The sequence below is a fragment of the Ursus arctos genome, unplaced genomic scaffold, assembly GCF_023065955.2.
Source record: "Ursus arctos isolate Adak ecotype North America unplaced genomic scaffold, UrsArc2.0 scaffold_12, whole genome shotgun sequence".
Classification (NCBI taxonomy): Eukaryota; Metazoa; Chordata; class Mammalia; order Carnivora; family Ursidae; genus Ursus; species Ursus arctos.
Genome location: NW_026622786.1, coordinates 27,986,914 through 28,275,271, shown reverse-complemented (window position 1 = coordinate 28,275,271; position 288,358 = coordinate 27,986,914). Strand labels below are relative to the sequence as shown.

The following is a 288,358-nucleotide window of genomic DNA, read 5'->3' as shown; positions in this document are numbered from 1 at the left end:
CCCCATTTGATGTCTCAGCAATATTCTACACTAGGGGGGGCTACTCCTTCCTTCCTCCTACACTCTCTTCTCTTGCCTTCTATGAGAATACACTCTCTCCTGGGTTTCCTTCGGCCTCTCTGCTTATTTCTTTTCAGTCTCCCTTGGTGGATCCTCGTTGGTGGGCTGCCCGACTCCTAAATGTTAGCATCCTTTGAGGCTGGTCTCTCCTCCTTCCCCGCTCCCTCTTTAGACGATCCGAACCATTCTCATGAGGACAGTAGCCATCTGTGTTCTTCCCTACTCTATACCCACGCAGCACTTAACACCGGGCCTGGCATATAGCTGGTGCTTAGTAAGTAACTGCTGAGTGCATAATAAGTGACCAAGATGATCAGATCCATTCATTCTTGCTGCCGCGGAATCTCGTACATGTGTATTTAATCATCTTCAAATCACTTTGAAAAGTACTCCTGAATTTAGGAGTGCAATTTTATTCTTTATTTCTTAATTTTTTTAAAGATTTATTTTTTTATTTTTGGGGGGACACATTAGGTGGGGGGGGGCAAGGAGAAGAGGAGAGGGAGAAGCAGACTCCCCACTGAGCGGGGCCCGACTTAGGGCTCGATCCCAGGACCCTTGAGATCATGACCTGAGTGGAAATCAGGGTCGGCCGCTTAACTGAGTGAGCCACCCAGGCGCCCCTAGGAGTGTAATTGTAAAGACCTGCCCTAGGCAAGGACAATGCCAGCCTTTACCCCCTATTAAACAGATGCCAGATTTGGGAAATTGGAGAAAGGCACAATAAGCTAATTATTTCAAGGGTTTTGACGGCTAGACAGCGTGTACACAATTTCAACACCTATAAGACGTGTGTTTCTGAATGGCTCCCCTGGTAAGCATCAATGCTGCTACTTTTTCTCCCCAAATAGTAGTACTCAAGAGTGAACATAACTCTCAATGTCATTCCTCTTTATGTATCTTTGCACCCTTATTGGATTTACACAGGGCCTGGCACAAAGTAGATAGGTAGGTCTATTGCTTTGATTTGATTGAACTTGAATTGTTTTGATTGTGACAGAGTATCTTAGAAAAATACACTTTAGTCATCAAAATAGAATTTAGTCATTAATAATACCCAAATGATAATAATTTTAACTAGTTTACAAAATTTTTTTACATGAATTTCCCTTCCCCCTGCCACTTGCAAAAAACCTCTAGGATACAGGGAGGAAAGATAGTGTGTTGTAGCTGCAATTTGCCCCATAGCCCTGCCCCTGCTTCACCAGAGAAATTAAGCAGTCCACCCAAGGTCTTGGTCTGTGTCTCTTTCAGTTAGGTCCTGCTTTCTCTAACTATAGTTTGGCACAAAAAGCCGGGTGGGGCATTTGGGCATTGTATTTCTTATTTCTACCGAAACACATAGTGTCTGGAAAAAAACCCAGAATAGATAACTAATGTCTAAGATCTACCCTCTTTTTCTACAGAGGTGGTTTATGATACGTGCTATAAATATCACAGCCAAGGCATGTCACCATCTTCTTCGTTCCCATTTCTGTCAGATGGGGCCATAGCTTGTGCACCATTTCAAGTCCTCCTACCCTACCTCTTACTCCAGCCACTTTTCCAGGAACCCAATCTGAGTAAATTTCAAAGGTAGGTGACATGGCCTCCCACTTGGCGCTCATGTGTGTATACCCCAGTAAATGCCCAGCAGGCCACCCTTGATCAACAGAGATGGGAATCTAAAATTCTCCCCCTTTAAGTTCCCTGAGAGGGCAATTCTGAAATGCTTGTCCTAAGGCTCCTCAGAAGGTCACGTGGGATTGAGCCCCAGTCACCTGCTGCCCCTATAACCTTGACCAACTTAGTATTACCCCCTTGAACACCCTTCCCTCCCTCCTTCCTACTTTCCAGTCCTGCTCCCCAGAATCACATTGCCAGGTACACAACATGGGGGTCATGCATTCAAGGCTTTGGCTCAGACTGATTTCAGAGGAGCTCAGACTCGGCCTGGGGGTGAACCCCTTCCTTTTAAATGGAGTGAAAGAATATTTCTGCATGGTAATATTGACTAATATTTGTTTCACACTTACAGGAATTCTATCTCATTGCCACAAAAAACTTATGGGGGAGATCTCCCTACTTCCACTTGATAGATGAGGAACACTGAGGCTCAAAGAAGTGGAGTAACTCGACCAGCGTCACGTTAGCTAAAGAATGGTAGAATCAGGACTCAGCAAACGTTCTCAGAGGGGAAATCAGTGCTGGCTTTGCTATGACACAGCTGCCTTCTAACAGAATATTTGCAGAGGGCTTTGATCTCTGTGCCTACCCTTCTGGAAAGTGCTCTTCCTAGCCTATCAGCTCTCTGCCACAACACTCACAGCTGTTCCAAACACATCCATGCTTTTTCCAGCCTCAGATACACTGCACATGGAGGATTTTTTCTTTTCTCCAAGAAGTTTTGTTGTGAAGGAACACAAAGGAACAGGGCAGTAGCTGGAGAGGGGAGTGAGGATCAAAGGGAAGGGCAAGGTAAGCAGGTGCATGAGCTTAAGGGAGTCATCTAGGAAAGAAAGACGCAGTGCAGGAGAGAGAGAAAGTAGGTGAGAGGAGACAAGTACCAAAGGAGAAGTACTGAGACTGGCTTTCAGAGGGTAAGAGTCAAGCCTTCTGTTACAACTAGAGGAGTGAAGAAGAAACTCCAGTAAGTAAGTTCAGATTTCTAGTTAGTTCTTCCTTATGCAAAAATACAAACCAAAAAGTCCTTTCTCAGATTCTACACTGCATACTCTCTGAAAGCAGGGCCATGTCTGGTTTCTCTACCCCTGCCGTATTCTAATACCGACCTTATAGAAAGTTCTCCATAAATGTATATGATTGCTGAATAAATAGGTATAAATAAATTATACCCTTCCCCTCACCACCAGAAACTTCTGGGACTCATACTAAATGATCAAGAAATGGATAAAAATGTCATTAAGAATTTTAGTTTAACAGTTGACCCACAAAGAAATCATTCATCTAAACTTTGCTATTTAATATGGGCAAATATACTCACAAGGTCCAACAAACCCAACTGCTCGGGTACGGGGTAGCAGATCCCTTGTCTGGCAGCAGTACTTGAACAAAAAATACACAGGGGTCGTGGTAGCCAGAGAGCTCGAGGTGAATTAGCTGTGGGAGGGAACCTCTGAGAGAGTAATGAGATCATGGCTCCCAGGACCAGTTGAGGGAGGGCGTCTATGACAAGGGCGAAGAGATCCCTGCCTACCTCTGTGGGACAGTCTCTGCTGTCGTTTCCAGGTGCCACCCTTTCAAAGGAAAATATGGAACATGCTCAGTAGAAAGCGGCCAGGCTTTTTAATTTTTTTTAATTTTTAATTTTTTAAAAGATTTTATTTATTTATCTGATAGAGAGCGAACGCATGAATGGGGGCAGGGGCAGTGGGAGAGGAAGAAGTAGACTCCCTGCTGAGCAGCGAGCCTGGCACGGGGCTCCATCCGAGGACCCTGAGATCATGACCTGAGCCAAAGGCAGACGCTTAACTGACTGAGCCACTCAGTATATAAGTATATAAGTATATACTTATATAAAAATATACTTGCAACATTCTCATATGAGGTCCCATGAAGAAACTGGGTATGTTGAATTCCAGCAAAAAGACTCAAGAGGACCAAGTGGTGATTTTCAAATATGTGAAAGGCCGTGTCACCTTTCCAGCATATTCCCTCTGAAACTTCAGAGCCAACCATTCTTCTACCTCACTTAGGCCTCCAGTTGATTGGTCTACCTCCTTCTCACGACCTCACTTCCTTGTTGGCTAGCTCAGATTACGTAGGCCAACATGGTAAATCGGTTTCCTGTTTATACCCTCAAATTCCTCACTCCCTTTTACCTATCTTGTGTTTGCTTCAGAGCTGAAGCGGAGTTCAAGGGACTGGGGAGGCTCTCATGGTCTGAGACCCTCCTTTCAATTCATGACTATCAGGAGGAGAACTTCCTTCCCCATACCTATTGTTTCCTTCCATGGGGGGAACATAAGTGATTGCCATGCTCCCGGGCTCTCTCTCCCACTTGCCCTCTCCACCTCCTCCAGATAAAATGATATACCTGACTGGTGACTTTGGAAGGACAAACTGGACCTGCACCAGATGGGAACACCTTCCTTGCCTTTCTCTTCTTGGCCGGGAGATGCCTACAGCAGGTCCCTTGTTTTCTGCCCTTTCTCCTCCATGTGTAAGTTTCTGCTGCAGCTCTCTGGGGATGTCTGGGATGGTCCACTGAAGCTTGGGCCTGAGTGAGTAGGCCAAGTTGTTGTGTCTGATTCTGAGGTTCAGTGTATCAAAGTTCATTTAGTTCTCAAATCAAAGCCATGTTCTCCAGTTGCTTCTTCCCTCCACCCTGAAGGGAGCTTGCTGCCTGCAAAGAACATTGATTTCCCTCTGTTCATGGGGGATGGGTGCTGAAGGCCCCAGTGGCGTCAACCTTTCCTCCCCACTCTCTCTCCTCCCTACCCACCTCCAAGCCTGCTGGAGAGAACATGTCCTCACTGCACCTAAGCACCTTGGACTCAGATAATTGTGACACAAATGTTTGTAGATTAAATAAAATAATAGATGCTATATGTTTTAAAGCAGAGCATGCTTGAGGGGCGGGGACAATGGGAGGCCTGGGGTTTGAGGGTTTAATCTCTATGACCCAACAATGACATCAAATCTTAAGTGACCTCCAAACCCACAGTACTACCTGGAGATCCTAGCCAGTTTTCTCAGGCGACTTACTCTCCCCTTCACCCAAAGAGAGGATTTCACGGATTCTCCTCTGTCCTCAAAGCTACTCACCTGCTGAGAAAATAAAAGCATGATAAGAGAGCTTCTGCAGAGGTATCGCTAAGTCTGTCAAATGTCTGCTACCCTCCTGTTGCAAGACTCCTTGCAAGTGTCATGTGCCTCTCCAAGGCCAGCCCTTACCTGGGCCCTGGATCTCTTCCCCTTGCTCCCTGCAAAGCCCTTGCTCCCTGAACACCAGACCGAGCAGGAGTTGTGGTCAATTATCATCCTTACAGATGAAGTTTCCTTTTTCCTCCCCGGCTTAGGAGGCAGTCTTGAGCTGGTTGGGTCCTCCACCCCTTCTCTGTCCCCTTTGCTGTCTTCTCTTCTTCCTGCAGCTCCTTTAAATGTGGGCGGTAACCCCTGTTTCTGACCTTCTTTTCTTTTAACACTCTCTCTAAACTCCTGTTAATCATTATCTTTAGATGATATCAATAGTATGAGAAAGATTAGCAAAAATGCTGGAAGGAATATTTTAAGAAGCAAAATGCACTTTGATTTGTACTTTAATGAGAGTCCTGATTTTGATAAGGAAGACCTAGGACTGAGCCCAACTCTGCCACTTACCAGTTTTGTGTCTGCGGGCAAGACTCCTAACTTCTCTGAGCTTCCACTTCTGCATTTATAAAATGTGGATAATAATGCCTTACCTTATATACATTCCCTTAATGTATGAAGTTTGAATGAGATATACGTGGATAGGTTTTGTAAAATATAACTTGATCTATGGACATAGATTCTATCATGACAGATTCTATCAGACAGACATGACATAAAAAGAGATCACTAAACCATTGTCTATAGGGAAGAATAATTGATACAGGGAACTGTCTTTGCACTTCTTTTTCTTTTTCTTTTTTTTTTAAGATTTTGTTTTTTAAGTAATCTCTATACTCAACATGGGGCTCGTACTTACAACCCCAAGATCAAAAGTTGAGTGCTCTACCTGCTGAGGCAGTCATGCACCCCTCTTTTCACTTCTGTGTACTCACGGGGAGAAGGTTGTATGTGTAGGCCCAAGATTGCCTTTTAGGTTCTTTGTCAAGACCCGGTCAAATCAATAATGTACCGTAACCGCCCATGGATGCAAGATGGAATCCTCAAATAATCTAAAAATAGGCAACTAACAGATTGAGCTGAAATGCCTCTTTTGCCCAAATCAACCAGGACTCCATTTCACTCCTAGAAGTTAACAATCCTAGAATTTCCATTGGCTTCGCTCACACCAGCCCTGCCTGTTTGCTGATGATAGCTGGAATCTGGCTGAATCACCCTCCCCAGTAAAGGGGGCTCATTTGGGGTTTCAGGCAGGCACATCAGCACATTCCTACATAAGAGAGGGGAGGGGTAAACATATTCCAGACGGAGCTTTCCTTTTAGCTGCAGATCAGACAAGGAGCCGACCTTAGCTTATTTTTGTTTGTTGTTTCTGGTTTTTGTTTTGCTTTCCCCCCATAACCTAGAAGTGCGCACTTTAGGGAGGAAAATCCTACTGTTTTATGGTGGTTCCATGAGAAGCCAAGCTATTTATTAAAAGTAGGAAATAGTTTAGGCTGTTCAGCTGAGATTTTAACAGTTCTTGTCTAATCGTTAACATACCAACCTCCCTAACCAGAACATTTGTAAGGGATGACTTCTTAACAGGATCTGAAATCAACCTTTTCCCAAAAGGCCTGTTAAAAATTACACATTTGGAATTTTGTCCCAGCCTGAGTCAGCTGCTAAATTCCCTTTTGATATTTCCTGGGGAGTGGGGTAGAAGTAAACAGCCTTATTCCATTTAATCTAACATATTTTTTAAAAAAATCTGGTGTCAGATTTACGTACTTGCTGATGGCAGGGTGACCAGCTGTCCTGTCCCAGTTTGCCTCAGGGTGGGGGGATATCCTGAGACACAGGCGAGTGGATCACCCTAGAAAGGAAACCCTAGTCCAAATCTCTCAGGAGACAGGTGAGGACACTGAGGCCCAGCAAGATGAAAGGATTTGCCCAATATCACGTAAGTGGCTAACACTCACTGCACTGCTGACACTAGGACCCAGATCTCCACTGACACACTGTCCTTGTCCTTGGCAGTAAGATATGGGGTGAACCATGAAGAAGAATTTAAGTTTGACGACGGAAATCTGGTGTGTGGGTGCTGCATTTGGGTTGATGGCTACACCTCTCTGAGGGGTGGGAGTCAGTAGGCACACTTCCCAAGTGCCAGGCGCAGTGTTAGGCCCAGCATCTTAATGGAAGCCGGGAGTACCCATGAAGTTTCTAAGCCAGAGACTCTGAATCTGAACAGAGTGGTATCCTCAATAGGAGGATATTTTTAATCCTGTGATATTTCAGTTCTGTTTTCCCATTGGTCTCAAGAAATCTTAGAGAAATAAAAAATTGTATTATTTGCTCCAAGAATCAGAATAAAGACAGGAAGCAGTGGTTGCTGGTTACCCTTTCCGGGAGTGGCCCCGAGGATGTTTACAGGAAGGATTCCTTTCTGCCCTCTGACTTATGGAGATTTCAGACTAGAAATAGGGCCTCCAGAGTAGAAGTCAGAGGGACAGAGTAGATACAAATGCTAGATAAAACCGAAATGGAACATCCTAAGAGACAAAACACCCTTGCACATCCCCCACAAGAAAAGGGATAGACCTGGGGAGCCAGTGTGGAGAATTTTTGTTAATGCACGATTACATCTCTGTTCCTTTTCGTTCCCCTCTTCGGCCTCGCTCTTTTCATTCCCCCTCTTCCCTAAATTTCCCTCCATCTACTAAACAAGATTATTAAATGGAGGTGGGGGGCAAGAAAAGCCTGTGTAATAAATGTTCTCCCCAAATCACAGGTTATTTTAAAAGACTAGCCATCATCGTCTTCATTATAGTTACACCAAGTGAAATTATAGTATTTATCAAGTACACACCTAATTTAACATAGACTGGAGTCAGGTTTGGCCTCCCGGGGTGATCCGTGGAGTTGTAGCGTTAACTCCAAATGCCAAGGCACAAATCCTTGCGGATCACTGCCTTGTGGAGTAACTGCGGCCAAGTTCTCCAGCTTCCTCACCTGAGAAATGGAGAGAACACAGGCTGTCATGAGGGCTACCAGGTAACCATAGAAAGGAATTAGCACGTTGTTACAAAGGCAGTAAGTACAGCAGCCCATCCAGGTTTCGAGGGACCTGAAGATTATACGACTTTGGGGGCCCTCTTTAATAAAAGGAATACAAATCTTACTTTCACAAGTTTTTTTTTATGAATATATGATTATGTGAACGTGTTGCTGAGACCTCTCCCAGGGTCTGGGAAGGGCTTCTTAAAGTGAGATCTTAAAGCTGAAGCTTCCTCAGCTTCAAGGCAAACCTGCTTCTGGATAAATGTTAAAAATAGATGTTAGCCTTTGCTGTTATGTATGTATTTATTTATTTGAAAACTGTTTATGGAGTACTCACTGTGTGCCAGGCTGTGAGCTCCTGCTAGGTGTTGGGGCGGGTGTTGCACATCTGGAAATTCTAGGCCTTAGGTGAAGGGAAGGTCATTAAATATCAAAGCAAACCAAACTCCTTATCTAAAGAATGTAGTTGGATTTGACAAAACATCCCAAAGCTAATAAATGACTGCAAAGCACTTCGCAGACCCTTTAATGGAAACACTCTACCAATGGACCAGATGAGCTGTTTGCGGTCATTATTTTTATTTTTCCTATTTTAAAAATTTGTGATAAAATAATATAATATAAAATTTACTATCTTAAGCATTTTTTAAGGAGGGGCTGTGGAGGGGCAGAGGGAGAAAGAGGGAGAATCTCAAGCAGGCTCCCCACCCAGTGCGGAGCCTGATGCGGGTCTCAATCTCACTACCCGAGATCGAGAGCGGTACGCCTAACTGACTGAACCATCCAGGAGCCCCTATGTGAAGCAGTTTAAAGCATACTGTTCAGTGGCATGAAATACATCCGTATTGCTGTGCAACCATCACCACCATCCGTTCCCAGAACTATTTTTAACTTGTGAAACTGAAACTCCGTACCCATTAAACTCTAACTCTCTATCTCCGCCTCCCCAGAGCCCCTGGCAACTGCCATTCTGTGTTCTATCTTTATGATTTTGACTTCTGAGTGCTCAAATACTCTAAGACTGTATCTTAGATCTGTACGTATCCACTTACAGATTACCTCATATAAGTAGAATTATACAGTATTTCTCCATTTGTGTCTGGCTATTTTCACTTACCATATGTCCTCAAGGTTCATCCACGTTGTAGTTTAAGGCTGAATAATATTCCATTGTACATATATACCACACTTGGCTTATGCATTCATCCATCAGTGGACATTTGGCTTGCTTCCATGTTTTCGCTATCACGAATAATGCTGCTGTAAACATGATGGGGCGCCTGGGTGGCTCAGTCGGTTGGGTGTCTGCCTTTGGCTCAGGCCGTGATCCCACGTCCTGGGATCAAGCCCCGCATTGGGCTCCCTGCTCAGCGGGGAGTCTGCTTCTCCCTCTCCCGCTGCTCATGCTCTCTCTCTCTCAAATAAATTAAAACAAAACAAAGCAAAACACGAGTGTACAAGTGCCCATGATTTTTGTGGTGCTTTAGAACATTTGCATCTCCATGATCACTGCTATAATGTACTTGAATTATCACTTTCCTTTGTTCACATGTGAATTGAATAAAGCAATCAAAAAACCAGAAGTCGGTAATCAAACTTAAATTCTTCTTCCCCATATCTTACTGTCCTTTCCTCGTTGTCTATTCTTGGCTCCTCTGTCATAAATTAATTAACCATATACACATGGATTGATTTTCTGGGCCCTCTATTCTGTTCTATTGGTTTGTGTCTGTTTTTATGACAACACCATACTGTTTTAATTAGTACAGCTTTGCGATATAGTTTGACATCAGGGAGCGTGATGCCTCCAGCTTTGTTCTTTTTTTATTAAGATTGCTCTGCTATTTGGATGTTTTTAGGGTTCCATACAAATCTTACAATTACTTGTTCGATTTTTTTTGGAAAAATGTCATTGGAATTTCAATAGGGATTTGCATTGACTCTGTAGATTGCTTTGGGTAGTATGGAAATTTTAACAATGTTGATTCTTCCAGTCCATGATCACAGATTATCTTTCCACTTATTTGTGTCTTCTTAGATTTCTTTCATTTATGTTTTATAGTTTTTAATATATACATCTTTCACCTTCTCGGTTAAATTTATACCTAGGTATTTTATTCTTTTTGATGCAATCATAAATGGGATTGTTCTCTTTATCTTTCTCATAGTTAATTATTACTGTATAGAAATGTAACAGATTTTTGTGTATTGATTTTGTATACTGTAACTTTACTAAATTTATTAGTTCTAACAGGTTTTTTTTTTTAAGGTTTTATTTATTTATTTCAGAGATAGAGAACGGACCCCAACACAGGGCTCGATGCCGGTTCGATCCCAGGACCCTGAGATCACAACCTGAGCTGAAAGCAAGAGTCAGACATTTGACTGAGACACCCAGGGGCCACTATTATGTATTTTTTAATTCTATTTCCTAATACATTGTTGAGGATTTTTACATCTATGTTCATTAGGGATATTGGTCTGTAATTTTCTTTTCTTATGGCATCCTTGTCTGGTTTTGGTATCAGGATAATGCTGGCCTCATAAAATGAGTTTAGAAGATTTCCCTTCTCTTCTATTTTTTTGGAAACGTTTGAGAAGAATTAGAATTAATTCTTTTTTGAATGTTCAGTAGAATTTGCCATTGAAACTATCTGGTCCTGGACTTCTGTTTGTTGGGTGGTTTTTGATTACTGATTCAATCTCCTTACTAATAATCAGTTCGTTGAGATTTTCTAGTTCATCATGATTCAATCTTGGTAGGTGGTATGTTTCTAGGAATTTATCCATTTCTTCAAAGTTGTCCAATTTGTTGCCATGCAATCGTTCATAGTAGTTTCTTCTGATTCTTTGCATTTCTGTGGTATCAGCAGTAACATCTCCTCTTTCATTTCTGATTTTATGTATTTGAGTCCTCTTTTTTTTCTTGGTGAGTCTAGCTAAAGTTTTGTCAATTTTGTTTATCTTTTCAAAGAACAAACTCTTAATCTTATTGATTTTTTCTATTGTCTTTTCAGTCTTTCTTTCATTTATTTCTGCTCGAATCATTATTTCTTTCCTTCTACTAACTTTGGGTCTCATTTGTTCTTCTTTTGCTAATTCCCTGAGAGATAAAGTTAGGTTGTTTACTTAAGATTTTTTCTTATTTTATGACAGAGGCATTTATGGCTATAAGCTTCTCTCTTAGAAGCTTTTGCTGCATCCCATAAATTTTGGTATGTTACATTCCCATTTTCATTTGTCTCGAGGTAATTTCTTACTTCCCTTGTAATTTATTCTTTGACACATTGGTCGTTCAGTAACATGTTATTTATTCACATATTTTATAATAAAACATGTTATTCACATATTTGTGAATTTTCCAGTTTTCTTCATGTAATTAATTTCTAGTTTAATACCATTGTGGTCTTGGGGCACTTGGGTGGCTCAGTCAGTTAAACGTCTGACTCTTGATTTCACTCAGGTCATGATCTCATGATCATGGGATTGAGCCCCGCGTTGGGCTCCCCACTCAGTGGGGAGTCTGCTTGAGATTCTTTCTCTCTGTCCTTCCCCCTGCTGGTGCTCTCTCTCTCTCTCACTCTTATATAAATAAATAAATCTTTTAAAGAAATACTATTGTGGTCAGAAAAGATTATTGATATGATCTCAATGTTACTAAATTTAGTAAGACTGTTTTGTGACCTAATATATGATCTATTTTGGAAAAATATTCCACACTTGAAAAGAATGTGTGTTCTGTTGTTTTTGGATAGAATATTCTGTATATATCTGTTAAGTCCATCTGGTCTAATGTATTGTTTAAGGCTGATGTTGCCTTATTGATTTTCTATCTGGATGATCTATCCATTGATGTAAGTTGGGCATTAAAATCTTCTACTATTACTGTATTGCTATTTCTCTTCTTATGTCTGTTAATATTTGCTTTATATATTTTGGTGCTCCTTTATTGGCTGCATAAGTATTTACAAGTGTTACATCCTTTTACGGGATTGACCACTTTATCATTATATAATGCTTATCTTTGTCACTTACTACAGTATTTATTTTAAAATCTAATTTGCCTGATATGAATACAACTACCCCAGCTTTCTTTTGGTTTCTGTTTGTGTGGAATATCTTTTTCTATCCCTTCACTTTCAGTCTATGTCCTTACATCTAAAATGAGTCAGCATATAGATGGGACAGCATATAGATGCGTCTTCTTTTTTTTTTTTTAAATCCATTCAGCTATTCTATGTCTTTCAGTTGGAGAATTTAGTCCATTTACATTTAAAATAACTATTGAGAGGTTATGTACTTATTGCCATCTTGTTAATTACTTACTGGCTGTTTTTGTAGTTCCTCTCTGTTCCTTTTTTCTTCTCTTGTTCTCTTTCTTTGTGGTTTAATGACTTTCTTTAATCTTTTAAAAATAATACTCCTTCATGTTACTTTTCTGCTTTAAAACTACCCATTAGGGGTACCTGGGTGGCTCAGTCAGTTAAGTGTCTGCCTTTGGCTCAAGTCATGATCCCAGGATCCTGAGATTGAGTCCCATATTGGGCTCCTTGCCCAGAGGGGAGCCTGCTTCTCTCTCTGCCCCTCCCCCTGCGTGTGCTTGTGCTCTCTCTCTCTCTCTCTCTGGCATATAAATAAAAATAAAATCTTTCAAACAGATAAAAAATAAAACTACCCATTAAAATGCTGCCCATTTCTCTAAAGTCTATCTCCTTACTTGGACATTCAAGGTTCTCCATAATCTCCTCCAGTTTTACTCTAAAAACTTACTTCCCAATAATCACCTATACACACTCTTTATATGGGAAGACTCTAAGCTGGTCATCCACATTGTCATCTCGTGGCTTTGTTCACATAACCTCCACACAAAGTATGGCCAAATTCCACTCAAAAAAAATGTTTTCTGAGACTTTGTATACAACATCCAACTGTATCCACTCTGACCATGAAAATCTTACCCAGTTTATCCCACTTGGTCAATGAACACCTCCCGTCCATCCTGCTTGCTGGCATCCTGCTTGTGCTAATACCAGTTTCTAGTTTGGGGGCCAGTAAGACTTCAACATAATAATAAAGTCCAACATAGGATTGTCAATTTTTTATTCTGCCAAAATAAAGACTTTAAAAAAGACCACCGTCACAATCATCTTGTTAAAGAAAAGGCATTTACCACTCAAAAAGAACAAAAGGAACAATCTCAGAATAATGGTCAGTTCTTTCAATGTAGTACCCTCAGCTCTAGAAAAATTCACTATATTGTTTTTATTATATGACTGTCTAAGGTAGTAAAAACTACACAGGCTGGCATTTGGGAATGATTCTACAGCACCTGGTCTTACCACCTGTTTAATACTTACAAGCAGCCTTGGGGCACTTTTTGCATTGTTCACTCTTTATTTAACTTCTTGTGCATGTATGTCATTTCCTCAGCTAGAAGGTAAGCTTTATAAGGTACCTGTATAAGAACCATCTCTTAAACTCCCCACCAAGGCCATACACATATAAAATGTTCAATAAATATTTGTTGAATGAATGAATCAGCCTAGATTAGGCTTTCTAAGCCTGTGTAACCAATAAATCTCCTCTTAATGGAGTATGAGCACCCCATCCTGAGGCAATTTCTTTCAATATACTTCTTTAAAGAGAGTTAACCAGTACAAATTGCTTTGCTTTTGAGTGAAATCTGGAAAAAAATTTTAAAACTCTGATATGAAAAGTAAATAGTTTCTTCCTCAAGGCAATAGCAAGCCCCAGCAAAGAGAATCAAGACAAACATAACCCGTTGCTTAATTGATCCCAGTTATTTTGGGCTTTGTTGGTAGGCATGCACGCAGTGTGTGCTTCTGGCCTGACCTGACTTGATAGGATGGTTGGCTTTCGTTCTGTGGCACTTGCCCATGTGCGTAAAGCCTCCATAATACCCATGTTATTTCTTTGTCTACCTGGGTGATTTAAAAAAGAAAGAAGCTTAACATCCTCCTGGCCAAGTCTTGGTTTTAGATTCTAGAGTTGATGTAAAAAAGTGTCTTTTGGATTTTAAACATTTTTTTCACTCAGCATCCAGAGTTTATATTCCAAAAATATAAATAAGAGAGGGTCACATCCATGCTTTTAAGTATGTTCATTGCCTTTCAATTTAATTCCATTCGATGGCTATTGATGGAGTGTCTGCTGCATGCCAGGCTCTGTTCTAGATTTGGGGGATATATCAATCAACAAAACAGATAAAAATTCTTGCCTTCTGAAGCTAATGGAGGAGGGTAGCAGGGAGATAAATAAGAAATGGAATGTATAAATACTGTACTATACTGTTAGAAGGTGGTGTGTGCAAAGGAAACTAATTGGAGGGAGGGGCTGTGGTGAGGCGGTCAGGGTAGGCCTAATTGAGAGGGCGGCTGAGCAGAGACTTAAGGCAGCTGGAAGGTGTGGGCCACGAGGGCCGCTGGTAGAAGAAGTTAATGCTTTTCTCCAGCTTGACCTTACAGGTACCTTGTCACTTCCTATCTTGCACACTGGCCCTCCTTCACTGCTCTCCATGACCCCTCCTCCCCGCCGGGGCATCTCATTCCCACCTCAGGACTTTGCCCATGCTGTTCCATCAGCTCAGTATTTGCCCTTCCCATCCCTGGCCCCTGGACCAGCTCTTTGTTTTCAGGTCTCAATACAAATACCACCTCCTCAGGTAGCTCTCTTTATCCCCCAGCTCATTACAGCTTAGGTGCCCTCCCACCATTATAACCCTCCCTTCAGATACTCAAAAACTCAATGAGATTCTCGATAAAGAAATAAATACATGATACCCAATAAATAGGCATTTGAATAAATGAATAGACAAACAGAGCTAAAAAAGGGTGAGCTTGTCGAGAACAGGACTTCTGACTTGGTTTATCCTCAATTCCAGGCACATAGTTACATGTGTTTGATAGACTTTATCTTCATAAATAAACGTCATTATCAAGGATAGATGTAGGGATCAAGTTATGATTTGCTTAAATTGAAGCATAACTATAAACAAATAAACAAGATTTCAAAGGAAGTGTGAAGCATTAAATTATGTTTGAGGAATGACTTCCTGCCCTGCTTTACTCTTTCAGCAGAGTAACCCTTCCCTCCAGATGAAGTTGTCTTTGGTTTCAGCCTTTGGCCCAGACAGGCCCTTTCCGGACCATTTCCCTCCTACTGAAGGATCAGTTGGTACCTTCCTCCCTTCCTGTGAGTCCTGGTTTGCTCAGCAGGAGAGTTATACCCAACAGAGAGTTTTTGCTTCTTCCACTTCCAGTCTGAAATCTACATGTCCTTCAGTTTCCTCTGTGTCTCCGTGAAATTAATTATATATGTCTGTCGTACCTCAAATTCTCAATTATGTGGGTAATGAAAACATTTTTAAATTTTCCCCCATGATCATCCTACTTTGGGAGGTATCTCTGGGGAGGTATTTTCTTATTGATGTTTGCTCAGGAAATGCCATAAGAATGATAAATGTATCCATGTAATCCCTAACTCATTTCAAAATGCATCTAAGGTGACTTATAAAAATCATGCAATGAAACTGAAACAAATGAGATGAATCAGAAGAAAAAGAAAAAGAGAAAGAAAGTAAAGTGAAGCAAGAAATAATCCCACTACAGAGAAATTCCAGTGACAGGGATTCAAGTAGTTACTACAGAGGGACCACAGATTTGGCTCTGAGTAGCAAAGGAACCAGACCAGTCATAAACTTCACGATGTTTTGTAGCATACATACCAGGGGCTCAGGAGACTGGGCCCCCGAAGGAAGGTTCTCCTGTGCATCTTGGGAAGGGACACTGATGTCATGAATAATACATAAAGCAAGTGAGTTTCCAGTAGTTGTTTCCTCCAGTGTCACTCAAGGAGACTTAACTCAGGGCCTCACAGCAAAGCAAAGTCCTCAAGAACGCAGTTCTCTTCATATCATGGGAGCAAAATGATCTAGTTCAAACATGAAGTTCTTTAATTATCTGATTTGATCCAGGGATAAAGTTTAAAATATCTGAAAGAAACGATAGACTACATCCTTCCATAGATGTTATTTTCTGCAGTCAAGCTTTGATAAGAATCAAGCAGCAGAGAAGTCAAGGGTAAATTGTGTGGCAGGGACCTAACGTGTGGAAACTGTATCTCTGATTAGATGGAGGTGTACGCCAAAGAGCTTGGCATCCCTATGTGAATAACGAAGGTTCCTAACCGGGTCGGGCATCTGCATAGACTACCTCTGTAAAGAGGCAGACTAAGGTGTACCCAGGGGCCAGGGCCAGATTTCCTTCAGAAGACAGTTCACGTTTGCTCCAGCACAAACCCGGACAGCCAAAGCCCCCGAGCGTGACCACCGTGTGACATAAATAACAACCCTCCCACAAACATACATTCCACAGTCAGATATAAATTCAGTTTTCTGTTATCCTGTTTTGGTTTATTTATCCTATGCATCCCCACCCATTAGTGCAGATAGTTGAGAACAGACTGTTAAAAACAAAATCAACCTGCGGAGAAAAAGTCATTTTGGATTCATGACCGGGGCCCCAGGCTGTAGGCTTCGTGTTTGATTTGGCCCCTCTCGATCTGGTCCTGTATAGGAGATAGGTCACCCCCTCGAGCTTCCTCCACCAGCGGGATGATTTTGTTTTTCAGAAAATATGTACACTTGGTAAGCTGTCAAAGTGAGTTGTACTTGAGGTATGCGTTATTCAGAGGGAGAACATATTTTCAGCACTACTCGAAGTCTTTATTCCTGACAACACATTAAGAATTCAACACAGTAATGTTATTGTTTTAGCTGTTGCTTTTACCATTACTCATGCAACACGACTGGAAAAAAACTAATGATGATTTTTCCCTCCTGCCTGTGGTGTGTGTGTGTGTGTGTGAATTTTTTTAAACTTTTGGTTTGGGCTGAATGCGCCTAACAATCCACCATCTGGTGTCCAAATATTTTTAGAGACACGAATCCAAATACCACAAAATCATTGCCACGGCTCAGGTTATGTGAGTCTTTTTCTTAGGCAGACTTTTTATTAAATGTGATTATTCCCGAACTCTGAGAATCTCAGCCAGGAACGTTAAGATTTAGCCTCGATGACCAATATAAAAATAGATGGAAGGGAGAACTCCCCTGGAGCTAATCTCGAGACAAAAAAATGAACTTTTATTTTTGTTATCATACTCCGCAGTATCCAGACTGAATCAAAGGGACCACGGCGGCCGCATTCCTGCCGTAATCATCACGAGCGAGAAGATAAGGTGTGAGTAAGCCCTGTGGGAATCGAGTTTCAGCCCTGTCAGGTGTAATCAGAACCGTGGTCTTAAAACAAAGGCCTCCACTCCTCCTCCTCAGTCAGGGGACGGTTGGCTTCCCCATCCCCCCAGACACTAAAAGGAAAAAGAATGGAGTCTGTTAGAGCAAAATAAAACCAAACAAAACAACAGTTGCATGCTTGGGGGCTATCTCCCCCCTCTTTACACCCTGGGACCAATGTGTCTACGTTAAACATTGGATACCCCCCTTCTCTAATGGAATAATGGCAGCAATTTTTAAAAATGAGGATTTCCCTCTTAACTCTCTGTGAAGAAACTTGGTTACCATGTGTGTGCATTATGACGGAGTTCCTAGGACACCACCATGTCCTCTTTCAGAAAAAAGGGAGTATGTTTGCTCAAGATGTCACCCAAATTTTTAGAGCACAGAAAAAATTGCTCTTGTCAGTGAACGTGCCACACAGAGAAAACTAGAATTTGTATGGCCAGTCTCCCTCGCAAAGTTAAAAGTAGGGGCAAACAGAGCCCAAAGGGTGACATATCCTTGCAGCTTCCAGCTTTGCTAGAGAAACCAAACGGAATGTTCATTAAAATAATCCCAGAACTCAGCATGTCCATAGTTTGTTACTGGTAAGACTGTCCTAGAAAGACTGGGTTTTGATGCAGCTATTTTGGGAAGAAAGAGAGAGTTACCACTCCCATTTCAGTGATGGGCAAACTAAGGTACTGTGGAAATTAAGCAGTTGTGCCAGGGTCGGGCGGGTCAGCGGTGAGCTGGAGATAGGTCAGAAAGGGAGAGGAAGTGTAGACAGGGGTGATAAGGCTATAACTAGAGGAAATTAAAACCCTGTAGTGTGGGAAAAGAACAATTAGCCAAGACAGAGGAGCAGGAAGGAATACAGAATGAATTACAATCAGAGGAAACGAGCCAGCAACAAAGGAGAAGGGCTGGGAGGTGGGATGCGGCGGGGCGGGAGCTTGAGAGGAGTCAGGAGAAATGATTTAGGAAGGCTGCTCTCTTTGGTTCTGTCAGGGCCTTATTGTTTGGTTGCCGAGGCTCATAATTTAACCCCTTTATACCTCGGAATGTCACACTCCAAGGCAACTATCTTTATTCATGAAGCTCTTGGAGACTGTTACATGAATGTTATGAATTCCAGATGAGAATGACTTCATAATTAGTTTAGAAAAACCTGTCCTTCACCCCTAAAAAAAGGCAAAAGTCTAAGCTTGGCTCGGTAAGGAAAATCTTTCCATTGGAAACCTAAGAAACACATAGAGCGTGGCTTTTAGCGAAGGTAGATGGTTTAAGACCAAGAAGAAAATATTTGTGAAAATGAGATTCTTTTTTCTTAGAGAATACGCAGAAGTGTTTAAAAGTAATTTCTATGACTATCAAAATTACTGAAGGAGATGAAATGTTTTATAATCAGTGGGAGGTCATGGGAAAAAGTACGGTTGCTTTGTGACAAGAAGAATGTGCTTCTCTTTTAAAACAATGTGTTTAGCTTACATGATTATTGGCACAAGTGAAAAAGGTTTACTGTGAGCCCAAAATAAAATTATTTTTGACTCGCTCATAAAAATCAATTGGCAGAATGCTACATGGAAGCGTGATTATGATCAGCTGAGAGGTTACTATCATGGGCAAAAGGCAAGGAGAAGGATGGGCTGTAGCCACCAGTCATTGAAGAGAAGGGAGAGTTGATTAGAAAGTAGATGAGGACGCCCAACAGGATTAGAAGAACCAGATACTATTACAAAGGGTTGACTGAAGGGGCAAAGTGGATAATGAGGCAAAGTAAGGATTCTTTAAAATCCTCTGTGTCCAGGAAATGAATTAACTGCTCAGAAAAACTACTAGATGAGGATGCATCACATGAGAGTGACCAAAAGGGACCAGGGGAAAAACAGAAGGCTCTCGATTCATAAAACCAGCATACTTATAAAGAAGATTTTTTTTAAAGCGGGGTGGGAGGCCTGAAATAATACTTAGAGGGTATAAAAGTGAACTGAGAGAATCTGAAATACACAGTGATAGAAGAATGGCTTTAGAAAAAGCCACACAATGGAAGATTCTTTAAATACCTTAAAAGTGACCGTGGGTGAGGGAGAACGTTCAGGAACTTGAAGCATTGAACTAGTTTTTATTTTAATTTGTTTTAGTTTAGTGTGTTGCTCTTGTCTTCATGAAGCCAACAAAATGTATCGGAAATGGGACCAGGGGCAGAAGAGTGATGAATTAAGGGCAATTAGGAATTTCCCTCCAATAAACTAAGCTGACTCAAGAAGACGCCGCTCCTGAGCCAGGAGGAAACAGTGCAGAGGTGAACGCGGCCTCAGTGCGGGGTTTGGAGGGCTCCTGGGAAAGAGAGAGACACTCAGGGAAACCAGAGTCAAGTCAATCTCGCACAGTTCTAGAAACAGACTGGTAAAGAAGCAGGAAATCGCTAGCCTTTCCCTTTTAACTCAGGAGCAACTGAACAATTAAAGGTAGATAAGCGCTGGGGCTGAAATTACCAAACACCTAGCTAGGTTTAGGTTCAGAAAATAAAACAATCTAATTTCAGGAAAAGTTACCGCTTGATTAAAATCCTTGCAGAGGTTTTGGCCATTTACATTTATCGATGAGGCTGGTAAATAAGCATTTGTTGAGATCATGCTCGTGCTCTGCAAATCTTATGTGTTAACTAACATCGCAGAGTGCACACTGCTTAGGACGCATAAAGAGCAGATGAAACAGGTCCTCCCTGCTTTGAGGCTGGAACGCTCTCAAGGAGCCGACGTCCGTGTAGACACAAAGGTTCCCTTGAGCTTGGCCATCCAGCAATAGCAGAGCATATGTGCCTTGCTCGCTTGGCCGCCAGGGACCGAGAGATGGGGGGGGGTACTTTGGCTACAGGAGGAGCCCCTGAGAGGGCGCAGAGCCCCGGGTGGGAAATCGGACTGAGGACTCTCAGGCAGGGCTTGCTGAGAGCCTATGTTTGGTGAGGCAAGATGGGAAAGGTAAGGTATTCCAGAAAAAAGGCAGTTTAAGGCCTGGGCTTTAAGGGCATGGGCTCTGAGCCAAACATGTTTGGGAGTCCAGCTCCATCACTGTCAACATTTTTTTTAAACCTCTCCATGTTTTCGTTTATTCCTTTTACAAATGGGATTTTAACTGAACCTAGCTTAAGGATTATTCTAAGAGCTATGTGAGAGAACCTGTGAAAAATAAGAACTCTGACAATAGCCGTGGCTGTGAATGAATTGTAGTCAGCGTGAGGATGAGAATACACACCTTCCCTTCCTCAAGGTCATCTCTGGCTGACTTCTACAGCCTTTTCAAAACTTTTATGCTCTCCAAAAACCACAGCTCCACCTGGCACTCTCTAAGACATGGTGGAAAGGCCCACTTCCCCCTCAGTTTCCCTTCTTTCCAGTCAAAACGGGTCCATTGCTTCTCTGCTGATCGCTCCTCTTGCTGTGGCGGACAGAGTGCTCCCACTCCATTCCAAAGCTAGCCTCTCCCTTGAACCAGTGATTCAATGGTTGCCTCAGACTCTGGCAGGATGGCGTTTCCCGCTCTCCTAGCCACAGGAACTCCTCCACAGACTCCTTCCCCTCACGGACTCCTTCCCCTCACGTTCAGCTTTTCTCTGGCTTTGTGTCTCTTCCTCCAATGTTCAGTGTCCCAACACCTGACTTCTCTCCTTCCTGCAAGAGCTCAACTCCTCTCTGCATGTTGTCCCCTCACTGTTGAAACGGCTGATCTGAGGCTCACCAGAGGCGAATCTAACCCGTTTCTCTTCCTCTTCTATTCTAGCTTCTTGTGATTGTGAGTTTGCCTTCGTTGACAGGTTGTTCCTCTCTGTTCTAATTGTTCCTTCGCGGCCTTTTCTTTACTCATTCTGTTCCTGTAGGCATCTCTGAGGATTCTAGACTCCCTGGGTCCCGTCCTTTATGCTGTACTTCTCTGGGCAACCTCATCAAACCCACGACTTAACCATTTCTCTGCAGGTCATTCCTTCACCACCTTCTTATGGTTGGAATTTCCAGTTGCCTTTGAAAATCTCATGTCATTGCCTTTTCATTTCATTTATTCATCCACTCAAAAAATATATGAGTGCCCTTAAAACATCATCTATCTCTAAAATCATCTATTTCTCCATTCCATTCACATCTGCATTTTGTCCTGTCCTTTCTCTGGATAAATGACATCTTACTCACTCCACCTGAATGAGGATCCTAGGCATTTTCAGCCTCCTCACCTAGACATCTGTGCAGCCACTCAGTTGGTATGGGGATGTACATTGGATTCTTTTACATATGCTTACTTTTCTCTTAAGAAACTAGAAGCTAGCTTTGTTTCTTAGGGGCAGAAACTAATTTTATTTCTCTTTACAATTTTTTTTTAAAGATTTTATTTATTTATTGGAGAGAGAGAGAATGAGTGAGAGATCATCAGCCAGGGGAGGGGAGAGTGTAGAGGGAGAAGCAGCCCCCCACTGAGCTGGAAGACCAACGAGGGACTCAATCCCAGGACCCTGGGATCATGACCTGAGCCGAAGGCACCCCTCCTCTTTGCAATTTCCCAAAATGACTTAGTAGCGTTTCTAGGACTGAATGGAACTCCATAAATATTGTGGTTTTTTTTTTTTTTTTTAAGATTTTATTTGACGGAGAGAGAGACAGCTAGCGACAGAGGAACACAAGCAGGGGCAGTGGGAGAGGAAGAAACAGGCTCCCAGTGGAGGAGCCTGATGCGGGGCTCGATCCTAGAATGTGGGGATCACGCCCTGAGCCAAAGGCAGACGCTTAATGACTGAGCCACCCAGGCGCCCCACTCCATAAATATTGTTGAATTTTATGGAGTTGAAATCACTCATGAAGTGATTGACAGATATGTTAACGATCTTAGAAGACATATCTGTTAATTCTCTGCAAAAAAGCAAATGTACTCAGTTATCAATTAATACTTACAGTTAAGATTCTAAAACTCTGTAGAAATGGTACAGAAAAATTATGTACTGGGCCTAAAAACGTTAATTGTAAAGATGAAAGTAGAATTGTTCAGAGAGAGGACGATCCTTTATTTCACAAAAGACCTTACATGTGAAAAATGAAATCCCCAAGAAAAAATTGCCTTGTATGAAAAAAGTATCAAAAATTGAAGGCTGAAAGCCAGAGGGAAGAGAAAAGAGGAAGAAAAAGAGGATCCAAGGGAAGTGAGGTGAGGGGGTGATGTCAGGGACCACCACAAAGAGAGCCAAGAAGTGGTTAAGAATGGCCTAGTGAGTTTTAAACACAGTGGAATCCAATATTTGCTTCCCACTATTGGCTGGGCTGGGCGGTAATTTCACGTAACTCCCATCATTCGCCCCTATATTTTAGAACCTCAATAAAAGTCTGCTGTACGGTGCTCCAGGTCAGCTGTGGAGTGCCACTCAGATGTCTCTCTAGGAGAAGCTGCTGCTTCTCCTAGAGAATGAAGTTATGTTGACCTCCAGCTGATACACCTTTGGGACCCACCACAGTGTTCACACCGAGGTCACCATCTGCCTGAGCTGCTCCAGCCAGTGACTGAACTCAGGGGAGAGCTCTAGCTGGGCCATTTCTGCCCGATGCAGGACTCCTCCAGGGGGCGATCTTTGCTCTAGATTTCCCATTTGCTTGCTCAGGACTTTCCCAGAGCTGTGCTATATGCTCTGAGGCTCTTCCTATGAATTTTCTTCCTTCTGTTTCTCCCTTCACAGGCGTCGGACCTGCATCATGATCTAAAGTTCCCCCTACCCACTCCTGTGCACATGCGTACTCTCTCTTTCTCGCTCTCAATCTTTCTTCCCCTTTATCTTTCACAAGCATTTTCTGAAGAAATCTCTTGTGTTTCTAATTCTGTCCTGGTGACTGAATCTCAGAGGAAATGAACTGACACAGTGGGATGTTTTTCTGGAGAGTAGGGTGTGGGGGTGCAGGAATGGGATCAGTTTCCGTGGTGGGGTGACATGGTGTGGAAAAGGGGCTGTGTGTGCAGGAGGTGAGGGGTCGTAGGGGGGATTGAGAATTAACAGAAGCAGGGAGCTGAGCCCAGAAGTGACTAGGAAAAGAATAATCTAGAGATTTGAAGAGAGAAGCTGGGTTTTCCATTTCATTTTAATCTTAAAGGATAAGTTAAGCTTGCAGCTAGAGAACTTTCCAGGATATCCAGGCATCTTGCTGTGTGTAGGCAGGTAAAGAGCAAGAAGTTCATAATGTGCCCTGAAGGGAGACCTGCAACCCAAGGGAAGCGGAGGGGGGTAAGAGAGCTCTCCCAGAGCACTTACCTGTAGCACCTCCCACAGGCTCAGCAAAGAGGAAGTGGAGAGGCTAGCCAAAGAAATGAAATCTGCTGCTCTAAGTGAGGCAAATTTCCTGATCTGGATGAATTACGTGAGATACTCAATGAACTTGTGAGTGATGTCACCAGACTACAGTTAGTGACCATTAAGAAACTCGGAAGAAGGAAACAGCTATGAACTAGGTATCGAACAATGCCGTTGTGGTATTTCAAATGAAACCAGGATGACCTGCTTTGTTCACTCACAGTAGGAACACGGTATTGTCACTTTTACATGACTTTTAATATAATTGCTTGATTCTGCAAGATGGTCTGTATCTCCTCTGCCTTATGGCCACATCTGCCTCACTTAGCTCCCATTACCCAAAAACCCTGAGACTTACTCCGTCTAAGTGGGGAGGTGATGAGAGCTGACATTACTGGCTATGCTAAGTGTTTCCCATGCACTTTATCAAGCTATGTTTGCGTAATGAAGAGTGTCCAGTAAAGAGACTTTTCCTGGGGCGCCTTGGGTGGCTCAGTCGGTTGAGCATCTGACTTTGGCTCAGGTCATGATCTCAGGGTTCTGGGATCAAGCCCGGTATTGGGTTCCCTGCTCAGCGGGGGTCTGCTTCTCCCTCTCTGTGTGCTCTCTCTCTCTCTGTCTCGAGTAAATAAATAAAATCTTAGGAAAAAAAAAAAAGAGAGAGAGAGAGATTTTCCTGAGCAAAGAAAGCCTGCTCCATGCCCTGGTGTACATTTTCAACACCTCTCAGACACCTCATTACCCCAAACTGTCAGGTGGTTCTACCAATTAATGATCAGTTATTTGATGAGATGTTCAACAAGATTCTAGAATGTGTTGTAAAGGCAGTTTCGATAGCCTGTTGTATAATAAATAATTGAAGAATCACCAGGGTTTAACTGAGAGTATCTGGCCCTGCACGGCCACTGGACATATACGAATCGCTGCATAAAAAGAGAGCTCCTGTAAAAATTTGCTAGTAATGGTCTTTGTTCTGAACTGCCTTTCCGGACCAATTCTTCTCACTGCTTCTCTTCTCCTCCTGACCCTCTGAGCTGATGGATTTACCGCTTGGTGTCCTTCTCCTGTTCCCTGCTCCACTTTGGACCGGATGTTGCTCCCCCCGCAGACTCTGATCCTCCCTGCTGACGGCTGCATTTGGCCGTTTCAGGTAGACACCCTCCTAGGTAAACTGGAGGATCCTGCAACTGGGCCCCACTCCCGGGGGTGGAACACCTAGCAGGTTTGGTGGGAGAACTGGATACCGGGAAGGCATGAGCTGACACGGTTCAGCCTTCAAATATTTGGGAGAGGCATTTTTTCTGATTCTCTAAGGCCCCAAGAGATAGAATGAGGAATAGTAAGCTGTTAAAGGGACAGAGTATAGCTTGAAACAAAAGCAAAAGATATTTGACTGTCAGAGCAGCCACAGCTGTCCTTTCTCGTCACTGAAAGGTGCTCAAACAAAGGCTGGCTAGCCATCGAGTGGAAATGCTCGCTCGCAAAAGGAGTCAGCCTCGGATGGATCACTTTACTAGAGGTCTACAGCTTCCTTCAGCGCAGAGCTTCTCAGAGTCAAGACTGTCATGGTTCTTTACGTTGAAAAGAGGGATGTCAGATGCTTGCCTTGAAGGAACAATTTGGAGTCAGAATCATTGGAGGGTCCCTTGCATGCGGCTACTGTCAAGAAGGAGGTTATAGGTTGAGCTGAGAACAGGAGAGTTTGAATCTGGGTTGGGGGCAGGGACCTGGTAAACAGTGTTTTTCTGTTACCTGTTATTCTTAGAAGGGTAAATTCTGTTTTTCTGTGTCAAATGGAACAGCTTAGACCTGAAGAATGTCAGCAATTTTCATCTTCCCACATGGCCAATCTATAATAATTAGTTTTACTGCTTTTTTCACAAGCTATTACTTTAATTATTTTAATTAGATTGTTCATGCACTCAAGTTGTTTACAAGCACTTTCTTTTTTATAGCGCATCAATAAACAGTAGAAGGGAAACTACCAGCTTGGAGGAAGCCAAGTTTTTATCAGGTAGTCTGTGGCCAAGAGCATGGAGGCACTTCTACTCTAAACTGGGGACCGCCCAGCAAGCTGAGACCTCCTGAGAGAGAATGGGAGTCCCTTCCACTGGACAGAGTCCAAGTCATGTGGGTATCCTCTGTGGTCATTGCCCCTTCAGTCAAAGCAATGGGGAGCAAATAACCTGTTTTCTGTATGTTCCTTGGACAATCACCACCACAGAGTAAATACTAAAGGTTATGGGTGGTTAGTAGTAGGCTTTTATTAAAATTCCACATAGTTGGCATCTCTCAGTTATCCAGTTTGACTTCTGGTTCCACCCCTTCCTGGTGTGTGACCTTGAAAAAAGTAACTTCTCCAATTCTCAGTTTGCCTATCTGTCAAATGAAGGCAAAAGCACCAAACCAGTGGGATTCTTTGGATTACTAAATGAGTTTGCTTTGGGTGGGTGCTCACACTGTGCCGGCATAGAGCACTCGTTGGACCATCATCTTCTCTTCCCTCTTGCCTTCCTCTTCCCTCCTCCCTCTTCTACTCTTCCCACCTCAGCATGACAAAATTGGGACTCTGGCTCCAGACTTCAGGGCACTTTCTTACTTCATTATTGTTCTTAAGCCTGTGCTTTAGGTAAGTATGAAAGAGAGAAAGTGAGTTAATTTCTAAGGAATTATCACTATTGGAATAGTCCTATTGGGACATCTGAAAGACCTCAATTCCTTTTCTTTAGGGTTGTTACCTCATGCTCTCAAAAGTTATGCGCAGGCGCCGTTTGGCACGTGTGTCCTGCATTGGGTCCTTCCACCTCCTGGGGGCAACCAGCGCAGTGGGGGCGGAGAGGGGGTGTGCGAAGCAGGTGCAAGAGGCTCCTAGGGATTGGCCCTCCCAGGGAAGGAGACAGGGACTGGGCAGAAGACCCTGCGTGCCATTAATTTTTTTTTTTAAATCTAAAATCCTACTTCGAGCTTTTCTTTAACAAAGCCCAGTGCTCCAGAAAGCCCTGCTGCTGTGCTCCCAGCGCTGTCTCTCATTTGCTCAGGTGGAAACTCGGAAGAGAAACCAGGAGTCACCAAGCCAACTCCGCCTTCACAATAACCTGTCAAAGCAGGGAACTGTGGCTCCTACAGCAGCTCCCAGGAGACCCATTTTTTCCCTATACAATGGGGCTGCTAAATCACCACCATTGACGTGAAATTTTAAAAAAAATTTTGTCATTAAAACTTTAATAGATTAATAGAAACAAGATTGTTCTCCGAGTTCTTCTATGACAAGGCTCTAGAATGGAGAAAGAAAAGATTTGGTGTATGTTGAAATGAAACGTTGTGTTTGACCCCACGCGTTGTATTTTTTTGTTCCAATTAAACTGTGTACTATTTTTGGTCTAATTCCAACAACCAAAGGAGGAACGGACCACTCGGGTTTTCAAAAGGGATCTTTTGGCACCATCTTGTGACTATTCATGGTACAATGCAACCAAAACCCGAAGCAGCCGGCTTAAGCTTTTAAAAGCGGTCTTCTGGAACTCTCTAGCGGAGCATCATGGAACTGAGAAAAACAACAGCTACCGAATAATGCTTCTCGTCCCAGATACTGTGAAGACTCTCACCCTTCTGCTGTTACAACTATTAATGATTCGCTGAAGAGTCACAGGGCGGCCACACTCAATCTCTTTGTATAAATTTGAAACACAATATAAGAAATAGCAATAAAGTCTCACTTTAACCTCAAAGATGGAAAAAAGGGGAATCTCTCCAGCACTTCAACATTTGTTAGGAACCACAAAATCTTAAAGCCAATCAGTCAGTGGTGCCTGGGTGGCTCAGTCAGTCAAGCAGCTGCCTTCGGCTCAGGTCACGACGCCCAGGGAATCGAGTCCCCTCCTGGGGCTCTGCTCTCAGCGGCGAGTCTGCTTCTCCCTCTCCCTCTGCTCTTGCTCTCTCTCTCTCAAATAAATATCTAAAATCTCAAAACATAAAAGCTGATCAGTCAAAGAAAACATAAACTGTCTCTGTGCTATAGTCGCGCGGCGGCACCACAGAAGTGGAAATGCCCACCATCTTGGCAGGCTTGTTGTGCCTTCTAATCTCTTTATGTGTGTCGGTAGTCAATTCTCACAACAGCTCTAAGAGGTAGGACTCTCCTATAATCTTCATCCCCCACCGAGAAAACTGAAGCACAGAAAGGCAACTAACTGCCAAAGGCCAATGACTGGGAAGTGCCGGAGCTGGGACAGGGCCAGGCCATTCCCTCAGAGCCCACATTCCTCACCCGTCCCTCACTCACCCCTACCTCCTGCTGTCTCTAGCTCTACTAAGACTCTAGGCATGATTTCAGTGACTGTTTCTGCCCTGCGTTAACCCTCGCTGTGATGATAGCCCTTGAGCAATGTCACCGAAGTGCTGGTCAAATGGTGGTGTTAGTGTTAGTCCTGAAAAAAGTATCTGAAAATCCTCTGTTGACCTGGACTTAAGATGTACTAAAAGTTAAAGTGCAAGGTAAGATGTCGATAAAGTCTCATTTTATTTATTTATTCATTTATTTAAAGATTTTATTTATTTATTTGACAGAGATAGAGACAGCCAGCGAGAGAGGGAACACAAGCAGGGGGAGTGGGAGAGGAAGAAGCAGGCTCGTAGCGGAGGAGCCTGATGTGGGGCTCGATCCCACAACGCCGGGATCACGCCCTGAGCCGAAGGCAGACGCTTAACCGCTGTGCCACCCAGGCGCCCCGATAAAGTCTCATTTTAACCTCAGAAAAAGAAATAAAGGAAATCCCTCTGCACTTTCTACATTTGTTAGGAAGCAAAACATTTTAAAGCCGGCCAGCCAAGCAAGAGCCGTTATGTCTGTGCTGTTAATATAGGAGACGCTTCAGGGCTCCCAGACTTGGCACTGGGGACATTTGGGCCTGATAATTCTTTGTTGCTGGGACTCTCCTGTGCAGTTTAGGCTAGTCAGCAGCATCCCCAGTCTCTACCCAGTAGTGCTGGTTGTGAGGATAGTCCCCTGAAGGACAGCAAGAGTTCAGGGCGGTGATGGTCTCTCCTTGGCCAAGTTGTGGCATTTTCTTATCGGCTGAGCTTATTGACAGGCAAGCAGAAACTCTTCCTTCCTCCTGCTGGAGTAGTGAAGTAGGCTTTTTCTTGTTGGGGATGTAAGTAAATCACTTCCTCTTGGGGTCTGCAGTTGACCATGATTGATGGGGCGTGAGCACTCCTTGTGGCCTTTGGTCCATTTTAGGAGGTTTCCTTTATTCAGTTTCATTGATTTTATTTAAGACGATTTCTTCAATGTTTTTATATCCTCACCCAAGGCCCGACCCTAGAAACTGTGGCCTTGACCTTGACAAATCAATTGCAACTCACTTCTCCACTTTGGGGTGGAGTGAAGTGTCTAGATCCTAATCCACAGACATCTGGCACTGACTCAAAAAATTTCTGACTCTGCCTCCTTCACCTTCTGCTAGTCCGTGCACACGAGTAAGGCGGTTTGGCCACTGAATATAGCTGTCCTCAGAAAGGGATCATTTCCTCCTGGCTGCTTTCTAGGTAATGATAAGGACAAAAGGAATGGAAGGTGATATGGATTTATTTAGAAAATCTGAGATTCCTCCCTGACCATTCTTGGGCATGGTATGTCTTTCTTTTCCCTAATAGCAACTCCAGGCCAAACATGATTGGCATACCCTCTAGATGGCAGCCCAATCAAAAGGGGGCCTGGGAGATTCAGGCTTAATTCTGGTTCAGCCACCTGGATTCTCTGGTTGGATCAGCACAGTCCCAGATCATAAAGATAGTTGCCACTTGGTTGAGTAATCATCACCAAATTCCTGTATATTGACCCACAGAGGCCAATGTGGGGGCTATAAAGGGTCTGTAGGGCCTTTATTAAAGTGTCCAAGTTACTCTTGAAACTTTTTAAAAAAAAGATTTTACTTATTTATTTATTTGAGAAAGAGAGAGAGAGAGAGCAAGCACAAGCAAGGGGAGGGGCAAAGGGAGAAGCAGGTTCTCTGTGGAGCAGGGAGCCCAATGTGGGCCTCGATCCTGGGACCCTGGGATCATGACCTGAGCCGAAGGCAGAGGCTCAACCAACTTGGCCACCCAGGTGCCCCTTGAAACTTTTTTTAAATGTAGGCTTCATGCCCAGTGTGGAGCCCAACTCTGGGCTTGAACTCACGACCATGAGATCAAGACCTGAGCTGAAATTAAGAGTTGGATGCTTAACTGACTGAGCCACCCAGCCACCCCACTCTTGCATCTTTTTTTTTTCCTGAATAAAAGGTCTGGGTGTGATTAGGGGATGATTGAAGAAAAGGTGAAAATATCAACACTGAAAGTAGATAGAGTGATATTGAGGCAATGGAGGGCAGACAACAGTAGCACCTGGGATGGGAGCATCTCATCTCATCTCCAAGGGAGAGAGAGAGAGAGAGAGAGAGAGAGGGAGATCTGAATGATCTTTGCTTTTCAGAATCACCTCTGGAGACTTCCTCATGAAGGAAAACCCTGCTGAGATTCTCCCAAACCATTGCAAGGGCCTTTGATTTAACTGACTGCTTGATCTGTCACCATCTGCTTGATGGCTCTGACTGTGATTTCAGCACTAGGTAACCTACCCTCACTGAGGAGTCAATCAGAAAAGGCAGGAGATGGCCCCAGCTCCGGCACCTCCCATAAAGATAATATCTGTTAACACCTCCAGATGTCTTCTCCACCCCTACTCTGATAACTATCACCAAGTCATTTTTTCTGATAGAAAAATGCCCGCCAGCTGGTGGCGTGAACCAATAGGACTGACTGTCCTCAGGCAGTCCTTCTAAAAAGAAAGACTAACCTCAATTATTTAAACTTAGCTGGGAATTTCAAGGTTTACCAGTTGGCCAAGAGGTAAAGTTGGAGGCACTGTCAACATCTCGATCCTACTTGGGAACCCTCACAATTTTAAACAACACTTTCATTTCATGGGCATGATGTACATATGCTCTCAGGACTATACCTACTTTGTGGAACTTAGGCATTAAGTTCCCTGCCTTCTGAAAACACAGTGATTTGTAACTTAACCATGGTCATAAGAAATCTTCAAGTGAGGCGCCTGGGTGGCTCAGTTGGTTGAGCATCTGTCTTCAGCTCAAGTCATGATCTCAGGGTCCTGGAATAGAGCCCTGTGTTGGGCTCCCTGCTCAGCAGGGAGTCTGCTTCTCCCTCTCCCCCTCCCCCCTACTCATGTGCTCTCTCTCTCAAGTAAATAAATAAAGTCTTAAAAAAAATAAATCTTCAAGTGTTTAAGGAAGCAACACCAGTAAATCATGTAGCCCTCACAACGTCAGAGATCTCTCCCCAAAGGGGCCATCCTTGGTCCTCAGAAGAGATTCCCCAAGAGATAACAGACTCGTTATTTACGTGCACGCTGTGTATAGTTATCCCTATATCAGGACTCATCCAATTAGAAAAAGTGGTACAAAAAAATTAGTCCCTGACTGTAGTTGAAGTTATCAATGCGACTGCCTCATCCCTGGGAGGCATTCAAGTTGGCCTCAACTCAGTGGGCAGGGTTGCTACGGATGTGAGGATTGCCCTAGACTTCTCCTGGAGGGCCAAGCAGAACCTGTGTAATCACTGATACATCCTGCGGTACCTGGATTAATGTCTCGGGCCAAGTGGAAAGATCAATATGGAAATACAAGGAGAAAAATCCCCTGACTTTCTAAGGTAGAACCTGATGGTGTATGGGATTTATTCAGCTGCCTGGATCTGGAACCCTGGGAGGCAAGGTTGAGGTCAATTCTGCAGGTTGGCCTCAGCCTACTGATTGGAGTTCTACTGATAATAGCCTAATTAGATGTTGTATTACACAAATAGATCAGATTTGGTCTCAGCCTCTATTGGTCAGATTCATCAGAGTAGCCAATGGAGTGGTAGACCCATGGGAAATGTTTCTGGAATCCAAGACAGTGTTTTTATCTAGTATAATAAAGCTTACTTTCAGAACAAAGAGCAGACAGGGTTACTTTCCGTTATTAAATATTTGGTTTCCCTAAGCTCAAGTTTTCTCCCCTGTGATAGAATCCGTAATGTGTACAGATGTCAGCTGACCCTTTCAGCATCACCCTGTGGGAGTTGGGAAACAAATGCTCATACTTTGGCATTTACTTTGTGAGTAATAAAGTACTCTTTACTTTTGACCCAGAAATCTCGGCTCTTCTGTCAGGACCCATCAAATTGCAGGCTAACCTCTGAGCTTGCAAGTAGGGTAAAATGTCAGACTCTTCACAGTTTGTAACATCAATCCATCTTATTTATAAATGGGCTAAAGTTCTCCATCAGGTAAACAGGATAATCTTATTCCTCTCCACCCATAAAACAAGAACTAATGAAGGACTAGGGTGATGTTTGGTGTCCTTCATAGCTTCCTCCCCACTTGCAGGCTTGCTCATGCTCTTTAAACAGCCCTCCCCTAGGGGTCAAATGACCTCAATGGATCTCTCCAGGCTCTGCCTCCTGCTCTCTCTTGTGACATCCTATCTTACCCCTGCAGCCTGCTTTTTCTCTTCGTCCACCTTAGTTGTAGCGGTCACTGGTCACTGTTAGTTGGTATCTGGTATCCATTCTCTCTCATTCCCCCTACCCCCGGTATGAGTCCCTGTGGGAACCCAACACCATTCAGACATTCACTTATTTCAAAGCAGCCAGGGGACACTAACAGCATCCCCATCTTCAGAGGTGGAACTGATTGGTCTACAGGCAACCCTTTCCTTCTCTTTGCCGATAGATCAATTCTGGCCAATGACATGGTAGAGGAAATCTGAGGAGGAACTCAGAAAAGTTACTTTTCTCTCATAAAAGAAGGCCACAGAAATAAACACATCCTATTTCTAGTTGTGATGGTTGGAGCTTCTGTAGCCATTTGATCCCAGCCTGAAAATGAAGCCGCCATTCAGGATGGCAGAACAGAGAGATGATGACAATGTTACAGCACTCCGTCAACTGTGAAGTCCGCTCTCCCTCTGGGAGAGAATATATTTCCTAAATATTTAAGTCTGTTTGAGTATGAGATTCTAATACTTGTTACCATACACTGAGCTAAGTTCTGGGCACTCTTTTTTTTTTTTTTTAAGATTTTATTTATTTATTTGACAGAGAGAGAGAGAGAGAGAGCCAGCGAGGGAGGGAACACAAGCAGGGCGAGTGGGAGAGGAAGAAGCCAGCTCCCAGCGGAGCAGGGAGCCCAATGTGGGGCTCGATCCCAGAACCCTGGGATCATGCCCTGAGCAAAAGGCAGTTGCTTAACGACTGAGCCACCCAGGCACCCCATCTGGGCACTCTTCTAAGTACCTTAAATGAATTTATGTAGTTAAGACTTATAACAAACCTATGGGTTTGTTATTTCCTTCATTTGGAAGATAAGGAAACTAAGATACAGAGAGCTTACATGTCCTGCCCAGGTCACATGGCTACTTAAGTGAAAAAGCTAGGATTTCAGATCTGGCTCAGAATCCACAGACATAACCACTACTCTATCACTTCTCACTGTGTTGTTACTTGTAGCCTAAAGCCTTTCAACTGATACTAACTACACCTTGCTTTTAAGACAACCGATACTAACTACACGTTGCATTTTTAAGACTCAACTGACACTTAGGCTTTGAACCTCCAAGCCCTTTGGCCTCCAAGCCCATAGCTGCAAGCCGGCATCACCTTCCCATGTCCACCTGCAGGGCCCACTGCTTGCCCAGAAGAGGAGAGTCGACATTAACATCTAACTTCATTTCCTATTTGAACACTTAGGAAGGCAGCCAAAAGTTAACGTGTGAGCTCTTATTTAACACTCTGTTTATTTTAAGCACCTTGATTTGAACAACCTGTTTAAAGGGCATCTACTGTATGGGTCAAATCATGCCTTTTAGAAGAGACCCTTTGCTCTTCTGATCTGGCTAGCAGTAACTGGGAGGTCTTATATTTGCCCTATCCCCATTGAGGAAATAGACGAGTAGCTCCTCAAGCCTGTCTCAGTGACACACACACACACACACACACACACACACACAGCACAGTTACTCCCCATATATGACATGGGGCAAGAGGGGCTATAATTACCAGAGAGCAGCTACCTTTGTTTCCCTGCCCTTTGTCCTGGGAACTCCCTTCCCCTCCGCATTGACAGCTTTTGGCTGTGATCAAGGGGAAATATGGACTGCACTGGCCATTTCTGCAGCTAATTGTCCCTGCCAACCCCACCTCTTTCCACGACTACTATTGATAACCTATCAGAAAAATTACCAGAATTACTTTTTAAAATCATCAAAGAAACTAGGGCAGATATGAAAGACATTCTAAGTCTGGGGCAGAGGTTGTGGGTGGCTCTGTTTGGTGACAATAGTGCACTACTGCTTAACATTTTACCGTAGAAATGTTGAGTAACTCATTTTCAATTTTTTCTGAACCAAAAGGTGTGTGACCTTGAATAAAATGGAGATAGGAGGACTTTGCGTTTGAGGGGTTCTAAAATGTTATGGGGTCTCCTTAGATCCACACGTAGAGGACTTGGTCTTTTTCTCCTAAAAGCTTTTGTAGCCTCCTTTAAAAAAGATCTTAAATGAAGCCGATGGTTCAAACTGATCTAAATTTAGAGCTCAAAAAACCAGAAGGTCTCTTTTGTAACTCACACTGGGCTTTGAAGATAAAGGTCAGAGCCCTGAGAGGTCTTCTGTTAACATGGATCGTTAAAGAAGAGAATGCTCACAGAGGGTTGGGATTTTTCTTTGTGTGCACTATAGAAGAAATTATTGATTTCACATTTTAAAAAATGCAAATATTCTTGGGGTGCCTGGGTGGCTCAGTTGGTTAAGCATCCACCTCTTCATTTTCACTCAAGTCATGATCTCTGCGTCGGGAGATCAAGCCCCGCATGGGCCTCCTCACTCAGACGGGAATCTGCTGGAGATCCTCTCTCTCTCTGCCCCTCCCCCATTCACACATGCATGCACATGCTCTCTCTCTCAAATAAACAAGTAAATCTTTAAAAAGAATTTTTTTAAAAATCCAAGTATTCTTTTCTCTAGACCTGAGAGAGAGACAGAAAGAGAAAGAATAGGTATCAGAAAAAAAGGTGAAGGGACAACAGCCATGAAGGGCTCTGCATTTTATTAGAATGCTTTGCTATCTGGGAGGCTGTCTGGTTTAACAGCATAATTCAATACCAAGGAGAGGATCGGGGTGATGTGTTTATGTTTTGGAATAAAGTACTAATCCTTATTTTAGATAACGAGTACTTATTTAATTATTCTTTTAATAATATTATTTTTAGTATGGTATATACAACATGATATAATATTTTTTCTGATTTTAAAAGCAACATATGTTTAATGTAAAGAATAAAAAAACACTTCTCCAAATACTTTCAAACAATAAATATTTTTGAGGTCCTACTACATGTGTATACTAGGAATGCAATACCAAACAAAAACAGGCTTAGTCTCTGCTCTTGTGGACTTTAGAACTGAAAGGAGGGGCGCCTGGGTGGCGCAGTCGTTAAGCGTCTGCCTTCGGCTCAGGGCGTGATCCCGGCATTCTGGGATCGAGCCCCACATCAGGCTTTTGTGCTAGGAGCCTGCTTCTTCCTCTCCCACTCCCCCTGCTTGTGTTCCCTCCCTCTCTCGCTGGCTGTCTCTGTCAAATAAATAAAACAAAATCTTTAAAAAAAAAAAAAAGAACTGAAAGGAAAGCACACAGAAGAAAAGTCATTGATTTATTCATTCAAAAAATATGTATTGAGCATCTCTTTTCATAGCTAAGTGAAAATTGCCTGTTACAGTGGTATTTACACTCTGCTGTTACACTTTGATAAGCAGTGCGACAAAAGGTGGGAGGATAATAGATGATAGGTAGATAGATATAGAACTCCATATTAAACACTTCCTGAATGAGTGTGTTGCTGAGTTAGTGTAAATTGTGCCATAAACTCAAAGTGAAAATACACTCATATTAGTTTTATGTTTTCCAAGTAATTACTTAAGCATTGAATAAGCCAGAGCCTAGTAGCGTCCTCCGGGAGGATTCTTTTTCTGAGCAGTCCAACTAGTCAGGTGTTTCCAAGATCTTAAAGGGTGGGTCAGTCTGATTTCTAGCTAAGGCTCCAGACAGTTGTCTCACATTATCCTCCAACATGGCAGTGAGGTCTGCTTGATCTCACAGGCAATGCTTGTCTGCAGCTGACCTCATGTCTCACTGACCCAGATCACAATACCATATGCTCAGTTCCTTGAGAAAGTATGAGCCCAGGCCCTCAGAGCTGAGGGCTGTCTGTGTTGCTCTCTCTTGCACTCCAAGTGTTGCAGGGTACAGGGCACAACATTTTCAGCTTGAATGGAGAGCCTGGAGCATCAGCCAGTCCTAGAAGAACTGCGTCAGACTGAGCCCTGAACCCCTTGCCTTCCTCTTGGCCCACCTAAAATGATTGTCTCAACCCACAGTGAGAAATACATTTACTCAACCAAAGGCATGCACACATAGGCACACGCACACACTTATAGATGAATTTGAAAAAAAGCTTCACAGAACTTGCCCTTATTAAGCATGATTCATATGGATATATTCTCTCTCTAACCTGTTATTCTATTTAAAAAACACTGGTGGTGACCCATTAATGATTCAAGACCCACTGTTTGAAAAACACTGTTCTAAATTTTGGTCAGCCTTTCTACTTAAACCTCAAAATCACAGAGGGTCTGATTATGCCCTCATTTCCTTGGATGATAGAAATAAAGATACATCCTTTTTTTTCTCCCCCCAAATTTCTTTTTCTAAGTAGGCTCCATGCCAAGTGTGGAACCCAGTGAGGTGCTTGAACTCATGACCTGATCTGAGACTAAGCCCTGAGCTGAGATCAAGAGTCAGACGCTTGGGGCACCTGGGTTACTCAGTAGGTTAAAGATCTGCCTTAGGCTCAGGTCATAATCCCAGGGTCCTGGGATCAAGCCCCAGGTCAGGTTTCCTGCTCTGGGGCGGGCCTGCTTCTCCCTCTCTCTCTGCTTGCCATTCCCCCTGCTTGTGCTCTCTCTCTCTGTGTCAAATAAATAAAATCGTAAAAAAAGATTAATAGGTATTTAAAGAATTACATAATATCAAAATAGTTATTTTGGAGCATAGTGACAGGAAGGGATGTTTCTGGGTCTAAGTTTTTGTTACGTGGGTGTGTTCAGTTTGTGAAACTTCATCACGTATCATTCAATCCCTAAAGCAACTCTATGAATCTAAATGCCCAACAAGAGCTGAATGGTAAATACATTATGGAATATTCACACAATGCAATACTACATAATATGTGAGCGAGCACTTTACAATCGCATGCAATGGATGAATCTCGGAAAGTTGTATTTAGAAAAGATGCCAAATACAAAATACTACATTCTGTATGATTCGTTGACAGAAGTACAAAGCAGGTAAGGCTAATCTATGCCATTAGACATCAGGATGGTGAGTATTTGGGACATAATGATAGAGAGCACAAGGAAGATGTCTGAAGTCCGTGAAATGTTCTATTTTGCAATCAAGGTACTGGTTACATGGCTGTGTTGTGTTTGTGAAAATTCAGTGTAACTTAAAAATTGCAACAGCTTTATGAGAATATAGTTATTACTATTTCCATTTGCAGATGGGGAGTCTGAGGTTCTGAGCAGCTGATGACCTGATCAAGGTTACACATTTCTTAAGTGGTAGAGCCAGGATTTGATCCAGGCTGATAGCCTCCGGGATCCAGGCGCATAACCATTCGGACAAGTTCCTGTTGCTCCACACCTTGACAGCCTTTGACGTCAGTGTTTTTATTTGGGCCACTCTAATAGTTGTGTAGAGGTGTCTTGTTGTTTGAATTTGACATGTTGAGCATATTTTCCCTAATGACATGTTGAGCATATTTTCATATTATTTGCCAACCCTATATTTTCTTTGGTGAGATATGTCTGTGCAGGTCTTTTGCCCGTTTTTATTTTATTTTTTAAAATTTTTTATTTAAATTCATTTTAGTTAACACATAGTATATTATTAATTTCAGGGGTAGAATTTAGTGTTTCATCAGTTGCAAATAATACCCAGTGCTCATTCCATCACGTGCCCTCCTTAATGTCCATTCCCAGTTACCCCATCCCTACAACCCCTTCCCCTCCAGCAACCCTCAGTTTGTTCCCTATAGTTAAGTTTCTCTTATGATTTGCCTTCCTCTCTGTTTTTATCTTATTTTATTTTTCCTTCCCTTCCCCTATGTTCATAAATTCCACATATGAGTGAAATGATATGGTATTTGTCTTTCTCGGACTGACTTATTTTGTTTAGCATAATGCACTCTAATTCCATACACATCGCTGCAAATGGCAAAATTTCGTTCTTTTTGATGGTAAGTAATAATCCATTATATATACCACATCTTCTTTATCACCTGTCGATGGACATCTGGGCTCTTACCATCGTTTGGCTATAGTGGACATTGCTGCTATAGACATCGGGGTGCAGGTGCCCCTTCAAATCACTATGTTTGTATCCTTTAGATAAATACCTAGTAGTGCAATTGCTGCATCATAGGGTAGCTCTATTTTTAACTTTTGAGGAACCTCCATACTGTTTTCCAGTGTGGCCGCACCAGTTTGCTTCCCACCAACAGTGTAAGAGGGTTCCTCTTTCTCTGCATCCTCGCCAACATCTGTTGTTTCCTGAGTTGTTAATTTAGCCATTCTGATCAATGTGAGGTGGTATCTCATCGTGGGTTTGATTTGTATTTCCTTGATCTTTTGCCCATTTTTTAATTGGGCTTTTATTTTCTATTGTTGAATTTTAAGTGTTCTTTCTGTATTTTAGGTAACAGTCTTCTATCAAATATATCTTTTGCAAATATTTTCTCCCATTCTAAGCCTTGTCTTCTCATTCTCTTTGCAGTGTCCTTTGCAGAACAGAAGTTTTTAATCCTGGTGAAGTCTAGCTTATCAGTTATTTGTTTGATGGTTCAGGCCTTTGGTCTTAAAATAGTCATCACCAAATCCAAGGTCACCTAGATTTTCTCCTGTGTTATCTTCTAGGTGTTTTATATTTTTGCATTTTATATTCAAGTCTATGCTCCATTTTCAGTTAATTTTGATGGGTATAAAGTCTGTGTGTAGATACATTTTTTGGCATGTGGATGCCCAGTTGTTCCAGCACTATTTTTGAAAGACTGTCTTATCTCCATTGTATTGCCATTGATCATTTTCCAAGGATTGATTGACTACGTTTATGTGGGTCTATTTCTGGGCTCTCTCTTGTTTCGCTTACCTATTTGTCCCCTTTTTTTTTTCCAGTACCACACTGTCTTGGTACTTAATAGTAGTAAGTCTTGAAGTTGAGTAATTTTGTTCTTCTCCTTTAATATTGTATTGTTTTGCCCCTGAATATAAATTTCAGAATCAGTTTGTTGATATCCACAAAATAACTTCCTGGGAGTTTCATTGGAATTTTATTGAATCTATAGATGAAGTAGGGAAGAACTGACATCTTGACAATATTGAGTCCTCTTATCCATGAATATGGAATATCTCTCCATTTGTTTAGTTTTTCTTTAATTTCTTTCATCCAAGTTCTTTAGTTTACTTCATATAGATCATGTACATATTTTGTTATATTTATAGTTAAATATTAAAAATTTTGGCTCTAATGTAGATAATATTGTGCTTTTAATTTTAAATTCCATTTGTTTGTGGTTAGTATATAGGAAAGCAACTGACTTTGGTATATTAACTTTGCATCCTATAACCTTGCTATAATTCCTTTTAGTTTCAGAAAGTTTTGTTTTTGTTTTTGTTTTGTTTTGTTTTTTTATTCTTTCAGATTTTCTGCATGGACAATCATGTCATAAATGAACAAAGACGGTTTTATTTTTTTCTTTCCAATCTGTATACCTTTCATTTTATCTTCTTGTCTTATTGCATTAGCTAGGATTTTAAGTATGATATTGAAAACGAGTGGTAAGAGGGGACATCCTTACCTTGTTCTTTATCTTAGCAAGAAAGGTTTTAGTTTCTACTTCTAGGTTTTTTGTAGATTCAAAAAAATCAAGTTGAGGAAGTTCTCTATTCCTATAATGTGTGAGAGTTTTTATCATGAATAGGTGTTGGATTTTGTCAAATGCTTTCTCCACAATTCTATTGACATGATCATGTGATTTGTTTTTTGTTCTTTAGTCTGTGATGTGATGGATTACATTAACCGATTTTTGAGTATTGGCTCAGCCTTGCATCCCTGGAATAAACCCCACTTATAGCGATTGGTCATGCTGTATAATTCTTTGCTGAATTCAATTTGCTAATACTTTATTAAAATTTGTATCCGTATTTAAGAGGAATATTAGTCTTTAGTTCTCCTTTTTTGTACTCTCCTTATTTGGTCTTGGTATCAGGACAATACTGGCTTTCCAAAATGAATTGGGAAATATTTGATCTTTAATTTCTAGGTTCTTGAGGGGGAAGTTTAGATAGTTGATTTAAAACTTTTCCTTTTGGGGCACCTGGGTGGCTCAGTCAGTTAAGCGTCTGCCTTCGGCTCAGGTCATGATCCCAGGGTCCTGGGATTGAGCCCTGCATCGGGCTCTCTGCTCAGTGGGGAGCCTGCTTCTCCCTCTCCCTCTGCTTGTGCTCTCTCTCTTTCTGTCAAATAAGTAAATAAAATATTTTTTAAAAATTAAACTTTTCCTTTTTTTAATGTATGCATTTGGTGCTATATATTTCCCCCTCAGCACTGTTTGAGCCATGTACCACAGATTTTGATATGCTCTGTTTTCATTTTTATCAGTTCAATCAATGTATTTTTTCTTTGTTTCTCTTGAGATTTCCTCTTTGACCTATGTCTTACCTAACAGTGTTGTTTTGTTTTCAAGTCTTTGGAAATTTTCTTGTTGCCTTTACTGACTTCTAGTCTGATTCCATGGTTATTGGAGACACACTTTGTGTAATCTCAGTTCTTTTAAATTTGTTTAGGTTTGTTTTGTAGCCCAGAATATAGTCTATCTTGGTATATGTTTCACAGGTACTTTAAAAGAATATGTATGCTACTATTGTTGAGTGGAGTGTTCTATCAACATCTCTTAGATATTGTTGGTTGATGGTCTTATTAAGTCCTTCTGTAGATTTGCTAGTTTTCTGTCTAGTTGTTCTATCAATTGTTGAGAGAGGAGCCTTGAAGTCTCCAACTATAATTATAAACTTGTCTATTTCTCCTTGCAGTTCTATAAATTTTTCTCACATATTTCAGAGCTCTGACATTCGTGCATGTGTTTTTTTAATACATAGACTGAAGAGAGACTTAATTAAAATACGGACATGAACTTTGTCCCATGGAGTGACAAGCTGATATGAGTGTGCCAGGCACTTGGGAAGGACAAGCAGTGAAAGTACAAAGGGCAAGTTCTTACTTCACTGAACAAATCATCACTCACCAGACACCTCTCAAAATTGCTATTTTCTGACTGAAATTTCTGAAATGAATCTATCTCTTACAAGTGAAGTCTCCAAATTCTCCACTGCTGTTTATTATAATGATTATCTTGAAATGGAGTCAGCCCCAAGGTTCCTAATAAGGGCTCCTAAAAATGAGTTTTTAAATGTAAACTAATTTACTTAACTCAGGCATTGCAATTGCCATTTTCCAAATAAGGATACTGATGCCCAGAACATTTAAATAATTGGCTAGTGGTCACCCCACCTGGGTGGCTGAGTCCAAACCAAGAGCCTGTTTCCTCTACACTCCAAGCAATCCCTTCCTTTTGGTTCTGTGCCATTCCGGAGACTGCATTTACAAAGTTTGGGTGACTACTTTGTGCTAGGCTCCAAGGGGAATAGAGGACCAGAAGACAGGGGGTTTGCTTTCAAGCAGCTCATGATCTTAAACTAACTCAAGTGCTATCATTTAAACACTCAGGTGAATTCTTAACTGCTCACATTATCTTGTTGTCTTCACCTATTCACACCTCAGCAGAGGCGGTAACAGTGAAAAGACAGATTGTCTTTCGAAGGTTTTGAGGAATGGCTTGGTGTAATGTAATAGGAAGTGAAAAAACCGTCTGTCACCCACACTAGATTAACAAGAGATGACGGGTTGTTTTCAATAGCCAATCCTTCTAGGTCACTTAAAATATCATTTGATTTACCAAGTTAAATGTACCACAGGTTTGGGGGAAAAGCTACATTCAGTTTTCAAGACCCTTTTAACCCTCTGCGTCCAATGACCAAGTTTAAGGAAGCACAGTCCTGCCAAGGCTGGGAGAAACCCCTCGGGTCATTGCATACCTTACTTTTTCAACAGGTATTTTGCTTGGCATATCATTCCCTCTGTGGAAAACATCTAGTCCTACAGGTCCTTACGTAACCCTTCCCCTCAATGCAAATCCCATCCCTGCCATTTTATGCCTTGGCTCTTGCAGTCCACGGTTTATTTAAATCGTTCATTGCCTTTGAGGGTCAGACCCAGAGCTACAGCTGCCGTGAAAACCTCCTATCCCAATCCAGCCTGGGGGGACTTCCTCACCCTTACTACAGAATTTAGCTACTTGTACCTCTCACTCAAAAACACAGGAAGAGCAGAGCATAATGGTTAAGACTTCACACTCTTTACTTAGGTGGCTGGATTCAAATTCACCACTTACTGGGGAAGTTCTTTATCTGAGCCTCAGTTTCTTCCTCTGAAAATGGGGATAAAACCTCATAGGTTAAGTCAATTCTTATGAAAGTGCTTGAACAACCCAAATGTCCATCAAAAGATGAATGGACAAACAAAATGTCATAGATACATACAATGGAATATTATCCAGCCTTTAAAAAGAATGAATTTCTGTCACATGCTACAACATGAATGAACCTTGAGACATTATGCTAAGTGAAATAAACCAGACACAGAGGACAAAAGCTGTGTGCTTCCACTTATATGAGGTAGTTAGACTAGTTCAATATATAGAGACAGAATATAGAATACTAGTTACCAGGAGCTGGAGGAAGGAGAGAAAGGGGGATTATTGTTTATTGGGTACAGAGTTGCAGTTTGGGATGACTGAGAAAGTTCTAGAGATGGATAGTGGTGATGGCTACACAGCAAAGTAAATATACTTAATGCCACTGAACTCTAAGCTTAAAAATGATTAAAATGGCAAGTTTTAACCAAAAAAAAGTGGAAACGTGGGGCATGGGTGGCTCAGTTGGTTAAACACCTGACTTTGGCTCAGGTCATGACCCCAGGGTCCTGGGATAGAGCCCCACATTGGGCTCCCTGATCAGAGGGGAGTCTGTTTCTCCCTCTCCCTCTGCCCCTCTGTACCTCCTCCCCCTGCTCATGCTCTCTCACTCTCTCTCTCTCAAATAAATAAAATCTAAAAAAAAAAAAAGTCAAAAAGTATATTATACACAATTAAAAAAATTTTTTTTTTAGAAATAGGGTCTGTAAGAGCTGGCTGGCCAGCTTGCAAGTGCTCACTTTCACTTCACGCGCAACAAAAGAGTGATTTAAAAATGGGTGATATCAAGCAGAAAAAGACAATTATCATATGGTTTCACTCATATGTGGTATATAAGGAATAGTGCAGAGGATCATAAGGGAAGGGAGGGAAAACTGAATGGGAAGAAATCAGAGAGGGAGACAAACCATGAGAGACTCTGGACTCTGGGAAACAAACGGAGGGTTACAGAAAGGGAGGTGGGTGGGGGGATGGGGTAACTGGGTGATGGGCATAAAGGAGGGCACATGGTGTTTCGAGCACTAGGTGTTATATGCAACTAATTTGAACTAATCATTGAACACTACATCAAAAACTAATGATGTGCTATATGTTGGATAGTTGAATTTAAATTTTAAAAAATCTAAAAAAATAAAAATAAAAATAGAAATGGGTGATATTGAGAAGGGAAAGAAGAGTTTTGTTTAGAAGTGTGCCCAGTGCCATATCATGGAAAAGGAAGACAAGCACCAGACTGGGCCAAATCTTCATGTTTTATTTGGGTGAAAGACAGGTCAGGCCCCCCTAAGAATTATTTTTTTAATGAAAAACTTCTTCAGAAAAATTTAGAATATATCCATGGGGCACCTGGGTGGCTCATTTGGTTAAGTGTCCAACTCTTGGTTTTGGCTCAGGTCATGATCTCAGGGTCCTGGGATCAAGCCCCATGTTAGGCTCCATGCTCAGCGGGGAGTCTGCTTGAGGATTTTCTCTTTCTCTCCCTCTGCCCCCCCCCACCTCTCTCTCTCTCTTTCTCTCTCTCTTTCTCAAATAAATAAACCTTAAAAAATAAGAAGAAGAAGTGGAGGAGGAGGAAGAAGAAGAAGGGATCCTGAGGAGCAAGAGTGAGGGTCTGGAGAAGTAAAACAAGGAAAGGAAAGGAAAAAAAAAAAAAAAACAACCCAAATTCCATGATGCATTATTCATTTGACGACCAGTATGGGTAACTGGTGCTCTATCCTGCCAGTATGTACTACTACTTTGACATGTTAACTCGGCTGAAGGAAGAAACAGTTTCAAGTTTCTTGCCATAGTGGTTCTTACCTCAAAGGTTGGGGGACCAATGTGAATGTGCTGTCAGCTACTGCCTCTCTGTGTCCCAGCTACGTGCTCAGATACCAGAGCAATAACCACGGGGTAGATCCAACAGGCCTATTGAACCCATAGTGAGACACATTTGAACTAGAACTCCTCTTATCACTTGGCCTCCCTATGACCCCATTTTAACTGGAGAATAAGGAAAAGTACTTCAGGTCCTTTGATTCGGTATCAACACAGAACCATGGTCCCTATATTCAACTGTTCTTGGAAAGTCTGACAATTCCCTTTTTGCCAGTGCCTCTTTACCCTGATAAACAGTCTTAGATCCCTTTGGGGAAGGATCATGGGAATGTTTACCATAAATACTTGTAGTAGCATTGCATTGTCTTTCCTCCAAGGGATCTACTTCTTGTTCATTGAGTGGGGTTTGGGTCTGTGAAGTGACATATTTAGAAACTGGTGAAGGAATCTTTCTCTGAAAGAAGCACTGGTGAAGGTTTCTGTTCACCAAGTTTTCCATTTTATGATACAGGTCAAATAACATTCTGGTTGGCTTTCCATCTGTCTCTCCCCTAAGAACACCATAACTTATTAGCTGATTGCTGAGAGTCGAAGCATACTGAATACGACTATGGCCTTGCTGTCCAATATGGCATATGCCCCCTTTATTCTAACAGTTAAGTGCTGCCATTGGTCTCTGCCATTCCAGAATCCTACCTTTACCTTGATATTAGGAATCTCAATTCCATGGCAACATCTTCTGTCAATCCCAGCCCGTACAAGACAGTTATCACAGAGCTTGACAAACTCTGTCAAATTAACTGGCGCTCCTTGGCAATGCTTTCCTCCCTGCTTTAATGAAAGAAAGGTCCTTTGGGTCCTCCTGGGGAACATGGTCAAGTGCCAGTTTCTCTGATCACAAATAATAAGTTCATTCTAATATTTTTACCTCCCTGAATCTTTGGACCCTTTCCTCAATACCATGCCAAGGCAGTTCCAACATCTCCACCTAGTTATCCTAGGCTATCACGGTGTGCAAGCTTCCAAGAGCCCTCCCAGAAGCATGTTGGACAGGATCCTGGTGTCTTTGCCAGAATACTGAGCTCCAAGTCATGAAGGAGTGCTCCTAATAATAATAAGCTATAGTCCACCCAGTTTTCTATCCCCACGTCCCACCACCATCCCCAATCCAGTATTCTCAAGATCCCTACACATATGTGTCCCCTAGATTCTTGAAATATTCTTATTAACTAGGTCCTGCAATTTTTTGGCACATAAGACACTTCCTCCCAGAACAAGAATGGTATTTCTGCTCTGGGGCTGTGTTGTAGTCTTACTGTAGCTGTCAGCCTGAGGGAGAAAAGTATAATCTTGAGAAAAATCTGCCTCAGGTATGACCTTTCAAATGTCTCCAGACAAGGGGAAGTTGCTCTCTTCTAGAAAGGTCAAGAGCTAGTGAATAGAGAGCTGGTACCAGTTGCCACTATGGAAAAAGTCAGTCTACTTCATTTATTGTAGATCTGTGAGAAGCTGGTTCTGCTCTAATGGACTGACATGGGTGGGGACACCCTACACTCCTTCTGGTAAGGTTTGCACCATGTGGGAAGTTAGTAAAAGGACGTAAAATCCTGGGGTGCCTGGCCGGCTCATTCGGTGGAACGTGTGACTATTGATCTTGGGGTTGTGATTTGAGTCCCATGCTGGGTGTAGAGATTACTTAGAAAATAAAGTTGTAGGGAAAAAAAAAGAATATAAAATCCTAACGTAAGAACAAAGTAAATATATATAATCCATCTTATTAAATACTCCACAAAGAAGAGGATTTTTAAAACTGATCGGACTAAGTATATCTTGGAGCAGAGTTAACACAGGTCACATTTTATTCAGATTTGGTGTAGTCCAGCGTCAGGACACGATAGAGGGAGACAAGGAGAAGGCCTTGAGTAAGCGGAGGAGCTTGGGTGCATTTTTTAGATTTTCGTTAAAGAAAAAAAAAAAAAACCTTGGAAATGGATGTTCAGTGCCCTTCATTGAAATTATAGTCAAAGTTGCTTTGTGTTCACTGTAGCACTTCTAGAAGTGATTCCCCTGAATAAGCCCTCCAACCTGGGGTCATTCCCAACCATGTGCAGACGTTGTGATCGAAGATGTCTATGTATATAAACAGGTGAGCAGCTGTGAATAAAATTTAGCGACTTTAGAATTTTGTGTCTGTGGTGATTTTTTGAAATCTTATTTGAAATCTAGCTTAAGGAAGAAAAACACCATTGGTAGTTTAATTGAAAACATTCAGGACTGAGGAATTTGTGGAATTTGCCCTGAAACGTTCTTTTCAATAATTTAGTTGTACTGCAAGCAGTTTAAGCAAAGCTATTTGGACTTACTGTTTTAGGAACAGTTATGCCCTCTACAGAGAAGAATCCGGTCATTGTGATGCCATCTTAGCCATTTTCCTGATGAGAGGGAATCAATTACTTACTGCTTGACCCTGGGGGAGAACTTACCCAGGTACTTAAGTTCTTTGCTTGGAGCAGGAATGGGGTGAAATAATCTTTAAGTTAAGAAATTTGGAACAAAGAGGGGAGCTGATGCAGTATCTGGGCCAAAGATGGCCCTAAGATTCAAAGGAAAGACCTAAATGTTAATACATCTTCAGGAAGCAATCTTGCCTGTGGGAAAGGAGGGAGCTCCTAAGGGCACCAGTCTGATGCAACAGAGGTATTAAAAATGCTTGACCTGTTTTTTTTTTTTTTTTAAGATTTTATTTATTTATGTGACAGAGAGACAGACAGCGAGAGAGGGAACACAGCAGGGGAGAGGGAGAGGAAGAAGCAGGCTCCCAGCCGAGGAGCCCGATGTGGGGCTTGATCCCAGAACGCCGGGATCACGCCCTGAGCCGAAGGCAGACGCTTAACAACTGCGCTACACAGGCGCCCCTTGACCTGGTTTTTAATACAAAGTAAATATTGTCTTTTCCAGAAAAAAAGGCAGAGCTTGAGAACAGCATTTCCTTCACACTTTCTGCCCTATTCTTCACTGGAATAGCATTTTATTATTCCCCACAACTTATTTTACATTTTAAAATAAAAAAAAGGGCACCTGGCTGGCTCAGATGGAGGAGCATGGGACTCTTGATCTCAGGGTTGGGAGTTTGAGCCCTGTGTTGGGTGGAGGGATTACTTAAATAAATAAACTTAAAAATAAATAAATATTAAAAAGCTGTGGAGTTTTAAAATTCATCAAAATACAGCCAGTCTTACACTTTATTTCTTTTGCCCCTGACCACAGATGTATGTATCAACACAGATGCAATTTTAAGTGTTAATCTTTTTACTAAAAAGTCATAAGCATCTTCACTAAGTCTCATAAATATACTTTACACAATCAAGTTTATTGGCGGTTTCCACTGTAAAAGATGTTACTTCATCACTCTAGGAAATTTACAACTCAGAAAAGTCAAAAATTAGAAGGAAAAAAGCACCTAGAGTCTCACCACATACAAATTCCAAAATACACGTACCACTATGTGTATTTTGGAATCATTATTATAATATTTAATCATTGAGTAATTTCTCTTTTTCAGTGTCTACAATCAATTTTAATTTAATATAATCTAAACACATACCATTTAGAAAATACCAAGGAAAACGTATGTGTAAGAGTTGATGCTATTGCATTTGGGTAAAGCTGGCGAGTTCTTGGTACTAGCATAGTTCAGGAAACACCTCTGAAGAAACCAAATATATTGGAATAGATGTTGCCACATTTAGCCCCCAGTTTGAAAGCTCTGAGAAACAACTAGATGTAAAGCTTCATCTGTGACTTTGCAACCTTTAAGATTTCTTATGCATCTTATATCTAAATTCTTAAGCAGACTGTCGTCTCAAAAATTCAAGTCTTCTGGGATAGTCTGCAGTGCTAAACTTGCAAACAAAATATCAATCTCTATCTCATCAAAACAGTTGGATGCCTCTTCAACAGCCTTTTATATGTATCCCTAATCCCTATACGACCAAATGTAAAAATTTTTCCTCCAACATTTTCAATTACAGATTGTGGAGGATTTTTGCTTTCACTGATTTCTCGGATCCACTCTTTTACCAGGTTATTTAATTTTCCCCAAATTAAAATCCTGCGCTGCAGTTCCTCTTCCTCTTCAAAAACCCCAAAGGGCTTCAGAGTCTCAGTTGGCTTCTGTGTAAGTAGGCAGTCAGTTTCCTTGGGGGCTGCTAAGCTGGATAGGAGGGGTGAGGCCACAGTGCTTCTGAGGCCGCTGTGTTTGCTGTGATCTCTGCGCTGTAACTGGAAACAGCACGGTGTCCTCAGCGGGCACCCTCGCCAGCCGCCCCCACCCCCACCCCCACCCCCACTCCACGCTGTCCCGAGCCTGATCCATCCAGGCGCGGGGGGCGGGGGGGGGCGGGGTTCGACAGCCCTGGGTCCAACCCCTCCCCCGTCCTTGGCCGCTCCCGCCGCCTTCAGCCCTTCTCTGCCTTCCCCTTCGTCCTAGCTTGGCGCCCAGAGTAATTTGTTTTTGTCTTGACAGAACTGTATGTTTCGTTATAATAGGTGATTTTGTTGAGATTCCTGGAGGGAAGTAGGGGCCGAAGGGGGTGGTAAAATTGGTTTGTGATGGTGGTTAGTGTCGTTGGACAATCTTTCTCCTTCGAAGCATATGGTAGAATTCTCCTTCTCCACCTTCTTGAAGTCAACCACAGCTTTAACTAATGGGGTAGGAGTGGGAATGGCATGTGCCTGTCGCAAGTAGGAGGCTTTAAAAGTCAGTGCAGTTTGCTTGCTATGCTTCTTTCCTCCCGCCTGCCATGCAAAGTACCAGGTGGTGGAAGTTGCATCAACCTGAGTCTCTGTGTAAGAAAGATGCGGAACAGAAAGAGAGAGAACCTGGAAAAGATGATTGAAGAAAGTTTAATGAAATTACTACTTACAATGGTGTGACAAGATAGAGGGAAACTACAGAAGCTGGAGGAATACCAGAGGGCTAGCGACAGCAGGAAGCCTACTGTCTCTACACTGGAAAGGGCGAGAAGACCGAGGGATGGCTGGAACCAGTGAGAGTGCAGTAGGGGGAGAGAGCCAGCGGGAGCTGTGGCCTTTGGTGTAGGAATGCATGGCCAGTCACCGCACCAAGAGGCAGGGAGGCGATCAAGGGAATCAATCCAGCAGTCTTTCTCTGCCCCCTCATTTTCCAGTCTCCTGCCAGGCCTTCCCACATGGGCCAAACCCAGCTGGAAACCTGGTTAATGCTGTGGGTGAAAGTCAGGATCTTGGGGGGCACAGAGCAGAGTGTGACAAGATAGTGAACGGATCTGAAAGAGCAAATAAAGGCTCTGTCCTCCGTCAACCCTCCTCCTTTTCCCCGTCAGCATCCACTATGATTCTCTTTTTGTTCCAGGTGAAAAATTCTTTTCCCACCAAACAGGCGACACACCCAGAGTCCCATCACCTAGTATAGCCTCCCCCACTGACTTGTTATCAAGTCAGTCATAGTCTCAACTGAAACCTAAGACATTAGCCACCACCAGTGCTCTTCATATAAAACTGTAGATCTTTTAAAAAGAAGAAAGAGAGATAATTAGCACAAAACACTGTTGCTACTGTTTAACACGGACAATATCCAGCACAGTGTGGTCCTCTGGCCCCTTAACATCCATGTGACTCATAGCTGTGTGCTTTCATTATGAGGCAATTGGAGCTCCTTGGAAGAAAATGGTTCGCAGGTGAAAATGGGGCCAGGAAAGAATTGGATACCAGGGTAAGCAAGGGCAGAATGACAAACCAGGAGCTTCTGAGCTGAGTTGTCTTCACCATCAGTATCCAGTTATAGAGACCACAGTCTTGACCAACATGCTATAGCCCATCCTTAGAGGAACATAGGGTCCAGATCCAGAAAAAGGACTTAGTACAAAGTTGGTAAGGTGGTGATTAAGAGGCTAACAGGCTGGCCTTCAGGCTTGGGTACTAATTCTATTTGGTAACAGCACAGAAGGTCGAGGAGACAAGCCTCTTCCAGCAGAATTAGATAGACGGGAAGCAGCCCAGTGCTTATACAGCACACTGTCAATCCATAAATATTCAGCATTATTTTGGGTGGAGTATCGTCTTGAAAACCAGAGATATGGTGTTTAAAAAAAAGGAAAAAAAAATCCTTGTCTTTATGGAGCTTGGGTAGAAGTGAGGAAGACAGAAGTCAGAACCATTCAAGTGGTTCATTAATTAATAAGACAATGAAATGTGCCATGGAGAACTCTGTGGCAATATCCAAGCACACACCAGGGCCCTACCTAGTTGGGAGAATCTGGAAAGACCTCTCAGGGAGGTGAATGTATCGGAATGTATCTTGGGATCACTAGCAGGCAGGTGTGAGAGCAGCAGACCATTTCCAGACACCACCGCATCATGGTGAAAGGGCTCCCAATCACTAGCCCGCCAGCCTTGACTCTGTTGAGCTGCAGGCCTGCACAGGACAGACCCAGACGGAAGACTGGCCCTGGAAGAGTCCAGAAGAGACATAGCTGTGAATGGTTACACGCAGTGGCTCCAATTTCATTTCCTCTATGAGTCTAATATTTCTGTGTGTGTGTGTGTGTGTGTGTGTGTGTGTGTGTGTGTGAGAAAGAGAGAGAGAGAGAGAGGACACATGTGTGTCTCTTTCTCCACTGCTATTTCCTTGTTTGCTCTAATGTTGGATCTGGAAACCTGGAAACCAACACCAGCAACCATTAAAAGTGAATCTCAGTTACTTGAGGCAAATGTTAAACTTTCTCACATCATTCCTCCCTATCTTTTCTTTTTCTTCGTGGTTCCTGTGTCTGCTCAGATTTGATTCATCTTGTGTGGTGGCTAAAAACTCTGAAGTCCTATAAACCTAGGTCCCAGTTCTGGCTTCCCCAGTCGCCAGCTGTGAGACCTGGGGCAAGTTCCTTACTGTCCCTTACTTCAGTTTCCGTGGTTACAAACGGAGGCTAGTAACACCTCCCTCACAGGGCTAATATGGGAACAGAATGGGATATGCCACTGTAAATGGAAGCTCTAGGTGTTATTCAGTTTTTCCTTTTTCACCACTCGGACCTAACAACAAAATCTAGATCCCAAACTTTGACACTCATCCTCTGCTAGGAGACTGACTACAGTTACTCTCAGGTGCTTCTCATGCAGGGCTGCTTCCCATAAACACCTCATCCAGCCTCGCGCTGTAGGACGCCATGACAGGTTTGGCCATGAACTCAGCGCCCCTGGGGATATCAGGCAGCTCCTCCTCATCATCCTTTTCCTCTCCGTTCCTTCTCATTCCTTAAACGGTTCCTAATGTGGGTACGAGTTTTTTGTGTTTTTCCCCCCACATATATGGAACAATTTTATGTAAACTCTTCTTAATTTGAAAGTCACATAAATATAATGTTACACATTTCTGTATCTGAAAAAAAAACAAAACAAAAGACACCTAACAACTGAAATGGCATCAAATTGCTTTGTACTGATGCTAATGTTTTTTATGGGTCTATGGGCCCGGATGGGAATGAAACGGTTCCCCGGCCTGGGACTAGATGATCTCCTGAGGTTCTTTTAGAGATATGAAAAGCAAACTAATGACAAAATAATGAGTTCTAGGCTACATGATGCGCAAGGTATGTGTCCAGGCTTTGTTGGTAGGGTCGAGATGTTCTTGGCGGGTATTTCAAGATAAAAGTATAATGGTCTATAATTCTTTAATTTTTTTTAGGATTTATTTATTTATGCTAGTTTCTTTCTTGATCTCTGGATGCAACAATAGAGCTCCTGATTACACACACATAATTTTTTTTTTAAGATTTTATTTATTTATTTGACAGAGAGGGACAGCCAGCGAGAGAGGGAACACAAGCAGGGGGAGTGGGAGAGGAAGAAGCAGGCTCCTAGCGGAGGAGCCTGATGCGGGGCTCCATCCCACAGTGCCGGGATCACGCCTTGAGCTGAAGGCAGATGCTTAACGACTGAGCTACCCAGGCGCCCCAACACACACACACATAATTTTAATTGCATCACTGAATGCAATTTATCCTAACATTTTTCTAAACTTTTTGGGGGGAAGCAATTTAGATTTACAGATGTTTCAAAGATAATACAAAGATAAATTACAAAGATAGCACAGAGATAAGTTACAAAGATAGTACAGAGATAGTATCCTTGTACAGATATTTCTTGAAGATCCTGCTGGTTTGGTTCTGAACCTACCACAATAAAGCAAATACCACAGTATAGCAAGCAAATGAATGTTTTGCTTTCCCAATGCATATAAAAGTTATGTTTACACTATACTGCAGTCTATTAAGTATGCAATACCATTATGTCTACAAAAAGAATGTACATACCTTAATTAAAAAATACTTTATTGCTAAAAAATGCCAACCAGTCATCTGAGCTACCAGCGAGCTGTAATCTTTTTGCTGGTGGAGGGTCTTGCCTCAATGTGATGGCTGCTGACTGGCCAGGGTGGTGGCTGCTGAGGTTGGGGTGGCTGTGGTAGTTTTTCTTTCTTTCTTTCTTTCTTTCTTTCTTTCTTTCTTTCTTTCTTCTTTCTTTCTTTCTTTCTTTCTTTCTTTCTTCTTTCTTTCTTTCAAGATTTTATTTATTTATTTGACAGAGAGAGACAGCCAGCAAGAGAGGGAACACAAGCAGGGGGAGTGGGAGAGGAAGAAGCAGGCTCCTAGCGGAGGAGCCTGATGTGGGGCTCGATCCCAGAGCACCGGGATCCCACCCTGAGCCGAAGGCAGACGCTTAACGACTGCGCCACCCAGGCGCCCCCCGCTGTAGTAGTTTCTTAAAGAAGACAGCAATGAAGTTTGCTGTGTCGTTTGAATCTTCCTTTCACAAATGATTTCTCTGTAGCTTGTGATGCTGTTTGAAGCATTTTACCCACAGCAGAACTTCTTTCACCCTTGGAGTCGGTCCTTTCAAGCCCTGCTGCTGCTTTATCAACTGAGTGTATGTCATGGTCTAAATCCTCTGTTGTCATCTCAACAATCTTCACAGCATCTTCACCAGCAGTAAATTCCAGCTCAGGGAACCACTGTCTTTGCTCTTCCGTGAGAAGCAGGTCCTCAGCCGTGAAAGTTCAATCCTGAGGTCATAGCCGTTCAGTCACGTGTTCGGGCTCCATGGCTGCTTCTAGTCCTCTCGCTGTTCCCACCACACCTGCAGTTACTGCCTCCACTGGAGTCCGGAACCCTCCACGTCATCCATGAGGGCTGGGACCCACTTCTTCCAAACTCTTGTTCATGTTGACACTGGGACCTCTTCCCATGAATCACGAATGTTCTTAATGACATCTAGAATTGTGAGTCCTTCCCAGAAGATCTTCAATGGACTTTGCCCCCAGATCCATCAGAGGAACCACTATCTATGGCAACTATAACCTTATGAAATGTATTTCTTACATAGTAAGACTTCAAGTCGAAATTACTCCTTGATCCATAGGCTATAGAATGAATGTTGTATTAGCATACATTAATGACATTAATCTTGTCCGTTTCCATCAGATGTCTTGGGTGACAGGTACATTGTCAATGAGCAGCAATATTTTAAAAGGAATATTTTTTTTCTGAGTAGTAGTTCTCAACAGTGGGCTTAAAATATTTGGCAAACCATGTTGTAAACAGATGCGCTGTCATTCAAGTTTTGTTCCATTTATGAGCACAGGCAGAGTGCAGAGTGAATTTAGCATAATTCTTAAGGGTCCTAGGGTGTTCAGAACGGTAAGTGAGCAGTGGCTTCAACTTCGAGTCACCAGCTGCATCAGCCCCTAGCAAGAGAGTCAGCCTGTCCCTTGAAGGTTGGAAGCCAGGCTGTGGCATCTGTTCTCTAGTGATGACAGTCCCACATGGCATCGTCTTCCAACAGTTTCATGTACGTTGAAAATCTGTGGTTTCGTGTAGCCACCTTCATGAATTATCTGAGCTACACCTTCTGCATACCTTGCTGCCACTTGCACTTCTATTTTATGGAGATGGCTTCTTTCCTTAAACCTCATGAACCAATCTCTCTTAGCTTCAAACTTTTCTTCTGCAGCTTTCTCACCTCTTTGAGCTTTCACAGGATTGCAGAGAGTTAGGGCCTATTGCTGTGGCTTAGGCTTTAGTATAAAGGAATGTTGTGGCTGGTTTGATCTTCCATCCAGACCACTAACACCTTCTCCATATCAGCAAGAAGGCTGTTACACTTTCTTATCATTTCTGTGCACACTGAAGTAGCACTTTTAATTTCCTTCAAGAACTTTTCCTTGGCATTCACAGCATGGTGAAGTGTTTGGCACAAGAAGCCTAGCTTTCAGCCTATCTTAGCTTTTGACATGCCTTCCTCACTAAGCTTAGTCATTTCTGGCTTTTGATTTAAAGTGAGAGAGATGCGACTTTCCCCTTCACTTGAACACTTAGAGGCCATTGTGGGGTCTACGAACTGGCCTAATTTCAATATCATTGTTGTATCAGGGAAGAGGGAGGCCCGAGGGGAGCTCCGGAGAGAGATGGGGGACTGGCCTGTCAGTGGAGCAGTCAGAACACACACAACATTTATCAGTTAGGTTTGCTGTCTTACATGGGCACAGTGTGTGGTGCCCCAAAACGAGCAGCAGAGTAACTTCAAAGATGACTGATCACAGATCCCCATGACAAATACAATAATAACGAAAAGTTTGAAATATTGTGAGAATCACCGAAACGTGACACAGAGAGTGAACAAATGCTGTAGGAAAAATGGTGCCAGTGGATTTGCTCGACACAGGGTTGCCACAAGCCTTCTATTTGTAAAGAACGCAGTCTCTGTGACATGTAATTAAGCGAGATACACCTGGATAGCTTTCACGCAGCTTCCCTTAATGTTGTTACATTGCATGTAAGTAAGCCCCTTTGTCAAACCGAAGCAATGAACATTGGTACAGCACTATTAACTGAATTCATGGGAATTGCAACCGTTTTCCACTTAACGTTTTTTTCTGCTCTAGGCTTCAGTGGGGTGCCACATTGCATTTAGTCACCATATCTCTTCTGTCTCCTCCAGGCTGGGACAATTTCTCAGTCTTTCCTTGTTTTTCATGAACTTGACACTTTCAAAGAGCACTAGTCAGATATTTTGTATATAGTCCCTCAATTTAGTTTTGTCTGGTGTTTTCTAATGAGCAGACTGGGGTTGGGGGTGTTTTAGAATGTCACAGAGATGAGATGGCTTTCTCATTGTATCATATTAGGGACACATGATATCAACGTGTACTAATCATCTTACTCCTGATGCTGTAAACTTTGATCACTTGATTAACGTGGTATCTGTCTGCCAGGTTTCTCCACTGTAATATTACTAGGTTGGTTTTCCCTCCCTTTCTGTACTCTATCCATTAGAAGTCATTTACTAAATCCAGTTAACCCTCCATTGTGTAATTTAGTTCCTCTGAATGAACCCTTTTATTGCTTGAAGAAACTGAACTCCCTCAGGTACTGTTAAAGATAGAAGCCTGAACTGGGTGGAACCTACTGCCGTGGACTTACAGCCCTGGTTGTTGCCCAGAGGGCACACACCAGGACAAGGTGTCCAGTGCAGGACAGTGAGCAAACAGGCCCCAGTTCTATGGACAGATGCCACTCCTTACATGTGTGAAACAAAAACCCCAGGCAGCAAAATCCAGAGCTCCTTCGAAGTGTAGAAATATTTGCATTTTTATGGATTACAAACTGGCTAGTTATGTTTGAAATTAACTGTACATCCCACAGAACATTCTTAAATATTCTAAAGGTTATTTGAGGAAAGATTAAGATAAATTAGTTCCCTTGCACATTTTCAAATAGGTCTTCTAGGTCCTCTTAAAATAAATTATTTCCCTTTCATATTTTTAGATGCTCCAGGTCTTTCTCAGGACACAATAGTCTTAACACTGGAACAAATTCCAGTGATGTTTAAGTGAATGCAACTTCTCTTTCAACCTGAATTTACCTTTAGACATCTCCCTTAAAATAATTAGCTTGTTTGTTTGTTTATTTTTCATTCATTCATTTAATTGGAATTAGTTACAATTTCTGTAACATAAAAGGCACAGATCTTAAATGTTCAGTTTGATGAGTTTGGGCATTTGTAAAAATCCATGAAACCACCACTCCAAACAAAATATAGAAGATTTTCATTATCCAGAAAGTTCCTTCATGCTATCTTCCAGTCGATTTTACCCCATTCCCAAATGCAACCACCTTCTGACATCTATCATAAATTTATTTTGCCTGTTCTTGCACTTCACAGTCATTGAATCAAGTAGTATGTTTTGTGCGTGTGTGAATGTTCTTTCACTCAATCTTTCTGAGATTCATCCATGTTGCTGTACTTATCAGCGGGTCCTCCTTTTTACTGCTAAATACTGTCCCATCACGTGGCTATGCCACAATCTGTTTACTCATTCTCTTCTTGAAGGACATCTGAGTTTTCCGGTTAAAAGCTGTTATGAAAAAAGTTGCTGTGGATATTCTTGAGTTAGCCTTTAATTGTTCTTTTTAAAAATGTCTTATTTTGAAATAATTTCAAACTTACCAAAAGTTGCAAAAATTAAAATGACAGAAAAACACTCATATACCTTTTATCCAGATTTATCTACTGTAAAAATTTAACTTTTGCTGTATCATTTGTGTATGTGCTCTCTATTTTGTATGTGTGTGTGTGTGTGTGTGTGTGTGTTTTCTTGAACTATCTGAAGGCCTTTTACCCCAAAGTGATGGCTGTTTACTCCTTAAAAGTTCAGCATATGTTTCCTTAGAATATAGATATTCTTTAATATAATCACAGTATAGATCTTCCTTGGCTTATGACAGGGTTACATTCTGATAAACCTGTCAGAAGCTGAAGACATTATAAATTGAAAATGCATTTAATACCTCTAACCTAGTGAACACCACAGCTTAGCCTAACCTACATTGAATGTGCTCAGAGCACTTATATCAGCCTACAGTTGGGCAAAATCATCTAACACAAAGCCTACTTTATAATAAAGTGTTGAATATCTTACATGATTTATTGAGTACTATACTGAAAGTGAAAAACAGAATGGTTGTATGGGTACAGGATGGTTGTCAGTGTACCAGCTGGTTACCCTTGTGATCACATGACTGCCCGGGAGCTGTGGTGGCTACTGCCCAGTGTCATAAGACAGAATTGTTTCACGTATCGCTAGCCCAGGAGAAGATCACAATTCAAAACTCAAAGTACAGTGTCTACTGAACGTGTACCACTTTTACACCATGATAAAGTCGAAAAATTGTGAGTCAGAACATCATCAGTCAGGGACCGTTTATATAGTTATCAATTTCAGTGAATTTAACATCTGTTTATACTCTAATCTACCAATCATATTCCAACTTTATCAATTATTGGCCTAATTATTGACCCAACAATGTCCTTAAGAAAGTCCTATACTGCTCTGCACCCCCAAAACAACAAAATCCAGGTTAGGGTTAACTATTGCTTTTAATTGTTGCCTCTTCACAAATACAGTACTTCTTTCTGTTTAAAACAATGTTCCTCATTTTGGGTTGTTCTAATGTAGCTTCATAATTACACTCACATTATGCATTCTAAACCAAAATACTGCACAGGAGATATTGTATCCTCAGATAGCACATTTGGAGGCACGAGAGATTCATCTGTCCCACAGTAGTCACATTCATTAGGATTGCCCAATCAATATGTTCTCTAATTTATTCACTAAAATCACCGTTTTCTTCACTGTTGTAACTAATAGGTGGTCAATGCGGAGATCATTTAGGATTATGAAAATATCCTGTCCCTTATCAAAATTTCTTCCTAGCTTGACTGTCCTTTGGTGATTTTTGCCCGATTCAATCTTTACTATGATTATTGCAAAATGATAATCTTCCAACTTGTGTACTCCTCCACATTTATCACCTGTCCCCAGCATTCAACTATAATCAAGAGCCCTGTCCTCTGCTTGCTGATTGATTGATTGATTATAGATATCATCTCATTAATTTCTATTCCTTCAATGACCTATAGTTCATTACTGTACTTATGATAGTGCACAAATTATCCCAGATTTGGCCAAAAGGAGTCTCTTCAAGAGGGCTCTTGTGTTCCTCTGATATGGCTTATCATATTTTTTTTTTACCATTTTACACTTATTTTCTGGCATAACTAGCTATTCCAGACTCATACTTACCTTGCTCCATGCCTGGAATTAGCCATGTCTTTGAGGAGTCCTGGTTCGTCTTAGTGAAGAATGGTATTAAAGACCAAGATCTAGGTATGGTATGATAATTGCTACCAGAGCATCTTTGCTTCTTGGCCCTTTCAGTGGACAGAATTAAGAAACACACATGTATATATACATATATACAAATGTACGCCTGTAAGTACATTTACATACAGACTTATACACACACTTATATATATATACACACACACCATATACATATTTTAGAAATCATAAATTCATGCTTGAGATCTCCAATTCCTATCCATCCCCTCAAAGTGCTTTCTTGTCTTCTTCCATTCCCTATTTGTATGTCCCTTCTTCCTCCAAAAGATCTCTAGCTCTCTACAACATCGGTATATTTGCTCAATCTTGTAATATATTCTAAAATAACTTAGAATCACATTGCTGATACTACTACAATACACAAAACTTTAAAATGAGCTCGTTGGGCTTCTGCCTTCGGCTCGGGGCATGATCCTGGCGTTCTGGGATCGAGCCCCACGTCAGGCTCCTCCACTGTGAGCCTGCTTCTTCCTCTCCCACTCCCCCTGCTTGTGTTCCCTCTCTTGCTGGCTGTCTCTCTCTCTGTCAAATAAATAAATAAAACCTTAAAAAAATAAAAAATATAAAATGAGCTCAAGATTCACTTGTAAATCTTCTCTGTGCTCCACCCTGCCCAGGACGAAGGGTGTATAGTCAAACATGTATTTGTAAGTTACTTGGCTTCCTTCCTTCTTTCCTTCCGTGACTCTTTTCTTCTTTATTCTTTTTCCTTCCAGTGTGGTTATGGTACCTGGGTGGCTTAGTCGGTTAAGCGTCTGCCTTCAGCTTTCGTCATGATTCCAGGGTCCTGGGGTGGAGCCCCACATGGACCCCACATTGAGCCATGCATTCTCCCTCTCCCTCTGCTTGTGCTCTCTCTCTCTCTCTCTCTCTCTCTCTCTCTCTGTCACATAAATAAATAAATATTAAAAAAATAAAAGTAGCACCCTACTATACATTAATAGATTATATATGAGACAGAAGCAGCACAAGGGAGACGTGATTAATTTGGCAAGAGATGGGGGGTTGGGGAACATGATCAAAAAAGACAGTTTGGAGTAGGAGACCATCAAAGTTTCATTTTAAAGGATGAACTGAGTTGAGAGTGAGGGTGTTAGGACAGGAAAGGATTGATATTTCAGGCAGAAGGAATAGAATATTCTAGGGAAGACCACAGAGGGGGAATAGCAGTGTGCATTTATTCCTAGGGCAGAGGTGGAATACGTGTATTCGAGGGGAGGAGTGTCAGGATAAGAATTCAGAGAGGCAGGGCTGATATCATACCTAGCTTTGTGTAAGATGCTAAGGATCTTGGAGTTTACCATGGTGGTGAGGATCTAGTGAAGAATTAGTCCTTTGCCTCTCATTATCTTCCCTGACAAGAATGCTCCACTTCTTGGTGGAGGTGCTCCTGCTCTCCGGTAAATAATATCACCAGGAAATCTCAGAACGAATTTAAAATTTTCCTTCCCATTAAATAACAATCTCACCATCCCCATCCAATTTGAATCCACAAAGTGCTTTCCTTCCTGTTTGCTCTGTGCCATCTGACTCAGGTGTCTACAACCTTTCACCTAGATTATTTCAAGTGTGTCCAGACTGGTCTCTCTGCTTGATATTTCTTCCTTCAATCCATCCTACACATTGCCACTGGCACGGTCTCTTAAAATAAAAGCTGAGATCACTGCTCTTCCTCCAAACCTGGACTCCTCCCTCTTACATGCAGAATAAAATCTCACCTGGTTAACTGGGTGTTTTAGATCTTCCAAAAATTGACCTCCATTAAACATTTCAAGCTTTTGTCTCATTTCACACCCTTTCATGAACCTCCATCGAACACCATACTTGATCATCTTGCTTTGTACCTTCTTGTGTATCTTTGCTCCTGTTATAGCTTCTCCTAAAGCCCCTTTCTTACATCTATTTTTCGAGGCTTGACCCAAATCACATCAGGGGCATAACAAATTACCGTCAAATTTAGTGGCTTAAGACAACGGTAAACATTTATTGTCTCCCACAATGTTTCGATGAGTCAGGAATTTAGGAGCATCTTGGCAGAACATTCCGGCTCGGAATCTTCCTAAGTCTGCATTCATCTGTGGGGATGGAAGATCTGCTTCCAAGACTGGTAAGCAGGTGCTGGCTTTTGCTGGGAATCCTCACTTCTTCTTGAGGACTGCTTGAGTGCACTTTGTGACAGCTGGCTTCCTCAAAAGCAAGCAATTCAAGAGACCGAGGTGGAAGCTACAGTGCCTCTTATGATCTGGTCTCAGAGGTCACATACTTACCACACTCTTTTGGTCACACAGATCAATCCTGACATAAGGGAGATTACATAGGGGCATGAGTACCAGAAAGCAAGGATCATGGGGGACAATGCTGGGGGCTGGCTAGCACAGTAGCTCTTCAAGAAGCTTTCTAGATTCCCCAACTCCATGGGCCCCTCTTCTCTCTGCCCTCTGTCCTGTGCATACCAAATGGCCTAATTTTTGAATGAGATTTAAAAATCAGAGCTCTTGGATATCTTCCAATAAAATAACATTTTCTTAATTATTAACTATTATTGTGAACCTCAGAACTTATTTTGGGTAATTATCAAAGGGCATAGTGCTGAGGAACTTTGTTCTCTAAAACCTTAAGTTGTCAGAAACCCTGTTGTTTTGAACTCTTATTGGTGAGGCAGAACATACGTTTCTTACCTGGGAGATTTAAACCATCCAAGTAAATCACTTTGACTTTGGAGAAGCAGCTTCAATTTACAGTGCAGAGGTTCAGATAAGGGGTTTTGGACACAATATTCTATATGAATCTTAAATTTATGTTTCCAAGGGAATAAGAACCCAGAGGATGCTTCTCAACTCAGATCTGATATTAACCCCTTTATATACAGATCTGATTTGCTCTGAGCCTATTAAATACTGTTTCATTTATATTCTACCTAAACTCCTCCCTTCTTCTAATACTATAATAACCCCCATTTCACCTTTTTTTTTTTTTTTAGAGACATGCCCATAATGCCTCTGCTGTGTGGTATCCTCTCTGTAGCAAGTTAATAAACTTAACTTTGTTGTTTAACAGGTTTGTCTGTAGTGGTCTTTACCTGATGGACTTTATGAACAGCTAAAATTATTTGAACTCACATTAACTAAGTTCATTTTTTCAGAATCAGCCATGCTTCTTGAACATGGGTGTCTTTTCCTTTTTTTTATTTTTAAATTTATTTAAATTCAATTAATTAACACATAGTGTATTATTAATTTCAGAGGTAGAGTTCAGTGATTTATCAGTCTTTTATTTTATTTATTTATTTTTATTATCAGTCTTATATAATACCCAGTGCTCATTACATCATGTGCCCTCCTCCATGTCCACCACACAGTTACCCCATGTCCCCAACTCCCACTCCTCCAGCAACTCTTAGTTTATTTCCTGTGAGTCTCCTATGGTTTGTCTCCTTCTCTAATTTCGTCTTGTTTTATTTTTCCCTCTCTTCCCCTACTTCTCTGTTTTGTTTCTTTTTTTTTTTTTAAAGATTTTATTTATTCGACAGAGATAGAGACAGCCAGCGAGAGAGGGAACACAAGCAGGAGGAGTGGGAGAGGAAGAAGCAGGCTCATAGCGGAAGAGCCTGATGTGGGGCTCGATCCCACAACGCCGGGATCACGCCCTGAACCGAAGGCAGACTCTTAACCGCTGTGCCGCCCAGGCGCCCCCTCTGTTTTGTTTCTTAAATTCCACATACGAGTGAAATCATCTAATTGTCTTTCTCTGATTAACTTATTTAGCTTAGCATAATACCCTCTAGTTCTATCCACATCGCTAAGAATGGCAAAATTTCTTTTTTTTTGATGGCTGAGTAATATTCCATTGTACGTATATACCACATCTTTATACATTCATCTGTTGATGGACATCTGGGCTCTTTCCATAGTTTGGCTATTGTGGACATAGCTGCTATAAACATTGGGTTACAGGTGCCTTTTAGAATATCTTGCCCAATGGGTCATTCTTACTCTCCTCTGAAATGTAATCTATTTCCTAAATCTTTCCTTTAACCTTGCATGCTCTTCCTTCATTGCTACAAACTCCAAGATGATACACTTTCTCCCACAGTTCCTAACACTTTAACATTACCATACAATTTATTGGTGAATTAGTAATTTTCTCTCTTGTCCTCCTGCATGGCTCTTTCTCTGGTCCTTTAGGCTGTAACTGAAAAATAATCTTTTGTCGAGCCCTAATAGAAAGTTCTAAACAGGGGGCTCCTGGGTGACTCAGTCAGTTAAGCATCTGCTTTCAGCTCAGGTCATGGTCTCAGGGTCCTGGGATAGAGCCCTATGTCCTGCTCCCTGCTCAGTGGGGAGTCTGCTTCTCTCTCTCCCCCTTTCCCCTCCCCCCTTCTCATGGGCTCTCTCTCTCTCTCTCACGTTCTCTCTCTCTCTCAAATAATAAAATCTTTAAGAAAGTTCTAGACAAAATTAAGCATTTTCTTTTTTTCTGCTGTCATGGCACAAAAAAACCTCTAATGTGACACTTAACCTATTTATAATTTTTTTTTCATATTTTTCCTCCTCTACCAACCTTTGAAGATCAGGGATTGTGATCTGTTTTTATCTTTGTATCCTAGGTGCATACCAAATTGCCTAACTGTTGAAAGAGGTAATGAAAATGTCTACGTGGTAAATGGAGAATTTAGTAGAAGCTCCACTTTACAAAATTTAGACAGTTGAACACCTCTACACACACACAAACACCGCTCCTCATTCTTGTAATCTGTATTAGGCAACTCCCAGTTTACATTGAGTAAACACCTAGGAAACCACTGTTCTGTGGGCTACTTTAACATGAGTATTATGAAAGGTTTTATGTACTTATTTTCTGACTGATAACTCTTGCCTCCAGTTTCTTCAACTGAAGACAGGGATTCACTAAGTTACTGTACATATGCCAGTCTAAGAGCTAGGGATAACGATTTCTGCAGCATAGGGCCAGCCAGAAGAATGCTGTAATCTTAATGCTCTTCTCATTCTGGGAGTAAAGCCAGCATTCACACAATGCACGATTGTTATTTCTGAATATCCCTTTGCAAAGAACAGTGTTTCTCAAACTTTCTGTTTGATCAGAGCCACATTAAAAAAATACTCTCTATATCACTGCTCCGGACACATGGGATACAAGACTGGAATAAAAATTTCTCAGAACTTGTTTACACGTAACGCACTCTGAGTTTTCTATTGTCTTCTATTCTTACCGATTTCTCTCTCTTACACACACACACACACACACACAGAGCGGCGGTCTCAATCTATCAAACTCATTCCACAATCCCCTAGATAATCCATGGTTTAGAAAAACCCTGGCTTAGAAAAAGGTTTTCGATTTGTATAGTCATTCTTCCCACATTTCCCTACACCTCTTCGGAGTTCCCGACAGGTAGTTTCGTCTAAATATTTACTGTGCCTTCAGTTTTGTATAGTGTATGACGGGGCCATGCCCCTTCTTTCTGCGCTCCTTTAAGAGGGTGGTAACGGCCCTTCACGGTGCGGAGGAAGGGGGGTTAGGCGGAGTGGCAGGTCGCACTAGGCCCCCGGCGCAGGGTAGGCCTGCTCTTCCAGTTCTTGTGAAAGCTTGGATGGGTGTGGGTGAGGCAGGGTAAGCATCGAAGCCCTGGAGAACTAACGAGCGCCTGAGAGACGATCAGCAGCATCTCGGCGACGGCAGCCCTGGTGACCCTGCGGGGGTCCGCGCGTGCGCAGAGAGCGTCCCAGGACTGTTCCGGCCGCAGCGGCGCCCGTGCACGCTCCCGCCGAGCTGAAGTCCGTGGTGGGCTACTGCGCGCGGACGACGCGGCGGCGCGCGCCAGGGGGCGGTCCTGAGGTGCCGGTCCTGCGCTGCCGGCACCGCCCTCCCTCCGCTCGCTCTTCTCCTCCCAGTCTCCCCCGCGCTTCCTGCACTAGGGGTTGTCGACGCCGCCGCGGCTCCGTTCCCGGCTAGCTCGCACTGGCGGTTCCATGGCGGCCTTCAGCAAGTACTTGACGGCGCGAAACTCCACGCTGGCCGGGGCCGCGCTTCTGCTGCTCTGCCTGCTCCATAAGAGGCGCCGCGCCCTCGGCCTGCACGGGTAAGAAGACCTTTGGCCGCGCTGCCTTCCCGGGCCCGAGCGGGCGGGCCCGCGCGCTCTCCCTTTTCGCCTGGCGCCCGGCGGACGGGTCCCTTGGCCCGGCAGGGTCAAGCGTAGAGAGGGCGGGCCACGGCTGCTGGCGGGCTCTTCTGTCAAGGTGTCTGGTGTTCCCCGCGGCGCCGTCATCCCCAGTGTTCCCTGCTCTCAGCGCTTTGCCCCCGGGAATGTTTCTTTCCTCTACACCCGCTAGGAAACCTGTACCTCCTGCCCCCAGGCCTCGTCCCTAGTGCTCCCTACGCCCTACTCGGTCACCGGGAGCTTGAGTCTTTACCCAGCGCCCGCTAGCAAACCTGATCTTTCTCTGCCCCGAGGCTGTCGCCCCCAGCCCACCTTCTGTATCAACTTTCTGGGTATGTTCTAGTTTTGTCATTTCATCTCCTGAGAGACCGTGGGTTTGCTCTATGGACGCATATGTGTGATTCGAGGCTGAGGATTGGTACTTGCCAGGATAGAGGCTGTTGCCTCAGTCACTTGGATGGGGTTTGGCACGACTCCCTAGTAGTTGCTGTTGAAAGTCGTGAGGATGGTACATTTGAACTATCCTGGGTCCATTCGGTAAAATTGCTTTCTGAAGTGGTGTTCCCTGGAAGTGGGTCAGTGAACTCCCTGCCATTTCATCCGCAAAGTCTGGATTCAGAGCAAGGTTCCTTCCCCCGGCTTTTTAGGTGGAAGGTTAAAGTGTGATTTAGCTGAGGATCAAGATCCTTTTTGATTATACTCCATTCTTCCTCCTCGAGAGAATCTTAATGTTCAACTTTGGGCGATTATAAGATTAGAGGAAGGAAAAGAGAGAATTGAGTTACTGTTGCAGACATCATATTTTCTTCTCTGGGAGACACTTGGTTTCAGCCAACCAATTCCCTAGCATTCTTGCCAGTCATTGGGTATTACATATTAAATCTTGGCATACTGCTTTAGTGTATTTTATTTCATTCATCTCTCTGGGCAGGTGCTGTTGCCTCTTGTTTTTGTTTTGCTTGAAATATCTGATTAGTTGTACACTTTGGACTAAATCACTAACAATGCCCTTCCATCCATGAAATTCTTACTAACCTCCTGTCTTCCTTATCTTACTAAGGTCTGAGGTGGTGATCTTTCTTTTCCTTTCTCAGTTCGATTAACAGAGTTGAAAATGATTTGCATCTTTGTCCAGACAATACAGTAGCAATTCACTTTTCTTCTATTCAGTTAGCTTTTAAAATGATTTCTTCTGAAAAATATAAACAATTTTTTTTCTATTGTGTGTTTTCTGAGCTCCCAGTTGCAAATGGAAGTTTTTTGTTATCTGGGAATATGTCAGAAAATGTTAAATGCTATAAAATAACTTTGAGTTACCTTTTATTAGAGAAATGTTTCAGTGCATAAAACAGGTGTTTAGTATGAGGTAGGGGATTTGAGGACAGCTCTAACAGCTCTGGCTTACTTTGTTTTATCAGAGTATTACATGTGTAATATGGAATATAGAAAAGTACACATTAAGTGTACAGCCTGAAGAATTTTTACAGATAGAACTCACCCAAGTAATCAGCACTCAGATTTGCACCCGTAGAACATTATCAGCATCCCAGAAACTCTTCATGTCCCTTCCAGTCACAGTTTAGATAATCTAGCCAGTGATTTATAAGGCTGTAGATTATTGTGAGGAAAGTGTTAAATGTCATCTCCTGAGAAAAAGCAAAACAGTGTAATAGAAACTGTCTTACTAAATTTTAGGTGTTTTTTCATTTACATTTTATTGTAAAATCCTTTGGAAATCTTTTTGAGAAACTTATACTTTTTGAGGGATTAAGTTATGCAACAGCTAATTTACTGAACAAAAGATTGTTAACCTTGTGCATTGGCATGAATAAGGAAAATCTTTATCTTCCACATTAAATATTTTGTGGGAGGAGAATGCAAATTAAGAGCAGATAAGCATGAAGTTTAAATTACTGAGATAAAAATAATTGAATTTTAAAACCAAGAATGGTGTTGAGTCTATTTTTGTAGATGTTGTATTTTCAGAAACTTTTGGATATCTTTAAGATGCTATCTTTGGCTGCACAGTTTGAAGATTAGGAGATTAGAAAATTCTAACTTTATATTTTATTGGCTTTTTGGGTATCGTTTGTAACAAGGCTAAGTAGTTTTCCTTTCTCGTGCTTAATTAAGGAACCTATGGCTGCTTGGCCTTTTTTCATCTACGCTATTAACGATAGGTTTGTCTTAGAAGATATTCCTTAGAATCAAGTAGGTAATAGAGCTAGTAAAACCACTTTAAAAGTTGTAATGTTACATTATACCGAACATTAGGAGAATAAATAATTTAATTTTCTGAGTTATTTTTTTAGTTTTGTTAATGTATTTTTTTCAAAGTAAACAGAACGATATAATGAATCATCTGTACGCTTTACTGAAGAAGTGCCATCAACATTTTGCCGTTCATGTTTCATCCCTTGCTTCCACCCCTTATTTTTACAGGTTTTTAGGTAAATTTATATTTTAAACAGTATAAATCTCGGTTATACATTTTTTAAGTAAATGCGGTACAACAGTGTAACACACCCCATCATAAATTAGAACATTTTCATCTTCCTAGAAAGTTGCCTTGTGTTTCCTACTACCGTATACTAGCTTTTCCCCCCTTAATTTTAAGTCATACATTTTAAAATCATATGTTTTACTTTATTTATTATTTATGGGGAATAGTGGAATCTGTACTCATGGATAAAGGAGACCATATATTCAGTTTGAAGGAAGTATCTGTTTCAAAATCTGTTGTATTACTGCCCTAGGTGCTATGGGATGAAGGGTGTGTGTGTGTGTGTGTGTATTACACATACATTCAAAAAATATATGACATCTTTTCATAGGGAGCTTACATTCTTGTTAGGGAGGAGAAATTTAAATGCAAATTAGTTAAAATTGTAAGGTCATGACTGAATGCAGTATACAGACAGACATGCCTTAGAAGTTCTGAGAAAGGAAAGATTAATGTATTTGGGAAGAGTTAGGGAAGGCTTTATGAAGAATATGAGCTAAGCCTAGAAAAGGGGTAGGAGTGGATAACTGCAGATAAATTGAATGTTAATTCAGCCTTTATCAGATTTTTGTTGCATTTTGTGGTAGGAGGAAGCTTTGTGGTACCCTTTCAATCCATCTTCCACTGCCACCAGAGCTCTTTTTAAGAAACACAATTATGATCTCGTAATTCCTTCATTAAAGTCTTTTGGTTATTCTAAAACACAAAATTCTTAGCACAAGAAAATCGTGCTCATGATCTGGTCCTTTACTACTGCTTCTCCTACTCATCCAGCCATATGGAGTAACAGTCTCTGAGTATGACAGGCTTTGCTCAGCCTTTGCAGTCTAATTATAATCATTGTCATCCCCAACACTTCTCCCCACCTTTCGGTGTTTATTTTCTTTCAAAATTCAGTCCAGTTAACACTTTCTCTTAGGTGTTTTCTGTCTTTTCCTGATTTCCAAACTGGTGTTGTTGTCCTTTGCTCTAATATGCTAAACATTTCTCTACTCCACTAGTTAGCACACTGTATTGTACTAGTTGATTTTCTTGGCTTCTGTCTACATCAGAGTGAGTTTCTTGAGGGCATGTACTGCGTCATGTATAAATTCCTAGTTTACACACATCACGGGATAGACACTAAGTGTTGTATGGGGTGGACAAATTATGTAGGATAGTTGAAGAACTTTTTTTTTAGTTGAAGAACTTTTGTTTAGTTGGAGAACTATTTTTTAGTTGAAGAACTTTTAAGATTAAGGGTAACTGTCTGACAGTTGGGGATGTAAGACCAGTACAAACATGAGTAGAGGCATTAGGTAATCGAGGCAATAGTTGTATATCTAGAGTATGTAACATGGGCGAGGTAGTAGGAAATTATGGGCCAATTTTAGAGGGCAGGTAAAGAGACCAGTCTACACTGCCATGATATTTTATAATCTTAAACCAAACACGAAATACAAAAACAGAACAAAGCAGTTTCTTTCCCTTCCCATGAAGCTTGTCAAGTTCAGATTTCTCATCCTGGATTTCAGAGCCTTCCCTCACCTGGTCTCACCTTACCTGGCTAATCTTACATGCCTTTGCCTGCCAGTGAGTATGCTGTGTTCCATATAGACCAGTTTTGCACTGTTCTCTGAACAGGCCACATTCATTCCAGGCTTTGGAGCTTTATTTGTATTAACCAAACCTGGAATCTCTCTCCTTACATCTTCTGTTCTTCAGCTCTGATCCTCTAAGGGGTAGGTGAGAGTTATCCATTCCATGAAGTATCATTTAACAACTCTGGATGATCTAAATAATGATCCGTTTTAAGTTCCTGAAGCATGAATTTATGTACCTTATTTTTATTTTTTTATTTTTTAATTTTTGGATCAAGCCATTTTATTGAGGGGCTTGGACAAAAGGTCAACAGGCTGGGAAGACAGTGAGATTTGATGTCCTTAGCGCTGCTGGGCTGTCTCCAGCTTCACAGTTGTCAAAAGCTTAGGTATCTTTCTTGTTTTATCTATTAATTGCTTCCCTGGATGTGATCTAGTTGTCACCTCTCAGGGCATAGCCAAGTTCCCCAGCTTCTGGAGTGATTCTTTATCCTTTTCAAAGCCCACTCTGTAGGTGTTGGGAACACAGTTTCCTCCCCCAGATATTTCTGAAGAGTTTCAGGGAGCTTGTATTTTTCCTAGTTACGCCTTATTTAACATTTTTGCCTCTGCTCTGTTTTATTTTATTTATTTTATAATTTTAATATATATTTTGTTTTTTTAAATTTTTTCAATTTATTTTTTTAAAGATTTTATTTGTAAGTAATCTCTACACCCAGTGCGGGGCTTGGACTCACAACCCTGAAGATCAGGAGTCACATGCTCTTCCAACTGAGCCAGCCAGAGGTCCCATATAGAAATATATATTTTAAATTGAAGTATAGTTGACATACAGTGGTATAATAGTTGCAGGTGTACAGCATAGTGACTCTACAAGTTTATTAGTTATGCTGTACTCATTACAAGTGTAGGTACTATCTGTCACCATACAAATGTTATTACAGTACCATTGACTATATTCCCTATGCTGTACCTTTTATCCCTGTAACTTATTCATTCCATAACTGGAAGCCTATATTTTCCACTCCCGTTCACGCATTTTGCCCATCACCTACTCCCACCCCTCTGGTGACCATCAATTCTCTTTATGTGTGAGTCTGTTTCTGCTTTTTGTTTATTTGTGTGGGGTTTTTTTGGATTCCACATATAAGTGAAATCATATGGTGTTTGTCTTTCTCTGATTTGTTTCACTTAGCATATTATCATCTGGGTCCATCTATGTTATTTCAAATGGCAAGATCTCTCTTTTATGCCTGAGTAATACTCCATTGCATATATATACAAACACCACATCTTTATCCATTCATCTATCAGTGGATGCTTAGGTTGTGTTTATATCTTGGCTATTGTCAATAATGCTGTAATAAACGTAGGGGTGCATGTATCTTTTTGAATTAGTGTTCTTGTTTTCTTCGGGTAAACACTCAGTAGTGGAATTATTAGGTCATATGGCACTTCTATTTTTAATTTTTTGAGGAACCGCCATACTTGTTTTCCACAGTGGCTGCACCAATTTACATTCCTACCAACAGTGCATGAGGGTTCCCTTTTCTCCACATCCTTGCCAATGCTTGTTATTTCTTGTCTTTTTGATACTAGCCATTCTGACAGGTGTAAGATGATATCTCGTGGTTTTTATTTGCATTTCCGCAATGATGAGTGATGTTGATTGTCTTTTCATATGTCTGTTGGCCATCTGTATCACTTTTTGGAAAAATGTCTATTCAAGTCGTTTGCCCATTTTTAATTAGAGTATTTGTGGGTTTTTTTGGCATTGAGTCGTATAAGTTTTTTGTATATTTTGGATATTGGCCTCTTATTAGATATATCATTTGCGAATATCTTTTCCCATTCAGTAGGTTGCCTTTTTGTTTTGTTGGTAGTTTCCTTCCCTGTGCAAAAGCTTTTGCTCTATTTTAGATCCTACTTATACCTTGTGTCTTGAGCCTGTCTTTTTGGTATCTGCCTTGATTTCTATAAAGCATCAGCCACAAAGCAGGTAGTTGTAGTAGAGTTTTATCGAGAATTTGGGAGTGATGGCAGCGATTATATCTCAGCATAGTGAACAGCTTAAAATGGAGACATTCTTTTATTTATAAGTTCCTTTGACATTTCCACCGTTGGCAGTTTGTTGACTATTTTTCCCTGAGCCTCAGCCCCGTGGACTTTTGCTAGATCTTTTCTGTACCTCTTGAATGTTCTCATATCTTTAGCTTTTGCTCCCTGCCCTCTCTTCCCACTAACTTTACAGCTTTCCTGCATACTTCAAATTCAACTTTCCTTCCTGAGATCTGCTCCTTTCAAATCAAGCTCTAGGAGGGGCTAGCTTCCCTTTGCTCAGTTTCATAGGCCCACTGAATGTTTTTCAAAGTACAAGGATGAGTCAGGTGAGGGGCTGGAGATCCTTGGGGTGAACCATGAGTGTATGTTATAGGCCCCATTTGGATCCTCAGAATGAAAAAAGGATGCTTCAGCAAGAGGCCTGAGAGAATTTGCCAGGGAAAGCATCTGTGTACTGAAACCAACTGATGCAGGTCAGGTCCAGAAGCAGTGTTCTCAGAACTGTGTAGCTGTTTGTGGTCTGCTGGGCGGGGACTGGGTACAGACTGTTTAATTAATTACACTTCTCTGTTTTTGGCACAATAGCATCATTGGCCAGGGATTCCTTTTCAAGGCTTTTTGCACTTGCTCTTGCGTTGCCCTGTATGCTCTTTCCCTACATATCCACACTGCTAATTCCCTCCCCTTTTTCCATCTTTTTTCAGATTTCTTCTCAGGGAAACCTTCCACTGCCACTCAGTTTAAAAAAGTTTTCTCTACACACACATTGCACACTTTCTGGGCTTTTCCTTATCACTATCAAATGTGGTATTTATTTTACATATTTATCTTGCTTATTGTATGTCTCTGCTGTTAGGATTTAAGTTCCATGAGGGCAGCAATTTTTGTCTGTTTTGTTCATTGTTATAGCCCCAATGGCTATAACTGTGGCTGGCATGTAGTCGGCTCTCAAAAAAAGTTTTTTTGACTGACTCTGACTCTGAGATGCTCATTTCTTAGGGCTGTGGTTACTGTTATTTTAAATAACAAATTTTTCTTGCTACAAATGTAAATGTCTCCTTAAGTATATTATGAGCTGTTTAGGAGCTGGGCCCCTTTTATATGCATGGGTAAAACCAGTCTTAGAAATTTATTAAAATGGTATCATTATTGTTTTATAACCTTTTCACAGTTAACAATACAGTGGAAACATTATAGACAATTTTAAAAATTAAGTTATCCATCATGTCATCACTATAACATATATATTTTATTTTTGTTACCCCTTGTTTCTCATTTATATGCATGTATTTTTACATAATTATAATGTACGTGTTTTATAATTTTCATTTAATGTGTAGACATCTTCCCTATGTTTCTACATGAACTTTGTAACTATACTTTTTTAAAAAAAGATTTTATTTATTTGCAAGAGAGAGAAAGAGAGAGAGAGTGCTCCAGTGAGTGTGTGCACCTGAGCAGGGAGGAGGAGCAGAGGGAAAGGGAGAAGCAGACTCCCCGTTGAGCAGGGAGCCCCGGCATGCTGTACTCTGTACTCTATCAGATCCCGGACTCCTGAGCCAAAGGCAGATGCTTAATTGACTGAGCCACCCAGTGCCGCCATAACTATACTTTAAAAGAAATACATAAATACTCCTTTGTGTGACGATATCATAATTTATTTTGGGCATCTAGATTGCTTCTATAATTTTTCTAGATAATGTTAAATATTTTTGCAGGTGAACGTTTCTGTCTCTGCTGAATTACTTCCTTGGAATAAATTGCCAGAAATGGGATCATAGAATGAAAGCTTATGAACTTTCCTTAGTGTTTATGGAAAGGGTGTGAACATTCTGGAGCTACACAAATTACACATGTTATTTCTTAAGAATTATGCCATAGAATACTATGAAATGAGTGCAGATTTAATTCTCTAATCGTCAATAAGGGGTGTTTGAATTTTTTTTTTTTTTTTTTACTACTTCAAAGGTATAAAATAATGCCACGGCATTATTTTAACTTGCAAGAATGCACATTTTTACATGCAGCAACTTGATCTTTATTATGGAGGCAGTTTGGCATACTATAAAACATGGTATGGTCTTTGGAGTTAGATACTGGTTCAAGTTTTTATGGATCTGTTTGCTAGATCTGTGACCTTGTACAAAGTTTACTCAGCCTCTGAGCCTCAGTATTCTCACCTGCAGAACAGGGGTAATAGTATTTACTTAACTCAGTGGTCGTGAGGCTTACATCAGAAATTGTCTTAACTCAGTAGTCACTGGAACAAAGCTCAATAAATAGAAGATAACTTTAGTTCCCTATGCTTGCTGAAAGGAAAACTAAAAGGATAGCCAAACATGCCTCTGTTAGGTTCTCAAAAACCATTCAGCCTTCATAAAAATTTCCTCAAATGTGCCCATGAAAATCTCCCTAAAGAAGCCTTTTTGTATGGGTAGAATCATTTACTTTCAGAGTTGGAAAGTATTTACTTTTATGTGACATGGCTTCAGGCCTCTCTATTTTTTCAGTTGCTGCTTCTTGAATATGTTATTTCTCCACCTCTTAAAGAAGAAGTCCAAAATTAAATTTATTATTCTAAATGTGGTGTGACTGACACAGAATGGAATGGCCTGTTACTTGCTTCGTAGGTCCTAAGCTTTTGCTAAAATAGGTGAGGTTATATTTATTATTTTTGTGGCAATCAATACTCTTCACTCAGATTTAGCGTACACAATTGTTTTCCCTTCATTTGCCCTCCTCAACTTGTTCTGTTTGATTTTTTTTAAATTAAACCTGGGTTCACGTATTTATAATTATCTTTGGAGGTATCACTTCCTCTAAATTTTTTTTTTATCTTGTACATTTAATTAGTATTCCTTCTCTGTATTTTCCCAGTAAATTTAAGTTATTGGACAGGACCAAGTATAGAACAGTGTGTTTGTACCTCTGTAACCTTTCTATTATTTGATATCCTTTGGGTGTTGTATTAGTTCTCATCTTCAACTTACCTAACACTTTTTCGCACCTTTCCTTCTGGTTATGACCTGGCACTCTTAACTGTAGGACTAGTCATCAAATACATATTGGGCAGTGAAAGTCTTCCTTTGAGATGTTTCCGCTGGAGCTGGTGAGGAAGGGTCGGCCTGCCTGCCTGCCCTCCTTCCTTCCTTTCTTGATTTACTCATTTATTTGACAGAGAGAGAGAGAGCGCGTGCTCACAAGCAGAGGGAGAGGGAGAAGCCGGCCACCCGCTGAACAGGGACCCTGATTTGGGGCTCAATCCGAGGACCCGAGGACCCGAGGACCATGACCCGAGCCAAAGGCAGATGCTTAACCAGCTAAGCCATGTAGGCACCCCTTAGGAAGTGTCTTTTAAAACTTTTCTGGTTGTGGAGCAGTGAAGATGAGACCCAAGAGCTGTATGTGGCATTGGTTTCTTTTGCATGGAAAATGTGGAGAACTGATTTGGTCCATTGTCAAATGCTTTGTAGCATAATAAATTAAGTTTATAGAATTTTCACGATCCCTTCAGAGAAGAGAATGAATTTGGTCCAACATGACTTTTTGGTGAACTTGTTTTTGTTCCTAGAATTTACCACTTCTTCCAAGTACTGGTACTATATTGTCCATTTGGATAAATAAGTTGTAATTTTTTCCCAGGATCAATATCAGTCTCATCCATGACCTGATGAATATCATCACTTTCTAATCTGTAAACTGAAATTGTGAAGAAGAAAGATACTCTCTTTGCAGTTTTCTTTACAATTATATATGCCAGATTAAATTTTATAAAAATAGGTATTGTATTTCTTTATTGTTATTTCTTTCGGAATGATTTGTATGGAATGTAAGAGTTGTTTAAGAATGGCATTTGTAGTTTTTTTTTTTTTTTTTGCACTTGTGGTGGGAGGAGCAGAGAGAGGGAGAAGCAGACTCCCCGCTGAGCAGGGAGCCAGACCTGGGCCTGGATCCTGGGACTCTGGGATCATGACCTGAGCTGAAGGCAGATGCTTAACCAACTGAGCCACCCAGGCACACAAGCATTTGTAGTTATTTCTACAAAAAACTGCATCAGGCCCTTGTTTATGGACATGGTTCTCATCATGACATTCTTTTTATGAAAAAACCACTTGTTTTAGGCATCTCTGTCAATGATACAGCCTTCTATAATTATAAGGATAAAATAGTTTGTATAGCTGATGGTTTATGCTCTTCAGTGGGAGTTATGTACATATTAAGAAGGTTTGAAGCCTTGAGTGTGCTTAAAAAGTGTTTTTTTAAAAACATGCCTTTGTAATCCTTTTGCTAAATTAGCAGACCTGAATGAATGCAATTAAATTAATGAAGTACAAAATTGGAAATAAACTTATCAAAGCATATTCAGCTAATTTGATATCTGTTGTTATCTGGGGAGGCTTCACATTTGAACCTGACTTTAAGAGATTTGTAGTGTTTCGCTAAGGGGTAGAAGGCATTTTAGGTGGGGAAAACAGCATGAGCAAGGGCATGGAGTTAACGCAGTTACGATTTGAGAAGGGACTCCAAGGATATGTAGCTGGGAAGTATTACTAAGAACTATTTATTGAGCACTTACATATTTTAAGCATTGTTCTAAGTATTTTATATGTATTCCTCACAGTCTTTTGGGATAGTTGTTTTATTTTCATTTTACCAGTGAGGAATCAGAAGGGTAAAAATGGTACCTGCTTCTGAGAGTTTTTAAGTTTGAATTAGCCATGTGGAAGGTAAAAGACAGAATATGGCATTTTTATCAAATCCTTCAGGTGCGCTTAGATTCAAAAAACAGTCACCATTCAGGGGTTAAAAAAAATTTTATGTTAAATGCAAAGTTAATTGTTAAAATTTTGTGGTAATATGTTGATATTAAAATGTTAGAGTCATGGTGAAATACTCTAAGATTTTTAGTATATTTTTATTATATATCATACCACAAATGAAGGAAACTACATAAAAACATATGTAACCTAATGACTTTTTTAGTTTTTAAAATAAACACCTTTGTAACTACTACGCAGGTCAAGAAATAAATCTTTGCTGGCCACCCCACAAGTCTTCACATGCCCCTTTCCAGTCAGAGCCCATCCTTCTCCCTTACTATAACTACTGCACTGACTTCTATAGTAATTGCATCCGTGCATTTCTTTCTAATTTTATTGCCCAGATGTGCATTCCTAAGCACTATAATGTAGTTGTGTGTTTTCTTATTTGTTTCTCTTAATCTGCATGTCGTGCTGCCATTTGTCTTTCCCCTTTCTTTCTTACAGTTTGTTGAAGCAGTCAAGTATTTTGACCCATACAGATTCTGCCATCTAGGTTATGCTGATTGCATACTTTTTCTTCATTTTCTGTATTTCCTGTAAATTAGTAATTGGATCTAAAAGCTGGATCAAAGCTTAGGTTTTGTTTATTTTTTATTTTTTTGGACAAAAATACTTCCTAGGTGTTGATGTAGTATACTCTCCATGAAGACGTATGTAGTGTCTGGTTGTTTCTCTTTTTGTGATTTTTAGACTGTCGCTTGATGCGTAGATCAGTGAATTTTTATTTACTAGGGCTTGCAAAATGGTGATATTGAATTCTGTTATTCTTCATTTATAAGGTGGAATGCTTCCATGAGAAGAAACTTTTCTTCATCTATTTGATTACCCAGTGGTACAGTTCAATTAGGAAAGGTAGGATAGATATTCGTTCTTACTTTACCAACTTTTAAAATAATCCATTAGTTCCCTGTTATTCTCTGAAGGTGACCAATGAGTTTTTAAGTGTCATTATGAACTATTGATTTACTACAAGCAAATACCTATTAATGCTCTATTTTATAGATGCTTTGGAGGAACCCTATTTTATGAATGGAGTGGATTTTATAAGCAAAATATAAAATGTGCCTTGGTTATCAACTCTTTCAACTATTCTATATAAATTTTAGGATCAGCATGTTGGGATTTTGATGAGGATTGCTTTTAATCTGTAGATTAATGTATGATTGCCTTTTTTTAAAATCAATCTTGCCGTAAGTCTGTAAAAATGTGTGAATTTTTTAAAAAAATCCAGCTTTCATTTGCTTTACCTTTATTTACTGTTTCTAATTTCCTTTTTTTGCTTCCCTCTGTATTCTTTTATTCTTTACACTGTCCTCACTTAATTTTATTTTTCTAATGTTCTGAGAGTGATATGAATTTCCATGCATACTTTTCTAAAGTATGCATTTGAGGTTATAAAGTTCTCTCTAAGCGCTGCTTTAGTTGCAGCACACAGGTTTTTTGATATATAAACTAAGCCATTTTGTAAACATATCATTTGATGTGTATATAATACATTTCAAAATTTTTTTTGGTTGACTTATGACTTTTCACAAGTTTATCTCTTTATATATGTCAGTTATCTTTTGTTGCATAACAAACCACCCCAAAATTTAGTAGCCTAAAATAATTATTTCTCCCCTCAATTCTGTGGGTGGCTGGGCAGTTCCTCTGCTGGTTTTGTTCTGGGTTTGCTTGAGGCTTCATTCAACTAGAGGATTGGCTACATGGAGGAAGGTTTGAGACGGCTTCACTCAGATCTGGCTGATGGTGCTAGCTGGTGGCTGGGTGCTTTGGTTCTCATCTAAGTGACTTTTTATCACCTAGTAGACTATACCAGTTGCCTCATATTGTAGCCTCAGGTCAGTATTCCAAGAGGCAAAAAGTAAAAGCAAAAAGGCTTCTGCCACATTCTGTTGGTTAGAGCAAGTCACAAGGTTGGCCCAGATTCAAGGATGAGAAAATAGATTCCTTCTTTTTAGGAGAAGCAGGAAGAATTTGTCTCATATTTAATTTACCACAATTTCCAAGCATTTGGGAATTTTTCTTGCATTTTTTTCTTTTTGTTGTTGATTAACAGCAAAATTGCTTTCTTATTATTTCTTTTTTCATTATTTTATTTTTATTTCTTCTAGTAGTTTGGAAGTTATTCTTTATTTTACTTTACTTTTACTGGTTACCCTAGAAATTTAAAATGTGTTAAAATTTTTAAGTCTAAACATTAATCGGTAATACTTCATCCCTCTCCTGAGCGGTATAATGACTTTAGAGCAATGGCTCCACATAGTTTTCTCCTGATTTATATGCATTTGTTGTGGTGGGTGTTTTGTCTTTTTTTAAAGTACTAAAAGACATTATTATTGTTTTATGTAATATTCATTTAGAGTTAACTATATGTACCTGTACCTTCCAACTGGAATCACCTTCCCTGCCACCACCAATCTGACCGTTAGTACAAATATACTGATAATGAACTTTCTCCATTTTGTCAAGGTAATGTCTTTATTTGCCTTCATTCATGAAAGTATTTTTTCCTCCTTAACATTGAATTCTTTTTTTTTTTTTAAAGATTTTATTTATTTGACAGAGATAGAGACAGCCAGCGAGAGAGGGAACACAAGCAGGGGGAGTGGGAGAGGAAGAAGCAGGCTCATAGCAGAGAAGCCTGATGTGGGGCTTGATCCCATAACGCCGGGATCACGCCCTGAGCTGAAGGCAGACGTTTAACCGCTGTGCCACCCAGGCGCCCCTAACATTTAATTCTTGATTGGCAGTGATTTTCTTTCTGCCCACTGAATATTTGATTCTACCATCTTCTGGTTTCCATTACTGTTACTGAGAAGTCAGCTATCAGTTTGTGACTGTTGCCCCTTGGAAGGTAACGGGTCTTTTTTTCTCCAGCTGTATTTAAGGATTTACCTTTATCTTTAATTTTTTCTGGAGCTCACTATGATTTGATGAGGTGTGGATGTTTTTATCTATCCTGCTTAGGATTCACTAGGCCTTTTTGACTTTGTGGATTGGTGTCTCTTCCATTTTGGAATATTCTCAGTCATTATCTCTATCTTGTTATCTTTCTTTATTCTTCCTGGACACCAACTAAGATAGTCTCATTGTAACCACTGTCTCTTACTTTTTTTCTTTTAACACTTCATAGATTTGTGTTTCATCCTTCTGGGGGCAGCATGCTGATCTCTGTATCATTCCAATTTTAGTACATTGCTGATGAAGTGAGCATTCTCTTACTTTTATTTCTTTGTTTTCCATCTTTTTGTTTACTTTTTGCTACACTCTGGATAGCAAATTCTGATTTAGCTCCTAGATATTAGTTGTCTCTTTGGCTGTGTGAAGTCTATTAAAACTATTAAATATTTAATTTCACTTGTTGTATGTATTATTTTTTAAAATTCCATTTGGCTCTGCAGCACCTGAATAACTCAGTTAATTAAGCGTGGACTCTTAATTTCGGGTCAGGTCATGATCTCAGGGTTGTGAGATAGAGCCCTGCGCTGGGCGAGGAGCCTGCTTAAGATTGTCTCTCTCCCTTGCTCTCTGCCCCTACCCCTTCTGTCTTTAAAAAAAAATATATTCTATTTGGTTCTCTTAGGTCTGTCTCTTTCTCTCTCTTTTTAGTAATTTCCTTGTTTTGGTAGATAACTTTGTTTTATTTTGTGTATTTATTTCTTTAAATACAGTCTGTATTGTCTTACAGGATGTGTTTGGAAATTCCAGCATCTGAAATCTTCTTGGGTCTCCTGTTTTCTTTAATTTCTGCTGGTTCCTGTTTATGGAGTCTACTTTGCTGTGTGCTTGGTTATTTTTGATTATGGTCTGGGTGTTTTATTTAAAATTAGTTCTAGGAATAATCTTGAGGCTTATAGCAAACATACTTTCAAGAGGAATGTTTGCTTTTAACAGTGCCTGTGAGCAATATTCAGGGAACAGCTTAAACCAAGTTCCTTAAGAGCACATTCTAAAATTTTTAGTATAGCATTTTAATAAACAGATGGAAGACTCACATTTCAGATGCCATGTTTTGTTTCCCAAATATTATTATATGTTATATTATTATATGTCCACATCATTGTTGTGTTAATGCCTTTCAAATCAACATCTCTTGTACTTCAAATCTAAACTTTTAAAAAATTGTCTTCTGGACGATTCCATATAGTTATCTCACTGAGACTTGAAATTGAACAAGTTTACAATGAGTCCAATTATTATTTCCCTTAAATGCTTTTACTGCTGTTATTCTTTTTGTAGTTAATGGAATCACTGTCCTCTAGTCACTCGGTGTAAATTGTGAAACCCGCGGAAAATGATCTTTGCCTTTCATGGCATCAGTTTGGAGCTGATGGGTTCTTTTTTTTTTTTTTTTTTTTTTTAAGATTTTATTTATTTATTCGACAGAGATAGAGACAGCCAGCGAGAGAGGGAACACAAGCAGGGGGAGTGGGAGAGAAAGAAGCAGGCTCATAGCAGAGGAGCCCGATGTGGGGCTCGATCCCATAACGCCGGGATCATGCCCTGAGCCGAAGACAGGCGCTTAACCGCTGTGCCACCCAGGCGCCCCGGAGCTGATGGGTTCTAATACCTCCTCTATCATTACACAGTTCTTAAAGTCTGTGCTCTTCTGTACTCATTTCCATGTTCAGTTGAATCTTGAACGATGTAGGGTTTAGGGACACTGAACCCCTGCACAGCTGACAGTCTGTGTATAACTTCGGACTCTCCCCAAATTTAACAACTAATATCCTACTGTTAACTGACCAGAAGCCTTACTGATAATGTAAACATTAACACTTATTTAGTGTGTTATATATCTTACGTACTGTATTCTTATAATAAACTAGAGAAAAGAAACTATTACTCAGAAAATCATAAGAAAAATACATTTACAGTCCTGTACTGTAAAAAATCTGCAAATAAGTGGACCCGCACAGTTCAAACCTGTGTTGTTAAGGGTCAGCTTAGACTTAGATTTAGACTTTAGATTTTAGATTTTTAGACTGTCCCAGTGCTGATCTCCTCCCTCACCCTGTCATTTCTGGCAGTTTTCCTGTGTCTTTTTTTCCATTCCCAGGGCTGCTGCCTATGTTCAGGTCTTCACCTCTGGGCACTAATTGACCTCAGTTGAGTGGGTGCCGTGCATACACATACATATAATATTTGATATGGCTGTGGAAGTGAATTGAAAGAGGTTAGAAATGTTAAGGAAACTACTTAGAAAGCAGGTGGAATAATTATAGTAGTTTATGTGAGAAATTTGGATGGCCGAAGTTGAAGTCCCAGCAACAGAGATGAGAAGAAGAGCATAATGAGCAATTGGATATGAAGAGTATGAGAAAGGGAAAATACCTAAGAATAATTTCCAAGTTTGTGGTTCAGGTGGTAGATGAAGGTACATTCACTGAGTTATGGCCCCGGTTCAGTATGAGAAAATGGAAGAATAGATTTGGGATGGAAAAGTAAGTTCAGATGTATTCATTGAATAATTCATTATTTAATTTTTAGAATTTTGTTTTGGAATATACTAATAAATTGATTATCTCATCAACATTAATGAAGCAGTGATTTAAAACCAATTCATTGTTTACAAAAGAAAAATAATGATTATAAAAAAATCTTGGGCATCAACTGGAATAAATAATTCTTTCTATTCTTTTACCCCAGCATTGGTGATTAGTTCTAGCAATGTTATTTCACCTACCACTTTAAATGAACGTTGATTCCATTTTTATTGGCCTTAAAACTTTTTGCCTGTTTTTTAAATGATAAATGTGTAGAAGAGCTGTAAAAAAAAAAAAGTAGTTTATGCTTAATTTCATGCTTATTAAACATATTTAAGGAAGCACCAATTTAAGGCAATAGTAGTATCTGTAAGAATTTTTTTTTTTTCCTTCAGAAGAGGTTCATACATTACCCCAACTCTAGGAAATACTGGCCTAGTTTACCTAGAATGAACTAGGTGAGAAAAGTGTTAGGGTCAGAATTACTGGTCTGGTTAACTAAATTCTGATTAAAGTTTTCAGAATTGTGTTCTTCCTTTTTTACTTTGTCTAAAAGCTCTTATCTAAAAACTTCTCTATTTTAATTTTTGGAAAAGTTCTTTTTCCTAGTCTTATAGTTGTCTCCCCTCATCTTTAGGGGAAGTTTCTGCCTATTAATTTTACGTTTGGTGGCAGTACTAAGGAACAGTTAACTCCATCTCCCTCTCCCTCACCTCTTCCAAAAATAAAGAACTAACAAAACACTATTCTGTTATGTTCTTAGGATAAAGTGTTTCTTAGGTTTCAGTTAGTTAGTTTGTTTAAAGATTTTATTTATTTATTTGACAGAGAGAAAGCCATTGAGAGAGGGAAACACAAGCGGGGGAGTGGGAGAGGGAGAAGCAGGCTTCCTGCTGAGCAGGGAGCCAGATGTAGGGCTCGATCCCAGAACCCTGGGATCATGACCTGAGCCGAAGGCAGACGCCTAACTACTGAGCCGCCCAGGCGTCCCTAGGTTGTTTTTTGGTTTTTTTTTTTTTAGACTTTATTGAGACATTGATATATAATAAACTGCTGATACTTAAAGTACACAACTTGGTGAGTTTTGACATGTAACACCTGTGAAACAATTACTATAAGCAAGGGAATGAACATTTTATCACCCCAAAGTTCCCTTATGGCTCCTTTCTAGTCAGTCCTCTCCCTGCCTCTAGCTTGAAGCAACCACTGATCTGCTTTCTATAACTACAGATTGGTTTTGGTTGCTTTAGAATTTCATAAGTGGAATCATATATATGCTTTTGTCTAGCTACTTTCAGTCAGCATAATGCTTTTGAGATTCATCTGCGTTGTGTGTATCAATTGTTTTTTTAATTGTTGAGTACATTTTATGGATATGCCACAATTTTTTAGTTCATTTGCTTGTTGGTGGACATTTGGACTGTTTCCAGGTTTTAACTCTCTATCTAGTTAGCTATGATTTTTCTGCAGTGTATTATAGTTTTCAGTATGTAGGTCTTGTACATCTTCTTTTTCTTTCCAAATTTATTGTGAAATATTTAATATTTTGGGTGCTTTTGTAAATGATATGTTTAAAATTCCAATTTCCAGTTATTCTTTTCCTCTGTGTAGAAATACAATTGGTATATGTGTCTAGATGTTGTATCCTGGAATCTGTCTGAACTCACTTAGCTTTTTTATAGATTCCCTAGGATTTTCTACATAGATGTTTATAGAGTCTGCAATAAAGGTAGTTTTACTTCTTCCTTTCAATTCTGTGTGCCTTTTATTTATTTTTCTTACCTTTTTGCACCGTGTTTTCCAATAACAGTATTGAGTAGAAGTGGTGAGACTTGCTATCTTTGGCATATTCTGGATCACAGAGACTCAGTCTTTCATTAATAAGTATGATGATAGCTGTAGTTTTTTTTTTTTTAAGATTATTTATTTGAGAGTGAGAGTGCGAGCACAAGTTGGGGGAGTGGTACAGGAAGAGGGAGAAGCAGACTGCCCACTGAGCAGGGAGCCAGACAGGGGCTCAGTTCCAGGACCCTGAGATCATGACCTGAGCCAAAGGCAGATGCTTAACTGACTGAGCCACCCAGGTGCCCCATAGCTGTAGGGTTTTGTTGATGTCCTTTATCAGATTGAAGAAGTTCCTTTTCATTCCTAGTTTGGTAAGAGTTTTTATGATGATAGGTGTTAGATTTTGGCAAAGGCCTTTTCTGTATATCTATTGATATGATCATATGGTTATTTTTTTTTAGACTGTTAATATGGATGAATTATGGATTGATTTTCAAATGTGAACCTGATCTTCCATTTCTTGGATAAATTCCTCCCGTCCTATACTTTTTATAAATGTTGGTTATTGGTCTTGTCATTTTTATAATGTGTGTGCCAAAGAAAAAGGAGAAGTTGGCACAATGCACTTCATGCAGTATACCAAAAGGCAGAGGTTGTCTTGAGGGAATGCACTTGTCTTTATTTGAATTCTGAGCTAAACTAGCCACTTTTTTTTTCTTTTTGTGGAACATCATTTTTACTTGAAAGAATGACTAAATAACTGTAGTTATTCGGCCTTGAATATTGCAGACATTTTCTTGTAGTGCCTTCAAGGAAAAACAGCAGTGTTTGTTGCTAATGTTACAATTTAAGCTTTCAAGTGAAAATTAGAATTTGGAAAACTTGTCTCTGCCACCATGAGCTTGAAAGGTTCCCAATGGTTAAGACTTTTCTGATGAGATAGATGGCAGTATTAACAAATGTAAGTCTTAAAAATATTGCGTAGTTAAGTATATTACATTTGGAAAGTCTACTACACAACTCATCATTATTATTTTCCTTTTTTTTTTTTTCAAGATTTTCTTTATTATTTATTTGTCAGAGAGAGCATGCACAAGCAGCGGAGTGGCAGGCAGGAGAAGCAGGCTCCCTGCGGAGCAAGGAGCCCGATGCCATGTGGGATGCCATGCAGGATGCCATGCGGAACTCAGTCCCAGGACCCTGGGATCATGACCTGAGCCTGATGCAGACGCTTAATGACTGAGCCATCCAGGCATCTGGAATCATTATTTTCCAAGAGACTAATGCATATTATAAAATTTTACATGGATAAGAGATCCATTGGAAGTGTAATATAATATAGACCAATGGATTTTATTGTACAGGGTACAAAGTGCATTGATAGGGTTTCAGACTGCGCTGTAACATTATAGTACCAAGGAAGAATATCCACAATTATGAAAATACTCCTGTTTTACAACTACCTGTCTCCGTCATAATAGATAGAAAGAATGCAGACTCTAGTGTGAGAACCCATATTAAGTCAGACATTAATGAGATTTTCTAAAATATAGAACAGTGCTACTTTCCTTACATAAAACAGTGCTACTTTCCTTACAGAATTTTTTGTTTGGGGAAGTATAGCTATTTTTATAAAAATTTTATTTAACATGTAATATGTATATTATCTTTAAATGAATTTTGTTATACCCTGAAGTGTAACAAGACAACTGATGATTAATGATTGTTGTAGATATTACAGATAATCTTGCCATTAGTGTGCAAATCAGCAATATAGTTTGAACATATTGAATACCTTTATTTTGATCTACTTAGCTGATAAATTGATCTTTTCAATAGCCAAAAGGAATACGTAAGAGTAGAAGACATGTCTGTTTGTTGTTGAGCCTTTTTTAGTTTCATGGGATAAAAATCAAGAAAAGAAAAATACTGAATATTTGTTAGAATTGGATCTGCCTACTAGTAGATCATGTTTTTGGAAGTAAATTAACTTCTGTCCAGTCTTTAGCATGACATTTCCAGGGGAAAAATGTAACTCAATAATTAGGATTCTAGCATACTATTCTCATTTATCCTAAATGATCCACATATATTTATGTAGCTAGTGTCTTCAGTATTGAGAACATCCATGGAAAACATTAAAGAATTCTTTAAAAAGAGGAATTCAGAAAGCCTTGTAAAAGGGCTCGTAATTAACTGTATATGCCTGAACATACATAAAGGCATTTTTGAAACAGTTTTACAATCTCATAAAACTTTAAAACAGATAAATAATCCTGTAATACAATTAAAAATAGAAAAAAATAATAAACCCAAGCACTCTTAAAATAAGAGCATCTACTGAATTGTAATTAAGTTTGGCTTTCTAGCCTCATTCAGTGACCTGGTATCTTATTATTGAAAGTGTTCATTCGACAGATTGTTGGAGCTCAACTAAGTGTTGAACATGGAGGGTTGAATAATATATGCCCCTAAGAGTAGACATGAAGGTGTGCTACCCAGATTCCCCTTCAAAGAAGGGCCTACTGTCTGGCTGAGAGGAGTTGGATCACCAGGTAACCCCTTCTGGACACACCTTAGGGTCTGCCTTAGTTGCAGAGCCACCTTCCCTGAGCTCATGACTTCCCTGGAGTAGCATGGATTTGTAGACTGAGCAAGATAAAGGTAAAAAGACTTGGCTGTTTCAACCCCTCACAGAGCACTCTGATGGACTGTACTTGCTACAGGGCTTCCTGGCTGATTGATTGAAATTTTACTGGGCCTGCATCACAGTTTCAGCTTTCCTTGCCTTTCTTTCATAGGTGTTGATCCCCAATAAACATTTTAGTATCCCAAGTGCCACCTCATGTCTGCTTTGGAGAGACCAACCTGCAATAGCTCCTCATCTCATGAAACTGATTTACTGGGAGGAAATATCAATCAAACAGGAGATTTAAAATGTGATCAGTGTTGTATAGAAGCATAGGGTGCTATAGTAGTGTGTTATAAAAAGAACTTAAGCCTGGTTATTATATTGTTTAGGGAGGTAACCTGGATTAGTGGTCAGACCTGGGTATAATTGCCAAATTAATCACTTTGAGTGGCATGAACCATACCATTTACTTAACAAGCCAGTTTTTTTATTTGTAATGTGGAATGACACATGGTCTTTCCTCCTCTAGGCTTCTAAACTCGGATTGCTCACATGGCTAGGAGAAAATTCCCAGCAGCAAGAGAGAGGGCCCAGTGTACAAACATTTTTCAAGCCATCGCTTGCATCAGTTTGCTAATATCCCATTGACCGAAGCAGTTCACATGGCCAATCCTTGATTCAAAGATAGAGAAATAGACTTCACTTGTCCATGGGGAAATTTGTAAAATGAGTGTGTGTGTGTGTGTGTGTGTGTATTAAAAATTAATATAATGCTTGATATAGTAGTAGTTAATATTTATTGAGCACTTTCTATAAATACTGAGTAAGGGACAACTGGACTATTTAATATATTCTATCTGTATGATATGAAAAAGAAGGAACTCATTTGGAGAATTTGGTATATTCTTCTGATGTCTTGAAATAATTTTTATGATGGGAACAGTTTGCAAATAAAGCTCTCTTTTCTTTTCTCTACAGTAAGAAAAATGGAAAACCACCATTACAGAACAATGAGGTAAAATTTTGACTACTCAACTCTTTAGGATTTCATGTATTTATTTTATTTATTTTGTTACATAATTTGAAGATTTATTTATTTATTTTAGAGAGAGAGAGAGAGAAAGAGTGCCCATGCATGGTGAGTAGGGGGAGGGGCAGAGGGAGAGAATTTTCAAGCAGACTCCCCCACTGAGTGTGGAGCCCCACTAGGGGCTCGGTCCCAGACCCATGGGTTCATGACCTGAGCTGAAACCGAGAGTCAGAGGCTCAGTCACCTGAGCCACCCAGGCGCCCCTTGTTACATAATTTTGAATTAGAATAAAATCATGTAAGTTTAGAATTAGAAGGGAACTTAACTATTATCTTCACTCCACTGTATATTATAGCAATTCTTTTTGAAATAGGATTCCTTGATAGGTGACTTCTACTATTTACTTCAATCTGTTCATTTGATGAGAAGTACCACCTAGGAAGCAGCCATTACTGTATTAGTTCTAGCCCATGATGAGATTAATCTTCCCTTCTGCCCTCTTAGTGATTGATTCTATTTTGTCTTTTATAGCCACACAAGACAGGCCTGCTCTGTTTTCTCTAATTGACTCTCATATTGTTTGAAGATAGTTTTATCTAATGAATCTTTTTTTCCATGCTAAGCAACCCCTCATTCCTTCATTCATTTCTTAACCTGTTGTTTCCAATCCTTTTTCAATTCCGTATAGATTCTTCTGGACCTATACTGGTTAGTTCCTCTAGACATTATTCTTAGATTAGAACATAGTTGTCCAGATGTGGTCTGACTAGCATGGAATACATCAGCATTATTACATATCTTGTTATGAAAGCCAGATTGCTGAAATTCAGCCTACAATTGCTTTTATTTCTTTAGCCCTAATTGCTGTTTACATTGAGTTAAGTTATGGTAAATTATAACACTTAGGTATCTTTCTGATGAACAACTCTGCTTACAGATTGCCTACATCTGTATTCATCAGTTGATTTCTTTCTTTCTTTTTAAATAACTGCTTTATTGAGATATAATTCAAAGACCATAAAATTTATCCATTTAAGGATACAATTCACTGGTTTTAGTATATTCACAGAGTTGTGTGGCTAACTAATTTTAGAAAATTTGCATCTCCCCAAAAAGAAATTCCATACCTGTTAACAATCACTCCTCATTACCCTCTTCTCCTAGCCCCTAGTAACCAGTAATCTGCTTTCTGTTTCTAAGATTTGCCTATTTCAGACATATGATATAAAAAGAGGTAATATGTGGTCTTTTGTGACTGGCTTCTTTCACTTAGCATGATGTTTTTCAAGGTTCATTTGTGTTGTTCCATGTATCAGTACTTCATTCCTTTTTATTGCCAAATAATATTACTTTGTATAGATTTACTGCATTTATCCATTTATTAGTTGAGGGAAATTTAGGTTGTTTTCATTTTTAGGCTATTATGAATAAGGCTGCTATGAACATTAATGTATAAGTTTTTATGTAAATCTGTGTTTTCATTTCTTTTGGGTATATACCTAGGAGTGGAATTGCTGGGTCGTATGGTAACTCAGTTGGTTTCTTTTGAATAAACATTGATTTATTCCTATATATGGCAGCCTATTGGATCTATACTATTAGTCTATACTGTAGTATGTCTGTACCGTTAGTGTAATTTTGAATGTAATTCTAACATCTAGTATGTTAGGTAGAAGGCATTATCCATAATTTCAGTTGGCCTTCTCTATTTTCCTCACAATTGCTGATAGTATTGACTGTGTAAAGGACTGAGGAAATTACTCTGGCATCTCTTTTTTTTTTTTTTTTTTTTAAAGATTTTATTTATTTATTTGACAGAGATAGAAACAGCCAGTGAGAGAGGGAACACAAGCAGGGGGAGTGGGAGAGGAAGAAGCAGGCTCATAGCGGAAGAGCCTGATGTGGGGCTCGATCCCATAACGCCGGGATCACGCCCTGAGCCGAAGGCAGACGCTTAACCACTGTGCCACCCAGGCGCCCCTACTCTGACATCTCTTAATCTTCGTTTGTTTGCTTATTTTTGGTTATGGTTTATTTGGCTGTGGTTATATCCAACTATAGCAAAATCTGGTTCATATTTATTTATTGAGGGCCACAGTAATTTCATAAGAACCATCATTCCTAGCTCATTTATTTATTTTTTTTAAGATTTTATTTGTTTATTTGAGAGAGAGAGAGAGAGAGAGAGCATGAGCAAGGGGGGGAGGGGCAAAGGGAGAAGCAGGCTCCCCGACCAGCAGGGAGCCTGATATGGGACTCCATCCCAAGACCCCGGAATCACGACCTGAGCCAAAGGCAGACGCTTACCCAACTGAGCCGCCCAGGCACCCCTATTAATTCATTTATTCAGTCTTCTCAACAAATATTGATTGAGCCCTTCATATATGCCTAGTTATTGGTCTTGGCTCTGGGTGTATAGCAGATATAAATGTAAGTCCCTACCCCTGTGGAGCTTACAATATACATGTTAGTTAATATGCTAGTATAATATCCTTAAAAAGAATAAAATGGGAAGAGTTAGACATGACTTATTCCTTGGAAACTCATGTCAGCTTCTAGTGATTAGTGTTTCTTAAATCTTGCCAAATCCTCCATATAATGTCTGTTCTTTGAATATCCGGGAGATTGATATCAAAACTGCTGTTCTTTGGTTTCTGTGATCTTTTTCTCTGGCTTTGAAAAGTGGGACAAGGCATTCTTATCTTATTGTCTGGCATATCTCCATCTTCATAATCTCTCATATCTAAATTATATCTGAGTAATCAAACCTTTATTTTCTTAGTTATATCTACCATCTGCATATTATCATATCTTCAAGTTTTAGGACATCATTAAAACTTGTCAGTACAGCTAAATTCATTCATTGATTTTTAAAATTCTTTATTTTTTGTACAACTTTTTTTTAGCATATACTTATTTGCTCATTGTATAGTGTGAGCAAGATAACTTTAGGTTAGATTAAATTTTGGACAAAAAGATATAATACCATATGCACACTTATACAACATTTGCAAAATTTATAGGAAGTGAACACATATACACATATGCTAAAGTGAAATCTGGTAAGATATGTGCCAGATATTATAGTTGGTATCTCTAAATGGTAGGTATAGGCTCCTTATTTTTTGCTCATCAGAATTTTCTAATTTTTCTAAAGCGAATGTGTTATTTATGAGGGGAGGCAGTTAAAAAGGGATTTTTTTTCATTGAAATTTTTTATAATGTTTAGTGAGATGGTACAGTTTTCACAAGACTTGAGATTTAGGAAGGAGAGGAAGATTTAAGAGTTAGACAGTAGTATAAAGAGATAGTTGATTTAAAAATACTTAATTTTGATGGCAGTATACATAATATAAAATTCAAAATATATAAAGGTAAACACTGCTGGGTTTCTGGGGAACTATAAACTCAGATGGGGAATTTAGCATTTCCATGCATATTTTATACTGATGGGATGTGTGTATGTATGTATATCTTCATAAACAATATAGGTAGAATTATTTTGCATATTAAATTTTGTAAGTGGAATCATGGTATGTCATTCTTTTCTTTCAGCATATTTTTTAGATCCTATGTTAATGTCTGTGTTGATAGCTGTAGATCTAGTTAATTTAACAGTTCTATAGGATTTTGTTTTATGAATAGGAGCTGCTTCCTTTTTTATAATTGTGTAGAATTTTCATTGCATAAATTTTGTAGTTTATATAATCTCATTATTGATGCACATTTAGGTTTTTGATTTTTATGATAATATAAACAGCGTATAAATGTTTTTCATTTATGTGTTTAAACGTGTAAACATGTGTGCAGGAATGCCTAGGATAAGTTCCTAAAAGTAAATTTGCGGAGTTATTTTACAGTCTGTGTATGTTTTACATTTTGATAGGTGCTATTATAGATGCTACATAATAGTTGTGTTGATTTACACTTTCTCCAATAATACACAGGAATGCTTATCCTCTTGTCAGCACCATATGACCTTTGATTTTATTTGTTGTTTCAAACATCTATTTCAGTCCATTCTAGTTCATCTCACCTTTCTAAGTTGATTGAAACATGAATAGGAACTTCTCTTTACCCTTTGACGGTGTTGCCTCCTGAATGTTAGATACATTATTTTCTGGTTGCATTATTTCTTTAACTATTTAAATGGTCTTTATCTAATGGTTTGCTTTTTCTATAGTTTACATTTCAAATTTATATCCTCAAAGTGTTTTTGTATTTTTTTAAGAAATACTGGAAAGTTCACAGGTGGGGGAAGTCAGTTGTGAAATTAAAATGAATTCGTTGGAGAGGCTAGTAGTGCTTATGAAATGTACTGTCTCTGTAGGTACTCTCCTTTAGATTGGTTTCAGATACGAATTTTATTATGTGTTGGGAATGGTAGAGTGTCATGGTATTTCTTCAGCCTTTCTGAGCCAGCCCTCTAGTCCAGGTGTTTCTTGGCAGAATATGCTGTGATGACTTTAGGGAATATATATGCAATTCCTTCATGGCTTGAAATGTAATGGAAATCAAGTCAGGCTTTCAGACGGCTTATGATTTAGGAGTTATGACAATAGGAACAGAAATAAAAGAGGAGGAAGAATTATATACCAGGTAGCAGTTAATATTTTAAATTCCTTCAGTGTGACTGTCTTATAAATTTTTTTAAACCTTCCTCGTTGTTTTCCCTAGATCATTTCTTGAAAGCAGCTAGAAGCTAGAAATAGGTAATCCTCTGTTTAAGTCAGAAGATGGACATTTTATTTATTATTACTCTGTCTATTTAGGGGTGTTCATTACATGTGCAGTGGGGTGAGGTAGGGAGGCAGTGATAGGAAAAGCTTGAGAGTAGAAGTTTAACTTTCTTTTTTTAAAGGTAGATGGTATTTATTGCCTTGTCTTTATTTTCTTCCTGTATTTTCTCAGTTGGGGGATGTAAATGGGGGGATTTTGGTTGAAGCTGTTGGGTTTGGCTTGAGAATAGGCTAGCTGAAGTAAATAGACTCTGAGTAGCGCTTTTGGTCTGTTTTAGTTTCTGGTATGTTCCCATAATTCAGAACAGTGCCTGGGACTGAATGAATATTTATTGAATGAATGAGGGAGCACATGCATGTGTGAATGAAGTAAACTGGGCCTCTAATTCAGTAGGATGAGGTTTGCAACCTTCATGAGGTTTCAGAGGCCTGAACTCTGTTCTGACAGTTACAGGACAGGCTGATTCTTATCTGTCTTAGTCTTCCTGATCTAGCTCTACGAACACAGTGCTTTCAGACTTCCTTTCTTGATCTGTGATTCTGTAATGCACTCAGTGCCTGTTAGGGTTATATAAATATAAAGTACTTAGCACAGTGTCTGACATGTAGATGGTAGCTTATTATTATTCTAATTTAGTACACAAACCATTCATTTCAGGTTCCTCATCTTAGATAAATGTATTTACACTAAAGTTAATATAATGATAGAATTTACTATACCATGGGTATTTATCAAGAGCATAGTTGTTAACAAATAAGTGAATTGTGATTATGGGAGTTGGGGGAGGGTCTGGGTAGGGGGATAAGATCCTTCTTGTGTGTGTTGCCTGTTGCATGAAGTTTCTCCTGTATGTTCTTCTGAACAGTTCAGGTGTAATAAAATAAATAGCCTCTACCATACCCAATTCATCTCACTTTTTCTTGTTCCTTCAAAATGAAGAAATGTCTAAGGTTGATAAGATTAATTACTGCTCTTAAGTTCCTTCAGTGGTTTCCCGCTACACTGACTAAATAAACTCTAAATCCTTACTATGGTTTCAAGAGTCTGTCTTTTATAGGCCCTGTCAACCTCCTTGGCTTCTCTCATTTGTATTCCCTTTGTTTTAGCAATTCTGTCTTGCTCTTCAGTGTGTGCACTGGTTTTATTCGCAACACTTGGTTTTTGTGCTTGACTACCCTCCTTCCCCGAGGTTATCACATGGCTTCACTTTATGTCTCAGCTTAAATATCACCTCCCCAAAGAACTCTTGCTTGTCATCCTGTCTGAATCAGTCTTTTTCTCATAGCCCTGCCTACTGTATCTGTAACAATTGATTGGTTTATTTTTATCTGTATTTCTCCTGCTACAATGTGAACTGTAGGAGTAAAGAAACCTTGTCTGTCTTTGAGTTTATGAGGAAGAGAGTGTGAATTGGTAGATTTTATATTGGAAATGGTAAATGTAGGAATCTAAATATTTCCAGTAATTAATATCAGGAAAGTTCCTGTTCAGGATTTTAAAAACATTCTGCTTTTAATCAGGGAGTGGATAATAAACAGTTAGTAAGTACTTGACCATTTTTTAGTTGTCTCTCTGATCTCATCTTCTGCTACTATCCCTTGCTTATAGTTCCAGCCCTATTCGCCATTTTGTTGCTCCTCAAGCAATTCAATGAGCTTTCTCCTTGGCATTTTGCACTTGCTGTTTCTTCTGCTTGTGGTATTCTTCTCCCAGATATTCACGTGGCCCCAGAACTTCTCATTTCCTTATTTAGTTTTTGATAACATCTTATTTTCTTGAAAGCATGTTTGAAGAGCAGTGCAAATTTGCATTCCCTAAATGCAATATCCATTTTGATAGTTATTATTACTGACTTAGATGAAATGTGGTTCTTTAATATTACTTGTTATAAATATCTTAATTTTTTTGTTTTAATGTAGAAAGAGGGGAAAAAAGAGCGAGCTGTGGTGGACAAGGTGTTTTTTTTAAGACTCGCACGGATTCTGAAAATCATGGTTCCTAGAACATTTTGTAAGGAGGTAAGTCTTAAGAAATTATAATGTTAAGTGTTTAACTTTTAAGGTTACATGAGATCAGAACAATAAAATTATAAAGCTTTTGTTACACTACAGATCAAATGTTTTTTGTGTAGGTAATGAAGACTACTAAATTTTTTTTCTTTAAATTATCTATTATCATTGCAAGTACCCTTGTTGTTTGGTGCCAGATTTTAAATAGTTTCCTCTTGTTTATGAAATAGTATTTCATTATATTTTATGTGAAATACTAGAGTACTTCAGTGCAGCTACCCTAAATGGTATTGTTTTATTATAGCTAAATTCTGTTAATAAAAATAAGAGTAAATTTAGAAAGACAGACCTTTTTATTACATTGAGGTGTTCATAAGTCACATTGACAGGGAATACATTTGAAAGTTGTTCTTTTGTATTTGATTAAATGTGTTTTGAGATACCCAAAATGATATATGAATTCCTCCAGTATTTTCAGGAAGTGAGCTGGTTTTAGGAATAAAGTTTTATTATCCTTTCCTTTGCCTTTTTACCAAGATTACCTTTATCATTATCTAAGGAGTATTTTTAATGATTAAAAAATAAGATAATGCTGTGTTCTCCATCTTTAATCATCTTTTATAGAACTAGAAATATCATCACCTTTGTCTCTTTCTCTTCCATACTTCATCCTTTCAGCGACTGGTATTGGGTCATTTTTCATTCCAAACATTCTTAACATGGATATTGTAGTGTTCGTTAGTCTCACTTCAAAGAAGCTCCCCTTTTTTATCTTCTCTGCCAAATTTATTTTCTTGAAATATAATGTTTTCCATTGTTCAAATTTTAAAAACCATTAGACTTGTAATCTATTAATAGCAACAAAAAGATAAGATATTCCCAAAGCACTGTAATTCCTAAAGCACTGTAATCCCCAAAGAGAACACACATTTCCCCATCACACTGGACTTGCTCTCTTTCCTCCTCATTTCTGCATCATGGCTTATGGATTCCACCCTTATCAACCTCTAAAACATAATTTAATAACTTTTTTTCCCTACTAAGATAGAGATAATATGTGTCCCTTGAAGAAAAATTAGAAAATATGGATAGATTTTTTTTTTCTTCTTGGTGCCTCTTAGCCCCTCACTTAGAACTTCTGTCAGTAACGCGGTGTCTACACATTTTAATAAAAATGAGATCTCATTGCGACTTTTTAAATCTGCTCCTTTCCTTATATTTAAATGTTTTTTCCTTGATTTTCTCTTAAATTAGTCTCCCTTTCCATTCCTACTGTTCTCACTATAGTTTTCTTACCTGGATTATCATAATCCCTTAATTGGTCCTTTTGACTCTTCTCCTTCTTTCTTAATAGTCTTTTTTCTAAAACCCTAATAAAAGCATTTGTCTTCTTTTTTCTTGTAGGGCAAATCACAACCTGACTTTGACCTTTCTTTCACTATCATCTGCTTAGAAGAGTCCTTGCTATTTTGTAGTCAGGCTCTGTGTTCTTATGCTTTTGTGACCTCATGTCTGTGACATCCTGCCCCTTCCCCCCAACAAAAACAGACACTTACAAAAAATAGCTTGATGCTCGTTATTTTCTTGGTGAAGTTTTCTCTTTCTACAACCCACCTGATTGAAGAATTCTTATTTAAAATACAGGGTTCTCTGGAAGGATTTGTAAATTCCCCTGTTAATCAGTTAACAGTTCAGTGCTCATTTGACTTTTTAGCAGGGGTTTGCTGAGTATAAAATGAATGTGAGACATTGGGTAGATCCCTGGGAGTTAGTAAGGGAGATACTAGGGCCTAACTTGGCCAACCTCCCAGCTTTCTCTAGGCCTAGCCATGCTGCAGAGTCATTTTACACACGATCTTTGAGAATTATAAAAATCCAAGTTTAACTCCAGTTCACTGGGGGTTTCACTTAGAAATAAACTCTCATAGAAATCACAGATGATTGGAAGTAGGGATAGAGAGACAGGGATACAGAGACTAACTGATTTAGGAAATAGAGAAATGATAATACTGCATATGGATATATGGGAGTTCATATATATCATGAGGTGAGGGACTGCCAAAATCAGTGCAAATCTTTGGTTTCTGAGATTCCACAGACCTATTAATCATGGAAATAGTAGTGATTCTAAGGACATCCTTTGTAGAAAGGCATTTCAGGATTGTCAGTAATCAAAGTTTGCCAGATTTTGCTAAAGTGAGACAAGTAAAGTTGGTACTTATTTCAAGGATAAATTAAGCCGAGAACAGAAAATAAAGGAAAAAATAAACAATCTTTGTCTAGTGTTACCTTTATATGTAAAATGATTAATTTAAGATTGAGACTGTATTTAAGATCTGAATTAAAAGTTAACATTGCAGTTAAAGTGACATCTATAAATAGTATTTATTATAATTAAGAGGTTCTTCTGTTGCCAATTGAATACTTAACTTTCAGAGGGTGGCTAGGGTAGGAAGATGGGATCTTTGCTTTCTGGCAGACTTTGGGGTAGCAGCTATCACTGCTTAGTTACACAAGCTTTCTTTGACATTGTCCTTTCTTGTGGCTTCATTATTCTGTGTTTATGACTCCCTGGTTCGTCTATACCTAAAGCACTGTATTTCTATTACCTTCACCTTTCTTAAAAGCAGTATTTGTTTTGCAAAAATTACATAAGTAATAGTTGCGGTTGTCACTCAGCACCATAACTTTAAATGTATTATCCAACAAATGTCTCTGCTGCCACACGCCCTCTTCCCTGACTTTAGCTTCTATGTTACTGTCATTATTCTTCCAATTTAGAAGATTTATGTATAGTCAGCTTTGAATGTGCGTGTGTATTAGAGGTTGGAGGATAGGTTCTCATCTCAGAGAGAGAACAGACTCCTGACTCAGCCTCTCGTCTTTTCCCCTCAGTAATCCATCTTCCACAGCACTGCTTAAGTAATGTTCTCAAAATGACACTTTTTAACGTTTTGTTCTACCTAGAGGCTTGCAGTAGTTTAAACTACTAAACTCTGCTGGATATGCAATACTGGTATCCATATGGTCTCAATCTATTTCCTATTTCTCATTAAATCCTTTATCTTTTTTCACTCATAATCTTCATTCTCTCCTTTGTTTTACTTGGTCTGTTTAATGTATTTCTCACATCATAACCCTCCTTTGCCACCCAGGCCTTCCTGTTCTGTCAGTTGTCACATGACGTGATGCAAATATACTTATTTACTATGCTGTTTTCTTATTTTTTATATGTAAATCTTGCCTTAATCACTAAATTGAGGGCAGTGGAAGTATTAGAGATTTTTCCAACAAATTGAACCAAATTTATTCCATTAGGCACAATTTTAGCCTTCAGTATTTGCTCAGTTGTACATTAATAGTTACTGTCATTTTTCTTTATTAGACTTCTGTGTTAAAAATATAAGACAATCACAGTACACTGTGATTCAGGTAATCTAAGTTATACTGCTGTATGTAAGCAAGTCATTTGACCTGCCTGGGATTCACTTTTGAATTCTGGATGAGAAAGTTAGATTAGATGATGTATAAGGCTTTTTTCATTTATATTATATTTTTAAATTCTTTTAAAATTATATTTAAAAATTGCCTGTAAGTAAAATGTCAGCCACTGTATTAAAGCCAGAATAAAGATTTGAATTTAGAAATAAAAAATCTTTACCAAGGTAATGTTTCTTTTAACTTTTAAAAATGCATTTATTTAATTTACTATACCTGGTTTATTTTAGACAGGTTACTTGGTACTTATTGCTGTTATGCTGGTGTCTCGAACATACTGTGATGTTTGGATGATTCAAAATGGGACACTCATTGAAAGGTACTTTTCTATTCACCTTCCTCCTGTATGTACAAAATACTAATTTGTCTCATATTTAACATTATCTTAAGCAAGAAATAGATTCTCAGTTAGGTATAAATACTTAAGTCAAATTACGTATTTGTTCATTTACTTAACAGATGTTTATTGAGTGTCTCCCATGTGCCAGGCACCGTGCTACTCTGTGATAGGGATCTACTGGTGAATAGGAGAGACTCTGTACCAAGCCCTGCAGAGCTGACAGTTTATAGAGAGTTAGGGACAAGGAAACAAATTAAAATGCAGTATAATAAATGCTATAGCGGGGGTTAAAAAAGTCACCAAGTTGGATGTCTAAAATTAATGAGATAATTTGGAGGAAAATATCAAAGCATTTCAGAGAATTATACTGAGAATGTTTATTAGAAGGAAAAAACCAATTTGTGGACATTTCCTTCAATTTCTGAAGTTAGTACTTTATATGTTTTTTTCATTATAGTCTTTGTACATATTATATTATCACTATAATTGATAATTTTCCATTTAAAAACTTCTAGTAACAGTATATGAACATTTATCTGTTAAAGATTTTATTCCTCATGATACCAATTTGAATGTCAGAGTAAAACATTTTTCTTGGAATTCTGTTTCCTGGCATGCAGTGTTTTATCAGAAAATTTCTTAAAATACTTAATGTTAATAACTTTTTGAATGACAGTACTTAGAATTTTTTTTTTATTGCTCCCGTATTTTGAATTAGGGTGTTTTTTTTCCCCCCTCATATTCTTGATTTGCTTCTCAGGATTTGTAGGATGAGGAAGAACGCTTTATGCACATGTTTTCTGACTCATCTCTAGGAGAATAGAGAAAGTTATTTGCATAGGATTAAAACCCTAACTACATGCCTCAGAACATGTGTAATTGTGTAGGCTCATGTATTCAACACAGGTCTCCCTGAAACCTGTGGTCAGTGCCCGGCCTCTTTCTTCTAACCAAAGTAATACATGAACACAGCTTAATATCAAATAGTGTTACTGGACTTAATCACAAACACATCAGTTCTGTGCCCCATTCTTCCACTTGTAACTGCCATTCCCAGAGCCAGTTGTTTTCTTTTCTTTTTACTGTTCATCTCTACCTCTGCATTTCAGTGTAACTTGTGTTACTGTCGTAGATTTTTCAGCTTTAGAGAGTACACATTTATTTACTACTTTGAAAGATGAGAATTAGCTCTTTTACACTCCTACCCATGCCCACGCTCATCCTCTTGTGTTATTTTATTGCATTTTTTGTTAAGTCAGAATTTATTGCTGACATGATTTTGCCTGTTCACCACTGAGCCACATGTTGTACTTTGGTAGTTTCTTTGATATACAACTTTTTGTTTTTCCTGGCATTTAAATATTACAAGTTTTTGTCTGTGTATCTTAGTTCTTTTCCTACTTCTTACTAATTCAGCTCAAGCTTATTGACAACACTGTAAAATCTTCTCAGTATTGTAATATGGTCATACACACCAGGTAATCTTTTGATTTTTGTCTATTACCACTCCACCCTATACCTCTTGTTAGTTTCTTGTCTTCCTGCCCTAATCTGTATTGATTGCACTTTAAGTCCACTAAAGAGCAGTTCAGTTTGAATTTGCTTTAATTATGATCTTGGGAATTTCTTTTATCTTTCTCTTTTGTGTTAAATAACCTGTTTTCTGAATCCTTTGTCTTCCTTTTCCTTAGTTCACTTTCTCATTTTGGCATGTACAGTGTTTTTCTGAGAACGGGCACAATGGAAGTAAATTTTCGAGACCTGAACTCTTGATTGATAGTTTAGCTATGTTTATAGATTCCAACCTGGAAATAATTTTTTGTTAGAATTTTGAAAGCATCACCTGTTGTCCTCTGTAGAGCTCAGCAGTTCTCAGCCTTGGTTGCAGAATGATTAGAATCATCTGGGGAATTTTGAGAACGATTAATACCTGTGCCCACCCCTAGAGATTCTGATTCAATTAGTCATTAGTTTTTGAAACATCCCAAGTGATTCTAATGTGGAGCTATGGTTAAACACTGCTGGTCTAGCTGCCACATTGGGTGTGGAGGCCCATTCCTGTGCCGCTTGCTCTTCCTTAGCAATGGATCTGTATTTACCCTGTTGTGGAAGCTTTTATGATTTTTTTTTTATTGTGGATGTATTGCTGGTATTTAGGAATTTTCCTGAATGTCGCTGTGAATTTTCCCCACTATGCTGGGCACTAGGTGGGCTCTTTTCAACTGAGAAACTCATTCTGCATTCTGAGAAATTTTCTTGTGCTTTTAAAAAATTCTTCCACTCTATTTTTTTCTGTATTTTTTCTGGAATCCTTATTACTTGAGTGTTGGAACCCTAGGCTGATCATCTGATTATCTTATGATTTCTCTACTATTCCATCTCTGACATTTTATTTTCTAGGAAATTTCTTTTTACTTTATCATCCAGTGAATTTGTATTTGTCATCATTTTATTTCCAAGAGTTACCTTTTTGTGTGGATGCTCATTTTTAGAGCAATCATTCTTGCAAGTGTGTGACTTTTTTTTTTTTCTTTAGCTTCCTTCATTGTTTCTGTTTTTCCTTGGTCCTTTGTAGTTCTCATTTTTGTTGTTCATGTTAGAGGCTTTCCTCGTGTCTGTCACTCTTGCCTGTCTATTCATCTTTAAAAGTGAAGGGCTAAAAATCTCGCTAGAAGCCAAGTCAAGGGCTTATTGATTATCTGGTCTCCCTGAATGGTGCTCAGAAAGAGAGTCTGGTCATTTTTGTGTGTGTGCCCTAGTGAGGAATCCTCTAACAAAGTCTAAGAAGTTTGTCGTAAACATAATTGAGGGGTTTATTTGTTGCTGCTAGCGTATCAGCTTTGAAAGATCAGATTTATTGCTAAGTTCTGCTTATATGAGCTGTGTGCGTAATTTGAGTCCTTTGTATAATGTAGAGAAGACATGTATGCCCTGTTACATGATTATAGAGTTTTATATTTTTTCCTTTGATGACGTTACTATCCAAGTGCCATATCTGTTAATAAAAATACAAGCTCCCCAACTATAGCATTGTTAATAGCAAAATATGCAGGTTATATCCACAATAAACATCATATTAGGTATCTGTAGAAAGTCACATATTACATATAAAGAACCTTGCATAACCTTTTTATAGTATAGAAGAGTAGTTTATTTTTATTTTTTAAAGTTTTTTTCCTTTTATTTACATTTTGTGATTTCATGTTTTTGTAATCCAAAAGAATATTTGCTCTTCTAAACTAGGGATTTCCAACCTTAATTGAATAGATGCTGATTTTAATTTTCTCACCATCTTAATGCCCTGGAGAAAATGCATTGCAAGAGTAGGTGGTACATTAACTGGTGATGATGGACAAGAGGAGGGTTATTATCTAGCATGAGCCAGCTTGTAATTCTACTAGATAGCGTAATCAATTTGTTGGGTACTCAGTTTTAAAATTTAGATATGAGATAAAGAAAAAAATGAAAAAAAAAACTCAAAAAACTAAGAGTTTCTAAAAAACATTATTTTGATACTATTTAAACTCAACAGAAGTTGCAGAAACACTACAAAGAACTTCCATATACTCTAAAAAAAATTTTTTTTAAAGATTTTATTTATTTATTTGAGAGAGACAGCGCAAGCATGAGCGGTGGGGAGGGGAAGAGGGACAAGCAGACTCCCGCTGAGCAGGGAGCCCAGTGCAGGGCTCTACCCCAGGACCCTGGGATCATGACCTGAGCCAAAGGCAGACAGACACTTAACAAACTGGCCACCGAGGAACCCCACTTCCATATACTCTTAACCCGTATTCATCAATTGTGAAACAGTCATTTTAAGGTAAATTGTTAACTTTCTCCTTGATAAATATTTTTGAGCTTCTATATATGAGATCGTTGATATTTGCTTAAATTTAACATTTTTAAACATCGTGAATTCATAATAGCTCTAACCTGCTACTAAAGCTACATTATAAATTGATTTTTCTGGGGCGCCTGGGTGGCTTAGACGTAAAGCATCTGCCTTCAGCTCAGGGCGTGATCCCAGAGTCCTGGGATTGAGCCCCACATCAGGCTCCTCTGCTGGGAGCCTGCTTCTTCCTCTCCCACTACCCCTGCCTGTGTTCCCTCTCTCGCTGGCTGTCTCTCTCTCTGTCAAATAAATAAATAAAATCTTAAAAAATGATTTTTCTGTTTTTTCCTTTTTGCTTCTTCCAAAGAGGTTTAGATTCATCTGTTTCTGCTTAAAAAAAAAAAAAAAGTCTGAAAGCGACTCGTTCTGGTCCTTAATGTACATTTTAATATCCTTTACATCTTTTAGGCCTATTTGTTAGCAGTGGCTAAAGACTTTGGAGTATGGGCAAATTTTAATGGGACAGACTCCTTCTTTAAGGTAGAAACTGGAAATTCCATGATACAGAGGAGAATCCTTCATACCTTGTTGCTGCTATAATGTATTTATAAAGATATGTTTTATTTTCACCCATTTGACTAAGGCATTTTAAAATCATTTAAATATCACCAAATTATCTTTTATAAAGATCCTTACATGTTTTAGAAGTAATATGATATAAACTGTAAAATTACTCTTTACTATTATTTTTCTTTTGCAGCGGAATAATAAGCAGAAATAAGGCTTTATTCAAGAAACCATTTTTTAAGTTTATAGCTGCTACTCCAATGGTAACCATTGCTGAATGGTAGCATGTGCTTTACCAAGTTCTGTAATCCTGTGTGGTTCACAGCTTGGGCAGTACTAAAGCACTTTGGTTTTATGTGAAGTTTGGTTCAAACAATTTTAATCTAAACCTCTAAACTTTTTGTACTGTCTTCATTGCTCTTGTTTTCAATATTCTTATTTCTAGAAACAACATTTTTATGTGGTTCTATTTTAGCTTTTTTCGAGTTCAACTTAAATTAAAAAAATTGTTTAGCACTTCTAATCAAAATTGGACTATTAATTTTTTTGTCATTCTATAAAGTAGTGTTTCCCAAAGTATGTTCTGTGGAATGCCAGCTGTGACAGAGGAAATAATACATGCTGCAGAACCCTTTCAGAGAGTTTTAATGCGCAAGTTTCATGTTACATTAAGAGTTTTGAGAAGGTCTTTGATAAAGACATTTGTTAGCTTTGTTTAACCCAAGTTTCCTCAAAATTATTTGACCATGCACCTTTTTTGCTCTCAAAGAGCAGTTAACATTACGTGGCATTATTCACCTACTCCCTCATAAAAATCAGATTATTTCTGCGTCATATACTGTATCATTTTTTCGTATGTGGAGCTAGGTTTCAATCATTTAGTGCAGTGTTTTCCAAATATATTTTACTTACATTTGGGAATATTAATAAATATTGTTTGAAAAAAGATTATGTGAACAAATAAGTTATATCTTTTTAGTAGATCATAGATATATGGTACTCAGAGATCCTTTACTTATATGATATAATGGTTTTCAAAAAGCAGTAGAATTCTTACTTTAAGTTCTTTTTTTTTTTTTTTTTCAAAATTTTATTTATTTATTTATTTGTCAGAAGGGAAGAGAGGGAACAGAAGCAGGGGGAGCAGAAGGCAGAGGCAGAGGGAGAAGTAGTCTCCCCTCTGAGCAGGGAGCTCGGTGCAGGACTTGATCCCAGGACCCCGGGATCATGACCTGAGCTGAAGGCAGCCGCTTAACCGACTGAGCCACCCAGGCGTCCTTTAAAGAAGTTCTTAATGAATATTTTTAGAACAGAGAAATGTGTAAAATAAATTAAAAAATGTAAAAGAGGAGTTGGTCTAGTTGAAGTGTGTTAACAGGTCTGAAGCCTCTAGAGAACCGTTCTGAGGCTCTGAGGAACCCCGCGAGTGTGCTAGAGAGGACTTAGGATTTAGTCCTGGTGTCAGCAGATAAGGCTCCACGGGTCAAATCGCACTGCCATCCGTTTGGGAAAATTGTATTAAGATGCAGCCAGTCTCATTCTTGGCTGTTTTTCCTCTGCAATAGCAGAACTGAATAATGGGAGCTGAGACCTTCTGGCCCACAGAAGCTTAAAATATTTACCCTTGACCTTTTACAGTGAGAGTTGGCTGATCTCTCATTAGGCTATCTCTGCCCTTAGTTCACACAAATGAGAATCAGGATATTAAAATATTTCAAAACAAATACTAGTTTATTTCGTCCATAGTAACCCATTGCTGGCTCTATAAAGTTGTTGGTTGTTTTGCCATCTACACCCCTTTTGTGGCAGCATAAGCCTTTTTTTAAATTACCATTTTTACAAAGGGAAGATCCAAGGAAATCATTGTTACTTAATTTTGCCATTTATAGAGTGATTTTCAAGAAGCCTCTTTAAAATGATCAAATTTCAAAAGTTGGAAACATGTTTCTACATGAAAAATGTTTTTTCAGCCTCTTTTTTTCTTATTGACTCTTTTGAGTCAATAAAAACTTCCAAGAGCAATTTTAGAGCTTTACAGGTTTTCTTGGTGTTAAATATTGCTTCTTTTGCAACTAATACATTGCATGTGGTGGTTTGCAGTGGTATCATTGGTCGTAGCAGGAAAGATTTCAAGAGATACTTATTCAACTTCATCGCTGCCATGCCTCTCGTAAGTGTAATTCTTTAAAAATCTTTACATAGGGAGAAATTTGGATCTTACAAAATCTTCTGAGATTTTTACTTCTTAAGTTTACTTTAAAGATTTACGGTACTAATAAGTTCTTATTTCAAGTTTAGTTTTGTAACGTAGAGCAGAATTTTTCAATGTAAGCCTTTCTCCTAGATAGTAAAAAAGGAATTAGGTTGGGTTCTATTTCATTATCTACATATGTGGATGTGTCCCTATGTGTTGTTTTGGTCTAACCTTTAGGCCAGGGTTTCTCTGAAGTTTAGTAGCATCCTACTTGATGGCAGTAGTGCCCCTCTCCCAGTTTTAACAACCCCAAATGTCTCCAGGACATTGGCAAATGTCCCGAGGAGGCTGGGGTGTGGGTAGGTGTGGTGGCAAAATCACCCTGATTGAGAACCATTGCTTTAGGCCATAAACTTATTATCATAGTAACTTGAACCACTAATGTAGTTGAAGTGAAATTGGAATTTATTATCTGAATTTATGAAAGATAAAGGTCAGTGTTTGGTTTAAATCATAAGTGATATTCTTAGCTTGGTTCTTTATTTTATTGGCACTATAAGAATTTTAATATTGTAAATATGGGAGAAAAAAAACTTGATTGTGAAATCCAGTTAATTAGAAAATATGTCAGAGATTTAATAAAGCTTGAGGATACATGTACATGGCTTTTAGACCTTTAAAAAATTTGAGATAAGCAGTGTAGATGGTGAGTAAAAGATGGAGATTCAGTGGACAACCATTGTTTTCTTGAGGAAATGTTTATGTAAATGTGAGTTTGGAACTATGGAAGAATTAATTTTAATGAAATGATGGGAAAGAGAAGGTGACTCTAGAAATAATCTGGAAATGGTGCTAGTTGGTATGAAATTGATAGTATTTTTTTAACAAATGCAAATAGAATTCATTGTCTAGGGTTGTAGTGCTTGTAGTAGGAAACAGAAGATAGAAACATAAATGTCAGCGCTTCTTTACTTTGGATCCGAAGGGGACAGATTTGGCTTTTTGTTTGTTTGCAAAAGAAGTACCAAGATGCTTCTCATAATTAATGATGTTAACATATTCCAAATTGAGTTTCAAGTAGAGTTTTAATATATCAGGATAATATAGCCAATTGCATTTGGTTTAGCATGTTCTCTCTGTATCTTTGTACACTCTGAGTAAAACAGAACCAAATTTTATCAGTGTGGACTCTCAGTTATAAAAACCATGGGATTTGGGGACAGAGCCAATGCTAGAGAAATAAATGATAATTTTGTAAGTAGAAATGTAGTAAACCTAGTAATATGTGGTTTGTTTGTTTCAGATCTCTGTAGTTAATAACTTCTTGAAGTTTGGGTTAAATGAGCTCAAACTGTGCTTCCGAGTAAGACTAACTAAATACCTCTATGAGGAGTATCTCCAGTAAGTGATAACCTATTTTTATATTAAAAATACTTAAATTGAATAGAAATGCTTATGATATTGAGATAGAGAAGTTTTTCTTTTGTATTGGATATGTTTTTTAAGGAAGTTCTCTTAGACCCAGAAGGACATAGGCAAAAGCCTCAGCAGTTTAGACTTTAATCCTGGCGCTTCCATTAATTTGCAAGTCATCCTTCTCTGGACTTGCTTCCTTATCTCTAAAGTCCCTAAGCACAGCCTTTAAGGTCTCTTCCAGCTCCAGACTTTTCTGTTTCTGTGAATTTGCACTGTGCGCTAGAATGTGAATTGTTTGATGTTTAACATCATTAGTTTGAATGTTGTTTTCTTACACCTGTTTTTAGAGCTTTCACATATTATAAAATGGGAAATCTGGACAACAGAATAGCCAACCCAGACCAGCTGCTTACACAAGATGTAGAAAAGTTTTGTAACAGTGTCGTTGATCTGTATTCAAATCTTAGTAAGGTAAGTTTCTTTCTGTTCTTTTGAAAAATTATTTAATTTGTTGAGTTTCAACTCTTAGCAAATTTATGTAGAATTGATGTGATGGACTTAATAGCATAGTAGGTGCTCTTAAAAGAAAATGAGAGTTGGGGCGCCTGGGTGGCGCAGTCGTTAAGCGTCTGCCTTTGGCTCAGGGCGTGATCCCAGCGTTCTGGGATCGAGTCCCACATCAGGCTCCTCCACTCAGAGCCTGCTTCTTCCTCTCCCACTCCCCCTGCTTGTGTTCCCTCTCTCGCTCGCTGTCTCTCTGTCAAATAAATAAAATCTTTAAAAAAAAAAAAAAGAAAATGAGAGTTGTTACAATAGTTTTGCTACAGTTATTTAATTTTCTCTGTTATTTTTGTGAGGCGCTTTTGCCAAGAATGAAGAATTTAGTGTCTTATAAAGATTTTGTATAAAGTTTGCAGGCTGATTTCAATAAAACAACAGACATTTGAATTTTTGTCACTTGACCTGTGGACCTGTGGCAATTGTTAGGAATTGACTGTCAGTTTACGTTTCCAGTTCCAAATCCATAACACTAGGCTGGGACTTCTTTCTGCCCATTTCTGTGCTTCAGTATCTCTAATTCTAATAGATCATTTGAGTAATGGCCAAAAAACTTCCCAAGATACTGGCTGATTTCAGTTTTGTAATTCCTGTTTTCCCCCACCTCAGAATATTGCCAGCGCTCTTGAGACTGAGGATAGGCCTTAACCAGGTTATTTCCTGCCAGTTTCCTCAGTTCTTATTTATCTTACTACTTAACTCACCACCCTTTACAGCTTTGGCTGTAGTTTTCTTATTAGGTCGTCTTCTTTGCCATTACTATACAAGGGGTTGGGTCACATTGTAAGAATAGGAATGCTCAGGCTTCAACCATGTGGATGGAGGGAGGACAGGCAGTTCTTAGAAAAGTGCTGTGTATCCATAAGAGCTTCCCCCATTACGATAGGCCCAACACTAGGATGCCTTTTTTTTATTTTTTAAAGATTTTATTTATTTATTAGAGAGACAGCCAGCGAGAGAGGGAACACAAGCAGGGGGAGTGGGAGAGGAAGAAGCAGGCTTCCAGGGGAGGAGCCTGATGTGGGGCTCGATCCCATAAAGCCAGGATCACGCCTTGAGCCGAAGGCAGATGCTTAAGGAGTGCACTACCCAGGCGCCCCGGGATGCCTTTTTTTTCTTCATGCAAACTTTTTATTCAGCTTTCCAGAAGCCTTCGCTAACTGATTCCATACTCTGGGCACTTTGACAGTTATAAATTATTGATTAATTCAGCTTTCTTTTCTGCTCCCATTAGCACGTTTTGAAGTTTATTTTGTGTGTGTGTGTGGGGGGGATATATATACAAATTTTGTGTAATTCTGTAGACATTGTTATGTATTCTTTACATCTTGGAACTTGAGCAACTCTACAGCTCAGGTCTTGTCACATTGGTAATAGAGAAAAATATAAAAGAATTGTAGTGGGCTCTGCACTACAGTATATTTACTGTTTTAAACATCTCATTGTTTGAACAGTGACTTAAATTATGAGTCATTTTTGTCAACTTTTAAATGTACTTACATTTTTCTAGTGTGTCTAGCTTCTTGATAATTTATAAGGCAAAAAAGAACAGGTTAATCTTAGTAGAAGGCAACAGAAAGGGGTGGCTGTAGACTTAAAGTGAATATAATAGGGGTTTTTCGAAAAACAGTTTAAGATATGTAAAAGCTTTTGTTATGTCATTTGAGTTGTCTGTGTGTGTAAGGAGCAGTATATTAATATCTTGTTTTATTTCTAGAAGCTTGAGTTTTATATCTGAAAATTATAGGCTCATTCAATTATTTAAACATATGGATGTTGTGATAAAGTAATAGAATTAAGCAATATCACGCTCAGGAAGAGCCCTTTGTTTCATAGGTGTAGATATATAGAAACCAGAAAAACTGGTACTAGATTTGAGGTTATGTCTGAGATCATTTTATTTGGTGTCTTTACACTACATTGAGAAATTACTAAGTTACTAATGCTTAATTATCACAGTAGAACTACCTTACTTGATGGAAAATGATAAATGTTTTTCCCACTTGATGGTCAGTAGACATTGGTCATGCTGTCTCTATTTTAAGTTTCTTGAGAATAAGAACTGTTTCCTTTATGTATTTGTTGAGCTATATACTGTTTATAGTACGTTATATATAACGGGAACTCTGCATATTGACAATTATGTGTTAAATGTTGAATAGCATCTTATATTTATCTTGTTTTATTAGCTATCAATCTACACAATCTACTTTTTAATTCTTACCTTCTAATATTTACAGCCATTTTTAGACATAGTTTTGTATATCTTCAAGTTAACAAGTGCAATAGGAGCTCAGGTGAGTTTATTTTTTAAATTGCTGTAATATTATGTTGTAAATAGCTGGATTGTTCGTAGGAATTTTTATGTGTCTCAGAGAATGTGTTTTTATAAAGTCTAGTTATAAAATAATACTTAAAAGACTTAAAAAATACTTAAAGACTTAAAAAATACTCTAATTTGGTGTTTGAATTTTCCTTAAGTCAGATACTTGGAAAATTTTTGTGGCATTAATAACCAGAAGTGCTTAAACATTGACATCCATGTGTTTACTGTTGTAAAGTAATGTCTAAAAAGAGATTTGGAGGAAGCCATTTTAATATGAAACTTGAATGTTAAAATATAGGAAGTACCTTTAGATATAATGATTTTGTATATAATATGTAATTTTATAATTATATAAATGGTTGACTGTCTCATGAGCCTTATTACCCTGTCTTTCTAATATTTGTGTTGGTAAGAATGACCTTTAAATTTTCCCTGAGTATTCTCATTGAAATATAACTTTAGTCATGTAATATGTGGTGCTACTCTTATGTATGTATTACACAACCGTGTAATAGTGTGCCTGTACTATGTATATATGCACATGTGTATGCATACACATCTTGTAACTGATTAATATATAATTTATATGGTAGTTTTTGCCACTTTCCAGAACACTGGGGAAAGTAGTTTTTTATTTGAATTTTCTTGTCTGCTGTGCTAACCTTCTGCTACCCTATGATCTAGGTTTAATCATTCTTCTAGCTTGTTTTTCCTATAAACAAGTGAATAGGCCTAATCCCTCTTGTCTTTGTGCTGTGATATTTTTATGGTACTTATTACATTTTTATAATACCTAAATTATTATCTGATTCTGCATTTCTCAAAGGTAGAAACTATGTTTTAGTTCTCTCCTTTGCCCATTCTTACATTGACTGTTGAAATGCATTGAATCAATCACAATTAAAAAATATTGAATACAAATTATAGTCCAGACATGTTGTGCTAGGTAGTGAGATAAAAAGATGAGTAAGACACAGTTCCAGCTGAAGAAGGTTTACAATCTAGTGAAAAAATAGATATTCAGACAATTATAATGTAGAATGATAAGTCCAGTGTCAGAGGTTTGAATAAAATATTTAGTGTCCAGAAGAATTGGAGGTGATATTTAAGTTGCTCTGAGGAGGATGAGTAGGTGTCTGTTAGATATGTCAGGCTTGCCAGGCATAAGACCAACCTCATTGAATGGCATGTTCAGGAAATAGTTTTTGCAGTATGGCAGAACATACGATACAGATGGGAATGAGGGAAGTGCCTGTGATGAGCTTGGAGAGGTAAGCTTAAAGCTTCTCTCTTGGGTTGGCCAGTGGGTGATGAGGTTACTCACCAAGTTAGAAGGTCTGGCAGCTGCAAGCAAGATGTAGGAGAAGGGAAAGGCAGGTAGAGCTTGTTTGGGGGACTTTAGCTTGAGGCCCTACAGAGTAGTGAGGTAAGGGTATATGTTACTTACTTAAATACTGTCTTGGATTCTTAAGAGTGATGGGAGTAGAAATAAAAATTTGGGAGGAAAAAGCTAAGGAGGAAACCTCAGGGAATATTAACATTCCAAGAGAAGGCAAAAAAAAGAGGTCTGAGAGTGTCTGTAGAATCTTAAGGGAATTATCAGGTAGAGTTCCATCAAGAGTTTTAGATGCCATAGGAAGAGTGAGGACAGCAATTAGGAGTTTTTAGGTCAGCAAATTGATACAGTGTTGGAAGAACAGAATAGATGAGTAGTTAAAAGTGTGAAGGCCCAATTTGTATTTTCCCAAAAAAGAAATAATTAAAGGGGAAAAATTATCCAAGAGAGCAATGTCTCTCAAAGTCACTGGAGCTATTTATAGAAATTGTGCGTGTTGCATCCAGTGAATGTATTACGATATCCTTAAACTTTGTATATTCTTTTCCAATAATAATAGGGTCCAACAAGTATGATGGCCTACTTGATTGTTTCTGGGCTACTCCTAACTCGACTTAGAAGACCCATTGGTAAGATGACAATAACTGAGCAAAAGTATGAGGGAGAGTATAGGTTCGTTAATTCCCGGCTCATCACAAACAGGTAAGAAGAAATGTATTAAATTTAGCTATACTAAAAGTTTGTTTTTATGAATATTGATGTCATATAAGTTAATTCCAAAAAGTCTGGGAGACACTGTTACCAAAATTGTGTGTGTGTGTGTGTATTTACCTCTTTTGAATAACCAATTATGAAAAATACCAGTTTTATAAAGTAGCAATCTTCAACGTTTCTCTTTTTCTTAACTGCGTAGTATCCGTGGTTCACTTCTTCATCTCTTTTATTGACTAATTTTCTATTAATTTTACTTTAAACACACTCAAAATACAATTCAAATTCATTTACTTATAATACTTCCTCAAAGAAAATCCTGTCTCCGTTTATCCACAAATACTTTTATTTTGAGACTGTGTATGCTCAGTAATTCAGTCTCCCTGCATGAGTCTCTACCTATTTTCCAGATAGTTTCCAAAATAGGAAGAAAAAGTATTCGGCTTTGGAGCCAGCCTAACTAGTTTCAAAATCTGCTTCCTCCACTTATCAATTATATATTATATGATTTGTGGAAAGTTAGTTATAGCTTCACTTTTCTTGTTTATAATAGAGAATATAGGACTATTGTGAGGATTAAATATGAAATACATACAAAGCTTCCAGCATAGGTTTTTTTTTTTTTTTTTAAGATTTTATTTATTTATTTGACAGAGATAGAGACAGCCAGCAAGAGAGGGAACACAAGCAGGGGGAGTGGGAGAGGAAGAAGCAGGCTCCCAGCGGAGGAGCCTGATGTGGGGCTTGATCCCACAACGCTGGGATCACGCCCTGAGCCGAAGGCAGACGCTTTACCGCTGTGCCACCCAGGCGCCCCCCAGCATAAGTTTTGATATGTAGTAGGTACGTGGTACATTTTCTCATGTATTGATCTGTAAACCTTAAGTCATTTTGAGGGTCCTAATCTTTATTTAGTACTCTAAAGCATTTAGAAAATTACTTAGAAAATTACTCTTAACAGTTCCTCCTTCCTTTATTTCCTTATATTGCTAAAATGGTACCAATTTTAAATAGGGTTTTATGCTGTAGGGAGGTGAAGGAATAGACAGTTCGTTAAGTGGAGAGGTAATTTGCCAAGTGAATGAAAGATGGTATCAGCTAGAATGCTTTCTTTTGCAAGAAACAGAAAACCCTGACTCAGGTAGCTATAACAATAAGGACCTTTACTACTAGACATTAGAACTCTTAAGATAGCCCCATTCCAGGCACAGCATGATCAAGGCTCTGGCTCTTTGATGTTCTCGTGGCTCAGCTCTCCTTTGTATGTTGCCCCTTTCCTCAGCCTAATTTTTCTTATGATCACAAGATGGCAAAAGCAGTTTCAGATCTCACCAGCCCTCCTCCCCTATAAAAAGCCCAGAAATAAAAACAGGCCATCTCTTCAAGAGAGCAGGGAAACTTTCCCAGAAGCCCCACCCCTGACTTTGTTTCATCTCTCATTGGCCAGAGTGATCACTTGTTCATGCCTGAAGTAATCACAGCCAAGTGATTGGCTTAGACCAAATGGAACTCATTCCTTGTAGATGGGGTTGAGGCCATTCCTAAACCATTTGTGTGCATAAGAAGGGGTATGAGGTAACTAAGAAAATTGGAGTTCTCTTACATAGGAAGAAGGATGTGGAAGAGAATCAGTGATGGATAGGCAGCCATAGTATTCTGGGATGTTTTTGCCCTTTCAGGTTTTACTGGGGCTAAAATGAGTCAGAAGTAAAATGTTCATCTCATCTTCCTCCATAGGGTTAAATGTGCAGAGGAGGTAGAAGGAAGTGACAAAAGTAATTATAGGTATAGAATTGTTTCTTAGGGGCGCCTGGGTGGCACAGCGGTTAGGCGTCTGCCTTCGGCTCAGGGCGTGATCCTGGCGTTACGGGATCGAGCCCCACATCAGGCTCCTCCGCTATGAGCCTGCTTCTTCCTTTCCCGCTCCCCCTGCTTGTGTTCCCTCTCTCACTGGCTGTCTCTCTCTCTGTCAGGTGAATAAATAAAATCTTAAAAAAAAAAAAAAAGAATTGTTTCTTAAATTGGAATTGTGATACCCTGGGGCTCTGTATTGTTGTGTCAAGGAAATGGTGAAATACAGGTGAAACATGATTCATCTTTATACAAAGTTAATTTTGTTTGAAGGGTTTGAGGCAAGAGCTCAAACCCTTTTCCATTTTATAATGGAAAAAAATGCAGGTACATTTTGGAGTAGGATATGAAATTCACATACATTTTTAAGAAGAAAAAAGAGACTTTAAAGAAATATTGGGTGTTTATCGAAGGCTTTTAAACTGTGCCCTCTAGACTCCTCTGTAAATCTTTACTTTGCTCTAAGAGTTATTTTTCTGGGAATGTTTACATCATACTGAATAGGGAGTGGAAAGACTAGACTTTAGAGTCAGATATGAGTTACAGTCTCAGCTGCTTGACTTGCTCGCTATATGACTTTGACAGACTTTTCTTAACTACACTGAACCGTTCTTCATCTGTAAGAATGCCCCTTTTCTTCTAGTCAAGATTCTTGTGGCCCTTATGGAGCTATTCAGGCCAGCTTAAGAAAAGGGGAGTTGTTGTGAGGATATGGGGGGATTCCCAGCATAAGAATGACTGTGCAGCCGGGACTTCTAGAACATGGCACTGTGAAGTCATTTAGACTTGGTTTGTTTTTCAGTCTTTCAAAGGCTGTATGTCATGGCATTACTCCATAGCTTCTCTTAGCTGTTGTTTTCTCCTCGCCCTCCTGTAGGGTCTGTACCCCATTTGTCATCTATAATGGCTGTTCTAGGCCTGCCTACCTATATGTCATAGCAACTTCCTTCTTATTTCTTATTAAATTAAATTAATTAAATTTCTGAGAACTAGCCCAGCACATCTTTTCCAACCGGGCTATATATGGCATACGCAACATGTGGCTGCTGTTCAGTCTGTGATGCAGTTAGGTGTGTATTCTTGTGCCCTCTGATCGGCTGAGCTAGGAGCAGGGTCGCAGGTTCAGAACTGTGGCCTGACGCACCCATTAAGCTCATAGTCTTAAGTGTCCATTTAAATAAAATATTCAGTCATCAAATACTGTATCTCAATTATTTTTCAGGTACCAGTAATATTAAAATTAGTTACTAAATTATTTTCTTTAATAGTGAAGAAGTTGCCTTTTACAATGGAAATAAGAGAGAAAAGCAGACTATCCACTCAGTCTTCCGAAAACTGGTAAGATAGCATGTTTGAGGCTCATGTATTTATGGAAAGATTTTTTTTGCCTATGCTGATCTATATCTGTCTATATAGGTATATATCCTTAATCTTTAAGATATTTATTTTTAAGTAACTATGAATTATTTTTATACTGTATTTTCATAATAAAAGAATAAAAACTGTCATATCAATGTATTAAGCTGCCCAGTTACAAAAATAGGTTGATTTATTAAAATAATTATATTTTTAGAGTTTGCTTAGGAGTTTAATTTAGTGATAAATTCTTTTGTTTCTGTAGCATTCTTGAAGATACTATGATGGTCGTTATTTAGAGTAGGGGTCAGCAAACTATTTCTATAAAAGACAAGATAGTACATATGTAGTTCAGGCTTTTCAGACCTTATGGTCTGTATTGACACTCAAAAGTAGCCATATACTCTATGTAAATAAGTAGGTGTAGCTATGTTCCAATAATACTTTTTATAAAAATAAATGGCAGGGTGAATTTGGATTGTGGGCCATAGTTTGTTGACCCTTGATTTGGAGTTTAAAACATTGTTTCTTGTGAAAACTGTGTATGTATCAGTTTTTATTTTCTTGCCATTTGGAAAATTTGAAATCAAGTAATTGTATTACTTCATTTAAAAGATACTGAGTGCCATCTGATGCCTGTGCTTGTTTCAGGTGCTAGTAATAACAGTGGTGGACATGATGTACAAAATCCTGAGTCTAAGGAGCTTTCATTTTAACGGAAGCTTGTGACATTAAATATGATATTTGAGATGATTTAAAAAGCTTAAAGAAATAGTCATTTTAAATGATTTCAGGGGCACCTGGGTGGCTTAGTCGGTTGAGCATCCGACTGTGGCTCAGGTCATGATCTCATGGGTTGTGGGATTGAGTAGCACATTGGGGCTCCGTGTTTCAGAGGGGTTGGTTTGCGTGAAGATTCTTTCCCTCTGCCCCTCCCCCCACTCACATATGCTCACATTCTGTTTCTCCCTCTCCCTCTCTAAAATAAATCAGTAAATCTTAAAAAAAGTAAGTTATTTTAGAAATTGGATTTTTGTCTTATTTATATTTAACATGACTGAACTTTGATAGTGCTCACTAATAAAATGCATTTAAGGTAATTTTCCAGGAAACTGCTGTTCATCACTCTTTACATGGCTTGCTTATTCTTATCCTTTAGATTTTAGCCCCAAAGTTAACAACTTACTGTGGCCTTGCTTTCTCTGGCTAGTCTGTCTAAAATGGCCTCCACTAGTTACTTCCCAGTTCAATGATCCGTTTCCTTAAAAGATGTGTTGCAATTTATAATTATCTTATTTGTTTTCTAGTTTGTCTCTTTCATTAAAATGTAAATGTCATGAGCTCAGGGACCTTGTCTGTTTTATTCATTGTTGTATCTCCAGCATTGAGCACAGCATGTAACACATGGCATTCATTGAATAAATATTTCAGTCATTGTGCTTTTGCAAAAGATACTAAGAGGAAGCCACCCTGTACTCAGGAAACTCATATTTTAGTGGAGAAGACAATAAACAACAACTGAATATTTTATATGATTCTGAGTAGTAATGAATTCTATGACCAAAAATAAAATGGGATGACATGGTACAGTGTGATGGGGTGGTTGTCTAGCTATTTTAGGTAGGGTAGCAAGGTCTTTCTTGAGGAGGTGACATTTTATCAAAAACCCACATGGAATGAGGGAGTTAGTCACAAAATAGAACTGTCTAGGACAGCAGTGTTCCTGGCAGAGGGAACAGCAAGAGGAAAGCCTTAAGGCAGTTTGAGGAACCAATATTTCTGGAGCTCAATGAGAAGGAACAACAGAGAGGCAGATTAAGTTTAGAATAGAGCCTGGTGCCAGATCATGCAGGGCCTTGAATAATCTGATAGATGGAAAAGTTGAGAACACTGAAAAGGCAGAATATAAAACATTTTTAGACTGGTAATTTTGAGGTATTGCATGCTCGATTAAAGCTGCAGACTAAGGCTGTACTACATTGATGACATTAGCACTTGGTTCAGATGAAGTGTAATAAGATTCTTAGGGAAAGCATAGACCGGATGTCTCCAACTAAAGCAAAGCACTGAGAGCCAGTCTAGACAGCTAGTGTTCTACCTAAACAGCTCATCCTTCTGTTTTATTGTTATTGTTTTGATTATTGATCAGTTTTAGCATGTATGTATCTGATAATATTGTGAATACGGTATTATATACAAATGATACCATTAACATTTATATGTAATTTCCATTCTGTTTGCATAAAAATGGTTTCATAAAGTATTTGGCATCTGCTCTGTAATAAGTATTGTGCATGAAATGTGATGTATACTATAATCAGAAATCATAGGCAGTATTTGTGGAATAAATAAACAGTTTTTTTAATTTTCAGTAAGTATTTGTGGAACAAATAAATTATGCAGACTTCTATTTTCAGGGTAGATTCATATTTTTAAATACACATAAAATACATATTTTTTTCTTTTGCTTTCTGCCAGGTGGAGCATCTCCATAATTTTATTTTGTTTCGGTTTTCTATGGGCTTCATTGATAGCATAGTTGCCAAATGTAAGTATGCTTTAAAAGAGATAGTGGAATGAAATTTGTGGAGAAAGTGAAGTATTGTTAATGTTTAAGTCTTAACTGTCTTGTTTCAGATTTTGCCACTGTTGTTGGTTACATAGTTGTAAGTCGTCCTTTCCTAGATTTGTCTCATCCTCGACATCTCAAGAGTACACATTCAGAACTTCTAGAGGTAAAGTATTAGTAATCATAGTCATAATAAATTAAAATTTAAATATAAAAACAAATAAAAGCTAGTTTTTAGTCTTAGAAATATAAGTGAAAACTAGTATTTATTTCTGTTTAAGGATTACTACCAAAGTGGAAGAATGCTTTTGCGAATGTCTCAAGCTCTGGGTCGGATAGTTTTGGCTGGCCGTGAAATGACTAGATTGGCTGGGTAAGTAAGATTAGTAATACTGAGCAATTGCAGCAAATAAGTTTTAAAAATATGTTATACTTAATGATTGTGCTCAGTTGAGGTTAAGATACGGGTCAACTGAAGCCCCATTTCCCATTCCTGCAAGTTGATTTTGATAGGAAAATTGAGGAAGATTTTTCTCTGAGAGGGAACTTTTCATGTTTCCTTATGAGGTCTGTTTTTGAGTCTTCAACCAGGTTGGTGGTTCTCAAGCTGTCTGCTTCATGGATACTAGTATTCAGTAAGTTAGGAAATGTTAAGTCGTGGCAGTCTTTTCTTAATTCATGGGAAATTAAGTTAATAGAATATTTATATTTGAACTTTTTTGTCCTTCACTGTATTTTTTTCCCTTAGGTTTTTGAAACTGGCAACTAGCAAAAGATAAACAAAGACGAAGTTGATTTTAATGGGAAAAAAAGTGAAAAGTCACCTTGTGGTGTCTGTAGATGCAATTGCAAATATGGTCATTCTGTCTAGTAAAATTGTTCTTAGATTGTAATATGGAATTAAGTATTTCAGTATTTTAAGATCTAATATAAAGGGCTTGGTATGGCATAAAAAAACACCAGAATGTATAAAGTACATCTGAAGAAATTGGATTACTTCAGATCCTTCCCAGACCTGTGACTCATCTGCATATTTCTTCTTTATTCCTCCGCTTTTTTGGCAGTTTAGGTTTTCATGGCAAGATGGAGGAGATTGTCAACTACTCTGAGGAGTCTCTTGAGAATGTGGACATTCTTCCTACTTGTTAATAACTTTTCTTATGCCTTTACGGTTCATGGTAGATGGGGTACTTCTGTTCCTTCAGGAGGTTTCTGCTTGATTTTCACAAAAAAGTTCCCTTTTGCTTCTTTGTTGTAGATTGCTTTCTCTTTGACCATCACATTATTTTTATTTCCTTGATGTCTTGGCATTAGTTTTGATTTCTCTCTATAGCCACAGTGATTTCTATGTAATATTAAGAACACTTCATCTTTTCTCGCATTTTTGAGTAGGAAAGAGAGGAATCTTCCATATTCTTCCATGTTTGCAGGGAGATAGCAGGCATTTGGCATGTATGTAATAAATGCCTTACTCACACAGGAAGGCTAACTTTATACTTGGCTATAGCTCACTCCAGGAGGAACTCGGTCCATACTTCCTATGTCTGAGGAATGTACTAGCACTAGTCCTTGCGTAATATCTACTAGAAACCTTGAAATTCTAGTGGCAAACAACCTTCTTGACTCACCTGTTAATGAAGTAATTATCTGTTGAGGTGGAGATCCGATGAAACCTCTTCCCTTATCCTCATGTTCCTGCTCTCCTACTGAAACATGATAATAAAGCATGCATACCCTGTTACTCATACTTTTTGATGATGAGACTTCTTTTAGGTTATTTCATTTAAACTAAATTATAATTTTAGAAATTTCAGTTCAGTTTGAATAAGAATTTTGAACATAATGTTATATGTCAGTTACAGCTCAAATAAATAACAAAAATCATATCTTTTATCATAGTAAAAGATATGGCCTTTGGAGTTTTCATTATGACTTTTCTTTTTTTTAATTTCAGTTTTACTGCTCGGATTACAGAATTAATGCAAGTACTAAAGGATTTAAATCAAGGCAAATATGAGCGCACAATGGTCTCTCAACAAGAAAGCGGTAAATACAAATGCACTAGGTAACATAGTTTAAGTTTTGGCTAACATAATGTGATGCTTTAATACTTATTTTCCACTTGAGGTGTTGAAGAAGGAGCACAAGTCATTCCCTTGATACCTGGTGCTGGAGAAATCATCAATGCTGATAACATTATAAAGTATGTATAGGAAAAGTTCTTTAGCACCATAAACATTTGTTAAACTGTATAGTAGTGTTCTCTTTCAGCTATGTTTGCTTAATGTTTAATATAAAATTGTAATTTTTTATCAATTTTCTCTGTAGATTTGATCATGTTCCTTTAGCAACGCCAAATGGAGATATTTTGATCCGAGACCTTAATTTTGAAGTAAGTTATTAAATGATTGTATATGAGCTTAGATCAGATTTAAAATGTGAAATGAAAAAACTTGTCTGAATATGTAAATTAACTGTAAGGCTTGACTTAGTTTCTGAATCTATAAAATTCTTTCAAAAAATAAGTCTTTGAAACACTTAGAAATCTATCTTTCTTAATAGTTAGGACTTTAAAGTTTCAGATGTTACTATCAAAAAATCTTTTGCAAATAAAGTCAGTCTCAAAAAAGTCATAGAAGATATAGTTGATTGTAATCTCTGGTGGGAAATGAATATTTAAACATGCAATATAATTTTAGTCTAAGTTGAAAAAAATTAGGGTTAGGTATTGTTTTGACTGTGCAGGAGGATCTGTCTCTATACAAACCAAATACAGACTCTGTTCTCACTGAAAACGGGAGAGCCGCACAGCAGCCCTGCAGTAACATCTCATGCCAAGTGAAGAGTGATGCTGATTCAGTATTGTCTCTTAATCCAAGGGAATGTGGCAGACCCAGTTAAAAAGAAAAAGCAAAAGAGGAGTATTTTTGTATGATTTATAAGACACTCCCACACCTAAGGGTTACTATTAGGATATATGTCTATTATGACTTTGTGAATAGTTCCGATCAGAAAATCTTGATGATTAGTAACAGATTCCTACCATGTAGGCTGTCTCCCCACTAGTCTAAAGCCCACTAGGCACCACTTCATTAGAGCAACACTGTCCAGTAGAACTCTTCACAGTGATGGAAATGTTCTGTATTTTCTTTGTCCAATATAGTAGCCACACTTGAAATTTAATTTTAATAAGTTAGATCTTAAATGGCTACACGTGACTGACTAGTGGCTACCATATGAGATGGCACAACTCTAGAATTCCTCTCTCCGTGCCTACACCACATATGCGACCTTCTGTAATTTGTGTTGTATGTAAAGATTCTTTTCAACTTGCTTCACTTTAGGAATGTTGTCTGATAATTTATAAAATAGAAGTATAATTATTGGATTTGTTTTTAAATTGTTATAATCTTAGGCAAGTCTTCAGTTTTGTTATTCTTAGTAATATATATTTTTAAAGTACATGTCCACTTTCTTCTTAAGGAACTATAAAAGTGAAAAATGTTAGTTATGCAAAGTACTTTGAACTTATTTGACAATGAGTATTATGTATTATCATATTTATCTTCAAGCCAGAAAATATAAGAATACATAGAGAAAATGTAAATATAGTTGGTAAATATTGAATGACTCCAAGTATTCCATAAGTGTTGTCTCATTTAACTCTAGGTGCTCTAGTCAGCTTGTTGTGCTCCATTGGCACAGTAGGTAGCCACCCACCAGACTTGATTCAGAGATAAAGCAGAGCACAGTCTAATCTTTATTAGATTTTCAGTCGCTCCCTTATTGCCATTACCCCAGGGGAAAAAGGGCCATGGGATTTCTCCAGTGAACAGTCCTTCGCCCTTTCTTCCACTTTCCCTCACTCTGTCTTTATGCAGAAATAGGTTCCATTAACTAACAATACAGATGTATACATGGATTAAGCATAGTGAGAAGGGATTCTTTGGGATCTCTATGTACAGATACATGGAAGAGAGAAGATGATTATCATCTGTGATATTACTCATTTTGTCACATGTTACCACACACACTGAAGTTGTCACTTTCCTGTCCAGAAGCTCTTCCTTTGAAAGCCCTTATGTTTGGATTTAATATACTTTTAGCCATCAGTCCCTGTAATTTCAACTTTTGTAGTCTCAAACCCTTCACTTCCTTGCTCTTAGTTTGGTTTCAGTTGAAAAGTCCTATATGAGTCCCTAGTTATTCCCCTGCTTGTTCAGGTTTTTTTACTTTGTGACCATGTTCTGTACCACCTGTTGTCTATCCTCTTGATTCTTATTTTGTCTTCTCTTCCAATGGAAGCTGTTTCTTTGACTTCTGTTCTTTGTCTCTTCTGTAATGAATTCCTCATCTGTCTTGCTTTGACTTAAGGTATTTTTAAGTTAGACTTGGCCTTTTCCCATTTATTCTGTCTTTCCATCATTTTTCTTAGCCTTCCTTTAACACACATCCTTCAGTTCTTTGTAACCTTCAGTTGTTGTCTACCCATTTGGCTTATTTGAAAGGATTTCTTTCACCTAGAAGGAGGTGCAATAAAACAGACTTGACCACCAAAAAATAAGTGTTTAATGCTTTATGATTATTTTGTCTTTTGTTTTACATAATAACAAAATAATATGAGCTTCTTTGGGATAGGACATTTTATACCTTATTCCTTTATAAACTCCCTCAGCACAGACAAACACATTTATTTATCTAGATGTAGACTGAAGAGACCCTAAGAAATTAATGACTTGTAGGTTATAATGTGGGTGTTAAAATAGTACTTTGTAAGTTATTCAAATTTTTACCTTTTTAGTAAGGCACATTTCTAATATTTGAAGAAGGCTATGACTCTTCATAAGCAGCATACTTTTGTATAATCTCTCTTTTACTGAGATGATATTTATGTGTAGAACTGTTTTTGATGACATTATTAAGGTAAATAGATTCTAAAGAAGTTGGATTTATCAAAAAGTCTTATATGGGGGTATTTTAATTGGTAAAAATATAGTGGTACATCATATGTGGAATTTAAGAAATAAAACAGATGAGCATTCGGGGAAAGGGGAAAAAACCCCATAGAACAAACTCTTAACTATAGAGAACAAACTGAGGGTTGCTGGAGGGGAGGTGGGTGTGGGGGGTCTGAATGGGTGGAGGGGAGGTGGGTGTGGGGGGTCTGAATGGGTGATGGGTGTTAAGGAGGGTACTTGCGATGAGCACTGGGTGCCATATGTAAGTGATGAATCACTGGATTCTGCTTCTGAAACTAGTATTACACTATACGTTAACTAAACTTTAAATAAAACTTGAAACGTGAAAAGAAAAAATAGTGGGACAGAGCATCTGTTGCACCATTAAACCAGTCCAGGAACCTCAATAATACAGTGTTATTAAGAACTTAATTTTCAGTGAAAGTTACCCCTGTCTTTTAGTCCTAATTTAACCTGGGGGGAATAAAAACATTTTGAAAAATCTTTACTGTGGAAAAACTATTGCTGGCTTATCATGACTGATGTCATAATTGGAAGTTTGTCCAACATTACCAAAGCCATGGAGGTAAAGTTAATGCTGAGTCTAAGACGTTAGAGCATGAAAGAGGATGTCTATGGATATCTCTTAAGTCTAATTATTATGTTTACAGGTCATTATATATATGGTTTTTGGGTTTCCTGGCATATTGCAGCAAATAGTATGGAGAAATATTGGCTACCAGTGAAAACCACAATGAACAGTTAGGAACAGAAGACAGTAAATATGGCTGATATTCCTCAAAACGTAGTAGGGGACCATTTAATTAACAGCTCTGAAATTTAGGAGCTCCTAAGGATATCACTATTAGAGTAAAGTAAAATTATTATATATAATCAGAAGTATTCACTATACTCAGTTTCACAGGAAAAGGTAGTAAGTAGGTAATTGCTTAGGAAGAAGTCTGTCAGGAATATTCACTGTCTTCAGTTTCATAGGAAATTGAATTATCAGGAATATTCACAATGTTCAGTTTCATAGGAAAAGGTAATAGGTAATTGCTTAGGAAGTCCATCAAAAAGATTCTTTAAAATAATTTCTCAGAAAAAGGGACAGTTCATTTTTCTGGAAAAATCATTCCATATAGCTCATTCTCTAACACTGGTGTGCATGCGATGTGGTATTTTATTATAGATCATTATGTGGTAGGTTAGTGATCTCAACCTTTTTTAGAAGCTCATTCTTTTTAAGATTTATTTATTTATTTGAGAACAAGAGAGAGAGAGAACTGGGGTAGGGGCAGAGGGAGAGGGAGAAAGAGAATCCTGAAGCAGACTCCCCAGTGAGTGTGGAGCCCAACGGTGAGCTGGGTGTCATTACCCTGAGATCATAACCTGAGCTGAAATCAAGAGTTGGCTGCCCAACTGACCAAGCCACCCAGGTGCCCAGAAACTCATTCTTTTTTTATTGTGGTAAAATATATATAACATAAAATTTACCCCTTTCAACCATTAAAATTTGTTTTATCGTGGCAAAATGTACATAACATAAAACATACTCTTTTAACCATTTTTTAAGTAAACAATTCAGTGGCACTAAGTTCATTTACAGTGTTGTGCAACCCTCACCACTAACCAGCCCCAGGACTCTTCGTCGTAACAAATAGAAACTCTATACCCATTAAACAATAACTCCTCATTCCCCCCTTCTCCCAGCCCCTGGTAACTACTATTTACTTTATGGATATGACTGTCTAGGGACTTCATATAAGTGGAGTGATACAATAGCTGTCCTTTTGTGCCTAGCTTATTTCACTTAGCTTGATGAGGTCTTCAGGGTTCATCTGCATTGTAGCATGTGTCAGCATTTCATTCATTTTCAAGGCTGAATACTCTTCCATTGTATGTATAGACCACATTTTGTTTATCCGTTCATCCTCTTCAGTTGCTTCCACCTTTGGCTATTGGGAATAATGCTGATGGCTCTGTTTTTCATTAAAGTAAAAGGTAGTCCTTTTAGTGGCTCCCAGTGCCCTGTAGAATTTGCCTGCACTGCCCTCCCCCACCCTCTTACCTCTCTGAGTTCTTTTCCTACTACTCTTTCTTCCCTGTCCGTTTCCTCAGCCTCTTTTCTGTTTTTTGACCAGGACAGGTACATTCCTGTCTCAGTGCCTTTGAACCAGCTTTTTGTGGGTGGGGTTGGGCTGGAGCAATCTTCCTCCAGATAAACTCCTAATTCACTGCATTCAAAGTTGCCCAGTTACAATTTTCAATGAGACCTGGCCTGACCACCTTAAAAATGTAATCTCCCCTACCTACTCCCAAATTTCCTTAGCTTGATATATGTTTTCCTCCATAGCACTTATTTTCTAATACACTATTTAATTTACTCATTTATTGTGTATATTCTTTATTATATGTTTCTCCTACTAGAATGTAAAGTTGTAAAGGCAGGTTTTGTTTTGCTTTTTTTCTTTTATTTGTTAGTGTAGCCCCATTACCTAGAGCAGAGCCTGACACTGAGCATTCAATAAATATTCACTGAGTTACATAATAGGAATTTAGGGCCTCAACAGTTAAAAAAATTGTCAAAGGCATGTTCCACAACCAGAGTAACTCACATCTTTGTTGTCTTCTTTCCTGCTCTGATACACTGCTGTATGATGTGAGCTGGAATTGTAACCCAGGTTTCTGATTCTTCACAGGGTTGATTAAATACTCACACGAGATCGTAAGCTCAGAGCTTAACCAGTCTTGATCACATTTTCTCATTTAACTTTACATCATTGCAGAGCTATTTGGTGGCACTTGAAATATTTATAATGTATATAGTGTATATGGGTGTGTGTATATATATTGTTGAGATATATATATACACACACACACACACTTCTAAGAATCTAATCCATAGAAACATTTCTCACTAGTATATAAAGTTGGTCACTGGTTCTGGTTCATTGCAGTATTATCTAAAAGAGCAAAACAAAATACAAATGACCTAAATATTTAACAAAAAGGAAATTTTGAAATAAATTGTGGTGCGTTTTTAGAATGAAATACACAGTAGGCATTAGAAGAAATAGAATGGGAGGAATCTGAATATACTGACTTGGAAGAATATTTGTGATATATTGTTAAATAGTAACATGTAGAACATATATCATATGATTCCATTTTTTTAAAAAACGATCATATACACACATACTTGTTATCAAGAATTCTCAAAATTTATAAGCTGTAGTTCTGTATTCTGATTAAGTTGATCTTACTCAGTGATTTTTTTTTTAAGATTTTATTTATTTATTTGAGAGACAGAGCATGAGCAGGGAAAGGGATAAAGGGAGAGGGAGAAGCAGACTCCTCACTGAGCAGGGGGCCCGATGTGGGGCTTGATCCCTGGACCCTGGGATCATGGCCTGAGTCAAAGGCAGATGCTTAACCAACTGAGTCAGTCAGGCGCCCCTCAGTCAGTGATTTTTAAATGAAAAAAAGTGAGTAAAATTTGAAACTAAACAAAAGTGAAAGGTCTCTTCAACCATACCTTCCCCTGCTTCTACCTGTTACCACATTTATAGACAAAATAGAAAGCTTATCATTAGCAAAGAATGATTTAACTCTAAGGAAATGTTCACTGAGTATATATTCACTATTAATTCATAGACTGATTTTCTTTCAGGTTCGATCTGGGGCCAACGTTTTAATTTGTGGTCCAAATGGCTGTGGGAAGAGTTCACTTTTCCGTGTTCTTGGTGAAGTAAGTACAAGTTGGCCTCAATATTTTGCAGTCTTGTTTTGCCATACAGCCTACCGCATTGTGAAATTTACAACTGCTCCTTTCCCCACTCCTTTTCCTTTCACAGTTATGGCCTCTTTTTGGAGGACGTCTAACTAAACCTGAGAGAGGAAAGTTATTTTATGTTCCTCAGGTAAGACTTTGCTTGAGTTATTTTGTAATCTTTGACATAAAGATCTTTTAATTTGCTTTTTAGAAAGTCACTTATAATGGTTTTTACTCTGTCACTATCAGAGACCTTATATGACCCTTGGAACACTTCGAGACCAAGTGATATATCCAGATGGAAGAGACGATCAGAAAAGGAAGGGGATATCTGATCTAGTAAGGAAATGTTTATGTCCTAGACCTACTGGAAATACTCCATTTCAGATTCTTTATCTTAGATTAGTTAAGTATTTTAACTGCCAGGTAGTTTATCTTACCCTGTAACACCTGTTCTAAAACCTTGTCATTAATTACAACTTTCCAAGTTGAGATAAGATGTTAACTACTCTGCTTAAATATGGCTTAGTGAGGATTTAACCTTGTCTCTTTACACTGTTTTTTGTTTTGTTTTTTCTCACTGCCCTCATCCTTTAATTATATACAGTAGTGTTATTCTCTTTAAGCTACTAGATATGTTTTGTCAGAGTTAGTATAGATAGGAAGTGAGGGTTCAAGGCTATCTTTGTGTCACATTCTTTTGTGAAGTGATATTGGCAATACAGTTATGGTGATTCTAGTTTAAAAAATAAAGCAAGATAATGTTGGCTTACATTAAGTTTGATTTCATCTTTAATCATTGTGCTGAAAGGTACTAAAGGAATACTTAGATAATGTCCAGTTGGGTCATATCCTTGAACGTGAAGGAGGCTGGGACAGTGTTCAGGATTGGATGGATGTCCTCAGTGGTGGAGAGAAACAAAGAATGGCGGTAAGTATACTCTGAAAACATTGCACGACACTGTAACTGGTTGCATAAAGTCACTCTTAAGAGTCCGGTATTTTGATTAATCAAGGTACACAATTTTAATCTTTTTATTTATCAATTGTTATAGTACGGATTAGTTTAAATGATAATAAAAGTGCTTGAAAATGTATAACTTGCATGTGCATTTAGAATTCTGAAAAATTCATAAGTTTTCCAATGATATACTATTTATCCATTGGGGATTAATTAAAGTGGGGGAAACTTTCTAGCATATTGATCCTGGGTTATATGGTAGTCCAAGATGTCTTAATATCTTTTCCCTACTGACCCCTCACTGAAGTTGTTGTCTCTGAAGTATCTGAAGGTGTTAGAGATGATCCATTCTAACTGTGTTCCTACCTTATTCTGCTCCTGCCCTCCCCTGTTATATCTATTCTGGTTTCAGGACTCAGTATCTACTACCCAGGGTTATTTAGAATTTTTACATTTTCCTAATAGAGGCATTTGAAAGGAGGTGTTTTTATTTTATAATTGTCTAAACTTATTCCTGACCCAACATGACTACAAAACACTGCATATTAAAAGTGATACCTTCAATACTCTGTTAAGAGGGTTAACTCTTTTTAAAGAGTCCTTTTCTAACTATGCATACCATAGTTTGACCAGCTGCAGAGGAATGTTTTTTTCCCCCGGAGTGTTAACCTTCTGGACATTAGAGAAAACTGTAGCCAAAGGAAAACAGTAAAAGAAATGGCTTATTGCTGAATTGCTTACTCATTATCTTTAAATTATATTCTCCCTTTTTTGTTGCTCTTATTCCCTGATAGTACATGTTATTTTTCCCAAAACATACCCATTCTGGGGCACCTGGGTGGCTCAGTTGTTAAGCATCTGCCTTCGGCTCAGTGCATGATCCCAGTGTTCTGGGATCGAGCCCTGCATCAGGCTCCTCTGCTGGGAGCCTGCTTCTTTCTCTCCCACTCCCCCTGCTTGTGTTCCCTCTCTCGCTGGCTGTCTCTCTCTCTGTCAAATAAATAAATAAAATCTTTAAAAAACAAAACAAAACAAAAAAAACCATACCCATTATGTATGAACTTAATATCAACCTGATATTGTGATTTGTCTGGCTAGTGCTGTAACATGAGATTAATCTATAGAGTGAAGAATGGATCATAAACAAAAGAAAAGAGATGTCAGCCATATTCAGAATGGAAATTGGGTGGTAGGAGTAAGAATTTGAAGTGATTGAGGTTTCTGGAATCAATTAGAAGATGACTATAGAAATAACTGCAAGTCAAGAGAACAAATTTAAGTTCCTGTTACTATGACTTCAAAGAAAATGGAAGGGTAGGTCAAGATTCACAAATGTGCACGGTATAAATCCAGAGAAAGAAAAACAAATGTGCTTAATTAAGGAATCCTGTGTGTGGGGTATAAAGGTACAGAGGGGATAGTCTTTATTTGAAGATAAGAAATTCAAGGCCTTGAGGAGTGAAGGGGATATCTTGGGGAGAGGGAAGGAGTGGAGGGAGGAACCCTGCAAAGCCAGATGAACCATGATAGAGTTGGTTGGGAAATGGAGAAACTCACCCATGGCGCTGCTGTACGACCAAGCCGTGGTGTGTTCTGTATAGACCAATATTTGGAGAACTGGTTGTGAAATTTAAAAGAGAGCATATTGTTTTGCTACCTTCAAAAAGTTTGTGGGGAGACGGGGAAGGCTAATACAACAGATGTCGAGGTTAGTGAAATTGGGCAAAGTTTGTGTATAGTCATTTTACTGCTCTTACAGTTTTTGCAAAGTAAAAAATTGAGGGAAGTGAGGACATAATTTTTATAAACTATAAAAATAATAATTTTTAAGGAAGAACAGACTCGAAAGGTCTAACCACCCAAAACAGTGAATATGTAAGAGTGGAAGTTGGCTGGTGTAAACAGATGAACCAAGGGAACTTTTGAATAAGGAAAGTCTGATTTGAATTGGAGGGAATGGAATACTACTACTGAATAGAAGGGAGGTCTGGTGAACACATTTCTAAAATTCATTGAGAAAAGTCAGTAAATAGAGGGAAATAAGATAATTATTCCATAATTTTAGTGAAAAAACTTCATCATGGTATACTTTCTACAGAGTTCATTACTAGCTGGGAGTCTGCTCTTTGCAAGGCACTGAGATAAGTGCCTGCCCTTACTAATCAATCTAGTTAGGAGACCCAGATATTCTCAACTAACTGTAACATAAGGCAGTCTTCCATTATAGCTATAAAGAAAGAACACTGGGATAATGATGAAGGATTGGTTTTGAATGGCAGACTCTATGTAATTCTCCCAACAGCCCTGTGAATTAAGGTACAGACAAGGGAAAGACTTGTAGGCCTTAAGCAGCTTCCTAATGCCACGTGGCTACTGAGTGGCAGAATGGAGATTCAAGTGCAGGCGGGTTTGACATCAGACTTCTGCTCTTGACCAGTACATTATACAGCCTCCGGTGCGCAGGTGGACTGTCTATCCAGTTCTCGTCTCTCACTGCCCCTCAGAGTCTCAAGTAACGTTTGCCTCACCTTCATTGCACCCCTTTGGGCCCAGCCATTACCAGCCAGGGTTGCTCTTCCCAATATCATAGTTGTGATATCTTATTTCTCTGACTGATAGTTCTCTTTCCCACTCCATTATGCTTGTTCTTCCTATTTAGCAGTGTTTTTTTTTTTTAAATCATGAATTACAAAAAAGTATGTATGATAGAAAAGTTGGATATAAAAGTATAAAGGGCCAAAACCCCCTTAACTAGAGAAACCACTGTCAAAATTGTTAGTGTTTTTTAAAACCAATTTTATAATTAATTCTTTTTCTTCTACCTAATTGGCAGCTGTCTCCCTTCTTCAGACTCACTGATAATCTTGAATATTGACCCCTCCCTTTTCTTATGATTGATCAGCCCCCTTCTGACTCTGCCTCCTTTCCTGTCTAGTACAGACTTAATAATCCGGGGCCTGGCACATAGGAGGTAGTCAGGAGGTATTTCTTAAAGGAATGAACAAATGATTTTTCCCCTTAACTTCCTTTCCCACTCTTTGTTTCCTCCTATTACCTCAGCTTCAGCCCAAGAGCATTCTTGCCTTAGTGTTTCTGTACATAGGCTTCTGAGCGCAGCTGAAAGATCAGAATGATGTGGTTTGGTGCTACTACACTTTCCTGGTTTCCAATCGTACAGGGGCTCACAGTGTTCTTTGGTGATCATTTTACTTACTTTTGCCCCCTCTCTCATTTTTCATGATAATCATTTAAAAACTATCAATCTCAGGCTTTCTGCCCTATTTCCTACTCCACAACTCCCAGTAGAACAACTCACCTTCTTAAAAAAGAGAAGCTGTTCTTATGTCAGTCACTGACCACTCATTTTTATTGAGGGCTTCATCGATAGGCGGTAGGCTTAGCCCTGTACATTGAATTCTTTCAAGTCCTTTGAGGCAGGAACTGTTGAGTGCCCCCTTGTACAGAGGGAATTGAGCCGTAGCACAGCGAAGTAGGCTGCCAAGCAAAGATAGCTCGTGAAGCTTACAGCTGTGGGCGGGGCTTGTCAGGCTCGGGTGGCAGTACCACCGCGGTGTTCATGTACTTATTCACTTTACAGTCTTCTCATATTGTGGTATCAAGTACTGATAGCATAGTGGAAGAGAGACACATGAGGAAATTGCCATGTAATATGCCAAGTGTGGTGGTGAAGGTATGCGAAGAGTTCCATGGGAACACGAGGGACGGGGGGGCATTTGTGGAATGCCTTCAGATAATCAGTCCTCTTAATTAAGTTCACGCTGGACTGTCCTGATCTCCTTACTTATGTCTGTGCAGGATATGTCATCCATCCTCTTGAGAAAGGCTGAATGTCTCCCATGTTTTTGGACCCCCTCTCCTCTGACTTTATCATATTCTTTCCTTCAGTTATGTATGTGTGCAGATACACACACCTTATATTTAATCTCTTTTGGTCCTTCTCTTTCAGAAAGACATTTTCAGGTCTTCCTGATGTAAAAAGCAAACTCTGCCTTAACCAAAGGTCCTCTGTAGTCTGTACCTTTTGTTCTCTGCACAGCCGAACTTCTAAATAGTCTATACTTGCTGCTTCCCCTTCTCCTCACCTCATCAAATAGAGTTGCTTATGTTTTAGTCATTAATTTATCAAATACCTAAATGTTTCCTTCATGCAAGTGTTGGATGTACAGTAGTGGTTAAAATACAGTCTCTGCTTATGTGAATGTAATAGTCTGGAGGAGGGGACAAAGTGACAACATACAGTTCACAACATATGAAGGGCTGCAGAGAAATTACAGGAGGGACCCACTTGGATTGCGGGAAAGGGGTAAGGGTAGATTTGAGGAGAAATTTCGAAGATGCAAGAACCAGAGCGCGGTGTTTGAGACAAAAGGAAAGTGACATGTGCTAAGCCTCTCTGGCCTAAGACCCCTTGTGTCCTGGTAGTTGAGAGGAGGCAATTTTGACTAGAATGTTGAGGTCAGAAAGCAAGTAAGAATCCGATTGTGCAGGGCCTGTGGGCCATGGTAAGAAGTTTGGGTTTTGTTCTAAGTGAAGTGGGAAGTTGAATAGAAGCGTGACATTCTTTGATTTATATTTCTGGAAAATCCTTTCTTGTTACAGGGAGAATGGATGGGAGAGGAGTGAAATGGCCCTCCAGGCCAGGAGATGATTGTGTTCTGGGCTGAGGGCATGATTGTGGAGACAGGGGAAAGTGAGTGGACTACAAACTCTGAAGGACTTACTCGAATGGACTAAAAACTATGAGGGTGGGAGTGTGAAAGAGAGGAGAAGAAGGGAGGACTCGTGGCCTTCTAGCTTGAGCACCTGTTTGATAGTGTTATTTTCTGAAATGTTTAAGGTGCGGTAGAGTGGATGGATGGATTTTAAGTGGAGAATTCGATAACTGAATAGAACTCTCAAATGGGAATTTTTATTTAGCAATCTTGAAATTTGAAGAGAAGGCTATGCAAGAGATATGTATTGAGAGTCCACAAATGTAAATAATATTTGGAATCATAAGATTTAATGTGATCACTCAGGGAGAAACAATATAGGATAAAGAGAAGTGGACTTAGGAATTGGCCCTGAGGAACCCCAACATTTAGTGGTCAAGTGAGGAAGAAAATTCTGGAAAAGAAACTGAGGAAGCAGCCTAAGTGAGAAGAAACGTTAAGACTATGGTTTCACTGTCACTTTCTCAAGAAGGAGGAAGTGGTCACCTGAATTGCATGTAGCAGAAAAAATAAATTGGCTAAGGATAGAAAAGTGTCCATTGGTCTTGTAACATGGCCCTCATTGCTAGAGGCAGTGACCAGTTGGAATATCTATTAGACAAAGGATCAGAGTAAATAATTCCCAGAAAATAAAATACATATGGAAAGTAAATGAGAAAATGTTCAGCATTCTTACTAAATGAAGAATGAAAAGCTATAACAATCTTGGTGTTAATTTTTACTTATAAAATTAGCAGAGCCTTTAAAAAATGAGCGCATCCGATATTGACCTCAGGGATATAAAACAGGTGCACTCAAAAATTACTGGTGGAAATATTAATTGGCAGCTTAATATCAATTGATATTACTTAAGCAACAGAATATTTAGAAATAAACACATTTTTGTACTTGAGCCATCTGGAGTCTGAAATTTCTTAGATTTGGTTAAAATATGTACCCTCTAATCTTGTGTAGAGAAGTTTCTCTAATAGTTTAAAACTCAACTTCATTTCACATCAATCTTAAATGTTTTGGATTAACTCTTAACAGTAAATTTCCTATGTGTTACATTTTCCCCTTGTTCGGGAAGATAGTAAAAACAGTTTTTTTTTTTTTTTATTGTTTCTGTTTTGGGGAAGTAGGTTTTTTTGAGTTAAAATAATTTTCATACTTGCTTTACGAGACTCAATGCATGTTTAATTTAAAGCAAATCTATTTTAGCTTATTAATTTCTGCATGTGATTATGCAAAATATTTTTTATGCTTCAGATGGCAAGATTATTTTATCATAAACCCCAGTTCGCCATTCTGGATGAATGCACAAGCGCAGTTAGTGTGGATGTGGAAGGCTACATTTACAGTCACTGTCGGAAGGTAAGCATTTCAGATTCTCTGTTTGAGGATCCCTGTCATTCTTTTTGGTTTACTCTGTGTCCAACCAAGTATCTATCCAAAGAGAAGATTTCAAGTTATTAAGTAACAAAATTACTATCAGAGGATGTTCTATCTGCTTTAATAAAGATTCCAAATGATAATTAATAGATAGGAGTAAAAAAAAGAATTGTAAATGAATTCTGTGTATAATTCTCTTTAGCTGTATCTTAGATTTGGAACAAATACTATATTTAAATTTACTTCCCTTTTACTTCATTCCCTGTGCTCAGTGTTAATAAACTGATATTTTCTTAATGTCTTCCATTCAGAGTGAAACCTAATTATCATTTTGTCCATTTCTTTTTCTCTGGCCTGGGCAACATTTTACCAGTTTCATTTGGTAGCCTTTTCTGAGGCTGTGCATATTGATAGCGTTCTTTTACTATTCGGTAGTTCTGTGGTGATTGTCACACCATCTATGCTCTGGTTGGATTTTGAGAATAAGAGCAGTATATCCTAACTGTTTTACAGTGTTATGTCAGTAAAGGAAGTACAGGAGTCTTTTAACAAGGAGTCTTTTGTAAGTGTTATGTGGGGGTTTACAGTAAATATAAAAGGTCATGTTACATATTTACAGTATGAATTCGTACTATTCAAAGAGTGGTCATTGATCAGCATTTCCTGGGAGCTTGTTAGAATGTAGACTCTCTGGTCCTACCAAATTAGAGTCCATATTTTAACCAAGTTCCCAAAGGATTCAAATGTACATTAAAGTTTGAGAAGCATTGATATAATGACAAAAAGAATAAATTTGCTACATTAATCTTTGTAGGAAGATTTTTCTGTACTGATTTTATTTCTTTAATGGTTTCTTTTCTGTTCTTGAATCAGTTTTGGTCATTTATAATCTTTTTATGTATCTGTTCATATAAACTTTCAGATTTATAGGTATTGGAGGTGTGGTCTCTATTTGATCAGTGATTTAGAGGCTCTTTGCTGATAGTTTTGACCATGTGATGTCCCCTTATATTTAGTTACAGGCTATATATCCCCACATAAGGTACAATTTTCCTATAAAGTGTAGATTCATTTAAAAGAAAAAAATTTTTATGGGGCCCCCAGTTGATAGTTTAAAGTATATTACTATAATAGCAGTTGAATATGTATAAGCATGAAATGAGATACGGAGTCCTTGAACTTAGAGCTCATCTGTAGCCACAAAACAAATATAAATTCACAAATTAAGTACAGACAAAACACAGTTTCAAGTTGGTTACATTAAAGGAAACTCTGATACTGTTTTTCTGAAACTAAACCACCAGTTTGGGATTTAATTATGGAAAGGTATAGTCTGGGGTCCAGATCTTAATATTTGAATTTTGCTTATATACCTTACTTACTTCTGTCAGAAAGAATGCTTTCATTAAGTTGAGATCTGATTCAATTATTGTAGAATCATAAAAAAAAAAAATTTGAAATGAGCTTTCAAAAGTCAAATAAGTGTTGTATCATTGAAATGTTTTACTAATAACTTATTTTGTCAAGCAGTTTGTAACCAATTTGAGAACCTTTCCACATGGCATCCAAAGTTATGGTACATTGAAAGTTTTAAGTACTATCACTTTATTTTTATTTTATTTTTTTTAGAGAGAAAGGGGGATGGAGGGGGAGAGGGAGGGAGAGAATCTTAAGCAGGCTCCACACCCAGCACTGAGCCTGACATGGGGCTCCATCTCATAATGCTGAGGTCATGACCTGAGCTGAAATCAAGAGTCAGACACTTTACCGACTGAGCCACCCAGGCGCCCCAAGTGCTATCACTTCAAGTAATCACTTGGTACCAGCAGAAGTACAAACACAGACTTGGGCACTTAAATCGCATGGTAGAACTGATCCAGAATATGCTTAGGCTGATTTTTTAAAAAAATTATCAAAATGAAAATAAAATTAGAACTCATGGTGGAATTATCTGGATACTCTAGCGTTTATCTCTGTCAGCCTTGAGAGATCCATTTTAAGAAACACGATCTAGAGCAGGGTTTCTCAGTCTCAGCTCTGTTGACATTTTGGGTTGGAGAATCCTTAGATGTGAGGAGCTGTCCTTTGCTTTATAGATATTTGACAGCGTCTCTGACCTCTATTCATTAGATGCTAGTAGCACTCTCAGTTGTGACAATCAAAACTGTCTCCAGACATTGCCAAGTGTCCCCTAAGGGATAAAACTCCTCTCCTCCCCCCAGCTGAGAACCACTGATCCAGAGCATCTGCAGTTATATTGATATATTCTGTCTTGCAAACTCCAATTATGAACGAAGAGGGTTTTAAAAAATCTTTATTAGAAATCTCTAAATCTTTATTTACAGTTTAAGAACCAGTAAAATTTTGGGACACCTGGGTGGCTCAGTTGGTTAGGCGTCTGCCTTCAGCTCAGGTCATGATCCTGGAGTCCCAGGATTGAACCCCACGTCGGGCTCCTCGCTCAGTGGGGAGTCTGCTTCTCCCTCTGTCCCTCCTCCTTCTCATGCTCTCTCTCAAATAAATAAATAAAATCTAAAAAAAAACCAATAAGGTTTCAAAACCAGAAGATTTTTCATTATTTTGTAGCATGCTAAAGGGGTAGACAAACCTTGCCTAAACTAACAAAAGATATTTAAACTCTTAAGTTGTTCTCAATGTTGGTGTTCTTATATGTTGCCACAGAAACATTCATATATTTTCTGATGATAATACTGCTTTTCCAAAATCTGAATTCCCAGACACATTCCAAAACAGGGGTTCCAATAAAGGATTATGACCCTGTATTTGAAAAACAGATTGACTGTAGACAGTACTATATTGATTTAATTTTCCTGATTTTGACCTCTTGCTATTTTTACTATTCTTATACTCTTTTCATGTATTTTTCACAATAAAATAGAAACTGTGTCAGGATATATATTTTCTGCCCCACAAAGTAGAACATTTAATGCTAGTACCTGTTAGTTTTTTTTCCTTAAAGAATTTATTGGTACTTGTGTGTTTTTATCATGTGGTCATTGGTCTGTACTTTGCATTATCTTGAACATTGGCATCAGTTGTAATTTTTTCTCTTTTACATTGATTTTTAATTATAGCTTCTGAAGACAGTCATTTTAATAGCTTAAAATATACAGACGAGTTTAATTTGTGATTCTGTGTTATTAATATAAACCTAAATCATTTTCTTTGTATTAGGTCGGCATCACCCTCTTCACTGTGTCACATAGAAAGTCTCTTTGGAAACACCATGAGGTTTGTATTTCTTATATTGAATGGTTCAGTGGAATTTTATCTTATTTAAATCTGTGAATTCAGGTGATTATGGTTTTAGATTTCTTGGTGTATGTTCTCTTAAAACATATACGTTGAAGGACAAAAGGTGATTCTAGATTTTCCTTAAATATTATTGTATTTGTCAGTTTTGAAAGCTCTAATACATATTAAACAGGCCCTAGTTGTATTTGAGAGATACTAGAGAACCAGTTAGTGGTTCTTCGTTTTTATAAATGACTATTGTGTAATAACTGATTAAAATTTTCACAACCTTATCACAGCTATGGCTAAAGTTTTTCTCATCACCCACTATTGACAGAAGGGAAAGGGTCTTAGGAAGGATTAGGTGGCAGAAAGTTTAAGGACATTTTTAGTGAGATCATGGCCGTAAGGGGAAACTGAGTAATGTCAGCTGTGTTTATCATTGCACTGTAATAAAATAGAACCATTAAGTAGTCACTATAATTTACATAGAGATTACAGTGAGGTTTGCACTGGTATAGATCCCTTATGTATCCTGGTGTTCTAGCAGTGCCATTCTCAGTATAGCAGTTCTTTTCGGCTCTTCGTGTAAAATGATTAAACCCCCAAACTAAACCCTGTTAACTGAACCCTTCCCTCCCCTCCCCTTCTCTTTCCCTCTCTCTTTCCTTCCTTTTTTCCTTCCTGAATGATAAAGACATTTTAGGTAAAAAAAAAAAAAAGGGGGGGGTTTTGAGAAAAATTAGAACAATGGTACAGGATATCTTGTGCCATAAAACACATACTGATGGAGCAACTTTTTCACCAAGTACTGGGCTAGATGTCCTTGGGGAGACAGAGTATTGTCTTTACCCTCAAGAACCTTATGGTTAAGATGGTAGTGTACAAATGATAAAATGAAGAGTGTAGGATTTGAAGTCAGAAAACCTGGGTTCCAGCACCACTGTTTCTGGCATCAGTTGCTTCCTTCATAAAATAATGTTATTGTGACCCTTGCTTTCCTGTCTCCTAGATTACCATGAGCATCGAAGAGGTAGCCTGTATGAAAGTATTTAGTAAAAATAATGGAATTCTCTATAGCTGTGTGACTTTTAAAGATACTTTTTATTATTGTATGACATACTATAATTTGTCCATTTTTCAGAATGAAATGAGAAATTAAATAACTAATAAAGCAGTTTAAAAAGTACCCAAGCCTTTGTGTTTTCTCAGGAGCTCATAAACATCACAGCCACAGGGCTGTGAGAGTGCTTGGATTTGACTTCCCCTCTTCTTCTGGTGGGGGAGACAAGCACAGAATATCAAGCAGTGATTATGTGAAGGAGGGTTGACACAGACTACAGTGTCAGAGGCCAGAATAGCTAAGAAGTAATAAGATAGAAGATGGAAAAACATGGCTTTTCTGTAAATAAAAAGCTGCTAAATAAAACAGAAGCCTTTGTAACTGCTCTTCTAAGTTCTTCTTAGGATGCGATATACAGTCCCACTGTATAGCTCTTTGCCTCCTCTACTAAGACCACGAACAAATAAAAAGCCTTAAGTTCGAGGTTCCGAACTGATCCAGGAGACCGGATAAAGGAAGTATTCAAGACTGCCCTATTGGATAGACTTACCCTTAGTGCAGTTCAGCCTGTGGTACGTGAGATCCTTGGTTGTGGGGTTACGGAAGCATTCTGATTTGTAGGATGCTTATACATTTGATTCCTTCAAAATAATGAGGCATTTTGGTATTTTAGTTCTCATAAAGGAAAGTACTCTGTCCACTCGAAGCAGAATTGTATTGTTGCTATTTTAAAAAGAGCAGACTTCTTCATTTAGTCTTACCTTTCCGGTATAAAACTTTTGGAGGTATTAGTGGCTTAGAATAAATTCCAGTCATTTTCTTATATAATAACCTCTACATAAATTCCTGACAAAAAGGAAATTCTCTTAGTCATTGATTTTTCCCCCCCACTTCTTTCCCGTAGTACTACCTGCATATGGATGGCAGAGGCAATTACGAATTCAAACAGATAACAGAAGATACGGTTGAGTTTGGCTCTTAGAATCCGGAGAGCTGTACCGCTTCAATGAAATCATTACAGAACACACGTAGAAATACACAGTACATTGTAAAATAAAGTTGAGCTTAGGTTTTTTTTTTTTTAAACAAATTAATTAGATATGAAATAATTGAGAACAAATTGTTAAACCATTTAATATTATATAGGATCTTGCTAATTGTGTATATGTTGGTTTAATTATTAATATGTACTAAGAATGTCCTTATTCTTGTGGTTAAAAACCTGCCTAAATTAAATTGGGCTTAAATCAGTGTAACCTGATTCATCCTGGGATGTAAACCATTTGAAGTCAGCTAATTTGACTTTTATGGCTCTATCTTTTCCTTCAGTGAAGAACCCTGTTTAAAACTGGGGGTCATCATTTATCCTGTTCTAACAAGATAGTCTTGAGTTTCATTTTCTTGTGCTCCATGATAGTAGGAAACAAATCATAGTATATTTTCAAAATGTACAACACCAATGCATAATAGCATTTATCACACAGTGGCTGATTTCATTAGCTGTCACCGTTATACTCATTCCTTATATAGATCTTGGGGTACATTTGACTCCAGGAAAGCCATTTCAATTTTCTTTGGCTAAATAATAAATGTGCCCCTCTCAGTCTGCAGTATTGAGTTGTTTTGAGGGTTCTTTGTGGGGATAAAACAGAAGTTTATGTGCAGTCTTGCTTACAAGGGGTGGTTACTATGTTTCACACCTAATCTTCCCAGTGTTTGGGATATTAAAACATAAAGTCCTTATTTGTCAAGCTCAAGGATTTTCATAAGAGTTTCAGACTTTTTAAAAGAATTGGATGGATCTGTGTATGTTAGAAGCCCATTCATTAGAAGTATGGTGGTTACATGGTGTTAAACTCCAAATGAGCCATAGGAATGCACTACATGAAGTAATGCACTGAGTATGCAATGTTATCACTGTCTTTGACCATGATTTTATGTTTAAAAAATGTTATAATTACGCACATGGGTGAATTATGTTTCCTAGGTACTGGTTTATCTCTGTGAATCTTAAATAACTTTTTTATATTTGGGTTATTATGTTGAACTATCCGAAGAGAAATTGATTTCACCTCACCAAACCACCATTAATGACTTACATGTATTATTTACACAGGGAAAACTGAAACTGAATTTTATCAATAAGCTAGATATGAAATCAGTTTTATCAGACTAGGGTTCAGAAATGGGCATTTTATAATCTTGTTGCTGTATAACTGATTTTGGGTTTTTTTGCAGAATTAACTATAAGAATCACCGGCTACCAAAGTAAAACTTGATGTACTGATTCCATAATACATAACATTCAGTTTTTACCACTCTCTTTGGCAAACTTGTCTACTTACTTATTTTCTGTTCAGATTAAAGAGAATCAGATATCCTGTACAACCTTTGCTTGTTCTTTTTATTCGGATATCTAAAAACTGGGTAGGTAGTTCATGCATAGTTTGGACAGTCTTGACTTGAAAAACACAAAAATAAATTGACATTCAGAAATCCCTTTTAGCACCCTATGCTTCTTTTTCAAAAAGCTATGTCAAATGTGATTTTTAACAGAATGAATTTCTCTTTTAGATAAGTCACAGAAAACCTTCAGTGTACTGGGGCACCTGGCTGACTCAGTTGATAGAGCATGTGATTCTTGATCTTAAGGTCATGAGTTTGAGCCCCACGTTGGGTATAGAGATTACAAAAAAAAAGTTAAACCCCACAAACTTCAGTGTACCTCACAACCCTGAACCTACTAATAGCTGCCTCCTAATTCCTTCCATCATGGATTTTTATCATCAAAAAACCAGTTGGGGTTTCTTTTTTTATTTTTTTCTTCCTTTTAAAATTTAACAAACATTAAAGTGTTTCACTGTTTGAGTCGTAGAGGAATATCCTTTTCCTGGAGAATCACCATATACACTAACGTAATGATGGTTCTACGAAGACCTACAATAAGGAAATCCAGCATTTCTAAAACATGATTGACCACGAAACATCTTTTTCCTCACAGTTCCTCTTAGCATCTTCTATAGGCTGCAATGGGAAATGGCAGCTTAATCTGAAAAATAAGCTAGAGAATGAATTTCATCTGTGAGCAACATATTACATCCAAGTGTATCATTCTGTGTTCTAACACCAAGCTTCTGTTTTTCCTACAACAGAAAATAGGGGTGTGAACAATTGCAGTTGTTTGCTGTGCACTAATAGAATAAAACGTATCTAGGGTTTGCCTCTGCACGGGAGGCAAAATTTTACTTCTACCCTCTTTGGGTTTTTGTCTAGGCCTGAGAATTAAGTTGACATAAGATGGGTAAACAGGAAAAAACCACACAAGTTTATTTAATAGAAGTTTTAGGTGATATGGAAGCCCTCATAAGGAGCTGGCCCAAAGAAATGGCAAAACCTAAAGGCTTTTTATACCAGGTTGAACAAAGAGAGGCAATTGTGGAAAAGTAAGTAAACTATGTGAGGAAGCCAAACGAAGGTAAGAAATAAGTAAGGTTTGGGGCACCTGGGTGGCACAGCGGTTAAGCGTCTGCCTTCGGCTCAGGGCGTGATCCTGGTGTTATGGGATCGAGCCCCACATCAGGCTCCTCTGCTATGAGCCTGCTTCTTCCTCTCCCACTCCCCCTGCTTGTGTTCCCTCTCTCGCTGGCTGTCTCTATCTCTGTTGAATAAATAAATAAAATCTTAAAAAAAAAAAAAAAAGTAAGGTTTGTGTACGATTCTCTCAGTCTTGACATCCCGTCCTTGGTGATGAGAATGGTACTTTCCTTCTGGTTTAGGGAGGACATCTCCATATGGGGATGACAGGTATTAGTTTGTTTTCAGGAAGAAAAGGGGGAGAGTCAGAGTGCCCTTCTTGCACCTGTTCTTTTAAGTGTTTTTAGCTCAAGAACAGTCAACGCCAGGGGCGCCTGGGTGGCACAGTCGTTAAGCGTCTGCCTTTGGCTCAGGGCGTGATCCCCGCGTTCTGGGATCGAGCCCCACATCAGGCTCTTCTGCTATGAGCCTGCTTCTTCCTCTCCCACTCCCCCTGCTTGTGTTCCCTCTTTCGCTGGCTGTCTCTGTCAAATAAATAAATAAAATCTTAAAAAAGAAAAAAAAGAACAGTTAATGCCAAAGTGGCATATTCTGGGGTGGCGTATTTTGCCACCCTTTGCCTTGTTCCCCTCTCATAGTAATTAGCATTTGACTTAAAACTAGTGATACTGCAGTAGTGTCTGTCATTTCCATACGTACTTTTTAAACTTTTAAACTTGATGTTTAAAACTATGATTTGCCTAAAGGTAGAGTGACTTCTATCAGATGGACTTTAGCATTGTTAGTTGTAGGAAAGTATTTACGTTTTTACCTACGTCAGTCATTTTCGCTTTGTGAATAATTGAAATGTTCTGACTTACAAACATACCATATGCATGTCACTTAAAAAATCTTATCAAAAGTTACTGAAAAGCAGTTCCCTCTTCATCCCTAGGGGCAACCATTTTAAATTGTCTTGTGATGATTGCTCTTTCCCCCCTATTTTTAAAATAATATACTATACAGCCATATCTTGATATATTAATTTTAGACATTTCCTATTTCCCATTTTGTCACTGGCCTGATCCCCTGAACTCCAGGACTGACCTCCTGAACTCAAGAAACTATTAGAAGCTTCTGCCTCAAGTTTTACCTTTTAAAAACTAACTTAACTGCTGGAACACAAAAAGGAACATTTGAGGAAGACACCTGAGCAGTTGAATCAAAAAGTGCCTCAGCCTCATCGTAATGTTAATATATTTCCTCTGAATATTCATTCCAAGCCCTTCTCAAAGGAGCCTGCCTTCTTGTGTTCAGGGAGTCACTGCTTTGGAAATTACTTCCTGGGATCTCCTTTGTACAAATAGGGTGACCTTATGAGGCCACTCCATCTGGTGCATTCTCTGTCTATAGCTCACCAAGGAGCCGTCCGACTTTGGTCCAGTAACAAATTTGGCGACCCAGAGGGGACTCGTATTCTTCGGAGGTTCCATCCTCTAGTTCCCTCCTTTCCAATGGGTAGAGCAGTGGGCAACAGCACCTAGTCCTGGATGTTGGGGTGAGGTGAGGATTCCTCGGGGGGAGACGCAGTTTAACTTCAGGCGCATGTTTTTCAGTTGGGGCCCGTTCCCTTAGTCCCTGACTGTCTTACCTGTGTTGCTGGATTGGCATCGCTGCCCCTTTGGGACACCCAGCAGCTGCACTGAGCCTTTTGTTTGGAGGATCCATTCATGGATGTGAGTGGTGCTGAGCCCACAGCGTGACCGTAAGAGTTACTCTTTGAGTTGTCTCACAAAATCTGGGCAATTTGGCCGGGTGCGGGGGGAGCAGAAGCTCGCTTAGTAAAGCCTAACTCTTTCAAGTCAAGCTGGAGGATTGAATGGTCCTTCAAACCCAGCCTAAACATCCCAAGGTGCAGGATTACAGCACCGGGCCATTTAGGGACTCAGAAGCTGCAGCCTAGCAAAGCAGGAACAATCTATTGAGGGCTTAATTGAGTGGAGCCTGGGTACCTGGTTGTTTGGTCTATTTGTCAGGGAGACATGACAGTGTTGTGTTGTTTAAAAACCCATCAGCCAGGGCGCCTGGGTGGCACAGTCGTTAAGCATCTGCCTTCGCCTCAGGGCGTGATCCCGGTGCTCTGGGATGGAACCCCACATCAGGCTCCTCCGCTGAGAGCCTGCTTCTTCCTCTCCCACTCCCCCTGCTTGTGTTCCCTCTCTCGCCGGCCGTCTCTCTCTGTCAAATAAATCTTTAAAAAAAACAACAACAACAACCCATCAGCCTTCTCAGAAAGGCTGTGGGATTGTCTGAAAAGGCATACAAATTGGGATCCCGAGGCCCATGGTAGTCAAGTGGTCCTTAATACCTATTTCATATCTCAGAGTGCTCCAGAAATCTATAGAAAACTTCAAAAATGGGCAGTAGGTCCCAACATTAACTCTGCTCAGCTGACAGAGACATCTTTTAGGGTATTCAATCACAGATGTGACAGAGGATGAAAAAAGAAGACAAGAAAATGAAAAGACAAGCTGCTCTTCTGACAGTAGCTCCAGTCCGCAGGAGGTAACCCAGGGGAAGAAAGGAAGTCCCCATGGGTAAGTGCTCCCAGCTCCAAACCTGGGACCAAGAGACCAGAGACAAAATTGGGTTACGAGCAGTGTGCATATTGTAAGCAAGAGGGAAATTGGAAATCACTTTGCCCAAACTGCCCCGGAAAGGGAAGAGGGATGGGCAAAACCAAGTCATTCCAATTGCCCCTCATAGAAAACCAGATCCTCACCTCCCATGAGGAGCCCCTGTGGTCTTAGCAGAAGATCCAGTTGAATCTTTCCTTGAGACTGGAGCCACCTTTTTTCTATGGAACACCCAGAACGGTAACCTTTCCAATAAAAATGTAACATAAGGGAGTTTCAGGAAAAGAAGAGACCAAAAGATTTCTGGAGACTTTGACCTGTGAAATGGGCCATGATTACTAAAGCACCCCTATTCAAAACCTGGCCTTCAGCTTCCATCAGGTTACTTGTCCAGGATAGGTACAAATCATAACCATAAGGTTTTTGTTTGTGTCTGACTAGGTGGTATTTACCTCTGGATGGTATCGTTAAAAGTAATTTATGAAAAAACTTTATTTGGTTTAAAGGCAAGTGCTTGTAAAAATTGGGCATTCTGAAACTCAAAGGTAGAAACTAACCCAAATGCTTTTCAAGTTCACGTGATCTGCAATAATCTCTTGCAAGTTAAAGTCCGAATTTGTTGACTATCTGCATGTCTTTTGGAATTATCAACGTGAAATATAATAGAGATAATCAACTTTTATTTTACCTGAATTCACGGTGCATCTGTTGCAATTTGTCAATAAAAATGACTTTAAATGATGGTTGATTTTATCTGGGAAATTGTTAAGAACAAGTTGGTTGAATAGATAAAAAGTCCTGTAGGTAAATTTATAAATAATAGCTTCCAAAATCTATGGTAACCCAAAAGTTCAAGGCTTTGCTGGATTAGATGATAAACTGGGTTGAATTCATTGGATATCTAAGTAGGATAAAATATGGAAACATTGATTACTAAACACAGACTTATTCACTTTGGTCCTGTTACAGAGAAACTAATAATAAATTGGGTCTGTTAGTAAACATATTTTATGCTTTATCAAAAATAGTACTACGAAAAGTACTCGTTTCTAGGAATAATGAAATGTATTCAGAAATTTGCTGATCTAAGAATTCTGGTGTAACAGTTCAAAATTGCTTTACTACTTAGTTTTTCTAGAAATTAAGGTCTGTAGGGGCTCCCACGTGGCTCAGTCAGTTAATTATTGCCTTCCCCTTAGGTTGTTATCTCAGGGTCCTGGGATCAGCCCGGCTTTGGGCTCTCTGCTCAGCAGGAAGTCTGTTTCTCCCTCTGCCCCTCCCCCCCCATTCTGTCTCTCTCTCAAATAAATCAAAATCTTTTTTAAAAAAAGAAAAAAAATTAAGGTCTCTAAGCATTAAGAATTATAATAAATGTAATTAGAACTACTGGGAATAATATGGGAAACTCTGTATGCAAGGAAAGTGAGATAAGTGTTTTTGGTAAGAGAGGTATGGGGAATAGAAATATATTTTTGTTGAGGGAAAAGAAAGTAACTTTGTCCTAAAATGAGACTGGTTGTATAGGAGGAGATAGAAAACTTAGGACAAAATCTGAATGTAAAAAGAGAGTTGTAAAAAGTCTGTGAAAAAGGAATCTCTGGAAAGGAGCCTTATCCATGATGGAGACTGAGATGGGAATAAATGAGTTTTAAGAGTACACTGGTATAGGCGCCTGGCTGGCTCAGTTGGTTAAGCATCTGCCTTCAGCTCAGGTCATGATCCCAGGGTCCTAGGATTGAGTCCCTCAACCGGCTCCTTGCTCGATAGGGAGCCTGCTTCTCCCTCTGTCTGCTGCTCCCCCTGCTTATGCTCTCTCTCTTTCTCTCTAAAGAGGAAAAAAAAAAAAAAAAGAGTGCACTGGTATAAGGGTGCCTGGCTGTCTCAGTCAGAGGACATGTAACTCGACTTGGGATCATGAGTTCGAGCCCCACCTTGGGTGTGAAGATTACTAAAAATAAACTTAAAAAAAAAAGTACACTGGTATAGGTTGGAATTTGGTTTACTCTTGATAAGAAATTGTAAACAAAGTTTTTTCTTTATCTACCCAGGAAAAATAATTTCTATGCTTTGTCTTTATTGGGTCTTTGATTACTTAAGAAAGTCCAATCTTCTTAATATTAAAAGAGTTAAGTTTGGTTAACAACTATAACTCCCTGTAGAATCTCTTACTGCCAACTTGGTTAAAAGTTTTGTAATGATCTGTGATCCCACTTAGATGTGTACTTTAAAACCTTCTGATATTTTTGACAAACTTCCCCTCCAAAATGAAGACTTTTTGACTAATTAGACTTGTTTATTTGGTATGGGAAGCATTATCAACTAAGCGATGATAAATTGTCTTAGGTTATATTGTGTGAGTAAATGTTCTGACTGTTCTAGAAATTATATAAAATACCTAAAGTTCTAGTATGTCCTAGTATAATGTCATCACTTGTAATTCTGATTATGAGGTGTTATATGTCACAAAAATACTATAGCCAGCAAGGGATATATAAGGTATCAAAAGAAAAGGCCCCAATATCTAAGGAAGCTGTAAAATACTTGGAGTTTCTTATGTCTGAGGGGTAATGAGGTCTTCCTCAAGAAAGGAAAATAGCAGTATGTCAGCTCACCCCACCAAGGACCCACAAAAAGTTGTGTGGGTTTTTGGGAATGGCCGTTTTTTTTTTCACATCTGGATTCCTAACTTTGCCAATTGCAAAACCCCTTTACAATAAGCTTAAAGGACCTGAGACAGACCCGTTTGGGATTAAAGCATGTGACCCAGTTTACTGTAGTCACAAAGATCTCGCAAGTGAACCCCTGTTCGATGCAGAAGCAGTATGGATAAATAGGTTTCCATTTTAGATGGGGGGGCAGGCGGGCCTCACTAAAAAGATAGTACTTGAGTAAAAGTTGTAAGGAAGTGCGGGACGTGGCCATATGGACATTTGGGGGAAGAACATTTTAAGCCGAAGGAAGTGGTAAATGTGAAAACCATGAGGTGGGCTGTGCCTGGCCTGTTAGAGTGTGATGGACTGCCTCTCAGATAGCCCACAAGGGTTCTCAGCCCTGGTTGTCACACCTGTGTATCATGCACCCTCACACTGAGTTAGTGCTGGCCCGGTGTGATGAAGGAACACAACAAAATCGACCATGTGCGGGGCACCTGGGTGGCTTGGTGGTTAAGTGTCTGTCTTCGGCTCAGGTGATGATCCCAGGGTCCTGGGATAGAGCCCTGCTTGGGGGCGGGGGTTCTTGGGGTTCCCACTCAGCAGAGAGCCTGCTTCTCCCTCTGCCTCTCTCCCTATATTGTGCTCTCTCTCTTTCTCTCTCTCTCAAATAAGTAAGTAAAATCTTAAAAAAAAAAAAAGTGACCATGTGCGACATCTGAGGCTAAGGCATCAAAGGCATTGTGTCTTCACCTTGCTGCTTGGAGGGCTCACCCTGAGGGAAACCAGCCGCTGTGCTGGTCAGGAACCGCAGGCAGCTGGAAGGAAGGTCCCAGGCCGTAGCCACGGCTGACTTGCCGGCCTGTAAGTAGCCCATCTTGAACGTGGGTCCCCCAGGTCCAGGGTAGCCTTCAGAGACGCCTGCAGCTCCAGATGGTATCTTGACTGCAGGCCTCTTGAAAAACCCTGAGTGAGAAGTGCATCTTGATCCCTTTCCGAAGTCTTGACCAACGGAAAGCATGGCTTTTGTTGTTTGGAGCCTCCGGATTTGGGGATGCTTAGTGATGTGGCACTGGAGTACTAACGCCTTAGGAAACATTAAAGAGGCAGAAATAGTAAGGGAGTGAGTGTGCCCGATGTAGCAGGGGGTAAATTCAGAGAAGTAGTGAGGGCCCAAATTATGAGGTTCATGTCTAATGGGAAGTCATTGGAGACATGAACGAAGGGGTGACATGACCTGACTTGGGTTTTACGGGCTCTCGGGCTGCTGTGCTGAGGCGCGGGACCGCGGAGGGGCGGGACCGCGGAGGGGCGGGACCGCGGAGGGGCGGGACCGCGGAGGGGCGGGACCGCGGAGGGGCGGGACCGCGGAGGGGCGGGACCGCGGAGGGGCGGGACCGCGGAGGGGCGGGACCGCGGAGGGGCGGGACCGCGGAGGGGCGGAAGCGGGGGAAGCAGGTGAGAGGTCCTTGGAATCAGCCGGCTAAGAGGTGGTGCGGCCGTGGCCCCGGGCAGGGTACCGGCGGTGAGCGTGGTGAGAAGACGTAGAATTCTGGATGTATTTTTAAGGTAGAACTGGTAAGATTTGGTGAAAACAGTTTAAAAGATTGGACGGAACGTGGAAAGCAACGTCTTAAAAGCATTCTAGAGCCCACATAGAGCGAAGAATTACCTAGCCGAGGGCAGGGACAGGCGGAGAGCTCAGAGGGAGAAGCTGGGGGCGCTCGGTCCTAGAGCTCATTGCAGACCCTAGAGCAGGCAGCTGAGAGGTGGAGGGGACTTTGAACGGGGCTGAGGGTCAGTCGGGTGTTGCCAAGAGTGGGACCCACTGCGTGCTTCGAGCAGCTCCCCTGAAAGACAGAACGGGCTCACAGAACCGTGAAAAAGGCCCAAGAACCACAGACTCTTACCAGCAGCTCTCACGAGGATACGAGCTGCCCCCAGGGGTTAAACTAGAACTTAGCTCCTTCGAGATGAACTATGGGAGGCCCTTTCCTCCAGGCTCTCCTCCCTTCCGCCAGACGCAGAGGTTTCTCTGGCCAAGAAGCAAACAAGGAACCCTCAACAGGCGGTGGGGCGCCCCACAAGTATGCACGCGCTGGCCTCCCCTCCCTACGGAAATCAGCCTTCACCCATACGAACCTGGGGTGGGGTGTACCTCAAATCTGGGCAAGCTGGGTCGCCGCAGGACCAGTTACAGCCAGTATAGACAGGAGCCCACCTCGTACGATGAGCCACACCATCTCCATAACGAGCGGGAGTCGTGCCCTGGGTCCACCGCTGCCGAGCGGGGAAGACACCCGGAGCAGACACTCAGGAGGAGAAGGCGCTCCCGCAGCGGAGGACGGAGGACGACAAGTACTGTGAGGCGCTGACACACCTGCCACTCCTGTGCTTCTCCCGCTCCAGGTAAGTAAAGCGCCCGGGGGAGAGGGTCTCAGCTTTGCGCTCGGGTCGCCTCAGTCTGGAAGATGCTGGCTCGGCTGCTCTGGCTTCTCCAGCCTCACCGCCTGCTGCCAGGCCCCCTGAGGGGGTTAACGCGTCGGTGCCTGCTCCATCCTGAACGACGCAGGTCATTGCCGGCCCCTGGGGATGGAGCGTTTCCGGCCGGCTGTGCTTTCCCCTCGGGTTCTAGACACGGGGTATGATGGTTCCAGCCTTAAGATCTTGAAATGAACACTTTCCTGGTATTAGTCTTCGCCACAGTTGTTCTAGGAATATCTAAAACTATCAGCACACTGGAGCGCCCTTGGGAATTAAATTCCCTGGTGAACAGAAGTAAGAAATAATACGCTGGCTCTGGACTACCTGTGAGTGGGAGGGGGTCCGTGCAGGAATTACTACTTCGTGCTGTGCCTGCAGTCATACGTAAATACTAAGAACATCCTTGATCAGGCAGGTTGGCTGTCTGCCCTCGGGCTCTCCCGATGAGGCCTGGCAGGCCGGCAGAAGGGCACTAGCCAGCGCCACGTGGTTCCTCCCCTTCCTGGGGCCACTCACAATCCTTTAAGGCTTGTTACTTTTTGGGGTCTGCATACTCCATGGTTTGGTACTGTTTGTGGCCGAGCATACAGAGGCTGTAAAACCTCAGATGGTTACTAACATGAGGGTAGGAACAGCAAGGGGTAGAATCTGGTGACACACAGATCTCAGACGAGCTGGGCAAACAGTTCTGCTCCTCTCTGAATCCCTGGGACAACTCGCCATGTCTGGCAGGCAGTAGCTACAGGAGATGGGCCTTTGCCCTGGGCCCCTCCAGAACGAGGGGCAAAATAAAACTGGAGGAGGGATTTTGTCAACAGCCTGGCCTCCTGAACTTGGCAAACTCCTAGAAGCTTCTGCCTGTCAACCTTACCTTTTAGAAGCTAACTAACAAACTGCTGGAACAGAAAAAAATATTTGAGGAAAACACCTGAGCAGATGAATCAAAGTGCCAGAAAGTGTCTCAGCCTCATTATACTGTTAAGATGACCCTCTGAAAATTCATCCCAAGTCCTAATAAAAAGGAGCCTGCAGTCCCTTGTTCAGGGAGTCATGGCTTTGGGAATTATTCCCTGTGGTCTCCTTTTTTGTACAAACAAGGTGACCTTGTGCGGCAGCTCTACCTGGTAGGGTCTGTCTGTCACTCACCAAGGAGTGGACCCACTTTGGTCCTGTGGCGATATTCCTGCCGCATCCTCCACATATAGTTTAATTATTTAAAATGAATTTGAAACACTTTATTGATGTATAATACATATGCAGAAAAGTCCAAAAATCTTAAGCTCGATGAGGTTTTAGAAAGTACGCATGCACATTTCCACCCTCCAAATCAAGAAACAGAACATTGTCATCTCTCAAAGGCCACCCTCATCATCTTCTAATTGTTGGCCCCTAAAAGCCACTATTCTTACTTTTATCACATAAATTACTTTGCCTGTTTTTGAGCTTCATATATACTAGGTACCCTTTTGTGTACGGCTTCTTTCCCTCCACCTTGTGAAACGGATCCATTGTAGATGTGGAAAGAGTTCCCTCATTTTTATTGCTGTATAATATTTCATTATATGAATAGACCATACTTTCTTCATCTTACCACTGATGGGCATTGGGTTTTCTGTTCGGAGCTATTACAAATAGTCCTTATAAACATCCTTACGCACATCTTTGGGTGCACATATGTACGCGTTTTTGGAATGGAATGTGTTCAGCTTTGTTATGTGTTGCGGGCTGTTCTCCAAAGTAGTTGTACCATTTTTACACTCCCAGCATTAAGTGTATCAGAATTCCAGTTTTCCCGTCCTTGCCAATATTTGATGTTGCTGGTGGTTTTTTCTTTCTTTCTTTCTTTTTATACGTTTTTAGCCATCAACAGCAAATCATTGTGGCTTCATTCTGCATTTCCCTGGCCAGTAATGAGGCTGAACACTTGCATGTTTATCACCCATTTGGACATCCTCTTGTTTGAAGTGGCCGTGTAAATCTCTGGGCCCCCTTTTAGAAACTGTCCTAGTGATATTACAGATTTTTATGTATTCTGGGTATGAGTCCTTTATTAGATAGACGTTCTAATATCAGACAATGTAGACTTTAGGACAATGAACATTTCTAAAACTCAAGAGGCATATTTTGTAATGAGAAAAGGGTTGAACCAACAGCAACAAAAAAACAAACAAAACCTCACATCAATAATTGAACACAATTAACCAACTTGACCTAACCTATGTACCTGGCAACTGAAGAATTCTTCCAATCCCTGAATACGATAAACCTGTCCATTTATTTAAGACTCCCTTAATGTCTGTCAGTAATGTTTGGTAGCTTTCTGTGTAGAGGTCTTACACTCTCTCATGAGCTCTATGGCTAGGCATTAGATGTTTGTTGTGTCCTGGTATAAATTGTATCCATTTAACATTTCTTTTTCTAATTGTTGCTACTGAATAGAAATGCAGTTAATTTCTGCATATTGATCTTAGTGACAGATTGTATTTTCCAGGGATGGTCTCATGAATATATAGCCCATCCCTCTTGACAGTGTGGTATCAGCATCTTCCTTGGAGAAGTGAGGTCTATATTCCCTCCCTTTGAAACTGGAAACCGTTGTACTTTGTTGTGGTAAGTTGACAGATTTGAGGGTTGATCAAGGGGGAGACAGGATCAGGAGAAGCAGTAATACACAGACTTCATTTGGGTGATACTAGGACAGGATTGCCTGAGAGAGAAAGTTCCTCCCAGTAGCAGGGTCAAAACGTTAAAACTGATAGAACTAAGGAAAAATTAGTTCCAGAGATGGTGGTGTAGGACCACCCTCCACAAGGGGACTAGGACAAGGGGACTCCTGGGGGAGAGGGACTCGTGCGTGTAGGTGATGGCGTTCAGCAGCACCTGCTCTGAAGGGCAGAGCAGTTGGGGCTCTTATAGCTATAGACTTGTCTTATCTGTGCTTGGCAGATGTTTGAGGCAGTTTCATGGGGTTTGTACAGTAAGCAGGCCCTAACTGGCTAAAAATAAGGGGGGGGGGAGGTTGGACTATATTTAAAACAAATGGATGTGTGAGGATTTGCGTTTGGCCCTGGTGGGCTTTGGGCTAATGGTCCTAGTCTGCTGTGAAGAAGTAAACAACACGGGCCATTATAGGCTAACTTAGAGGGGCCATCTTGGGCCCGTTTATAGAATACTTCTGCAACCAACAGAATGCAGCAAAAGTTCGAGTTAAATCTTTTTAAATCAACAATCAGTGTTTGCTTTCTGATGAATGTATAATATGGTTAATTGCAGAGTCTAGTAGAGAATGGAGTTCTTTTTTACTGTCTTTTCTCTCTAGTCTCCGATAGCCTTCATTTTTTTAGCCTTGTTTTTTCTGCCATAATTATCATAACAGATAATCCTTAATTATTTCGAGTTGTGCCACCATATCAATGTTTTATTGCTTTCCAGAGATGTTCTTCCTGGGGTCTTTGTCTTCCTCCTTCCCCCTAGTTCTGGAGGCCTGCTGAGCTGCCAGCCTGACCCTGAGCTCTCTTGCACTGAATCCCAAGTCCTCCTCTGGTTTGGATTTATTCCTTTCTTTAGTGGAACATGTCCTCCTGTGGCTTCCTGGGCAGGGTGCACGGGAGGAAAGTGCTTTGAAGTCTTGTATGTCTGAAAATACCCTTATTCTGTTCCACTGGTGGGAAGTCCAGCTGGAATGCCTAATTTAAGCTTCAGATTATTTTCCCTTAAAAATTTTGTATAGTCATTGGCCTCTTATATTTGTTTTCTTAATATCCAGTTTGCTGTTGAGACTTTTTCTCCTATCCTTTCCACCCCTTTCTCTCTCAAGATTCTCCTCTGCCTTATCTGACAAGTCCTAGAGATCTCTAGAAAGGCAAATTAATCTTCTTCCTCCTCTTTCCTCTGCACATGTAGACAGAATATGGCTCCATTGTCCATGTACAAACATTTTCTATGCCTTTGTCCATTATGTACTGAAATCATTGCACCATTAATTTCCTCTTGTCTTTTCTCATTGTCTATAGATTTAAATCTTTTAAGTTCACTTAGTATCGTGTTAGTGGGGTCTCCGGGAGGTGAGGAGAGACACATTTTTCATCTCTAACTGGGAAAACCATGAGGACTTTCTTTTGTCCCTACATTATACATTTTTTCCCCAGAAGTTTGCTTATTTTAGCAATAAAGAGAATAATATATTTAAGAAAACTCAAAGTGAATAATTGGGCCATGGTTCTAGGATGTTCTTTACAGCACCATATTCCACAGGGATCATGTGGAGCAGATTCATGATGTTTGGTGTCATAGAACTTTCTGTTGCTGCAGGTAAAGCTCCGTTGGCTTTCCATTCTTGGAATGGAAGAGCAAACTCCATGATCTGGTCATCCTGGTTTCTCTGAAAATGCCTTTTAAAAAGTTAACAGTCATCCTAAATAAAAAATACCTATAGCCAATACTTTAAAAGTTGTCTTTTCTTAAAAAGATACATTTTTAAAGATTAATTAACTCTATTTAGCTGTTTTGCCAAATGGCTTTGACTTTGGGATGTCTGAGGCAACACAAACGCCAAACACTGCCAAACACACTTTATTTTTTGGCAGTATTTGATACCCAAGATATGATTTTAATGATGCAAGCATTCCCTCTTCCTGGAGGACTCCTCCCATTTACCCCCATCCTTTCCCCCTTTGCCTGATTAGCTCTGTGTCCTTTAGCTGCAATTTTAAATAGCCCTTCCAAGTGTAAGTTAAATGACCCCACATGAATTCCCCCAAACACCCTATACTTTCCCAATCATGTTATTATCTATTATCTATTGTTCTGTTATCATTACTTGTTTGACATTTTACCTTACAAACATGTGAGCTCTGTAAATGCTGGGGTCGTGCCCAGTGTATTTCAATCAAATCCACAGTGCCTGGCACATAGTAGGTGTTTAGTATTAGAATAAATTAGTGGAAAAGTGAGTGAATTCTAATGCATAATCATGGTTTTTTTTGAAGGCAATTATGATCTAGAAAAGGAGCCAAGACAGGTTAGGAACTATTTCGTACAACATTAAGGATCCTACCAAGGAGTGTAAGAGTGCAGTGAGGTGGTGGGGAGAGTGATGGGAATCCAGGCGAGGCAAGCGCCTGGCTGAGACCCAGGGAACATTATGAGCTGCCTTGAAGGGTGGTAGGTAGAAGCAAGGCACATGAATCAGTGCCATTGAAGCAGCAGAGCTTTTGGTCTTTAGACAGCTGCAGATGAGGCAGGAGTCCTCAAAGCCGTATCTCTGGAAAATGACAGAGTACATCTTTGGAAAGTGTAATATTTGTAATAGGATCGTGGCTCTGCTTTTCCTTTGGCTTGGATTAATAGCTTGCTGATCTGTAAGTTCAATAAATGGCATCTTCTCATCAAGGCTGTGCAATCCCATCCATCGGTGAGGTGTCTGTCTTCCTTTCCCACACCGCACCCCCTACCCTGGCTCTGTGAAGTTGGGACTAGGGGGCTGAACGGTTGGGAAAGCACATAGAACAGAGCTTCTCAGACTTCCGTGAGCGTACACATCACCTGGAAAAGGCAGATTCTGATTCAGTAGGTCTGGAGTGGGGCTTGAGAATTTCCGTCTCTCACTAGTGACGCCAAAGCGGCTGAACCCCGCGTACACTTGACGTACACTCGACGTAGCCGGAGCCCGGGTGGAGCTCTGGCTCTGGACTGGAGACCACCACGGGTGGAGCTGCAGCAGGTCGGAGAAGGTGGTCTGGGTTGCTGATTCTGGCCACCCCTCCGGCCACGTGCCTTCATTCTTAACCATTTACAGGTGTTGGGTTTTAGGACTCCTTTCTTTTATAACCCAGTCCAGAAGCATTTGGGTCAAGTTGTCGACCCACCTCAGGAACTGAAGATGGCGCCACAATCTTAGTTATAAACCGCACTCTGTCTCCGGCGGTTCCGCGAAGGAAAAGCCCGTTCCCGCCCCTCCGAATGGTACATTGCTAGTTCTCTGGCTTGATACACGCTCAGGGGACAAGAGTTACTTTACAGATGGAGCATAGTTGTTTGGTGATTTTTGAAAATCACGTCGGAGAGAGGATGTTAGGTCAAGAACCTTTTCCTTAAAGCTTTTCTCTTAGAACTCTATCTAAAAGTTTATTAAATTGTGCTTGTTCAAGATAACTTGCAATGTCTCACTTTCAAAATTCCTGGATTTTTTTTTTTTTTTAGTATTTTTATTTCCCCACAGGAAGAGTGTTACTTTTAATTGTTCACTATTGATGCTCTAATAACGTGGAATCATGTAGCTGAGGCTAAAAGGAGCTGAAGAGCTTTAAGCCAGTTAGTGCCCTTGACTAAAGAGAAAACAGGCTTCCCAATTTCATTTAAGTTCTCTTGAAAAAGTTTCTGTTCCTTGCAACGGGAAAAATACTGACAGACACATATGTGACAAACCTTCACCTAGGCAGGGCACAGTCTGCAGGTGGAGGATCTTATCTGTACTTCATGTATTACTTTGATTTTGGCCTCACAGCTGGCTGTATTTTGACCTCTTCAAGGGCTAGGAATGCCCCGTGTGGGTCTATAGCTACTCTTACTGTAGTAAAAAATAGATTAAGTCAGTGATTCTCAAAATTCATTGGGTATTAAAATTACTTGGAGGGCTTCTCAGTACAGCACAGATGACTGGCCCCTATCTTACACCACTCACAAAAATTAACTCAGAATGGATTAAAAACTGAAATGTAAGTCCTGAAACCATAAACCTCTCAGAAGAAAACAAAAGAACAAAGCTCCTTAGCAATGAATTTTTGGAAATCATACCTAAAGCACAAGCAACAAAATAAAAAATAAACAAGTGGGACTACATCAAAATATAACGTTTCCCCACCACAGAGAAAACCATCAACAAAATGAAAAGACAACCTACAGAATGGGAAAAAAAAAATTCGCAAACCATGTATCTGATGAGGGATTAATATTCAATATATATATAGAACAGAACTCATACAGTCCAACAGCAAAAAAACAAAACAAAACAACAAAAACCCAAAATCAAAAAACTAAAAAATGGACAAAGATCCTGTTAAGATATTTTTCCAAAGAAGACACACAGATGGCCAACAAGTACATGAAAAGATGCTCAACATGGCTAGTCATGAGGGAAATGTAAATTAAAACCACTATGAGATATCATCTCACCCCTGTTAGAATGGCCATCATCAAAAAGACAAGAGATAACAAATGCTGGCGTCCATGTAGAGAAAAGGGAGCCCTCGTGCACCGTTGGTGGAAATGTAAATTGGTGCAGCCACTGTGGAAAGCAGTATGGAGGATTCGCAAAAGATTTTAAAAAGTAAAATACCATATGATCCAGCAATTCCACTTCTGGGAATGTATCTAAAGAACATAAAAACACTACCTTGAGAAAGATGTCTGCACTCCCACGTTCAAGCAGCATTATTTACAACAGCCAGGACATGGAAACAAAAGTGTCTGTTGACCATTGACGGATAGATAAAGAGGTTGTGGCACAATGAAATATTATTCAGACACACACACACACACACACACACACACACACAAAACAAGAAAATTCTACCATTTGTGACATGCATGTACCTTGAAGGCATTATGCTCAGTGGAATAAGTCAGAGACACTAATACTGTATGATCTCACGTATATGTGAAATCAAACACCACCACCGCCGCCAGTATCACAGAAAAAAAAGTCATACTTGCCATTACTTGAGGGTTGTTGGTGGGGGAGGGGAAATTGGCAGAAGGTGGTCAAAAGGCACGAACTCCCAGTGAGAAGGCAGAAGCAGCACTAGGTCCCGGTGGGTTGCACGACAGGCTGACTAGCTAGCACTCCTGTGCAACTCACAGGAACCTGTTAGGAGGGTCCGTCCTAAGAGTTCTCAGCACAAGGAGAAATTCTTTTTCTTGTCCTTTTTTCTTTTCTTTTCTTTCTTTTCTTTTTTCTTTTCTTTTCTTTTCTTTCTTTTTCTTTCTCTTTCTTTCTTTCCTTTTTTTTTTTAGATTTTATTTATTTATTTCAGAGAGAGAGAGAGAGAGAGAAAGAGAGTGCAAACATGAGCGGTGGGGAGGGGCAGAGGGAGAAGCAGACTCCCCGTTGAGCAGGGAGCCCAGTGCAGGGCTCTACCCCAGGACCCTGGGATCACGACCTGAGCCAAAGGCAGACAGACGCTTAACAAACTGAGCCACCAAGGAACCCCACTTCCATATACTCTTAACCCATATTCATCAATTGTGAAGCAGTCGTTTTAAAGTAAATTGTTAACTTTCTCCTTGATAAATATTTTTGAGCTTCTGTGTATCTTTGATATTTGGTTAAATTTAACATTTTTAAACATTGTGAATTCATAATATGGAACAGTTTTATTTGAAAAAATAACACATTGCTCTAACCTGCTACTAAAGCTACATTATAAATTGATTTTTCTGTTTTTTCCTTTTTGCTTCTTCCAAAGAGGTTTAGATTCATCTGTTTCTGCTTAAAAAAAAAAGTCTGAAAGCGACTCGTTCTGGTCCTTAATGTACATTTTAATATCCTTTACATCTTTTAGGCCTATTTGTTAGCAGTGGCTAAAGACTTTGGAGTATGGGCAAATTTTAATAGGACAGACTCCTTCTTTAAGGTAGAAACTGGAAATTCCATGATACAGAGGAGAATCCTTCATACCTTGTTGCTGCTATAATGTATTTATAAAGATATGTTTTATTTTCACCCATTTGACTAAGGCATTTTAAAATCATTTAAATATCACCAAATTATCTTTTATAAAGATCCTTACATGTTTTAGAAGTAATATGATATAAACTGTAAAATTACTCTTTACTATTATTTTTCTTTTGCAGCGGAATAATAAGCAGAAATAAGGCTTTATTCAAGAAACCATTTTTTAAGTTTATAGCTGCTACTCCAATGGTAACCATTGCTGAATGGTAGCATGTGCTTTACCAAGTTCTGTAATCCTGTGTGGTTCACAGCTTGGGCAGTACTAAAGCACTTTGGTTTTATGTGAAGTTTGGTTCAAACAATTTTAATCTAAACCTCTAAACTTTTTGTACTGTCTTCATTGCTCTTGTTTTCAATATTCTTATTTCTAGAAACAACATTTTTATGTGGTTCTATTTTAGCTTTTTTCGAGTTCAACTTAAATTTAAAAAATTGTTTAGCACTTCTAATCAAAATTGGACTATTAATTTTTTTGTCATTCTATAAAGTAGTGTTTCCCAAAGTATGTTCTGTGGAATGCCAGCTGTGACAGAGGAAATAATACATGCTGCAGAACCCTTTCAGAGAGTTTTAATGCGCAAGTTTCATGTTACATTAAGAGTTTTGAGAAGGTCTTTGATAAAGACATTTGTTAGCTTTGTTTAACCCAAGTTTCCTCAAATTTATTTGACCATGCACCTTTTTTGCTCTCAAAGAGCAGTTAACATTACGTGGCATTATTCACCTACTCCCTTATAAAAATCAGATTATTTCTGCGTCACATACTGTATCATTTTTTCATATGTGGAGCTAGGTTTCAATCATTTAGTGCAGTGTTTTTCCAAATACATTTTACTTACATTTGGGAATATTAATAAATATTGTTTGAAAAAAGAGTATGTGAACAAGTAAGTTATATCTTTTTAGTAGATCATAGATATATGGTACTCAGAGATCCTTTACTTATATGATATAATGGTTTTCAAAAAGCAGTAGAATTCTTACTTTAAGTTCTTTTTTTTTTTTTTTTCAAAATTTTATTTATTTATTTATTTGTCAGAAGGGGAGAGAGGGAACAGAAGCAGGGGGAGCAGAAGGCAGAGGCAGAGGGAGAAGTAGTCTCCCCTCTGAGCAGGGAGCTCGGTGCAGGACTTGATCCCAGGACCCCGGGATCATGACCTGAGCTGAAGGCAGCCGCTTAACTGACTGAGCCACCCAGGCGTCCTTTAAAGAAGTTCTTAATGAATATTTTTAGAACAGAGAAATGTGTAAAATAAATTAAAAAATGTAAAAGAGGAGTTGGTCTAGTTGAAGTGTGTTAACAGGTCTGAAGCCTCTAGAGAACCGTTCTGAGGCTCTGAGGAACCCCGCGAGTGTGCTAGAGAGGACTTAGGATTTAGTCCTGGTGTCAGCAGATAAGGCTCCACGGGTCAAATCGCACTGCCATCCGTTTGGGAAAATTGTATTAAGATGCAGCCAGTCTCATTCTTGGCTGTTTTTCCTCTGCAATAGCAGAACTGAATAATGGGAGCTGAGACCTTCTGGCCCACAGAAGCTTAAAATATTTACCCTTGACCTTTTACAGTGAGAGTTGGCTGATCTCTCATTAGGCTATCTCTGCCCTTAGTTCACACAAATGAGAATCAGGATATTAAAATATTTCAAAACAAATACTAGTTTATTTCGTCCATAGTAACCCATTGCTGGCTCTATAAAGTTGTTGGTTGTTTTGCCATCTACACCCCTTTTGTGGCAGCATAAGCCTTTTTTTAAATTACCATTTTTACGAAGGAAAGAGCCAAGGAAATCATCGTTACTTAATTTTGCCGTTTATAGAGTGATTTTCAAGAAGCCTCTTTAAAATGATCAAATTTCAAAAGTTGGAAACAGGTTTCTGCAAGAAAATGTTTTTCAGCCTCTTTTTTTCTTATTGACTCTTTTGAGTCAATAAAAACTTCCAAGAGTAATTTTAGAGCTTTACAGGTTTTCTTGGTGTTAAATATTGCTTCTTTTGCAACTAATGCATTGCATGTGGTGATTTGCAGTGGTATCATTGGTCGTAGCAGGAAAGATTTCAATAGATACTTATTCAGGGGCACCTGGGTGGCGCAGTCCTTAAGCGTCTGCCTTCGGCTCAGGGAGTGATCCCCTTAATCTGGGATCGAGCCCCACATCAGGCTCCTCCGCTAGGAGCCTGCTTCTTCCTCTCCCACTCCCCTTGCTTGTGTTCCCTCTCTCCCTGGCTGTTTCTCTCTGTCAAATAAATAAATAAAATCTTTAAAAAAAAAAAAGAGATACTTATTCAACTTCATCACTGCCATGCCTCTCGTAAGTGTAATTCTTTAAAAATCTTTACACAGGGAAAAATTTGGATCTTACTAAAATCTTCTGAGATTTTTACTCCTTAAGTTTACTTTAAAGATTTACGGTACTAAGTTCCTATTTCAAGTTTAGTTTTGTAACGTAGAGCAGAATTTTTCAATGTAAGCCTTTCTCCTAGATAGTAAAAAAGGAATTAGGTTGGGTTCTATTTCATTATCTACATATGTGGATGTGTCCCTATGTGTTGTTTTGGTCTAACCTTTAGGCCAGGGTTTCTCTGAAGTTTAGTAGCATCCTACTTGATGGCAGTAGTGCCCCTCTCCCAGTTTTAACAACCCCAAATGTCTCCAGGACATTGGCAAATGTCCCGAGGAGGCTGGGGTGTGGGTAGGTGTGGTGGCAAAATCACCCTGATTGAGAACCATTGCTTTAGGCCATAAACTTATTATCATAGTAACTTGAACCACTAATGTAGTTGAAGTGAAATTGGAATTTATTATCTGAATTTATGAAAGATAAAGGTCAGTGTTTGGTTTAAATCACAAGTGATATTCTTAGCTTGGTTCTTTATTTTACTGGCACTATAAGAATTTTAATATTGTAAATATAGGAGAAAAAAAACTTGATTGTGAAATCCAGCTAATTAGAAAATATGTCAGAGGGGCGCCTGGGTGGCACAGCGGTTAAGCGTCTGCCTTTGGCTCAGGGCGTGATCCCGGCGTTATGGGATCGAGCCCCACGTCAGGCTCCTCTGCTATGAGCCTGCTTCTTCCTCTCCCACTCCCCCTGCTTGTGTTCCCTCTCTCGCTGGCTGTCTCTATCTCTGTCGAATAAATAAATAAAATCTTTTAAAAAAAAAAAAGAAAGAAAATATGTCAGAGATTTAATAAAGCTTGAGGATACATGTACATGACTTTTAGACCTTTAAAAAAATTTGAGATAAGCAGTGTAGATGGTGAGTAAAAGATGGAGATTCAGTGGACAACCATTGTTTTCTTGAGGAAATGTTTATGTAAATGTGAGTTTGGAACTATGGAAGAATTAATTTTAATGAAATGATGGGAAAGAGAAGATGACTCTAGAAATAATCTGGAAATGGTACTAGTTGGTAGGAAATTTATAATTTTTTTTTAACAAATGCAAATAGAATTCATTGTCTAGGGTTGTAGTGCTTGTAGTAGGAAACAGAAGATAGAAACATAAATGTCAGCATTTCTTTACTTTGGATCCGAAGGGGACAGATTTGGCTTTTTGTTTGTTTGCAAAAGAAGTACCAAGATGCTTCTCATAATTAATGATATTAACATATTCCAAATTGAGTTTTAAGTAGAGTTTTAATATTTCAGGATAATATAGCCAATTGCATTTGGTTTAGCATGTTCTCTCTGTATCTTTGTACACTCTGAGTAAAACAGAACCAAATTGTATCAATGTGGACTCTCAGTTATAAAAACCATGGGATTTGGAGACAGAGCCAATGCTAGAGAAATAAATGATAATTTTGTAAGTAGAAATGTAGTAAACCCAGTAACATGTGGTTTGTTTGTTTCAGATCTCTGTAGTTAATAACTTCTTGAAGTTTGGGTTAAATGAGCTCAAACTGTGCTTCCGAGTAAGACTAACTAAATACCTCTATGAGGAGTATCTCCAGTAAGTGATAACCTATTTTTATATTAAAAATACTTAAATTGAATAGAAATGCTTATGATATTGAGATAGAGAAGTTTTTCTTTTGTATTGGATATGTTTTTCAAGGAAGTTCTCTTAGACCCAGAAGGACATAGGCAAAAGCCTCAGCAGTTTAGACTCTAATCCTGGTGCTTCCATTAATTTGCAAGTCATCCCTCTCTGGACTTGCTTCCTTATCTCTAAAAGTAAGGACAGGGGCGCCTGGGTGGCACGGGGCGCCTGGGTGGCACAGCGGTTAAGCGTCTGCCTTCGGCTCAGGGCGTGATCCCGGCGATCTGGGATCGAGCCCCACATCAGGCTCTTCTGCTATGAGCCTGCTTCTTCCTCTCCCACTCCCCCTGCTTGTGTTCCCTCTCTCGCTGGCTGTCTCTATCTCTGTCAAATAAATAAAATCTTTAAAAAAAATAAAATAAAAAAATAAAAGTAAGGACAACCTTTAAGGTCTCTTCCAGCTCCAGACTTTTCTGTTTCTGTGAATTTGCACTGTGCGCTAGAATGTGAATTGTTTGATGTTTAACATCATTAGTTTGAATGTTGTTTTCTTACACCTGTTTTTAGAGCTTTCACATATTATAAAATGGGAAATCTGGACAACAGAATAGCCAACCCAGACCAGCTGCTTACACAAGATGTAGAAAAGTTTTGTAACAGTGTCGTTGATCTGTATTCAAATCTTAGTAAGGTAGTTTCTTTCTTTTCTTCTTCAAAATTATTTGTTTACTTGTTGAGTTTCAACTCTTAGCAAATTGATATAGAATTGATGTGATGGACATAACAGCACATAACTACTAAGTGCTTTTATAAGAAAATGAGAGTTGTTACAATAGATTTACTACAGTTATTTAATTTTCTCTATTATTTTTGTGAGGTGCTTTTGCCAAGAATGAAGAATTTAGTGTCTTATAAAGATTTTGTATGAGTTTTGCAGGCTGATTTCACTAAAACAACAAATTTGAATTTTTGTCACTTGACCTGTGGACCTGTGGCAATTGTTAGAAATTGACTGTCAGTTTATGTTTCTAGTTCCAAATCCATAACACTAGGCTGGGACTTCTTCCTGCCTATTTCTGTGCTTCAGTATCTCTAATTCTAATAGATCATTTGAGTAATGGCCAAAAAATCTTCCCAAGATACTGGCTGATTTCAGTTTTGTAATTCCTGTTTTCCCCCACCCCAGAATATTGCCAGCGCTCTTGAGACTGAGGATAGGCCTTAACCAGGTTATTTCCTGCCAGTTTCCTCAGTTCTTATTTGTCTTACTACTTACATCACCACCCTTTACAGCTTTGGCTGTAGTTTTCTTATTAGGTCGTCTTCTTTGCCATTACCTCCTGCCTGGTCTGGAACATGTATGGGGCACCGGCAAGATCATCTACCCAGCATTTCCTCCCCTCTTCATCTTAGATGCCCTATTTCCTACTCTAATCTACATGGCTGCTCTTGGTCTAGGGTGAGAGCTTGTCTCAAAGTGGACCAATTATAGTATCTTTTTTCTGGCCACAATTGATCCAGATCTCCAGTATTAGACAAAAGAAGTCATACAAGGGGCTGGGTCACATTGTTAAATAGGAATGCTAATGCTGTGGATGGATGTATCCTTCAGTCTTGACCCTTCTCCCCACTTAGTCAGTCCGCAGTTCCGTGAGCATTGTTCCGGGGGGATATGGTAGCTGAAAGCGGAGAAGCCTGGAGTCCCCTCTGGTTCAGGACGCCTGGACAGACGGGACTAGTGCACAGCCAGCAGATGGATAGAGGACATGGCAGCAAGCAGGAGCAAGGCTCCCCACACCTCCAGCGCAACCACCCTCCGCCTATCACAGATTTCCCAGGCTGGAGGGAGACACTAGCCGGAGTGGAAGTGGAGGGACCTGGAGGCAGGAACCGTGGCAGTGGGGGTAGCAGACTGCACACAGGGGAAAAGCGGACATTCCAGGGAATCACCAGATCACTCGGGTTGGATTCTACCAGCCGGTGGAACGGGAGCCTAAGTTAAAATTAAAGCAAGTGTTAGAAAAGTGAAGAAAGTTACAAGTGCTGCACCCATGGGCTACGTCCCACTGTTTGTAGCACTGCAGGGGCCTGGGCTCCTGGGCGGGGAACGGCTGGGCAGCTCCCCGGTATCTGAGCTGGCCTGAGCTCAGCGGCCTTTTGGGTCTTCTGCTGTCAGGGCAGCCCCCACGTAATCGCCAAGAAGGCGGATCTCAGGGGAGACCATGGAAGGAGAGACCCTTGTCAGTCCCCACCTGCCTCTTCCTTGAGGCCTTTGTGGATCCCCACAAAAGAATGTGGCCATTCTCTCTTTGGATTCCCAGAAAGACCTGGTAGAAAAGCCTAGGGAAAATGGTTCCCTCTGCATCTGGTGCAGGGCCCGGGGCCCCTGGGCAGCAGGGGGAGAAGTCAGGAAGAAAAGCCAGTTACAGAGTAGGGGAGGGTGAGGACTGAGGGGGAGCCATGGCACCTGGCGTCTGGCTCGCACCACCTCCAACCACACCAGCCTTCGCGCCAGCCTTCACAGCCGCTGCGGCTAAAGCGCCCCGGTCACACTGTGTGCCCATTTCCCCTTGATTAACTCTTAATCGGGAATCATCCCCAACCCCCCGCCCCCCACCACTGCAGAGTCCTCTTGGAGGGTTGAGGACAGTACCCCTAAAAACAGAATTTATATGTTTAAGAGGATAGCTATGATTGCTGTGAGGAACGTGGAATATTGGGACCGAATGTGGGAACGGGGAGGCCAGCAGCGAGGAGGCTGCTGAAATAATCCCGTGGGAGATGAGAATGGCTGGAATTAGTGGGATAGCTGAGGAGGAGGAGGTAACTTTTGGAACTGGGTTTTTTTTTTTTTTTAAAGATTTATTTATTTATTCCAGAGAGAATGAAAGCTAGCATGAGCTCGGGGGTTGGGGAGCAGAGAGAGAGGGACAAGCAGACTTCCGGCTGAGCAGGGAGCCGGAGGCAGGGCTCCATCCCAAGACCCTGAAATCATGACCTGAGCTGAATGCTTAACCCACTGAGCCACCCAGCCATCCCTGGAACTGTATTTTAGAGGTAGAGCTGACCCCTTTGCCAATGGATTGAACGCGAGAAGAAAGAGAAGTCAGTGATGACACCAAGCGTTTTGGCCTGAGCCAGTGGTGGTGCCATTTCTTGAAATGGGAAAGACTGGGGAAGAAACAGGTTTTGGGGTTGAGGGAAATTACAGATTCTCTTTGGCCATATTAAGATTGAGATGCCAATTTGACATCCAGGTAGAGATGTTGTGTAAGTAGTTGGGTCTACAGCACAACTCTGGAGTGTGGGAAAGAGGCTGGGGGCTAAGATACACATTGGGAGTCATCCACATTCAGATGATATGGGCATATAGCATGATAAAGTGAGATGATGATAGAGCGAGATGAGAGAGCCATGGGCGTGGCTATATTACCTGGAGATTGATAGACAATAGGTTGGAGCACTAGGTGATCCAATATTTACAAGTTGAGGATGGTGTCCAAGGAGTAGGAAGTGAGGAGGAAATCCAGATGAGGGTGTCTATAAGGTCAAAGAAAGATTAGTTTTTTAAGGTAGAAAATAATACAGTATGTTTGTGTTCTGATAGGAATAATTGAATAGAAAAGGAGAACTTAATAGTGCCAGCAAGCAGAGGTTATTTCAGGGCAAAATCATCTAGTAGTGAGAGGGCATGAACGTGGACATTTATAGTATGAACATTTTCTATCATAAGCTCACACTGGGGGCCCCTCCTTCTCTCTGTTTATATCCCGTGTCAGTACTTCCACAGCCTCAGTTTGGGTACTTTTGACAGCTAGTCAAAAAAGTCAAGAAAACCTGAGCCAAAGCTTACTTAGGCAATTAGGTGGCTTATATCCTGTGAAAAGTCCATGGGTAGGGAGAACTTCAGGCAAGGTTTGATCCAGTAGCTTGGTGACTTAGTTTCTTTCCATCACCCTGCACTGCCCTCCAGTATGTTATCTCCAGCGGAGTCTGGCTCCCTTTGTGGTCTTGAGCTAAGTGCCAGCAGCTCTGGGGGCCACAGGTTTCTTCATTATAGACCTCAAGAAAGAGCATCCCCACATTCCCAGAAAAGGCCCCGAGATTCACCTTTCCTAGATGAGGTTAGGTCCTATGCCTAAACCAATGTCTGCAGTGACAAAGAAGGAATGTACTGAATGGCAAAGCCAGAATCACCTAGATCCCCAGGTGAAAAACAGGGGCTATGGGAAGGGGAACAAGTGTCCACTATAAGCTTCTGAGTGAGAATCACATGGTAACAGTAACAAAGGTCAGGCAACCATTGGAGAAGAAATAACACCTGCTAAATACACATGTCCTAGAACGGGTAAGAACTGCATTTGGGAATGAGGCTATTTCCCATTTCATGGCCAGGAGTAATTGTTCCTTTGTTTATTTAAGAGAGTGGTACTCGATTATAAGCCATGAGCTGTAACTAGGGCAAAATGTCTTTGGATTTCACAAGTATTAATTTCTTATATGTAAATCAAACTTCATCAATAATTTAAGATCCTAAAGATCTATTTTCAAAGCCTGAAAGTTTGTTTACTGGCAATTAGTTTTATGATATGTCAAAGGCCAGGATAAGTAATGAAGTACAATTTGGCCCACTGGAGGGCAGCAGTTTCTGGATACCAGCCAACAATTAATAGTATGGCTTTTCTGCTCCCAGTGGTACAGACAGTGTTGATTGTAGCAGCCGCTGTTCAGTGTCAGTGATAAGGACAGGTGGGGAAACCCGAGGGGTGGTTAAAGTGCAGTTGTGAAGCCTCCCAATCACTGCAGTGTGGTCTCATTCGGATCTGGAATGAATTCCTTCCCTGTGAACAGCCAGACACCTTGTTACTACCCAGACCGGCTTTCACTCCGCCTGTGCTCTCTTTAGTGGGTGCATTCAAATTCCTTAGATTATGAGGCTGAGGAATCACATAACGCCGTAATTATTCCTGGCAGGGAAAGAGCAGCCTGATGGAAACTCGCAGTCAGATGCCCTCTCTTGGACTTGTTCTCCGCCCTCCCCCATAGAGTGCACTAAGCTCTGTGTCCCGGGGAGCCTGCTTGAGCAGGAATTCAAGGTAACGGCCAAAGCACACTTACTGCAGGGCACGCCCCCCACCAAGCTCTCTCCTTGACTGGGCTGTAAAGGCTTGCCTTCTTTCTCTGGCACAACCAAACACGGCCGAGTGTCCCATTCAGCCTCTCTGGGACCGAAACAGATTGTTTGTGAAAAGCAAACCAACAAAACGACCCCCATAAACCGATGGTCTGTTTTCCTTTAGTTCTCTGAAGTTTCTACCACTTTTCTCCTTTCAGGCTACCATTTTTTGGGGGACAGCGAAGGTTTGTTTTTCCCTTCCTTCCAGAGAATGTGATGTTATATCAAACGTGATGTTTAGAGTTTTATTGATAATGCTTGGAGTTCTTTGGAGCAAAGGCACAGAGGGACTTGACATTGATGAGCAGCTGGACAGTGAACTGCTTCTTCCCTTATTTTAATGTTTGCTCAGGGTGTCCGTGGGGGGCCCTTCCAGGTGGGTGTGCCATCTGGGTTCTGGGTGTTCTTCCTAGCTTGCACGGGCCCAGCCTTTTGCAGTGGGGAGCAAACACGGTTGTAGCCCGACTGGGTGCCGGGAGTCTCACTTCCATCTCTAGTTAAAATCCTCTTTCAGTACTCTGATGAGATCAAGACTGTTCTGCTGTGTTTTATTTGTTTGAATGGTGGACTCCATATTTCTCTACTCTAGAGGGAGGTAATGCGGTTAGTTGGACTCAGCCATGACTAAGAGCCTACTGTCACTGCTGCCTTCAAGGGGCTGTGAACACGAGCCAGACCCAGTCCTATCCACAAAGAGCTCTCAATTTAGTTTACTTTTAATGAACCCTAGAGACTCCACTTCTCTCTCTCCCTATCTTATGTTGCCCTTTTATCCAATTTTCTTTCAAGATGATAGTCCAAAGAATTTTTTCTTTCTCCTCTTCAGTTTTCATCTGCAACTCAAACTAAGGCCCATGGAAAGAAGTCACCCCCTCTAAATCTGCAGTTGGCTGTATAATTTCCTCCCTTCCTGGGATACCATGCGTCCCTGCCATTGCTGTGTGACTGGTGGTGCCTCCCTATAGGCAGAGAATTGTCAGGCATGGTCAGGCATCTTGCCTGGGCCAGTGACAAGGTGGCTCAAAGCTCGAAGACATGGCGCTGTTACTACTAGCTCTTTGCTTTTCCCTCAGGCCTGACCCAAATAGAGTCTTCCCCTTTGGTTCGGGGCCTAGAATGAGAACAGAATTAAGAAGAGCTGCAGTCAAGTCGCAGCCACCAAACTAATGTAAGTGAGAATTCAAGATAATGTTGTTGTGAGCCACTGAGAATTTTTGGGTCATTTGTTCCTGCAGCAGAGCCAACTAATACAAAGACCAAATCATAAATAATAAAATGGAAGATATAATAAATACAATAGCCACAATTTCCAATCACCTTTATTTATATAAAAGTATATTAAATAAATTATCTCAATATATACAAACAGAACAATATTACTTCTATAAATAGAATATCCCCATGTATAAAACCTTATAGAAAATTATATAAATATATACAATATTGACCATAAAAGCCTGTAGTACCTTAAGTCATCACCTCTATGTGGCCTATATTGTAGTCTTATAAAAATATAGTCAGCGGTCAAGTGCTTAATCCACAGCATTTGAGTCAGTTAAAGTGCTAAACTGCAAGGCACTTCAGGAATGTGCCCCCAAACAGAAGGCTTCTGCATTTAACACATTCACATAAAAGTTTGCCAATTGTTCTGAAACTCCAAAAGAACTCAAAAAAGAAGAACCTAATACCATATATCACAAAAGAATGTTCTATGTTAGGAAAAGTCCACCCAATTTCCATTTTACTCTCCCACATGATTTGAAGTCAGCTTCTCAAAAGTTTTCCAAAAATCTACCCAGGATTGTTTTGTAAGGCTTTTTGTTCATTTGTTTTTGATTAGACAACCTGGTTTCATCTGGGGTGCAGAATATACATTCTAACGCATGATTTGTGCAAAAGGTGCCATAGTGTTAAAATAGAAATTTTCACAACTTGGAAGTGCTTGTACCGTACATTACATTCCAAAGTGTCTAATGCTGTCATGGAAACCAGAATGCTAATCATGAGAACAGGTCAGATCAAAAGCTTTCTTTGAGCCCAAAAGTCTCCATGCTCCAAAATACTCATTTGTGTTTCCACGTATATATTCTGTTGTCTTAAAAGTCCTTGGTCGCAGTGCAACACACACTCGGGCACGGTTGGCAGCTCCCCGGGCCGCACTTTACGCAGCATTGAGTGGGGAGCTCTCCTTCCCGCTGTGCCCCGCACGCACCTTCCTGCACTTGTACAGGGTCACAGACAGGATGATGATGAGGATGACGGCCACGAGTGCCACAATGACAATGACGAGGAGCACTCCTGAAAAACAAAAGGTACTGGTCAACTTCAACCTTGAGAGCTTGAACCCCATTTATCAGTGGGCAGAATGGGGGGCATAACCCCAAATGACACCAAATTACACTTTTGCATAATTTGAAATTTCTTTCCTCCGCTCTTTCCACCGCAACAAAATTTGATTAGGAAAGAACAGGTCAAACCCTCTGTTTTAGGGCAGTTGATGGTGGTGAACATCATTTAATGGGCTGTTTAATAAACTGGATAATGTTCAGCCTGGAAATGGTACACCTAAGTGGGAGCAGGAACAGCTGTTACAAACACGTGGCTAAAAATAATGCTGGGTTTGGTGGCTAGGATTATAATCGTAGAAGATGAATGATCAGTGCGAAGAGCGAGACAGAGTGCTAGCAGGGTTCAGGTAAAGGACAGATGATAATTGGTTGGGGCAACAGGAAGGCTTCCTGGTGGAGGTGGCATTTGAAATGTTTCCAAAGGACACATTTCAGGAGAGGGAGTAGAGGCAGGGAAGCAGTGATCTGGGTGTGTATGAAGGCAGAGAGTCAGTGGAACTCCAGCTGGGCTTGAGGGAGATGGATGTGAGGACTGGGGGTCTGATGGCGCAGAGGGGTGCAGGACCAGAGGGACGGAGAGCCCTTTTCTTCCCTGCTTCCATCGTGGTCAATCAATAGGAGAGAATTTATTAAAGGTGTTTTTAAATTTTCAAATCTCATCTTAGCAAGGAGCTATCCTATGACTCTTTTGTTCCCTGAATGTCCTCAGGGTCCTTTCACTATAAAGCCTGGAGGGAGACTCAGGCTTTCAGCTTCATTGGATGAGCCTGAACCCGTGAAGCACTTCCAGTTAGGAATCACTCATCACGGGGGGGTCTGGGCCCCGGGTGTGCCTACACCTGCACGAGGGACTATCTGACAGACTCTGTCTCTTCCCTTCATGGGTTAGACTTTCTGTCCTGTGACAACAGCCCATAGCAGGTGCTCACAAGTGTCTAGTGGGTGCTGCTACAGCTGGTCCAGTCACTCCCCCATAATTCCCACGATCAGAATTAAACCATGAAAAAATACCCAGAGAAATCTGTGATTTGATGCTAAATTCTAAACATGCACCATGTGTCCAGAGCTTAGCAGAGAGCTTGGCACATGGTAGGGGCTCAAGAAAACACTCGCTAATATAAGGGAACAACACAGAAACATTTCTAAATGCCTAAAATTGTTAAGAGTACCCCCCGAACAACACAACACAGACAAACAACAATAACAACAAGAAGGCTGTTTCTCCCTGAACAAAAGTCCATCCTGGTTCTGAGGGTGGACCAGTCCTCTGGAAGGTGTCCGTGTCTCCCAGATGAATGCTGGGCAGAGCCATTCAACTCTGAACATACCTTTCTCATGGCTCGTGCATGCAATGGAACTTTCTGTACTCTTCTGGTTAGCCTTCCGTGATGGTATCACTGCTTGAACACTGAAACAGTAGTTTTCTCCTTCATCCACGTCAATCAAAAACTCATTAGTGTTTGTCTTAGCTGTTTTCTGTTAAAAGATGAAGAGTTCTGAATTCACCTGGGCTCAGAGTGAATTTTTTCCCTGTTACTAAGTCACTGGTGGAAGTAAAAGCTTGCAGGGACACACCTGATGTAGAAAGGATTAGAAGCGACTTGGCTGCTCTGTTCCCCCTGGTAACGGCTAAGGATGCTTCTTCCAAGACCAAAAATATCCAATTTACGCACATCCAACCCAATTTAGCTCCTCTAGAAGATATTTGCCATAAAGGAAAAAGGGAATGAAGCATTCATCGTTGAATGGAAAACCGATTCTGTCTCTGGGATCCCCCAGAGAGGAAGAAATGGGAGAGCTGGCAGGAGCCTAAGAGACAACCCGGTCCAGTCCTTGGCTGAGAAGTCTGCGGATCCAAGGGGCCCGGCCCGGAGTCACAGATGGAACCGTGACAGCAGACTCCCCTCCCCCTCCACCACGCTGTTCTCTCAACCACCCCATTCTGGCATTTTTGAACGGAGCGAAGAAGTGGGCTGTAAAGCCAAGGAGCCACAATTTAAAAACAAGTCATAAAAACAAATGAAAGAATCCTCACCTTTCCTGTACTTGAAGCTTTCCAGTAATAAAGTGTGTAACTTAAGTTCTTGCCAAAAACATCCCGGAGGCTTAGGAAGGTGCCGTTCCTCCTGACTAAGGTGCGTGCATCTTGTATGGTCACATTCAGCTTTGTCCCAACTTGTTTGTAACTCTGAATTGTTGGCTGTCCGAGCTTTGCTAAAACATAGAAAATGAGCTCCGTTGGAACCAAAGAATTCTATACCAAGTAGAATTCCATTTAGTTATCAGAGTTGATGATAGCCCAATCATCCCTTGTGAAACAGCTGCACAGAAGGGCTCCCCGGCAGTCGGAAGCTAAGAGGCTCCGGAGCAGAACCCCGAGACTTCCAAGGGCAGTCTGTCAGTGCAAATATAATGGAGCCACAGCCGTCATTTTAAATTTCCTTGTCATCACATCAGAAAATGTAAAAAGGAACAGCTGAAATTACCTTTAATAATACATTTTGTTTAACCCCCAATACCTAAAATATTATCATTTAAGGTGTAATCAATATAAAAATTTTTGGAGATATTTTTCAAACTCCAGTATGCATTTTAGACTTATAACATTAGTCATATTTCAAGCGCTCTGTAGCCATCTGTGGTTAGTGGCTGTTGTGTTACACAATACAGTTGTATAAGATTCCATATTTTAGATACAATAAATGAGGGGCTGTGAGAAAGACCAGGATATGTCCTTGGTACCTCAGGGGACCAGCATTAACCACTGGGTCTTTGCAGTGGCTCAGTCATTTGTTGTGCTTAGGCTGTATGACAGTAGAATAAATCTCAGTAATTCAACAGGAAGTACATGCAAGTATGTGTGTGTGTGTGTGTGTGTGTGTGTGTGAGCACATGCAAAATTAATATGTAAAATATTTTCTTTTTTTAAAGATTTTATTTACTTATTTGACAGAGAGGGAGAAAGAGAGCACAAGCAGGGGGAGAGGTAGGCAGAGGTGAGAGAGAAGCAGACTCCCTGCTGAGCAGCGAGCCTGCCGTGGGCCTCGATGCCAGGACCCTGGGATCATGACCTGAGCTGAAGGCAGCCGCTTAACCGACTGAGCCACCCAGGTGCCCCTGTAAAATATTTTCTATCTTACACCAAGAAAGGATTTGAAGTGGTTTACAAAAAAACTCAAGAACTATATAAAAGGAAATCATGAGGATGTGACCAAAGGGGAATGAGGAACACGGACCCCGCACGGTCCCTGAGGGGTGGCTGTGGCTGAGCGCCATGAGAGACACACAAGTGAAGGCCACACAGGAGAGTGAAGACGGGCTCTGGCAAACGGGGGCTTGGGGAAGGCAGACAGACTTCCTATTTCCACCCTCAGTGTCGACAGCGGAGGGGAAAGGCGGTGGACTGCCCCTCAGCCTCTCACCATCCCTGCCGGGGGAAAGCGTTCTCCCTCACTGGGCAGTCAGAAAGTCACTACAAAACCACCGCATAAAAAACTTAACACCCTTTCATTCTAACCTTTCATTCTAATTCTTCTTGAAAGAGCAGCTGATTTCACTCTTCTCAATGTGCTACATCTGTTTATTAAAAATACCTAGTTCAGAACCATAGTCCGGACCAAAAAAAAAAAAAATTCAAATCTACTTGGCAGGAATCCTCTGCATTCTTTTTCAGGTGCTAAGGTCAGCTTACTGGGGCAAAGGCTGGGGAGGGAAGCATTCCTCATTTTCCAAGGCGGCATGAAGGAGGCAGGCTGGGAGTGGGCCAGACAAGGGCCGGCACATCATGGGACTCCGATCCGATCGTGATCAGGTTATTTAAAAAGGTCAGCAAGCCTGATTGTGGACTCAGAGGAAAACTGGACTACCCCATGGCCTACCCCACGGATTTGCGACTGTTTGTGAAAACCCTAAGCTGGGACTTCTGGTCTCATGATGGAAGAGAATATTTAGGAGATTTATGTGCATCTGTCATATATAATGTCCTAAATATCCGTGGGGGAAATGCTGACTCTCCAGCTTTGGTGGATTTCCTTACCCCCCACCCCCATCCCCAGCCCCTCCGTCCCGCCAGTTGCTGGGAGGGCCTGGGGACAGACAGGTGGAGAAAGCTACATGATGACACTGTTAGCAACTGCAGGGTTTACGTTCTGTGAACCTCCTACCACACCAGGAGTGAGCCTAGAGGGCTATGGCACTTACTTGCCAATTTCTGAGAAAGAGGATATGTGTATGGAGGCATAGTTTTTATGTAATAGCCCCAAAGAGTCCCAAGCTCACAAAAATATTCAGGCCAAGACTGAAAGAATGGCTAGTACAAAGAGTACTTACTGTCCACGTAAGGTGTGAACTCTGGGGAGTTTGTAAACGGAGGCTCCCCAGAGTAATCGTTGGCATCAGCTGGGTAGGACAAGACCCGTGCCTGGTATGTCTGAGTCACGTCATTCACAATCTCATCGGTGAGGTCACACTCTGTGTCTTTGGTGTAGAAGCATTTGCTCTTCCAGTTCCCAAGTCTAGGGCTGAAGGAAGGAAGGAAGGAAGAGGAGTGAAACATCAGGATCTGCATTGGTGGCAGCTGGCTTTCTGGCGGTGGCTCAGTGTTACCCCAACAGCACCACACGCAGTCTGGGCACACACTTGCTCAGCACAGCAAAGTCCTCACAACAACCTGGGGGTGGCTCTGCAATTCCTCACTTTTCACCGACAAGGCTACGGAGGCAAGGTGCAAAGGGGTGACCGGCTCAAAGTCACACAGCAGTTTGCCTGCTGGGTCTGTGCTCATAACCATTTGATAAATATCTTTTTTTTTTAAGAGATTTTATTTATTTGAGAGAGAGAGAGCATGAGAGGGGAGGGGGGAGGGAAGGGGAAGCACAGAGGCAGAGGGAGAAGCAGACTCCCCACTGAGCAGGGAGCCCAACCCAGAACCCCGAGGCCATGACCTGAGCCAAAGGCAGATGCTCAACTGACTGAGCCACCCAGGTGCCCCAAATCTCTTTCTCAAAATGTAGACAATTTGTTAGGGTTACGTGGGAGAGAGAACAGTTTCCCATCAAGACCCAATTATGTGTCATAGTCTACTTTTTATATCATTCTGTAACAGACTTATTTTTTTTTTAAGATTTTATTTATTTTAGAGGGAGAGAGAGCATGAGTGGGGGAAGGGGCAAAGGGAAAGGGAGAGAATCCCAAGTAGATCCCACATGGAGTGTGGAGCCCGATGCGGGGCTTAATCTCATGACCCTGAGATCATGACCTGAGCTGAAATCAAGAGTCGGACACTCCACTGACTGAGCCACCCAGGAGTCCCTATTACACACTTATTTTATCACACTTTATAGTCTATGTGGAATATAGTCAATGTAGTAATAATAGGATCCACATAACCATATATTCTATATATTACATTTGATTGGGACTATTATTGGTGTGGTTATTTATCACCGAATCTACCATATGCCAGGTATCATACAGGGCCCTTTACACAGGTTACTTCATTTGATAGAATCCTTCCAAGAAGGTATCGGAGCTTTTTTACATATAAGGACACAAGCTCAGAGCCACTAAGTACTTTGTACAAGGTCACATGGCTAATGAGGTGAGAGGTGAGTCTGTCGGTCTCATTATACTACATGCCTCCCTCACTTCTACAAGATATGAATACAGCCCATCAAAGATTATCACGTTACAATACAGGTAGGATCTAACAGTCTGAGAGACGAAGAGGCTAAGACAAATCTTTCTTTTGCAAGACATCATTGAAGAGGAAATAATTTAAGGAACGGCTGAACATGAAAAACTTCTAAAGGACCGAAACATTTGTGGATGCCTGTCCCTGCCACTGGATCCACACACTTCTGTCCCACATAAACTGACAGCCACACCGCTCTTTCCTTCAGCATCACAGACCACCACAGAGCCCTGCCCATCATTCAAGACCATGCTCCAACCCTGCTTTCCCCAGGAATCTCCAGATCTCCCTTCTCAGAATTGGCCTCTCCCTTCCCTGTACCCCAGCATCAACATCCCCACTGAAGCACTTACTGCGAACTTGGTACCAGGGCCCATGCCCTTGTGGCCCACCCACCCTTAAGGAGCAGGGCTAAATAGGGCTCATGTAGCCAGGCCTTGCTGAGTGTTGGCTGGTTTGCACTTACGGGTTGAATCGGGGAAAACGAGCTGCCATATGGGTTCAACTGTCTCAGTTCATGCATAAGAGCCATAGTACATATTTTTTAAAAAAATCTGAACTGATGTCTGGGCTAAGAGGGTATGGGCAAACACACTCTTTGTCCTAAAATTCATAAACTGAGACTGATAGAGAAATATTTCGGTTTCTTAAATTTCTCTAACTTTCTGTGATAAAAGTAGAGAGGCTGTCTTAATTCCAGAATGACCAAAATGCATTTTTAATAATTGTATCACTTCTATTCTAAAAAATGAGTGAGAACATGACGATTCTTCTCCATTGTTATGGCACACACGTTGTTCAGATTAACAGGAGAAAGCCTGCTGGGCTCTGTGGCCTCATTCCATCTGAGAGATGGGTATTCGTTTCTTCCCAGCTCATGTATAGAAATCACAGTACTCTCTGGCGAAATTTAGCACAAGCGCCTAGATCCCTGGAAGTCGTCAAGTCTTGTGAAAAGGTAATTAAGGGGTTCTGTACTAAGTTCCTCTAAATGCTATTGTCAGCAATAACACTTTAAAAGGCTTCAAGCTTCCTCTGTGTATTGCAAAACCTCCTGGTTTGGAAATAATAAATGTCCTGCTTGAATTACTAAGAAATTCCAACAGAAGCCAGATTCACCAATTTAGAAGCAGGTTGTTTTCTAGAAGCTTTGGAAGTTTAGTGTTAGAATTCAGAACATTTCCATAGAATCAATATTACAGGTGATGGCTGGGCACTAAGGCTTAGCCAATAGCACTTCCCAACGACCACTGAAAACTTCCCAAGGGGGGGAAAATGCAGTCGGAGCTCCAAGGAGGGGCTCCGGGCACTGCAGTGGTACCCTGGGAGTGGGGACAGGCTGGTAGTGAGGGTGGGTGGATAAAAAAGAGCAACAGGTTAAAATGCTTTCTCTAGGGACGGAAAGCCAGGAAGGAGGAAGGCCCACAGACAGCATGGCCTTCCTTCCTCCTGCCAGCTTTGGGACCTCACATCAGCCTGTGGCAGACCCACCTAAGCAGGTGGTGGTATGAGGTACTGGGGAGACCCTGGTTCCAGACCTGGCTGGGCACTCACTCTCGGGGCAGTCATGCGAATAAATCCCTCGCCTTCCCCGGACAAGTTTCCTCTTTTCTAACAGCACTGCCATGTTCCTTTTCGCCCAGAAACTGTATTTACCCATGCAGAGGCTGAAGAAGAGTGCGGGGGTGGGGGACTGCCCACAGGTCCTCTGGCGCAGGGGCAAGAGTGTGGGGAGGTCACTCGTGGCAGGAACTCCTCCTCCCCAGCTACAAGCACGTCCAAGCTACAGCTCTGTTAGGATGTGTTCACTGAAGTAGCAGCAGCCTTGGACAGTCCGAGAACTTAGAGCTCACAAAGGCTTATGTTTAAAAATCAAGTCGGTCGTAAATGTTTTCACATATTCACCAAACGTAAGATTGAATATATCTAGGAGTAAGCATTTCTCCTAAATCCTATTGTCATTATCCAGAAGGACGGTGGTTTACTAAGGTAAACTTCAGTTCTGTATCAGAGGAATTAATTACTAATTCTCAATTAGTGGAAGCTGAATGGACACGTTGGACCATAACCATAATTATCACCTGGGGTTCTGAAACTCCTGTCACTCTCTCTCTCTGTATACACACAGCATGTACACACACAGATTCTCTTCCCTGCTTAGCAAGACTCGTCATGAAGTTCATTTTGAAAAACAAGAACATCCACCTCAAAGACCCACTCCGCCCTTAGGAGCTGTGTTCCTAATACCATATAAAAGGCTTGACACAAGCTAAGACAAAATAGCAAAACACCTTGAATTTTTAGCCAGTGCTTCTACTGTGCCTTTATTCAATTAGCTCTCCTCTGTTTAATAAGATCTTTAGCAAGCCTCTTAGAACATTTCAGAAACCCAAAATTCAGCAAGAATTTGGTGAAAACCATCAAGGAAGATAGGTCCCACACTCAGATTGAAAATGCCGACCTACCAGCTCTTGGAGAGAGCTGTCAGAGAGGAGGGTGGCCAAGCAGAGCAGCCCTGACCACTGGGAGTACAGATACAGTATTTCTTCCGGGCTTCTGTGAGTCACGGATTTGACCTCCTCCAAGATCACGTATGCAACCAAATTTTGAATCAGTGTCCAAAGATGAGTGAATCAAACACTGCTTTAGGGCAACATATACATTTGTACTCCTCCCGGCTTCCTCTACAACATGTTAGATCCGGCTCACAGTCTAGACAGCGAGGAAAAAGACATGTGTGCTTAGATGAGATTAGCATCTATTCACAACAACATCTTCCCATGCTGCCGCAGCCTGCTCAAGAAAGTTCTCCTACCCCCAGCTTAGACTCCACTTAGGAATTTTCCCATGGTGTCCAAAAACAAGTGAAACATTCTATCAGTTGAAGCGGTGGCAATGTTGCATGCTTCATGGAGTATGGCTCTGGCCTGCAAATGACCAGGAATGCCCTTTGTCCTCTGTTAAATTCTCTCATCCATTCATCGGTTTTAAAGACATTTGTATTCACAGGGAAGTGGAAACATCAAAAATTTAATTTTCTTTTTCTTTTGTACCTAGCTTACCTTATCTGAACAGTGTAGACATGATTGATGGGTTTGGGTTCCCACTCCAAAATGGTCTTGAAATTAGTTGATTTCCAAGTTAAGTTATATGCTACCACTACCTCTGAGGTGCCTTTAAACAATAGAGAAACAGCTATTATTACATGAACTCAGCACATGATTTCACGTTGATGGTATAAAGCATCTTCCCATTCCCCCAACATCACCATTAGCCTATTAATTTTTTTCCAACCACAAAAGCTTCATTATTGAGTTATCAAGACAAAAAAGATTTTCAGGTTTTTCTTAATTTTCTTAATTAGGGTCTCTGAATTTCCTCATGGCAAAATCAACCTTGTAATCTAAGAAAATAGGCATGGATCTCAAAATTCTTGTTTGAAATTATACACAGTGGAGAGGGGGGTGGTGGGAAGCCCTGAGATAACTTGACCTAGAAACACAGCTCAGGAGCCCTCAGCCTCCTGCGATGTCTAAGGCCCAGCGCCAGGAAGGGCAGGACTCAGAGGTTCAACTCACCAGGGAAGGCCAGGTAAGAAAGGTTGTGGTAAGTTATGGAAAAGGGCAGATCCCACACGTGCAAGAGAAGTTAGGGCTGCATACCGTAAGAAAGCCAAATCTTCACTTTTTCCCGTTTAATCTAACATGTCTCTATATAGAAACTTCTGGACAGTCCGGCAGAGGTGTGGCCTGTCACACCATCGGATGTATTCCATTATGATGCGTTATTACTAAGGTCTGCTTTGCCAGTACTCAGCAGGTCACAGTCTCTGCCCTGCCTGCTCCAATCCAAGCGACTTTTTGCAACAGGATTGCCTCTAACTCAATCTAAAACAAAGACGTCCAAGAGAAGACCACAAGGGCCGCTCTTTATCAAGGAAAAGTGCACGTGCAATGAAGAACAATATCCAAACACAGCACGCTGACCAGTGCAGGTGCGGATCCACGTCCACCACCTTCAAGGTAGCGGATCACTGGGAAATACTTTGCCTAAACTTAAGGCGGGAGCCACAAATCCATGTATGCCATAACGACGGACTCCGGAGAAAGCTTCTCCAGCAGAAGGGGCCGCGAACTACTACCCTCCATCTCCCGCCTGCGCGCCTCGGGGGCTGGGTCAGTTCGGACTCCGCTGCGTGGGAGCGGCCACGTTAGGCGGGTGCGGGGGCACCTCCGGGCAGCAGGGAGAGCCCCCTCCTCCCGGCCGCGCGCCGCTGGGTTTTGGGGGCGGGTGCCACTCACCTGAGGCTCCGGCCACCTGCAGGAGGAACCAGCCGAGCACGAGCGTCCGAGCGAAGGCGGGCTCGGGGCAGGGCACCCGGGGCCAGGTGGGAATCTCCATGTCTACGAGCTGGCGGCGAGGTCGGGAGGATTCTGTTGCGCCCCGAAGACTAGGGAGGTGGCGCTGGAGACGCGGGTGGGCAGCGTGCGAGAGCGGGAAGGGGTGCGGGGAACCCCAAGTCTGGGGGAGTCCGCGTCGGGGCGCGCTTTAAAGAGCCGCGCGGCCGCCCGCGCCTCGGCTGGCCCCAGGCCCGCCCCCGCCGCTCCTCCCTACTCCCGCCCCCGGTCCGGTCACTGGCTGTCGCGGTGGGCGGCCGCCGGCCAGTCCCCACCCCTGTCCCGCCTCCTCCGGGGAGGAAACTCCGCTGGGTGATTCACCCGTGATTCAACCGCGCCGTCGAGCGCGATGCTTCCCTTCGGCCCCGGCGGTTCCAGGTGCGGCGGGGAACCGAATCTTCGGCCTCCCGGGCCACCGAGGCCGGCGACCCCGACGTCCAGCCTGAGTGGGCAGGTCTGTGGGGAAGAAAGTGGGGACGCTTTGGAAGGAATTCTCGAGGTGGAGGCAAGGATTCTCCCCTACCGTTCGGTTAGGGTGCTGTCCCGGCCGGAGGGAGCGGCAACGCGTGCAAGTTAACTGCACGTAGCGGCTCCGGGCTAGCGGGGGCCGGGAGAGCATTGCCCCGGCGCTGCGACCACGCGGGGCCGAGCCTCGGAATCTGCCGCGAAGTAGCGTCTCATGGCTCTCTCCCACCTGCGGGTCGTCCTCGGCGCCAAAGGCAATGGCACCTGGCCTTCCCACCTCACCCGGACCTTAGCGTGGGCCGCGTCCTAGAAAGGTGGTGCGAATGCAGGTGTCTGCCGGCAGGTCCGGAGGTCAGTCAGCCCAGGTTCAGCCCAGCCCAGCCCAGCTCGCGGTAGTGACTGAGGAAGAGCTGCCCCAGTCTGGCGGTTTGCCCTTGGGAGACTTCCAGCATGACATCTGCAGCCCTGTGGTTCCAGAAAGGATGGTTCTCACACTGAAGAAGACATTCGTGGGACTGAGTTAGTTCCGCCTAAGTGTAGAGAAACCAAAAATGAAATTAAAAAACATTATCAGACTTTTTTTTTTTCCTAATCTTAAGCACTGGGTTTTTTGGAATGTATTTCTGGCTTCCTCTTCTGGGCTTTCCTGTAAAATTGTCAGGCAAAAGGATGTTAACTCTTATTCTAAGAGGCATTGTACAAGGTCTTGTCAAAGTACCTGCCGTCATTCCGTTATTATTACTCTGTAGTTGCCTCCACGACAGACTGGAGGAGTTTTAGAGAGTAGAGTCTCCCACTTTTTTCCTAGGGAAGTCAGCCTTGCCTTTTAGTACATACTGCAGACACATTTCCATATAGCCTGTTGAGCCATAGCAATGTACTCATTTTAAAAGAAATAAAACCCTGCAAAATATTTTTCTCCCTGTGCCTGAACGGAAATAGCACACCCAGGGTTAGCTCTTGTCCATCTTTCCTGGAAGCTGAAAGCTGCACTTGCTGGTGTCCTCTTTGAGCTCTCTTCCAGCTCTAAAACCCACAGAATTCTATTTGCAAAATGAGACCATGCAAGCCTCTTCTTTGTAGTCTCTGGGCCTGAGTTTTTTTTCCCCTCAGATCTTTAGCCCAGTCTGGGATGTGATGCTTTGCACTGGAGTTGAAGGTACTTGGAAGAAAGTGTTACATTTGCTTTCCAAGACGCAGGGAGTTCTTGCTTTGTCTACAGAGTAATTAGTTCCATTTGGAGCCACTGACTGTCCTGAAATCATAAAGGGCTTTTAAGTGATGTCAAGATCAGCAATTAGGCAAGAAAAATATTTTAATGTTATAAAGTGCCTTAAGTGCCTTAAAGTTTGATAAATTAGATATTATTTTGCATATTTACTAAAATCATCAGGGAAGAGAGGAATTCGTTGGGTTTCTACAGAGATTTTTGAGTAAATATAGAATTACATTCTTCAGAGTTTGAAAAATGCTAAAAAAATTGTTACCATTTTCAAGAAAAAGAGGAAGCAGACTGGCTATAGTAAATAATATCTCTGTGATATCACCGTCAATCAGACTGTGGCCAGACGATTTCTAGATCACTGCTGCTTGGCACTGTTAAGAATACATTCCTAAAGTTTTACTGTTGATATTTATCACACAGAAACAAATTGATTGTTAAAATTGTTCCCCACTCTTCCTTTTTTTCTTCTTTTTTTTAATCTCCTTTGCTAACTTGAGCTTAGTGGTTACTAAAGGCTCCCTCTTACATGACGTATCTTGAAGATTCTGAGAAGTGTGAAACATTCCTAAACTATAACGATAACCAGGCTGGCCTGACCAGTCCCTTTATGATTAGATCTTACAGTATCAGAGGGCTGGAGGGGACCTCACAGATATCCTTCTGGGGATGAGGAGCCTACGGCCAGCCTCACAATGCGGATCTGGTCTTCTGACCTCAGAGACTTTCTTTCCACAACCATGCTTTCTTCTACTCCCAATACATGGAAGTAAGATTGGGTCATAAACCCAGGCTTACTTGATTAATTTACTCATCCATAGGCACTCAGCAATGCTCTGCAGTAGGCGTAGAAAATGCTTGCAGTTTGGGGAACGCACTGTTCTCCAGAGGAAATATCCCGATGGTTATTCCTTGAGGCATGCAAGCACGGAGCCACGTAGGAGATGTCCCATTGCTTTTGCATAAGCAGTGATGCACTGTGGTTGATGAGGAGCCTGGAAATAACTGGGTGGCTTTGCAGCCCTTCCTCGGTACCCCCACTAACTGCACTGACTTGGTTTCATCCAGTACTTCATTTGATTTCAACTGTGTGTTTGTCTCTTTCTTCCCACGTAGAGCTCCTAGGGGCAACAAGGACTGGATTCTTTTTCTTTACATCTCTCTACCCTTTGCACAATGACGAGCACATGGTAGGCTTTTGATACATCTACATCAATGAACACTTTTTTGGGAACTGTGCCTGCAGCCAAATATTTTAATCGGCATTCAGGAGGCGAAATTTGTCATTGAAAGTTTTCTGTCTAATGCTGGGCAGTGAGTGTTCCATAATGCTCAGATTGGTAAGAAAATGCAAATCCATCGTGGGTTGCATGGTATTACTTGAGAGCAAGCTCCAGCTGTCTAAGTAGTGATTAATGATTCTTGCTACAGCCAGAAAATGTAAGCAGGAGGAGAGGTAGCCAAACAGCAGGAAACAAATGTGGAAGTTTGGGAACTGGTTAGCATTTTTCTAACAGCCTGGATTCTAGGGTGATTCAGAAGATTTGCAGTCATATGATGAGGCTGTTCTTGCATGGAAAGACTTCCTGACTTTTTAGAATGAATTGTACAAAATGTATATATCTCCCTAGGAAGGGGTTAGGTTAAGTTTTAGCATAGGTGAACTTGAGAGTAATTTACATAAAACTATTATATTCATATAAAAATGGTAAAAAGAGCAGTGAATTCATTTTACCCCAAATTCAGGTAAAAGGCAAACTATGAAAAAAGGCCAGCGGGACTTAGGAGTGGGAACACAGAGTTCTGGAAAAAGAAAATATGACTTAGCAGAACTTAAAAACCATCTGGCAGGGTATAGTTAGTCATGGAAAAATTGGCAGTCATGATTGTGCATTTTATGAAAATAATTATGTACTAGTCCAACAGTTAACATTTAGACCGAAATTAAATAGTGGAAAGCCTGTACAATGAAATCTATTATCTTCATCATTCAAAATTACTTCTATTAGGTGTCTAAAATAGTTTACAGGAAGTTTACCAAATAAGTTATCACAAAGCACTGGTATTTTACAAAGCAAAATTTTAGAGAAAAAGCTTCCATTTCAAACCTTAGACAGGATTAGTATTTTCAGCACAAAACTCTCTTTATAAACCTAAGGCTTATTAAACAGTTTGTTCACTTCCATTTTGATGGGCAGCAAATATTATTCCTATTCTGTACATACAATGTTGACAAAATAGGTAAATCATAAATGTAAGTTGTGGATATTGTTTTAGTAACAAAAAGTCATTTAAAATGAAAACTTTTAATGTATGATCTTATGAATATAACACGTATAATTTTAAAGTTTTAATATGGTATCATTTTATGTAAGCATCCCTTAATCCCCAATTTCTATAGCTCCTTATACTTGACATATACACTCACTTGATGAACAGAAACCCATTCATTCAGTAAATACTTGAATTATCTACTTGATGCTGAGTTCTCTCTAGACTTTGGTATGCAGAATAAAACAAGGAGTCCCTTTCCTATTAAATATATCAGCATTCCTACTTACCGTCCTGATTTTAATTGTTTGAATGATTTCCTGTCAGCATTTTGGATTGGATATGAAACAGTGTTATTTATTAAAAAATGTTCTTCCATGCCAAAAAAAGCAAAAACAAAAACAAAAAAATGAAACCCAAAAAACAAGGTTAGACGTGTCATGGTCAGGCCATCAAACAGGTATCTTCAACTCAGAAAATTAGGCTTGAGATACATACACGTTATCAGTTTGAAAGTATGGGTGAATTTTCAAAGTTTAGCACATGGAAAACAAACGAATCCCAGTGTAGAAAGACAACTCTAGAAAAAGGCAAAAGATAGCTAAGTGTGGGATGCCTCAGATGAAGAGTTAAATAAAAACAAAAGTTAGTGAAATAACTAGTTTAAAAGTACTTGCACCTGGAGGCTTTATTCTTTTTTAGAGAATTCACTTGTTGACATTCTATAAACCAGCACGGTTCACAGATGCTCTAACATCTCAGCCTGTAACCCGTCCTACCACCTGCTGCTTTTAATGGCCGGTGTTCCATCCTGTGGCACCGACGCCTCTTTCAAACAGAGCTTGCCGCTGGGAAGTCATCGCTGAATAAGCGAAGTTGTGTCCGCACCAGAGGCGTTTTTGTAATGTCTGGCTAGTGGTGATCGCCACCCTAAACCACTACCCCTTGTTTCTGTATGGCAGCAACTCACGGGTCTAAATCAGCTACAAACTGACCACGACAGGCCTCCTATTCCCTGACAGAGGAGCGCGACAGGACGTATGCTATAGAGGGAGCTTGTGGCACTGTGACAGGGACTGGGTTTTCAGAATTTGGCAAACTTCATGGACAGCTGTTAGAATGACCAAATTGAATGGGTCTCAATTTTAAGAACAGTACTTGTCTTACATCTCCTTTAGGGATTTGTCAACCACGGTCGTGCCTTCTACAGGTTACTCACCGAGCAATTGCCATGTGTAGGGCACTGTACCAGGAACTGTCTTAACGCGTCCTTTTGCTAAAATATCTTGCAAGCTGGTCAGAGAGCCAAGGCAAACATGTAAGCTTCCAGGAGAAGGCGGGATAAGTGAAGTGGGACGTGTTGCCATGCCTCTCACTAGTAGATGGAGTGTTCTGTGCCAGCAGGGGCTGCTTTATCTTTACTAATATCCCCAGTGCCCGGCATGCAGCGTGTTCTCCACATCCATAAAGCTTTTTTTAAAGAGAGAGAAGGGATTTGGGACCTCCAAAGAGAGAATTTACTTTTCACTGGGGTGATGAGAAAAGGTTCCCCGGGGGAAAGCACTGTCTGAGCTGGACCACAGGGGGAATGGCTGACGGGAGAAAGGACGAGCCAAGGGCTGAGGCCTGTGTGAGCAGAGCAGGGACCACACATCCTGGGTTTAGGGATCCTGCAGGCGCAAGTGTTGTTGGAAGCTAGAATGTTAGCTCATGGGCAGCTCTGTGGGCTCCACCAAGGCTGGACATGATTCAGTAGATGGTACCTTAGGAAACTCACTCTTCTGGTCATGGTTTGTCAGAATTGAGTCAGGGGGTGCAGCAGGAAGCTAGGCCCCTAACCCGCATGGCAGCCGAGGAATAGAAAGGAAGGACAGCTGCAGGGAACAGCATGAAGGAAGCAGCTGTGGGACTCAGTTACTGTGGCTGGGGGCAGGAAGGAGACAGAGGGGTAAGGTCTTGTGGCAGGGAAAGGTGGCAGCTCAGGTCAGCGTAGAGCCTGGAAGAGAAGGTTGGCAGCTCAGAAACTGTTAATTTTACACATGTTGAGGGTGAGGGGGCAGTGGACCACTAAGGAAAATGTCCAGCACAAAGAGTTGGAAACGGGGCACCAGGGCTTGCGAATTAAGGCTAGATTGAGGCTAGAGCTAGAAACTGGAAGACATATGCCTAGAGGTTTGGTCGAAGATGTAAAAGTAGACAAGGTCTCCAAAGGAGGGTTAATAGCGACTGCAAATCCGTCTAGGCACCAGCAAGCTGCTCAGCCTGGCTCCGATCCGAGGGGCATGGGTAAGTTGACGAGTCTGGGAAGCTCGTAGTGGAAGCACTACAGAAACCAGGGCCTCTGAGTCTGGCTCTCTCTTCCCTTGCCTGCTCTTTCTCCCATGTCTCATCGAAGCTGGTCTCCATTTGTGCCTGCACGTGGACCCTGTGTGGTAGGGCGTGGTTACTGCCAACAGCACAGAGTGACATTCTCTCAGCTCCATCACACCAAGGTCCAGCCGTCAGGCCAGGGAAGGACTTTGACTATCCCTATTTGGGGCACTTGCCCACCCTTTGGCCAGTCACCATTGCCGGAGGAATACCTGGCCTGGCCACGTGTCTGCTCCTGGGGCTGGGGAGTGGGTCTGCTCCTGGAAGGAGCACATTGAGAAAGTTAGCAGTCAGACAGAAACAGGAGCTACCAGTGGGCCTAGGACTGAGACTAGGGGAGAGATACCCTAGGTTTGCTCAGTCATTCAGATCAATTCTGCAAGCATTTGTTGCAGTCCCCCTGCCCCCACTCAATGAGTGAGGCATGAGGTTAGGTGTTGGGGACACAAAAATATAGGAGATGTATCTTTGCTCTGACGATTATGAGATGAAGGGTAACACGAGACAAACAATAAAGCACGGTACGTGCTGTGTCCATTAAATCCCAGGAACATTTATGGAGCACCTACTGGGTACTTGACTTGTGCTGGGTATCTGGGGGTGTAGCCTTTCACCTGGTCAGTGGCCAGAATCCCATACTTATCTTCCTACCACAGTCATTGCCCCGTATTGAAGTGAATCGTGAGGTCATTGTCTTCTGCTCTAGTCTAAGCATCATGTGGGCGGGACTGTGTCTGCCTTGGTCCTGCACTGAAGGCCAGTACCTCTAATGCTTAGATGCTACTGTCAGATATTTGCCAAATGAGGGAAGAACAAACTATACATAGCCCTGACATGAGGCCATTTTCTGAGAATCCAGGAAATTTACAAAATAACATGTTCTCTCTACATTTAGCCTTTTATTTCTTCTTAGCTGATGTCACGCTGCCAGTGGAAAAGTGAATGATCATTAGGAAGCGTTCAACAGCTTTCAGGAGCTGTCTGCTTCTATTATTTGCAGCCGGTAAAAATAACCAGAACATACTAGTTTAGCATCCTCTAGGTATTAACTTAGTTAATCCTCACCACAATCCTGTGAGAGGTAGGTAGAATTTGATGCACATGAGTTAACCCAGAGCACAGAGAGGTTAATTCCCTCACCCAGCATTGCACAGCTGGGAGGTAGCAGAGCTGGGATTTGAACACAGGCAGTTAGCTCCAGCACGCACCTCCACAACCACCATACCACCATGCCACCTCTCACAGTGGTAGAATTAAGGTGTGCACATTTCCCATTGCACGGAATTAAGCCCCCCTTTCTCCCCCCAGTATTTGCTGCCTTGTGAACCTGGCCCTCTCTGGGGTTCCTGGCTTTGAAACAAGGGGAATTTCCAATAGAAAGCCGAGCCCAAACCAGCCCTTAGTTGAGAAGAAAGGGCTCCTTCTTTTGCTTTGTTTCCAACTCATTTAGTTCTTAATGTTTTTTGACAACCACATTTTTTTTTCTTTCCAGAGCAGAAAAAAAAAAGGAGACCCTAGCCTAAAAATGCCTTATTTCCCCCCGACATGAAACAAATGCTCCTCTGCATTTCTGTTTTTCATTAAGAAATAAGGGACATGATTACAATGAATAAACTAGAGTTTAGGGTAGAAGAGCCCTTCTGACTCACTTCTTGCTTATGCCACAATTAAACTGATGGGCTAGTTTAATCTAGAATCACTTCCACTGATCTATCAACTTTCCACATGCCTTTCTCACGTGTGAATTCACATCCTATTTGTCATCGTGATACACATGTCCAAGCTCAAGACAGGACTTGTCAGAGAATCACTTACCTTTCCACTGCTCTGTGTGTACGATGATCCTTGGGAGCCCAGAAGGGATGCTCGGGCAGTTACGCTCCCTCCTACGGGATACAGGGGCTGTCTCCACCACTGACCTGACTCCTCTGTGGTCCCTCACTTCCCCAAACCTACTGCACGTTGCCTCGTGCTAACCTGCGAGCCTGCCTCTGGAAGCAGGACAGGTGGCATCAGTGTCTGGGTAACTGGGGCCTTTCTTAGCTGAATAGCTACTAGCTTTGTGCCTTTCCTGTGCGGTCATTTCCATGTCACCTTTAAAGCATCTTGGAAAAATTTGTATGGTATCTGAGAACCCATAATGGAAGCTGATCCCAGGAAAAATCACTGTGGACTCTTCTCCTTCTCATTGGACACATTTGTATCATTTGGCAGTCAGGTTCTAATAATGATTATGGGCGTCCACAAGACAGAAACACCAGGGAGGATTTGAGTGAGACAGCGTGTGCGATGTTGGGGAATTTTGCGGGAAGATAGGGAGAGCTCTGTGTTTTGTAATAGAGAGGGGTCTGGATCTGACCATGTGACATGAACCCCAGGTTCCCTGCAGCCTCCTCGGAACACTCCAAGACGTACTTCGGGGTGTGTGAGCACTTTGTCCCATACCCCAGGAAGTCACTGTGCCTCTTTCTACATGGGGCAGAAAGGTTGTCTTATAACTGGCGATATGACTCTAATGCTACCAGGCAGTCTTCACAGACTCTGGTTTGCAGTTGCTGTTTAGCCCAGCGGGGTAGGGATGGTTATCACACCATCAGGCAGGGATGGGCACCAAGAACACCAGGTGTGGGAAAGATGCCCTTTCTGAGGGTCTCCCACGGAGAGTTGCGCCCATGCTGAATTACCCCAGAGAGCGGCTTCCTGCAGCAGAGCCTCAGCTCAGGCCACCACGCTCTCTCCTGATGGTATCTGGTGCCTCTCCAGATAGCCTCCACTTATCTCTGCCTCTGCTTTGGTCTCTAACCGTGTATGCTGGATCTGACCTAGGCTCCACGAAAATCTGGTCCCGGATCTCTGACTAGGAACTTTGTGGCGCTAAAGAAGGGAGCATGCGTGCTCCTTGCTTCCTTCTGTGCCTGTGACATGTTGGGCAAGGCACTAATTCTTTAAGTCAGCATTTCAAAAAGAAGATTAAGAACAAGTTCAGCCTTTAGTTCAAATAGTTCAGTTAATCCAAGAGCAAAGTGCACTGGGTTTCAAGGCCATGTGAAATAGCCAAGTCTTAAAATCAAAAGTGGTCGTGAAAAAGGGGCACCTACTCCTTTCACTAAGAGGGAGAAGTTTATGTGGAGTGCGTGTGTGTGTGTGTGTGTGTGTGTGCACAAGCCATTTGATTTCTCAGGGTTTTCATTTTCCTAGCTGTAACATGGGCACAATGAATCAGTGGTCCAGATCTCAGATTCTTTGTTTTGCTATCTTAGAGACAGACACGTGTACCAGAGCTTATTTTCATGGCTGCTCTAGGCTTGTTGTATCAAATAGTTACTATTACCAATTTTTAAAAGAGTTTTAAATGGACATTTATCTTCTTCTAAGGATAATAGTTTATAGTGTCTATGAACATACCTCCTAAACTGATTTGGTTCAAAGCATCCAATGGTTCCAGACCTAAACTGGTTGTGGGAGTTTGAGAGCAAATTCAGACCCACCATTTCTTTGTCCCCGGCAATCACTCAGATATTAAGGACCGTGTACTTGTGGGTCTGCTTGTTTTATTTTAGCACTGACATATGCAATATTATGGTTATCACAGTCTTAGACATGCAGCTGGTGTACAATGGATGCACAACTCTTGGAGCAAAATAAGTTAACCAGGTACACCTGTAGGGCACATCACCCATAGGGGACTGGATGAGTGATGCCCTAGAGGAAGGCTTGGTGGCAGCTGATTGCATGACAAGCTCTGTACCTGCTTGGCAGTGTCCGTCTCTTCCAAGGTCAGCGGGGAGTTGCTGTTCTGAGAAGAGCTTTCAGGGGAAGAGAACTTGAGAGTGCAGCACAGAACAATTTTCTAAGATTCTCCTACTTGTCTGGAAGACTCTTCTGGGTAAACTCACTGGATTCTTCCTTCAATTAAGAGCTCCCGAGACCTCAAGTCTTCAAAGCCTTCTTGATGACACTGGACAAATTGGTGGTTTCTCCCCAACACCCACCTCCAAACACTCCCATCTTCACTAAGGGCCATCCGAAAAGTAGGTTTTCTTTTGCCTGAACACTTCCTAAATAAGAAATTGTTTTACTAGCATTGATGAACTTTTCTGTCTAGATCATCATGATTTAGTCACAGTAACCATGTACTAGGATGATTTTCATTTTCTTCTGATGAAAATCCTGGAACACAGGTACTATAATTTCCCCTCTTGAGAAAAGGGAGGCATGGCAAGGCTAAAGTAACTTGGTTAGGAGCACATACTGGGATGGGGCAGAGCTGGGGCTCAAACCCCCTTGTTTAGTTCCAGAGCTTGGACCCTTAACCATGACCCAGTCAGCTGGCACCCCATCCCAAGCACTCACTGTGTGCCAGCTTGGGGTACTAGGAAGGTCAAGATGTTCCCCCTGCTCTCAAGGGGGCCTAGGGAGGTGAAGGCTATAAGATAGGAGACACGCTGCTGGGTCCCTGACCCAGGAAGAGCAAAAAGTGCTGCAGGGACTGAGAAATGAGTCATTGGTTCTCCGTGGGGAACTATTTTATCTTTTCGATCTCACCTGGCTAACTTGAATTTTTGTGTATTAAAACGATGACTCAGACTTTGAAAACTAGGAAAAGTACCTTTACTCAAAAACAGAAAAAAAAAAAAAGATTTTATGGCTTTAAATAAAATTTTTCCTTATTTGCATCCCCTGGTGAATGACAGGCAGTTTTGGATGCCCTTCTGTTTATTTATTTTTATTTTTATTTTTTGCTTTTTTCTTGTGTTATCGATTCTGCCCAGGGATGAATTCAGCTTCCTTCCACAGCTAACTTCACTGCTTCCCAAGGCATTAACCTTGGTATAAAATTTTCTGATTAATGCCGAGGAGGAAGGGCAAGCCCGGAAGCGGTTCCTGCCCTCCCACACCTGTGAAACTACTCCATCAGGCAACCAGAGAAGCAAACAAACAGAAAATCCATCCAGCCTTCACGTTCATCCCAGAACACTTGCTGGATTAATTATAATGTAGACTTGGTTGCTCTAGCCAATGACAGCAGTGACACTGTGCTGAGCTTGTAGACAAGGCCCACGCTTCAGTGATGTCTCCAGGCGTCGAAAGGAGCAAAACCCCTTAGTAGAGCGTCATGATTAAAATGCTACTTAGAAACGGGTTTGAGCGATGAACTTTCTTTCCTAGACAAATTCACCGAGAATGAGGCAGCAGGAAGCCACGGGCGGGGTGGGGGAGCAGGTCTGCCCTGGGTCAGAACAGAGGAGAGGTGCTTCGTGGGCAATCCGGCTGAGCCCCAGCCTGCAAGTGCTGCGTGAGGGTGGGGGTAGGGAAGCCCCCTCCCCCCAGCAGGCCTCCAGCAGCCCTCATCCTTTCTGGAAAACACAAACAGATTGAGGGCGCAGTGCAAATTGCTACATGATATCCAGCATCCTGTGGCTGAGGACACGGACACGGCTAGCGTGATTATGGTTAAGAAGGTAACTTCTCAAGGCGAACAGATACTGAGGGAAGCAGAGATTCCACACCAAGATGTCCAGGTTTGGACATGACTCATTCTCTTTCTCTTTTTTTCTTTTTTAAGATTTTATTTATTCATTTGAGAGAGAGAGAGAGTGCGTGTGCTTGAGCAGGGGGGAGGGGCAGAGGGAGAAGGAGAAGCAGAAAACCTGCTGAGCAGGGAGCCCGATGTGGGACTTGATCCCAGGACCCTGGGATCATGACCTGAGCCGAAGACAGATGCTTAACCAACCCAGGTGCCTGACTTACTCTCTCTTACGAAATAGAAACTTTTAAGATAACAGCAGTACTGTCAGAAGAGACAGGAACCTTAAATAAGGAATGGACTCCTTGTTTTTCCTTAGCGGAGGAACACATTAAAAAAAATCAGAGGAACTCATTAAAAAAAAAAAAAATTTGCAATGTAAGAAATCTTGTTCAGAGGTATTTTTCCTCCTAATTATTAATAAATCATAAAGTAAGTTATAGTAGACTAGCCAAATTACTTAGGTGTATTTTTTGCCAGCATTAATACAAAAGGGGGAGATTAGACTCAGATACCCTGGTCTCCACTCCTTGCCCCCCTCCAGATGGGAAGAGAAGGGCTCTGAGGCTCTCCCGGCCCCTTGGGCCTGTTGGAACTTCCTCTGCCCGGCAGAGCAGCTCAGGGGCCTGTCTCATGTGGGTCTGGTTGGTCCAGGGAGTTTACTCAGCTGCTTTACGGCCTGAACTTCTTTGTTCTTGTTAGTCATTAAAAAAAAATTAAGACTTTATTTTTTTTTAAGAGCAGTTTTAGGTTCACAGCAAAATTGAGCAGAAGGTGCATTGATTTCCCGAATACACACAGGCACAGCCTCCTCCATCATCCACACCCCCCACCACAGTGGGACCTTTCTTACAATAGGCGGAGCTCCACTGACACATCATTACCATCCCAAGTCCAGAGTTGATGTTGCGGTCCACTTCTGGTGGTGTATGTTCTACGGGTTTAGACAAATGTGTCATGGCACGTATCCAATATCATGGTTTCATACCTTAAAATTTCATTACCTTAAATCTCCTCTGTGTTCAACCTAGTCACAAAAACGGGAGATGCTTCATGAATGTGCGTGTCATCCTTGCCCAGGGGCCGTGCTGATCTCCTCTGAGTGCTTGCAGCTTCAGTTTGTGTGCTGCCGAGGAGAGCCCTGTACATCTCAAGAGGTGAAATCCAAAAGCCTCTCCCTTGTGGAAAATCAGCCCTCCGTCACGGGAGGGCTGCAGAGCTGGTTTGGGTTGGCTTTGCATTGCCCTGATCGGCATCGCCACCACTTTGCACTGGTGGGGAAACTGATCCCCACCCTCTGCATGAATCTGTGCAGGACTCCGGTCTCTGGCAGCAATTTCTGCATTGGACATTGGACGGATGTGCCAATCTTACTCTACGGAGGGCGGGGGCAGTGCTTTTCTAACAAAATGTTTATCTCTGTGGCTCCCGTTCGGAGCAGAGGATAGGCGGCACCCCATAAATGTTTGTTGTGTTGAACTGAACAAACCAGAACCCAGGGGGGGCAATCTCATTGCTCTTTATAGTAAGAGCTTTATTGATGAAACAGATGTGTCCCCTACTGCGTGTGTAACTGCCGTCAATCTGTCCGGCGGATCCAGGAATAACAGAGGAAGTAGGAGTTTCGGATTCTCTCTGACCATGTCCTGCCAAGACACCCCCCCACTTCTCTTTCCTCCATAGGTGGCGGATGGTATTGCTCTAGCTGACGGGAAGGGTTGGGGTGTTCCTATTTGTCTGCTTTTTCACTGCGGTGTGGAGAATAGTGCCTGGTACACTGCAGGTGTTCGGTGAGTTTCTGTGGAATGAAGGAATAAATCACGGTTCCTCCCCCCGGGGAAGTGAGGACCTTGCCTCTGCAATCCTGGACGGAGACACATGGGAGTCCAGACATACAGCTGTCCACCCTCTGCTAGAGCTGGGTCTGATTCTCTCCTATCGTGGCTCCTTAGTCAGCTGCTGCTTTCAATCTCTATCCTTCGAGACCAGCTTTATTATAATGAGCTGTGTCTACAGGAAGTTAGTTCTGTGCTGCTTCTAAATCTTCTATTTTGTAACACAAACATGCATTATTCTTTAATACTCCCTTGGATTTCACGCGTTTCCTGTATTTCAGCCTGCTCTTATGGCCCCCTTCCTCACTTTCCTGAAAACGCTTAAGATACTGGATAATCAAGCTTGCCAGGAATGGGTAGGGAAAAGTCCTTGTGTGCTACCTAATCCTCTTCAATCAGTGGCCTGCGGTGATACTTTCCATCTCTCCTTCCCCACCCCATCCCACCGATTGCCATATCTGCAGCCTCTTCACCACCTCATTGTTGATTTCTGCGTAGTGCGCACTCGCCGTTAGATTCAGAATTGGGCCTTCTCTGTCCAGCCCTGCATGGTAGGGAAGTACATTTCCCGAACTCCCTTCTAGCTTCTTAGCTCAGTCATCGGGAGGAGCTGGTAGCAGACCAGAGGGCGAGAGAAAGGGAAGAGCCAGGGTGTTTCTCTCCATCCCTAGCCCCCACTTTGGTCAGCGTGCCCCCTGTTGGCTGCACCTCCTCCCTGGACCCAGCAAGGCAGTCCTACCCCTGGGATCTGGTAGCACTACTATTGACTCTCTATCCTGAGGCATAGTAGCAGATGTCTGCTCTTGTTTCTCTGGAGATTGCTTCCCTATGTCTTTTTTGGTTTCTCAGCTCTTCCCTGATCTTTGTAACCAATTCCCTGTATTAAATCTTCTCTGTTTGAGAAACCTAGAGTGGTTTCTGGTTTTTGACTAGACTTGAATAAACACAGCATGCAAATACTATTGTTGACTTCCTGTGGGCTCCTCACTTTTCTTCTGACTGTTCTGTGGAATGAAGCACTTACCTCACAAGATAGTGTCACGATAAATTGTTTGAGGAAGAACTGTGAGATCCTGGAGTGGCTGGTAAGTTATAAGTAAGCACAATATGTCATGAATTAGCGTTCATCCAAATACTCTCTGCTTGCTAAAGAAAGTTTCATTCCTGTCCCTACTGGAGTAACTATTTGAAAGGTCCCCAGTTGAAGAGGCGGGAACACTCCCTTGGCCATGGTTTTGCTTGGCTTCTACGCCTGGAGGCAGTTGTGGTACCTGACTTGTTACTCACTCAGTGCTGGGTCACCTTGTACTTGTCCCAAAGCCATTTATCCTCTCAGCTTTGCATGCTAGTGGGCGGCCAAACCTATATTTAGGGAGACTATCCCAAGGTATCTGGCAAATGACTCAGGGCTATGGGTTTGGGTTGAGCATGGCTTTTGGGGCCAATTACACCTGGATTTGAATCCCAGCTTTGTATCTCCTGAGCTGTCTAAGTTTGGAAAAACTTAACTTTTCTAAAGCTTTTTTTTTTTTTTTTCTAATGTCAGATAAAGAGAAGAAAGTTTTACATCAGGTTTTACATTAGATGGTTGCCTCAAAGAAAAAGATCTGTCTTAAGGCCCCAACCAGAGTTTACAAATCTTGAGACTTGGCTACTGAGAGCTGGCTCTTCTCCTTTCCCATCAATGCAGTATGTAAAGTAATACATGTTTTGTAGGGTCTATCAAGAACCCAATGCCTGCTCCTATCCATATCCAGATAGGCTCAGAAGTAGTCTAGAACCTAAGCCTTTTTAAAGAATATAAGAATGCTGTTTCTATGAAAACATCAGCCTCCTTAATTTATTTCTTTTCTGTTTATTCGCCTTGCCTATTTATTAAACACATTTGATTGCTTATTCTTTGCAAGTAGGATATGAAAAGGAAGAGATAAGGAATGTTTAACTTTGTATAGCTCTGATATCGGACCTGGTAAATATTGGATGGTGTTGACAGGAATCCATGTCCCGAACATCTGACCTTGAAGGACTAGACAGGACTCTTGTGTTATGAGACGTATTCTGAGTTCTGGCTTGACCAAACTCTAAGTTGGAGGGCGTCATATAAGGGTTATGTTTTCGTTTAAGCTGTCTTGAAAGGAAGCAATTTCTGCTCTTTGGGGAAATGGGCAAAATACACCGCTAACTTAATTTTATTTAATAACTCTGTCAGGTGTTGTTAGCTAGTGCTTTCCGTATTAAAAAGGGAAAATGTAAGCCAGTCAACCCACATTATGATCTAAAGAGCAAACCCAGGGAGAGGAATGGGAATGTGGAGGAGGAGGAATCCCATGGAGCAAACCGCCCTTCTGAGTGAGTGTGGATTTGCATAGATTTGAAAGGCCTGGCTGGGAAAGAATCTGGGGCACAGTGTTCAGAGAGGCATCACAGATCTAAGGACTGAGATGTTTTCAGATTAAGAGGCACAGAACTTCAACCCTTGTCAATGAGGGAATTTTGCCATGGGAGGTGGTCAAGGGATTTTTGGGGCAGTTGAAAGAAGCCTCTCCCCTTCTTGCCCTTTGAGAAGGGGAGGAGGGAGAAAGGTGGGCCAGGGGCGTGTGAGGAGGTGCTGGTTTGTGGGAATGCATATTGGTGAACAGCAGAGTACTGCTGCCTCTGAAACAGTCATTCAACAAGCACACAGTTGGGGATGGGTCCTAAAGAAGCTCCTTATGAGAACACAGTGAAAGCCCAGGTGAAAGTGCCCTTATATAGGATAGATGTGACGAATGTACTTAGCTTCTCTTTTCAGCTTTCTTCCTCAGGCTGCAGGTTTTGCAAATGAGTCTTTGAAGAACATGTGTGGTCATGTGTTCACTCTCATGGGCCTAAACCAGACAGCACTTGATGGAGCCTTTTTAGTTCTGCAGTCTGTCCACCAGGCACTCTGGATTCTCCTTCCCTGATTCTACTGTTATTTTCAAAAATTTAAATAACACGTATCTCTGTCCAAAATACTGCATATATTTTTAATTTTGTTAACTGATTGTCTCCTTCCTGCCCACCCTCCTGGACTATAATTTCCTTGAGAATAGATATCTTTGTGTGTTTTATTTGCTAACATATGTCCCCAGCACTTAGAACAGGGCTTGAAACATAACACATCTTCAATAAATATTTGTTGGTTGCATGAGTGAATAAACCACAATCCTGGTTTTATATTTTTAATATATCAAAAGGCTAATAACAGAGACTTACACTTAAAAAATATTCAAGAGCTGTCTTTGGGTAAGTAAAAATTCAGCTCAGTATCTGTTCCCTCTCTGTTGCATAGGTTTTATGGTCTATACAGCTGTCCATAATGTGGGGCTATGGTCGGCAGCTTGGACCTGTAGATTCCAAGTTGGACATCTTAGCCAGATTGGAAAATGATTCTTTGTGCTCACTGCTTAAGATTGTACTGGAAGGCAGTGGAATTCAGGAACACAGAGGGCTGTCAATAGGAGGGATACGCTAGCTGGACTTGGTGAATTTGCCACTTGGTTAAGTCTTACAGCTTGGGAAACACAATTCCTTTATGTGCTTCATTACATAAATGAACTCCATGCTTAAAAATTCATAAGAGATAGCTATCTCCAATCATAAATTCAATTAACTTACCAGGCTGGAAAAACATAACTCAGGCAGACAAGATAATCAAGCCAAGCTCAATAGCCTGGTCTCTCCTATTGAAAAGCTGCCCAGGAAGACAATGATCAGCTTAGTGATGCTGGATTCAGAACCAGGCAACTTAGTTCTAGGACTCAGATGTTGGGATAGCCCACACTTGGACAGCCAGTATGTCTTTCTCCATTCCACCGCCAGTCAGGAACCCCCCCGGCCTCTTGGGTTGGTGTGGATGGGCCAGCCAAATTTGTTTCTGTACTTCCGTGGGTGATTAACACACTCCTCCATGAAAGTTTTGTTCTGGCCTGGGAATCTTTCTGTCTCACTAACTCCTAGATTAAACAGGCATGCAGATCATAAATATTTTTTGAGTTTCACTCCAAGCTAACCGTTAGTCCAGATGGCTCTTCTCTGAACCATTGGGTGATTTGACTTTATAGTTTAATTCTTCAGAGAGTATCGACGCCTGTCATTTCCAAATGTTTGGGATATCCTTCTATCTCCCCTATTCACTGTCTGTGCCTATCAAGTAAGCTCCAAATACTGACAGATTTGTCCTCCTGAGCAGACTCTCCCACAGAGAGCAAAGCAAAGTGACTCTCTGACCCAAATGTTTTGATCCCTGATGATTAACTTCTTCTATAAATCAGTTAGTTGTCTTTTTATTTTTTATTTATTTTTTAAGATTTATTTATTTATTTTAGAGAGACAGAGACAGAGTAGAGGGGCAGAGGGAGAGGGAGAGAGAGTCTTAGCAGACTCTGCACTGAGTGCAGAGCCCAATATGGGGCTCGATCTCTCAACCCTGAAATCACCACCTGAGCCAAAAGCAAGGGTCGGATGCCTAACCAACTGTGCCCCCCAGATGCCGCCAGTAAGTTGTCTTTTGAGTGTGTATGGCCACCTCCAGTGAGATGGACTCCCCTCGGGTGAGTTCAGCTTGTTCCTCTAGAGCTGGATCATTTCTGGAACATTGGAAAGTCACCATAGGATTGAGAGAGATGTGGCCTGAGGGTAGTTCACATTAGTGGCTGTCTCTGTGTGGGTTCTCCACCCCATTCCCACACCACAAACTCTCTTGTGTAAATCCACCCTCCTTAAGAACCTCTAAGCCCCTGTGCGGTGCGTGGATCCACCCAATAGTTTTCGTTGCCCTGCCTGAGTTTGGGGCCCAACCCATGACATATATACCTTTGGGAGGTGAAAAGCTGAATTAGTAAGATGACAGATAGAATGATCCAGAAAAGCTTGTCCTTCTGGGAAGTCACAGTTCTCACACCAACTCTTTTTTTTTTTTAAGAGTTATTTATTTATTTATTTATTTATTTATTTATTTATTTATTTGACACAGAGAGAGAGACAGCCAGCAAGAGAGGGAACATAAGCAGGGGGAGTGGGAGAGGAAGAAGCAGGCTCCCAGCGGAGCAGGGAGCCCGATGCAGGGCTCGATCCCAGGACCCGGGGATCATGCCTTGAGCCGAGGGCAGACACCCAACAACTGAGCCACTCAGGCGCCCCTCACACCAACTCTTGAGAAATATATCCCTATGATCTCAGCCAAGAAACCTATCAAGTTCATGCTCTGAACCCCATGCCAGGGGCCTCTCCAAGGGCAAAGCCAATGTGGGAGAGCCATTTTTACCATCTTCACAACACTGGGACCACTGAGTAATGTTTAGAATAAAGCTTTGATGATGTAGGATAACTGATACACTCACCACATTAATGAAAGTAAATTTAATCACATTAGTTATACTTTGCATGATTTTGTTTATTAAAACTAGGAAACGGACAGTACATTTGGAAACATTTCCATCAAGTCTTGAAATAATGAAGGATTTGTTTGGATAATTCAGTTTACCATACCAGGGCTGTGCAATAGAAATATGCAAGCCACAAATGTGATTTAAGATTTTCTAGTAGCCACATTAAAAAAAAAAAGGTAAAAAAAATTCCCTACCTATTTCTGTTATATGTTGTAGTAAAAGATAAAATATGAAAAAAGTAAAAAGAAACATGAAGGTGAAGTTAATTTCAAGACTATGTTTTTCCAGTCCTGAGCAGAACTTTCCTCTTCCGTGTTGTGGAGATAAACCTGAGTCTTAATATCTGGATTCCATGGGCCCGAAGGCAGGTCTTGTCTACATTCATCACCAACAGCAGGGGAAATTCAGGACTGAATCCTGGCACAAGGAGTGATCAGCAGGCCATGGGGACCAGAGGTAGCAGAAGAAAAAGAGCCTGTAATCAAAACTTCTGACTCCATTTGGAAAATGTGCTCCTAAGAGTGAGATTACTTCCCTTTATCATTGCTTTGCCAAATTAACTCCTTTGAGAAGAGAAGCCACATTATTCTTTTCATTGCAACTTGTCTAGAGGTTGCTGTGGGAATGACCATACATAGTAAGACAAACTGGATCCTGAGAATTCTAAGAGCAGCTTGCCAACAGCTTGGCATTCATGGCCTTCCTTTTGTTACAAGATCAAACATTTACAAAGCACACGTTGTATGATTAACAGGGTGTACTGGGCCCTGAAATGTCTAAAGAAAAAGACAGGCCCTTGTCATTTTGCTGAAGTTAGGCTTTTATCAAAAAACAATAGGCACCTGGATGGGTCAGTGGGTTAAGCATCTGCCTTCATTTCACGTCATGATCTGGAGTCCCGAGATCAAGCCCGGCATGGAGCCCCACATGGAGTCCTGCATCTGGCTCCCCACTCAGCGGGGAGTCTGCTTCTCCCTCTGCCCCTCCCCCTGCTCATGCTCTCTCTCTCTCTCTCACTCTCTCTCTCAAGAAAATAAAATCTTTAAAAAAGGAAACTAGAATATCTAATAAAATGCTAATTATGTGACATACACACTATATATAATAAGAGTTTTGAGGAGAGAAAAAAAGTATGTTTTATTTAACTCGATATAACCAAAACATTATCATTTCAATATGTAGTCATATAAAAATTATTTATGAGATATCTTACATTCTGATTTTTAGGGTTTTTTTATACCAGGTCTTCAAAACTCAGTGTAATTTATGCTTCTAGAATGTCTTCATTCGGACCAGCTGCATTGCAAGTTCTCCATAGCCACATGAGGCTGGTGGGTACTACATGGAACAGTGTAGTGATAAGACTACTCCCTCCCACAAACTTTCTGATTCATCGAAATTCCACGGTTTTGAATTCCAGCCCAAGGAAGGCATCATTAACTCACCTTGACCGGGGCTTCCCGGTATGGGTGATGACGCTCATGTTAATAACGTGCTAATGATCGACCACCCTAGCGTCGTCCCTGGAGTATTTCTGCTTCTCCTCTATGTTGCAGACACAGCCAGAGTGATCCCTGTAAAGTCTAAGTTAGATACCGTCACTCCTCTGCTCGAAACCTTTCTACGGCTTCCCATCTCAGTCTTTTCATGGCCTACTAGGCCCCACATAGTCTGGCCCCTGCCTCCATCTCTGTCTCATTTCCTACCATTCTGTCCCTCATCCGCACAGCCACACAACTTTGGTGCCAAGCACACTCCTGCCCCTGAGACTTTGCACTTGTTTCTCCCCTTCTGCCTGGAATGCGTTCCACCCCCCCCCACTTTCCCAGGGTTCACCATGCACTTTCTGCAAAAATGGCACTTAGCGGAGGAGACTTCCTCGACCATTCTATATAATAGCCCTTAAGGAGGGGTTCTCTTGAGGCCCCTTCTTATCACTCTGCATCCTCGCCCATTCTTACTTGCCTTACTGCTTTTCATAGCACTTGATTGTTTATTAGTTTGTCTTCTGTCTTCCCCAGTCCCACCCTGCTAGACTTCCTCTGTTTGCTTTGGAGGCTCTGAGGTCCCAGCAGCACAATATCTGGCACATAGTAGGTGTTTGAATATACTGGTGAATGAATAAAAGAAGGAATCCAACGTGGTAAGAAATGCTTGTGGGAATTATAGGTTCTCATAACAATGATAGATTTATATTTAAGATCCTTATTTGAGTTTAGTCTTGGAACTAAACAAGTGTTTCCCCCAGTGGTAAATAAGTCCTCTGAACAGAAAGAGGACGGCCTCTCCTCCAAGGTCACTCCGCCCCCCTCGGGCTCTCTCTCTCTGACTCCCTTATTGCTCTTCTTATCACTTCTTAGCTGTTGCAGGCCTAGATTAGACACCCTGTGTTTTTATTTGATGAACCACAAATCGACAGTCACTGAACAGTCTTAGATGTGCTGCTTTGCCAGTGAGCCTGCTCCTAGCAGGCTTAAAACCGGATCAATAATCTCGGCCAAAGAATTCCTGTTTGGTGGCTGATTGTCCTTCTCTTTATTAATTAGTATTTACACACATTCCCTTCAGGAATGCAGGGCTGGGGAATGGGAGAGGCTCCACAGTTGTTTTTTAGGTCTCTGGAATTCCCACTTGTTTTCCTGTCTGGGTCGGGCGTACGCAGACAGGGCCATCAGCCGCTCCTTCATGCCTCTCCAGCGCCGGCATTTCCTTGGTCCGGCATCTGAGCAGATTGGGGGAGCTGCTTCAGAATGAACCATGTCACTGGATTTATAAAAGCCCTCTGGGATTAACTCTGCCAGGCTGTGTGTATCTACCCTAATTAGTCTACACTCTGGCAGGGCCTCTCCCAGGGCCCGCAGCACAGAGCTGTGAAATCGCTGGTCAGGGCTGGAACAAGACCCGTGGCCCTGGGACTGACAAGGTCACAGGATCCAACCTGAACGTGCCCCAGACATCATGTTCTCAGCAGGTGAACTGCATAACCTAAGGGGTTGATGTGCCGGGTGTGGGATTGGACCAGCGTGAGATCACAGAGGTCTGCGTGCTTGCAACTACTCCGAGGGATCGCTGTCATTAGGAAACACACCGCAAGTGCTGCTGCTCAGCCCGGCTGCACTCAGTGATAAAGCGCGGGCTCCCGGCAGGCGAAGAGGAGAGCGTCCTCTCCTTGGTAAGCGTTCTTACTTTCCACTGACAGTATTCAGTAAACACAGCGAATTCTCACTAGTGTAGGGCAAACCTCAAAAATCTTTTTTTATAAGGACATAGAAAAGTTTAATGGCCATAGGACATTGGAAACCGCCTGTCAGAATTAAGCAAATTATTTAGAATTTATTGGAAGCTATATGATTTTTCGTACAGCTGAGTCATGGTTTAAATGTCAGGCATTCTGTGACCACACTATGCAAAATTCTCCCTGTTCTTCTCTACCCTGTATGCTATTTGTTTCTTGAATAGTAGTAGTTATACATTCATTTGTTTTTTTTTCTTACCTGTATCCCTGACAAGACTATAAAGTCCATAACGGCAACAGAACATATGTATTTTATTCACCCGTGTATACTCAGGAACAAGTACTACACCTAGCATGTAGAAACATGTAAAGTAATATTGATTATTAATATTATTAATTGGATGAATAGATCAGTGACAGTCTTTCAACATCTTTAAACAAAACTAAATCAAGATAAAATGTTGATTGGTATCAATTTCAAAAGCTTAAATTATTTTTGAAAGAGATAATCAACTAATTCAATCCAGGAGTTAAACCACGTTAATTCTTGAGAAGAAAATGATTCTAACCAGGCAAACAATTTGTGTTCCAGAATTTTATATTCATGTAATGCAGTTATCCTCTGCTATTAGAAAGTAGAGTGTTCCTATGAAACTCTCATAAGCCCAAATGGCATAAAGCCAAGCATAATCTCCACTAATATAGGTCTTCCCTAAAAACAGAGCGGTGCAAAGCAAACTTTCAGAAGGTAGGGGATACCTGTGTTGATTTATTAAAGTTCGCAAACTTTGTCAGGTTTTACCCAGAGAGAACCAGGGCGTAAGGACACTGGCTTAACAAGATCCAGGAATGTGAGTGAAGGTTGGATTTATGCTCAGTAATGGATGGCTTTACCTGCCATGTTAGCACCCTAAGCTCCATTTACTTCACGTCTGCAGATATTTATCAGGGACGTGCGGTGCTCCAGGTAGCATAATATGAATTAGCTATGGTTCTTATATTCAACGAACCCATAGCCTATCAGAGGGAGACAAACTTGACTATGTTGACAAGCACACAATAGAAATATGGTTGCTGTGCTTTAGTCACTCAGAGGAGAGTGGCTTGTTTCTGTGGTATGCTGGGGACACTTCCCACAGGAGGTGCCCTAACCCTTCCCCCCCAAGGGCCCCTATTAGAGCCTTGGCACCTGCTATTCCCATTCCCAGAACAGACCCTGGCTCCAGATTTTTCAGACAACCTCAGACCACCTCAGACCACCTCAGATTACTCCCTTGGTCACTATTTCTCTGTTTTTTTTCTTGGCACTTAACATTATCTGAAATTATCTTGATGTTTATTGGTGTACTTATTTGGTGTCTGTCTTATCCTTCAAGTACATGAGCTCTGTGAGAGCAGGAACCTGGTTTTCATTTGCGCATTAATGTATGCACGGTGGCTAGAAAAGTGTCTGAGATATAGTAGGAAACCAGTAACTGCTTGTGGAAGAACTGAAGGGCTTAGCACTAAGAAGCCATGGCAACTCCTTGACTATGAGATGACATGATGAAATTGTTCTGGAAAAACCATTCTGGCAGTGGGTTTAGGATGAGTTCTGTGGGACACATACTCGGGGCAAGAACAATGAGAAGATTCCTGAAGTAGGTTAGATGTGAGTGCCACGGGTCAGGATAGGAGTTGTGGCAAGAGGCGTGGAAGGGCACGTTGAATCTAAGGTTTATATTGAGAGAAGAGACTCCACTGACGCTCCCTACTCATCTCGCCCGCCCAGCTCGTTTCCTCCTCAGCTCTGCAGTTGTCCTCGCTTTCTGCAACTCTCCTTCCCCAGATCTTTGCATTTTATTTAGGTTTCTGTTCGTCTGTCAGAAGTTCTTTATTTAGGGAGTTCTTTCCTGACCCCCTTATCTAAAAGCATCCCCACCCTATACCCTGGTTTTGTTTTTCTTTCTAGCACACTCACCCCTGCCATTACCTTCTATATACTACATGATAATACACATTACACGTAAATCCCCTGAGGCCAGGAGGGCAAAACTCCGTCCGCCTCGTTTACCACTGCGTCTCCAACGGATGACACATAACAGGAGCTGAGCACGTATTTGCTGAGTGAATAAATAGATTAGATTGAGTATGATGGTGATTAACAAAAGCTGATCAAGGGAGACCTGAGTCATTAGGAAATTAAAATAACAAAAATAAAGAGCTTTTCATTAAGACAGACTCCACTAAGCCTCTATTTTGCAGCATCAAAGAGAACCTGACACATAATAGGCCCACACAGTAGACTGATTTAAAGTGAATGAAAGGACACTTTGTTTGCTCTTCTAGTCACTGTGTGTTGAGAAATCAATAAAAATGACGTCCTCAGTGAAGAACTTCCTTTCTTCAGAGGTTTTACTAATTCATACTGGTTCTAGCACTGTTTTATATATACCAGTAAAGCTTTGCTGGATTTAACTAAACCATCTGTACCATGGATTCTTTCAAGTTATTTTCTTAATGGTTGCCCTGGGAATTATAATTGATATCTTATAATATTCTAGTGGGAATGAAAAACAACTTACTTTTAGAAGTATATAAAAATTTTGCTCCTTTATAGCTTCATTTTCTCCCCACTCCTTCACTATTATTGTCATAAAAATTACATATTTATACATTGTATGCCTATCAACACAGATTTATAGTTATTGTTTTATACAGTTGTCTTTTAAATCAAATAGGAGAAGAGGCACCTGGGTGGCTCAGTCAGTTAAGCATCCAACTCTTAGTTTTGGCTCAGGTCGTGTTCTCAGGGTTGTGACATCGAGTCCTGTGTTGGGCTCAGTGGGGAGTCTGCTTGGGATTCTCTCTTTCCCTCTCCTGCTGCCCCTGCCTCCTCCCCACACACACTCTCTCTCACTCTCTCTCAAATAAATAATCTTAAAAAAAAAATCAAATAGGAGAAAACGAGTTACAAACAAAAAAATACACGTATTCTGTCTTTCATATTTAAAATGCAGTTATCGATACAGGTTAAGATGGCGGAGGAGTAGGGGACCCCTTTTCCAGCCAGTCCCCTGAGTCGAGTTGAATAGGTACCAGACCAGCCTGAACATCCATGGAATCAGCCTGAGACGCAGGAAGATACATCTGGATCTCTACAAATGAACATCTCCAGCGCTGAGTATTGAGGTACGAAGCGGGGAGCCGTGAAACCGCGCACAGATATCGGAAGATAAATGGAAGGGGAAGGGAGTCGCCACGTTCGGGCGCCGGGAAGCGGTAGCCACCTGCACGGGGGAGCAGGCGGGCTCGCGGACAGGCACCCGTGAAACAGCAGACTTGAGACCGTGAGCCAGGGAACGCACGACCAGACTGAAACGGAGCTCCGGTGCACTCGCTGGAACCAGACTGAGACCGGGAGCTCCGGGAGCGCGCGGGGGCGGCTGGCGGCTGGCGGGGTTAGAAACACAAAGGACAGAGACGCGCTGGCCCTGGAAGTGAGGGCTGGGACGCTGGGTGTGGGGCGCACATCCCAGGTTGCTGCAGGGTTGAGCAGCACCAACGGAAACAGAGTTAAAGTGGCCAGAACACCAGTGGAGAACAGTCCGCGATCCCTCTGTTCTGAGACAGAGGCTGAGATTCGGCCACTGCTGCTCTGACTCTCAGAAGAGGCACAGCAAACCGCCAGGGAAAGCCGCCAGAGAACAAAAGCCTGGAAATACCGGCTCACAGTGTGCCCACCCCCATCCCCCCTCGCAGGAGACGCAGAGACTGTACCCAAACAGGGTTGCCTGATTATCAGCACGGCAGGCCCCTCCCCTAGAAGGCAGGCTGAAAAATCAAGAAGCCCACATCCCTAAGATCCCTATAAAACAAGGGCACATGGCCTGGGTCCCGGTCAATAATTTGGGCTCTGGACAACCCCACAAACTCATCAGAATGACGAGAAGGAGAAATCCCCCCCAGCAAAGAAAAGACAATGAGTCTGTGGCCTCTGCCACAGTACTAATGGATATGGATATAACTAAATTATCAGAAATGGAATTCAGAGTAACAATGGTCAAGATGATGTGTAGACTTGAAAAAAGTATTAACGAAAATGTTAATGAGAATATAGAATCTCTAAGGGCGGAAATGAGAGCGAATCTGGCAGAAATTAAAAATTCTATGAGCCAAATGCAGTCAAAACTAGAGGCTCTGACGGCCAGGGTGAATGAGGCAGAAGAACGTATCAGCAAATTGGAGGATGGGTTAGTAGAAGAGAAAACTAAAACAGAATCTGGACTTAAAAAAATCCACGCTCATGAATGTAGGTTACGGGAGATTACTGACTCAATGAAATGTTCCAATGTCAGAATCATCGGCATCCCCGAAGGGGTAGAGAAAAACAGAGGTCTAGAAGAGATATTTGAACAAATTGTAGCTGAAAACTTCCCTAATCTAGCAAGGGAAACAAACATCCGTGTCCAAGAGGCAGAGAGGACCCCTCCCAAGCTCAACCACGACAAACCTACGCCATGTCACGTCATAGTGCAATTCACAAATATTAGATCCAAGGATACAGTATTGAAAGCAGCCAGGGCAAAGAAATTTCTCATGTACCAAGGCAAAGGTATCAGAATTACGTCAGACCTGTCTACACAGACCTGGAATGAGAGAAAGGGTTGGGGGGGCATTTTTAAAGCTCTTTCAGAGAAGAACATGCAGCCAAGGATCTTTTATCCAGCAAGGCTGTCATTCAGACTTGATGGAGAAATAAAGACCTTCCAGAATCGCCAGTCATTGACCAATTTCGTAACCACGAAACCAGCCCTACAGGAGATATTAAGGGGGGTTCTATAAAGGTAAAAAGGCCCCAAGAGTGATACAGAACAGAAAGTCACTATCAATAGAAACAAAGACTGTACTGGCAACATGGCATCATTAAAATCATATCTCTCAATATTCAGTCTCAATGTAAATGGCCTAAATGCTCCCATAAAGCCACAGGGTTGCAGATTGGATAAAAAGACATGACCCATCCATTTGCTGTCTACAAGAGACTCATTTTGAACCTAAAGATACACTCAGACTGAAAGTAAAGGGATGGAATACCATCTTTCATGCCAATGGACCTCAAAAGAAAGCTGGGGTAGCAATTCTCATATCAGACAGATTGGATTTTAAACTAAAGACTATAGTTAGAGACACAGAAGGGCATTATATTATTCTTAAAGGATGTATCCAACAAGTGGATATGACAATTATAAATATATATGCCCCCAACAGGGGAGCAGCAAGATACACAAGCCAACTCTTAACCAGAATAAAGAGACATATAGATAAAAATACATTAATAGTAGGGGACCTCAACACTCCACTATCAGAAATAGACAGAACACCCATGCCAAAAATTGTCAAAGAAACAAGGGCTTTGAATGCCATACTCAACAAGTTGGACCTCATAGATATATATAGAACACTACACCCCAGAACCAAAGAATACTCATTCTATTCTAATGCTCATGGAATATTTTCAAGAATAGACCCTGTTCTGGGACACAAAACAGGTCTCAACTGATACCAAAAGACTGAAATTATTCCCTGCATATTCTCAGACCACAATGCTTTGAAATTGGAAATCAACCACAAGGAAACATTTAGAAGAAACTCAAACACTTGGAGACTAAGAACCATCCTGCTCAGGAATGATTCGATTAACCAGGAAATCAAAAATCAATTTAAACAATTTATGGAGACCAACGAGAATGAAAACACAATGGTCCAAAACCTATGGGATACTGCAAAGGCAGTCCTAAGGGGCAAATACATAGCCATCCAAGCCTCCCTCAACAGAATAGAAAAATCTAAAATGCAGTATTTATATTCTCACCTCAAGAAGCTGGAACAGCAACAGAGGAACAGACCTAATCCATGCACGAGGAAGCAGTTGACCAAGATTAGAGCAGAAATCAATGAATTAGAAACCAGGAGTACAGTAGAGCAGATCAACAGAACTAGAAGCTGGTTCTTTGAGAGAATCAGTAAAATTGACAGACCACTGGCAAGACTTATCCAAAAGAATAGAGAAAGGACCCAAATTAATAAAATTATGAATGAAAAAGGAGAGGTCACAACCAACACCAATGAAATGGGAAGGATTATTAGAAACTTTTATCAACAGCTTTATGCCAATAAATTAAGCAATCTGGAAGAGATGGAAGCCTTCCTGGAAACCTATCAACTACCAAGACTGAAACAGGAAGAAATTGATTTTTTAAACAGGCCAATTAATTATGAAGAGATTGAGTCAGTGATAAACAACCTTCCAAATAACAAAACTCCAGGCCCGGACGGTTTTCCTGGGGAATTCTACCAAACATTCAAAGAAGAAATAATACCTATTCTCCTAAAGCTATTTTAAAAAATAGAAACAGAAGGAAAGCTACCAAACTCATTCTATGAGGCCAATATTACCTTGATCCCCAAACCAGGCAAAGACCCCATCAAAAAGGAGAATTACAGACTGATTTCCCTAATGAACATGATGCCAAAATCCTCAACGAGATCCTGGCTAATAGAATCCAACAGTACATTAAAAGGATTATCCATCATGACCAAGTGGGATTCATCCCTGGGATGCAAGGGTGGTTCAACATTCACAAATCAATCGGGGTCTTAGATTTTATCCAGAAAGAAAAATTCCAAAATCATATGATTCTCTCAATAGATGCAGAAAAAGCATTTGACAAAATACAGCATCCTTTCCTGATTAAAACCCTTCAGAGTGTAGGGATAGAGGGTACATTCCTCAATCTCATAAAAACCATCTATGAAAAGCCTACGGCAAATATCATTCTCAATGGGGAAAAGCTGGAAGCCTTTCCCTTAAGATCAGGAACATGACAAGGATGCCCACTCTCGCCACTGTTATTCAACATACTACTAGAAGTCCTTGCAACAGCAATCAGACAACAAAGAGGGATAAAAGGTATTCAAATCGGCAAAGAAGAAGTCAAAATGTCTCTCTTCGCAGATGACATGATACTCTATATGGAAAACCCAAAAGAAGCCACTCCCAAACTACTAGAAGTTATAGAGCAATTCAGTAATGTGGCGGGATACAAAATCAATGCTCAGAAATCAGTTGCATTTCTATACACGAATAATGAGACTGAAGAAAGAGAAATTAGGGAATCCATCCCATTTACAATAGCACCAAAAACCATACGTTACCTTGGAATTAACTTAACCAGAGACGTAAAGGACCTATATTCTAGAAACTATAAATCACTCTTGAAAGACATTGAGGAAGACACAAAAAGATGGAAAAATATTCCATGCTCATGGATCGGAAGAATTAACATAGTTAAAATGTCCATGCTACCCAGAGCAATCTACACTTACAATGCTACCCTGATCAAAATACCGAGGACATTTTTCAAAGAACTGGAACAAATAGTCCTTAAATTTGTATGGAACCAGAAAAGGCCCTGAATCGCGAAGGAACTGTTGAAAAGGAAAAACAAAGCTGGGGGCATCACAATGCCGGATTTCGAGCTGTACTACAAAGCTGTGATCACAAAGACAGCATGGCACTGGCACAAAAACAGACACACAGACCAATGGAACAGAATAGAGAGCCCAGAAATGGATCCTCGGCTCTTTGGGCAACTAATCTTTGATAAAGCAGGAAAAAACATCCAGTAGAAAAAAGACAGTCTCTTCAATAAATGGTGCTGGGAAAATTGGACAGCTACATGCAAAAGAATAAAACTTGACCACTCTCTCACACCATACACAAAGATAAACTCCAAATGGATGAAAGACCTCGATGTGAGACAGGAATCCATCAAAATCCTAGAGGAGAACATAGGCAGCAACCTCTACAACATCGGCCAAAGCAATCTTTTTCATGACACATCTCCAAAGGCAAGAGAAACAAAAGAAAAAATGAACTTGTGGGACTACATCAAGATAAAAAGCTTCTGCACAGCCAAGGAAACAGTCAAAAAAACTAAGAGACAGCCGACGCAATGGGAGAATATATTTGCAAATGATGCTACAGATAAAAGACTGGTATCCAAGATCTACAAAGAACTTCTCAAACTCAATACGCAAGAAACAAATAAACAAATCAAAAAATGGGCAGAAGATATGAACAGACACTTTTCCAATGATGACATACAAATGGCTAACAGACACATGAAAAAATGTTCAAAATCATTAGCCATTAGGGAAATTCAAATCAAAACCACACTAAGATACCACCTTATGCCAGTTAGAATGGCAAAAATTGACAAAGCAAGAAACAACAATTGCTGGAGAGGATGTGGAGAAAGGGGATCCCTCCTACATTGTTGGTGGGAATGCAAGTTGGTACAGCCACTCTGGAAAACAGTGTGGAGGTCCCTTAAAAAGTTAAAAACTGAGCTACCCTATGACCCAGCCATTGCACTACTGGATATTTACCCCAAAGATACAGACGTAGTGAAGAGAAGGGCCATATGCACCCCAATGTTTATAGCAGCATTGTCCACAATAGCTAAATCGTGGAAGGAACCGAGATGCCCTTCAACAGATGACTGGATTAAGAAGTTGTGGTTCATATATACAATGGAATATTACTCAGCTATCAGAAAGAACGAGTTCTCAACATTTGCTGCAACATGGATGGCACTGGAGGAGATAATGCTAAGTGAAATAAGTCAAGCAGAGAAAAACAATTATCATATGGTTTCTCTCATCTATGGAACATAAGAACTAGGAAGATCGGTAGGGGAAGAAAGGGATAAAGAAAGGGGGGGTAATCAGAAGGGGGAATGAAGCATGAGAGACTATGGACTCTGAGAAACAAACTGAGGGCTTCAGAGGGGAGGGGGCTGGGGGAATGGGATAGGCTGGTGATGGGTAGTAGGGAGGGCACGTATTGCATGGTGCACTGGGTGTTATACGCAACTAATGAATCATCGAACTTTACATCAGAAACCAGGGATGTACTGTATGGTGACTAACATAATATAATAAAAAAAAACATTTAAAAATAATAAAATAAAATAAAATAAAATGCAGTTATCTTTACTAGTGCTTTTTATTTCTCCGTATGAAGTCAAGCTATTTTCTAGAGTCCTTTCATCCAAGCCTGTAGAAAGGAATATGTTTTGTAGGTCAGGTTTACTAGTCACAGATTCTCTCAGTTTTTATCTGGGGATGTTCTAATTTCTTTAAGGATAGTGTTGCTCGACATCGAATTCTTGTGACGGTCTTTCTCTTGGTACTCTGAATATGTCATCCCTGAATAAGGCATCCCTCACTGCCTTCTGGTCTCCACGGTCGTGGATGAGAAATCAGCTGTTAATCTTATCAAGACACCCTTGCACATGATGCGTCCCTTCTCTCTTGCTGCCTTCAAGATTCTCTCTTTGTCTTTAGAGTTTAGCAGTTTGATTGTGATCTAAGTGTTAATCTTTTTCAGCTTATTCTACTTGGATGATTTTTCTTTCTTTTCTTTTTTTTTCTCTTTCTTTCTTTCTTTCTTTTTCTTTCTTTCTTTCTTTCTTTCTTCTTTCTTTCTTCTTGGATATGTAGATTATGTTTTTCATGAAATTTGGAAAGTTTTCAGTTATTATTTCTTCAACTATTTTTCCTATCTCTTTCTGTCCTCTTCTTCAGGACCTGTTATTATGCATATCTTGGTATGCTTGATGGTGTCCCACAGGTTGCTGGGGGCTCTATTAATCTTTCTTCATTCTTTTCCGTTTTTCTTTTCCTAAGACTGTATAACCTCAGTTGACCTATATTAAAAGTCATTGCTTCTTTCTTCTGCCAGCTCAAATATGCCATTGAACCACTGTGGTAAATTTTTATATTTCAGTTATTGCACTTTTTAACTTCAGAGTTCCTATCTGGTTCTTTTTTTTTTTTTTTTTTTTTTTTTATAATTCCTTTCTATTTGGTGAAACAGCCTTCTCATACTTGCCTTTGGTTCTTTAGACATGGTTTTCTTTAGTTCTTTGAGCATATTTAAAACAGCTGATTTGAAGTCTTTGTCTAGTAAGTCCAGCATCTGGGCTTCCTCAGGGATAAGGTTTCTACTAACTGCATTTTTCCCCTGAAAAAAGGCCATATAGGCCATAGGTTCTTGTTTCTTTGCATGTTTCATATTTTTTATTGAAGATTGTACATTTAAAAAATATAATATGGTAACTCAGGGAATCATTCTATCCTCTCCCAGCATGTGTTGTTGCTGTTGACTTGTTTAGTCGATTTTCTGAACTATCTGCAGTTTAATTCTGTATACTTTGTCATGTGTGGCCACTGAATTCTCATTTAGCTTGGTGGCCAGTTAATGATCGGACAGAAATGTCATTAAATGTGTGGGAGATTGCTGAGGAGCTCTGTGTGAGTATTTGGGGGCACACCTTCAACATTCAGATAGGCAATTTCCAACTCTTTTTTTAAGGAGGGGGTGCAGGGGGAGGGGGGAGAGAGAATTTTTAAGTAGGCTCTACACAGAGCGCAGAACCTGACGTGGGGCTTGATCTCAAGACCCCGAGATCATGACCTGAGCTGAAATTAAGAGTTGGACACTTAACTAACAGAGCCACCCATGCACCCCAGCAGTTTCCAACTCTTAGCCTTCACTTCCCGCTTCTGCAGCCTCAAGGTCAGCCAGAGGTGAGAATTTAGGTCCTTCTCATGTCTTTTTTTTGAGCATGTTCATGACCCTGGGCATGCGTGAAGCCTTCTAGATTCCCAGGAATATTTGAAAGCTTTTCAAAGCTCCCTATCGATATGTCAGTCCCCATCTTTTTCTTTTAAGTTTTTTGGTTAGCCTGTTGTTTGACCCAACTCTTATCTGCTACCGTAGGTAGCTGTAATGTTTTCAACTAATGATTCTGGAAAAAGACTCTTCATAGTGGGTAAGCTCCAAGTCAATCCAAGTAAAGACAGCTTTGAGAGCAGGGTCTTCTAAGAACCGCCAGATAGATCAGATAATGCCAGTTCTCTGAAAACAGAGCTTTGGAGGAGCCCCAACCCCATTCTGCCCCCTCCAGTGGTTGCCACGCTGCTGGTTTCCACTGTGCTTGAGGGCCATTGGTTATCAAGTCTACTTTTGGGTTGGGGAGGAGAAATGGAGATAGAGCAAGTTAAAATGTCACAAAGTTTGCTGGTCTTACTGAGATTGAGCCTTTCTTCTTGAATAGACTCTTTTCAAATTGCCATAAGCCTTTAATTAATTTCCAGAGTTCTGAAAAAATTAATTCTGACAATTTTTGCAAGTGTTCTCATTTGCTTTTATGGAGATTTTCAGAGGTCCATTCTCTGCCACTTTTGCTAATGCCCCTCCATAGATTCTTTCAGTGGAATTTATCCTTTCCTTGGCGTAAACATTTTCTAAACATCGACCACTTAAAGCCTCAAATAGTTTAGATCTATTCTAAATTTTCAGGAAATGAGTTTTCTGACACAAATGTTTGTTCTTCTAAAACTACCAAGGAAACGAGGCAATTAAAAACGATATACAGACAGATAAGCCACAGAAAAAAGAGAAATTGTTCATGGCTCTCTAGAACTTTCACCATTATTTATGTCTTTTTGCTTTTTCTTTTAGCATGGACCTGGTTAACTTGAAAATACTTGGTTAAGGTTCAACTGTGTGTCAGTTCCCCATCTTCTCCCTGGGCCCGGGTAAGCTTGGAACAGAATGAGACTGAGGTAGTCTTCAGCAGCCCCTTCACTTTGGCCATCTTTCTTGTATTAGGTCGAGCTGCCATAGCAAAATACCACGGACTGGGTAACTTAAATAACAGAAACTTATTTTCTCATAGTTCTGGAAGTTTGAAGTTCAAGATCAATGTGCCAACAGGTTTGGTTTCTCCTGAGGTCTCTCTTTAGCCTGCAGATGGCCACTTTCTTGTTGCATGCTCCTATGGCTTTTCCTCTGTTCACACATGCTCCTGTTGCATCTTCTTCTTCTTATAAGGACACCAGCCCTATTGGATTAGGGCCCCATACTTGTGACCCCATTTAATCTTAATTATCTCCTCAAGGCCCTGTCTCCAAATATAGTCACATTGGGGGTTAGGGTTTCAACATATGAATGGTTAGGGTTGGGAAGAGGATACAATTTAGTTTATAACAAGTGTCCAACACACAATAAGTAGGTTCTCCATAAACATTTCTATTGATGATATGCATCCTCTTTCGTCCCTTGCCCTTTATGCTTGTGTACAATCCTTTACTCCTCTGTAACACCTCAAACTAGGCACAGTGACTTCTGGTCTATTGGGAGAGCAGCACTGTGTGGAACTCAATGCCAGAGTTCAAATTCCCACTCTGGTACCAACTAGTTGTGTGACCTTGAGCAAGTCAGTTAGTTCCCTGATTTTCTCTAGCTTTTGTATTCTTTCACTTCTCTTTCACTTCTCCCTACCCTCTAGGCCCTGGATTTGTAACCAACCCCTACTACTAAAATATCCTTACTTCAGCTACTATGTGTCACATCTAGGGGTCCACTAGTAAAATATATCCTGGTTAATGTACTGACTAAACAGTTCTGAGTGGTCTCCGTGTCTGCCTGGGTAATCTATGTATTTCCAGAGATGCTGTCCCTGCTACTGCTGCTCAGGCAAGAGTGGTATTAGCACTGTTGGGCAAAGGAGTTCAGGAAGGAAGGGAAGAGGCAGTGCAGGACAGGCCTAGTGGGGAGGTAATGAGGAGTAGACCAGAAGCTGAGAGTCCCCTCACATGTGTTTACTTAACCAACTTTCACCAAGAATCTTCTTTGTCTGAGCATTGTGCGAAGTGATGGGCCAGAGCTCCTATCAGAAACTTCTCTGACCAAAGCACTGGACTTGGCATACACTGTAGGGTTGTAGGAGGAAAAATATCCTGAATTTAAGTCTTGGGTTTGTTGTTTATTTCCCTCTGACCATAGACAAGTCACTTAGCTTCTCAGAGTCTTAGTTATTCCATTTTTAAAAGAAAGGACAGATCAGGTGCTCTATATGATTAGTTCTACCACTTTGTCTCTCATCTTCTAGAATTCTCCACTGGGAGTGGAGTATGGATTCTGCCTAGGAAGAATCCGTATTTTTAATGCTCATTTCAGCACGAGGCTGCTCCAGTTGGGAAGATGGGAGGAGAGAGATACATACATGGGGTAAATGTCTGGGGGAGAAAACTTGGAAATGAACCTTTAAAGGAACCAAACATTTGCATTCTTATTCTGTCTTTCGATGGTATTATTCATGAATTCCTCACATATGGTAAGAAAGAACTCACTTTAGCAGGTTAGAAAAAGAGGGGTCCATTGTGGGTTATTAATCCTAAAGAGAATCATAGTAAATGCAGAGTCAATAGACAGAACCTTCATTTGCCCAGTATCACAGATGCAGTTGTCCCATGTGTTTCAAGGCAGGAGCCACATTTTGTTAACTTCTTCTATTCCTAGCACCACACAGCACAGAATAGACATTCAGAGGACATAATAGTCCTTGTTCTCCAAATGGCATTTTCTTCATGTTACCTGCTGAAAAAGAGAGACAAAATCAAGACCCAAATTTCATACTGACTTTGTCCCTTAAATTGTTGGAGAACTAGGGGCGCCTGTGTGGCACAGCGGTTAAGCGCCTGCCTTCGGCTCAGGGCGTGATCCCGGCGTTATGGGATCGAGCCCCACATCAGGCTCCTCCGCTATGAGCCTGCTTCTTCCTCTCCCACTCCCCCTGCTTGTGTTCCCTCTCTCGCTGGCTGTCTCTATCTCTGTCAAATAAATAAATAAATAAGTAAATAAATAAATAATCTTTAAAAAAACAGTGTTGGAGAACTAGATCTCATTATTTTCAACAAATTCAGTGGAAATTGTCCTCACCTTGGGAGTTAACAATTTAAGCCCTTGGCTCCCCAGAGCGTGGTGTTCAGGCTAACTGCCTTGGCCTCAGTCTTCACAGACAGCTTGTACGTACGAGGGTGGCAGCAAGAGGGTGGAGGCTCCGGCTGCCGCCAGAGCTGGAGTCAGGTTCTGCTCTGTCACTCACAATCTTGTAACTGTGTCAGGTGTTCACCTCTTGAAGTCCAGTTTTCTCATCTGTAAAATGGGATGATATTGTTATCTGCCTCACAGAGTCGTTGTGAGGATCAATTTTTTAAAAGGATGGAAGTACACAGTGGCTGATGCGAAAGTTAAAAGCGCAGAAAATGTTAGCTTGAAGAACAGATAGTCATGGGCAGGAAGAGCTTTCTATTTCTTTTACTTTTTTAAGATCTACACACTTTACTATAATAATAATTATTATATTTTTATAATTATTTGTAATGTTATGATTATTTTTATAATTATTTTAAATATTATTGTCGTATTTATACACTTTATGCCTTTGTACTTTAACATAATCAGGAGATTTGGATGCTTGTGAACCATGGGTACTTGAGCAACCCAAGAAGTCATTAATTTGTCTTTTAGATGTCCTTTTAGAAAGTTCCATAAACCAGCATCTCTCATCTTTGGAGGGCTTACAAAGTTTGGGAAAAAAAAAAAAGTCAAAAGATGGATGTGGTCAAAGAAGGCCGGAAAAAAAATATATCATTAAAAGTCATAATTCTTTAAAAAAATATTTGCCCTCATCTCATACATTTGTATTTATAATTCTTTATAAATGTGCTATTCTTAGCACATTCTTTATGAAATAATGCTTAAAATCCTTGAGGATTTACTTATAATTTTTCCAAAGCCTTCCCAAGAAATAAACGTAAATAAGTTCTCAATACTGATATAAATATTTTAAAAAGTCTTTGCAAACCAGTGAATCTAAACACTTCACTTCCTTCTGTTTTCCCAGCCTTCCTCCTTCAAATGAGGATTCTTGTTATCTTTAGATCCCAAAGGCACTTTGAATTTACGTACTGATGATCAGAGAGTCAAATTTTAAGAGTCTTCTCTCTGAAGTATTTAGGAATACAGTAGTCTCCTTTACCCACAGGGGATATGGCCCAAGACCCCCAGCGGTTGCCTGAAAGCACAGACAGTGATAGTACTGAACCCCATACATACTATGCTTCTTCCTAGAAGTATAGACCTCTGATAAGGTTTAATTTATAAATTAGGCACAGTAAGAGATTCACAATGATAAGTAATAATAAAATAGAACAATGATAATAATATCACTGTAATAAAATTTATATGAATGTGAGCTCTCTCTCTCTCAAAATACCTTATTGTGTTGCATTCACCTTCTTCTTGCGATGACGTAAGATGATAAAATGCCTATGTGAGGAGATGAAGCGAGGCAAATGACATCAGTGTTGTGACGCAGTGTTAGGCTACTACTGAGTTTCTGTTGATACATCAGGGGGATCATCTAATTCCAGACCCTGGGTCACTGAAACCACAGATAAGGGGAAACTAGTATATTTTAAACGATTGCACCCAAAGAGAGACTGAAAGTACACTAGCTTTGCCTCAAATTATTGGAAACCTAGTGAGCAGTTAGTCTTTTAGGATCCCCAAAGAGATCTGAAGCAGGGTAGTTGTGATCTTGGAGAAGGGAGAAAAACCTGAGCTAAGTGCTGGAGAAAGCTCTTATTAAAAACAGGAAGGTTAATCTGCTAGGGTCTGATTTGGATCTGATCATTGGATCAAATACACAGCTCATGATCTCATTTCTTCTTGAGAATTTTGTGCTGGAGAAAGCTCTTATTAAAAACAGGAAGGTTAATCTGCTAGGGTCTGATTAGGATTTGATCATTGGATCAAATACACAGCTCATGATCTCATTTCTTCTTGAGAATTTTGGGGGTAAGAAACGGCCCGATATCCACACTTGCTGAGATGCCAGAGATTGAACTCACAATAACCTGGGGTTGCCTGAGGTGTCCTATGCTCTGAGCTATTTGGGGAGGATTTTTGCAGTGACCAGAGGCATCTCTGAACTTGACATAGAAGCACGCCTTCCTGTGTCCACGCCTTGCAGACCCAAGGCTCTCCCTCATTTTCCGGGACTCCAAATCACCCTCCTTGTAACAGTTATACTGCCCATTTTTCCTGAGTCAGGGGACGGGGTAAGTGAAAGCAGCACAGAACAAAGCCAGAGGTCTCAACAAATGAAACGGCCCCCTATTTTCTTTCCCGGTGCTGCCACAAAATCCCCTGGGTGTCTCATTCAAACATAGGGTTGTTTTTTAAAAACTTCCCAAGCCAGGCAATAAACTTTGGGTCACAGTGTTTGGAGCAAACACCCATCAGTAATAGAATGAATAATCTGAGCCACGTTCAACACAGCGGAAGGCATTGCAGTGGGTTGAAGGAGGGCCTGCTGCAAATACCACCCTACGGGTGACTCTCATAAACACGGCGTTGAGTGACAGAAGCCAGGGCAGACACTGTTTACTTTCTTTTATATAAAACACAGAAACAGGCAAGCTAATCAGGTAGTCTCCCTCTGGGGAAGGAGGCTTGGAGGGTGTTCTGGGAGGTGGGAGGTGCTGGTGATACTCTGGGTTTTTTTGTTGTTGTAGTTCTGAGGGCTGGTCACCCAGCTGTGTTCTTCGTGAAAATTCATTAAACTGTACGCTAATAATATTTACCCTTTCTGTATGTTTCATTTCCTTATAAAGCTTTTAAAAGTGATTAATGGAAAGCAACTGAGTCTCCGTTCCTTGGCCAAAACCTTTTCTGATTTCAATCTGACATCCCTCACCTCAGCTCTGGCCCTTTCCACACGAACAACGTATGTCTGGAGAAAGCCCTTCCAGACTTTTCGAAACCTTCCCTGAAGGCATCCCTTGGTAAACATGATCAGGGGTTTGTGATTTTGGGAGACCCAACGGTTTGCAGATTTCTGTATCAGGGATTTTGGACATTGTTGACAGGCTAGGAATGATGAACTTTTGAGGTCACCTCTGCAGGAGTCATATGAGCTGTCAGCTAAACGATTTCTTTAGTTTGCAAAGATTTCAGGAAGATGCTGATTATTTTATGGTGAGATTGCAGTGGTGATTATCAGCTAGCGTGGCTTTTGTGTACTTTACTTAGCAATGTGTGGTTTCATAGAGTCACTTAATTTTACAGACCAACTGGAGTAGCTCGGATGCCAGGATGCTGCGACACGGGTCACAAAAGGCCTTCTGAGCATTGAAATGCTAGCAGTTTTTTAAATGTTTTATTTGTTCTTTGCTTTTATACTGATTGGTTGATGATCAGTGTTGTCCCATGATTTTTAATAAGCAAGAAAGAAAAGCAAATACATTCACCGATTCACTTTGATATTTGTTCAATGAAAGAACAATATTGGTGCAAAAAGTCGTTTTCTGCCCGTCATGATGTGGGAATCTGGACATATCTTGAGTTCATCAGGAAGAGTATCTTAAGGCAGTTTTAAAATACTTGGGTCTTGAAAAAATGTGAAAAGGAAGTTAGCTGTATATTTTTTCCTGGATTAAAAATTATGTTTAAAGAGGGCCGCTTGGGTGGCTCAGTTGGTTGAGCGTCCAACTCTTGATTTTGGCTCAGGTCATGATCTCAGGGTCGTGAGATTGAGCCCCGTCATCAAGTTCCATGCATGAAGCCTGCTTAAGATTCTCTCTCTCCTTCTCCCACTTCTCTTCCCCCCACTCACACGTGCTCTTTCTCTCTCTCTCAAAAAAAATTTTGCTTAAGAATAAATGAATCCCTCTGTTTTATTTACTAATGTTGAAAGTTACTGACACATAATTGGAGACACTTAAATACATCCAAGAAACTTAGCAATGCTTTGAAGAATGCCTTTTCAAAATCCCCTCCAAAAAGAAACTATAGTTTGACAAGAAGGCATTTGAGTAAAATCTTAAATTCTTAAACAGACGCCTGTGGTACAAATTCTTCATATGGCAGATCTCATGCTTCAAAGTATAGGAGGCAAGAAGCTGCTCGATGCAAGTGTTTTCTCTCCAACCTCCTTTAATGATGGGTTAGCAGACCAAACAAGTAATCCTTTCTTCTATATTTTAATAAAACTGTTATCAGCTTTGCCTTTTGGCTTCAGCTTCTGTAATGTGCTATGAGCACCATGGTTACTGTAGTTGGCATCGCCCTGGACCTGAAATCCGGATTCAAATTCTAATTCTGCTCTGTACTAGGTATGAGATGTTGGGGTTCAGAGCATGCCACCCCCAAATAGAATATCTTTTGCTGCCAGATACAACAACATGCACCAGGGCATCTTGAAGAGTTGAAACCGAAGGAGTTTGAGAAAGTGGCAGGAGTGGTGAGGTCTCTGTGACTTTCTCCTCCCTTTCTCCTTGGAAGCAGGTCATAAAAACCCTTGTGTGAGAGGTGCTGTCCCTCCACCCAGAGGAAAGGAACATCCTTATCTTCAAGACAGAGGGACACCAAGAAAAATCCGGACAAACAGGCCTTGCTAAGTTTCCCCCAAGTTGCTACACTTACCGTATTTCTCCACGACTGTCCACCCTTCGTCAAACCTAGCATAAAACTCTCTCAGCTTGAACACTTTCTTCAGGTCCTCATTGCCCTGATTTAGAGCCTATTGGTTAGAAGATCAGGTCAGAACCTGGACTTGGGACTGACATCTGTAGGGGCTGAGCCCTTGACCTGAGAGATCTGGTGCTGTCTCCAGGTAGAGAGTGTCAGGACTGAGGTAAATCGTGGGACACCCAGCTGGTGTCTGAGAATATCTTGCTGGGGGAAACCCACGTGCATTTGGTGACCAGAAGTAAAGTGTCCTGAGAGTCAGAAGTGAAGAGAGTGGAGTGCTGACAGGAGCAATGTAGGTTTTCTCTTTTACAAAGCACAAAGATCCTCTTTCTGGGGTCAGGCTGCAGATGGGGTCAGGCTGAGGGTAAGCATAAATGTTACAGGGAGACTGGAACTTAAAGCCCCCAAATGTGGATTTTTCTAAAAGCAAATAGTCCTAGTCTGACCTGTCTTCAGGCATGGAGGAAGGAGTCTGATGAAGGTCTGTGGCTGAGGAAGTGGGAGGAATGACAACATGGAGGGGCCATCAGCCGGCCAGTACAGTAGCTGATGGGGGACAGGAAGCCACTGTCCTTCAGCTAGACCCTTGGCTTCGGCTGTCCCTTTCCCATGACCCAGGCCCAGAGGTCTTCTTAGCTACATGAAGTTGAATTCAAAGCAGAGCTACAGAGTTCCTCCCTGTCTGACCAGGACTGCTGTGTCAAAAGCTAGATACTCTAAGCCTATTAATTTTGTGCAACCTCCTAAATTAGCACCTTGCTTAGATTTTGTCCTTCACAGAGACCTACAATTCATTGAATCCTGAAAACCCTTCACAGTTTGTCCGTATCTGTTCCCTTGAATATGAAGCAGCTTTCATGCAAAATGAAATAATTTCTCAGGATGCTTGCCTATCCAATGCACGCTGCCAAAACCTGGCGCTGGCCTGGCCAGCCAGAGCCAAGGGGTTGCCTGCAATAAGCACCACATCCTGTGGGCTTTTGTGGAAGGGTCTGCCTTAGCCATATCTGGTACACAGCCTCCTCTTTCCCTCCCTCCCTCCTTCCTTCCCTCCCTCCCTCCCAAGGCTCTCCTCCAGCCATAGAAAATTGCCTGGGAATAGCTGTTGACCTTGGGTCATTCATCGTCTGTCCAGCAACCTCTGACGTGACCCAGCTCAACATGATGAGCTCACCCGGGGACTTCAGTGGAAAATATCAAGGGGATGAGTTAGCGCCAGGAGCTGAACCGCAACGGGTCATGCTCAGAAGTGGATGAAGCCAGGACCATGCAGGGCACATGGTCATGGTGTCCAAAGTGAAGGGTGGGCAGGAGTGAGACCCTAAGTACCAGCCAGGGGGAAAAATAAGACTGAACAGTGGGAGAGGACACGGTAGAAGATGGAAGAACAGAAAAAGCATAGCTGAGAATATTTCCTGAATATTCTGTTTCTTTCCCTGGGTTTTTGTGCACTCCTTATAATAAACCTCCCTTCTTTTTTTTCTTTTTTAAGATTTTTGTTTGTTTATTTATTTGAGAGAGAGAGAGAGAGCACAAGCAGGGGGAGCAGCAGAGGGAGAAGCAGACTCCCTGCTGAGCAAGGGTGGGACTCAATCCCAGGACCTTGGGATCATGACCTGAGCCAAAGGCAGACGCTTAACCAACTGAGCCACCCAGGCTTCCTGAAAACCTCCCTTCTTTTGATTTGACCTGAATAAATATCTGTTTCTTGCACCCGAACCCAGAAAAGTCAGAGGAGATGCACACATTGTTCCCTTCCTTCCACCCAGTGACTGGGGCAGATGTAGGGGGAGTCTCAGATTATCCTTGTTATGGATTCTTGGTGCTGATCGGGCTTGCTAATTTATCAGTGACCCTATAAACCTTCCAGGCCTCAGACTGATACATCTCTAACTTAGAGGACTAAATAACTGCACCTCGCTCTCCTCATTTCCCGTTCCCTTAGCAGTTTGTAGACAGGACCCTCCTTCCGGGTGAAAAATGGCTTGAGGGAATAGAGGTCACTGATTCACATGGCTTTTTCTTCCTGTGATTTGTAAGGACAGGAAGGAGAGAATTCCTCCACAAGGCATTTTGCATTTCTGTAGTGAAGAAGAAGAAACTAGAAAAGGTCCACCAGCTTGCAACACTAACTATTCTTAGATTTTGTGTTATCAAGCTCCCAGGTATTAACAGAAAAAAGGCTTAAGCAGCAGTGCTGAATTTTAGGGTGCTTCTAGCTCGGCTGATGCCTGCTGATCGGACGGGACGGTCCTCAGTGGGATAGGTACAAACTCCATCCTTGCACGCCAACAGCCATCTGCTGGGGAGCAGAGCTGCCGAGACTTGGACAGGGTCCCCCCAGTGTGCTTGTCGCCTTTCTATCTGCAAAGCACAGTTTTATTGCACAAACGGACGTTTTATGGCTTTTTTGCACTTGGAAGCTCACTGAAAGTTGATTTATTCAGCTGGTTGCTCTTACAAAGAGTTTTCTTGCTGTGCACTTGCTTTGTGAGATGAATTTAAAACAAGCTGGGCTGACCTGAGTGGCTGCGCTTTTTTCATCGTCTTCTGTTTTGAGAAGTTTTTGAAGCTGATACTCACCGAGGAAATCATGTTTTCTTCGAACGTTCATTCCTTTCAGCCTTATGGAAAATCTGACCGTTAAGTCTTCACTGCTTGGTGCTTTTGGCCTGCAAAAACAATTGGAATCTGGGCCGAGGGCTGAAGGAATAAAGCGTGTCCCCTCCCCAGCGTGGAGGGGACCAGACAGCGTGGGGAGGCCTGCTGACTGGGGCCCAGTTCAGAAATTTCTAACTCCCAGGCCACTGCGGGTGCCATCCTATTTTGAGGGGCTCTGACTCATTTCTCTCACCCCTCCTTCTGAGAGGCTCAGGAACCCAATTCTGTCCTGGGGGCAGCATGTGGCTGGGACTTAGAAAGGCTTAAAAAGAGAAAAAAAGAGTCTCAGGCTTTCCCTGCCAACCACAAAACAGAGACCCGCTTGTGCAGCTTCTCCTTGGTCATCCTGCCTCTGTGCCGGAATAATTTGCCCCACGAAGAGTGGGCAGGGGCCCCAAGTTGTGGCTCCCCTCTCCCCACCCCCATAGTTGTTCTTTCATCCCAGGGTAATTCCCATTGGAGGCGTGTCCACGGTTTACCGAAAGAAGAAAACCTCTTTGAGGAAGAAGTGTCCAAACAATCGTCAAAAACAGTAGTTCTGATGAGCATGGTGGCATTCTTGCCCTAGTGGGAAGGGGGATGGTCCCAAAGATGAATTAACACTGTCGCTAAGCAACTGTCTCCAACCCCAGTCCCAGAGGAGCAGGATGAGAAAGAACCAGGCCACTTATTTCCCCGGTCTCTGCTCATTACCAGTCCCGGCTTTGTCTGAACAGACAGAATCGGGCTTGCTCTAGCGGCAATGCTGGCTTTCACGACAGAGTGACAGAATAGCTCTGGCTTTGAGGCGGGCCGGGTCACTTCCCGCAGCCCTAATGAGGTGTCCAAGGCAAGTAAGGCCATGCAGGGACCCCTCCCCCCGACAGCACAGTTTTGTATACCTGATCTCGTGGATACCTGGGAAGTGAGTGTCAGTTATGCTCTACAGATGGTGGGCTCGAGGCTCAGAGAGATGCAGTGACTGGGCTAGGGTCACACAGGAAACGAGCGGCTCAGTCGGGCCTGGGCCCCCGCTCCTTCTGCGTCCGCTCCATGCCCACTGCGGCTGCCAGGCTTCTGCCGGGCCGCTGTGGGGGGACGCGTGGGACCAGCAATGCAGGTACTGGTGTTTATTAATAGACTAAATATTTGCAGATGAAGAAGTCGCATGGAGTTGCTCACCAGCCAGTCATGATGTGGTTTCTTTCCGGTCACAGCAGCTTATTGTTTAGACACACAGTTACGCTCATCTGGGGTTTAGGGAGAGGCCCAGTCTCCCCGGCTTCACACGGGGGATGAAGTCAGGTCTTCGTGGTGGGCGAGGAGAGCTACCCTCTGACTTCCCTCAGTGCCTCTTCCCCAGTCTGCTGGGCAACAGCAACCCCCAGGCCCCGCAGCTCAAATTCACTACGCTTTCTCTGCCCAAAAGCTCTTCTCATCCTCCCAGACTCTTCTCAGCGGAGCCTTCGTGACTGCTCTCTTCCCTTTTCCCAGAGAGTTCTGGGTGATGTGGTGGGCACCACGGGCCCGCACCCAGGTCCCCCTATCAGAGGACGTGGTGCCCCAGCTGCTGGCAGTACTGCTGGGGGACAGCCTTCAGCTGCCTGTCTCCCCAGGGACTCCCCAGCTGCCCAAGTCACGCCCCATTCTGGTGACCCCAACCAAAGAGTGTGACCTTCTCTCAGCCTCACCGAGAGGCCTTTCTAGCACCGGTGTTCCCTGTGGGTGGCAGAGACCATCAGCAGGCCTACGTTGCAGTTGGGCATCTCTGCCTACCCATCCCGCATCCTCCCCTGCCCTTCTGTAAGGCTGAGCCCAAGGGCACCCTGCGTCCTCAACTGTGTCTCAGAGTTCGCCTCCTGGGGCGGGGGTGCTTAGCCACCACATTCTCCCTTCGACTTTCTCTGTAGGTGAGTGTCTTGCCCTTCAGCCTGAGCTTCCGAAGGGCAGGAGCTGAATCTCATTTATGTCCAAACCCAGAGAGCCCAGGTCCAGCATACAGTAGGTCCTCAGGAGATGTTTGTGGAGTGAGTACACGTGGTCGTTTACAAGGTATTGTGAGATGAGAGGAAATGAAAGGCAGGACGCCTGTGGAGAGGGCACCTCATTCAGCGCTTTTTGTTTACCATTGCCTTCCCAGAAGAGTCTGAGTTTCTTTTATCCTCCCCCTCACCCCTGCCACTTCCCACAAGCACCTCCCCTCTCCAACTGGGACTTGGCTGGACTCCTTCCTCTTCCCCCAAACTCTATCTTTCTGGACTAAAAACTGGGCTCCGGGATGTGTTCTCTCAGGAGCTACTGAGAAGGAGAAACCAGGAGCAGAAGCTGTGTCAGCAGCCGAACCCAAGTGTGGCTAGAAGCTGCTTATTCTAGAATAAGAGCCTTGTGCTCCGCAGCTCCCTCCATGTGTAGATATGTTTCTTTTGGTTGATTCCTATGTATTTTAACCTCTGTACTTCTTGTTAAATACTCTGTTTCTGGTGAGATAAATGTGTTGCTCACACCCGACCAGGTCAATCCCACGGGCTGTCAGGTGGTGGCTGGCCTGGCTGGAGGGACGCCGTGTCAAGTTGGGATGGATTTAGCCATCAAGGGGAAGAACAGCTATTCCTTTCCATGGTCCTTCCTTGGAGACAGTTCAGAGGCAGGGTTTCCCATCTCCATTACCCGCACAGAGTAGAAAGGAATGGGCAGTCCCCCGAGGGGAAAGGTCTGAAAAGCTTGACATGAGGGACCCCAGTGGGCACTCCACAGCTTCATGGGTCTCAAGTCATAACCCCTACTGACTTTGGGAGTATGATGTCAGGGGCTTTGGTATTACTGCCCCGGTCTACTTTTGAATAGCCCGGGCCCAGCCAGCACCAGCTGTAGAGGCTCCTTGCTGGGTCTCCTTGAGGACTGGAAGAAAATTGGCCCAAAGGAAAAATGGACAGAAAGTCTTGTCCCCTCATGGAGGACTTGCCTCCTTCCCCGAGCAGGCCAGGCACATTCCTTGTGTCATCGCAAGCCCCAAGTGGCTCCCTCCAACGTGATACCAAAGACCCTCCTGATGGAGGACATGCCTCCGATTTGTGACCACGCAGCTGTGTTTGGGTAGACATCAACACATAAACAAGGACTGTCTGTGTTGCCCTGCAGACCCATAAAGCAATCAGAGTGCACTTTTATCTGTTGTCTCTCAGCATTCCTTATGATCTGCTTACTACTGCTGATCCTTCCCTGCCCCTGCGCGAGAAGTCCAGCAGGCCCCCAGAATGTTGTTGCTTATTCTCAGGGTAAGAGACAATCCTAGAGTCATTTCAGTGCCAGTGCTGACTCCACTAGGCAATGAGCCTGTCTAATCCCCAAGAGCAGTCAACATTCTGAACCCGATAAGAGGCCACACCCCGTCTCCTTCCCCAGTGGCCACCTGTGGACTGGAAGCCAGCTGTGGGGAACTGGGTGGAGGTCTAGTTGGCTTCTCTTCAGTCTCTCTGGGGCTGGCCCACGGGTAGAGGGGACGGGGGGGGGGGGAGGAAAAGTCTCACTTCATAGATGGAATCATCATAAACTGACCTCATCTTTCAGGGCCAGCCAGCCATCTAAAGCTGGCTCTCCATCTCTTGAGATGCTTCCATGAGCAATTTAGAGGTGCCCCCAGGCTCATCTCCCTGACAGTGCCCTTGGTCCCCAAGCCAGAGCTTTCAGCTATTTACTTCCATCTTAGGGGCACCTGGGTGGCTCCGTTGGCTAAGCATCTGAGTCCTGATTTTGGCTCAGGCCATGATCTCAGGGTTGTGAGATCAAGCCCTGAGTCAGGCTTAGCACAGAGTCTGTGGGAGCTTCTCCCCCTCGCCCTCTGCCCCTCCTGCTACTCACTCTAAATAAATAAATAAATAAATAAATAAATAAATAAATAAATAAATAAAACATTTTAAAAGAGCTTTCTCATTTAGCATTCCGAATAATTCTATGACATTGGTAGTTTTTATAGAAAGAAATCAAGGCTCAGAAATGTCTCAGATCGGCTTAAATTTGGATGCATGTGACAGAAAAACCCCAAATAATAATGACTTAAATAGGATAGAGGTGTATTTCTCTCTCATCTGAAAGAAGTTTGGAGATAGACAATCCAGAACTTAGAAGGTATTGCGTAGTGTTAGAACTCGGGTTTCTTCCATCTTGTTCTGCCAACCTCAGCATTAGCTTCCACTTCACTGTGCAAGATGGCTGCTTAAGCTTCAGCCAGCAGGAAGGAGGAAGGGCCAAAGAAGGGTGCACCCTCTTCCTTTAAAGACACTTTTGGAAGTTGCACACATACTACTTTCCCTTATATTTCATTGGCTAAAACTTAGTCACATGGTTAGACCTACCCGCAAGGGTGATTAGGAAATGCAACCTTTATTCTAGGTAAACATTAAAAATCAGAGCTTCTGTTACCAAGGAAGTAAAGAATAGATATTGGGCTAAACAATGAGCAACTTCTGCTATGGATATTAAATAATTTGCCCAGAGTTTTCCAGTTGAACTCTGTCTACAGAAGATATTAGTGATCCCAGAGGGAAGAAGCAGTAAGGACATGGGAATGGGAGGAGGTGGAAGCTTAGGATAATGTCTGCCCTGCTGTCTCCGAGATGGCTCCAGAGTCTCCTGCATGCTCTGCTGAAAAGTCCAGTTGCTTTGCCAGGAGTCTGGTTGACTAGTTAGCCACCTGGCTCTTCACTGCCACATGGCTCTGGCCACTGGCCACTGGTGCTAAAGGCAGCATGGCAGAGCAGAGAGGAAAAATGTCAAAGGCAGTGTTGAAAGAGCGAGAAGAGGTAAAAAGTAGAGCGATTTTCATTTCCCTCCAGCTTCCTGCACCCTTGCTTCTCTCCAAGAATGGTGGACTCCTGGTTCCATTCTACTTTAGCTAATAAGTGGTGAGCTTTTACTCCATGGAAGACCCCCAAGGGCCCTGGGCTGGGAGGATTGTTGGGGAAGGTCATTGAAAAGATGTGACTGCTGGTTGACCTGTGAGCTGGACCTGGGCAACCTGAGGCTGGATAGCAAGAAGAAGAACCGGAATTTGAATTCTGATCTTTTGACTCCACATAACAAACAAGCAAGATGAATGAAAGCGAGCCTAAGCAAACCCAGCTCTCTCCACGGTAGAAAGCCCTAATACCAACACCAGACATGGGTACTACACTTTACGGTTTACACAACATCTTCAGTGTCTTCCAGGCAACGATCCAGGGCCACTAATGGCTTACGGAAGCATCACAACCACCAGACCCACTGAGGGCAGGGGCAAATAGCCAACATGCTTCGGTAGCCCCAGGGGGCAATACAGAACTCAGAATGGTCTCATAGCCGGTTTTCATACCAATGACCTTAGGTCAGCAAGGAGAATGGGATCTGATCCTCATTGCTCTCTTGTTTCAGAGAGCAATGGGTTCACAAGAGATTTGAGGAAATCAAAAATGTTTCACACAGATATTTAAGAGTAAATTGTCTAGAGCACTTGTAAGTTTTCAGTGGAGAGTTGTTGACTCCGGGAGAGGGAGCAGGCGGGTTCTAAGGAGAAGGGATCTCTCCAGAATTTCCCACCATGAAGCCAAGTGCCCAGGACACTGCGGTGGATGAGCACTGGGACTCAGCAGTGTATGCCAATTCCCTTTCCTTTCATCAGGACAGGAAGAAGGATGGGAGCTTCCAAATGCCCTCTCGGAAGTTACATTGGTTTACCATTTTCATTCTTTTTGACAGGGATTGTTAAATGTGTCCAGGCAGGGTTGTGTTATTATTTCAGCATTAATAGCCCTTGAAGGGCTCCCGACACCGCTGAAGAGCAGCAGGTGGGCTTCATCAGCACTGAGTGGGTGTGAGCCATCGTCCTCCAGCCCTAATCCTAACCCCCATCTGGATTTATGGGCTCCCACCACTGCACAGAGGGCCAGTGGAGGGGCCGGTGAGGCTCATCAGCTGCATGAGCAGCCTCTGGCCGGAGCTGTTGTTACATAACCTGGGACTCTGCTCAAAGCCCCAGCTTCCTAAGATTCCCCCGTTTGCACAACCCTGCAGCAGAAGCCATATCCTCGTTGTGTAAGATCAGGTTTAACCACAGACCAACCAAACAGCCTGTGCCTTGCTAGACAAGGAAGCAAGGAGGGGCTGACCCACTGAAGAGTGCTTTCTTTTAATATGGAGGGAGGGGTTTTTTGGAGGGTGGGGATCAGGGGCCCCAGGATTTAGGATTGGGACACTGCAAGATTTTGTCTTGCAAGCTGTTAGCTCACTGTTCCAACATGTGATTAAAATGAACGATTAAAATGCTGGTGTAATGCTATTATAAAAATTTTAGTTTGGACATATCCTTAGAAAAACTCGGGCTTAGCCTCCACAAAAATTGGCAAACAATTTATGGAGATAACTCACAGTTGTCCAGAGAATTGAATTAATCCACATAAACCCTGGCGTGGGTGGGGGGAATTCGAAGAGCTGAGTTGAGAGAACAGTGGATGGTAGAAATAAACCTTTTTTATCTTGAAGCTTCAAGAAAAGTAAACTCAATAAATTAAATAGGCTACAGTATTCATGGAATTGAGTCATAAGAAAAATAAACACAAAATCCTGTGGTTCAGCCTACATAAAGATAAGCAATTCAGAGTCTGTTTCTTTCATAAGAGGCTCTTTCCTGTTTAGACAAAGAGTCTGTCAAGGAATTGATGCAAATGTGTTTCTGCTCACTATTCTGTTATTTCCCCTTTCCTGCTAAAATTACTCGCTTCAGCAGTTGTAAGAATTAAATGAGATACTATGCATCACTAAGCTTCATGCACAAGAAAAACTAGATAAATGTAGTTAAATTGGAATCTGAATAGTGCTTTTCTTCCTCCTTCTTCCTTCTCCGTTTCCCATCCTCCTCTGCTTTGTTGGTTCTTCTCTAGAACTGACTAATGTGCTCATGTGGCCCTTCTTCCCAGGAATTTTGCTCATTCGTGTACTCAATCAATATGTATGGAGCTCCTTATGATGTACCAGGCTCTCTTCAAGGCTCAGGAGACTCAGTATTTAAGGATGACAAAGTCCCTGCTTACATTTGAAGGGTAATAAACCAACAGATGAATAATTCTATGGTATAATTTTGAGGCAAAACAGAAGCAGAGAGGCCACTTAGGGTGTTAACGAAGAGGAGAAGCAGTGTAAGCCTCTGGACCCAGACTGCTGGGGTTTGGAGCATGCCAGTGCCATTAAGGAGCAGTGTGAACATGGACCATTTAAGTAACTCCTCTGGGCCTCAGTTTCCTGATCTGTAAAATAGAGATGATAATAGTAAGGTCTGCTACCTTGTACAACTCCAGGTGGAATCAGCCCCTGGAGCCCAGTGAACAGAGTGTGAATGGTACCACTTGAAGTTGTGCGACACAGTGGTCTTAATGATTTCTAGCTTGTTGGATTAAGCCGTCAAACATAGAGAACGTGCTTAGAACAATGCCTGGCACCCAAGGAGAACTTAACAAATACGAGGTATTATTTGTGAGGCGAGAGATGATGGTAGCTTGGATTAAAGGGGTAACAACAGGGGTGGTTAAGTGTTCATGTTTGAAATAAAATGTGAAGGAAGAGCCTGCGCTGGCTCCCAGGGGCTCAACCAGCCCTGATGACGGCTCTCAGGGGCACAGCTTTGCCAAGACTTCTAGGTGGGTTTTTTCGGTCTGATTCGTTTCGGAGCTGGGTTTTCAGCATCTTTCCTACCAATATGTTTCCCACCTAAAATGATGAATGTATGTAGTGTATAATTGATAGAGTGAACGTGAGAATTAACAAGACACCACAGGTAAATCCCCCAGCGTAGTGCCCAGTACATTTTATGTTTTAATAAATGTAAGCTGTCATCACCATCGTCACCATCTGAGTGCTTGACAATATTCCTGCAGAACCCACGTACATACCTATAACTCCATAGGAGAGAGAGCTCAGCGGTTTTCCCCTCTTGTGAGGATAGCTGAAGACTGGAGAGCCTTCAGAAATTACCATCTTGAGGCCACAGTGTCCCTGAGGTCTTTTGGGTAGTTCCTGAGATGCCTGTCCTTGTGCCTTCCGACACCCTCCGTGGCCCCCAAAGGGCTCGAATAAGAACCAGCCCAACCAGGAAAAGAAGCACCAAAACATACAGAAAAGCATATGGTTTAAAGGCACGATTCTTCTTTCTTTCATTGATTTCACCAATCATAGAACCCAAGTCAACCATTTAAGGTTAAGAAATTTGTTTAGGCTCTGTTCCTTTTTCTCACCCACTTGGCCCTAATGAATCTCAGACACGAATGTTGGAGATGTGAGGGGTACTCGGCAGGCCCAAGAGTGCACACACTAACTACTCCAGGGTGTTCCTCATCCCCCCAGCATGGCGGCCATGGGGTAGGAAGTGTGGATAGTAGCTCTAGGTAGCTGCTCAGCCCTTAGGTTCCAGCCACATTGCTGTCTGGTTACTCATGCATGAGGTAATCTCCCCATTTTATTTGTTCTTGGATGTGTGAGCTATATAATTCCTTCTTCAAAAGTTATAAAAATGAGGCCCCAGCCAATAACTCAACATAAAAAGAGGTGCCATTTTCTCATTCTCAGTCTCGGTAATGATTCCTGCCATGAGCCAGTCATCATGGAAATGACTCAGCCTTTCTCTCCTGTGTTAGTAAAGTTTAACTGTCTTTGGTCTTGACTCAAACTGGCTAGGGGCAGAGCAGGAATGATAGGAGTTGTACCCAAATGTGTTACTGTGTAACTCTTTACCTGACATACCCAAGACTCTGCAAAATGGCCATCCCAGCCCCTCGCCTTCCTTCTGAAGTGTCTGCTGTCTTGGGAGTCTGTGCCCTCTGTCCTCTCCTGCCAGGTTGCCGAGGCCACAGTTCTGAACTCAAAATCAGGCATCTAGCTCTCTTTGCATTTCTACTATCAGCAATGCATAGTATCTTCTTGGGGGTCCCAGTGTGAGAACTGATCCAGACCCAGGTCTCAACTGAAACCTCTTTTTAGACGACTATTTCTGGGCGGCCCCCAGTCTCCTTTTAGTTGAAATTATCACTCTGGGGTATACATGGGGATCCTGGCAGTTCAGGAGTGAGCCAGAGTCCCTTCATTTATCTGACAAACATTATCGATTACCTACCTAACTCCAGACAGTGCTAGACATCTAGGATGGAGAGCCAAGGCACAGTCCCTAACATCAGGGACCCCCGAGATCTAGTGTGCAGCAGCCTGACGAGAAAATAAGCAATTGGAACAGTGTGATTAGTATTGTAACAGGTCTTCAGGTGCTATAGGGGCATTCAGGGGGTACCTGACCCACACTGGTGGCCCAGAAAGAATTCCTAAAGGCAGGCATGCCTCAATATCTCCAGAAAGGTGCACAGAGCCATATAATCAGAGAAGGGCCAGGAAGGAGGCAGAGGGGTGTTCCCAAAGGAAAGGGAACAGCATGAAAAATATGTATGACAAAGCCAGCTAGCTGTGACCCAAACATCCATTTTCTCCCTCTTCCTGGGCTCACAGCCCCGCTCGCAGTTAAGTGTGGCCGTATGACAGAAGGTGTACAGACATGATGGGTGGGCTGACCCAGAAGGTCCTCTCAATTGTGCCCTTCCCTGGGCTTTCCCATGTCAGCTAATTGGGAGCAGGTAGGGCACACCACGAAGTGCTTGTGGGCGGCTTATAGGAACTCCCAAGTTGAGGTGTGGGTGAGAAGCAATCACATTTGCTTTTTAGAATAACAGAGATGGCACACTGTTGGTGGCAAGGTTGAACTTGACCTGAGCTCTGTGCTCCTGGAAAACAGCAATATTTAAGAAATCCCCTACCCTTTTGTTTCCCCAAATCCCCTATCCTTTGCTGTTCCAAGGCTAAGCCTCAAAGGACCACCCAGCCCTCCAGTATTTCAAGATAAGACCCATCTGCATCCTTCTTCAAGGCTCCTATAAGACTTAAAGATGAAGCCCTTTTTACCAGCCCGATTAAAACCCCAGGGCCCTTTCCCTTTTTCTGCCTTTTATTTTATTTTGTTTTGTTTTATTTTATTTTATTTTATTTTATTTTATTTTATTTATTTTATTTTATTTTGCTTTTTTTCCTCCTTCATCATCGTTCTCCCTATTGCAATCTCCAGAATGAAAGCATCTCTTTAACTGTCTGGTGCATTTGGTGTTCACATTAAGACAGTAGTGTTGAACTGAAACTCACTTCTACTTGAGAGTAGACCATTATCTGCTTTATTTTTCTTTAACAACTTTTATTATATATTAACTTGTCATCAGTCATCTGTGAGACTATAAACTCCTTAAGGAAAGAGCTTGTTTTCTTTACCATTTACCACTGTTTCCCCAAGGGCATAGACCAGTTCTTGGCACACAGTAGGCACTCAATAATTAAGACCAATTATGTCATGGTAATGCCCAGCCCACATGAGCTTTCTGTCATCCTCCATGAGCTCTTCCTGCCCTTCTCTCTCTCCGCTGTCTCTCTCCCTCTTTCTTCATCTGTCTCCTGTTCTAGTCCCTTGCTCACCTGCCTCTTTCTCTCCTCCCTTTTTTTGATCTCTTTCCTAATCCCTCTCTTCCTCTTGTTGAGCCTCTTTCCTCCTTCAGCCCCTATTCTCCAGCCAGCCAGGTTGTTCAGCTGAGAGTGTGCAGGGCCAGGTGAGAGAGCTCCAGCTATGGCAGGACAGAGCCAACCAAGTTCATGTGCGTAGATCTGCTGGGTCAGGACAAGTCTAGTGACTTGGACATGCATTTGTCCAGGCGCTTGAAAGTTAAAGATTCACTGGGAATTGGCCAAGTGGGTATTTGGAAAACAATCAATAAGTGATCCCGAAGCCTTGCCCTAAGCAGGCTGCTGAGAGCTGGGGAGGAGACAGGAATGGGGTGAGGCTGCTGTCTTCCGGGAGCTCCCAGTCTAGTTAGCCAGGGAGGTGAAGGCCCACACGTGGTCTCCCGGGCAACACAGGCAGACCCAGAGGGCAGGTGGTGCAAGCTGGTGAGTTCTGGAAGGCATCAGCTGCTGTTACCATTGGAGCATGTGGTCTGTGTGTGAACTATGGCAGCCAGACAGACGAGACCAAGGATTCAGCAGCAGAAGGGGAAGCGTCTGCCCATGAGCACGAGGCTCCTTGGGCCGCTTGGACAGGAGCTTGATGAGGAACCCCTTCTCTTGTCCCCTGCACTGGCTCCCCTCTCTGCCCCCTCCCTAAGATTGAGAAAAGGAGCCCGAATCAATGCCTGTGGATTTCCTGAGAGTGCAGAGTCAGCACTAGTGAGCTAGACCTTTGGCTGAGACCACGGAAAGCATCACAAAGCCGTAGTGTCCTACAGCGTGCTGACCTACTCTCAGTCCTCCACGGGGACAAAGCGACTCAGTGGGGTACAAGCCATCCCTCTAGTTTCTTAGTAATTGTCAGCTGAATTGGTTTAGCTGCTCAGGAACTGATTAATAAACCTACAATATCAGCCTCTTGCTCTCCAGGCTGGGGATGTGTATGCATTAGCGTCTGATGTTCCGGAGACACTAGGTGAGGCGGAGCCAGCTGGGGGCGAGGGGGAGGCAAGGTGGTTAATCTGTGCCGGTGTGCCAGCTCCAGGCAGGTGGCGATCCACCCAGCATGGAAACTGTTTCTGCTGCGTGCGATACGGAATCCTTTTGTCACTGCTCTAAGGAGGATGGGCCAGAATCTCCCCGGGAAATGCCTGGGAGACTCTTGTGGCCTCCGAAGGTGGTTCTGGAACTTTGGGAGGGGGGAGGAGGGAGAGAATCTTTTCCTGAGCCCTGGCATTATGGATGGGCTTCAGGGAAGGAAAGCAAGGAGGGTGGCAGGACTGAGTAAAGCCAGTCCTGATTCTCAGAGCACGGAGGGAAGGGTGGAAGGGAGGCGTTCGCAGAAAGGGGTTAGTGTGAATGTTTGCTGGAGCAAGCCCTGACTTCCTTCAGGAAGAAAGCCCCCATTTTACGATCTTGATGACTTCTGTCCCCTCATCCCCAACAACTTTGCGTGAAGTCTGCACCGAAAATATGCCTGCAAAGGCTTGTCTGCTTAGTCACTTCTTCCTTATCGGTGATGGTCTCCCTACTCACATTTCACTCCCCTTGCTGATTCACAGTTGCCTTAGAAGCTGCGCTTCTGCACCTGGGGAAGGTCATTTTATAACACCACAGCTGCTCCTTGGCCTGTGCGCTCTGTGAGTTGGTATGTTAAGAGTGTGATAACAACATCCGAAACCAAAGTTCATGGCCCAGGCTAATGGATAATTAGGACAAAGTTCCTGGCTCCATTTCCAGATCTCCCTCCCCCATCAATTGGGATATTTAGAAAACGTCTAAATAGCAATGCAAAGAAAGACTAACTTTGTTAACTTCTGTCTAAAAAAAAAAAAAAAATTCTAGGTTCCACATTTCAATATTAAGATGTTTTATGTTATTGAAATTTCATTAGCAATAAAGCAACACAGTGAATCCTGGAGGCAGGGGAGACAGAAGGGGTAAACATTTCTAATATTTCATGACTATCTGTGCTGTGCCAGGCACCATGCATGCTTTGCATACATTTTAACCCTCACAGGAATGGGGTGTTAAAAAGTGTGATGGACCTCATTTCACAGTTGAAGAAAGTAGGGCTCAGAAAGGCTAAGTGCCATGTACAAGTTCACATGGCCAATAGAAGATGCTGCCAAGATCAGAGTCCACATCTGTACCATCAAGGTCCTTCCCACCATCCCAGACTCTGTCCCCAAAACCCAGCATGCCTTGTCTGCCACTAGAGTCTTCCTTGACGGTCCAGCGGTACAGATAATGGCTGTTGCCTTTCTTTGTAGTGTCGATGCAACCTATCACTATTTTTGTGTGTGGAAAAGCAGAATTATCTACTTAACAATAAAAAAGCTTTTAGATATAATTGTTTTATGATTTCCAAACTTCTTGAATCCATATGATTTAATTCTTACCACAACCCTGTGGGTAGGTCTCATTGTTAGGGATTGTGGTAAACACCTGTTGTTTTTGCCAGCCCAGTGTCCATTTGTTTTTTTCTGGCACCTTCCGCTTCCTTAGGGGATTACTTCCTCCACACAAGTCCACTGGTTTTGTCTGAGGCTGACCATGCACCTAGCTGATGAGGGCATGTCATCTCTGATTGGTTTAGGGGTGGGCACATCAGATGGCCACACTGGGTCAATCAGAGTAAATGGGAGTCAGCTCCTGAACTTCGGAGGGAACAATGGGAAAGGGGCTGCTCTCTTTGTGGTGGTGGTGCAAAGCTGTAGGAGATGCTGCTGATTGTCTTTGCCTGATTTGAGGATGACTCGTCTGAGAATGGAACTGATACAGGGGAAAGTAGAGCTGAAGAAGGTACTTAATGATAATGTTTGGACACCCAGGTCCACTGGTGCTCTATGTTCCAGAAGCCTGGACTTTTCAATTTATTATGCAAATTTGCTTTTGCTTAATCTACTTTGAATTGGGTTTTATCGTTTTGTTATGTATTATTCAAGTTATTGCTCTCCATCATCAAAGGAAATTTGATTGAGGTCATTGTCTTCATCATTGTCAACCTGATTGACTGCTTGTTAATTGTGGATTCTGGGGACAAAAGAAGCGTCTAGCCCCAGAGACTTCATATTTTGTTGTGGGGTAGCAGGGCATGGTGGTGGGGTGGGTGATGATCATAACAGCACAGGCATCATGGACTAAAAATTGCACTTAAATCTACCCTCCCTCTTACTTTCTATCTGCTCAGTCTCTCTCTTATTGGAAAGGGTACAAAGGAGCCCAGAGAACTGACAGAACTGGGGAAGTAGGAGGGAGAAGTGGTTTGGGGACATTGTCTGTTAGAAAGGAAATAGGGCCTCCATGCGAAAGGCACATTAGTCAATATCAGACGTGATGTTAGGTATTTAATGAGACATCAGAACTGAAAATGCAACTGTAGGTGTCACGCATAGAGGTGAAAGATATCAGAAGCCTATGCAAGGAACGAAGTGCTGGGCACTAGCCCTGAGCCCTGGAAAAGATGATGAATTAGCACCGGGGTCAGTCGAGGGAAAACTCACGCAGAGAAGTTTACTTTAGAACACAGAGTAGGTGTGTCTTCAAGTATGTACACCGGTGTTCAGAAAATGCAGACTCTTGTTCAAGTCATAAAATGTATTATTCCTGCACAACTCATCCATTTCTTTGGCAGTTGAAGAAAATGTGAGTATTTAGGGCAAAACGCCTTCAGCAATTTTGACCATAATAAATAGTTTCCATTTTGAAAATTATTTCAGAATGTCAGAGAATTACATAATTTTTATGTGTAATTGTGTATGGACAAAATTTGGAATAAAAGCAAAACAAAATGCCCACTCAAATGATAAGACTGGAGTCATATTGCAGAGCAGAGCATTGTCAACTTTTTGTGTAAATCGAGGGTCTTTTAATTATTTTGAGAACTCTCTAGGCTTGAAAGTACATCTCATGAGAAGAGAGGACAGTGATTGAAACTACTACTGAAAATGTGTATTTAAGGATTTTGTTTTTCCTGGCCAACCCTTATTTATCTAGAAGGAGGGGAAAAAAAGAAATGTGGGGGGGGGGAGGTTGCATATAACATTCCTGAATTAAATGCAAGCTTCCTGGACAATTATAGCAAACTGACAGTTCTGTTTTTGAGCCCACTTGATTTTCAAAGCATTTCCCTACATTCCCTTAGGTAAGCACCCTGCCCTCCAGGTCATGGGCTCTCTATACATTTTTGAGGATGAGGCTGATGATGACATCCATTCTTTTTCAACAAAGTCTCCTGAAGATAAAGCTCAGGTCGGCTGTGCAGAGTTCCAGACCAGACCCAGAGCTGAGCACCACTCTGAGGGCAGGGACCCACACAGGAGTGCTGTTGACATTTGTGATGCGACATTCTTCATAGTGCAGAGCTGTCCCCTCACTGCAGGGTGTGTAGCATCCTTGGCCCCTTCATTAAGTGTTTGCAACACCCCCCAGTGACTATGACAACCATATTTCCATCCACATTTCCAGGGACCCTCCAAGAGGTACTGTCCCCCTTTCTTAGCTGATAACTGCTAGGCGATTGCCTCTTCGGATCTGAAGATGTTAGCTCTGGGGAACTCAGAGGATTAAGTGTTAAAAGATAAACTGAGGCATAGTCAAAATTTTTTAGTTTATTTGAGCAAAAATTGAATGCATTGGGGCAGCACCAAACCAGAAGTTGTCAAGAGTGCTTTGCAGACAAGAGCTTAAGGTATATGTGTTTGGGGGGGACTTACATTGAAAAACTATAGGAGCAAAGAAAGGAAATTTCTTGATTGGCCATAGCTTCAAGCCAGTTGGCTGTTTGTGGTTTGTTGTTCTTAGGGTTTGATTTCATAATCTTGAGGCCCTTAACAGGCTTAGATTTTGGTTTCTCTCTGTTGGCTGCCATGACAGTGGAACCATCTCAGTCTAACGGCTGCTGGTTTAATTAATTTGATGTAAGAGACCTACATGCCTAACCCAAACTTAGGCCACCATCCATTTCTGCCGTGGACATGTTCTTTTCATCTCTTTGGTTGTCAGGCAGAAGTAACAGGTACGTTGGGATTTCATTCACCACCACCGCCCCTCTGACTTTCTTGCTAAATTACGTACAAATACTGTGGACCTGGTACATTAGAATAAAGACTTTGGAGTTATTCCCTGGGAAAGAAAAGTTCCAGAAATGCAGAAGCCTAGGAATGAGTCAAAAGATACAGAGAGCAGCAGCCCTTCCTTGGAGCAACACGCAGCTTGCAAAACCCTTCTTGGGGTGGAGGCGTGGTGAAGAGATGAGCTTGGTGGATACATCCACTTTGCACTTGTCCTGACTCTGCCTGTTCCCAGTTGTGCTGATTTACTTCCTGGTGACCCCACTGTCTGGGGCCCCTAATGGTGGAAACTGTCATTAGCGAGGCTATTGTATTACTGAGAAAAAAATATTTGAAGGATTTTTTAGAGGGATAACAGAACTTGGCTTCAGTGGGGGAATAGGTAGGATGTTCCAGTCCAGGTCTGCTATCCTAAGAGTATTAAGTTGTGGTTTCCGCAATATTTGCAAGGCCACATGGCTGACTGTTCCACTTTCAAGAATTTCTAGATCGAAATGCGAACCTGGGCAGCTGCTTTAAGGTGCCTTGTCACAGGCTGGCTGGCCCTACCCTCGTTATTTTATAGATGTTGCTTCCTTGGATATAAGAATTTATCTAGAATGGAGCGACCACTCAGCCCTCAGGAATATAACCATCTGGGCCACCAAAAGCAATGTAGAGGATTCTTGATGGTCTCTAGAAACTTGGAGAATGTAGTGGAATGATAAAGAGAAGATGTCATTGGCATTCTGGATTCAAGCCATAGATTCACTCTCCTGGCTTGTGTGACCTTGGGAAAGCTACTTAACCTCTCTTATCCTATTCTCAGGTATAAAATAGCAATGGCCGTAATACAACAGGGGGTTAGGACAGGGGGTCACTGAGAGGATTACATGAAATAAAGTAAGTGAAGAATTTTGCCCATTCCTGGAATGTATTTATTACTCAATACATTGCAATTATTATGATGAATATCACTCAGAAAGAAGAATAGGCACTTGAGAAAATAAAGCTTTTGTGGGAAAGAAAAGGTAAGAGGAGAGGAGAGGTGAGGCCAAAGAAGTAAAAGCCCTTTCTACAATTACAAATTTATTTCATTAATACTAACAAACTATTGTTATATTTTATCATAATTTCAGAGAAAAATGGGAGCGTAGGAAAAAAGCAAAAAAATTGTGGCGATGTACATGGAGTTAATTGAAAGGATCGCTTTAAGAAGCAAGAATTTGAAAGCCTTTGAGTTAAGATGCTAGAATTTATAGCAGGTCTCCTTGACCACCAAGAAGCCCTATTAATCCAGATTCCTTAGAGATCTAAGGGATTTCTTACATTCCTCTGGGGGCAGTGGAGTGGACCTAGCCTGCATCAGCCCCATTTAAGGGCAGAGCCTCCAAAGCCCCCAGATTGAACTGCGGATAACAAAGCCGCCTCCTGGACAGGCACACAGAGAGCAGCGTTTGCCTCTTTCAAAGAGCAGGAGACAGCCGCTCAAGAGGCAGTGTGGTGTAGGGTTAATACCCAAAGAAATGCATGCGGGCTGAACTTGATATTAACCTGAAAAAAAGAAAACCCGCTGACAGTTGTATTTCCTGTTAGAAAGCCCTGTGGGAGGGTATGTCTAAGGGTTCCTCAGAATGAATGACGGACATGAGATGTGCCACACCTAGCTGGGCGTCAAGGAGGAACAAGATCTCTCCGATCGCAACTCACCTACCATCCACTGAGCCCCGTTTCTCCTTCAGGGCCCTCGCTGGTCTCCTCTCTTCTGAGAAGCATTAGTTAATGCTGCCCATACTGGAAATGAGGATGAGAGACTATTAATAGTAACAACGGTAATTCCCATTCATTTCAAACCGGCCAGGTGCTAGGCACCATGCTAGGAGCTTACCACAAAATATCTATTTCTTAACAATCCCGTCCTAGAAACAGTCTAATGTGCTTTACAGGTATCTTCTCTAACTCTTATAACAAGCAAAATAGGTTTCATCCTCTTTGTTTTCCAGATGAGGAAGTGCACTTAGAGAAGTCCTAGTATGCCTAGGGCCCCCACGGTCTGCTGCAGACAGAGCTGGCGTTTGGACCCGACCTTCGTGAGGGCAAGGGTCTTCTGTGTCCAGCATTCGTACCCCTCACAACGTGGCCCATTGTCTGCAGAAGGTCCTCAGCAAATACTAATTTATTCAATGATTCAAATGAATATTTGCCATCTATACCCAGGGGCGGTACTCTGCCATGTGCCTTCGTGTGTGCACCCTGGGAGTGGCAGCAAAAAGGAATGTAGACGCGGTCTCTGAGAGCGCCCGGGCACCAGCACACACCTGCCCTGTCCTGCCGGCAGCCCAGCTGCCTCCTCAAACCCCCCTCGCCCACATCTCAGAGGATGCCAGGATTTAGAGCGGGAACTGGGCTCACAGGCTGGCTGGCCCTACCCTCGTTATTTTATAGATGTTGCCATCCATAAATCCATAGGTGTATGGCCTTTATGAGTGAGACCCAGAGAGGCTGAGGGAGTGGACCAAGGTCACACAGCTTGTGAGTGGCCAGGCCGGAACATGAATGTAGGCCACCTCCTAAACCCACATCTAACCCGTTTTCCATTATACAGCAGCAAGACAGGGTGTGAGGGAGCGTTAGAGCAGAAGGGGTCTGATCTTTGCTTAGCTGACCACAGTGATGCCATGTCCTGCCACGGAGCTGAGATAGAGTGACACAGAGTACTTGCTTGCTCACTGTTGTCTGCCCAGGCATCACGTAGCCGCAGCCCGCGGTGCATCTTTGGGGCAAGCGGATGCCTGTCCGGATCATTTTGTCTGCCAAGAGTCAGGCCTCAGGCGAAGGTTTATTTTCTGAAAGTATAATCGTGCATGCTCCCCTAAAGACCCATTGTGATGTCCACCCAAACAGGCTGCAAATTTGTGATAGATGTTTCTAGATTATATTTGGCTTGCTTTGCTTATTTCAACCTTTCAGCTATTACCGCCCCTCCCCCATCTAAACATCACAGGACAAACTATAGGTTATGGACATCCAGGTTAATTATTTTAAAATATGCAATTGGAAATCATTTTATTGGACAAAGTGACTTTTTCACAATCTGTACCAAGTTTCATGACTTCATGCATGGCTTTTTCTTTCCTGAAGGAAATGGCCCTAGACAATAGAAGATCAAAGATCAGCGCGTTCCTGGCTATGTGTTATTTGCAAGGCCTGTGGCAAATAGCTAAGGTTGCGAGAATTAGCCTCTGCCCTCAGGGGATGCAAAGTTTAGTTGTGGAAAAATAACAGTAGCCGGCACATATGGAATACTTCCCAGGGGCCAAGTCCAGGCGGCACTGGGTCCCTCGTGGAGTATATTACCTTTGACATTTAAAGCCATTTCCTAGCAAACTTCTGGTGCCTGGGCAGAGGGGCCTGACTAGCCTCCCTCCCCCTTCCCTTCCATTTGGTGCTTCCTTTTCCAAGAACGCAAGGGCGCTACCTGTGTGAGCTGGCCAGGCTGCTGTGCAGCCAGAGAATCTGGGGGCTGGCTAGGTCCCAACAACACCACACCCAGGTCTGCGCACCCTCTCCATTTCTCCGCATTGCTCGGGGAGGAGAGGTGAGCTTGCTTGGTGTGACTCAGGCCAAGGAAGTGAAAAGCCCAGACACAGTGGTTCGTCAGTTTCTCCCAGGTCTTGACCCGTGCTTACTAACTGGGCCGCATGCATAGACTCTGAGACCTCACGGCAGTCACTGGGAGTCTCTAGGGACCAGCTGTCTGAGACCGTCGGGGACGAACATCACTTGATTTCATTTCAAGTGTCAGCAGCTTTTTTTTCTCTTCTTTTCCTTTCTTGCACTTTTTAGGGACTCTCTCAGTAGGGTTCTAAGAACCAACACTCCTTGAGCGTAGTCCCAAGCTCAGCTCTCACCAGGATTTTTCAACATCTTCCTGGTTCCCTGCCCTCCAATTATGTGCAATAAATAAATGCCATGACCAAATATTATCACCTCGTGGGAGCGGTGCCCGGGGTGGGTTTTGTAGACACAGCATGTAAAGGAGCCCTGCACATCCTGTTCACAGTTAGAGGGACAGGGCAATGGCACAGTGGGCAGGCCCCCCTCCACCCCTCTCCCCTGCAGACTGCTTCCCGGTTCTTACACAAGGAAGGAGTCCCGTGTCAGCTCATGAGCCCTGCAGCGAAAGCTGACTCTCCCAGTGCTAGAGAAAAATGGGATGGCACGATGCCTCGACTGTTGCTCCTTAGGGGCTTCAGATGGATAGAAAGTCAAAGAGCCCTTCTCTCTCCTGGGGTGGGGAGGTCTTTGAAGAGCCCCTTTCAAGTGAACTTGCCTGGGGTGAGCTCTGCCTAGTTTAGCATCGACTGAGAACCTACGAAGTGCCACACCTGTGCCGGACACCATAGAAAGAAGGAGGAGTGTGCCACAGTTTTGTCCCCAGGGGCCCCAAACCCTGTGGTTGCTGAGACAGACATGGTTACTAACCCAAGATGGCGGGAAGAACCCACTTCATCAGGGTCTGCTTTTCTCCTGGATTTAAGCTTGATAGAATCCTCAAGGAGGCACTGTCCCTTCGACGCTCCCCCTTTCTAACACTGCTCCCCCACTCTGGGTTTAAGTGGGATGATAAGGGAAGGAAGCACATTCAAACTGCATTGAATGAGCAGGTTACCCTTCTTTCCTTCCCACTGGGGACATCTGGGAGACACAATGGAGTTTGCCTGGCCTTGTCCGCCCCCACGCACGGGGCCAGGAAGCTGGAAGATGTGCCTGCCAATTCCCCCTGACACTGGTGGAGGGCAGGAACTCCCAGTAAGCGTGGTCTGGCCTGCCTGGGGGGCGAGCACCTTCCTGCAGATGGAGAAATCCCTGAGGCAGAGTCACAGAGTGCGCAGGCCTGTGGAAGGGGAAACACAGGTGGGCCGGGTAAGGCATCACAGTGACTGCCTCCTCTACCCAGGCCTGGGGCTGGAGAGGCGGCAGGGGGATGGAGGCCCAACATTCCAAGGACCAGAGGAAACCCAGCAGGCTGCATGGGAATGGCACAATGAATACCTAACCCCAGGAAGAGGAATGCGGCCCCACTGGTGCTGGCCTCTCAGCCTCTTCCCAGCAGGGGCGGGGGGGGGGGGGGGGGGCAGGGGTGTTGCTTTATACGCTCTCTCTTTATGAACACGTAAGTGCTCAGGGAACTGAGCTTGAATGAACCTCACAGGTACGTAATGACGTCTCCTCAGTGCATCAGTGGCCTGAGTGCAAGCTCAGAGCGTCACGCGTACAATTCTTACACCAACATAGCACACAGCTGCAGCGGGGGTCGGGGTGGGGCAGGGGCTGGGCAGGAATGTCGGTGTGGTTCCTGCTTCTCATCATCATGGAAGTGTTCTCTGAGACCAGGGCTCTCTTGAACCTGCCGGAAGCTGCCCCGTATCCGAGTATCGGGGAGGGTTCAGTGTTCATGCCCGTCTGTCTGGGAAGTTTCTCTGACTGAGAAATGTCTGCAGGATGGCCAATCTGGCTCTGTCTGGGAACAGTGGTGAGCCTCCCTGCCCGTCTCGGGCCACCCAGACCCGGCAGGGGCCTGCAACACCCTGCCTCCGCACTGGGGGTAGCCTTGGCCCAAGTTCCCTCGGGAAGTCACTCTGCCTGCTTCCAGGTGCCGAGGAGCTTATTTGCGTTTATGAGCCGCTTATTAGCACTGAAAGAAATCAGCCCAAACCCTGGCAGGAAGGGAGGGCTGGGGAGGATGGCTGTCTTCTCCTCAGCATCCCAGCTTTTGTTTGTCTACCTAGGTGGGCGCCTGGCCAGCCACCGTCCAGCCCCCGTCTGTGGTGCCACACACCGCGGCCCACGGCTGGCAGGCAGGGCCCTCCCAGGTTCTGAATGTGGGCAGGTGTAAGGCCCCTTCATCCTCACACTGAGGGTAGATTGAAACCACCTGGTGTCTTCTCAACTCTCTCAGTTTCCAAATGCATCACGCCTGAGTGTTTGCATCAGGCGCTCTTAGAGGGCGAAGGAAAGGTAAATCTTCCCTTGCTGACCAAGCGCTCACTCTGTGGCTGGGCCACCACTCCCACAGCCCGTGGAGGAGCCCAGGGACCTTTCTGAGGTGAGTCTCCTCCAGCTCAGAGATCATGAGCAGGAACTTTCAGCCCGGCCTACCGAGCCTGTGATATTCCTTCTGGTTCTTCTTCTTGGGTTGGACATCAGCAGCCGATGCCAGAAAAAAATAAAGATCCTGCCTGAAAGGAAAGCAGTCAGAGCCAGACCCCAAATTCTGTATCAGATCAAGGGGGCCACAGCCAGCAGGGCTGAAGCTTTTTCCTCCCCTGCTGGGAATTCGGGCTGATCTGGTGCTGCTTAGGCTGCCTGAGAGGGGTTTATTTTTAAGGGGGTATAAGAGCCTTCCGGAAAACTCGTTCCAGGGAGACAGCCAGGCACAGTGAGCCAAGCTGAGCAGAGCGTCAGGTGTGAGAGGCCGGGCATGATTCTGACTTCAGCCCGAGTCTGTCCTCAGCCAGGCTTCTCGGACATGTCACTGGGCCACAGGGAGAAGAACGGTGGGGAGTAAAACATAGATCTAGAATCACATCTAAAAAAAAAAATATTCCAGCTCTGTCCCACCACTGAGTGACTTTGGGTGAACTACCTAAGCCTTTCAAGGCTGGCTCCCTCTATCAAATAGCCCTTCGTGTGTGGTTCCTAGCTCAGATGGTTGCTATGAGGTCATGCGAGTTAATGTTTTTAAACCGCTTAGAATAGTGTTTGTCTATTGTGTAAGTGCAAAGCGTTGGTTAAATGGAGCCCAGAACGTCTCTAAGACTTCAGGGCACAAGAAGCACGACTCTGGGACCCTTTATCAATGTGTGAGGAGGGGAAGGAAGCGCTTTCCCACCCCTCTCCTCAGACCACTCAGAGAGCCACACTCAGGACAGTAACTGCCTGTCCAGCCGTACCCGCCCAAGGGAGCACTTCTGGGGACACAGACACCTGGGACTGAGAGGTGGGAACTGGGAGAAAGCCTTGTAGGAGCAGGTGAGAGGGTACAAGTGGGTACACATTACTGCTGATGTGGCCTCAGCTACACCCGGTAACTGGTGAGGCCTGAGGAGCTGGCTCGCGGGCAGAGGCCCTCGTGTGGCTCCACCCAGAGCCAAAATTAGTCTCTTAGCAGCTGGAAGCTCAGAGAATGGGAAGGACTGGCTGTTCCTGAGAGGTGCCTGGGGCTCACAGGCTTAGCTTCTCTCACCCCAGATACTAAGGTATTGTATTTAGTAAAACTTTTCCGTTTGTTTCTATTTCCACTTCTGTGGGGCTGTAATTTAATTTTTATAGTCCTCACTCACAGAGAACTGCATTGCAATTCCTCTGTCTTAATAGGGCAGTGGTTGTTAAAACCAACCAAAAAGATTTCAAGAAAAGGCATCACCAAAAGATGGGATTTTTGAAAGACAACTGGAATGGGAAGTTACGTGGGAAAATGGAGGCGCGTGCTATACTGGACAAGAGTGTTAGGAGCCCTCTTTCTAAAGAAGGACCACTCACTCCATGCTTTATGAGAGGTTTCGGGCTGGCCCTACTAACTCCCTGCAACCTTCACCCCAGCTCCATTCTGCAATATAAGCAGAGACCTGGGGCAGGAAGGAGAAAGACAACAAGTTATCACCAGTGCAGTGTTCGCAGGGAAAGTTACTTCTTCCCCAAGGCGAGGTGGAGAGCTGACTGCTCTAAGACGGAGGGGTCCAGCTGAGTGGAGCAGAGTGTGGCAGGTCTGGGAAAGTTCTTGGGTGCCACAAGTTATGTTCCTATCGCGTGGAGGCATCCATGAAACTCTGAGGCCCAAACCTGGGGATTTCTGGAGGCAGAAGGCCTGTGGGAGCAGCCCGGGCAGAGGGCTGAGGAGGCCGCTTGCTAGTTGCTTGGCAACAAGGCAGCTGCTGGGTGGGGCAATACCCACCCAGAGAAGAGGTTAACGGCACAGACCAATGCTGGCTGGAGGAGGTATGACTGCCTCAAGGGCACCTCTGTTCAGGGGCTTCCTCAGGGAAAGAGGGACGGTGAAGTTTAAACAGGATGTGAGATTGGAATTTTGACCCAGACTCGGCTGGATGGGCAAAGGTGGCAGCTGGGGACGTGCCACCTATTATACTCATTCCCCACTTGGTTGAGACTCTTCAAACTGGTTTTGCAGCCATGAATTCTAGGAGCTTTATTTTCCTCTTGAAACACAAGATCTGGCTCCAACCAGAAAATGGAGCAAGTGTATTTCATTGCCTTTTTGAAGCAGAGTCTGAAAACTCTGAAACATTCATCAATACCTGGTGAGCTGTTTCTCAGATGGTTAATATCTAGTGTATTAGTTCCTTATGGCTGCTGTAACCTATTACCACAGACTTAGTGGCCTACTACCACACAACTTTATCACGTCACAGTTCTGCAGGCTGAAGTCCAACATGGGTCTCACGGGGCTAAAACTAAGATGTCAGCGAGTTACACTGAGTCCTCACGATACTTCACTTCACCCTCCTGCCTTGCCTCCCTCTTCCACTGTTAAGCACCCTTGATATTACATCAGGCTCACCTGGATAATCCAGGCTAATCTCCCAATCTTAAAGTCACTTGGTTAGCAACCTTCATTTCATCCGTGATCTTGATTCCCCTTTGATGTGCAACCTAACATAGCCACAGGTTCTGGGGATGAGGACACAGACAACTCTGGGGTGGGGGGTCATTACTCTCCTAACACATGTGGCTTATGTATTATTGAATGCAATGTAATTAAACAAAAATGCATGTGGCCCTCAGGATACTCAAGCCAAGATTCGGTCCCATTGGATTGCCTTGCCCTGGGGATAGTGGGAGGTTCACTATGAACTGAGAGGCAGTAGCCAAGAAACTATTGGACTTTCATCATGTCTGGAAGGCCACATAAAAGCCATTCAACCCCCTGAGGCCCCAAGCAGGGGTGACTGACTCACTGCACTCACCCCCAGAGGTAAGGGGCCCTGAACCCCCCAAGCTACCACTCTTGGGCTCTCACTGCTCTGCTGAAACCAGGACTTATTCTTTCTACTGATAAGCAACTTCTCCTGCAAATGCCCCAATGTCAGAATCCCAGACAGCTTTAACCAGTTTCTGGTGCCAGAGATGCTGCTGACTTTGGGGACAAGAAAGGTGGTGAATGCCACCACCAGCGTCCCTGAGCATTGAGGCTCACCATTCTCGGAGGGCGGAATCTTCCGGTTAAAAGCTACATTTGTATAGGTACCCCAATGTGGAGGCGGAGAGAGCTGGAGCCACCCCCCCCAACCCCTGCCATCTGCCGGGAGGGTTGGAGGAGGAAAGGCTCTGCAGCCACTGGGGTGCCAGCACCCTTAACTGTGCTTGCGGGGATGGGGAAGCATGCAGAATTCTTACAAAGTTTCTGTGTATCATGACATGGGTGTGTCTTCCCCCACCTCCCAGCTTGGGATGCACGAGCAGTTCCTGTCCAGCCTCTAGGCACGGAAATGGGAATGCCTTCCGGGTGTCCTGGGAAGTAGAGAGAGGTGTGAAAAGGAAGTTGCAGCTTCACTTCCTCACACTTGCATCAGTCAATCAGGTACTTGCTCTCACTAGCTGGCCCCCACAGCTTAGGTGGGCCCTAGGGCAGGGGCAGGCAGGGGTCCAGCAAAGCCCCTTGGACAGCAGAAGGTTTCCACTAGCGCTCTCTCCCTCACCCCATCCCATCCCATCACTGGGCACTTTGAGGACAGGGACCCCTCCTTCAGACCACCCTCAGGGAAGGGGGAAGGTGGGGAAGGCGTCCTGGCAGCTGAGGCATCCATTAGCAGCACCGAGCACTGCCCCCTAGGGCACTGCCCCCCACCCCAGCTCTCGGGCACAATGACTCTCATTGTCTTTCTTCTCTTATGCAATAAGGCTTAACCGCTTGTTGGAAAGGACACGATGGTCTATTAAGCGGAAAAATCAAGTCCTTAGGAACATAAAAACTTATTTACCCTCTTGGAGAGTGAAAAGGGTCCAGTCCTCTCTTAGAAACATAAAACCACTGGGACCTTGACACAACTCTTTTTCAGGAGCATTCATTCCTTTAAGATGAGGTCACTTCCCCCCGAGAATGGACCAAAGTCTTTACTTCAGAAACACCAAAATCCATAAATCCACTCTCTAAACACATTTTCTAGAATGAGCATTATTACTCTCATAATGAAAAAAATAATCACCTGTATTTCTGAATGTTTGAATAGCAAGGCCTTGCAGCTCGAAGCCAAAGGCAGCCATGTTTCCAATGGGTAGGAGTGGTTTCTCATTTGGATGTGAATCCGTAGCCCTACGCAATGATTTTGTCACAGTTATTTGCAGGATGAAAAAATAGGACGTTTCCTACCCCAGAAAGAGCTCTGGACTAAGTCCGAAGACCTGGTTGTTGATTCCAGCTCTTTTACTGACTTGAACTTGAGCCTCTATTTCTTTTGTCGGGCACGGAAATCTGCACAACACTGCCTGCCTGTGACAGGCCAGGGAGGTGGGGCAGTGCAAACCCATGGAGGCTCGGAGGCTCCACGTGCCATGGCCATGCGGCATCAGTAGGTGGTCCGGAGAGGGGAAGTTGTGGACAATCCCTGCGGTTTGGGGGATTCCATAGGCAAGCGTAGCACAGTGTCCTGCTTAAAACTCCTGCTGCCCCGCACAGCATGGGAAGGGCGCCCTCCGCAGAGAGTAAGACAGCAGCCACACTGTCCGAATTACCAAGAAGATTAAAGTTGCAAATAACTCTGCTCATCTCAGGAACTCCCTCCTCAAAACCATTTAAATGAACACGTGACTGTTCAACTTGTCAATAAACACCAAGGAACTGTTTACTTCTCACGACTCCCTGAGACCCTCACCTCACTGACAACCTTCTCCTGTGCTCACCAATCTTTATGATACTGTGCACCTTACTCAGTTCTAATCAGGGGCCTGCATAGAAAGACTTGCTTGAGACTAGACCTCAAAACCCCCAGACCCCTTACCTGCTGGGACTCTGGCAAGTGTGGGACCACAGTTATCATAAGCTGGCAACTCAGTTTTGCCTTTTCAAAAGGGAGTTTTGGAGGTATTTTTGAGATCCAGTGTTTGACAAAGGATATGCTGAGAAATAGCGTGGTTTTTCTGGGTCGATTAGGAGGATATTCATTGCCTTACCAGATAGACTTATTTTCCTTTACCTTGACCTAATTCATGGCATTATGATGTGTTTTGTGTATCCTTGTACACCATCTCCAGTGTGTGGAAGGAGGAAGGTATTTTTTTTTAAATAATTTTAAAAATTTTTTGAGAGAGGGAGAGAGAGTGGGGGGAGGGTTAGGGGCAGAGGGAGAGGGAAAGAGAGAATTATAAGCAGGCTCCATGCCCAGCATGGAGTTCATCACAGGGCTTGATCTCACGGCCCTGAGATCATGATCTGAGCTGAAATCAAGAGCCAGACACCCAGGCACCCTGAAGGAGGAAGGTATTGTAGCTGATGCTGTCCGTGTCCCATCTACATCCCCTGCACCACAGGTCCTACTAACTACCAATTGCCCAAATCTGTATTTGTGCCCAAGGGTTCCTTCTCCCCTCTCCCAATTCAGATCTGGGAAGGATGTATAAGGTAAGCTTCCTTGGGCGGCAGAGATACTGAGAAATTAACATATGCCCAGCATGCACTCAACCAGGGAGTCCAGATTTAGTAGCGTGTAAATATCCCAGCAACCTAGACCTTGGGAGGTCAAGTACTTTTTCAGATGCATTTTATACCTTTCCCCAGAGTTTCCCTTTAGGCTTAAGCTTTAGTAGCTCACTGTGGCAGTTGTTTTTTTGGCGTCCTTTCTTCTCTGGACCCCGTTCCCACTCCCCTACAAGTGTTGCCTGCACTTCCCCCAAAAGCTATTTCCACTTGAATCTTTGTCTCATGATCTGCTTCTGGGAGAAGCACCAAACTTAAAGAGGTACAAATAAACAAAAATGAGTAGAAACCAATAAAACGTCTGACGCATTACAAATATTCAAATAAATGTTTGTTACATTACCAAGACAACCATACGAAGTGTATTCTCAATGTTAGCCCAAACATGTAACAGACACTCAACAAAAGCTTGGAGAGGGGGGAAGACGGCCTAGTCAAGTGTAGGCTAGGTAATCATCCAGTGGGGATACCACAGAGAGGTTGAAGAATCATTGGCTAAGAGGGTAAAACAGACCTTGAAAATCCATAGATTTAGAGTTCTTTGGGTGTGATGTTGCCACAGTGGTAGTGGGGAGCCTTCTAGATGCCAAGAATGGAGGCTAGCCTGGGATTTTCAGTTAGCCTCTCTCATTTCCCTATTGAATTTCCTGCAAGATTTATTTTAAACAGCTTTATTGAGATATAATTTATATATCGTAATTTTAACCACTTTCAGCATTGTACAGCTATTGCTATTCAATTCCAGAATATTTTCATCACCAACCACCCTCCAAAAAACTGTACCCATTAGCCGTCACCCCGTTGTTGCTCCCTCCAGCCCCTGGCAAACACCGTTCTATTTTCTGTGTCTATGGATTTGCCTATTCTGGACATTTCATATAAATGGAATTGTGTAATATGTGGTCTTTGTGAATGTATACTTTCACTTGGCATAATGTGTTCAAGGGTCATCTATTTTGTAACACGAATCAGCACTTCATTATTTTTGATGGCCAAATAATATTCCATTGCATGGATATACCATGTTTTGTTTATCCATTCCTTAGTTGATGGGTATTGGGCTATATCCACTTCCTGAATATTATGAGTAATACTGCTGTGAACATTCATGTACAAGTTTTTGTGCATTCAAATGTTTTTATATATGTATGTACACACACACACACACACACACACACACCCTCTAGGAACAGAAATGCTGGATCATGTTGTAACTCTATGTTGAACTTTTTGAGCACTATTTTACATACCTACCAGCACTGAAGGAGGGTTCCAGTATTTCCTTAACCCACTATTCTTGTTATTACTTATCTTTTATTTTTAGAGCCATCCTAGTGTGTATTAAGTGGTATCTGGTTACAGTTTTGATTTATATTTCCTTAATGACTAATGATGTTGAACATATTTTCATGTGCTTATTAAACATTTGTATATCTTGCTATGAGACATGTCTATTCAAATCCTTTACCATTTTTAGATTGGGGGTTTTTTGGCTTTTTTGTATAGTTTAATATATTTTAATAGCAAAATTACAGTAACAGTACGGGAGATGGACAATATTAAAAACATGTACTTGCAAGTATGACAACTCAGAAAAGTATAGTGAACATGTTCTTTGTCTTTTTATTCTTCACTTGTTAAGTGCCCTTTATATATTCTGGACATCGGACCTATAACAGATAGATAATTTGCAAATATTTTCTCCCATTGTGTGGCTTGTCTTTTTGTTTTCTCCATAGTGTCTTCTGAAACACAAAAGTTTTCAATTTTGATATAAACCAAACTTTCTATTTTTTGCTTTTGGTTGCTTGTGCTTTTGGTGGTACATGTAAGAAACTGTAGCCTGAGTCAAGGTCATGAAGGTTTACACCTCTATTTTCTTCTACAAGTTTCATAGTGTTAGTTCTTGTATTTAGGTCTTTGGTCCATTTGAGTTAATTTTGGCACATGGTATGAGCTAGGAGTCCGACTTCATTCTTTTGTATCTGGATATCCATTTGTCCCAGAACCATTCGTTATAAAGACTATTCTTTCCCTCATTGAGTTTTCTTAGCACCCTTGTCAAAATCAGTTTTCCATAAATGTAAGAATTTCTCTCTATACTTGCAATTCTACTCTCCTGATCTTTATATCTATCCTTATTCCAGTGTTACAATGTCTTGATGACTATACTTTGCAATTTTGAAATCAGAGAGTATTAGTCTTCTAACTTGGTTCTTTTTCAAGATTGTTTTAGCTATTCTGGGTCCCTTGCATTTCCATACACATTTTAATATCCGTTTGTCAATTTCTGTAAAAAAGCCAGCTGGGATGTCGATAGGGATTGTGTGTGATCTGTGGATCAGTTTAGGGAGTGTTATTAACAATTTAACAATATTAAGCCATTCAGTCTACAAACATGGGCTATCTTTCCATGTATTTAGGTTTTCAGTTTTCTTCAACAATGTTTTTTAATTTTCTGTGTACCAGTATCACATTTCTTTTGTTAAATTTGTTCCTAAATATTTTATTCTGTTTGATGCTATTGCAAATGAAATTCTTAATTTCATCTTTTATTTTTCATCATTAGTGTATAGAAATGCAGTTGTTTTAGGAGCCCACAAAATTTTAAAGTCTGGATTTTTCTCTTCAAAATCAAGAGTTGTCATTTTGAAGGAATATTTTGTCCATCTTAAGGCATGGGATTCTTTGAGGCCTGCCACAGAGCACCACAAGCTGGCTGCTGTCCTTGAGAAATTCTTGGTGTCGGGAAATAAAGCATGTGATTTACTTAGTCCAGATAAGGCAGGTTTACAGAGCCATGGGCTTTAAAAAATGAGAAGTCCTTGAGCATAGAATACAGATCTGGAGATGTTGCAAATAGGTTACAAAGTAACATATTAAGCTGGTAGTAGAATGGGGGTAGGAGAAATGAGTGTTCAGAAAACACATGTAAGAAGCCTCCCAGGGAAAACAGGTATGCCTGCTAGCACCAGTTTTGGACATCGACTACGAAATTCAGAGCTGGAAGGGGTCGTGGGATCATCCAGGCTGCTCCTTTGAATTTACAGATGAGAACACTATGTCTAGAAAGGGAAGTGGTATGATGTGCGATACAGGAGAAAAAGCAAAGGGTTTGTAAACAAATGCCTGAGTCATCACTAGCAGGAGACTTTGGGAGATAGCTCTTAGCCGCCGGCAGCCTTCGTTCTTCATCTGTAAAAGGAGAAAAATGTTGTCTGCCTTGTAGGGTGGTCATAAGAAATCAGTGACTCAGTGAGTCACCAGTCTCTCCTGCACAATGTGCCAGGCACTGTGCTGGGTGCTGGGGACGGAATGGGGAAGACAAGAGGCACACTGCGTGACCTTAAAAAGAGTAGATTTAGGGCGAAGCTTCAAAGGCACTGGCTCAACACTATGGTTCTCTGGCTCATTGTAAATTCCAGTTAAATTTCCCAAGGGCAGGGCCCTACTGCATTTATTTCTAAGTCTTGAGTGCCTGGCACATGCCTGGCACCTTTTAGATACCCAATAAGTTTGTTGAACTAAACAAATTTTCTTTTCTTACCCCAAGACAAAGGAGCACGTTAGACCCTGAAGGGGAGGACAGGGTTTGCCTGGCAAGAACAGAACGTTTCAGGAGGAGGTGACAACCCACGTGGAGCTTGACGGGAGGCTGGGTGCTGGGCCAAAGGAAAAGGGACATCATCAGTCGAACTAGGGTTTATTTTATTTTATTTTATTTTATTTTATTTTATTTTTTATTTTATTATTTTTAAAAGAAAGGTATCTCATGATAAATTAAAAACAAAAGGACCTTTCTCGTCCCTTTTCCCTTCTAGTGACATCAACAGATGAGTGTATTTTCTCATCAAATAAATCAGTTATTCCTAGCCACGTAAGCTAAGTTTGAAAAGAAGTAAATGCAGTGTGTGTCAGCATCACTCTGAGAAAAAAGTATAAGCAGTTCTCTGCATCCTGTCCCAAGTCTGAGCCCATCCAAACTGGGATTGTAAGAACTGTGAGGGCAACATGATGGCAGAGAGAAGGGAATGACAGCAGGTTCTGGATCAGGAGTCCAGGCCCCTGTGAATCACTATAGATTTTGGCATGGCGAGGACCCCTCATTCTCCTAGCCAGGGCCACAATAGCTTGAGGCAAGCAGTCCTGCCAGGAGGAGGCAGAGGGAGCAGGAGGCAGGCTGGGACCCCCGGGGCAGCAGGTTACCCTGAGCCATGTGTCTAGTTTCCCAGGCTCCTGGCCTCAGGAGATCAGCCCTCTATAGACTTTATGAATGAGAGCAAGAAAGAGTGGATGGTGAAAGCAATTCTCAGGTGAGAATCTAGACGGCTGGATTCTAGGTCTGGCTCCACTTCTCACTGGCAGTAGGACCTTGATGGAGTCAGCTCAGTTCTCTGAATATGGGTTCCCTCATTTGTAACACGAGAAGTTGGGACTAGGTCAGACAGAGCAAAGCCCCAAGAGGCATGCCCCTCTATATTGTATCTTGTCTGTGGCAGACATTACCGGTCAATCACCCTTCACCTCCTTCCCACCCGGTGCCTGAGACTCCATCACAGCCCAGAGCCACGTGGAGCCAACACCGGGCACGCGGAACTGGAGCTCAAGATACAGCCGACCTGCCGTCCTTTACCAGTTTTACCCTCACACGATGTGACTCTTTTTTTTTTTTAAAGATTTTTTATTTATTTATTTGACAGAGATAGAGACAGCCAGCGAGAGAGGGAACACAAGCAGGGGGAGTGGGAGAGGAAGAAGCAGGCTCATACTGGAGGAGCCCGATGTGGGGCTCGATCCCAGAACGCCGGGATCCTGCCCTGAGCCGAAGGCAGACGCTTAACCACTGTGCCACCCAGGCGCCCCCCCCCCTTTTTTAAGATTTTATTTATTTACTTGTTTGAGAGAGAGAGACAAAAAGCACAAGCAGGGGAGGAGCAGATGAAGAGGGAGAAGCAGACTCCCCGCTGAGCAGGGAGCTCATGCAGGGCTCGATCCCAGGACCCTGAGATCATGACCTGAGCCGAAGGCAGACACTTAACTGACTGAGCCACCCAGGTGCACAACTATGTGATTCTAAATCCTTATCTGTATAGACTTGTCTAGGCTTCCTACCAAAGTTGTCATGGGCAGAAAACTGATGATTCCATACAGTGAAGAAATGGCCTGAGGTGGCTCAGTGTAAATGCAAGCTGTAGGATTATTTATGCAGAGTGCTTTCAGCACTGCTGTCACACGGGCTTAACAGTTGCTAAATGAAGAGAACTACCTCTTGAATGTAGTCAAAGATGGTGAGGTGGAGTGTGAGTAGTAGGGCAGACACCAGACACGTAGAAAGAATTTGGAAGGTTTTTTTTTTCCCCTGGAGTATAAACTTCCAGTTCTGTGCTAGCATTCATTCCATCCCATGCCAGAACTGTTAGGGCAGTGTTGCTAGGAAATTAGTGGCTGTTAGTCTGGATGAGTTTAGATAAGAATGTGTCCTTCATACAATGCAAACAGGGAAGGGTTTTGAAGTGTACGGAACTGGTCTCTGTCCCATGCTATTTAAGGAAGCACAGCGCAGGGCTTTTTTACTTAGCTAAGGTGGAGAATCTTTCCCGAGGTGATCTAATTCCCAGGGTCGGGTGGCGTACAGTGCTGCCCAGGGTCTCCTTCCGTCTGCCTGCCTTGACATGGCTCTCCCTCACCGCGGTAGCCTGGCTTCTGCCCCTGAGCCTGGCTGCTGGGCACCTGGGAACAGAGCGTCGGCCACCCTGGAAGGAAGGTGATGCCTCTTTGGAAATGAGTCCTGGAAAGCTAACTCACCCCCAAAGAATTCAGCTTTTGGACCTGTGAGTTGGAGACCTTAGGAACACCCCCCTCCATCTCCAGCCTCACCTCACCCCACCACTCCTCATCCTACTCCCCTGCTTTGTTTCTCTCCAGAGCACTCCCCACCAGTTCACCCCTCTCTCTCCTTTCTAGCGAGCATGCAAGCTCCGTGAGGGCGTGGATTTTTGTCTGTTTTGTTCACAGCTGTTTCTCTGGTACCTAGAACGGTCTCTGGAACATAATAGGCACCAACAAGTATTTGTTAAATGACCAAATCCATTTATCACTTTGATAGTCTGTTCATCCAGAAACCTGGATTTGTGTCATCTAAAACAACTTCTGCTGAATAACTTCTGAATGTCTGGAATTATTCCTGGGGTTAGGGTCTGGCATCTAGGAGAGAGTTTGAAAAGGAAAGGAAAGAAATTTCCTACTGAGGATCGGCAAACAAAACAAGTAACGATAGTGTCCTTCATGGATGACTTCTTAGTATGCCAGGTGCTCACATGCTCACTGTTTATTTGTGCCTCAACTCAGCCTTTCCAAGTAAGTAAACTTAGCTCAGTTTCCAGAGGAAGAGATGGAGGTTCATAGAAAGTCAGTAATTTGCCCGAAACCACATGGCTACGAAGTGGTAAAGCTCAGGCCTTTAGGAAATACACAAGTGCCGGCTTCAGCAGCTGGCCGCTGGCCCTTCTTCCTCCTGTCTGTCTGTCCAGCGAGCAGCTTTCCAGAGGGGCAAAGCTCTTCTACCTATCAGGGTCTGACAGCAGTCCCATCAGGGAGTAGAATATTGTGAGAATGATTGCAAACTTGTGTGTTTGTTTAATCTGCCTTGGTTTGAGACTTCTACTACTCTGAGCTCTAAAAAGCAGAGTGACTCATCGTGACACTTACTGGTAGGATGAGAGAATGTGTACGGAAGAAGAGAGAGATGTTCAAGTTTGGAATCAGATTTCCCAACTAAGGTGGGAATTTGCAGCAGGGTTGCTGCTAGATCAGCGGGCGCATTTTTAGGGAATTCCTGGTTTGCACTATAAGTGAAGGTCAAGTTTGTTTCCAATCAAGTTTAGGCTAAGAGATTCTTAGTGATGTAATCCCTGTCCCAGGCCCCCAGAAAGTCAGCCTTCTAATCCCCAAACGGCAGACTGGGAACACCAAATATCTTGTGACTGAGCAACTGAGGACTCCACATGAACCTCTCAGCAATCTGGACACAGCCTGTGTGTGAGCAGGTTGGCCTGAGATCTTTCTGAAGGAAGAAATCCTGGTCCTGAGAAAGTACCATCTATCCGTGTGTATTATAGGATTGCTGGATGTCCAGGACAGTGGTGTTGGCCTGCCTAGCAGAGGGGGGTGAGAGGAGTCAGGGGTTTCACTGCAAATAAATATCCTCCAAGCAAGTGCTTAAATAATAAAATTTTCTTCTAATGGAGTTTCTCTTAGATCTTATTCATACCAGTTTTTTTTTTCCCTTTACTCGTTTACTTTGTGAAATAATTTTAAAACAAAGTTAATTTCCTTTGCTAGGCTCTCAGGCAAAAACCACATCTGTTTTTAGAAAGGGCCTCGATGTTTGCTCACACCCCGATGAAACATGCTCCTCCTTAGATCTGATGGGAAGGTCAACAACATGTTCTAAATACAGCTATGTCCTGGCATCCCAGCATGGGGACCCAAAACCCTGCAGGCCAGAAACCGACAGATGAAAAGATATCCCATGTCATTAGGAAAATGTGAATCAAGGCCACAGTGAGGTATCACTTCATGCACACTCGGATGGTTAGAATAACAATACAGAATAACAAGTGTTGGTGACGATGTGAAGTTGAAACTCTGTAACATTGCTGGTGGGAGTGTAACACTGAATGAACGTGGCACTTTCTTTGTGGATAACACGAAGAATTGCAAAGTGACCAGCATGCCTCTCAAATTTAACACAGCTGGATAGGAACTCTTCGTTTCTCAGGGAAACCTGCCCCCCTTCCAGTGTACGTGGTCTCTCGTCAACGGAATGACAGCCATCTAGTTGCTCAAGACAAAACCCAGGAGTCACTGAAGACTTCTTTCTGCCTTCAAATACCCTTGTGCCCTCTCCTGCTTGCACTGCTCCCGTCCTCTTCCAGCCACCATTGGCTGGCTTCTCAACCACCCTGACACCCTCCAAGCCAGCCTCTCTGCTCCGTACAGCTCGTGCTATACACAACAGTGAGGGTAAGTCATGTCCCATCACTGCCTCACCGAGAATCCTTCCTAATGTACTGAAAATAAAACCCACAGTTCTTAGCACGCTGGCAAGCATCTACATGAGAGGCACCCTCCCCCTCACTGTGTCCCAGTCACACCAGCCAGACTACTTTCTGTCACCAGACAGGACGAACTCATTCCCATCCCAGGCTTTTGTACTGGCTGCTCCCTCTGCCTGGAATGCTCTTCCTCTAGAACCCTACATGGCTCCTTCTCTTTACTTTGGTTCTGTTCAAATAGCATGTCCTCAGTGAAGCCACAGCTCTGTCCTAAGTTACCCTCTATTTATCATTCCAGTTCCTTTATAGCACCTAATACAATCTGAAACTGTCTTGTGTGTTTACATACATGCCAAGTACTGTCCTTGTTCTCAACTGTCACACAAGCTTCAGGAGCCCGGAAAATTTGGTCATCCCCAGCTCCTAATGCCTGTCATGTGATCGGCTCTGAGTAAACACTTCTTATATGAATGACAGATGTCAGTGCTACAGCACAGGTTTCGACTATGTTTGTCTTGTTCTAAGTAGAATATAAGGAGGTTTATAGAACTAAAAATAATAGAGTTTGTTGAATACCAGCCTAAGAGAAAAGGAGGATAGGGCACTCTAGGTGAACTCTTAGCTTTGCAGTACCCCAGGACTCTGTCCTTGGGGTGCCTCCTCTCTACCCACACTCACCCTGTGATCTTCGCCTCCGCTTTCGTGGCTCCAAGCACCCCTTGTTTGCTTATACTCAGCCATACTCAGCCCGGATATCTGCCCCAAACTCTGGCTCACTCATCCTCACTCGGTGTCTAGCCAGCCCCTCAAACTCAGCATGTCCGAACCTACTATGCCCCTATTCTGCTACCATAGTCAAGGGTCGGCTGTACACTCACGATATGAGTGTACACCCACCTGCCCCCCTACCAGGCAACTCAGGCCCATTGCCTTTGAGCTCCTACAGTCGTCTCCCAACTGGCTTCCTGGGTCTGCCTTTGTCTCCTCTGTCTGCCGTCAGCTCCTTAGCTAGAGTGGCCCTTGGGAATTACGTCACTCCTCCACTTGAGTGCTTTTCGCCTTACGCGGCACAGGGTCCAAGCACATCAGAGCCCACTTAGGCCTGACGCGGCTCTTCTTCTGGGTACCATCCTTGCTCCTCACTCCCCACTCTCCAGCCACACCGGCCCCCTTGCCGTTTCTTCAACATGCCCAGCACACTCCTGCCTCAGGAATTTTGAACTTACTGTTCCCTCTCTCTGGAATGTTCTACCCCAGGGATCCACAGAGCACACTCCCTCGCCTCCTCAGGCTTTGCTCAAATGGCATCTTCTCAGATCTCCACTCTATTTAAAATTCACCTCTCCCACCATTTTTCCCTTCCCCGATTTATTTTCTACTTCTTTACCATACTAGTATAATACTACATATATGCATATATAATATATATAGTAGTACATATTTGTGTATGCATAGGTAATTCTTTATAATACATATATAATATTGCAGATGCACATATGTAATGCTGCATGTATACATAGGCTTGTATAGGTAATTATATATGTAATACATAGACAATATTACCAATATGCATATGGGATTTGTTTACCATGTATTCCCCACTACAATGTAAGCTTCCTTATGGGAACTTCTGTCTGTTTTGTTCAGGGTAAGATCTAGAAGAGTGCTTGGTGTGTGGTAGGCACTCAATAGCTTTTGTCGAATTTATTGATGTTGATGAAGCCAGGAATGAGGGACGAGCATGAAACACGCTGTGAGGTCTTCACACTAATTAGTATTGGGCCACCAGCTTGCCCCTCAGCTCTCCAACAGTCAATAACACCCACGAAAACAGTTCAGCTGCGTGAGTCACAATGCCTGACTGTCAGATCAAACTGTTCAGGAAAATCATAACTCTTCCTGATACCAGGACCAGAGAGAAATTTCTCCCATGAGCCCTTCTGAAGAGGTTGTATATTGTGAGTGATTTCCTCCAGCAGAACATTTAGAGAACTATGGTAAGGCTCATAACAGTTCTCATTACATTCTCCAATGTGGTTGATGCCTTATGCCAGAGCGTAATTAAGTAAAAGCAACTGCATACAGGGTCAGAACAATGTGGTCCAGAATCACAGCTTTCTATTAATCTGGATTGTTCCAGGAACAGACGTGCTTCATGGCTCTGGGGACTGCTTCTCTCAATCAAGCTTTTGTTGAACACTAAATGGCAGAGAGTTCAAGCATGCGTCTGTGGAGAAATTTGCAGGTAATCTGAGACAAGGCTTTCCTGGAGTATTATGGAGGTTGTATCAATATAGCTTTGGAGGTGCCATCATGGTCCATGTAAATAGCACGTCTTGGAGCCATGCAGTGCACAATTTGCACAACTGTATGAGGCATTCCTATGTATGAGGTTGGATAAGTGTAGAGTCATAGACTTTAACCAGTAGCCAAAGCAGATATATTTATAAAGGTATAAAAAGTATACATATTTATACAAGTTCCAGTGCCAAAAAAGAACACATAGAGGCAGCCATGGGTAGGACCAAGATGTTCCCTTAGAAATAACTTAAAGTCAGATCTAACATAGGGAATGGCCACAAGAATGTTTGAAAACTTTCGAAGCAGGAAAACAAACTATGTCCTTCCCCACACACCAGCTATAAAATATCTCAGTAGAACTCCCATTGATCTGCTCACTGGGGAGTGTGGTTTGCCCTTCAGTGCACAAACTGAAATAAACATTAAGGTAGATGACTGGATTACATTGCTCTCTGGGATTGCTAGCCATCAGCCACTCAAATTGGAGCAGTTACCAAAACTAACAACTATGGTAAGTTTTTCCACTAAAAAATTTGATTCTTGAAACTTTACGGTAATACAGACATTCACTCCACTGGGCATCTCAGTCAGCTCTTCCACCCCAGGGTTCTTAGCTTGCGCATTACAGGAAAATTGGTATTTCCCTGTGTCTGTGTGTAAGAAGCACATTTCTTGAATTTTTGTGATGAGTCAAGGACTTTCATGAGAATTAATTTTACACATTCTCCGTCCCCCAAAGATATACATTTTTTGTCTTTCATTTATTGGAGGATATGAAGAAATTGCATGGTAATTAAGCTAACAAATATGTAAGATGGTGATGACTAAGGAAACACCTCAGCTTTCATAATCATGGCTGGCTCAAGCCTCCAGGAATGCAGTCACTGGGGCAGGGGGTGGGGAGGTGGGTAATCAAACCCTCCTGGAGAGCCTACCATGTGCCAAGCCCTAAGCAAAGCACTTTCCTGAAGCGGAGTCGAGATCGGGGTGGACATGACCCTTGACTGCAAGGAGCCCCCAGTCTGGCAGTGCAAATCTACCTATAGCACTGTAAGGCAGTGCGTGCTGAGCCCACTGGGAGGAGCTGACCCGCGTGATCCCTGTGGATGATGGGGCTCCGGGGGCTCCAGGGTAGGTGGGCTCTGAGTTGGCCTTGAAGAGAACAGGATAGGGAAAGTTGGGGTCTCATAGAGGAGAGGGGCTCACCAACCTCCCACCTCTGACTATCTTATGACCTCTGTTAATAAGAGGGAATTTAAGCTTGGACACATTAAGGCCACTGTATCGGTGGGTCTCTTTGCTACGGCAGCTTCCTCTCTAGCCTAACTGATACACCTGTGGGGTTGTTCTTTGGCTTCCCTCTTCCGAACACATCCAGCCCATTATGACTCAGCAAGAAGGTAGGAAGGGAGCCAGTGACAGGAGGATCCTTGTGGAGAGCCAGGCGGTATCCCAAACAAGCAAGCAAGCAAACAAACAAACTAAAAACTGTAACTTCCATGGACTCTGCCAGGTGGGATGTATCACTCACTTCTAGAGATAAAGATCCAGAGGTGCAAAGATTTTTCAAGATCACACACAGCTAGTTAGCAGCAAAGACCAAGAACCCACATAGATCTGACTCTTCCTGTGACTCAGGTGTAATGGAGCGTAGACAGGGAGAGCCTCAGAGCACTGTTATCAGGTGTCCCCTGGGTCTGTCTTCACTCCAGGAGGGCAAGAGGTGATGTTCTACTGAATTCACACAGGAGCAGGTGACCTGGGGAACGCAGGGGCAACATTCTTTGAGGACTACGAAGGCACTTGAAATTTTCCAGTCTAACCACTCCATTTTACAGATGAGAAAACTGACGATTGGAGGGGTTAAGTGGTTTGTTCAAGGATAAATGATGCCTAGATAGTTCATGGCTCAATTCAGCACAGCATGCAGTGCACCTCACATCCATGGCCTTCATGGACTAAAGGCAAATTAGGGTGTGTGTTTTCTTGTAGACCTTCCTCCTGTGTCTCTGGGTTCAAGAAGGAGATAATGAGGGAGGCTGCTCTATGTTGATGGAGAAGCCAAGGACAGAAACGTGCTTTGGTCACTGACCCTTGACCATGTATGTTTATTTAGGCTATCTCTTTAACCAACAATGGAAAACTTTGTCCTCATTAGAGTCCAGGTCCAGCCAGCAAGTAGAGAGGGATCTGGGGGAAGGGGCAGGGGTACAGGTGAGCATGGGAGGGAGGAAAGCCCCTGGGAAAATCTGATACACATAATAGGGAGGCCATCACTGCAAGCACTCTGGACCCTGCGGGTTGTAGCCAAGCTGGTTTGCACGTTGGAGCTCAGCACTGCCTTCCAGAAAAGGTATTTCAGTGATGAAATAAGAGCTTTCGTATCTGTTTAGGGAGCTCTCTACATTCCCTCAAGGCTCCTGACTTGAGGAAGCTGAGTCAGGAGTTGGCCCATTTGTTAGATAAACGCAGAGATTTATTGGTTTCTTAAGACTTTGTTAACTGGTTCTGTATGGGCGTATTTCCCTTTCCGTAAATGGATCATTAGGAAATATTGGACACAAATCAGGAATTCAATCTCTAAATAAACACATTTCTACCCACACAGATAACTTGACTCATCCTAATACAGGCAACTTCTAATAAATAAAAGATTTTCTTCACCTTAGAGACTGACTTCTCGCTGGAACCTAGGTGAGGATCTGGAGGGGTCTTTTAGGAATCCCTGCCTGGGCTGCTATAGCCCGACATGTTATAGACAAAAAGCACCATATACATGAAAGTTTTCAATCCTCTGTGTTTTCATTTGCTGGCCACTTGGGATGCCGTCTGTGAATCATATAATTATTCCCACCTGATAGACAGGCAAACTGAGGCCCCAAGTGACAAAGCACTGGCCCAAGTTTGCACAGCGAGAAACCATCCCCTTCCAGGCCTTTTCCCACTTTCCCACAGCACCTGCTTTCTTGGCATGGAAGTGAAATGCCACTGATTGAAAGAGAGGGGACGAGCCACCGGGGACCCTTTGTTCATTCGTTTAACCAGTTTGCACTGAGGGCCAGCTGTGTATCAGGTAGCATCCTAGGTGCCAGGGATCAGCAGTTACTAAAGCAGGGAAGACTCCTCTGGCTGGGTATTCTGGTCCTTTGATTCCTGTCCCTTTCTGCCGAGTCACACCTGATATTTACGTAGAGTTTACTGGTTTACAATGTGCTTTCCTGCGCATGGTCTCCTGGGCCCCTGGGCTGGCCTCAGAAAGGCTAAGCGTGTGGCCCACAGGCACAGCGGTAGAGCTGCGGACACTTTCCTACTGAGCTTTCCTGACAGCGCCCTCTCCAGGGGCCCTGAGGCTCCCCGGCACTTTCTCCACAACCAGCCCAGGGGCAGAACTACTGGTGGGAGCAGCCAGGAAGGAGCCCTCAGAGCTGCTCTGTCCCACACAGTCTAGGGGGGCTTCTGAGAGCCCAGTGCTGGGGAAGACAGTCCCCCCCCAACACCTGATAAGTTCAAAACTGTCAAAGCCAAAGGATGTGACCACAGGCAGAGAAAAGACACAGGTGTTGGTGTCCTTCCCTTGTGACCTGCATGTCACTTGGAGAGAGACCAGGGCTGGGCCGAGGGTACACAGGAGATAGAGACGGGGGTGATGCAATGTCAGGCTAGGGCCTGGGCATGTCCAAGATTCATACGTATTTGCTCTAAAAGCAGCTTTGGCCCTCCTGCTGGCAGGGAGCTCCCAGGGAGACAGGGTCCCTCCAAACCAGGGTGGGCTCAGGCACAAAGGAGGCACAAAGTGGGGAGTGAGCGCCCAACTGCACAAGGGAAGGTAAGCAGGATGTGCCTGAGATGTTCTGATGAGACAGGGGCGCTGAGGGATCCTGGTCCATCCATGAGAGCTGTGTGACCTTGGACAAGTTATTTAACCCCCTGAGGCTTGGAATCTTCCAGATCTAGAAAACAAGGACACTAACATCCACCCCAGCCCTGTTGTAAGGACACACATGATACCTGAGGTGTGTGTAAAGCACCTCACATAGTAAGTAAGCCCTCTGTTTTAAGTTTTTCATTGTTACCTGAGGGGCTTTTCCAAGTACGCTTTTTTCTTTTCCAATTTTTTTCACGATCGTGTAGAAAATTTGATGATAGCTATTTTGGAAAATACAGAAAAACATAAAAAAGAGAATAAAAATTGCCTAAGTTCCCAACACTCAGAAAGAATTACTGTTAAGTTGTTGACATCTTGGTATGCTTTGACATAACACACACAGTCACACACACAGACACACATATATGTCATATCATTTTGTGATTGGGATGTATTCGTTTTTTTCTCTTTTCACTTAACATATTTTGAGCATTTTTTCACACCATTAAAAATTCCTAAAAACATCATTTTTCAAAAGGTTCAAAATAATAGATTTTTCAATCATTAATATTGTATAGAAATTTCTGTTTTTAATTATTTCATATTTTTCTGTTCATCTCCAATTTTGCATATGGATTGATCAAAATGCATGAAGTTTTTAAAGAAAAGCTTAGTAAACTTATTCAAAGGAAGCTTGAATAATACAGAACTGAAAATATTAGAAATCTAGATACAAGAAAAATTGAGTATAAATTAACCGACATCATAGACATTTCCAGCATCATCATCATACAAATATATTCACTTTTTTCTTTTTTATAGGGACAACACATACATACATGACATCGAAATTCTTGCAAAACATAACAAAACAGACAGTAAAAATACTCTCAACTCTTAAAAATTGTATGAACTTTCAACAACAACCTTCGACCTAAATATAAACCCCTGGTTTAATTTCATGATTATCATGCCAGAGGCATGGATGGTTTTAATTTTTTAAAACCAATATTGGTATCATAACACATTGGCTTACTAATAACGAAGGCGTTTTGCATTCACAGTATCCGTGTGGACAAAAAAAATTTAATATTATTTGCTATGACATTTTTTAAACTTTCAAAGTCTTCTCAACATGAGAAAATCTCTGCACACATTCCAGGGCCTTCTTCTGAAGCACAATGTTGATGACTGGTCTTTGTGGTTCCTAGTAACACGTCCTGTCGTCTTTTTCACACAGAATTAATTATATTCTTATGCAGGACACAGTATTGTATCAGTAGTTCTTCAACAATGTTACTGAATAACCACATGAATCAATCTCAAATGCTGCAAATGTAACAATCCTCATGGAATCTGAAGTTATTTCTTTTGGATATTCTTCTTACTTCGATGTGAAATAGATTGTTTTGTTAAGGTTTCATTAGTGGTTTCTTGATGTGGCTTTTTTACAAGAGAAAAAATGGTTTTGATTTCTTTCATAGATCAAAATTTTCAGTTGAGACATGTTTCTGGAAGTCTCATAGTCCAAGCATGTTTCGAATAACCAAGATGAAGTCTCTAAATGCAGGTATCCTAAGTAAGCATTTTGCATCCTTAGCTACACTACCAGGATCTTGACCAAAAGTAAAATGATTTTCTTGTTCCCACAATCTACTTAATTCTTGTTTTAAAATCTGAATATTTCTATTTATAATTTCTGTTTTGGATGATTATTCTGACCACCACCTTTATGATGTTTGAAGCCCTGTTAAACCAATTATCACATATTTTTCTAATTTGCTTCTAAGTAGTGACTTTACTAGAAGCAACAAGTCCACCCAGTAGTCCAGTGAGATGTATTTTCCTTCCCAAAAGTTCTTGGTGAGCACAGGAAGGCTCCTATCATCACCAAATAAGCTACAAGTTCACCTGTACTTCTCATTCTTTGGAAAGTTAAAGCTACATTCAGTCTCAAATTCCTGCTAAGCTAAATTTGTGCCATTGTCTCACTGTTCTGAGAAACCTCAGGGGAAAACACCCGCTATATTTTGATGATGGGCTTCCTGTCCCTGAAGAATCCCTGGAATTAACGAATTCTATTGAATTCTCATGTGGTAATAGTTCAGGCAGGTGGCCGACACAAGCCAATTCCCTTTCTCTGCCTTGTCACAGCCCCCACTTCTAGGAGACTATTTTCTGTGACAAAGATTTGGACAAGGATGAACTTTTATTTTTCTGCCATAGATCACCTTATGTAGTTTATCTGGCATTGTGTAGCTTGTCCTAACTGTTCTATTTATGTAAGCAGCCAACTATTGGAGATCTCTTAACTTTTTCAAAAGGTTCAAAATAATAGATTTTTCAATCATTAATATTGTATAGAAATTTCTGTTTTTAATTATTTCATATTTTTCTGTTCATCTCCAATTTTGCAGATGGATTGATCAAAATGCATGAAGTTTTTAAAGAAAAGCTTAGTTCTTACTAGAGAGATTAGACATTGTGTTTTGGTTTTGTTGTTGTTGGGTTTTTTTTTTTGCAACATCAATAGAGTGATCCTCAGTATTACTACAAAAGTTCCATTTTTTAACATTATGGGCTCAGATGCCGTAATTTCTTTTTTTTAAATAAATTTTTATTATGTTATGTTAGTCACCATACGGTACATCCTTAGTTTTTGATGTAGTGTTCCATGATTCATTATTTGCGTATAACACCCAGTGATCCATGCAATATGTGCCCTCCTTAATACCCATCACCGGCCTATCCCAATCCCCCACTCCGCTCCCCTCTGAAGCCCTCAGTTTGTTTCCCAGAGTCCATAGTCTCTTGTGGTTCATTCCCCCTTCTGTTTACCTCCCCCCTTCATTCTTCCCTTCCTTCTCCTACCGATCTTCCTGCTATTTCTTATGTTCCGTAAATGAGTGAAACCATATGATAATTGTCTTTCTCTGCTTGACTTATTTCACTTAGCATAATCTCCTCCAGTCCATCCATGTTGCTGCAAATGTTGGGTAATCGTTCTTTCTGATGGCTGAGTAATATTCCATTGTATATATGGACCACATCTTCTTAATCCAGTCATCTGTTGAAGGGCATATCAGCTCATTCCACAATTCAGCTATTGTGGACAATGCTGCTATGAACACTGGGGTGCATATGGCCCTTCTCTTCACTACGTCTGTATCTTTGCGGTAAATACCCAGTAGTGCAATTGCTGGACCATAGGGTAGCTCTATTTTTAACTTTTTAAGGGACCTGCACACTGTTTTCCAGAGTGGCTGTACCAACTTGCATTCCCACCAAAAATGTAGGAGGGATCCCCTTTCTCTACATCCTCTCCCACATTTGTTGTTTCCTGCCTTGTCAATTTTTGCCTTTCTAACTGGCATAAGGTGGTATTTCAGTGTGGTTTTGATTTGAATTTCCCTGATGGCTAATGATTTTGAACATTTTTTCATGTGTCCGTTAGCCATTTGCATGTCTTCATTGGAAAAGTGTCTGTTCATATCTTCTGCCCATTTTTTGATTTATTTGTTTCTTGTGTATTGAGTTTGAGAAGTTCTTTGTAGATCTTGGATACCAGTCTTTTATCTGTAGTGTCATTTGCAAATATCTTCTCCCATTCCATGGGCTGCCTCTTAGTTTTTTTGACTGTTTCCTTGGCTGTGCAGAAGCTTTTTATCTTGATGAAGTCCCACAAGTTCATTTTTTCTTTTGTTTCTCTTGCCTTTGGAGATGTGTCATGAAAAAAGTTGCTGTGGCCGATATCAAAGAGGTTGCAGCCTATGTTCTCCTCTATGATTTTGATGGATTCCTGTCTCACATCAAGGTCTTTCATCCATTTGGAATTTATCTTTGAGAGAGTGGTCAAGTTTCATTCGTTTGCATAGATGCCATAATTTCTTAAATACCGGCTCCTCAACCCAGCCCTGGAGATGATGAACGGCATGCAACAGCCTAAAGCAACCCTTTCCTCTGGGCCAGGTCCCACTGCACCGGCAGTGAGCAGCAGGCAGGGACAGCCTTGTGCTCACTGGCATCCTGGGCTGGCCCCTGCCCTTCTCAGGTCATAAACATCTGGTGGAAGAGCTAAAGCAGATGAATTTTGCAAGGAAATACTGCCCATTCCCTGCCCATAAAAGTTGCACCAACTTAGCCTTTTATCAGCAGGGGCTGAAAGGACAGTTAGGAGAACCTTTGTACCTTCCCCATGCCTCTTACTCTTATTTGCTGTTTTAGCGATTAAGGTAAAACCCGTAAAAGACAGGAAGGTCTATAAAAGATGTCAGAGAACCACAAAGGGGATGTTAAGAAGTTGGTCTGAGTTCCCAGGCTGTGGAAAGTGACAGCAGGGAATCGATAAGTTAAAAGCTTTTAAAAGGCGCCCAGGGATAGAAGAAAGGTAGATGGGGGATGGGCATGAATGGAGGTTTTCAGTCCTGAGCTACTCGGAAGGCTCCCGTGGCAGGGCGGCAGCTCGACTTCCCTTGCCCTGATGTCTGAGGACATCCTGGGCACTCAGCAGGGCTCACTCTCGTGGGACTGGGGGAGAATCTTAACGTGGATTTAAAAGTGGCTGCCCTCAAGTTGAAGGCCCAGGGGACAGCAGAATACTGGGGCCTAGTCAGCTGCAGGCATAATCAGGAGCAAGTGTCAGCTGGCAGAGACCTATATGCCTTCAGATAACCAGCTCTCAACAACCTTGGGCTCCTTCTCAATGAAGAATAGAAAGAAAAGGATCATCCGGGCTTTATGGACCTTGGAACCTCCTCAACTTTCCATCAAGCCATCGAAAGCTTTTCTTAGCCCGCATTTAATGCCTAGCCCTTAGGCTGGGCCCTGCAGGGTTACAGAGGAGGTGCAAACTATATCTGCTGATGAGGGGCCTGTGGGCTTGGAGGGGAGGCCAGACCAGTTGGCCCAAGAAAGCACCATGATCCACACAAGACTGGGGAATGTCAGACTGTGCCCCGGGTGCGAGCGAGATGGTGCAGTGGAGCCCTGAGAACAGGAGACGGATGGACAGGACACGGGCTTCAGCGGGGACGCGAGGCTCAAGGATCGGAGATCCCAGGGTGGCCACTCCACGTCCTTGCTTCTGTGAGATGTGAAGAGCTGACCCTTCTGAGAGGAAGGAAAGCATCATCTGCCGCTTTCTGGGCCCCTGCTCCTCCCAGCAGCCACCGGGTCCACATGTCAATGCTCAAGGCCTACTGGTGAGGGGAAAGGGCAGAAAGGAGAAAAGAGGGGTGACCAGGGGACAAACGCAGCTCCCGCTCCAGCTCCTTCAACCAGGCCAACTTTTGCAGCTAGCTCTCTAGCTGCAAAAGTGGGTCTTCAGGTTCACTTGCCCCTGGCAGGGAGGGACTGGGGACGCATCCAAGTACGTCTCCTGAGAGTCCCTAGGATCAGACAAAAACCCAAAACCCAGCTCTGCTGCAAGGGTCTGTCAACATCCTCATAATTGGATACGTGAAGTGCTGACATATTTACCCTGCTTAATCACCGCCCCACCCCACGGAGGAAAACTGATTTCAGGCACTTGAGGACAGAGAAATAGCAGTGACCTTTCTGCAAGACTGATGATAACTCGCTCCTTATAAGGAGCAGACAAGAGCCCCACGCTCATGGTTCAGGAATGTGTGTCTCTGTGTGTGTTCTTTCTAACGTTACCTGGCAATGGGCCTCCACACCTGAGCCCAGCATTTCCAGGACAGCAGAATGGAGTGGGCTTCCCTTCTCCCTAAGCCAAGAGAGTATTGATTGCTGCAGATAATCCTAACCATAAAGTTTCCCAAATAGTACTGTAATTGGATTAAATTCGACCAATGGGCTGTTAAAAGGAAAAAAAGAATGTTTTCTATTATTTGAGAAACAAACTACCAGTTGTTAAAAGGAAAAAAAGAATGTTTTCTATTATTTGAGAAGCAAACTAACAGCTATATAAACTCCTGCCTTACAGTGGATGATTATATAACTGCTAATAAAAACAATAAGGGTCAAAATTCAGTGGTCTGAAGCCGACATCCCTCCAGGAGCTAGTAGCAATAGGCCTCAGTAGTTGTAGCTGTACATGACTTACAGGGCCTCCCTGCCTCAGACACTCCACTTGTGATCTCTTCATTCCTCCAGTGACCCAGTAACTACGCCCATTTTACAGATAAAGCGATTGAAGTTCAAGGAGAGGTTAAGTCACTTGCCTGAGTTCACCCGGCTAGCAAGTGGAAACAGAGATCTGAACCCAAGTATTTCTGACTTGAAAGCCAGCGGTGTTCTTTCCATGGGTGCCGCAAACCCCTGCATGACTTTCCTACTGCCCACGGATGAGCAGGGTCCCTCTGGGCTGTGCGGGGTGAAAAATAGGGATGGCCACTCTCACTTGTCCTGTTCCTCATGAGGACTTCCAGACTTTCAAGAATAAAAGAATGTTGTGCTTCTTCCGAAACTGTTTTCCCTTTCAATCTTGGGTTCCTCGGAAACACATGGAACCAGAAAGACGAATCCCTGAGTGCTCTCTGTGCTCAGCATTGGAGGAGCCCAGCCGGCAGGGCAGCCTGAGGTCTTCTGGTAAAATGCTTCCTGGCTGACCTGCCCTGTCCCGATCCTCTGGCCGCCACCACCACCTAGCCAGGCTGCATGCCTCTAGCTCCTGGAGCTCGTCGGCTGGGCCAGACATACCCCCATATTCCGTGCGCCTGCCCAGATATTCTGACACCTCGACTCATTCTTCATTCAAACACATATTCATTATTCATGCAAACAAATATTTTGTACTCATTATATGTGCCAGGCACAGTCCTAAAGCCTTGGACGATAAGACAGACATGGTCACTGCCTCTAGGTGCTGACATTCAGGAATGTGGAATAAATAACCAACTAGTTAATTGCTTGACTACAACGATAAATGTCCCGCAAGGATTACTAAGTTGTTAGGAGAGTGCAGAATTGGGGGCAGGGATGGAGGTCCAGAGAGGACTGAGGGATCAGGGAAAGTTTCCCCAGGAAGAAGACAAGGTGGCTGGGTGCACAGAAAGAGGGGTCAGTGGTACAGTGTGAGGCCAGAGGGGTAAGCAAGGTCTGGTCTTGAGGGCCCTTCATAGATCTGGACTCTATCTTTGAAACTATGAGACTCCTTTGTAGGGTTTAGGTGGTGACTGATATGTGTGTATAAATCAGGGAGGAAAAGAATGATGTGTGCGCCAACAATTTCTCGATCACACTGAGAATTCACAACGGCCTTTTGGCTTTTGGTCCTTCTGAAACAGTAAATCTGCAGTAACTTAAAGGCTATCACTTCGGGGGGGGGGGGGTCCTAGTAAATGTTTGTTCTTGACAATGGTGATTTTAGCTCAGAAGTGGAAGTATTCCCCCACCCCTGCCAGCAGTCTGAATCTGGAATGGTCTTCCCACATAGCCACACTCAGAAGTAGGCCCCTTGAGGCCCATTCAGAGAGGTGGAGGGCAGGGGGCAGAGGGCAGGGGGACAGGTACGGCAGAGAGTGGAGTGGTGCTGGGGCCTGGCCCCTTTGTCAGGATTGTCTTTCCCCGGGGCCCTGGGAAAACATCGAGGGACCTCCAAACAGCATTCTCAGAGTCTGACCTGACATGTCTCCGCTGAAGACTGAGGCTTTTGGTTCTTGAGCCTTTTCCATGGCAACAATGAAGGCCTTGCCCCAGAGGACCCGCTGAATTCTCCTCTCTCCCTACCCTCCCGGGACCTAAATGCCTAGAGGGAGGCACGCCATTCCCGACTGACTCCCTCGGAGGAATGTTTATGGTGGAAACTCAGAGCGAGCTGGGGCCTGGGGAGGGCATGGAAAGGAAGAGTTGGGATGTCAAGAAGGACTTTTTGATCAGTCCCATGGTGGGAGGGCAGCAAGGCCAAAAAACCTCTTACGACTGCAGCACGACCCCACCAAGTGACAGTTTTGCCTTTGAAAGCCCGACTTGTCCAGAACTGAGGAGGATGGAGCACACAGACACACACTCCCTACGCTTCTTATTTAAGGGAATGTTAACCTTTCTTTAAAGTGTTCTTCTTAAAATTATATTGGGAGACCACATTTTTTTTAACTGTGAGAATATGTCTCCACATCTCAATAAAATGATTAAAGTAAAAAAAAAACCTTTCCTCTAAACATGACTAAATTTAGTGTCAGTGACCAAAACACATGCCAACTTGCAACATTAGCAGCCTCGCTGCAAGGCCAGTTCTGCCAAGCCCTTTTCCTAGTATTTTGTATGTTACCACACATCTGAAAATTTTCCATGGCACTTGTCCCCTCCAGAAAAGTGCTGGGAGTGAGTTCCCAGGCAGTGCTGCTCACATGAGCGCATGGGCAGCGTGCAGTGCTGCTATCACGCGATGAAAAGAATGTGAGAGAAAAGAGATAAGGTCTGAAATGGAAAAAAAAAGAAAAAGGTGGGAATTTCTAAACCAAATGTCAGTTCTGCATTGCAGCGATCATGAATGGATAACCAATTAGCAAAAGGCCAAATATACGTGTGTGGCATTGTCCCGGGCAGTGGCCAGATCCAACAGCATCGCATCTGCAGATGGCCTCCAGCTCTGTGGCTTCCAAGACAAGCCATTGTACAGTCTTTGCCCAGTGCCGGGGCTCTGGTCCCAGCAGAGGAGGAAATGTCTCCTTGCTTTCCAGCTTGAGATAGTGGCTTGTGCCTTGGCTGGGGTGTCAGGAAACTGTTCCAGAAGCAGCCAGCTCTGCTTGTTATCAGCTGTGGGCTTTGGCCCGGTCTTCTATCCCAGTGGGGTCTTTACTTCTGTATCTCTAAAATGATGGCAACAACTCAACACCGTTTGACTGAGGACCGACTGTGTGTCAGGCTAAAATGCGTATGACTTAGGATACCGCCATCCCTTCGATGATAGTGAAGTCGTGGGTGGAGATATTGAGTAAGCACCACGTGTGAGGTGACTCTGAACATTAGAGCATCCCCATTTACCCAGTGAGTGTTTAAGAGAGGATTTTGTTGCTATGAATATAAAAATGTGTCAGGATAGACATGAAAGAGACAAACTGCATGTAATAGTTAATATATTTTAATTACTTGCACATACTTAAAATCACATATGCTATTTGTTAATTTATAAACACTGATTAATATGTTAATAGTTTAAGTGGGGTGCCCGGGTGGCTCAGTCAGTTAAGCGTCTGCCTTTGGCTCAGGTCATGACCTCAGGTTCCTGGGATCGAGCCCTATGTTGGGCTTCCTGCTCAGCAGAGTCTGCTTCCCCCTCTGCCCCTCCCTTGCTCTTTAAAAAAAACTCCTTTTTTTTTTTTTTTAAATTTAAACTCAGTTAGCCAACATATAGTACATCATTATTTTTGGATGTAGTGTTCAATAGTCCTGATTAGTATGTTAATAGTTTAAGTGGTATATTTAAAAAATCACATCATGTTTATAACGCAGACATACGGCCTTTACCCACTCACAAAGCAATCCGTTTAATCAAACCTTTCCAGTGTGCCTTACGCGTCAGTGTCTCAGTCTTTGAACCAGCCTTCAGAGCACATCAGCTGCGGACCCATCCAGGTTGCTAGACCTCCAGCACTTTTTAAATCTAAGTATGATGTTGTCATTGGAAAATTTACCCCAAGTTACAATAATTCTTTCCTTATTTGTGATTTCAGAGACTAACCACTTATTTTTAAAAGATAGTATGTAGTCGTATTGATTTTTAATGTGATCTTTATATGGTTTGTTCACTGTGGCCTCCAACATTCAACAGTTGAGGGGTCAGGTCCCCAGGAATAAGTGCCAAATGTGGGTCAGATTTCTCTTTCCTCTACTCTCCTGTATTGCCAGGAATCTTCCACAGGATCCCATAGCAGCCTTGCTTTAGATGCTTAAGGCTAACACGTCTTCATTTTGTTGTTCAAAATAAAACGATTGAAGAGGTACCCTGTATTCTGTAAAGATTCCACAGTGACTGACTCTGAGGTGTAATTTCGGAGGGAAAAGGCATGATCATATTCGCCATTTGCAATAGAAGTTAGAGGGCATTCAAAGTCCGGCTGCCATCCTCCTGACAAGACGGTAACGACATATGCTTGCCTTTTGTTCAGTTGAGACAGATTAGAATTTTCTCAAAGGAATCTTACCAAGAACCAAAGGAAATCTAAGAACTAAAGACACAGACTGGTTTCAGAGCCCCTCCGGGGATCTCGGTGTTACTGCTCCTTTCTGTATTCTGCAGACTGCAGGTGTTTTCCCATGCTTTTCTCAGCGTTGCTCCCCTCTACAGCAGTCACCGTGGAGTGGGGGTGTGGGGTGTGGGGGTGACCATAGAAAGCCACTGGGATTTGGAGGAAGGCAAACAGACTTTAAACCAACATCTGCCTCTCACTGGCTTTCAGACTTTGGGGACATTGCTTCACTTGTCCAACCGTTGGTTTCTTCCTCCATCTAATGGAGGTACACGTCTTAGAGCATCTTTGAAGATTCTCTGAAGACCAAGTGGGATTGCATACCCAAGATACTCCACCTGAGGCCAGTCCGTGCTGAGGCAAGAGTTGTTGGACCTGCCAGCAACTATCAAGTCCCTTCTATTCCCTCGTGTATTTCCCAGGGTGGACAGAGAATGCACAACAGGGGAGAGATGGCTCACTTCCCCTTTTCTAGGGACAGCTTAGCAAGACAGTAGTCATAGCAACTACCCTGAACCACCCATTACCTTTTTTCCAGGGAGTTTAAAGTTTTGTTTGATTTTTACTAAAAGAAATACCTTTGTCAGGGGTGACCTCCAGGCGTTAGGTCAGAATTCTTTGATGAGCATCTGATCTGGGAAGAGCACCTGTCCCCATGGTCCAAAGTTACTCCTTGATCTTTGGAGATGAAGCCAGCATGTACTTCTTCCCACCTGCAGAGGGAATGGTTGGTTCCCCAGGCAGAGGAAGGAGGGAGGCCTTGTTTGCCTCCTGAACCAGCCACACACATTTCACAGGGCCTAACAAGCCTTAGATCCTCCAGGGCCCCAAGAGAAGCAATGTCCCTCCCCTTCTTTGATCTCCCTTCAGTCGCACCCCGCCAAGCATGACAAAAAATTAGTTTAACTCTCTCTTAGAGGGGCCTATCTTTGTTGAAGAGCAGACCTTAATAAATATCTAGGGATAGAAGGTGAGATCCTGAATCATGCCTTAGCTGAAGACAGGCACATCAACAATTATTTAATACTTGAATCTTAATTAATGTTTAATTAATCTAATTAATAACAGAATCTTCTGAATTAGGATATAACAGGAACTTGGGTGTGGAGGAGAGCAGAAAAAGATTGGTTGTGGAGGGGTTGGCGAGAAAAGATGACAAGCTGGATGGTTGGAAGGACAACAAACTGCTAAGACAAGGCAGTCTACTTGACAATCTCTGATGGTTTGCTCTTTTGTGATGTGACCCCGTCGCAGCTGCCTCACCCCTCCAGGAAAACTGGTTTCTCAGGCATTCACACAGGTTTGGTGGAAATCCAGGGAAAGGGCCAAGCCCCACACGTGGGTTTCTCTGGTGTGAAACCAGGCCAGCATCTACAGAACAGGAAGCAGAGTTAGAAGGTGAATTCACTGGGGACAGGGACTCTGAGCCAAAGCTGATCATGAACAAACCTCCTTAGAATTTGCAGATGTCTGAGGGGGTGATTTGTATTTTTGATGAGTCTATGAATTGGTATTTGAGCCCAGCCTGATGTGTCTTAAGGGACAAGATAGGATTCTCTCGGGGTCGTGCACATGGCACATCCTATACCAACTTGGCCAGTTTGTCCCAGCATTGTTGGGGCAGCCTTGCCAGGATCTCAGGGGGGTGTGCCCCTAAAGCAGTAAGCTCTATAGTGTATCATCTTGGAGATAACACCATCTTTCTAGCCTGTGTCTCTCTCAGAGCAGATTCAGGGCCAGCAAGCAGGATTCTTCAGCAATCCCTCCTTCCTTTTTCTGGGCCTCCAGCCTTGATGAAGGCATCCATCTATCATGTCCCTCTGAAATGGAGGTGGGCATGTGGTGGCCCCCACCGCCATCTGCAGGGGGTATCCAGACACCTCCCCTCCACCTTCAAGATATACAGGAAGAGTCCCAGAGAAGGTTAATTGCAGATCGCGGTATCAGAGGGAGGCTCTTCCTGTGAATCACAGCATCCTCCCCATCCCAGCCCTGACTCCCGTGTTCCTGGAGCGAGCTAGCCAAAAGAAGCATGTGGGACATCTTTAGGGTGTTTACTTCTCTTCTCTGCCAGACATAATATTATCTGGTCTCTCTGTATCACCCAGATGTCTGATTCCTAGCCAGGGTCTCTCCCTTCTCCAGAATTCTAGATGAGTTTGTGGAAGTTACCATGTTGACCATGGAACCCCTCAGGCTTAGACCTGACATATTTCTCCCTTCCAACTTCTCTTCCTTATCAGCTGCTTCCTTGGGGGAATATGTAATAGTGAAGAGCCAGGGCCCCACAGGCTCACATTTGTCTTGTCTCTCAAAGCCTCAGCAGACTCCTTGGCCGATGGCTTGCCCTTACCGGGATCCTGCAAGATTTCTGTCACTTAGGTCTTCTGACCTGCTCCCCTCTGTTCTTCCTGGGGACATTCCACCATCCCCTGCCTCTCTCTGCCAGGACGCTTTTTGACAGAACCACTGGCTTGAACAGTTGCTGGACCTCTGATGAAGACAAACATATTGAGGAAACCCTAGGTTTTAACTTACGCCTCTCCCGCCAACCAACTTGCTTTGCTCCCTCCATGCCCAGTGGCTGGAGCATTTTTAAGTGTCCCCAGAGCCTGGTCATGCTCTCTGACACATCTTTCTGCCCCTTAGGAAACTCCCCCTTTCCACTACGTTTTAGACTGCAGAATTCACTGTGGTTTTTTCTTTTTTTTTTTTTTAAGATTTATTTATTTATTTATTTGACAGAGACAGCCAGCGAGAGAGGGAACACAAGCAGGGGGAGTGGGAGAGGAAGAAGCAGGCTCCTAGTGGAGGAGCCTGACATGGGGCTCGATCCCAGAACGCTGGGATCACGCCCTGAGCCGAAGGCAGACGCTTAACGACTGCGCCACCCAGGTGCCCCTCACTGTGGTTTTCCTATTTTGAATAATACTAGCTAAAATTTATTGAGCACATTATATGTGCCAGGCACTGTACTAACCACTTTACATTCATTGTGTCCTTCAGTTCTTACAGCCTGTGGGATAAGAGCTATTATCATTCCCTCATTTTATAGAGGAGGAAACTGAGGCACTAAAAGGCTAAAACTTTCCTACGTGGCCAGAAAGGGCCAGAACCATGGGTAAAACACAGCTAACTTCACAATCTGTGCTCTTTCCGTCTATGCTATACAGCATCTCACTGGGCCTTATTATGTCTGTCAGTTATTTCCTTAACTAAAGAAAAGAACTACTGACTTCCTGCCTGCCCAGTGAGGACATGAGTATCTGTGGCTGATTGTCCTTAGTCTGGCATATGTAATAAGTAGTGTTTGGTGAATGGATGGATGGATGGTTGAGTAGATAGGTGGATAGATGAGTGGACAGATGGACAATGGGTGGGTAGTAGATGATGGATGGATGGATGGACGGACAGATGGGAAGGTAATGGGTGATGGAGGGATGGATGGACAGATGGGTGGGTAAGTGGATGATGGGTGGATAGTTGGATGGCTAGGTGGGTGGATAGGGGGACTGCCATGTGATCTAAGATCTTTTGTGCAGAAGAACATTTTGGAATACAAGGAATGCAGATAATCCGGAGCTGCACCCTCTGTGGCTGGTTTTTTGTTTTTTTTTTTGTTGTTTGTTTGGTTTTTTTTTTGCCTTTTTCTCAAAATCCTACATGCTGTTCTCTTTGTAGGAGGAGGACTTTCTCCAGGTACCTAACCCCACAAAACAAATAGAGGAGCTATATTTCTACTAAATTACTTCTGCCTGTATTTATTTTCTTAGGTGCTTCATGCTAGCTTCGGAATTCAAAACAGATTTGCTCAGGGAGGCTCAGTTTTTAGTAAAACTAGCTGTTCTCTGATCCTGGTGGGAACCTGTGGCCCAGACCTGAGTCAGGAACATCAGGCTGTGGGATTTGTTGTTTACGTCTGGAAGTCTGAGGCACCCCTGTTGTGCGGAAATAGGGGAATACACGTGTCCCGACACAGTGCTACAAAACAGAGGCTGGGACTGGGTATGGGCCTTCCTTTTAACCCAGAACAAGCTCATGGAAAAGGTGAGCTTGCAGGATGAGAACAAACTTGCCTTCGGGCCCTCTTTCCCCTTGTCTCCCAGGTTCCCACCTACCTTCATTCTAAGCTGCCTTCAACTCTCAGATCTCTCTTCTTGTTCTCTTGGTTCTGCATGACAAACTCACTCTTGCTAAAGTATTAATTAGTTACTATTTTCCTTTCCCATTAGAAAGAAGTTCTTCAGTAAAAGCCAAGTTAAAGCTTGGCTCAAAGGAAGAGTTGCTCAAATTACACCAAGCAGGTGATATCCACTGAGCCTGTCATTCAGGCTAGCCTGTTCATTTGTGATTTAGTTTTATGTATTCTTGTACTAACATTAAGTTAAATGGGTCTGGAGAACACCTCAAGGCCAAGTCTTTTTCTCATTGACTCTGGTATCTCTAGAGAAGCTCTTCCTGTCCTACTCAGAACCAGGATTTGGGGGATAAATCTGCTAATTGTTCTCACCATCTAGGACCCCCCAGCCCCGCCAGGTCTGTCACCTCCCAGAAATGGTCTGCCCTGCCCCTTACAAAGGTCTGTCTTCCCCCTCAGGGTGACCAGGAGGCCCTGGTCATGAGGTCTGAGCTGCCATGTGCCTCTGGCAGGGCCTGACGTTCATCTTCAGGTACTTACAGTACAAGAGGTAGAGTTACCTGCACAGGGAAGTTTTCAAGATGTTGACTAATACCTGCCTTTGGGCTGGGCATTAAAAAAAAAAAAAAAAAGGAAAGGAAAATCATATTTGCCCATCTTTGGTCTCACTCCAAGCTTTGCCACAAACTCTCCGTGCCCAGCTCTAATCTTTTTGTCTGATTACGAGCTAGGATTACAAGTAAACTCTGTGAACTCTCTGCATGTAAAGTTAAATAATAAATAAATAAATAATAAAAAACAAGTTCTTCCCCCAGTGCTCCAAATCATTTTTGTCATTGAAAGGACAATGAGGGATTTAGTTGTCCTATCCAATCAGCCTATTTAATGTGAAAGTGAATTAAGTCTTTATGCCCCATGAACTGTGAACAAACCTGCCCAGTACAGGTGTGTCCCAGTTCCTGGCAATCTTTCATGCTGGGGCCCTGAGCTTCTTTTTAACTGAGGTGGGAAAAGGATTAGAAGGAGGGAAGATGTGCTCCCAGGGAGAAACCTGTCAGTGCAGTGCCTATGTGAAGACCGGACAAAGGTGTCCTGTCTCCTGGGTGGATACAGTGTCTCTCCTGGTCCCAGGGCTCCGCAAGCAGAGGGCAGTCTGTTCCCCACCTCAGCTCGGCCCCTTGGCCTGAGGTGTGTGAGACAGCCCCAGCCCCTGGACGCTTAGCTTTGGGAGAGGGTCTCTGTCCTGCTCTGGAGAGGGTTATTGGTGCCTTAGCTCTTGGAATGCCTGCTTTAGCTTTGCCCACCAGAGACCTGAGGACTGACCCCTGTCAGTGCTGGAGCAATGAGGGTGACAGAGCTCCCAGGCTGGCCACAGGCTGTGTCACCCCTGCTTATTCAGAGGCATTCATCATGCATGTCCACTCAGCAGAAAGGGCATTGAATCTCAACCCATGCAAACTGCAGATTTCTCTGAAATCACCCATTCGAGACAGTTCTTAGATACATAAGGCATAATTGATAGAAACTCAAAGCTGGAAGCATCCTTGAGAGGCCATCTGGGTCACTCCCAGCCTTTATGCAAAACCACTTCGACACTATGCTAGCATTCCTGGCAGCTGACGGAAAGGTGGCTGGTTTGAGCCTTCCTTGGAAAAAGATTTTGGATGGCGCTTCCTGAATGCTTGGATTTATATTTTTAATTATACTATGAAATAGAAGGAAAATTCTCTATAAAATCAGATATCACTGCTCTACCTCCATCCCTCTCCTCCTCCTCCTCTTCCTCTCTGGTCTGTTCTCTGGGAGACCCCTCTGAGAAAGGGGTTAGCAAGCAGGAAGGTGTGCGAGTGAGTGCTCAGATGCCATATCTATGCGGGAGTCAAGGAAGCAGGACTGGGCTGGGAGGGGTAGAGGCTGCACCGCAGTGCCATTGTCACAGTGGCCAGTATCGCCCCAGCTTAACCCAGCAGAACATGCTCCTTACTTCCAGCATCAAAGGCATCCGTCTCAGGAAAGGACTGATCAATGCAGGTGCCTAAGCCCACTCCTTGGTCCAATCAGTTTTGGCTAGGGGGACATGAGCAATTATGATTGGCCAGTCCTTGGTCATATGGCCACCAATACCAGGGTGATGGGAAAGCTTGTCAGCAATACCTACCACATACCTCTAATGCTATCTACCTTTGAAAATATGAGTGCCTAATAGAGTGCCTAATAAGAGACACTCAGTAGACGATCATTATTGTTTCCTCCATCGGCATCATCAGAACTAATGAAAACTACCTTTCCTCTAAAGTCTTGGGGCCAGTGGGTTCAGATAAAATCAACATTGGCTCAAACCTCAGCCCCAAATTTGAACTAAGCCTGAACTTTTCTGAAAAAACTGAGAATGTTTAATAAACATTTTCCTCCAACAAAGTTGATCTTTGGGTGTCCTTATACTTTCTGAGCCAGAATGCGCCTGGATCATGGGAACCATCACAAGGATGCTTATCTCCCTAACAACTTCAGTGATCTGAAATATTTCCCAAGAAAGACAGTTACCAATGTTTTTCTGACCTTTTCATAGAGCCAAAGCTTTTGGATGAAGTGTAGAAAATTCCTGTCTCTGAACTGAGTATCAGCTTTTTGCAGGGTCTCATTCCTAAGGATGAGTCTTATATATCCTTCCCCACCTCAAAACCTTTAGCCTCTCCAGAGCCTCATGAAGAATTTAGAACAGAGAGTTCTGGGCTCTCAGTGACAAGCCCACCATTCCTACTTCCTTGCTCCAGCACTACACTGTAGCCAACAGGATGTCCAGATGTTCCCCAAACTCCAGTCACCCTGCCCTCTGCTTCCATAACACGCCATTCCCTCTGCAGAAAACACACTCTCTACTTCCCACCCACCCCTCAAAATCCCATCTGTTTTCAAGGCCCACTTCAAGGCTCTCTCCTCCAGGAAGATTTCCTCCCCTTTCAACCAGCTGTGATCTTAGACTATCTTTTAATCTTAGTGCTTAATGCCATGTTAACTTGAATGATAAGCTTCATAATTCAATTCAAGGCCATTTATTGAGAACCTACTATGTGCTGTTGCAGGCACTGGAGATAGAGATGCGTGAGATAAAATTAACCCAAGCAACGGGGGGGCTCTTTGTAGTTCTTACATATTTCAGTTGATGAATTTCCATGATTTTAAAAAATATTTACTTCTTTCTAACCCACATTTCAGATAATTCTGTTGCTACCTGCTCAGAGCTTTGCTGTTCTCAACTACGAAATAAAAGCTTTGGGCTACATGGTTACTGAAGATCCTTTCTCACTCAGCAGTGGGTCTTTCTTATATTCTGTAGTCACCTTGTCAGCACGTCCAGTGATCACTCTGCTCCTCTTATTATCATCCAGTGATATATAGTGTCCTCTGAGCTTCAGAGAATTTGGGGCAGAAGTCTGAAATTACTATGTAATTAGCATATCTGTGTTCACTGAACATGGTCAGCCTGGTGGTCAAGGCAGCGATAAGCCACCACATCTATCTAGACCTCAATCACCTCATCTGTAAAATGGGATAGTTGCAGTAGAAGCCACTATGGCCCCTCCCAACTCTGATGTTCCTTGATTGATTATCATTCTCTCTCTGCCCCCACAAAGAGCTCATTGTGTTCTATAAGGACATGGCTGCCAAGCATGGAAACATATACTCAGCCACTCCCAACCTTGAGGGAGATGAGTTGACCTTTAAAGTGGCTGCAACTCAGTCTAGAAAGCTTGAAATGTAGTCACTAGCCCCCATTCTCCGTACAAGTTTGCTGTGGCAATCCGTGGATCAACTTTAACCTCTGGAGAGGAAAGCGTAGTAGTCAGCACTACTGGATTGAAAACTCACCCTCCTGACTTCATCTCCCACCTCTCTTTGCCTTGTTTGCTGCAGTCAGTCCCCGCCACATTCCTGCATGTGAAAGGAAGCGCTGTTCGCAGCACCATGCTGACTCTTCCGCCAGACTCAGCATGCTTGCTGGTCAGCTCTCCATCACTCAGAGGACAGTTAATTCCAATTTTTCCAAATAGAAAAGAAGCATTTGTTTTTAACTGACTTCCTTTTAGCCTACTCTATTAACCATCGTTTCCATCTTCCTGTAAGATATGTCGGTGGCGGCCCCACACTAGAAGACCGCACCATGCACTTTGCTCCCACCAGCTGAGCCCTGTGCTCACCAAGAGTCAGCCGCACTTGTCCCCCAGCCTGTCCTTGTCGTGGAGGTGATGTAATTGACTTGGATAGTATATAAATCAATTAAGTATGAGTGCAAAGAAGAGAGTTGTTCATTATATAAAAACCAAGTAAATGCTCAGTAAAGAAGAAACAAAATATTTGCAGTTAATTTTGCTGTGTGGAATACATGTTGGTGTTTGCTAACAAATAAGAAAAATATAGAAACATTCTGCACTCAGATGGTTGTGTGCTGCCTAGATCTTCTTGTTCTACTTTGAAGACGACATAATTAAAAATCGTAGTGACACATTCTGACTGTAGTCTCTGTAAAAGAAACAACACAAATGCCAATCAAAAGGGCCCATACTCGGGGCACCTGGGTGGCTCAGTCAGTTAAGTGTCTGCCTTCAGCTCAGGTCATGATCCCAGGGTCCTGGGATCGAACCCCACATCGGGCTCCCTGCTCAGTGGGGAGTCTTCTTCTCCTTCTCCCTCTGCCCCTCTCTCTCTCTGTCAAATAAATAAATACAATTTAAAAACAGAAACAAAAACAAAAGGACCCATACTCAAAAGAAAAAAAGCCTTAGCCTGATATCAAAACATTGACTAACATAATAGGTTTTAAGTTAAAATACAATACATAAGATATGTTTAAATCAATTGTTACTTTTCACCTATTAGACCTAAGAAGATTTCAACTGAACATAGATGAACACCATTCTACAGTCTAGAACCCAAGTATTTTATGGAGGTTTTCAGTTTACAGTTTATGTCAAGATCTTAGAGTGTGTCCATAATTTTTATTATTATTATGAAAAATTTCAAGCCCATATAAGAGTCCAGAGAAAAGTAGAGTGAGTCTCTATATCCCATCATCCAAATTTGCCATCCATGTTTCATCTACTTCTTTTTCTTCCTTTCTGATATATTTAAAAGCAAATTTTAGATATTGTGTCATTTTTATCTGTACTTACTTTAGTAGATATCTCTAAAAAATATAAAGATAAAAAATATTTTCTTATCTAACCACGGCACCATCATCATGCCTAACACATTTAGAAGCAATTCTATGGTGTCCAAATATACTTTGTGCATACTCAGTTTTTTTAGAATGCCCCCAAAATGTCTTTTTATCGTTGGTTTGTTCAAATCTTGATACAAATACAATGTGCATGTTAGATTTGGTTATGTCTCTTTTGTGTGTGTGTGTGTGTGTGTGTGTGTGTGTGTGTGTTTTAATTTTGTTTTTGAGAGAGAGAGCAGGCATGCAAGCGGTGGGGAAGGGCAGAGGGAGAGGGAGAAAGAGAATCGTAAGCAGGCTCCACGTTCATTGTGGAGCCAGACACTGGGCTCAGTCCCACAACCCTGAGATCATGACCTGAGCCAAGATCAAGAATCAGATGCTTAACTGACTGACCCATGCAGTCAATTGTGTTTTTATGTTTTTAAATTCAGAACAATATTCCCTCATTTTTTCCTTTCTGCTATTGACTTTTGAAGAATTCTTACTTTTGTAAAGAGAGATGTGAGAAGTTCAAAGAATAGTCATTGACAAGGGATTAGTGATAAGGAATCTCAGAAAATGACAGAACAAACCCAAATTTTTTCAAGGTGGTCAGTAAGCTGATGCTCTCATGGCCCAGAGAAAAGTTTCTACTCCTCTCCAACTGACAAAATGAGCAAAGATCTGGAGTCTGGGTTGCGAGATGAAAGGTTTAAAGTTCTAAAATAAGTTTATTCTATCAAGAACAAGGTTCAAGCCATCAAGGAAATGCAAATCAAGACCACAGTGAGATATAAAATCACACCCACTAGGCTGGCTTTAACACATTTATAATATACGACAATATACAACCCACTAAAAATACAAAATGGTGCACTGAAATGGTGCATTGGGAAACATTTCAGCAGTTTTTCAAAAGGTTAAACACAGAGTTTATCACATGACCCAGCAATTCCACTCCTAGGTTTACACCCAGCAGAACTAAAAACATGTCCACACAGACACTTGTATGTAAATGTTTATAGCAGATTCTTTGTAATAGCCTAAAAGTAGAAACAACCCAAGTCCACGATGAATGGCTAAATTAATGTGCTACGTCCACACAATGGAATATCACTCACCATAAAGGAATGTAGTACTGATACATGGGTGAAACTTAAAAGTGCACCAAGTGGAAGAAGACAGTCTCAAAAGACACATATATGAATCCATTTGTATGAAATGTTTGGAATCAACTAGTCTGAGAGAAAGCAGATTCGAGCTTGCCTAGAGCAGGGAGATGCGGAATATTAGAGGGGGTGGTGGCTGAGGGGTGAGGGATTTCTTCTAGGGGTGATGAAAATGTTCAGAATTCGTGGTGATAGTTGCACCCCCTTTGACTATACCGCAAGTCATGGGCTTGTACACTGTAAAGGGTGAATTATGTGGTATATGAATTATCTCTCAGCAACTCGTTAAAGCACATGCACGCACACAGAGGTTCAGGAGTCCGTTTGTAGCCAGCTTTGAGCACGCAGAAGGACCCTGCCCAAGACGGTCCACCGCCACAGGAGGCCCGCCTTATTGTTGGGAAGTATGACTCAGCACCAGTGTGGGCCACCAAGGGAGAGCCCACGGTCCCTCCCCTACTGGTCCCTACAATCTTCGGGAGTGGGTTGGTCCTGGGTTATGAACTAGACAACCTCCTGACCCTGGTTTCAGTAAGACCATGAGAGGAAACCCAAGAGGGGCATAAAAGAAAATTCGTTTTCGTTTTCGCCCACCTGATTCCCTGCTGGGCTGACCACATTTCCTCTCGGGCGCACTGACCCTTGTTTCCTGCCCGCCTTCGTGGAAGACAGCGCAATGGAAGTCCAGATGCTTCACACTCAGGAAAGTAGAGAGGGAAGGAGAGGCTGTTGGTCAGCAATGCCACCATGACAGTCTCCTTACCCTCTGAGAAAGTGGGAAATACCCAGATCGGGGACCAAAAGCAGGCTTTTCCAGGCAGTGGGTAAAGATAAGACTGTTTCCACTTGGGTTCAGGCTGGGGCTCTGCGTGTTTGGTGGGGCTGTTGAGCAACACCAGGGTGAGATTACAGCCCAGGAACAGTGGGATGCTGGTGCAGACGTTGCCTTGCCTGATTTTGAAATCTTCTTCAGGCTGTTCAAACTGCTACTCTTGTCAGAGATGGAATCTGCCTGGCCCACGCATCTCCAATTACCCCCCAGCCACAGGATCCTGTGTCCATTCGGCAAAGGCACAGGCCTCAGGAGGAGCATGTGAGCCCACTGAAACTGCACGGCCAGTGGGCCTGCAGAAAGGCCTCTGGGTCTGCTGTTTATAGGGAAAGCTCCATTGACGGAAGGGCAGCCGTGGGTGGGCCAAATTCCCGTGAGGCTTTGAGGACTCTCCTGGGACAACAGCAGGCCTTACGAGCCTCCTCCCTCCTTGCTTGCATTGCTTCCCATTCCCTGTCTCACTCAGAGGAAGAGGAACCACAGGCCACAGCCCTTTCTTGCAGCTCCAAGGGAAGAGGTAAATAAACAGAAGACAAACCTCAGTAAGAGAGAGTGCAACTTGCAAAGCACATGTATCCAGAGAGAAGAATCGAGAGAAAACATCGCGTGGTTGTTTGGAGCCCCCACCCTAGATGCTAAAGTGCCCTCTCTAACCCTGGAGGAGCTGGCCCTGCATCCCCCTGTTCCTGTCCCCAGCACACAGGAGCTGGTCCTCCTGGGTACCTGGCCTTCAACTTGTCCTCTGTCCCCCCCACCTCGAGTCCCTCCTTCCCACCAGCACCCAGGCCCTGCAGTCAGGCAGATGGGAGTTAGAATCTTTGCAGGGTGACTGCGGGCAGGTCTCTTGGCCACGCGCTTCCCATTTACGCCCTGCCTGTCTCGGGAGTACTAACAGCGCTCACCTCACGGTGCTGAGAGATCAATGAGAAATGCGTGTGCCATGCCCAGAGTTAAGTGCAGGAGGTTTCATTCTTTTTTTTAAATTCTCTTTTCTCTCTCTTCTTCCACCCTTTTCATTCTTTCCACAGTCTTTCTTCCTTCCCCTAACTTAAACTTTGCCCGGCTTGAGCCTCCGTCTCAGCTTCAGGTGTAAGCTGGGTGTGCCCCATTCACGCTGGCTTGCAGGGTGCTCTGTGACACCCCTCTGACCCCTCTGCCCAGCTGCTCCCTTGGGCCGTGGCTCACGCACAGGAAGGCTCAGCACGTCATCGATGGCAGCCCTACGTTGTGACTTGCAGTAATTCTGTGTAGGATGACATTCGACCCCGTATCAGCTGTGGGAACCAGGGGCTCTTCTGCTGTGTCCTTTTGCGGGGAGGACAGGGTGGCCAGGAAAAGGACAATAAGCAAAAATAGTTTGTTATGTAGATTTCAGTTGGTGCCTTCACCCCTAAGGAGTCTCCAGTGATCTATCCTTAGAAATGGAGATCTCCTTATTAATGTAAATTTCCCTTACAAAAGGTAACTTCTCTGTTTTCAGAGCTTCTCCTGTGTACCTTGTTTTTCAAAATAACTCAAAAAAGTCCCGAGGCCAAAGAGACGTATTTGGGGGTAGCATATTCTGGTCTCCTACAATAGATAGAAAGAGACCTCACTGTCTTCCAGCCTTCTAGTCTCTTGTTAGAGCCTCTTCAGCAAACCCAACCAGAGGTCAGAGGACAAAGGAGCCTGTTGATACAAATCTTCAGCCTCCAGGGGCACACAGCATGGTGGGAAGAGAGGAAGATTCATTTAAAGGGGCAAATGGAGAATATCCAGTGCATCAGCCCTTGATTAAAAAGTAAAAATCACATTTTTAAATTTTTTAAAAGACTTTATTTATTTAGAGAGCACGTGAGTGGGGAGAGGGGAGAGGGAGAGAGACTCTCAAGCAGACTCTGAGTGTGGAGCCTGATGCGGGGCTCCATCTCACAACCCTGAGATCATGACCTGAGCTGACATCAAGTCTGACACTTAACCAACTGAGCCACCCAGGCACCCCCAAAATCACATTCTTTTAGTTAATGTCCAAAGCAGAGCAATTCTGAGCCCCTACCTCCCCCAAACTATACTCTGTTCTCCTCAACCCCCAGAAAGGGTATGTGCACCCAAGTTTTCCTAGCAGCAGTGGTATGCAAGTCCCAGGACTTTGCCTGCTGCTGGCTCTGGCACAATCCATGCTATTGTATTCTCTTTGCTCTTTTTTAAGTCCTACGTCACATGGGCTTGGAGAGGTTAATATTAGAGATTCTGGAAACTTCCTGAACACCTGACCTACAAAAGCCACAAATCTGGCTGTCTTCTAAAGTAAAACTACCTCTAGGTCATGAGTATAATATACTAGGTTTCTGGACCTCTTTAGAAGAAAGAGCTGTTTCTGGGTCATTTTATTGGACATTAAATTAGGAAATATATTTTTATCTTCTAGTCAGGGCATGACAATGTATCAGATATCCAGATTCTATATGAATTAAATATAAGGACGATGAAGTTTGCAAGCTAACAAAAAATTTGATTCTAAGTCATGGAAAAATTCTTTGCTTTCAAAATTTCATGATCATTTTGGATACAACTTGGGTCATGTCTTAATCCAAACAGTATTGCCTATCCCTAAATGGTGCTGGTTTCATGATTTGTGAGCTTTACAGCCAGATTATTCACTTACATTATTATTACTAATCTTGTCCTGAGCTGAAATACTACATGCTATTGCAATGACCTTGTGAAATTCGTTGGCAACTTCCAGGCACTCCCAGAGTGAAATAGACTGGTGCCTGGAAACATTTGGTATGTCAAAAATTATCATTCTTAAAGGCTTACTATCAACATTTCAAGTCTAGAGCCCCAAATCGTGCTTTTAAGAATTCTGGCTAGGTAGTCACTGGTGACAGTTCTTAGAACTACTTTGGTGATTTGGGAGTGTGTACCAATCAACTTCTACTTCTTTCACTTCTAAAAGGGAGTGATGAAATTCTGTCTAATTTGTACTCCTAGCCAGGATGACTTTTTTTTTTTTAAGTTTTTTTTTTTTCTAAATTAAATCCAGTTGAATTTTTTTTTTTTAAGTAAACTCTATGCCCAACATGAGGCTTGAACTCACGACACCAAAATCAAGAGTCCCGTGCTCTACCAACTGAGCCAGGCAGGTGGGATGCCTTTTAGAATGTTTTCCCTGGAAGAGGAAATTCTAGATGTTTCCAACATCACCGAGTGCTGGTCAGAAACTTTTTGGGTGTGAAAACATTTGAGGGATTGTACTAGAATACTTTTGACTGCCAGGAACTGAAAAATCTCAGCTCAAAAAGTCTTATACAACAAGGAACATTTCCTATTTTACAAAACAAAGTCTCTGTGATGGAGTGGCTTCCAAATTAGTGACATCATCGAGAATCCAGCTTCTCTCCACTTTCCTGCAAATCCTTACTGCAAATCTACTGGCTTGTCCTCAGATTATCAATTTGTGGTTATAAAATGGCAGCCATGGCTGCAAGTATCAACTGAAAACACAAAAATGTCAAATAAAAGAAATATCCCTTTGCCTCTCTTTAAGAAGGAACTAGTTTTTCTCAGAACCTCCCCCCAGAATCCTCTCATTTCTTAATGGTCAGAATTTAATCACACATTCAGGTTTTGATCTATTAATAGCAAAAGGATGGGGTCATTTGGACTGGCTTAACTGCATCAAGACCCACCCTCTGGAAGCTGGGGGTGGTCCCAGCCCACCGGAAGCACAGGGTCCTCACCAAGGAGGGAGATGCTGAATTGAATTGTGGTTTAGTTGAGAAGGAGGGTGGGCACAGGGTCCATGGCAGAAAGTAACCTAATAGTGTCCACTGCAAATAAAGCCACATGCCTGAGAAAGTGTCGCAGGTTTGAAGACCCAGGTAGGATGGAAGGGGATGGACAAGTTAATAAACTCAGGGAATGATGTTTTCTCAGGGGCGCTGCTGCCGTACTCATTCTCTACATAGGTAAGGAGAGTTCTGTTCTAGGAAGTTGGATGGAAAACAAAGACAAACCTAGTGGATGTCCTTTCAGCATATGCTTGCAAATGTAAAATAATTTTATACTTTTAACTGTATAAGTACCCTAAAGTATAGAACTAAAATGGATTTAAAAAGACAGAGGGGGTAGAATTCTCAGTGTCAAACACTTAGGTACTCTCTAACTGTACTAGTTTCCCCAGAAATGGGCTTCTAGCTACTCTCACTCATTAGGCAACTGTAAGTCAGACCACTTGTACCAATTCTTAATTGGGATCATGTGGTCCCTGCACCTACGAGGAAGCTAAAAGCTCTCAGGTGAAGTTTTCACGTCATCCTAAATTGTCTACAGGTGAAACGAAATGTTTGCTTTTCTGGGTCACACCTAGTCTTTCCACCACTGATGACTGGAGGACTGTTATTTCATAAAGTCTAGACTTGTTATCCTGCCTCAAGCACACACCTGTCTACGTGT

General features: G+C 42.1%; 3 protein-coding genes, 2 long non-coding RNA genes, 2 other non-coding genes and 2 pseudogenes across 13 annotated transcripts; 3 read left to right on the top strand and 6 right to left on the bottom strand.

Annotated features, from left to right (window-relative positions):
* Positions 1-19,359: 19,359 nt before the first annotated feature.
* LOC123001009 (uncharacterized) lies at positions 19,360-25,826 on the top strand. The gene is made up of 3 exons (XR_006409449.3): positions 19,360-19,514; positions 24,637-24,678; positions 25,484-25,826. It is a non-coding gene; the product is annotated as an uncharacterized LOC123001009 (long non-coding RNA).
* Positions 25,827-47,670: 21,844 nt separating this feature from the next.
* Positions 47,671-48,463, bottom strand: LOC113254304 (poly(A) polymerase alpha-like; annotated as a pseudogene).
* Positions 48,464-63,904: 15,441 nt separating this feature from the next.
* Positions 63,905-138,251, top strand: ABCD3 (ATP binding cassette subfamily D member 3). 4 transcript variants are annotated; one of them, XM_026497580.4, is made up of 23 exons: positions 63,905-64,466; positions 86,396-86,432; positions 93,107-93,205; positions 96,925-97,013; positions 103,534-103,603; positions 104,931-105,028; positions 105,391-105,514; positions 107,842-107,898; positions 109,823-109,965; positions 113,094-113,163; positions 115,660-115,729; positions 115,819-115,916; positions 116,032-116,123; positions 117,705-117,796; positions 117,887-117,953; positions 118,079-118,142; positions 124,382-124,459; positions 124,566-124,631; positions 124,733-124,822; positions 125,295-125,414; positions 131,426-131,530; positions 134,744-134,800; positions 136,771-138,251. In XM_026497580.4, exons 1-23 carry the CDS (start codon positions 64,357-64,359, stop codon positions 136,846-136,848), a joined length of 1,974 nt encoding a protein of 657 aa, XP_026353365.1. In that variant the 5' UTR covers positions 63,905-64,356; the 3' UTR covers positions 136,849-138,251. The 4 variants fall into 4 exon arrangements, with proteins under 4 accessions (XP_026353365.1, XP_026353364.1, XP_048076640.1 ...); XM_026497579.4 differs by having other exon boundaries at positions 117,878-117,953; XM_048220683.2 differs by lacking the exon at positions 103,534-103,603 and adding an exon at positions 101,627-101,696.
* On the bottom strand, positions 78,626-78,727 carry LOC113254874 (U6 spliceosomal RNA). Its single transcript, XR_003315995.1, has one exon. It is a non-coding gene; the product is annotated as a U6 spliceosomal RNA (small nuclear RNA).
* A 5,747-nt stretch (positions 138,252-143,998) lies between the features above and the next one.
* Positions 143,999-154,164, bottom strand: LOC130543430 (uncharacterized). 2 transcript variants are annotated; one of them, XR_008958777.1, is made up of 3 exons: positions 146,809-154,164; positions 146,339-146,516; positions 143,999-145,753 (listed from the first exon to the last, which is right to left on the bottom strand). It is a non-coding gene; the product is annotated as an uncharacterized LOC130543430 (long non-coding RNA). The 2 variants fall into 2 exon arrangements; XR_008958778.1 differs by lacking the exon at positions 146,339-146,516.
* Positions 154,165-155,994: 1,830 nt separating this feature from the next.
* LOC113254384 (ATP-binding cassette sub-family D member 3-like) lies at positions 155,995-160,631 on the top strand. Of its 2 annotated transcripts, none has more exons than XR_008958776.1 (3): positions 155,995-156,073; positions 159,738-159,835; positions 160,433-160,584. XR_008958776.1 is itself a non-coding variant. In XM_044383932.2 (3 exons), exons 1-3 carry the CDS (start codon positions 158,183-158,185, stop codon positions 160,614-160,616), a joined length of 291 nt encoding a protein of 96 aa, XP_044239867.1. In that variant the 5' UTR covers positions 158,138-158,182; the 3' UTR covers positions 160,617-160,631. The 2 variants fall into 2 exon arrangements, 1 of the variants encoding a protein (XP_044239867.1); XM_044383932.2 differs by lacking the exon at positions 155,995-156,073 and adding an exon at positions 158,138-158,191 and having other exon boundaries at positions 160,433-160,631.
* Positions 160,632-166,344: 5,713 nt separating this feature from the next.
* F3 (coagulation factor III, tissue factor) lies at positions 166,345-177,692 on the bottom strand. Of its 2 annotated transcripts, XM_026497577.4 has the most exons (6): positions 177,383-177,692; positions 176,144-176,255; positions 171,719-171,909; positions 169,425-169,603; positions 168,718-168,865; positions 166,345-167,339 (listed from the first exon to the last, which is right to left on the bottom strand). In XM_026497577.4, exons 1-6 carry the CDS (start codon positions 177,480-177,482, stop codon positions 167,203-167,205), a joined length of 867 nt encoding a protein of 288 aa, XP_026353362.1. In that variant the 5' UTR covers positions 177,483-177,692; the 3' UTR covers positions 166,345-167,202. The 2 variants fall into 2 exon arrangements, with proteins under 2 accessions (XP_026353362.1, XP_057166434.1); XM_057310451.1 differs by having other exon boundaries at positions 166,345-168,865; positions 177,383-177,675.
* A 12,676-nt stretch (positions 177,693-190,368) lies between these two features.
* On the bottom strand, positions 190,369-190,475 carry LOC113254869 (U6 spliceosomal RNA). The gene has a single exon (XR_003315990.1). It is a non-coding gene; the product is annotated as a U6 spliceosomal RNA (small nuclear RNA).
* Positions 190,476-263,948: 73,473 nt separating this feature from the next.
* LOC113254303 (KATNB1-like protein 1) lies at positions 263,949-271,289 on the bottom strand (annotated as a pseudogene).
* Positions 271,290-288,358: the final 17,069 nt, after the last annotated feature.

Excerpts from the sequence above, each read along its gene's own strand:
- F3 (XM_057310451.1), bottom strand. The coding sequence starts at position 177,482 with ATGGAGATTCCCACCTGGCCCCGGGTGCCCTGCCCCGAGCCCGCCTTC. Across the intron at positions 169,604-171,718 it reads GTTCACACCTTACGTGGACA|CAAAGCTCGGACAGCCAACA; the intron begins GTAAGTACTCTT and ends TCTATGTTTTAG. Across the intron at positions 168,866-169,424 it reads AAGCTTCAAGTACAGGAAAG|AAAACAGCTAAGACAAACAC; the intron begins GTGAGGATTCTT and ends ATCTTTTAACAG.
- LOC113254384 (XM_044383932.2), top strand. Across the intron at positions 159,836-160,432 it reads CTCTATGAGGAGTATCTCCA|AGCTTTCACATATTATAAAA; the intron begins GTAAGTGATAAC and ends ACCTGTTTTTAG.
- ABCD3 (XM_026497579.4), top strand. The coding sequence starts at position 64,357 with ATGGCGGCCTTCAGCAAGTACTTGACGGCGCGAAACTCCACGCTGGCC. Across the intron at positions 97,014-103,533 it reads AATGGGACACTCATTGAAAG|TGGTATCATTGGTCGTAGCA; the intron begins GTACTTTTCTAT and ends GGTGGTTTGCAG. Across the intron at positions 117,954-118,078 it reads AATGCTGATAACATTATAAA|ATTTGATCATGTTCCTTTAG; the intron begins GTATGTATAGGA and ends TTTTCTCTGTAG.